Source organism: Leopardus geoffroyi, chromosome D2 (assembly GCF_018350155.1).
Source record: "Leopardus geoffroyi isolate Oge1 chromosome D2, O.geoffroyi_Oge1_pat1.0, whole genome shotgun sequence".
NCBI classification, from domain to species: domain Eukaryota; kingdom Metazoa; phylum Chordata; class Mammalia; order Carnivora; family Felidae; genus Leopardus; species Leopardus geoffroyi.
Window position 1 is genome coordinate 31,428,174 of NC_059334.1, and position 205,587 is coordinate 31,633,760.

Consider the following 205,587-nt stretch of genomic DNA (forward strand, 5'->3'; position numbering starts at 1 on the left):
CCGCCAGTTTTGATCAAGGATATCAAATGTTTAATTAAATGTTAATCACATGTTCAGTGTTCGAGCTATAACATCAGGGAAGACTTTGCATATTTCTATCCAATAAAAAATTTTAAATCAGATTGCCTGGAATTTTTCAAGCTAGAGGGTACATTTAAAAGCTGTATTTGCTTCCTGGAATAGTGGGGTGCTTTTCAGCCTGGCGCTCTGTCTACACTCATAACCTCAGGCCTCCACGTTGCTATTTAGAGTTATGCCAGTTGGCGTCTTAATGGAATTAATACGGCATCTAGAATTGCCTAACTTACATTCAAAGAAGAGCTTAAACCAATGATTTCCATCTGTTTCCATGACACTCCCAGGGAAGCTCAAGTTACTTCAAAGGAGATCAGAAATTCTCAGATGAAATTATTCTGGATATATAAATCTTATACCCATATAGTCACGTAGGTCAGATATAAATACATACCTGCATGACTTCTGGAAGGGGCGAGGGTCAGGAAATTAATATGGTAATTGCATACCAAGATCCCAGAAGGCTAAAACGATCACAAATTGTAATCGATGTCATGAACTAGATGAGAACGAACTATGGAAAATAAACACCCACTCAATTCACACAACATCATAAATTGGGATCATGAGAAAGTTAAATGGTTTGGGGGGGCCAGAATCAATGAAGCTATTCTTAAAATGGAAGATTTTGTGAATGAATGACACGTAGACTCAATAGAAGATGATCCCAGTTGCATGGCTGCGTCTTTTTTTTTCTTTTTCCTTTTCTTTCTTTCTTTCTTTCTTTCTTTCTTTCTTTCTTTCTTTCTTTTTTTTTTTTTTTTTCATCTCTAAAGCATGCTACATGCCTGTCCCTAAGTGGAGAAGCAGTTCATCCTGCACCTCAATAAAATGTTTGCCAGACATCCTTGTCGCTAACGGAGTCAACTCGCAATCAATCCATGTCTTCATAACATTATGCACACATACAGGTCGAAGGTTAAGAAAATGTTTTCAGTGCAGTGGTAATCAACCAAACCTCCTGTACTGAGGCTTTTCGCTGACTCCTTGAGGACATGTATTGGGAACGGTCAAGGGACTTTCCATCCTGTGACCAATCACAAAACTTCTTTGCTTAAAATGGATGCACACATCCTTATCACCAGATTATTAGCACAGGAATTAACAGCATGAATCCGTCATCTCCCAACTCCATAACTGTGGGCAAGTTTCTCATCCACTCTCTGCCTCCGTGTCTCCATCTGTACAGAGAAGGAAATAGTGCCCAACCCAGAGCGTTGTTGCGAGGAGCGAGTTGGTAGATGTAAAACAACAGTGCACATAGCAAGCAGTCAGTAAGTGCAAACTCTCATTATCGCTTTATTATTCTCCTTGTCTGAGATTCCCTGAGCTATTGGCCACTGCAGAACTCACAGTTACTGGTGAATTAATAATTATGCTATTTTCAATGTATTTTAACTACACAATATTATCTGGGTGAAATTTTGGGGCATGTGTCAGATGCCCAATAACATATATAACTTAGCTAGGTCTGCACATTAGGTTGCATAGCGGTTCCTCTACATCCTCAGAAGTCTGGAGTCGGCGGAAATTGCTTTAGGCTGGGTATCTGGAAGTGCCCCGAAGTTTCCCCCACATGGCCTTGACCAAGTCACGTCACCCATTTGAATATCAAATGTCTGCCCATAACATAAAGGCAGGTGAACTCTACGATCCCTTCTATTCAAAAAACAAGAGCCTTATGAAGCTGGCATTCCCCTTGACTCTCTGAGTTGCAACTACATCATCTATTGGAAGAAAACAACCAGTAGGAAATGGGAGAACGTTGCCTGGTAAATTCTTAGACCCAGCCTTTTTCTCAGGATAGCACATAACAAAATGTTAGGATGAAATGAGTTACATAAAATGCACATAAAAATGACCACGTGTACCATTTTTATTGCGAAGTTACAGGGAGAATGTGAATCTAATATATATTGATGAATTATTCAACTATATCTCAGTCAGCCTGGCTGAGTGGGTCACAGGGTAGGAGTATTTTTCAAGCATTCCCAGGGGCTCCTTCCTGAACCCTTCTGAATGTTGGCCTGAAGGTTATTTCTGATCAAGAGTGGACACCAGAAATCTATAGAAGAAGGGATATAGGCACTTCCTCTAGAACAGGGAAATCGAAACCACTTGAGATGCCCCAAGGGATCATTTGAAACCCTTTGAATATATGTCTTGGGAAACGCAGACTTTATCCTAAATTTCTGACCTGGAGAGTACCTTCAAAGACAAAGAACAGTAAAATCCTACATAGAGAGGGTAAACGGGGTAAAAAGAAGAGTAAGGAAGCCCCCAATAAACTGAGACCATGGTTTCCAGAAGAGTTTGAGAAGCCATATGAGATTCAAACAAACGGAGATTTGTTTATGCCTTTATGACACATGCATGATCTTCTGGGAAGTCGCAGATTTCTCAGCAAAACACTTGTTTAAAATGCAGATAGTCTAAAACGCTATCTACTAATTCCATCAACAGCCTCAACTGACTACTATAAATCCAGAGAGCAGTGGATTCTTGCTTTGGGTTCTTTCCCATTCAGGCAATTGGAGGCTCTCAGTCACCCTAACGTTTCCCTTTGCCTAAACATTTACAAGTTTACGGGGCCAAATACACACAGTATTACCAAATGGGGAAGGCTTTGAAAAGCGTCCATTTGACCACTGCTGGAGAACCGGGGTTCTCTTTTTTAAAGAGGTCAAAATTTTGCCTCTCACAACCCTTTGCCTCATCAGGGAGAAATCAGAGAAAGCATGGATGGCCCATAGCAAGTGAACATTTCCCCATGAAATAAACACATTGCTTTGATTCACCCCCAACCATGGAGTCCTGACCAACATCTCCAGTTACAAAGGACAGCCCTGGCTACCAGTAGAACAGAGCAACTACTAATCCATTATCACACTAATATTGTCCACCCCATCCCCATAAAAATGCATTTTCTAGAAACTAATAACCTTTGGTCCTTAAGACAATAGCCTCGTGCTAATCAATAGCTGCTGGGATATTACAAATTAACACACTACCAAGCAACCGAATTAAAAAGGATGTCCAGGCACACAGTCCTACCCTCCAAAACATACATCTGCTACTCCAAATATTATGCAACGCTGGAATCTAAATTGGTCTTAATTTATAAAAAGCCAACAGGCATGGATACACGTTCTCAGTTCTTGTGGCTGTGGCTACCCTTTGCTACAGCCCCAGTGGTACACACGAACGTTAATGTACAGTATTTGTCATTATCTGAGGACAGGAGAGAGCATCGAAGGTGGCATTTTCGGCTTTCACCTTCCAAGACTCTCCCCAGAACTGCCCGATGAACGCCCACGCCGCCTTCTTCCACCAAAGGTGGATTCCGCAAACGGGAGACTCCGGATCGTGACCGTAGTGCTTCGGTCCCCAGCCCTGGGGAAAGCCTCATCTTAGCAAGTGGCCCTCAGCGCATCCAGCAGATCCGCGGGCGACGCGGAGGCCGCGCGGTTTCATCATTAATGCTCCTGAAGGACAATAGCTCATCAAGCCCCACCGAAAGCCCCGGACCCGTCGCGGAGCCTGGGCTGGCGGGGGATGAGGCTGAGCGACTCCTCCTAGAGGTGGTTATGTGGAGAAGGAGCAATCCCTTCTCCCTCCTCCTCCTCCCCCCGCTACTATCCGCGGCCCGGAGAACTGCCGCTTGCCGCCATTGACAAGCACCGATAGAACCCAAAGAAAGGCAAAGAGTCCTGCCCGGCACCGGCGCCGCGCGGGCCGAACCTGCGCCCCGGGAGCGGCGCGCCGAGGGCACCGGGCGCCCGGAGCAGGCGGCGCAGCACCAGGTGAGCCCGCCATGGCGATGGCATTATTGTTCAGGGGGCTCCGGGGTCTGGAAACAAAACGCGCCGCGGGGGCAGTGCAGGGGCCGGAGAGAACCCCTGCCTCTCCCGCCGCCCGGCCCCTGCCGGCGCACCCCGATAGCCGACCCTCCCCGCAAAAGAAAGAGAGAAGAATTCATAAATCAAGCTGCCCAACTTGCTTCCTCGGGAAATAAAGGCGGGGGGTGGGGGGGGGGGGTGCTAAAGAAGCGGTAAAATTGCAGCGGCCGGCGAGGAGCGGGGGCATCCTGGGCGAGGAGGGAGGAGGCGGCGGGATGCGGGGTCCGGCGGCGGGCCGCGGCGAGGCCGGCCAGGGAGGGAGCGGAGGGCTCCCGGGATGCGGAGTTCGGGGCGCCGGAGCGGAGGAGGGAGGCGCCCGGCCGCCGAGGGGACCGCTCCGGGGCGGTGGGCCGCTCGGGGGGCCTCCGAGGGTGCGGGGCTGGGCGCCGGCCGCTCCGGGCTGACAATGGAAGGGGCGCGGGGGCGCGGAGCGGAGGGAAGGGGCCGGGGGCCGGGGGCGGGCCGCGCCGCCGAAGGTCAGGCCGGGGACGCGGGCGGCGGGGGCGAGGCCGGGGGCTGCCGCGCGGTCGCCGGGCGCCACGAGCGCCGTGAGCCCCCGGCCGGCGCGGAGGAGGGCTCGGGGCCGGGCACTCCCCTCCGGTTCCCTTTCCGGGGCGCCCGGTGCCGCCGCGCGCTGCGCTGTCCCCGGGAAATGGCGGCCCCTCCGCCGCCCGCTTGGGCAGTCCCGGCTTCCCGCTTTGCGCGGGAAAAATATATATATAATAATAATGGTAATAAAAAGGAAAAAAGGGACAAAAGTAAAGCGGCCGCGACGAAGGAAAGGGCTGCGGCGGGCGCCAGACGGCGCGCAAAGCGCGTGCGGGGCGCGGCGGGAGGGACCGGCCCTGCCTCCGCGGCTCGCAGCCCGCGCCTCCGAGTACCCCGGTGCCAGCTTCACCCGCCGCCTAAATCGCGCCCGTGGGTGTCCTTCCCCGCCTTTCCTCGTGGGGGCGCCCTCCGCTCCTGCCCTCTTTGTTCCTCCCAACAATGGCCAAAGGGCATTGAGCCCCCAAAGGGCCAAATGAGCCTCCCTCTCCAGGAGTTTCCTGTCGCCGATTGCTCCGGAGCCACCGCGGGCGTGATTTCGGCCCGGTCACTGCCGGGGTTTAATGGCAACCGTCCCACGATGGGCGAAGAGGTGAAGGAGGCCAGAAGCAGCGGGCCGAGGAACCAAAGCGCAGGTCCCTGTGTGTCTGGGGCGGTGCGGCCCGGACAGTAAAGGGGGTCCCCGCATTCCCGCGGCGCCGGTGAACAGCGGTGTGGCTCCAGCCTCTACTCGGCCAGGGGGGAGTCCACCCAGGGCCCGGGCCTAGATCCCCGGGCCTCAGGGGCCTGTTCTCCTGGAGGTGGTCAGCACCCCCTAGCAAATTGGTTTCCTCACTTTCCTCATTTGTGTTTGTGTCGAAATCCGACTGTCCCCTCCCTGGGCTGCGCAGTGGTTAATGGGTGAGAGAAACAGAAACGTTATCAAGAGCGAAATGGGCCTCCGTTTGTGTTGTTTCTTATTTAGGACCAGTTCCTTTGTGGAAACAAACTAAGCGACACAGAATTCTCAGTTCGTTCATATTTAACTGAACGTTATCACTTACTCCTTTGGAAAACTCCTTTTTTTTTTTTTTTTTTTTTTTCAAATGAGTGTTCAGAACGCCAAGATTTGGAAACACGCTCATGGTTTTTAGAATCGCTGTAGCCGAGATTATCATGTAAATAAAAATAGGCTCTGCCTGGAGGAAAAGTTTATCATGGATCGAGTAATTCACACCTTTAAAACCTCCCTTTCCTGTATCCAAATTTAAAAATGTATATATGCCCACCTCTGCACTCCAGTTCTGCTAGCCTGTCAATTTCTTCCTCGCCTGGATCCATTTATTGACGTGCTTTGGACATTATTAATGGTTTCCTCTCTTTCAAAACTCTGTCAAAGAATTTAGCTCCTTGGATCCAGAATGTTCCAAAGAGTCTGACCTTACTCTCTCCCCATCCCATCTTCTGTCTAGTTCCCAGGGATTCTGTAGCTTTTCCCAGTGGGTGAGACACCCTACCAGCTATTGTCTGAGACAGCCAGGTCTGTTTTCACTGCCTCCTGCCAAGCAGAGCAGGAGGGAGTCCTGTTTTCCGCAGGCAACTTTAAATGGAAGATATCTGTAACTTGGCTAGGGGGAAGGGTGTGCAAAAATTCAACCGACTTTTTTTTTTGTTTTGTTTTGAGAGAGAGAGAGCAAAAATTCAACCAACTTTTTTTTTTTTTTTGAGAGAGAGAGAGAGAGAAAGAGAGAATCTCAAGCAGGCTCCCTGATGTCAGCCAAGAGCAGGAGGCTGGACTCAGTCTCACAAACCGTGAGATCATGACCTGAGCCGGAATGAAGAGTCTGATGCTTAACCCACTGAACCACCCAGGCACCCACCCCATGAGCAACTTTTTAAAAAATGTTTTTCAGGGGCGCCTGGGTGGCGCAGTCGGTTAAGCGTCCGACTTCAGCCAGGTCACGATCTCGCAGTCCGTGAGTTCGAGCCCCGCGTCGGGCTCTGGGCTGATGGCTCAGAGCCTGGAGCCTGTTTCCAATTCTGTGTCTCCCTCTCTCTCTGCCCCTCCCCGTTCATGCTGTGTCTCTCTCTGTCCCAAAAATAAAATAAACGTTGAAAAAAAAATAAAAATAAAAATAAAATAAAATAAAATAAAAATGTTTTTCATTCTTAAATAACCTCAAGCGTGCCTGGGTAGCTCAGTCAGTCAAGTGTCCGACCCTTAGTTTCGGCTCAGGTCATGATCTCACAGTTTCGTGGGTTCGAGCCCCACATTGGACTCTGTGCTAACAGCATGGAGTCTGCTTGGGATTCTCTCTCTCTCTCTCTCTCTCTCTCTCTCTCTCCTTCCCTCCCTCCCCCCCCCCACACTCTGTCTCTCTCAAAAATAAGTAAATAAAACCTTAAAAAAAATTTTAACTTAAAAAAAATAAGAAATAGCCTCAAAGATGCACCCTCGGTAAATGCTTTTTTTGCGCAGAGATGAGCAAAGAACTTATGGTGGGAGATCATTGAACAAACACTTATTGGGCACCAATTATTAAACACCTCTGCATGCGGGAAGAAATGCAAATATGGGGTAGTCATGGGCCCTGCTCTCAGAGAGCTTACATCCTAAGCCTAGGAGATGAAATGTGCGGGTAAAAAGTAATTAATCTTGGCAAGCTGAGTGGGAAACCAGGGGCTTTCTTGCACTGCTAACAGGCGTGTAAATTGAAACAACCAATTTGAAGGGCAGTTTGGCACTGTTAAAATTAATAATGTGCACATTCTATGACCCAGCCATTCCATTTTTTCATGTATATCCTAGAGAAGCAGGCACAAGTGTGCAGAGTTTTGGTAGTTTTGAAACTAAAAGCAACCTAATGGCCATCATAGGGAATGGCTAAATAATGGCATATTTACTTCTGGATAATTAGGCAACAGTTCAAAAGAACGAGGTAAGTCTATGTATGCTGAGAAGTAAGTCTATGTATGCTGAGACGGAAAGGTCACCAAACCATATGATTAAAGAAAGAGGCAATTACAGAACAATACGTACTGTATGGGACTATTAAAAGAATAATAATACTATACATTCCCATAAGTAAAAATACATACAAAAACAGATAGGGCTGTAAAGACACCCACTGGAAGAGACAATTGGAGGAATTGTCAAGGAAGAGATTAGTCATACAATTATTCATACCCATCTGTAACCATTGTTACAACGTTTGAAATTTTACAATTTGAATTGATTTCTATATTACTTGCATAACTAAATACAATTAAGATACAAGTGATTGATAATGTGTAATAAAAGCCACAATAAAATGTTACAACAGTTTTTACAGGGAGAACAGCGTTTTAGGCTGGAACGGGGTGGGGGAGGGCGGGGGGGGGGGGGCGTGGAGGACCAAGCTTCATAGACTTTGCAGGAGGATTGGAGGAGAGGGGGAAAGGGTCCAAGGCAGGCAGAAGGATGCTTGACCAGACTGTCGTCACATAAATTCTCTTTCGAGGCTGAGTCCCCACCTGCCCTGCCAAGGTTCAGGTCAAAGAGAACTAAACTAACAGTTTATCATTTCTATCTTTTTTTTTTTTTTTTTTTTTTTTTTTTTTTTTAATTTTAGAGAGCACGAGCGGAGTAGGGGCAGCAGGAGAGGGAGAGAATCTTAAGCAGGCTCCACACTTAGTGTAGAACCAGAATGCAGGGCTCGATCCCATGACCCTGGGATCGTAACCTGAGCCGAAATCAAGAGTTGGCGGCTCAAAGGACTGAGCCACACATTAAATTAGATTTAGAAGGAAAAATAAAATGAGCCAATAGAGGTATGACATCTAATAATTTTATGGTATTGGAAGGTAGTACTTAAAAAAAAAATTATGTTTATTTATCTTTGAGAGAGAGACAAAGCACGAACAGGGGAGGGGCAGAGAGAGAGGGAGACACAGAATCTAAAGCAGGCTCCAGGCTCTGAGCTGTCAGCACAGAGCCCGACGCGGGGTTCGAACCCATGAACCTTGAGATCATGACCTGAGCTGAAATCTGACACTCAACTGACTGAGCCACCCAGGCGCCCTGGCAGGTAATATTTTAAAAAGGTAGTGAAAACTTCAGGATGGAGGGTTTGTTTTCTCCTGGATGCACACTGGGATATATTTTGGGAATTAAGTTGGAGGGAAAGATAAGTGTTTGAAAAGCTACTTCGTTCCCCACCACCACCAGAAAAATCGCAAAAGGCACCCTCAAAATACTTTTGAAACAAATACTTAAGGCTGGTTGCCTTCAAACACTCATTTAAGGTCAAATGTGTACATAACACTATGCAAAGGGTAACAATGTAGGAAAAACAGCCCCAGACCAGGGTTCCAGAAGTGGGGGTTAGGGGGCTGGTCCTAGGTCTGGTTTCACACAGACCGTGGGGTCATGGACAAGCTGTTTCATGAGCTCCTCCCATGCCACACCTTTTACAGTGGCTGAAATTAGGAGGGGACCCTAAAAATAGTTGATGGCTCAAGTCCCTTTCAGTCTTAGATCATGATTTTGTGAAATCCTATGATTCTAACCTTATGATGATTGTGAATTCCCCGGCAGATGGGATTTTGGGGGGATACGGGATTAGACTAGGAGGGGCCCCAAAGTGCCCCGCCTTGGGAAAAATAAAAGGTCACTGTCACAAGGTTCTCAGTAGATTAGGTAGCTCTGGGAGCTTCCCCAGAGCTGACATTTCATTACCGCCCCTAAGATCAGGGAGGGAAATAGATGTTGCCGAGTTCAAGCCTCGTGGTAGACACAGAACATCAAACGCTATAGTATTGCAATAGTTGCTTTTGAAACAGAGGGGAAGTGCCAGCCTGCATCCCAGGAAAATCGTTCTCTAAAACTGTTGCTTCCATGGAAATAAGTCACAATTGCTAATGTTTATTGAATGCCTTCCTGCCTGCCAGGCACTGTTCCAGACATTTTATGTGCATTAACTCATTTCATTCTTACAACAGCACTTTAGGTAGATACCATTGTTATACCCAAATTACAGAAAAGAAAAGAGGTTGAGGACGTGCCCACACCTGGATGGAGGTAGACTTGGGACCCCAGCCCAGGCAGCCTTGCGCCACAGCCCCACATCCTTACCTCCGTGTTGACGGGAGAGCAAGGGGGTTGCTTCTCATTATGCAGATTCTTATTCTAAAACTTGTTATTTGCATCACTGTGTTACCTGCCTATGTCAGGTGAAAGATAAAGATGATCCAATGGAGCCACATCACCCTATACTTTAAACTGTCTTGTCGCCACGTATTAAATAAGATGAATTTGGTGGTTTCTCTGAAGCCCTTACTGTTCATTTATCCATCTCACCATCCATCATCCTTGGCCCGATTTATTTGACTGGCGTTGCCAATTTGGACGTGGAATGGAGTAAGTAATTCAAGTCGGAATTCTCGCGCTTTGACAGAAGTGTGTGTGGCAATATGCACCGGACCACCGGCCGCGGTCCGGGCGCGTTTACTTCAGCTGATCCCGGGACTCCAGAATTTGCGGCCGCGACCATATTGTTTAACCCTAAATCGCAACACACAATCTGATCAGAGATTTGGGGGTTGTTTCTGGATATAAGAGGCGGTCCTGATGATATAGTTTGGATGCCTAAATACGGGGCGTTTCCATAACAACAGGCCAAAAATATCACAAAGTAAAATCAAACCGATCCTGGAAAACCCGGGCCCTGTGTTTACTAGGCCTGGCACTAATAATGACATATATTATGCAACTTGTACTCTGTGCTCCCTTCACTGCTCAATAAAGCCGTTAAAATTAAACAGTGGTGGTAGAATATGAAAAAGTAAGTTCCAATAGCTTTTATAATTTACAACATAAACTTTTAGGTCTGATGGTAGTTCACCGGGTCCCCCATCAGAGTACTAGATTTGCAAATTGACGGATCTTCGTGAATTTCAGCACAGCACTGTCCAACACTGGAGTCAGGAAACTCTATAGGTTATTGCCTCAGAGTGGAGAAGAGGCAGTCTTGGGAAAAAAACAAGGTAGAATTTTCAGGCCCGGTTGTTCTATTCTGTGGTTATCGTGGGTGATGAAATAGTCACTTCAAAGGAAAGATCGCCCGGATGTGACTTAATTCTACCGGGTTTTTCCAGGTCTGTGGATTTCATAGAGGGGGGTCAGACAGAGTGACATTTTGAGCATCTTCGTAGAACAGAAGCCTCTTTCAGGTTGGAAGGGACCTCACAAGTTAGCAGGTGTAATGGCTGTCGTTTCTCAGAGCCCCAAAGCAGAAAATGTGGGGACCCAGCCATGAAGGTTCTCAGGCACCTCCCCACTCCAGCCAGGACACCTGCCCTTCCCTCCATCTGCTCTAAATATTGGATCTCCTGAAAGGTTGTTCTTTTTTTGTTTGTTCCGAGCAAAGTTGGCAGAGTTGGGGGTGGGAGGTTGTTAAAAAATCAGCGGGTTTGGCTAAGGGCCACAGGTGGTGAGTCCAACACTGGAACCCCTGCCCCCCAACACACACACCTGCTGGGGTCCGCCATACCTTCTGTCTGGGGACGACACCACACTACACCTGGAGCCCCCGACCCCTGCCACTTGTGGCCACATTGCAGCCACCACCTTAGGACGGACAGTGAGGAAAACAGGGGAGGGAGGAACGGGCAGGGGAGGGATGGAGGAAGAGGGGTTCCGGGGCAGCTACCTCTGCCCCAAGAGCCCACAACCGGCCCCATCTATGTGCCCAGCAGTGGGTGTCTCCGGAAGCCTCTGGCAGATGAGGCGGCACCAGGGGCCACAGCCTACCTGCTGTCTGTACTGGTTTGCTCACTCCCAGCCCCAGAGGGAACTCCCGCGTCCCCTCACCCCTCACCTGAGAAGCTCTTGGCTTAGACAAAGTCAGTTCCCTGCTCGGGGGACTACTGTCTCTAACAGTCACCCTCACGACTAATTTGAAACTATGGGATTTTATGGAGACAGGATAGCCTGCCCACTGGTCCTGTTTGTCAGCGGTCAAGAGCAAAAGAGACCCAGCTGGACACAGCGAAGGGTTTTGGTTTTTATTTTGTTCTCCATGACTGAATAGATTCAGGAAGACGTTTTCTTCTGGGGTGCATTACTAAGATCCAACAAGAACAAAACTGATTTTTATCCATTTGCTTATATTCATTTCTCATCCGACTAGTACCATACGTGGCCAAATATATTTATATTATATTAGAGAATAGCAGAAGGCCAATAATGAAGAAACCAAATATATATCAACAACTTGGTCCCTTTGTCTTTAAAAAACAAAAACAAAAACTTGAGCTCACGTTCAACAAAGGCAGCAGAACCTGTTAAAAGTCACCAAGTACTGGGGCGCCTGGGTGGCTCAGTCGGTTAAGTGGCAGACTTTGGCTCAGGTCTTGATCTCATGGTCCGTGAGTTCGAGGGATCTCATGGTCCCACGTCCAAGAATCTGGAGCCTGCTTCAGATTCTGTCTCTCTCTCTCTCTCTCTGCCCCTTCCTGGCTTGTGCTCTGTCTCTCTCTCTCTCTCTCTCTCTCTCTCTCTCTCTCTTTCTTTCTCTCTCACTCTCAAAAATAAATTAAAGAAAAAAAGTTTTTAATTAAAAAAAAGTCACCAAGTACTGCAGTAACAGCTTATACAGTAAATCCATGCCATATCTATCCCCCCCCACCCCTGCTTGCTCTGCCCTCCTCTCCCCATCCCTTCTAGAAGGATGTGGGCACACTCGCTCCGACTGTGGCTTATAAAGAACGCACGGGTGGTTGAGCTTCCCCCTAGATTATTCCAGGACATGGCTTGAAAGACTTTTTTTAAAAAAGGAATGATTTGTAACCCAATAGTATAATTTAAATAAATTGGGCTAACGCTTGGTTCTAATGTTCATGGTTGGTTAATTTAGTTAATTTGATCCGTGTGTCATTTTGATGAAATTGCATTTGCTATAGCTCTTTACATTATAAATTGTTAATGTGCTTGAACATATATGACGATAAAATTATTGACTATGCTCATTCACTTAAAGGTGGCCTTGGAAGAAAACGGTTTGGAAAGTATTAACTTGTGCAATAATATATTTGCCCTTGGACTTCATAAATGCAAGTGTAATAGAGCAAGTGATTTAGCTGGGATTACCGAAAATGGTTTTCACAGCCACAAAATAATACTAACAAACTATTATTATTTTAATACAGTCCTTAGGGTAACACACCAAAATATATTAGAATTCTATTAGGTGGGAGGCTAAGAGGTTTTTTTTAATGCCCTTTAAAAATATATTTCTACATATAATTAATACATTGGTATTGAATTCCCTTATGTCCTGCCCAGTTTTATTCCATCTCATTTCATTCTCCCAAAGGATAGTTTGGAACTGACAGAGTGAGGATGCTTCATTGTGGTGTCTACTTTATTTTTCATAATTATTTACAATATGAAATATTCTGACACACGATACTACAGATTAGAGAAATGTCATGGGGCCTAAAAAAGAATACATTTCAGCAATTTTAAAACCGTATTTGAAGTTAAAAAAAAATTCATTCCCATCATTAAAAAGCTACAAGACCTCTTATTTCCAGTTTTAAAGTAACGTATATATGAAAGCCTTTTGATTTGTATACTTTTTCACGGGAATTCGCTCTTTCATTCATGTATTCTGCAGAAACTTACGGAGAGTCTTCTAGGAGCCAAGGCTTGTGCTAGTGCAGGGATAGAGTCATAAACAAAAAGAGTGAGACCCCAAGTCTTGTTGATTTCCGGGGCTCGGGCTCCCCTCTCCCTTGCCACCGGCCCCTGGGGGTCCCTCCTCACTAAAGAAGAGGCAGCTGGCGCCCGGATCTGCCTCTGATTTCGCCACCCACCAGGAGCACGCAGGCAGGCGTGAGACCCAAGCCCACCCTGTGAGCATTTGCAGAAGCCGGATGGCAGGAAAATGGTCACTTAAATCAAGACTGCTGGCGGCTTCCAGTGGACCTTCTTGCTGATTGGCTAGGGTTTGTCATAGTCCCCATCAGTTGACATATAATAAAAATTTCCAGAAGTTGCTTGAGGCATAAAAAAAAAAAAAAAAATGTTCTTTATCAGCTCTTTATGCTTAAGAAAGGACTTATTTAAATTAAAAGAAAATAGGGGCGCCTGGGTGGCGCAGTCGGTTAAGCGTCCGACTTCAGCCAGGTCACGATCTCGCGGTCCGTGAGTTCGAGCCCCGCATCAGGCTCTGGGCTGATGGCTCAGAGCCTGGAGCCTGTTTCCGATTCTGTGTCTCCCTCTCTCTCTGCCCCTCCCCTGTTCATGCTCTGTCTCTCTCTGTCCCAAAAATAAATAAACGTTGAAAAAAAAATTTTTAATTAAAAGAAAATAGTGGTCTGAAGAAACCAGACCATTTTGTCCTTTACAGAGGCAGTCCGTGTGTTACGTACAGTTTGCTGTTTCCCACCAAAAGCAATTCATTCAATAAGGGCAGATGCTTGGGATTTTTCTTTTCTTTCCTCTCCTCCCTTCTGGGATTACAGTATAATTATAAATATTATTTATAGGAATCCCATATGCTACAATCGGGCAAATACAGACTCACTGAATTTGATCCTGTTATATTAATGGGTCTTATATAATCTCTTGATATGAAATTTTAGATTCTTCAATTATCTCAAGACCAATGACTCACCTGGTGATGAAAATGATCTAAATTTTTCAATATGACATTATTACTCAATTATAACACAGTTGAACTTTTTCTCCTTACCAGAATACTCATTTCGAGGCTAATTCCCAAATGATGTTTGTGAAGATGTTAAATTAAAATGACACTTTCCGTTTCTAGTTCCACATGATGGACGGAGTATATGGGCTTCCTTCTCTTGGAGCCCACAGAAATACTGGTAAAGAATTGCAAAGAAAATAAACACTTAACAACAAAAGGGCAAGGGGGTGGTGTTGCTCATTAGCAAGTGGGAGATTTCAACAGATTTCTGGAAGACTGGAAGTACCTGGGACTATGCAATGTCACAGGGGAAGCCACAAGTAAGAAGAGTAAAATGCAAGGGGCACCTGGGTGGCTCAGACAATTGAGGGTCCGACTCTTGACTTCAACTCAGGTCATGATCTCAGAGTTGTGGGATTGCACCCCACACCACGCTGAGCATGGAGTCTGCTTGAGATTCTCTCTCTCCCTCTGCCCCTCCTCCCCCACTTGCTCTCTCTCTCTCTCTCTCTCTCTCTCAAATAAAAAATAATATAAGGGTAAATGCAAGAGGGAGCTCCACTGAAGGTGGGCAGGGTGAGAAGTGAGGAGTCGTTGTAGGTCTGTTTCTGGAAAAGCCAAGTGGATTGGCCTCTCTCCCTCCCCTTCTCCCAGTTGAGCTTCGGGTGATCTTCCATTTCTCCCCCAGCTAACAGTCTGAGGCTTCCCCTCTGAAGAAATTGAACAACTCAGGGCTGGTCTAGAATTTCTAGGATTTCTAGGATTTCTAGAATTTCTCATTCTGGCCTTCGGGGGCTCTCAGTCCCTGACTGGACACCCTCAGGTGAGGTGTTGACTGACATGTGCTATGCACACACCCAGAGGTCCCAAGCAGGAACCATGCCTACCAAAGGAGAGCTGAGGAAAGCTTTTCCATCTGCCTATCATCCTTAGCCTTGTCTATCATTCTTAAGTATCAAGGCCTGACCAAAGGTCACCAGACATTTAAGAAAAGCCGTCATGAAAGAGAAAGATGATAATGAACACATAGGATGATGAGCTGGGTGAGATGATCGAAAGAACAGATGATAACATAAACACACCCTAAGTAATTTCAGAGAAACTCAAAGACATGGTGCCTTCATACAGGAACAGGATGATATGAAAAAGGAATAATCAGAGACAAGAAAGAGCTGTTGGACATTAATAATATGATTGCCAACATTAGATGTTAAGAGGACTGGGGAAGAAAATGGAAGGGAAGGGGTAAGAGAGTTAGCGGAGCAACCCAGGAGATCCAACCCCTGGTTCACAAGCATCCCCGTAAGAGAAGGGGCACGTGGGAGAAATAAAGAGATGGGGGGAAAATCATCAAATCTGTAATAGAAAATTCCTGAAGTTATTAAAGAGATGAGTCTTCTGATTGAGTGAACAGGCTTATTGCCAAATGCGGAGCAGGGTGAATGGGGTCGGGGGGGACTCACACCTAGACACATCTTTGTGGAGTATTAGAACATAAAGAGAAAATCTAAAGTCTTGGGAGTTGGGGGGCACCAAACTTACCTGTAACACTGGATGAAAACACCAGTGGATCAATGGCTTTAAAATATTGAAGCAAAATGATGTGGATGCTCAAAACTATACCCCACCCAAGGATAATCCAGAAATCATTCAGTAAAGATAGTTTCATTTATGTAAGAAAACAAAGTTTACTTCTCTGTACTGTCCCTGAAGAGTTACAGGAGGCCGACACCAAGAATATAAGGGAGAAAGTCGAGAAAGAGGAGGTCATTGGATGAGGGATGATTGGATCATGGATGAGGCATGAGGGAAGACATTCCCAGGATGATCTCTGGGTAAAACAACCATTCCAAACTGGAGCATGAGGTCAAAGGGCTTCAGGATAAAAGTCTCTGGGAAGAAAGTGGCCCCTGCGAAGACCAATGACCAAGAAGCTTGGTGATTTTTAGGCTGTGGCAAAGCCACACTTCCCTTTTGTCAACAAGAACGAAGGAAAGTACGACTGATTGATCATCGTTATTCACGGGTTCCATATCAGCAAATTTGCCTGCCTGCTAAAATGTATTTGGAACCCCCAAATCAATGCATTTCAGTCTCTCAAGGACATGCACAGGGCGGCAAAACATTTGAGCCACCCATCCATCGGTCACTTTCCCTGCTGAGTTCTAACAAGGCCTGGTTTCCTCTTTCATCTGTCACGCTGGAAATTAGTGCCCTTCCCATGGTCTATCTAGTGCCATGTTTTCACATTTTTGTGCTTCCCATTGGCGATTCCACTGTTTAAAATGGCCCCCCGGGGGCGCCTGGGTGGCGCAGTCGGTTAAGCGTCCGACTTCAGCCAGGTCACGATCTCGCCGTCCGTGAGTTCGAGCCCCGCGTCGGGCTCTGGGCTGATGGCTCAGAGCCTGGAGCCTGTTTCCGATTCTGCGTCTCCCTCTCTCTCTGCCCCTCCCCCGTTCATGCTCTGTCTCTCTCTGTCCCAAAAATAAATAAACGTTGAAAAAAAAAAAATTAAAAAAAAAAAAATGGCCCCCAAGCATAGTCCTGAAGCGCTGTCTAGTGTTCCTGAGCACAAGAAGGCTGTGAAGGAATGTGCCTTCTGGAGAAAATATATGTGTCCGATGAGGTTCGCTCAGGCTTAAGTCACGGCGCGATTTCCCGTGAGCGCAGTGTTGGTGAATCAACAATACATATTATATAAGGTGTCTTTGAACAGAAACGCACATAGAACAAGGTGATGTGTTGATTCGTTGATGAAAAAGTTGTGACCGGAGGCTCGCGGCCACCTAACCCTGTTTCCCTAGGATCAGTGCTCCACTATTCACTAATCCAGTGTTCCCGGCTGCTTTGTAGAACACAGCGACTGCACTTAACGGGAATCGACAGTGATTAGGAACTTGGGGGTGGGAGGAAGCTGTAAAAGAAAGACGTGCTCTAAATGTGAAGCCAAGTGAAATGTTGGAGTGATTTTGAACAACCCATTTTCAGAACAAAGAGAATCCACTTGTTGAGGCAGGTGCTGGACCCCAGGAAAGGAAGCGTGAGGCTAGCACGCATGCGATTCTGAAGGAAACAGTATTCACAAAGTCGCGATCATATAAATGCTGCTTAAGAGCATTTCGTTTTCGAAATCGGCCCAGAGACAGAAGGAAGACTTCACTGTGATTACAGGACCAAACAGAAAGGTGACGAGTGGAGGCAGTGGCAGCGTGGAGAACAGAGGTAGAAATGGGGAGGTGAGGTAGGGAGCAGAGGGGCCAGGGAAAGGTCAGGGCGCACATCCTCGTCCAACATAACCGTGACTCAAGAGGGAACACCTGGGGTTGGGGGAGTCGGAGACTGCAGTGTGTTCTTTAAAGTTCCCAAGGTCATCAGCAGAGGAAATAAAAACGGAAGTATGCTGTCAATGGCTGGAAAAGAGAAGAGAATGGGGACTCAAGTTCTCATCCTTCTGAGGCATTGACAGAGACTGTCTAAAAGTGGAAGTAAATTGTGACGTAGAACTGTAAACACTTGAGCTTTGGAGGTGACCACCAGAAGTGAAATTAAAACCTGTTGCATGATGGGGCGCCTGGGTGGCTCCGTCGGTTAAGAGTCCGACTTCGCTTCAGGTCACAGTCTCAAGGTTCGGAAGTTCGAGCCCCACGTCGGGCTCTGTGCTGACAGCTCAGATCCTGGAGCCTGCTTTGGATTCTGTGTCTCCCTCTCTCTCTGTCCCTCCCCCACTCACTGTCTCTCTCTCTCTCTCTCAAAAATAAATAAAGTTAAAAAATTGTTTTAAACTGTTACATGGAATGGCCTCTGAAAGTGAGATTGGGGGTAGAGTTGGGGAGAGACTGTTGCTCTCCATTTTATGCATTTCTTTACTTTTTGCTTTATAGTACTATGTGCAAGCATTACTTAGATTTAAAGGCGAAATAAACTCAACTTTTTATTTTAGATTTCTTTTTTTTTTTTAGATTTATTTATTTTGAGAGAGAGACAGAGAGCACGAGCCGGGGAGAGACAGAGAGAGACACCGACTCCAAAGCAGGCTCCAGGCTCTGAGCTGTCAGCACAGAGACCAACTCCAGCCTTGAACCCATGAACCACGAGATCACGAGTTGAGCCGAAGTTGGCTGTTTAACCGACTTCGGAGCCACCCAGGTGCCCCAAGATTTTCTTTTTTAATGTTTATTTATTTTTGAGACAGAGAGACAGCAAGCGGGGAAGGGGCAAAGAGAAAGAGGGAGAGAGATCCCAAGCAGGCTCCATACTGCGCTGTCAGCGTGGGGCCCACCGTGGGGCTCAAACCCACAAAATGTGAGATCGTGGCCTGAACAGAAATCAAGAGTTGGACACTTAACCGACTGAGCCACCCAGGTGCTCCTAGATTTTATTCTTAAGTAATCTCCACACCCAATGTGGAGCTCAAACTTAGAACCCCCAGATCAAGAGTCACATGCTCTACCGACTGAGCCAGCCAGGCCCCCCCCGCCAAACTCAACATTTTAAATAACTTCTTTAGGGGCGCCTGGGTGGCGCAGTCGGTTAAGCGTCCGACTTCAGCCAGGTCACGATCTCGCGGTCCGTGAGTTCGAGCCCCGCGTCGGGCTCTGGGCTGATGGCTCAGAGCCTGGAGCCTGTTTCCGATTCTGTGTCTGCCTCTCTCTCTGCCCCTCCCCCGTTCATGCTCTGTCTCTCTCTGTCCCAAAAATAAATAAACGTTGAAAAAAAAAATTAATTAAAATAAATAAATAAATAAATAAATAAATAAATAACTTCTTTAACTTTTTTTGTTTTCCTTGCTTCAGGGTGACCTTACGCAAGTCATAATCGTGTTTCAGCTTGTTGGTGATAGGCCCTAACAGAGAAGTTCCCAAACTTTCTCAGTTCACAGAGAATTTAATGTCTCAGACATTTTTTTCTCAGGGCGCCTAGGCCAGAAGGAATACCCATCAGTTCCATTTATTACCTGGTTAGGTCCAAACAATAAGTATTTATGTCCTAACAGCTAGGAGCTATTTGAAAAAATATTGACAATGAATAAGAAGAAAAAAAGGATATTTGTATCCCATTCTTAAATAGCCACAATGAATTACAAATAGGACGTGTGCACCTGTTGGGCACTGCACAACTTCTCAAACCTTAGAATCAGGTCAGACACTGCCACTCTCATTTTCTGTTCCGCATCGATTTTTCCCTGGCACTTGCTTTAATCACAGCAGCCACCAAAAACTCAGCTTTGTAAGATATGGCATCATAAAAAAGAAGAAGAAGAAGAAGATAGTACAATCTACTGCGAACCACTGGTAGGAACACTTTGAGCTGGTAGTTGTAAGGTCCAACAGAGGTTGAGTATCACTTTATTCCCCTCGGAAGCTTAAACATTTGCTGGCTTGTCCCAGGTACCTTGGTGCAGTCTGGGAACCATGTCTCTGGCATCTATTTGAAATTGTATCATGATCTGTCTTGCAACTTCATCGGAAAATATTTGAGGACAAGGGTCATGTGTATTCCACATCTAATGTAGTTTCTTATTCAGTAATAAATGCTTCATAAATACTGTCTTTCATCGAATCGATGATATCGTAGGTTGGAAGATGCATACTGATTTCTAGAGGTAGTAAAATGTCCAAAAAAAAAAAAAAAAGATCATAAAATCACTGATATACAGTAGTTATTTGAATAGCCTGGCATGAGTTTATTGTCCGTGTCTGAGTCAGTGCTGCAATTAAATGTTTACCCTGTGATATCTGTAAAATGTAGCTCATCGGTGTCCTTATGGGCTTAAAACCCCATAACTATAACCCTAACACAAAATAAATAACCCTAACAAAACAGTCCGAATGTGCCCTCTTCCCAGCATACACAAAACCAGTGTTTGTGGGGGGTTTTTAATGTTTATTTATTTATTTTTGAGGGTCGGGGAGGCAGAGAATCTCCAGCAGTCTCCGTACTCAGCTGAGAGCCCAACGTGGAGCTCGAACCCACAAACCGTGACCTGAGCCAATATCAAGAGTTGGACATTTAACCTCCCCAGGCGCCCTACAAAACCAGTTTTGTTCTTCCAACTTCTCTGCTTTTGGAGGGAAAGGACAATGACCAGGCGCTCCTGTACTCCCCCCTCCTCCTTCCCTGAGCCCCTGTTGTTAACGTGCCGAAAACTCTCCCATTTACTTTGCAAATAATTACGAGACTTTATACCTTGGTTATTCTTGGTTTCTCCGATATGAAAAGACAGATATATATTGCAGATCTAGGTTATATCTTGTCTGTTTCCCAATTCCTCTTTATTACTATTATTTTTTTACTGTTTATTTATTTTAGAGAGAGAGAGAGACAGAGCATGAGCAGGGGAGGAGCAGAGAGAGAGGGAGACACAGAATCTGAAACAGGCTCCAGGCTCTGAGCTGTCAGCACAGAGCCCGACACGGGGCTCGAACTCACAAACCGGGAGATCATGACCTGAGGCAAAGCTGGACGCTCAACCGACTGAGCCACCCAGGCACCCCCCTAATTCCTCTTAAGCACCCCCACAATACCCCAGGATTGGCCTGGCGGGTGGGGCCAGCTGAACTTGGCCATGCACATCCTCCAGGGGCGCCCACACGGTGTCTGTAGCCACTGGAAAAGCTTCATCCAGCCATATTCTGTTCTTCAAACTTGTAAACAAACATAATGTACTGTAGTCCTTAGCTTTGCCTAATTAGAGAAAACATTGTTTTAGAGCAGAAGGTAAATAAATGTAAACATTTAAGTATTAGTCTGATGGAAACAAATTTCACATTCCAATAGTTCTTTTCTCTTTAGCTGGGTGGCCCTACACAGAGATTGAGAGAGTCGCAGGAGGTGGATAAAAACCCGTTCGAGTTGTTCACTCCTGACTTCCCAAGACTGGATGGAGTCAGGGGAAAGGGTGGCCCGGGAACGAAGGAAGCCGGGGGTTAGACTATCTCACCGCTCTGGGCAGAGTCCAGCACAGGCCGGGGACAGGGGTGGCCTGCAAAAGTGGGGTCTTCTCTGGAGGGGTCAGAGGGCACCAAACGCTTCCTTCCACCTGTGGGGCCCCCTAGGTGTGACAGGTCAGCGCCATCAACCTCCTCCCGGAATCTTAAGGGATTCCCAATGTGGTCTGATTCATACAATGTCCGGGGGCCTCCCAGGGCCGGGAAGCCCAGGAGTCAGACGCCCAGCTGCTTAAGGCCAGCACAGCGTCTGCAAAGACAGGTTCCCCCGGGCACAGAGTTTCTCCACATTCACAGTCTCGCGCCGAGACATCGGACGGAGCCACATCCCCAGATCTAAGGCCCTAACCTGGAGGAAAGTGGTCTGGTTACAAAATGTTGAACGTAGGGTGATCCCTCCACTTGCCACTGGGCCGCTGGCATGCTTCTCCATTTGACCTAGCCCTGGTTTTCCTTCCTTGGCTGTTTTTTCTCCATGAGTGCCAGGGCCCCGAAGTCACCTGTTGTCCTTGTACTGCTTTTTAGGGGAACTTGTGACTCCTCTTGGCTGACATCGGGGGCGTCCCTAAGTGGCTCTTTCCTGCCTACCTAGTCATCCTCTGGCTACTTTTGTTTGAGAAGAATAGGGTGGCGGCGAGGGATGAGCGGGTCCTGCCCTTGTGGTGTCTGGGCTCTATGCGTCCCTCTCTCTGCTGCTATGAGAGATGATGACCGTGTACCGCGCACGGTATCCACAGGGCAAGTCCATCCCGTGATGGACTTTTCAGGTGGTTTCCTTGGCAACCGGTCCTCCTGATCCTCCCTCTCCCCCAACTTACCAGCAACGGCAAAAAGCACATAATTGGCTTAGTGGACTCCCCAATACTAATGCATCTTTATGAACCTGTACAGGCTCTCGACTCTTCAGAATTCATTTCCTAAAGGCACTAAAGCTTCTTTTCCAGAACTGTTTGAAAGTGCATTTCTCGAACGTCGGAATGACCTTCAGGATCAATGAGTCACCTGCGTGTTTTACAGATAGGCCCACACCTATCGCATAGCCAGTTATGTGACACGCAGCTCGCATAGCCAGTTATGTAGACATGGGACCTCACCGGGGGCGTCTTGCACCCAATCCTGGAAAGTTTCCACCCTCCCAGGAGTCACCTCCGTTTTGAACACCACCACCAGCAGCTGGCAGACCTGCCGTGGCCCTCTCTCTGAGGACAGGACACGTTCACATTGCCTTATGAGTCCCCTGAGTCCTGGAACAGGGATAACCGACAGCAGCTACTCCGGACATTTATGGATGCCTGACCTCAGTTTCCTTAACATAAATTGATGGCTGTGACCCTAGGACTGCAGTCGCTTGCTTCCCCCAAGAGAGGACATCTGAGTGGATCCGTGACCGTTAGCAGCCTAGGACAGCAGAAGTACAGACAATGTGGAAGTTCTAGAAACAGCGATACTGTCTGACCCCTGTGCCTTACTAGGAAAGCGATAATATGCTAAGGCTATTTGCTCCTCTTTGCCTGTGCTTAACTTTGATGAATACCGACATCTCTTGGTGGCAAAACGACTCATAAAATAGGAATATAGTGAGTACGTATGAGCATGTAAAAAACAATCTATGTGAAGTATGTAATAAAATGCCTCAAGTTCCCATCATTCACCTCGAGGAGAGGAGGATGTCGCGAACGGGGTTGGTTGCCAGTTCTGTAGCGTTTACATAAAACTCCTCAGTCGTAACAGAGTAATCAGCTACTTTAGAAAACTGAACGCCGTTCCGTTCATTCTTCCATCCGGAGTAAATAAACCCCAGCTTTGTATCTTTCATGCGTCCACATGCTTCCTTCCGTTATGGTTTTACCCACTTTCTTAGGCCTTGTCATTGTCACCTTGGCTGTTGGCAAACAAATCTAGCCAGCATTCGAGACGACTGTCTCAACAGGTAGATCTAATCCCAATTTATTTTTGACACTCTTCTTTCCATTCCCAAACAAAACGGCCACCGAGAATGATACTGTCCTTGGAGCAGGGAGCTTTGATTCATTAATACATTTCCTAGAGATTTCTGTTTTCGTCTTTTTTCTTTTGGTTGTGCTTGTTTGTCCTTGGTAATTTGCTTTTACTTTATCCTGGATTATATTCCACTTTTTGGTCACAGGACTCCCTGAACCAACAGGTTGAGCTCTATTATAATTCTCTGAATTAGCTTTTCGGAAGTATGTAATTATCTTATCTTCACACAAAAGATCGCTTCCTAAAATGACGATGAATTATATACACATCTCTCGGTGCCTTGTACTGAAATCCCCTCTTCTGGCTGATTCCTGGGGTTTCTCCCCCAAATCGGCCTGGACTCCTCATTTCAAGGGGCAGAAGCTTGGGCTGCATTATAGCTTTTAATTTGCTAGGTTTGGTTACTCTGCGTTAGCATATTTGCTAACCTGCATCTTCTGACATACTTCTGTTTTTAAGAATGCTATACTACTGGGGCACCAGGGTGGCTCAGTCAGTTAAGCTTACGACTTCGGCTCGGGTCATGATCTCACAGTTCATGGGTTCAGGCCCCTCGTTGGACTCTGTGCCGACAGCTCAGAGCCTGGATGGAGCCTGCATTACAGGCATCGCCATATTTGCTAACACTATGTATTCAAATAGAAGCAAATCAGAGCGAAGAGGAACCGTATTCATTCTCTTGCAGCTGCTATAACAAATTAGCCCCAGTTTAGGGGTTGAAGCAATGTGGATCGATGCCCTGACAGTTCTGGAGGTCGGAAGGGGAAAATCGGGTTCTCTGAGCTAAAGTGGAGGTGTTGGTAGGGCTGGCTCCTTCTGGAGGCCCCGAGGGGAGAATCCATTGCTTCTCTCGTTGCACCTGTCACTACTCACTGATGTCCTGCCCCCTCTTCAAAGAACCCCGGTGGGGCGTCTGAGTGGCTCAGTCGGTAAAGTGTCCGACTTCGGCTCAGGTCATGACCTCACAGTTCCTGAGTTCGAGCCCCGTGTCAGGCTCTGTGATAACAGCTCCCAGCCTGGAGCCCGCTTCGGATTCTGTGTCACCCTCTGTCTGCCCCTCCCCCCACATGCACGCTGCCTCTCGCTCTGTCTCAAAAATAAACATTAAAAAAAATTAAAAAGGGGCGCCTGGGTGGCGCAGTCGGTTAAGCATCCGACTTCAGCCGGGTCACGATCTCGCAGTCCGTGAGTTCGAGCCCCGCGTCGGGCTCTGGGCTGATGGCTCAGAGCCTGGAGCCTGTTTCCAATTCTGTGTCTCCCTCTCTCTCTGCCCCTCCCCTGTTCATGCTCTGTCTCTCTCTGTCCCAAAAATAAATAAACGTCGAAAAAAAAAAATTTAAAAAAAAAAAATTAAAAAAAAAAAAAAAGAACCCTGGCGATTACATCAGACCCACCCAAATACTCCGGGATAATCGCCCCATGTCAGGACTCTCAATCGTATCTTCAAAGTCTCTTTGAAGGTGATATATGCAAGGGTCCTGGGGATGAAGAAGTGGACATCTTTGGGGCCATTGTTCTGCAGACTACAGCACCATGACCCCTCTCTCTAGTGAGTTTCTTTGGCCTCTCCTGTTAAGATTGGGCTGGCTTGACGCGTGGGGAGATGTTTGGGGAGGGGCTGCCGATGCCCTGCGAAGTCCCCCTGCCCATCTCGTGGCCTGAAGCGGCAGCCAGGTCTCAGCCACCTCCCCAGGGCTACTTGATGTGCCACACGGTGCCCTAGTGTCACATCACTGTCCCCAAGGTGTTTGCCGACCATCCTTCCTCACCCTGCCTTCTTTCCTTTTCAGCATCGTGGTAGTGCCGGAAGAACACCGTGTCAGCAAGCTGAGAGGGAAACTGAGGCAAGATGTCGGGCCGGAGCGGGAAGAAGAAAATGTCCAAGCTGTCCCGTTCAGCCAGGGCCGGTGTCATCTTCCCCGTGGGGAGGCTGATGCGTTACCTGAAGAAAGGGACGTTCAAGTACCGGATCAGCGTGGGGGCTCCCGTCTACATGGCGGCCGTCATCGAGTACCTGGCAGGTAATGTGAACACGTGGGACAGGTCACCCACTCCCGGATCCCCACCCTCCCCTCTGTCCCTGCCACCCAGGGACAAAGAGGACGGCTTCCCTCTGTGGCTGGCTCCAGGGTACTGGGGGGGGGGGTGGTAACAGGGTTTCAGCTTGCCTGCTCGGCTCAGATTCGTTTTGCAGGCTTTAGGGGAGGGAAGAGGGCATAATGGCAGATGCTCAACATGGAAAGAAGAGAACCCACAATGCAGTGGCTTTTCTAGACCAGCCCCGAAAAATGTGTGTCTTGCTTTAGGCAAACCCAGGAGGTAAAAATCCAGGTTCCCACAGAAGAGAATCTACCGGGAGGATTGGGGGCTGCAGGGGGGCTATTCATTTTGTAACAGGGGGTCTGCTCTTTACTCTGAGGTCCTCACTGAGCGTTGGGTTTCCTGGTGTATTGGAACTAGGGCTCAGTGTCCATGAATAGTGTTGGCCCAGCATCAGAACCATCTCCAGTTGGTTCCATGAAGCCCATCATGTCCCAGCTGTGCCCTCTTTTGTATACAATGGGTACACGAGGAATAGTTGCCCATGTTGGTTGTTAACATTATGTTTTTTTATTACAGCACGAGATTTTTGCTGTGGGTGGTCTTTATCTATTTGAATAGCTTTCTGTTTAGCTTTCTTCTTGTTGTTCTCTTCTGTCAGAGTAAAACAGACACCATACTTCAAAATTTCCAGGATGCTTTTAAAATATATATAAATATATAAAATATTTTAAAATAAAATATATAAGAATAAAAATATGTATAAGTAAGTGCGAGTAGCTCCTTAAGGGGTCATTTCAGCCACGAGCAACAATGTCTCTGACTTTGCCCGGGGTGCCAGGTTTAAATCTTTGGGAAGCCCCCTGTAAAGCAAACCTCCCTAAACTGTCTCTCTGAGAAACCGAGCCACCTGCGGCCACAGTATGAAAACCCATGGGGGTGTGGCAGGGCTAGACCCAGCTTCTATCCCCAGGTCCTTTTTCCCCTCCTCCTTCTCCCTCAGGGGCAATGTCTTCCTCCCTCTTAGATGCTCAGTCCTGTTCTGCCCTCTTGGTCCCCCATCCGTCACAATGAAAGGCTTACCTTGGTCCACCAGTGGATACCTTCATCCCTGGGGCTCCTGTCCCTCAGGCAGACCTCAGCATCTTAAGCCTGTTCCTTATCGGGAAATGAAAGGCTTGTCTCTGAGCCAAAAGTTCTTCATGGGCACCTTTTAGGAGGTTAGAGAGAGGGCTGGAGGGCTCTAAAGTTGGTTCAGTCCAGCGTGAGAACCAACCACTCCCGGGATCTTGTTGACAAGGTCCAGCCACTCCCGGGATCTTGTTGACAAGGTCCGACGTGGGACCTGAGACTTGGCCTTTGTTTCTTTCTTTTCTTTTCTTTCTTTCTTTCTTTCTTTCTTTCTTTCTTTCTTTCTGTTTAATGTTTATTTACTTTTGAGAGACAGTGTGAGCAGGGAAGGGGCAGAGAGAGAGAGGGTGACACAGAACAGAATCCAAAGCAGGGTTCAGGCTCTGAGCTGTCAGCACAGAGCCCAGTGCGGGCCCCGAACCCGTGAACCGCAAGATCATGACCTGAGCCAAAGTCGTATATTTAAGCGACTGAGCCACCCAGGCGCTCCAAGACTCGACCTTTCTAATGGGCCCCCAGTTGATTCTGATGCTGGTCTTGGGACCACTCAGAGGAGCGATACTGTGGCTAGTCTTGTAGCAGCAGCCTAAAGGCTTGGGGAATGCTTTAAAATACAGGATCCTGGCTGCATCCCCCAGCCCCCCACATACACATGCTGTGGTCTGATTCACCGGGTTTGGAATGGGACCCAGAAATCTGATGGAAAAATCTGCTGGCTCAGGGAGGGAGAGGCAAATGAACCTTTAAGACTACCTGTTAGGATGGGGAAAAGCTGAGAGCTTTCCCCCTGAGATCAGGAACACGACAGGGATGTCCACTCTCATTGCTGTCGTTTAACATAGTGTCATTTAACATAGTACTGATCAGCAATCAGACAACAAAAAGAAATCAAAGGCATCAAAATTGGCAAAGAAGAAGTCAAACTTTCACTTTCGCAGACAACATCATACTCTACATGGAAAACCCGACAGACTCCACCAAAAGTCTGCTAGAACTGATACATGAATTCAGCAAAGTCACCGGATACAAAATCACTGCACAAAAATCAGCTGCATTTTTATACACCAATAAGGAAGCAAAAGAAAGAGAAATAAAGAAACGGATCCCTTTTACAATCACACCAAGAATCATAAAATACCTAGGAATAAACTTAACCAAAGATGTTTAAGATCTGTATGCTGAAAACTATAGAAAGCTTATGGAGGAAATTGAAGAAGGCACAAAGAAATGGAAATGCTCATGGATTGGAAGAATAAATATTGTTAAACTATCAATACTACCCAAAGCTATCTACACATTCAATGCAATCCCAATCAACATTGCACCAGCATTCTTCTCAAAGCTAGAACAAGCAGTCCTAAAATTTGTATGGAACCACAAAAGACCCCGAATAGACAAAGTAATATTGAAGAAGGAAACCAAAGGTGGAGGCATCACAATCCCAGACTTTAGCCTCTACTACAAAGCTGTCATCATCAAGGCAGCATGGTATTGGCACAAAAAGAGACACATAGACCAATGGAATAGAGTAGAAAACCCAGAATTGGACCCACAAATGTGTGGCCAACTAATCTTTGACAAAGCAGGAAAGAGTATCCAGTGAAAAAAAGACAGTCTCTTTAACAAATGGTGCTGGGAGAACTGGACAGCAACATGCAGAAGAATGAAATTAGACTTCCTACACCATTCACAAAAATAAACTCAAAATGGATGAAAGACCTGAATGTGAGACAAGAAACCATCAAAACCCTAGAGGAGAAAGCAGGAAAAAATCTCTCTGATCTCAGCCGAAACAATTTCTTACTCGACACATCTCCAAAGGCAAGGGAATTAAAAGCAAAAATGAACTATTGGGACCTCATGAAGATAAAAAGCTTCTGCACTACAAAGGAAACAATCAACAAAACTAAAAGGCAATCAACGGAATGGGAAAAGATATTTGCAAATGACATATCGGACAAAGGGCTAGTCTCCAAAATCTATAAAGAGCTCACCAAACTCCACACCCGAAAAACAAATAATCCAGTGAAGAAATGGGCAGAAGACATGAATAGACACTTCTCCGAAGAAGACATCCGGATGGCCAACAGGCACATGAAAAGATGCTCAATGTCGCTCCCCATCAGGGAAATACAAATCAAAACCACACTGAGATATCACCTCACGCCAGTCAGAGTGGCTAAAATGAACAAATCAGGAAACTATAGATCCTGGAGAGGATGTGGAGAAACGAGAATCTTCCTGCACTGTTGGTGGGAATGCAAACTGGTGCAGCCGCTCTGGAAAACAGTGTAGAGTGTCCTCAAAAAATTAAAAATAGATCTACCCTATGACCCAGCAATAGCACTGCTAGGAATTTACCCAAGGGATACAGGAGTACTGATGCATAGGGGCACTTGTACCCCAATGTTTATAGCAGCACTTTCAACAATAGCCAAACTATGGAAAGAGCCTAAATGTCCATCAACTGACGAATGGATAAAGAAGATGTGGTTTATATATACAATGGAATACTACTTGGCAATGAGAAAGAATGAAATCTGGCCATTTGCAGCAATGTGGATGGAACTGGAAGGAATTATGCTGAGTGAAATAAGTCAGTCAGAGGACAGATGTCATATGTTTTCACTCATATATGGATCTTGAGAAACCTAACAGAAGACATGGGAGAAGGGAAAGGGAAAAAAATAGTTACAGAGAGGGAGGGAGGCAAACCATAAGAGACACTTAAATACACAGAACAAACTGGAGGTTGATGGGGGCTGGGGGAGAGGGGAAAGTGGGTGATGGGCACCGAGGAGGGCCCCTGTTGGGATGAGCACTGGGTGTTGTATGGAAGCCAATTTGACAATAAATTATATTAAATGAATAAATAAATATAAGTATAAAACAATAAAAAAATTAAAAACTCCATCAGAGGGGGAAAAACATTAAAAAAATCAAAATAAACTACCTGTTAGGTCCATATCACCCGGTGAGGCTGGAAGGCACTGAGTAACCAGAGATCCCACAGCCTCCGAGAAGGGAGCTGGGGTTCCCTGAGGTCCCTCAACCCTAAGCCACATACTTTCTGCTATACTACATTGCCCCATTGTAATGTTTGTGTAACCAAAGGAAGTACATCGTATGCCTCTACTTGGTGAAGGTCTGAACTTTGTGCATAACAGAACAAAATGTGGCCCTCTGCATCACGGGCGTCTCTGTTAGTCTTCGGCTCCAATCAAATCTTATATTTTCCCATTCATTCGTTTAACAAATATTTATTAAGCGTCTACATGTCAATGTACACAGTAAGTCCTTAGACTATTCCCTGGGGGTAGAACGGGAGCACTGTTAGGGTTTTTAATTTATCTTGGATTAGAGCCACCAGACCCCAAAGCAATGCATACTAAAGCCTGAACATCACCTTCTGGAATGTGAGCCAAAACATCTTCAGAGATTTGTAGTATCCCCCAAGGTAGAACATCGCCTTATTTCTCAAGTTGATTACTCACAATCCTCCCTTCGCTCGACAAACTTTCATTGAACACTTACCGTATGCCAGGTGTTCTCGACGCTGAGGCTGCTATAGCACTGAGACCAAGACAGAATCCAGGAATCCCTGCCCTCGAGCAGGTGCATTCTGGGGAAGAGAAATGGCAAACACATAGAAGTGAGGGGTGTGTGGTTCTCAGATGGTGATAAGTGCTAGGGGACAAATAAAGCCAGGAAAGAGATAGAGTGTTCCAGGAATGGGGAGGTGAGGGGGGTTGTGAATAGTGCTGGTCTGGAGGTCCCACTGAGGGGGAGGCAGGGAGCGGGCACGCGCATGTCTGCGGGCTGGTGCTTCGGGCAGGGGGACGGCAGGAGCAGGGTGTTGGAGGAGCAGCAGTGGGCCAGGGGGTTGGGACCCCGGGAGGGGTTGGACTGTAAGTGAGGCTTGAGAAGTGAGGCTGGTGGGAGCTAAGAGCTTGCAGTGGGAGTTCTGAAGGGTTTTGAGCAGAGGCAGAAGTGATCTGACCTTGGGGGGAGGGGCTGCTAGGGCGGAAGCAGGCAAAGTGCAGAGGAGGTGTAGAGACGTGGTCAGAGTACCCAAAAGCCAACAGGGTTTGCCAGCGGCTTGGACATGAAATAGAAGGGGGCGCATGAAATGACCGGGGCGCCTGGGTGGCTCAGTGGGTTAAGCGTCCGACTCTTGATGTCAGCTCAGGTCATGATCTCACGGTTCATGAGTTCAAGCCCCACATCGGGTTCATGCTGACAGTCACTTGGGATCCTCTCTCCCCCTCTCTTCCTGCCCCTCCCTCTCTCTTTCTTTCTCAAAAAAAAAATGATAAATTTTTTTAAAAAGACAAAGAAGAGAGGATGAGTACCTGGAAGGATGCCATTGCCAATACCACTCCTTCCCCCCGGGGCCAGTCTCAGCACCCAGTGGGGTCCCAGGTCAAGTGGAGGAGGCGATGGGTCCTCTGAAGCCCAGGCCTGTGTTCTCTGTGTCCCTTCCTTCTCTTCCTGTCAGTTTAAATCTGGTGCATCCATTTACCAGCTCTGTTACCTTGGGCTGATTCCTGAACCTCTCTGAGTTTCCAGTGCTTCCAGAACTAACTCGTTCAACTCCATACATGAGCTAGCCCGTGGATAATGCCTGGTTTAATAGGATACACTCAATAAATGGTAATTCTTCTGCTCTCCCGTCTGTGAAGAGCTGATGAAATCACTCAGGGCAAAGTATAATGGCTAACTCTGTTAAAGTGTTGTATTTTCGGGCTGTGCTTGCATTTTACTGAGACAAGAAGTTTTAAGCCAAAGGAATGAATCACTATTGGTAGAATTGCAGGCCATTGTTGAGAAAGTAAAAGGACGGTTTTTGTTACTTTGGGGGTGGGAGGTGGACATCCATTGATTTTGCTCAGGAAAAAAGATTCAAAGCATGAGAGCCTCCTGTCATCCTGGAAATGACCTTCAACACTCATGACGCAGATCTTGACTGAGTGTCTTCCTTGGGTCAGGCCTTGAAGATGCGGAGGAGGGCAGACATGCGTGGCCCCCCCTCCGAAGGCTGGGCTTGCAAACCAGCAGAGCGGACAAGCATTAAGCACAACACAGCAAGATGGGCATGCGTGTTGGGCAGGAAAGTCACAGGAGCTTGGGGAGGGTCTGTAGGGGTGGGGTGCCGGGGGCTGCCTATTGTAAAGTAAGAGTTGTTAGGACCTAAACCAGGTGTGCAACCTTGGTTTTTCTTAAGTTGATTGATTTAAAATCCTGATGACTGGGCTCACCCCCAGAGATTCTGGGGCTATGTTTGGGACATCAGGATTTTTTTTGTTTTGTTTATTTATTTATTTTGAGAGAGAGAAAGAGAGAGAGAGAGAGTGCGTGTGTGTGTCTGCAGGGGAGGTGCAGAGGGAGAGGGAGAGAGAGAATCCCAAGCAGGCTCCACACTGTCAGCACAGAGTCCGACATAGGGCTCAAACCCACAAACCAGGAGATCATGACCTGAACCGAAATCAAGAGTTGGACGCTTACCCGACTGAGCCACCCAGGTGCCCCTCCCTCAAATGGTTTTGATGGCAACCAGAGTGGGGATTCAGTAGGAATTAAGTAGATTCTGATGGGGGTGTTGAGCTAGGGGGAGAGTTTCAGGCGGGGTAGGAACAAGGGTGAAGGCCCACAGTGTGTGTCCCCAACCGGAGCCTGGAGGAAGTTCGTGCCCAGAGCAGAGCTGGGAAAAAGGAGGGGGTGAGAGATGAGATGGCAGTGGGCAGGCAGGTCCTTGAGGGCCATGATGAAAATGTATATACGCTGTGCACACACAGGTACACACACCCATTAGGGGGAGGCCTAGAAGGGAGGAGGTAGCATTTGGGGGACATCACTTGGGCTTTGGGAAGTGGCAGGAAGCAAGATCAGAGTCCAGGAGACCACTGGGCGCTGTTTTTGTGTCACTTCTGAGAATTGACAGTGGCCAGAGCAGGGGTGTCCAGAGGGGGCGATGAGAAGGAATGGACAAACTGGGGAGGTATCGGCGGAGGGGGGTAGAGTCAGCTCTACTCAATGATGGATTAGATGGGGAAAGGGGTGTCAAGGAAGGCACAAGTCTTTCAGCCTTGGGCGGCTACTTTCTTTCCAGCCACGCTGCCATGGGTTGAGGAATGGGCATGGGGACTCCACTCCAAGGGGAGAATTGGAGAATTCTCCAATATGGAGCCTGGCCAAGAGGAAGAGAAGAGGAAAGTAGCTGGCGAAAAAGAATGGGGCCCGTAGCTGAAGCAGGCAATAGTGGGGGAGAAACGGGGCGGGGCGAGGGGCTCAGGGGGACCCGTAGGGCTCCGGTCTCTGCAAGGTGTCCTGGAGGACAGATTCTGGCTCTGCCACCTATCAGCTAAGGACTGTGAGTGTGTCGCTTTACCCTCATAGTGTCATGGTGAGAATTACATAAGATAACGCATGAAAGGCACTTAGCACCGCTTGGGACCCATGGTAGCAACCCGCCCATAGGGCTATTGTTGTTATTGAGTGAAGCCCTATAGACATGTCTAGAGCCACCAGGGAGCTGTAAGCTGGAGGTGCAGACACAGGCACTGTGGGGAGACTGCAATAAAGGCCGGGAGAGTGAGTGAGGTCACCCAGAGAAGAGTGTGACGACAACAAGACTGGGGAGCCCAGGACCGGCCCTGGCAACATGTGCATGTGCGGGGTTCTGAGCCAAGTAGGGGGAAGGCATGGCGAGGGAGACCGAGGAGGACAGCAGAGAGAAGGGAGGAAAGGCTCACGGGAGAGTCGGTGCCGGGGAAACCAAGGGAGAGTAACTAACCCTCAAAGGTGACGCCAATAAAACCAGACGGGGGCAACAGATCTAGCCATCTCAAGGTCATGGTGACCCCGGTGAGAACGGGCTGGGTGGTCAAAGCCAAACTGCAGTGGGCTGGGGAGTTGGAGCTGTGGCCAGGAGACCAAGGGGGTGGGGACTATTTTAGGGAGTTTGGCTCAGAAGAAGGGAAGAGAGAAGTCGATAGCTGGTGGTGCGGCAGGTGGGAGGGGGTGCGACACGGAACAAGCTTGAGCCTGGGGTCCTCAGATTCTGTCTTCAACTTCCCGAGCCATACCTGAACCTCAGCATTTCCTTCCTCTATTTGTCGTGGGCAAGAAACCACAGTAGCGTGTCAGTGGCACCTGGGACTTTTTGACCAACTGAAATCACTTCTTATTAGATTCCCCTTGTTACAGATGTATAGAAATATCATTTATACTTATCATTACTTCCAGAATCACAGTAGTTAATAGACCTGCCACTAGATCTTGTTATTTAACGTGTTAATAAAGAAGCCCACGTGGGTATTGAGGAGGGCACTTGTTGGGATGAGCACTGGGTGTTGTATGGAAGCAATGAATCACGGGACTCCACCCCCAAGACCAAGAGCACAGTGTACACGCTAATTTGACAATAAATTATATTTTTTTTAAAACAAGCACACAATTATATCCCAGATTTTTTTTATTTAAAAAAATTTTTTAATGTTTATTTATTTTTGAGAGAGAGAGAAAGAGAATGAGAGGCAAAGGGGCAGAGAGAGAGGGAGACACAGAATCTGAAGCAGGCTCCAGGCTCTGAGCTGTCAGCACAGAGCCCGATGCCGAGCTCGAACTCACAGACCGCGAGATCATGACCTGAGCTGAAGTCAGAGGCTTAACGGACTGAGCCACCCAGGCGCCCCCCAGATTTTTTAATACTTGGAAAATTACATTTCAGTGTAATTGGTTTTCTCTGTCATCCTTTGTATTGTATTTTATGCATTTAAAACTTTATCCTGACACTCATTAGAGTGGCTAGTAAAAAAAAAAAATTACAATTATTGATGAGGATGTAAAGAATCGGAACCCTCGTGCATTGCTGGTAGGAATACGAATTGGTGTAGTTGTTGTGGAACACAGTTTGGGATTCCTCAAAAAGTTAAACAAGGACGTCAACCAAGAAATCAAAGAAGAAATTTTTTAAAAGTACATGAAAACACAGTGGTCCAAAATCTTTGGGATGCAGCAAAAGCAATTCTAAGAGGAGAGATTATAGCAACACAGGCCTCCTTAATAAGCAAGAAAAATCTCAAATAAACAGCTTAACCTTACACCTAAAGGAACTAGAAAAAGAACAAACAAACCAGCAGAAGGAAGGAAATAATAAAGATTAGAGCAGAAGCGAATGATAGAGAAACTAAAAAAAAGAAAAAAACAAACAAAAACGCAAGAACAAAAAGCAAACAAACAAACATAGTAAAACAGATCCATGAAATAAGGAACTGGTTCTTTGAAAAGATCAACAGCGTTAATAAACTAGGGAGTCAGATTTCCCAGAAAGGAAAGAGAAAGGAGTCAAACAAAATCACCCCGTGAGAGGAAAACTAGCAACCAACATGACAGAAATATAAACAATTATAAGAGAATACTATGAAAAGCTATATGCCAATGAATTGGACAACCTGGAAGAAATGGATAAATTCCTAGAAACCTATAAACTACCAAAACCGAAGCAGGAAGAAATAGAAAATTTGAACAGATGGATAACCAGCAATGCAATTGAATCAGTTAGCAAAAAAAAAAACAAAAAAAAAAAAAAACCACAAAAACAAAAACAAAAAAAACAAAAAAAAAAAACAAAAAACAAAAAACAAACAAAAAAAAAACTCCCAACAAACAAAACTTCAGGACCAGACATCTTCACGAGCGAATTCTATAAAACATTTAAGGAAGAGTTAATGCCTATTCTTTTCACACTATTCCAGAAAATATAAGAGGGAGGAAAACTTCCAAATTCATTCTATGAAGCCAGCATTACCCTGACACCAAAACCAGATAAAGACACCACAAAAGAGAGAGAGCCAGAGAGAGAGAGACAACTACAGGCCAATATCCCTGGTGAACATGGAGGCAAAAATCCTCCTCAAAATACCAAATCCAACAATACATTAAAAAAATCATAGGGGCGCCTGGGTGGCGCAGTCGGTTAAGCGTCCGACTTCAGCCAGGTCACGATCTCGCGGTCCTGGAGTTCGAGCCCCGCGTCAGGCTCTGGGCTGTTGGCTCAGAGCCTGGAGCCTGTTTCCGATTCTGTGTCTCCCTCTCTCTCTGCCCCTCCCCCGTTCATGCTCTGTCTCTCTCTGTCCCAAAAATAAATAAACGTTGAAAAAAAAAAAATCATAAACCACGATCAAGTGGGATTTATCTCCAGGATGCAAGGGTGGTTCAATATTTGCAAATCAATGTATGTGATACATCTCATCAATGAGAGAAAGGATAAAAACCGTATGGTCATTTCCATAGATGCACAAAAAGCATTTGACAAAGTACAACATGCACCATGATGAAAACCACAAAAGAAGAGGGCTTAGGGGGAACATACCTCAACATAATAAAAGCCTTGTATGAAAAGCCCACAACCGTCATCATCCTCAAAGGGAAAAAACTGAAAGCTTTTGCCCTAAGGCCAGGAACGGGACAAGGACGTCCACTGTCACCACTTCCATTGAACACAGTACTAGGAGTCCTAGCCCTAGCAATCTGACAACAAAAAAGAAATAAAAGGCATTCGGATTGGAAACGAAGAAGTAAAACTTTCACTCTTAGCAGAGAACATGACACTCTATCTAGAAAACCTTAAAAGACGCCACCAAAAAAGTATTGAAACTGATACACTGAATTCAGCAAAGTCACAGGATACAAAATCAACGTACAGAAATCTGTTGAATTTCTTTACCCTAAAAATGAAGCAGCAGAAAGAGAAATTAAGAAACAATCCCATTTATACTTGCACCAAGGAGAACCAGATACTAGGAATAAACTTAACCAAAGAGGTTAAGTCCTGTACTCTGAAAACTAAAATATTGATGAAAGAAATTGAGGAAGACACAAAGAAATGGAAAGATATCCCATGCTCATGGATCTGAAGAACAAACATTGTTAAAATGTCTATACTACCCAAAGCAGTCTGCACATGTAATGTAATCCTCATCAAAACACCGACAGCATTTTTCACAGAACCGGAACAAACAATCCTAAAATTTGTATGGAACCCCAAAAGACCCCGAATAGCCAAAGCAATCCTGAAAAAGAAGAACAAAACTGGAGGCAGCACAATCCCAGACTTCAAGCTGTATTGCAAAGCTGTAATCATCAAGACAGTATGGTACTGGCACAAAAACAGACACATAGACCAAGAGAACAGAATGGAAAACCCCAGAAATGAACCCACAATTATATGGTCGATTAATTTTTGACAAAGCAGGAAACGATCCAATGCGAAAAACACAGTCCCTTCAACAAATGGTGTTGGGAAAACTGGACAGCTTTCAGTAGAAAGAAGGAGAGAAGAAGAACACAAAAGAATGAGCTGGACCACTTTCTTACACCACACACAAACCCTCACGCACTATTGGTGGGAGTCAAACTGGTGCGGCCACTGTGGAAGACAGTATGGAGATTCCTCAAAAAGTTAAAAATAGAATGACTCTACAATCTAAAAAGTATAAAATTGCTAATTAAAAGGGACGCATGCACCCCTATGTTTATTGCAGCATTATTTACAATAGCCAATGTATGGAAACAGCCCAAGTGTCCATCCATAGATGAATGGATAAAGAAGAGGTGAGATACACACACGCACACGCACACGCAGAGTGGAATATTACTCAGCCATAAAAAGGAATGACATCTTGCCATGTGTAACGACATGGATGGATCAAGAGAGTATTATGCTAAGTGAAATAAGTCATCCAGAGAAAGACAAATACAATATTATTTCACTCATATGCGGAATTTAAGAAACAAAACAAAGGAGCAAAAAGAAGAGAGAGACAAGCCAAGAAAGACTCTTAATTATAGAGAACATACTGATGGTTGCCAGAGGGGAGGGGGTGGGGGGGGTAATATATATGCTGGGGATTAAGGAGTGCACTTGTGATGAGCACTGAATGATACATGGATTTGTTGAACCGCTGTATTATACATCTGAAACTGATTTTACACTGTATGTTAACTATATTGCAATTAAAAGAAAATGCTTATTAAAAACAGAAGTTAAAGAGTCATGGAATTATCTTATGACCCAGCAATTCCATTCTAGGTATATGCCCAAAAGAACTGAAATTAGAGACTTAAACACATATTTATACACAAACATTCATGCGGCATTACCACGATAGCCAAAAAATGGAAACGACTCGAGTGTCACCAGATGCGTGGATAAACAAGACGCGGGTCCACGCAGTGGAATATCATTCAGCCCTAAAAAGGAATGAAAGTCTGAGGCACCCGGGCGGCTCCGTCGGTTAAGCGTCCAGCTTCGGCTCAGGGCACGATCTCGCGGTTCGTGGGTTTGAGCCCCGCGTCAAGCTCTGGGCCGACAGTGCACTGCCTGCTTCCGATTCTGTGTCTCCCTCTCTCTCTCGGCACCTCCCCCACTGTCTCTCTCTCTCTCTCTCTCTCTCTCTCTCTCTCAAAAACTAAATAAACCTTGAAAAGAATTTTTTTTAAAGGAATGAAATTCTGACGCGTGCGACAGCATGGATGAGGCTCGAAGACTTTGTGCAAAAGGAGATGGAAATAAGCCAGCAGAGTAGTCAAGGGCAAAGAGACAGAGGGGAGAGCGGCAGCTGTAGGGGCCGAGGGGGGCTGGGGTGGGATGGGCCTTAGAGTTTGATGGGCATGGAGCTTCCCGTTTAAGGAAGATGAAGGGCAGGAGGTGGATGGCGGTGATGGTGGCCCAATATTGTGAATTACTGAATGCCACTGAGTTATTCGCCTGGAAATGGTCAGAATGGTCAATTTCATGCCACGCCTGTTTTACCACAATGAAAGGAAGAGCCGCCATTATTCTGAGAAGGAGCCCACAGGCCTCACCAGCCTACCAGAGGGATTCCCCTGGCAGAGGGGGAGAGGCCCGAGACAAGGAGCTCATCGGGGAGATGGGGCCCCGGGGACCCCAGAGCTGGCTGGAGGCTCTGGTCAGGGAGGAAGTTCCCTCCCCAGGCTCCCAGAAGGAGAGGGGCTGCTGGGGATAGATGAGCACACCACAGTGTCCCATCGGCCTCTGGCAGACACCCTCCTCCTCCACGTAGAGCATCACCTTCGCTGACTCTCCAAGCTGAACCTCCTAAGACAGCTTTTAAGTTGCACTGTTCCGCTCTTACCTCCTGCCCTGATGTCAATAGCAGCGACCTGGAATTTGCCCGCTGATGTCCTGGCAGCGGGCCAGGACAGGGTCGACCAGGCCTGGGTCGGCGATTTCCCGTGGCCAGCTTACCACTCCCTTCAGACTCATGACTGGGGTCTCTGAAGATCCTCTCTCCCACTCAGTGCCTCAGAAAGGGAACCTAGGGCCACATGAACGGCCAGTAAGAGAAGGCTTGGGGGTGGGGGGCTTACTTAGCCGAAAAAGAAAGTTGCACGAATTTTCAGCTACTCTGGGTGAGAGAGAGCAGTCTGCCTGCCTGATTTCTCCAGACTGGCCTCCTGGCTGGGCCTGGGTTCACACATCACCCCGATGTTAGAGCCATGAGGTGTTTTTAGTCCCCAAAAAAGGAGGAGGTGACGCAATCTGGCACATGCTGGACCGTTCATCTAGAACATCCTTTCCACCTGAGACGTCCCAAGCCTCCCAGAACGGACAGCACATTCATACTTTGTTGATCTGTAAAACGTTGATCCAGTGCATGTCTCCAATGTTAGCGAGGGAAAATGGACTAAAAAAGCAAGCCCGAGGGGCGCCTGGGTGGCGCAGTCGGTTAAGCGTCCGACTTCAGCCAGGTCACGATCTCGCGGTCCGTGAGTTCGAGCCCCGCGTCGGGCTCTGGGCTGATGGCTCAGAGCCTGGAGCCTGTTTCCGATTCTGTGTCTCCCTCTCTCTCTGCCCCTCCCCCGTTCATGCTTTGTCTCTCTCTGTCCCAAAAATAAAAAATAAAAATAAACGTTAAAAAAAAAAAAAAAAAAAGCAAGCCCGAAATTCTGGGAAATAATTTTGTTTTTACCACCAATAGATACAATGTAAATGTAAGATGTTGAAAATGAAGAATTGAAATCGTTTTTATGGTGAGAAAATGTTCTGTAACATTTTTTAATTGAAAGGATAAATAGGTTTTTTAAAAAGCTTGAATCTCAGGGTGACTTAAGTCATTGTGCCACATAGAAGACCTTCGTTGACATCATTTCAGACAATTGGGACGACCCATTTAACACAAACACTTTTTTATCGAATGATTTTCATTTATAATATTTATGTTTTGAAAAGATCCCTTTGGCAGCCAGGGCCACGCGTATGGTCGTGCAGGTTGTACACTGTGCAAGGGCACGCATCGAAGGGAGTATCGTTCGCATCACGGATCTCAAAGATTTGTATGTGTGTTACGAGCATTCCCGGCAGATGGCAGTAAAGGGTATTGTTCTAGAGAAGTAAAGCATCTGGCAGAAGGAATGTCTTTTTCTAATTTGTACAAAGGCACCTATGGGCCAGCAGTGGCCTCTCTGCCATGGATCTGGAGGAGGACAAAAATGGGGGTGGGGAAACCACTTGGACAGCCATTACAATTATCTGGGCTCAAAGAGAAGAGAGCCTTAACTCAAGTAACAGCAATAGGTGTGGAGAAGTTGGCCAAAGGTGTGTGGTTGATTCTCAGGTCTCCGGTAGGAGCTGTGTGTGGATGGTGTGCCGACCCCAAGGGGAATGATTTGGATTTGGGGATGCGGTGAGTTTGATTGACCTGTGGAACACCAGGTGAGGCTGTCCAGGTGACATCACGGCAGGAGGTTCAGATCTGATAACATGGGCAAGGGTGGCTCGAGCCATGAATGGATGGGTTTTCCCAGAAGACTGCATGGCCTGAGCAGACCAGAGGGCCCAGATGGTCCTCGGGGTCACCGTCACCTCATGGGCAAACGGGCAAGAAAGAAGGGGCTAAGGAAGGAGACAGTCTTGAAAGAGCGGCCACTCCATGCCTCCTGTCCCAGCCCTACATTTGCTGTGCTGTCTCCCATGTCCTGTGGGCCGGGATGTCTAATGTTGCTTTAGATCCTGGACAAAATGAGAGGACACGGCTCTTCCAAAATTATGTGCACGATGAGCTTTCCAACATCCCTTTTGGCTAGAGAAATCTTTTTTTTTTTTTTTACTACCAAATTCTAAGCTGTATTCCAGATGCTTCCTATAGCCGGAGGTGTGACTTCCGAGAATATAGACTTCCGTGGAAATCTCCACCAGTTAACAGAATAATAATCTTCTCACAGAATTTTCAGCAAAACACCTTTGGGCTCTATAAATCCGTTTTTCCTACTGACTGCCAGCAGAAGGGTACTTGTGCTCTCAAGACCAGTAAAATCACTCGAGAATGTAACTACTGTAAACAGTTCCTGTGACTATATTTGTCATAATGACATCGGAAAAATAGTAATAGTGATTGTTATTTCAGACATTTAAACCGTGAAGTCCTTGTCCCAAGGCGTGTCCAGACTAAACATCCTGCAGAGAAGAGAACTCCCAGATCTAGATTTTCAGCTGTGTATTATTAAAGAGTTTTTCTCTTTGGGGCACCTGGGTGGCTCAGTCGGTTAAGTCTTGATTTCGGCTCAGGTCATGATCTCACGGTTCATGAGATCGAGCCCCGCCTCAGGCTCTGTGCTGTCATCATGGAGCCTGCGTGCGATTCTGTCTGTCTCTGCCCCTTCCCTCCACCCTCTAAATATATAAATAAAAACTTTTTTTTTTTAAGTTTTCCTAGAAAAAAACCTCTACCTCTGCTTTTACACTAGAGCGCAGAATCAAGGTTTTCTCTCTTATAACTGATTTCGGAAGGGCAGGTCCAGAAGCCCAGTGGCCTCCCGCCGAGCCTTGCCTGTGTGCCCCGCGTGGGTCTGCCTGCTGAATCACCGCCCTTCGTCTCTGGCCGAGCTGCCTTTGATTCCGGCAGATTGTCCATCTGTGAATCCAGTGTCCGTGCCTCCGTCTGTCAGGCTGAAAATAACCTGACCCCGGGGGCTTCCCGAAGGCTCCAGATCTGTAAGGCTTCCCGTTTAGCGCTGCCTCTCATGCTGACAGCTAATTTGAGGAACTCAGCAGGATGCTTAACGTCTTCCTCTCGGGGCAGGTGACACAGGCAGGAAAGTGATAGTCCAAGATGCTAAATTAAATTCAGTCGCTCAGAAGCTTAAAATTGGGAGGCTCCTTGACCCCATCCAATCTAGAATAGAAAAGAGTGAGTGCTCCTTCCTCCCGGGTGTGGTGAGTGCTCCTTCCTCCCAGGTGTGGTGAGTGCTCCTTCCTCCCAGGTGTGGGACCCCCAAGCTGGGCAGGTGAAGATAACTCCTTCTTATTGGGCACAACGGGGAGCTGCACATTTACCCGAGAGTCAGAAAAGGAAGCCCATTTGTGAGAGCTTTATGGCCACAGTTCTCCATGATGCGTACCCTTCTTTTAAGGGAAGGAAAGGGCTGGGCAGCAGCTTGAATGCAGCCAACCAGATGATCTAATAGGGCATGAATTTCAAATACTCTATCCCATTGTCCCAACAAGTATGCCCACACTTCTCAAACCACGGCCCCCCCCCGGCTCTGATTCAGAAAATGTCACCGTCACCGTATAAATGGATTGTTGGTAAACACAATATTCATTGCTTAATAATCTGGAAAAGATGTTGTGAGAGTGAATTCGCAGTGATTTAGCGCCTTCCATTATGGAAATTCCATATAAATATTTAACTCTAATGCTTACTTTATTCTAATTTTTTGTTAATCACATTTGCTTAGTTAATATGGCGCACTTAGGCAGTTTTTTTTTTTTTTATTGCCATAGATTTTTATGAGTGATGGCAATTTTATGTGCTATTTATTTGAAATTAGGTTGATTGTGAAGATTCACACAGAATCGCCTGTTAATTTTAGGGCTTAGTATTTATGCCATTGTACCAGCAATTTCTCCCAACACACACGCACGCACACACACACTTTGCCACCACATTATCAGTGAGACAACACATTGGCACATTGCCTCTAGTTTTCTAAGGGAAAGAATTTTTCTTTGAGGGCTCATTAATACTTTTGAAGGCAGACAAATTTGATTAGCAGAACATCCCTCTGAAATTGAGGAGGAAAGAAATAGGAGACAGAGGAGGAAGGGGAAAAAAAACAGACGGTATGGAACCAAGTCTACAGATTTTTTTTTTTAATTTTGACTAAAAATTGTGATAACAGGGGCACCTGGGAGGCTCAGTCGGTTGAGCGTCCGACTTCGGCTCAGGTCATGATCTTGAGGTTCACGAGTTCGAGCCCCACAGCAGGCTTTCCGTTGTCGGCTCAGAGCCTGGAGCCTGCTTCAGATCCTCTGTCCGCCTCTCTGCCCCTTCCCTGCTTGCACTCTCTCAAAAATAAATAAACACTATTTAAAAAATTTAAATAAATAAATAAATACAGATTTTGATGACATCTAAAATAGTTTCAGGAAAACTCTTCTTTATCGACTCTTTTATTTTTTTAATTTAATTTTATTTTCATCCTTTATTTTATCTTTGAGAGAGGGAGACACAGAGCATGAGCAGAGGAGGGGCAGAGAGAGAGGGAGACACAGAATCCGAAGCCGGCTCCAGGCTCTGAGCTGTCAACACAGAGCCAGACACGGGGCTCGAACTCATGAACGACCAGATCATGACCTGAGCTGAAGTCGGACGCTTAACCGACTGAGCCACCCAGGCGCCCCTCACCTCTTGTACATTTATCAGATGACATGTTTCTTAAACGTGCTTAGTCATGCTTAGATCCTAAGGGATATGTGGAAACCCCCCAAGCCCCAAATACCTTCCTTTCCAGGCTTTGTGGGTATCCCTATTCAGAATTCATTTTCTGGGCTAAGCATATCCTCACCCCACGGTACAAGTTAGTTTTTCCCATCCCTTTCCTTTAGGATAGGAGGGACCTAGGGCACCAAGCAAAGAAGAAAGGGAGATTCTAAAAAGGGTCCCAATGGGTACCAAAGACAGACTTTAACCTACTTCACTATGGCCCTCTCTCCTTAGGCTAAAAGAAACTCAGGTCCTATGTTAGGGCTCTGTATTGGTCGGAATCAACTCCTGCTTAACAAGAATTCACTCCTGTGGCTTAAACAAGAGAGTTTATCTCTCTCCTCATACAAAATAAGTCTATAGAAGACCGCCCGGGAGTAAGGACAGTCTAGTCAGGAGTCACCACCATCATAAGAAACTCCAGTTCCTTCTGTCTTGCTCTTCCTCTTGGCCAAATCCAGCCATCACGTCCCCAGTCGGCCAGCAGAAAGGGAAGAAGGTACATTCCCTTCATTGATGGACACTTTTGGAAGCACCATACAGTATAATTACTTGTCTTTCATTGGCCAGAATGTAGTCACATGACCACAGTTCTCAACAAGGGAGGTTGGGAAATCCTGTCTTCCTTCCTGTGTTTATGGGCTCAACAAAAAAAATCAGAGGTCCAAATACTAAGGAAGATGGCGCAGAATCAATGTCAAGGGCAACTCGAAGACTGCCACAGGATCGTCTATCAGGTCTTGCTTAAATATCTTACTCATCTGGAACCTGAGTTCTTTCCAGCATTCTGGATTTCTTTCCAGGCCCAGACATGAGACTGACAAACGAATAAATGTGATCCAATTCAGAGACCATGTCCAAAGAAAAGCTCCAAAAACCTCAGACCCCATTCTGTAGATTGCCTATTAACTCCCTCTTGTGATTTCAGCGGAAATTCTAGAATTGGCCGGGAATGCCGCAAGGGACAACAAAAAGGCCCGGATAGCCCCAAGACACATCCTGCTAGCAGTTGCCAACGATGAGGAACTCAATCAGGTAGGTCTGTCTGAAGCACGGACACAAGCCGCAGAATGGGTTTGCCAAACACACTGTTGCATGCGGACCCCGTTGGTTATAAGTCATTCCTGCTACAGTTCCCAATCACATTAGTACAACAAATTTTCCAGATCATGTACGAGATGAAGAAATCCCGCTAGCTATATCATTCAGATAGAAAATAAAATTGCCTCTGGAAATGACCCATTATATATTTGGGTCTTTCCAGACCTTCCTGTCCTCTCTAAAAGCAAGCTCTCCGTGTAGCTGGGGAAGGTGCCGTGCATATATGTTGTTCATGATTTCTTCGCGCAAACATTGTTGACAACTCATTCTGATGAGGGCAGGAGAATCTTCTCTATATTACGGAACTAACTCCAAAGTTGCCGTGAATGCCTCTCCCAGGAAGTGCTAGATAGTCAGTAGATAGTCCAAGAATTTGTACTCTAATCTTGTTCTTTTCAAATTGTGTGTGATGTGAAGAATCAGTTCTTATCTCCAATCCATCGTGGACTGATAATTTCCAAAAATACGATAAAAAATAATTGCTAGAAAAGTTTTTAAAACACAACATACCAACCACAAGCCACAATCTTTTGGTATCAGAGCCAATAGATCTACGATACCTCTGTCAGGTTGCTGTAGAAGTTTCTGGACTCTTCCTTGCAATTCCTGTATCTCTCTTGACCCTGACAGTAACTCTAACTGTCCACGGACCCGCCCTGGTTGTAGACCTTGTAGACAGGCACTACTTGGGGATGTGCAGACTATATTAATGCAGTAGTACATGTCAGTTGTTTAGAAAGTAAACGTATTAATTGAGAGGTGCGTGGTCAAACATATTTTACTGATGGAATGCGTGATCAAGAGTGTGGAGGTCTGTTGTTAACTGGGTCTAGCCCTAACATCGACCTTTGAACCCGGTTGTGTCACGCTGTGCTCCCTCCCTGAGCAACAGCCTTGGTTTCAGCCTCCTTACCCTTTCATTTTCCCTGGTTGGTTTTGCTTTCTGTATGAGACCGTAGGATGCCATGATACCTACAGAGACTCGCTCTACCAGTGGAACAGGAAAGCTAGTTAAACCACCCATCATGCTTTGGGAAAGCAAAGACCAGACTTAACACTTGTGTTGCCATCGGTTAGAACTGTATTAAATCCAGAACCAGCAAGCTCTTGGCTGCCCGAGCTCACGCGTTTCTCTCTTCAGCTGCTAAAAGGAGTGACCATCGCCAGTGGAGGTGTCCTACCCAGAATTCATCCCGAACTGCTGGCCAAAAAGCGAGGGACCAAAGGCAAGTCGGAAACTATCCTCTCCCCTCCCCCAGAGAAAAGAGGAAGGAAGGCGGCGTCAGGCAAGAAGGGAGGCAAGAAATCCAAGGCTGCCAAACCACGGACGTCCAAAAAGGTGAGCCTGGGTTGCCTGTGTGAGCCAGGGATGCTCAGAGAACAGGAGAAAGTTGAAGCACCCAGAGTCCCCATCATTGTTGACGGGCTGGGGACTCCCCCCGCTGGGAGAAAATGGCAAAGGGCCTCTGAGACTAGAGCTTAAATCACCAAGCAGGGACTACTAGAGGATTCCAAACCCAAAGCATGGGTGGCCTTCATGTTTCCAGATGCTTCCACTGCCCCCGACAAAATCGTAAGGGAGAGATGATAGCCTGGAACTCTGCTTTGTATTTCTCTTCAGAGCTCCAGTCTGTGTTTGTCACAGACTGTCTGTCTCCCCCAGATGGTCGGCTGGGTTCAGCCAGTGGGATTTCAGGCGTTCAGGACAGCCTCACGTGCTAGGTAGCTATAGCTCGGAGATGCTTTCATCAGCTGGCCACCACGATAAACCACTAGCCACGTGCGGCTCTTTGCATTTGAATTCATTAAAACTAAATCAGAGTAAAAATTCAGTTCCTTGGGGGCGCCTGGGTGGTTCAGTCGGTTAGGCAGCAGCTCAGGTCATGAGCTTGCCGGTTGTGAGTTCAAGCCCCGCATTGGACTCTGCACTAACAGTGTAGAGCCCGTTTGGGGACATTTTAAAACAAAATTCAGTTCCTTGGTTGCGCCACCCACATTTCAAGTGCTCAGCAGGCAGAGGGCATTTCCATGCTCACAGAAAGTTCTAGTAGACAGCGCTGCCACAAAGGTCGTCAAATTTCCATTCCGCAGACCTCCGCGATAACACAAAAGATGTGTAAGAGTTCACGCCACTGCCTCTGTGCCCCAAGGAAATCCTGGGGAGAAGGGAGGTTGAACAGTGGGCTATTATGAATGACCCCACTTGGTTCCGATGCTTGCCATCTTAAGCTGCAGGCATTGCAAAGAACGACAGTGTACCTGTGTCCAGTCGGAGGAAGGACTACACATGCCTGTGGACCTCTTGAACACAATTTACTTTGGGCTACGCCCTTCTCTTTCCCTCCTATTGCTCCCTTGCGTCCCTCCATCGAGGACGGCGGAACATAACACCCGCCACTTCCTTTCATATCCAAGGTGGTGATAGCCATAGGGAGGGCTTGATAAAGCCACTCTGGGCTTTTCCTGAATTATCTCCCACCTGTCCTTCTGATTTCTACCAACAGTCCAAACCAAAGGACAGCGATAAAGAAGGAACTTCAAATTCCACCTCCGAAGATGGGCCGGGGGACGGATTCACCATTCTGTCATCTAAAAGCCTCGTTCTAGGGCAGAAGGTAATAAAGAGAATTGTCATGTGCTGCAGTAAAACACTGTTGCATTTTTATAACCTACCGTTTGCAGGCAATGATGTTTCCTTCATCCCTCGTTCCCCTAACACGACTTTCACTCCGGTCTTGAATTATTCACGCTTACACTAAAGAGCTATGGCAGCGTCTACATTGTGAGAGTAAACAAACGCTTTAGTGCCAAGAATTATTCATGCCGGTGCCGGTCAGCCAAAGGTAAGCATAGGCCATCTTCCCGGTCAGGCCATAGAATGGCATCGTGGCCGGGAACTCCCCAGCGCCCCACTCATTTCTGCGCCTGCCCCACACATCCTCAGCTAACCTTCTCAAACGACTCTGGGAGGCCAGCCTTGCGTGTTTCGATGTAATGTATCAGGGCAAGAAAATAGAGATCTACGTATCCTGAATATCCCTGGTGTTAGAAATGAATCATTTGCCAATAATTCAGTCTGTTTGCCTTTCTGGAATGCAGAAAGAGGACAAGCGGGCTATACATCCGAACAGCCTTCAGCAGCATAGCAGCAGCCCAGACGGACATGCAAATAATTCATTCCCACTAGCATACAGTTTACGGAGCAGACAATTTATCTACCAAGTCAAATGGGGCTGAAATAAGATACACAAGGCAACAGTCAGTTAATCATACCTCTGGTGGCTGAGTGTTCACAGCCTGATAATAGGATGCACTTCTAGAGAAGCCATTGGGAAGAGCGTGTTACAAAAGAGTGTGTATGTGGTGGGTTCCTAATTCTTCACTGACGAAAGCAGGAAAGCAAAGGTGTGGAGCTGAAGTCCCCTCCAGGGGCTGGCCGCGGTCGCATGGTAACTGGCCTTCTCTGGCTTGTCTCAGGGGAACGGAACTGTCACGCTCACACGGGGAGACGAGGGAAAATGTTCTGCATTCCACTCAGTTATGAGTGCGCAAGGCGGCCTGTCACAAGCGTAGCCCTAAGAGTGTGGTCCCCAAAAGGCAGGGTGGCCAGACATAGGCAGGTTGGAATCCTAGAGCCCGCCACTATTCTCGAGCCAGGTCGTCGGCCACGCATCCCTGTCCCCGGAGGGGACATCAGGGTCGTCGGCCACACGTTCCTGTCCCCTGCTCTGGGAAGAATGCAGGGGCCTGAGGGGAGCCGGGGAGAGCCATCCCGGGCTTCCCTGGCGGGAACTGCTCAGACCACATGCCACCGGACGCCAAGGCCATCTGGACTGGGAAACGGAGGCATAAGCTAGAGGGAAAGGAAGAAACAGGGAGGGCCCATTCCTGCTCCCGGAAGAGGAGACAGATTTGATGCTCAGTGTGACAGTCAAATCCACTGGGCTCAGAAGAGCTTCCGGAAGACCAAACACCCCGAGACGGTCGCTCCCACCGCGGCCCTTTATGGTGACAATTCAGTGTAAATGAGAGAATTAACAGATGGGAGGTAAAATATGAAGACTTTTAATAGGACTTGATCTCTCCCACACTCTCCGTCTTTCCTTCCTGACGCAGCTCTCCCTGACCCAGAGTGACATCAGCCATATTGGCTCCATGAGAGTGGAGGGCATTGTCCACCCAACCACAGCCGAAATTGACCTCAAGGAAGACATAGGTAAGGTCCTGAGAATTCGGTAGAGGTTCCAAAGGCGAGCCCACTGTTCAGGCCAGTTCTTGTGAAGTTGGCCGTGGTCGACCAGATCTCCTCTACTTGGGGGACCACATCACACTCCGTCCTTTGGGTGTAATTAGACAGCACTACCAGAAAGTAACTAATTTTGTCTTTAATCTGGATATATTTTTGAAATGTTCGCGGACGCATCATGTAAAAACAGATCGTTAGTGCACAGCTTGACGAATTTTCCTCCCAGTGAACGTGTCTGTGTAACCGGCACCTTGATCATGAAGCAGAACCCTATCGGCGCCCCAGAATCCCCCTCCCTCCCCATCCCTCGTACCATTCCCTCCACGGGTAACCGCTGTCCTGTCCCCTCCCAGCACAGATGGCTGCCGTCTGTTCTGGACTTCATATAAATGAAACCACGCGATGCGTCTTTGTTTGTATCTTTTGCTCGACTTTGTATCTATGAAACACGCCCGTATTGTTGGGCGTGGTTGCAGTTCGTTCATTTTCTTTGCCGTGCGGTATTCCACTGTAGGAATACACCAGAACGTGGTGACCTTCTACCATCGACAGCGTTTGCATAGTTTCTACTTTGGGCAAGGATGCGTAGTGCTGTAAACATTGTCGTACGTGTTTGGGGTAAACCTCCACATTTACTTTGAGCCTAAAAATTAAGAACACCTTTGGTAAAAAGGAAATGGACATCTGGAGAAAGTTGTCTGTGAGGCTGTGTGTTGAGTTACTTTACCGGTGGATCGCAGCCTGTCCCGCGGGTGGTGGAAGGGAGCTGTTCCCCGGGCGAGCTGGAGGAACAGGGAGGGCTAAGCTCTCAAGGACACTAGAAGTAATGGCATTCTAAATGGTCACCACCTTATCCACTTTTACAAGACAGAAGTGCCTTAAACCCTCCATTGAAAAAAGTAAAGAAAGTGAGCAAAGAAAGGTCTTTATCCCTGGGATTCAGGGCTTGGGTCTCAGCCTTGGGTTGGTAGGACTGGTGGCGGGGGGAGGGGGGTTGCCCAGGCCACTGGGCTCACTTAGGTGTCCCCAGGGGCATCAGAGGCCACTTGCTTTGCTGAGAAGGAGATAGGACAGCCTCGGGGCTGGGGGCAGGGTGAACCACAATGCAGAGAAACAGGACTTGTCTTGTATATAGAAACTGTAAAACTTCCTTCTTCATTGTTCAGACCCAGCCCAGGCCTTGTCAACTGCCCTGAACTCCCCCACTGTATGCAAAGACTCCCCCCAGTAGCCTTAGTCTTAATCTGCTTCAAGATTATCATTTCTAGAGTTTGCATTTCTATATCAGGAAAGCAATCACGATAGTTTTCTTTTTTTAAGTGGCAGGGTGATAATAGGATACAGAGAACACTGATAATGGGGCAAAAACTCAGATCGCAGCAATGAGGCTTCTGGGGTCAGGATGGGTCTGTGTCCTAGATTTTACCCATTACCTCCGAGCTGTGTGACTTTAGGCAGATTCCTCAAGCTCTCTGAACCTCACTTGCCTCCCCCTGTAAGTGTGGATAACCATAGCACCCATGTCATAGGGACAGCGTGAAGGTTAAGTAAGGTAACACACGGATGAGGCTAGCACAGTGCCGGGCTCATAAACGTTTGATAAGTGACGGTCTTTTTTTTTATTGTTGCTGTGCTGTTTAGAAGGGGTCCCTCCTATCATGATTCCATCTTCCACGACCATCACCCAAAACCAATCACCCCCTGCAGAGAAGACCCTGATTTAGTCTTTTTAAAGCACTGTGTGTCGTTCCAGAAAAATTCGAGCATACACAAAAATAACGGAAGAGCATGACGAAAACCCCATACACCCAGTTGCCCGAGCCTGCTCTCGTGCTACCCCACCCCCACCCTCCAGACGTCATCATGTCTGTGGGCTCTTCGGAATGATCAGGGCTAGCATTTCGACAGCATAACTTTTCGGCACGGTACCATCATCACAGCTAGAAATAGTAATGTTGTCGAATCCCGGTCACTGTTCACATTTCAGTTGTATCACAAATACCAATTTGTTTGTGTTTTTAATTTTTTTAATGTTTATTTATTTTTGAGAGAGACAGAGTGTGGGGGTGGGAGGGCGGGGGGCTGGGAGAGAGGGAGACACAGACTCCGAAGCAGGCTCCAGGCTCTGAGCTGTCAGCACAGAGCCCGACGTGGGGCTCGAACTCACGGACCGAGAGATCATGACCTGAGCCGAAGTTGGACACTTGAACGATTGAGCCATCCAGCGGCCCCCAGTTTGTTTGTTTTTTTAACGTGTTTGATTCAGGATCCAAGTAAGTCCACACATCACAATTAGCTGATGAATCTCTTATAGCCCCTCGGTTCCCCTTTCGTATCTTTTCCCTCTTTCTCTCTCTCCCTCTCTTTTTATTTCCAGTTTATTTTTTGAAGAAGCTGGGCCATTTGTCCTGTAGGGTTTCCCAAGTCTGGATTTTATGGATTACATGCTCCTGATGCCATTAAACATGTTTCTTCTCTGTTCTTCTTATAAATTGGTAGTTGGATCTAGAGTCCTAATGAGATTCAGGCTCAAAAATTGGGGGTAAGACTGTTTGGTCAGTGATGGGATATTCTACGTCAGGAGGCGGGTGACTCCCACTGATGCTCCTTCTCCAGGTTTGTCTGTTCCTTAGGGGTTGTGTGGGTGGGAGCCATATCCTAATTCTAGCATTCCTTCCTTTCTTCACTGGAATGCTTCCATAGAGAGAAAGTCCCCCCATCGACATTTCAGGTTGCTTTATGCTTGGGAGTCTTTGGGGAAGAGGGTGGGCTCGCCTTGCCTTTTACACGCTCCCATCTGGCCCTTGGCCCCAGGGCAGAGTGCAGGTGCAGAATGCACCTGTTTCCGATGCTTCTGGGCATGTATGGGGTCGCTGGCTGCGGGTCCTGGCCTTCTCCAGGCTTCTGTGACCCAGCAGATCAGCACTGGCCGGGAGTCTGAGGGCCAGGAAGGAGACTCTGAAGGCCCCAGATTACCATTTCCAAATTGTATCACTGAAACCCAAGCACCTTCGTGAAGAAATCCCCGCCCCTTCCCAGCCCCAGTGGAAACTGACTGCTGGAACAGGCACCTTTCCTCCATAACCCGCACAACACCCTGCGGCTCTCCAAATACGCCTGAGGGTGCGGGTGGGGAGTGGGAAGCTCCCTCACCAGCTCCCACCATCGTAACCGTGAAGAGAGAGAGCTGAGACTTGCCCCAGACAGCGCGATCACCAAGTTCATTAGAAGATGAAAACACATGGGGGGGAGAGGCCTCATCCCCCACCAAGGGCAGCAACCACCTAGCGTGGACAAGACGCCCTATGTCATCTCGGAGGCATGAGGAGCCCCAGCGCCCAGACGCGGGGATCCTGCTGGCCAGAGGTGGAGTCCTGCCATCCGTTGGGGGGGTCCACTTGGCCTCCGCGGAAGCACATTCCTGAAATACCGAGTAGAGAATTGTCCTAACATCAGAGACCCAAGGGCTCTCCCGTCAGAAAGGTCCTTAGAGGAGCGCCTCTCAGAGTTGCGTGTTTCCATTGAAAACCCAGGCCCAGGTTGGTGGAACACCACCGCAGGCTGCCCTGACCCTGTCTGGCCTCTGCCCACCAGACTCACTACACACAGGTGGTGGTGAAATGGGATTGGGACCCCTGGAGTCTGCACCCAGAGGTTCCTGCTATCACCTCGGGCCCGGCGCCAGGCTTAGGACCCGGTGCATGGTCTGTGAGATGCGCCCCCGTGTGGGCCTTCGAATCACCAAGGCACTGAATTTAACCAACACAGCGTGCGGTCCTGAACCCAGAGAACAGAACACTGGAGCCGCGATTTTTTTTAAAGTTCACCTTTAGGGGCGCCTGTGTGGCTCAGTTGGTTAAGTGTCACTCTGGGTGTTGGCTCAGGTCACGATCTCACGGTTCCTGAGTTCGAGCCCCGCATGGGGCTCTATGCTGGCAGCTCGGGGCCTGCTTGGGATTCTCTCTCTCTCCCTCTTTCTCTGCCTCTCCCCTGCTCACTCTAAATAGATAGATAGATGGAGCGCCTGGGTGGCGCAGTCGGTTAAGCGTCCGACTTCAGCCAGGTCACGATCTCGCGGCCCGTGATTTCGAGCCCCGCGTCGGGCTCTGGGCTGATGGCTCAGAGCCTGGAGCCTGTTTCCGATTCTGTGTCTCCCTCTCTCTCTGCCCCTCCCCTGTTCATGCTCTGTCTCTCTCTGTCCCAAAAATAAATAAACGTTGAATAAATAGATAGATAGATAAATTCACCCTTAGTACAGCATAGGGTATATAGACGATGGTATTGTGACCGTGCTGTATGGTGACAGATGGCGGCTACCCTGGTGGGGAGCACAGCACAATGTGTAGAGTTGTCCGGTCACTATGTTGCACGCCTGAAACTCACGTAACATCGTGTGTCAACTGTACTTTGGTTTCTAAAAATCACCTTCAGGATTCATGTCGTGAGACTGCTTATGGCCAAATCACCCCTTAAAAAGGCCCTTTGAAAGAGTTTGCTAGAATCTAAGCCCTGCTGGACAGAAGCCCAGAGACCCCTGCCAGCAGGGACTGCTGGCAACCCGACTGCAAAGTGGGATTCCTGCTTTGCAAGTGCGGTTGGTTATCTGTTTTCTGGCCTACTGAAACTATGCGAAACAGTGTGACTGGTGACTTTGAAAAGGACAACAGCCATGGCTTCCCTTGTTCTCCGCAGGTAAGGCCTTGGAAAAGGCTGGCGGGAAAGAGTTCTTGGAAACGGTAAAGGAGCTCCGCAAATCCCAAGGCCCTTTGGAAGTCGCCGAAGGTAAGCGCGGCGTGGCGCCCGTGTTCCCGGCACCTCCTCGCCACCCTCCCCGCCAGCGCCACGTGCTTCGCGCATGATCAGTTTGCCGAGCAAAATAGGCCTCAGCGAGTCAGAGAGTCGGCATCTCTCAGACAACTCGCGCAGGCCCGCGTACATCATTTCATGCACTCTGGGGACGACAATGGGTCTGGAGAGTTCAAGGCAATTAGCATCAGATCACCCCAGAATGAAGCTGTTGGGTAACTTACACTCATCATGCTGTCCTACCATCACCACTGTCCAACCCCACAATTCTTCTGTCACCCCCAGTGGTGACTCCCTTCCCCCTCCGCCAGCCCCTGGCAACCCCCAGTCCGCCTTCTGCCTCCATGGATGTGCCTGTTCTGGACATTTCACATCAACAGAATCACGGGCCATGTGACCTTTAGTATCTAGCCTCCCTGACTTTATGTAATCTTATCAAGGTTCATCCACATTGTAGGATGCATCAGTGCTTTGTTCCCTTTTTAGCGCTGAATAATATTCCATTATGTGGACCCATTTCATCAGGTGGGTTGTTTCTACCTTTGGCTCTTGCAAAGAGAGCTGCTGTGCGTGAACACTGTTGCCCAAGTTTTTCAGGGATGTTGGGTAACTTTTTGACAGGTGGCTCCAACTTCAGATCCTTGTCCCCCCCACGTGCACACACATCACCTCCGGGGACCGCGTACTCAGTGCCAAGTGCTGTCCCGATGCCGGGGCTCCGAAGGCAATGAAACCCACTCCTGCCCTCAAGCACTGGACGGTCCAGGAGGAGAGACAGACAACATAAGAGGGGCACAAGGAGGGAGCCATGCCCTCTGGAGCTGGGGAGGCTCCAGCGAGGGTGTAAGAACCCCTGGGGGCAGGGACGCTGGGCGGTGAGGGCATCGTGTGTGACAAGGCCCGGGTCCTGAGCCAGCATTTGAGAGTTTAAGCTGGGCCCTGTCGTGATCAGATCTGTGGACAGAAAAGTAATGGGGCTATGTGGGATTTAAGAAACAAAACAGATGATGGGGCGCCTGGGTGGCTCAGTCGGTTAAGCATCCGACTTCAGCCAGGTCACGATCTCGCGGTCTGTGAGTTCGAGCCCCGCGTCGGGCTCTGGGCTGATGGCTCAGAGCCTGGAGCCTGTTTCCGATTCTGTGTCTCCCTCTCTCTCTGCCCCTCCCCCGTTCATGCTCTGTCTCTCTCTGTCCCCCCAAAAATAAATAAACGTTGAAAAAAAAAAATTTAAGAAACAAAACAGATGAGCTCATGGGAGGGGGAAAAAAGAGGGAAGCAAACCATAAGAGAGTCTTAATGATAGAGAACAAACTGAAGGTTGATGGAGGAGTGGGGGGCGGGGATGGGCTAAACGGGTGATGGGCACGGAGGAGGGCACTTTTTGGGATGAGCACTGGGTGTTGTATGTAGTTGATGAATGACTGAATTCCACTCCTGAAACCAATATCGCACTGTATGTTAACTAGCCAGAATTCAAATAAAATTTTGAAAAGAGAAAGGAAAAGAAAAGAAAAGGGGCCTCCAGTCAAGAGAAAACGCGAGTCCTCCCTTTCAAATTGCACCTACCACTCCCCATACATAGAGCAATGATAGAATTTCACACTTAAAATTGTGAGACAGAGCCGCGTGGAGATGTGAGACAACCATTCGGGCGGGCAGGGACAGAAGGGCAGGAGGCGGCAGCAGCAGGGAAGGTCGAGGCCGCAGGCCGCTGGGCCCCAGGTCCAGTCACGAGTGGGGAAAGGCCTCCAACAAACTGCTGCCAGGGTGGGAAGGAGAGAAAACTAGCTGTTCTGCACAGGGTGGGAGGCTCCAGTGCACTTAGAAACAGAGTTCCCGAGGCAGAAATAGAAGCTAGAGAAGCAGTCTTTAAAAAATCATGGCAGGGGGCGCCTGGGTGGCTCAGTCGGTCGAGTGTCCGATTTCGGCTCAAGTCATGATCTCATGGTCCGCAGTTCGAGCCCCGTGTCAGGCTGGCTGCTGTCAGGACGGAGCCTGCTTTGGATCCTCTGTCCCCCTCTCTCTCTGCCCCCACTGCTCATGCGCGCGCTCTCTCAAAAATAAATAAAAAACATTAAGTAAAAACACATTTTAAAACAACATGGCTAAGGGACACCCGGGTGGCTCAGTCAGTTGAGCATCCAACTCTCAATTTTGGCTCAGGTCAGGATTGCAGGGTCCTGAGACGGAGCCTGCTTGAGATTCTCTCTCTTTCCCTCTCTCTCTCTCTGCCCCTCCATCGCATGTATGTGCATGTGCTCTCTCTCTCTTTCTCAAAATAAAATAATAATAATAAAGAAGTTCAAAAATCAAGAGAAACCTGCAAAGCAAGCTGAGGGGAAAGGCAGACCACGTAAAGACCATTCTGACCACAGACTTCTCATCAGCAACCGAGGATTCTTGGAAGTGGGGAAAAAATGGCCTCAAAGCCCCCAGGGGAAATACCATCAACCACAAATTCCACGCGCCGCTCTGTTACTATTCAGGAGATGGCGCGAAAGACACCGTGTTCGGACACACACAAGCTGGGTGGCAGAAATCACAGGCCCTTTTGCCGCAAGGCCCACGGGAGAGAAATGAATCCAGAAGGAAGGGGAAGGCTTCAGGAATAATCACGAGCTAAGAAAGTGGGGCAGGTATGTTAGGTCCAGGCACCCGTGGCCTGGGACCCATCCGTGGTAGCTCTGTTGGAAGAAGGGATTGGTGAGGTTGAATCTGGAAGAGGGGAGACAGCTCATCAGGGTTTAACATCAGTGTGACATTTAGTTTAAAAATGCCATCCCTTATAAGACATGCCCTAATTATATATATATCATTAAGAAAGAATAAATAGCCAAGGGGCACCTGGGTGGCTCAGTAGGTTGAGCCTCCGCCTTCGGCTCAGGTCGTGATCTCACGACTTGTGAGTTCGAGCCCCCCATCGGGCTCTGTGCTGACAGCTCAGAGCCTGGAGCCTGCTTCGGATTCTGTGTCTCCTTCTCTCTCTGCCCCTCCCCTGCTCGTGCTCTGTCTCTCTCAAAAATAAATAAACCTTAAAAAAAAAAAAAAAAAAAAAGGAATAACCATCCAAGATGGGATATCTAATAGGAGACCCCACATAAAGCTGGGAATGTTCCATTCGAGAGCAAGCAAGACTTGAACCCACTACGCAGAAAGGGCAGCAAGTATGTATCTTGACCTTGACCTTAGGTGGACTGAGGGGGAAGAAAAAAAACCCCACTAGAGAATTTGAGCCATAAGCTGGTACTCCTATGGATTTGCTGCCGAATCCAGTGCGGCCCAGAAACCTCAGGCAGGGAGGTTAGTGGAACATGAGACCAGTTTGGTAGTGACCCCAGGTGACAAGCAGATGCCACTTCTGTCTGGAATAACTCCGCTCAGTCCGGGCTGGCAGCCGTCGTAAGATGCATCCTGATTCCAGCTGGGAAGCTGAATGGGAAGCGGGAGAGATGAAGCAGACGGTCTTTGAATGAGACAAGTCAGAGGAAACCAGCTGACGTTTCCAGTGACAGATGGAGAAGGGGGGAATCGGGCTTCGGAACGAGGGGCACCGGAAAGTTGGCTGAGGTGCACGTCCCTGGTGAGAGGTTGGGAAAAGCTGAGGAGGAAAATGGCTTGCAGGTAGTTGCCTAGGAGCTGCCTGAGTGCCGCCTGCAGCAGCGAGAAGAGACCCGGGCCCAGACAGATAGGAAGAAGAGAGGCTGTTGCAGGAAACTGAGGCAGAAGGAAAATCATGGTGTCAGGGAGACCAAGGATTGGCAGCTTCCCAGCAGGACAAGGGGCCACCCCGGAGCCCCCTTCAGCTGCGGTAACTCTGAGAAGGTGCAGGGCCTTCCAGAATGTGATGGCTTGCCTGAGGGAAGGTTCTGGAGGCTCCTCGCAGTGACACTGCTGCCCTCAGAGCACAGGTCTTCACCGGTGAAGGTGGCTCACCAAGTGACACCACATCAGTGCCTTGGTGCCTCTACCAAGTCTCAGCATCCCAGTCCCCAAGATACCTTAACCCTTGTCCTGGGCACATCAAGGGAACATTCTATATCATTACAGCTTCAAGCCGTATTGTCCGTTTTCAGTTGCCACGGGAATACCTTGTCTTAGGATAGCTTCAAAATCTAGTGTCGTCGAGGGTCTCAAAAGGGAAGAGAAGGGTTTGTTTTAATAGATTCAATGATTGACGTAATACTGCCATCTAGGAGCATATTCCTGTTATTTAAATGACTTTACATTAGGGGCTCCCGGGTGGCTCAGTCAGTTAAGCATCTGACTCTTGATATCAGCTCAGGTCATGATCCCAGGGTCATGGGATCGAGCCCCAAGTCAGCATGGAGCCTTCTTGGGATTCTCTCTCCCTTCCTCTCTGCACCCCCCTCCTGCTCGTGTGTGCACTGTCTCTCTCTCTCTCTCTCTCTCTCTCTCTCTCTCAAAAATAAGTAAACATTAGGGGCAACTGGGTGGCTCAGTCAGTTAAGCATCTGACAGTTAAGCAACTTCGGCCCAGGTCATGATCTTGCCATTCAGGAGTTCAAGCCCCGTGTCGGGCTCTGTGCTGACAGCTTGGAGCCTGAGCCTGCTTCAGACTCTGTGTCTTCCTCTCTCTCTGCCTCCTCCCACTCCCACTCTGTCCCTCTCTCAAAAATAAATAAACATTAAAAAAAATACTGTAAATGACTTTACATTAAAAAGACACCATTCAGCTGGTAACATGATTATATTTTAAATTTATGTAAAATAAATCCACCCAGTATGTGAAGAGGCAGCAGACGAGAGTAGAGAAGCCTCAGAGAAATTGCCCCCAGCAGTGGGACCAATGCCAAGTGTCCCCGGTTCTCTGGAGAACAGCCCCGGACTCCGGGCCCGGGGACATTCTGCTCCTGGTGTGCAAATGTACACAGTCATAGAGTCCACCCGGTCACGCCCCCTGCCTCCTGTATTTATGTTGGCAAATTTCCTTCACTCACTCCCCGTCAGGCGGCCCGCACCCAGCGGGGCTCTGGGAAGGCAACGGGCCGACCCAAAGGGCCACAAAGAGTGTCCACCCGCCCAACCTGGCAGGTGCAGCCATCAGTTCCCCAACACTGTGGATGTTGCTAGGAAACACTTCTCAAAAACTAGGCGGGCATCGTGTACTTCAACTAAATCTTTCTAACCAACCCCCCACACCGCTCCAGAACGCAGCAGGCACCCGTCTATGTTACAAGCACACCCGGTTCCTTGAGGGGCACGGAGCCCCAGCTCCGCAAGGTGGGCGGCTTAGGGGAGGTAGCGCGCGGCTGTGGCCGGAGAATGGCCAGTGGGTCAGACCCAACTGCTCGGCATGGGATCGGGGGAGTAAAAAGGAGCACGAACGGAAGCAACGAGACAAGGCTGGTGTAAGTCGACTTCACAACCCGTTTTGAACCCCTGCCCCCAGTGCGGGCTCCTCAGTGACTGTAAGACAGTCCTGCCCGGGGAAATGTGCAACGGAGTGGTGCGGCGGTTCTCAATTTACGGAGGGCCCTAGACCACATACGCACGCGCGCACACGCACGCGCACGCGCGCACACGCACGCGCACGCGCGCACACGCACGCGCACGCGCGCACACGCACGCGCGCACACGCACGCGCACGCGCGCACGCGCACGCGCGCGCACGCACGCGCACGCGCGCGCACGCACGCACACGCGCGCAAGTCCCGCACCGGCGCTACTGAGCCGGGATCCTGGGGGCCCGGTGGGGGCGGCGGGGCCTACGCATCTATTAATTAAAAGCTGTTGTATTCGTTTCCTATCACTGCTCGTGACCAGCTACCACAAACTTAGTGGCTTCAGACAACACAGACCGACTCTCGATGAGTGTCAGAGGTCAGAAGTCCACGGTCAGTGTGAAAGAACTAAGATGAGGTTGTTGGCAGAGCGGGTTCCTTCGCGGGGAAGCCCCTCCTTGCCTCTCCCAGCTTCCGGGCTGGGCCGTTCGGGGCTCCTGGACACATCGCCCCAAGCTCTGCTCCTCCTTACTTCGCCTTCTCCTGCCTTTGGCCTTGCTGCCTCCCACTTAGAAGGACCCGGGTGATCCACTGACGGCACACCCAGCTAACCCAGGATAACCTCCCCGTCCCACAATCCTTCACTTAATCACACCTGCAGAGTCCCTTCCACCACGTAAGGTCACGCTCGCAGGGTCCAGGGACGAGGACGTGGACATTTGGGGAAGGCCATTCCTCAGCTGTCGGGGTGATTCTGGCATGTACCTTTGAACTGGGAGCCATCGTCAGTAGGTGGCCTGGCCGAGTGACGGGGTGGCAGAGCACGGGCAAGTCACATCGGCTTTTAACGCATCCGTCTGCAGCTGGTGCTGACCGTCCAGAGCAATTCCAACAGCGCAAACGCACGGCCCCATCAGAAGCACAGAACCCGGGGCGCCTGGGTGACTCAGTCAGTGAAGCATCAACTCTTGGTTTTGGCTCAGGTCATGAGCCCATCCATTGTTCATGAGTTTGAGCTCCCAGTCGAGCTCGGCGCTGTGTGGGGCCTTGCTGAGACTCTCTCTCTCTCTCTCTCTCTCTCTCTCTCTGCCTTTCCCCAGCTGGTGCTTTCTCTCCTTCAAAATAAATAAATTTAAAAAAAGAAGCACGGGGGGCGCCTGGGTGGCGCAGTCGGTTAAGCGTCCGACTTCAGCCAGGTCACGATCTCGCGGTCTGTGAGTTCGAGCCCCGCGTCGGGCTCTGGGCTGATGGCTCAGAGCCTGGAGCCTGTTTCCAATTCTGTGTCTCCCTCTCTCTCTGCCCCTCCCCTGTTCATGCTCTGTCTCTCTCTGTCCCAAAAATAAATAAACGTTGGAAAAAAAAAAGAAAAAAAAAAAGCACGGAACGTTGCCCAGCTAGCTGCTCTGGCTTCCCTGTCCGCACACAGGGACGGGGGGGGGGGGGGTTCCGCCCAGCCCCCACGAGGAAGGCGGAGACCTAGGAAATAACCCGCAGTGTTTCTCTCTCCTGTCCCAGCCGCTGTCAGCCAATCCAGCGGACTCGCAGCCAAATTTGTCATCCACTGTCACATCCCTCAGTGGGGCTCCGACAAATGTGAAGAACAGCTCGAAGAGACCATCAAAAACTGCCTGTCGGCAGCAGAGGACAAGAAGCTGAAGTCTGTGGCGTTCCCACCGTTTCCCAGCGGCAGGTAAGGCGCGCTCCTCGGGGTGGGCGGGAGGTTCGGAATGTGCTCGTCCAGCCCACTCCCGGGGGCCTGCTGCCCTCCTACTTAGGCACATCCAGTCTGACCATTCCAGGAGACGTGACCCAGGGCTGCCGGCCTGGCCAAGCATGTTGACCAGGGGATGGGGCGAAAACCCCAATTTCCGCCCTTCGAAACACAGAGAAAGGCGGCTTCAGAGAGGAGCAAGGGACAGTGCTTCTCCGAGAGCCTGCCATGTTCAACGCCCACGTCCCCGCCTGCCGCCCATCCGAACATGTGGTCAGAAAACACCAGGCTTGGGGCGCCCCGGGGGCTCAGGCGGTTAAGCGTCCGACTTCAGCTCAGGTCATGATCTCATAGCTCACGAGTTCAAGCCCCGCGTCAGGCTCTGTGCTGACAACTCAGAGCCTGGAGCCTGCTTTGCATTCTGTGTCTCCCTCTCTCTGCCCCTCCCCTGCTCTCTCTCTCTCTCAAAAATAAATTTTTTTTAATTAAAAAAAAAAAAAAAAGAAAGAAAACACCAGGCCCTAAGGCCTTGCTACTCTAAGGGCGGTCCGTGGACCAGTAACTCTGCTGTGTCGGAACGTGAGAGTACAGAGTTTCAGGCCACAGCCCAGAACTACCATCTCAGAATCCCCGGGGGACTCGTGCGCTGCCAGGGTGGAGGGGAGCAGAGGCCGGAGGCCGAGGCCCTGGCAGACACACCCAGAGAAGGGACAGGCTGTCACCCAGGGTCTGCTTTGGGAGTTCAGAGAAGTGATTGTTCTGATTGGCACAGACCCCAGCTGGGAGCATAGCAGGTACATAATGAGGATCTCTGTCCTCACAGGTAGCCTGCCTGTCCTCTCCTGTCACACTCGTGGCCAATGCAAGCTGTTGCTTCAGTTTTCAACACCCTCTCTCTTGAGAGATGCCCGTCTGTAACACGGGCAGGATTTACACACTGAAGATGGTCTGGTATAGTCGAGTTACGGGCAGGCTGAGAGGGAAATCGTGAGGCCTGGCTTCCCGCTGTAATCCCGTCTCAACCCAAACAGCGCTGGGTCTCCACAGCCTGGCCCAGAGGCACGGCGGGCTGAATTCTCCACGTGGCCAGGACCACGTGCCGCAAGGACACCACATCCCAGTGAGAAGAATCCCTATCAGACAGGCCCGTCCTGCACCCGCCCGCCCCAGGGGGCTTGGTGGCTGACCCTCAATCGCCACAACGGCCGTGTCCCTGGAGGCCGGTGCCGTGGCCCAGCCTGGTGGGCAGCTCCGTCTCAGCTTGGTGACTAGGGCCCTACCCAGAGTCACCAGTCCCTGACTTACAGCGGCATGTCCATACGGGTTAGTGAAAGGCACACGAGGTGCACAAAAAAGGAATTATGAAGACACGCTTTTGAGTGCACATTTCTGCCCTTTAACGATCTGACGTTGTAAAGCAGTTTGTTTTTTTAATGTTTATTTTTGGAAAAGGTGGGGCGCCTGGGTGGCACAGTCGGTTAGGCGTCCGACTTCAGCCAGGTCACGATCTTGCCGTCCGTGAGTTCGAGCCCCGCATCAGGCTCTGGGCTGATGGCTCAGAGCCTGGAGCCTGTTTCCGATTCTGTGTCTCCCTCTCTCTCTGCCCCTCCCCCGTTCATGCTCTGTCTCTCTCTGTCCCAAAAATGAATAAAAACATTGAAAAAAAAAAATTTAAAAAAAGAAAAAGAGACAGAGGCAAGCGGGAGAAGGGCAGAGAGAGAAAGGGAGACACAGAAGCAGAAACAGGCTCTAAGCTGTCAGCACAGAGCCCAACGCGGGGCTTGAACCCACGAACTGTGAGATCATGACCTGAGCTGAAGTCGAATGCTTAACTGACTGAGCCACCCAGGCGCCCCCACATTGTAAAGCAGTGTTGAGGGAGCTAACAAAGCCTAGCTATGCTTAAATGCTGAGTTGGTTGTGGTTTTAAAGCCCCGCTCGACTCGAGGCAGGTACCACAGATTCATCCAAGCAGGAGGCACTGCCCACCGGCCAGCCCTGTGACTTCGACTGAGCCAGCGTGGCTCTTGTAAAGTGGGGACAGCGTCTCCTGCCTGTCCCACTCCCGGGCTGTCCCCGTGAGGACAACCAAAGACCATAGTGGCCCAGCCTACACCCAGTGAGACCCCGGGAGACGGAAGCAAAGATAAGAAGAGGCCGCATCCCCCCAACCCCAGGCTGAGAGCGGAGTTACCCGCGGGTCCCGGGAACCAAAGTAACGTCAGCTCTTCTCTTCCTTTGGCACAGAAACTGCTTCCCCAAACAGACGGCAGCCCAGGTGACCCTCAAAGCCATCTCGGCCCACTTTGACGACTCGAGCGCATCCTCGCTGAAGAATGTCTATTTCCTGCTCTTTGACAGCGAGAGCATTGGCATCTACGTGCAGGAGATGGCCAAGCTCGATGCCAAGTAGCCGCCCCGTGCCCGTGCCCGGCCGGAGGATCGAAGTCACAGGAGTGGGGTTTTGTTTTGTAAAAGGAGAGAGGAAGTGTGACGGCAGGGGAGCGGAGGGCAGCTGGCAGGGAAGCGGGGAGCAGAGGCCGCAGGAGCAGGTCCCGCCCACGGAAGGAGCCCTCTGCCTTTTATATTCTCGTTTCAAAGAGCCTCAGTCTGTAATTAACCAGGTCTCCACGAGGGGTTTCTTTCCATGTGTTTTCTTCCTGTTGTTTTAGAACTTTTTTAAAAAACAGACTTCGTTTTAGATTTATAGCATTGACTTTTACACACACACAAAAAAAATCCTTTCAAAATTCTTAAAACCTTGTTTCTCCTTTTTGCAAGGGAAGAGGGCATAAAAGTGACTTGGGCTTTGTTGGCTGTCTGTGTTCAGTGATGGAGAGAAGAAAATGAGAGAGGCGTCCCACTGGTGCTTTTCTTTTCTGTTTTAGTGCCCCCACCCCACCCAATAATATCTGTATCTACTCCTAAAAAGATTTTGCTTCAGGCTTTTGTTTTGGTTTTGTTTGTTTTTGTTTTTTTTTTTAAAGAAAAAGAAAATGAAAGGAAAAAAAAAAAAAACACAGTAGATCCAGTGTCTTTCTTACAACATATTCTTTTATTGCAATATTTTCCTCAGTTTGGAAAAACCATGTCCCCATGGGGGGACACTTGTCAAATGGTATAAATAGAACAAGGCCTGTCACTAATGAGCCAAGACTCCCACCCTGCTAGTCCCCAGGTCAGACAGCACAGAATAGCCTGTGTCTCTCAGGCAGCAGGTCCTGCTTCCAGAAGGGGAGCCTGGTTGGCCGTGGCCCACAGGAACGGAGCCCTGGGTGAAGCCTCCGGTGGGGTAGTCATCCTTTGGGAGAGAGGCACGCATGTCACTTAGGTAGGCCTGGGTAACAAATGGAACCGACCCAGGCCACAGCCCAGACAGGGAGCACTCAGAACCCTGGTGAGGCTGGTGTCCCAAGGACTCTGGCCAAGTACCCAGAGGCCACCATCAAGAGTGAGCCGGGCCTGAACTTATTCCAGTGAGATCACCAACCACTTCCATTATGGAGATTTAACCCACGTCTTCCAAAATAAACTCCCTCCCGCCAACTGGAAGTCTTCTCCCAGACAGAGGAGTCCTTTATGTGCCTTAACACGGTCGATGGCAGGCATTGCCACACGGCTGGGCCCCCATGTAAATGTCACTGGGGTTGGCCAGGAAACCAGAAGCACAAAACCCCAGAGGTTCCCACAGGGTCCCCCACCCCCAGCATCAGCCGGAGTTTTGTCCCTTGCACAACTGACCGTGACGGCAGCCTAGAAGCATGTTGAGCCCCCCTCTGCTCCCTGAACGTCAGCCCAATGGCAACCCACCCAAGGGTCCCGTTAGCTCGGCTGCCTTTCCTTAACATGTCCAGTGGCTGGCGGGCCAGGCTTCCGTCTTAACCTGTTAGCTTTGGAAAAACTCACTCTCTGTTAGGATAGGCTAACCAGGAGGGTAATTTATCTAACTCTTTCTTCTTAAATGTAACCTATGGTATATCATCGGGACCTAGAAATGGAAATATATAAAGTTTTATGAAGATTAAAGATTACAGGGACTCACAGTTTAAAATTAGGCTCCTATTAACAACCTGGGTGTCGAAGAATGCACAGGCTTCCCCACCCATGATCTGATGGGAGAGGCTCGGGGTGCAGACCATCTCGACCCCAAATCTCACTCCTTAGATGGTCCCACCATGCAGGTTCCCCTGCCTGCCCTAATAAGACAGGATTTCAGCCACCAGGAGAGCCTGCTCTCTCTTGCTCTGAGAGTCCTGAATGCCAACACGTGCATTCACACACACACACACACACACACACACACACACACACACACACAAAGAGCCCGGGGTAGAGAAGGCTGGCTATGCCCTCCCCAGGACCAGGTGAACCCCTCAGCCAGCACAACTGCAAGCTGACCTCTCCAACCCCAGAAAGCATCCTCTAGGGGGTGTCTTTTCTAATGCCTCTCTCTCTCCCTCTCCGGCTCTCTCTTTCTCTCCCGGTTTTGGTTTTCTGTAAGGTGGGTTTCTGGTCAGTCCATCACTGGCACCTTACTCTAGGAAATGATCTTTTGCTCTTTGGCCTTTGTCAGGTGGGTACCTCTGGTCAAGCAATCCGTTCACCTGGCAGCGGCCCAGCTCCCGCTCAGGGTGGAGACTGCCGCATGGTCTTCCAGCTCGAGGAGACGAACAGGTCCCGGCTCTTGGCCAGCCGAACCATGAGCCGCCCCACATAGAAGCCGCTGATCTGGCCCACGCCGTCATTTCTCCCCATGGCCAGGAGGAACGTCAGCGCGCCTGTGGAGCAGACACGTGCACACACGCTAGACTCCCGCTCACCACTCGTGGGCCTGCCATCCCCAGAGCACAGTCCTCCCCGGGGCCTTCGGTCTGAGGACAGGGAAACGCGCATGACTTTTAGGAAGACGGGCAAGTCCCGACTTATTTTTAACAAGCTCCAGAGGGACGCTTCCATCGCCAGCCTTGAGAGGGTGTTCTTCGTCCGAAAGCTCGCAAAGGCTTCACCGCGTCTAACCCAGCTCTCCGCAAACCGAGAAGTACCTGGGGCTTCCTCACCTGGCTTGTAGGCCTTGAGGGGCCTCTGTTTCCTGGCGTTGACGATGTTGGCCACGGCAACGTTGGCGTGGAGGCCGGCGTGGTAGGCCATCTTGGGCTCCCTCACATCTGCGCAGTCGCCGATGGCATAGACGTGGCTGCAGCCCTCCACCTGGAGATACTCGTTCACTCGCAGAGCGCCATCGCTGGCCAGATGACTTTCTGCCAGGAAGAGCCAACCCTGAAACCAGGCTCCCGAGCTGCCGTGTCAAGTGGCCACGAGGGCACAGTGAAGATGGCCTCTGGTGCCGGCTAGGCCGCCCTCCAGGGGCACAGCCTCAGGAGGCGAGCACGCCACCCAATTCATGTCTGCCTAAAGTCCCCATCTCAGAACTCTTCCTGCAGAGGCCAGGTAACTATTCCGGGTTGGAAACTGGTCAGAAAGACAGAAAGTGCCACCTTATATAATGCATCTGACGCTCTAAGTTACCATGCTTAACACTGATTCCCTTACAGTGATCAAGCTGCAACTTAACCAAGTCTTGAATTTCCTTCTGAACACGGATCAGATTCTGAAAGTAAATGTAGGGCTCTAGAAAATGCTAAACTTTTCTTTTTAAGGGGCTTAAAAGAATTATCTTTGAAAATGTAACATTAAGTGGCGCCTGGGTGGCTCAGTCATTAAGCGTCCGGCTTCGGCTCGAGTCATGATCTCGCGGCTCGTGAGTCCAAGCCTTGTGTCAGGCTCTGCGCTAACGGTGCAGAGCCTGCTTCGGATCCTCTGTCTCCCTCTCTCTCTCTCTGTCCCTCCCGTGTGTCCGCCCCTGTGCCTCTCAAAAATAAAACATTAAAAAAAAAAAAAGAAAAGAAAATATAACATTAAGACCAATGGGTGTAAAATTCTGGGATCTCTGCACATTATAAGCACTCAATCCTACCCCTACTCATGGCCGGGACTAGCTTCCTTCTTCTGTGATCGGCCAATTCTTTCCTGTAGGACCCAAACAGGAGCTCCTTGTCCAGGAAGGGTGCCACGGAGTAAATGATAGGGACCTGGGGACACAGCAATCATGGGGCCGAGGAAGAGTCACGGTCTCTGGCTCACACACGGAGGCCGAGATTCCGCCTCTTCTCACCTTTCAGTGAGCTGGAGTTCAAGCTGAATTATTGCCTCTACTCCCCAAACAGTCATTCCAAGCTGAATGGCCACATGTTTGGATCGGGGCCTGGGGAGAACGGCATACCTGTGAATAGTAAAAGGCCTCACCCAGGAATTTCCTCCCCTTCAGGTGCCAAGAAAGTGAAACAATGGATCTTTCCTTGGCTCTGAAACCTGCTCCCATCTCTCACCACAAGGGGGCGGGCTCCAATTTTGAAAGATCCGTCACTTGGGCCACCCCGGGCTAAGTCGTGGCCACAGCTAAAGAAGGCACAACAAGAGCGGATCCAGACTTGAACTTAAAGTTTGATGTCACCATTCAGAAGAGACCTGAGCGGTTGGGATGGAGGGGGAAGGGATGGCGACCTGATTCCTGGTGGAGAGGCCTGCTCAGCCTGCAGCGGCTGAAGGGTGAGGCGGCCCGGGGAGCGGGCACCAGCCCCTGCTTACCGAACGCACTGCGGTAGGCGGCGCTGTTGATCCTAATACCATTGCAGACAATCACCAGGTTAGTGGCAACCTCTGTGCCTTTGTCCGTGTGCACCTGGATGCACTCTCGATACTCGTTGAGGGGCAGCTCCTCCAGGCTGCTCACCCGTTCACCTGTCAAGGGAGATCTGTGAGCAGGAGGCCGGCAGGGGGCTGGGGCCCAAGCCAAGGGTGACCGGGGAAGCCCTGGGCCGCTGGGGCCCAACTAGGCGATTGCTCTGCTCCTGGCGTCCCCCCTGCCCCTCTGCCAGTCCACCCTGCTACCCCAAGAAGCGCAGTGTGGACTTCCGGCCACCCCAGAGGATCGAAAGGGAGGAAAGTTCCCCGAAGCAGTGTGCAAAAGTTAAACTGAGTTTCCCAAGATGTTCTGGGAAAAGCTATTTGAGGAAGACCTCCACCACACCTCTCAGAGAGTCAGCTACACCATCCTAACCAGGCAGGAAGGCTCTCCAGGCGCACCATTGAGGTGAAAGCAAGAAAAGTCCAGAAGCCAGCCTACTTTCCACACTGCCTCAAAGCAAAGGTGGTCACAGTACTGCATAGCCAGTTACAAAGGGACCAGGAGCCGGGAGGGTCTGCATGGAGCAGGAACATCACGCCTCCCTGTGAAAAGCGCAGACACTGAGCCCCAGAAATGGAGTGGTCACAGCGCAGGGGTTAGGGCCCGGCTCTCTGAACGAGCTGGGTGGTGCCCTCCCCTCCTGCTCTCATCAAAGGCTACACTCCTCACCACTTTCCGAATACAAACCAAAAAAACCCCCACCATTCGCTACCACAGAGTCATCATAATTCAGGTCAGATCCTTTAGGTGATTTCTTAAATCGTTCAGCAAGCCGGTACCACCTGCACTGTGTCCAAAGCAATAGTCAGGACAGTGCTGCCTCCGTGGCAGGGGAATCCTGTAAGTCCCGGGGCCTCTGGCCTGTCTGAAGACACACAGAGCCTCCAGCTGGACAAGGTTCAACCCCAGGACACCGAGGGCCCTCCAGCTGGGGCAGGGACCAAGCCTCTGGGCACATCTCACAGGGCCAGGCAGAGGGGCAGGGCGGCGGGGGGACTTGCACACATACTCAGCAGCAGCCGCACGCCTTTCTGGAGCAGGATCTCCTTCGCTTCCTGCCGGACACAGGGCAGGAGCTCCTTGTCGGCAAGGGCCACGTGGGAGTGGATGAGAGTGACCTGGGACAAATGACCACAGAGCAGAGAAGGAGCCACTGAGTCTCCTGTTCACACGAAGAGGCTTAAAAATGCCATTGGTCTATCTCTTCTACCTCCTCGCCAACCGCCAGTTTACAAGTGAGGAAACTGAGGCCCTGGAGAAGTAATCCGCCCAATGCCGGAACCAGATCACAGCGAGCTGGGCTGGAGCCCACATCGCCTGGCCTAAGACTCTTTCAGAATGTACCAGTGCTCCATACCCCACCCCGCTCCCGGGGCCACGTGGAAAACGATTTTCAGGCAACCTCGGGCACCTATAATTATAGTCTATATATAAGCCATTGACATTCTAACTATAACTCAGGCTGACATTGACATTAAAGTTGGTTCTAAAACTGGCACTCGCAGGCACGTCTACTTGCTGTCTGGGTGAGCACAGGGAAGTGGGGGGCAGCCCCGAATGATGTTCAAAATTTGGGCTTTAAAAAAAATTTTTTTAACGTTTATTTAGTTTTGAGAGAGACAGAGACAGAGCAGAGGGGGAGGGGCAGAGAGGGAGACACAGAATCCGAAGCAGCCTCCAGGCTCTGACCCGTCAGCACAGATCCCGGTGTGGGGCTCGAACTCACGAACCGTGAGATCATGACCTGAGCCGAAGTCAGACGCTTAACCGACTGAGCCACCCAGGCACCCCGGAAGATTGGGCTTTAAAGTCAGACTGCCTGAGTTGAAGCCTCATCTCAGATACCCAATCTACACTTCCCAAAGAGTCTGTCAAACAGGGATCCAGTCCCGTTCCTAGCACATTTGTAATCATGAACCGGGAAAACAGGTATGAAGCACACACTGAGTGCCAAATAAAGGGTGGCCAGTATTACCTGGATTTGTCCACCAGTTATAAACACACGGAAGCCATACAGACTGACTTAACTACCTCAGACTGGTCTTTACCCCACAAATCAAAATTAACAAACTTTTACATCAATCGCTCATAATAATTACCAATAATTTGCCGCAGAACAGCCATGTAATTCAATTCGTCCATATTGATCTTACTTTTCAAAGCCAACCCGCCCTTCCTTAGGGAAGAAGAACAGCCACAGGGCCCATGTGGCTCTCGAAAGCTGGTCCGGCATCAGCTGCAAGCAAGCTCTTGCATCGAGGTCCCATAATCACCCACCACCACTCAGCCCTCGGCCGAGCCTCTACATCCCGCCAGGGTGTCCTGTTTCTCTCCAGGGGACCAGGCAGCTTCTCCACCCCTCCATCAGTAAAAGGGAACAAGGCCACCGTCCCCGGGGGGGTGCTGGCCAGTCCTTCCCCAGCGCGGCCAGTGAGGTTCCTTTCTCGGAGCCACCCAGGGCCAGGCCCGCGGTCTCCTGAAGACCAAACAGCCGCTGCCTGCCTCACCCGGAACACCCACCGCAGGGGTCTGTGCGGGCCGACAAAAAGAGGGAACCAAGGTCTACGATTGTATCTCAAGAGGCTGGAACACGGCAGGGGACACGGGAGTTCACCTCATGCCTCCTGGCTGGACCGGAGGGCGGGACCCCTCACCGGCCCTGGTTCTCCGAGAGAGGAACTCGAGGGGACGCCCCACGGCAGAGAGCAGGGCGCGGAAACACGCGTTCGCGCTCCAAGTTCACAGAGCACTGCCACCCAGGCCGATGTGCAGAGAAGCTGGGCCCCGAGTGCAAAGACAAGGCCGCACGCCCACCTCTTTCTCGGGGAATTCAGTTTTAATCTCTGCCGCCATCTCCACGCCGGCAGAGCCGCCTCCCACCACCACCACGGACCGTGAGCGCCGGACCTGCAGCGGAAGGAAGCATAACACGCGCCCTCAGACCCAGTCCGCCCCGTGGCTCGGCCAGGGCGTGGGCCCCTTGGCCCCGAGAAGAAAACAGAAGCCTTTCCGAGTCTGGGATTCGAATGTGCTTCCACGGGGCCGGCCATCTCCCTGCGTCTGCTCCCTCGATTCTTGCATCAGCCCCACGGGGCAGGTGACCGCGGCCCAGGTCTGCCTGAGTTCACAGCCGGGATCCCGACCCTGACACTCACGTCTGTCCCTGACGACGCGAGAGAGGTTCCCCAGGCTCCTCAGCGGCTGGGCAGAGAGGGCAGGGCCTGGCCACAGTCACGCGGTAGCAGCCGCCTCGGGATCCTTCTCTGGGTCTCCACTCCTCACCCCAGTGGTGCCGGACCCCGCCCGCCCCCCTCTCAGTGAAAGCTGCCTGCGATCATGGATCCGAGCCCGCTCTGTGAAACACAAAGCCTTGTGCAAACGGGACCCCAACAGAGACAAGTCGGGACCCACACCAGTCACTGCGTGAGGTCTGGGGTGCTCATGTCCAGACTTCAATGACAGGAACAAAGGCCTCCCCCCAGGGAGTCTCTCCCTAGTAACGCCCCACCTTCACGGCTGCGCCCGGGGCTCGCCATAGCGGTCCCACCCTCCCGGGGGTCCACCTGGCCCTCGCTAGCCCGCCCTGGCCAACGGGCGGCTCACCTGCTTCACCATGTCCTCGTAGGCCTGGATAGCAACCTCCCGGCTGGCCACCCGGTTAAACTTGCCCGGAAAGAGCGCGGTGCTGCCAGTGGCCAGGATAAGATGTGAGAAGTGCAGGGCCTGTAGGGAGCAAGGGAAAGGAAGTGAGGGCAGCCCCGGGCTACTACTGAATGCCATCAGGCCGCTGGGCAAGAGGCACCAGGTCGGGGAGGCCCCTCTGGGCACACTGAGGCCGCCCTCCTCTAAAAGGAGCAAAAGCACGACACTGCCCAGCCACGGGGTAGCACCAGAACCCCGGGATATACCTAAGGACGCGGCCTGTACCTCCTGCCAGAGCCTCCTCCCCCCACGGAAACGGGAGGGATGCACCCCCACGCAGTGGGCAGGTGAGCAGGGACAGGAAACTACTCGTGGAGATAAGCAGGACTCGAACTTCCCATGTGGAGTCAGTTTAGAATTTCCTAGGGATTTTACAAGCCAAAAAAAAAGGGGGGGAGGGAGGGAGGGAAGGAGGGAAATTGTTTGGAGCCTAAATACATAAAGCTGACAAAACCACAGCTGCTCTGGGGGAAGGGAGAAGGGAGGGGCCGTGTCCCACTCAGCCCCTTCCCCGTGGCCCAAACCACAGGACAAGGAGACTCGGTCATCTTTCCAACCAAGAGATTCCCCAGCCCGAAAATTAATTCAAGAAAGCCCGAGTCACGCTAAATCACTGAGGACAGAGACGGAGTCCCCTCTCTCCAGTCCCCCCTGAGCTTTGAATAGAGCAGAGGGCCAGACTGGAGGTGACCCTTAATACGACACACGGCAGCTCACTGAGGGACCTCTGGTCACTGCAGGTACCAGGCCCTGGGCTCCACCCGGGGCTGGGGGTTGCAGACACGAGCGAAGACCTCTGCCCCAGTCACCTCCCAATCCGGGGGATGTGGGATCACGTGTGCACCTACACGACCGAGTCTACACAGCCTGGAGCGCCCCCACAGGCTGGCCGGGCCCGGGCCTGGTCTGGGACCCCAGCTTTCAGAGCGTAGACCCTGGGGTGAAACAGCCTGGGTTCAAGTCCTGGCTGAGTCTCTTACAAGGGGTGGGATCTTGGGCAAGCCGCTTAACCAACCTCCCTGTAAAGTGAGGCTATACCACCTCCCTCACAGTCACGGTGGGCACGAAGTGCGACTCAGGAAGGCTGAAGACGGTGCCTGGTGTACAGGAAAGGCTGAGGAGAAGTGCCACCACACTCTTGTGGCTGCTGTGGTCAGGTCGTTGCTTATGAGGCATCTGCTGTCCACCCGGCACGACGTAGGGGCCACAGATGACTCTCTCAGCCCTTGAGACTGGCCTCGTTCTTCCCCACCAGCAGCCGCAGCCGCAGCCCCTGGGGTCGGGGACGGCGGGGGGGAACGGGCCTCCCGAAGCCAGCTGAGGGTCGGGTCAGCCCCCAGGATGCTCACCTCGCCATCCTCGAGCAGCACCGTCTGATTCTGCAGGTCTACCTCTACTACGAGCCCCTGCCGGAAGTTTTCCTTAAAGGTCTCCGAGTAGGAAATGAATGTCTTTTTGGCAAACCCTGGGGAATGGACACAGAGGAGGTCACAGAGGAAAAGTGAGCTGCCCATAGGAGGCCACAAAAACTCAGAACCTTTCCTGAGGGGTACCCTTGGCCAAACAGCCGAGTCAGTGGTATTCCCGGGATACCACCACCCCCTAAAAGCACCAGCCTGGGCCTCACCAGGTCCTCAGGGAAGTTTCCAGCTCTTACTTCTGCAGCCTTGCTACGGCCGCTGCTTAAGGCCAGTGACCCTCTTAAGAATCTCCGGAATTTGTCTAAAGGCAGAATTCAGGCCTTGCCCTAAGTGGAGAAAACCCCTCCAGACCCAGAGTGGTAACAAGACCGTGCGCACAAAGAAAGCCCCAGAAAAGAGGCTGTTACCGCTTTCCACGGAGGCCCGGAGGGCTGCCACGTTGTGGTGGAAGGAGTCCTTCATGTCCACCAGCACGAAGGGGATGTTCAGAGCCTGCAGCTGGCTGGCGGCGGCGATCCCACCGAAGCCCCCACCCACGACCACCACGTTCACAGCTCCCACGTCCACGGAGACCTGGGACCCCATCTCAGACCGGGTGCTCCTGGGATAGGAGGAGACGCCACATTAGGGTCAAGGGCCTCAAGAGCTGGGAGGGCAGGGGTGGTCCACAGCAAGAAAGGCCTCAAATGCCAAGATTTGATCTTTTTATTTCCTTTTTTTTTTTTTTTTTTATAAACTCTACACCTGACATGGGGCTCAAACTCACAACCCCAAGATCGAGAGTCACGTACTCTACCAAATGAGCCAGCCAGGCACCCCGGGGACGTGATCTTTCTAAAGTATGTAACTGTCTGTTAATGAAATTGCAATGCTGTGGCATTTGAATTAAATTCCAGAGGAACAAGGTGTATCCTAATTCCATCCCACTCCCCAACCACCCAGCTCCCTTCTCCAAGGCAGCCACTATCACCGAGTTTATCTGAATTCTTCCAGAGATATTCTGTGCACCTTCACTATTACTGTTTGCCCACATTGACCAAATTGTTGTGCACTTCTTTCACTCAGTATAGTTGTCCACTCAGCAACATGCATTAACTGCGTTGCTGGGGTGAAACAGCCTGGGTTCAAGTCCTGGCTGAGCGCGCTCTGTGCTGTGGACGCACTAATCACAGACAGACAGACAGACAGACAGACGGACACCATCCCTGCCCTTGTAAAGGCAGGACTTGCAGACTCAGAGGGTGAGGTGGATGATGTCGATGAGCGACGCTAGGCAGGCACGCGGCAACGAGAAGCGGTGGGCATGCCCGTGGGAAACTGACACGCACAGACCACGTTAGAAGAACTAAGCAAAATTCTTTAAGCACTGCGCCAAGCGGACACCGATTCTGCCCGGCTCACGGGTCTCCGCCTTGAACCCCAGGTCTAAGGAGATCAATTAGCAGTTATGACAATCAAGGTGCAAACAGGGTGTGGTATGATTGGGGTCATGAAGAGGGGCCTGCGGTAGGCAAGTCACCCCTGCCCCCAGCATTCCTGGGACAGCAGAGGCACTCCAAGATGGCTGAGCAACATCCCCCCAGGGGGGCAGGAAGAACACCTGCTGGTAGGTGAGGGAGGGAGGGTGACGGAGAAGCACTCATCATGCAGACTCCGTCAGAGGGAGTGGGGTGCGAGGTCCTGCTCCCTGCCTGGGACAGGTCATCTGTGAGAGCATCCGCAGAGGGCGGAAGCCAGATCTGCAGGCCGAGTGTGCCCCTGACGCCCACACGTGGACTGGGGCAGCCTGACCAGCTCCTGGCAGACTGAGAACCAACTATGGTTGAATCCCTGAGGAGCTGAGATTCGGGACACACTGCTTGGCACAGAACTGAAGCGGACGCTAGAGGACTTCCGAGGCAGGGGTCACTAGGCACCGAACCACTGAGCACAAAGGAAAAAGAAGAAGAGAGCAGTTTACCTGAGCTCTCCTAGCCAGTCTGGGAGGCTGTCCCTGAGGCTCACCCTCCCAAGGGCCTGGGTCACCTGGTGCCTCCATGGAGGGCCGAGGGGCTGGCCTGGAGCTGTGGCGAGGGGCCTGGTCTCCAGAGCAGCTTAGCCCCGGAGAAGAGCGCTCCTGGTCCAGGCCTCTGGGCTCGCTCGGGTGGGAGCTTTGTGGGGAGCAGTCCTGACTGCAGCTGAGATCCTGAGAGCATCCTGCTGGGAGATGCTGGCTCAGGGGCGACAGGCAAGCAAAGCTCCTGGCCTGAGCCAGGCTCCAAGGAGAGGCAGAAATAAGCCAGGCTGCCGGAGAGAAACGCTGAGGAAAGAAACAAAAGCTTACACAAAAGCTGCACGCAGAAAGCAGCAGGAGAGGCCAACAGCTGCTGTGGGCTTCAGGGAAGGGGTGTTTTGGGGAAGCGGGGGGAGGGGAGGCAGAGAAGTAAGAAACTGGAACTCAGGGCAACTTTGAAGGACAGACAGCAAGCTGTCAAAAGGCTCGATGGGGAAGCACGTTCCGGGCCATCTGGGACCCTCTCAGCACTACAGGCAGCTGGAAGGCCACTACACGTTCCTGCACCATCTGTGTGGCCTGGGGCACAACCCCTCCCCTCTCTGGGCCTGTAATGGGAGGGGACACCCTGAAATGTCCTTGCACATGTAAGTTTCCAAGATGTGGATCTTCCTCTACTTATGAAGGCAGTTTAAGGTTGGATGGACCTCCAGGCACCGTTCTCATTGGCATTCAAATCCCCACTGCCTCATTTCTCCCCTGGGGGAGACAGAACCCAGCTCAGGCAGAGCCGGTAGCTTTGGCACAGGAAATCATTAGTGATTTAACTTTATTTCCCATTGGCTGAATGGTTCCCAATGCATCAAGGATTGTACATCCCACCCATTTTACAGATGAAGAAACTGAGTCCTCAGCAGGGCTGTGACCAAGACAAGTCCCCAGCATGCAGCGCCACCTTCACTGTTCCAGGCCCTCAGAAAGGTTGTCCAGAGTTGGCCCCTGTGTGTTCATCAGGCTGAATCTGCCAACTGGGCCAGAAGGAGAATATCTCCCAAGGCCAGGACCTAAGAGGGCCCAGGAACCCAGCCAGAGGCCAGGAGAGGATACCAGAAGCCGAGCAGGGCCTGTGAATGTGGCAGACAGTGAAGCAAGCTATGGAAGAGATACATTTCACCTGCCCCCTTCAACACAGCCCCCTCTGTGCCAGCCTACTCTTGGGGCCAGCAGTCAGCAAGGAGGTCGGACAAAAACCAGAGAACTCTGCCTCCAAGTAGGGCACAGGCCCTAGAGAGGATACACAGCTTGTTGGGAAGGGCTGGGTCACACTGGACCACGCAGGGCAGCTCAAGGAGGAGCCTTGAAAAACAGCCAGGGCCAGGGGCCTTCACCACCAAAGAAAAGCTTAGGCCAGAATCTCCTTCCCAGGGCAGAAAGTCCAGCCACCCCAGCATAAGCCTGACGGACAGTGGGCTGGCCAAGGAGTTGAATCTCTGCTCCCTCAGACCCCCCAGATCATCAACTGGCTTCCCCCAAAGGAAGCCTAACCTTGGCCTTGCCCAACTAGGTACACCCCTCAATAAAAGCAAATTGCTTCCCCAGAGCTCCCAGTAGAAGGTTTGGGGCCCGAGGGCAGAGCCAGGCCTAGGAGGGGCTGCCAAAGCTGGGCCAGGGAAGAGGAAGCTCTTTTACAATCCAAACCGCCTGAGGCCTCTCCTGGAATCTGTTCCCCTCCCCTAGCCTCTGACACTCCCACTTGGGGACTGGAGGCTGGCAGCTCCCCAGCCCATTCCACCTTTCCTCCCCAGCAGCCTCCCCTCCCCAACATTCTCGGACACGCCAACCCTCCCTTGGCTATTCTAGTGCCAGTTCTCCCATGGCCCCAAGGACAGCTAGACCCTGCTAGGCACAACTTAATTTGCAGCATGCCTAAACCTGGGGCTTAGGTCATAGACCTGCCTTCCCAGCTACATAGCCTAAAGGTGGTCAAAAAGTGTAGGTTGAATTATATGTGTTAACATAGCAGGATGGCTGCGCAAACGGCCTCAATAAATGGGAGATGCCATCAACCAATGGAAACCTCCATAAATGGCAGACGACACTATTATACACCCATACGATGGAATATTCTGGAGCCATTTGTTTTTAGAGTGATGATTTTTCACATGAAAATTCTGTCCATGGCTAGTCCCCACCCATAGAATGTACAGAACCAAGAGTTAACCCTATGGCCTCTGGGTGATTATGTCAATGCAGGTTTATCAACTCTAAGAAATGTATTGCTCTGGAAAAGTGGTGTTGCCAATGGGAGAAGCTATATTTGTGTAGGGGCAGGGGGCACGGGGAAATCTCTGCACCCTCCCCTCTACTTTGCTGTGCCCCTAACACTACTCTAAAAACATAAAGTCTTAGGGGCACCTGGGTGGCTCAGTCGGTTGAGCGCCCAACTCTTGGTTTCGGCTCAGGTCATGGACTCGGCGGTTCGTGAGTTCAAGCCCCGCATAGGGCTCTTCACTGACGGTGCTGAGCCTGCTTGGGATTTTCTCTCTCTCCCTCTCTCTCTGCTCTTCCCCCGCTCGCTCCCTCTCTCTCTCTCTCAAAATAAATACGTAAACTTAAAAAAAAATTTTTTTAATAATAAATAAAAAAATAAAAACGTAAAGTCTTAGGGGGGAAAAAAAGGCTATCCATAAAGAGTTAGGTAATAGAACAGCATGCGAAGCCTAATCCCACGGTGTGTGCAAATCAGACACAGACGCACAGACACGTAATGATCACATCAGCCAGAACTCTTTGTGCTTTTATCCGTATCTCTGCATTGAACAGGTGTGGGGTTTTGTCCCCACTTTGGAAACAAGTTCAATAATTTGTCCAAGTTCAATCCTCAACACTCTGACCAGAACTGCACTCTGAGCCAGAATGCTAACAGTGGTCACCAGGTGATGTCTTTACTTTCTTCTTCGAACTTTTTGTGTGTGTGTGTGTTGTAAATATTTTTTTAATGTTTGTTTATTTTTGAGAGGCAAGGGAGGGGGAGAGAGAGAGGGAGACAGAGGATCTGAGGCAGGCTCCTTGCTGTCAGAGCAGAGCCCACTGTGGGGCTCAGACTCACAAACCGTTGCAACCCAAGCCGAAGTCAACCAACTGAGCCACCCAGGTGCCCCAGGTATTTGTGGAATATTTTTAACTGGGTATGTCATTTTTACAGAAATAATAAGAGTTTAAAAGCAGGGCAGGCCTCCTACCATTTATTTTTTTAAGTTGAGATATTCATATATTATACAATTTTAAAGTATACAACTCAGCGGTTTCTAGTACATTCATAAAGTTGTGCAACCATCCCTGTGACCTAATCCCAGAACATCTGCATCACCCCAAAATAACCTCTTACCCATTAGCACTCACTCCCCGTTCCCCCCTCCCTCCAGCCGCTGGCAACCGCTAATCTTTCGGTCTCTATAGATTGCCTATTCCATACCTTTTGTGACTGGCTTCTTTCCCTTTGCATAGTGTTTTCAAGAGTCGTCCAAACTGTAGCATGCATCGCCATTTCAATCCTTCTCCTTTTTTTATTTTTCATGTTTATTTATTTTGAGAGAGAGAGAGAGAGAGCACAAGCAGGGGAGGGGCAGAGAGAGAGGGGGAGAGAGAGAATCCTAAGCAGGCTCTACGCTGCCAGGGCACAGCCTGACACAGGGCTCCATCCCATGAACCGTGAGATCGTGACCTGAGCCGAAATCAAGAGTCGAACGCTTAACCGACTGAGCCCCCCAGGTGCCCCTTCATTCCTTCTTATGGTTAACATTCCATCGTAAGAAGATACCACATTTTGTTTCGCCATCTGTCAGTTGATGGACATTTGGGTTGGTTCCACCTGGTGGCTGTTACGAACAACGCTGCTATGAACATTTGTGTAAAAGTTTTTGTGCGGACACTTGTTTTTAATTCTCTCGAGTACATATCCCTAGGAGTGGGATTGCTAGGTGCCGGGCAATTCTAGATTCAACTGTTTGGAGAACTGCCAATCCCACCGTCTGATTCTGAACCGAACATCAAGCCAAGGGAGAGACCCCAGAGACTCTTAACGAAATCTGTCAAGACTCAGGAATGTCAGCATAAGAGAACGTCCAGGGGCTCCTGGGTGACTCAGTCGGTTGAGCGTCCTTGAATGTCTGACTCTTGGTTTCAGGTCAGGTCAAGATCTCAGGGTTCGTGAGTTCAAGCCCCATGTCAGGCTCCGCTCTGATGGCGCCGTGCCTGCTTGGGATTCTCTCCCCAACCCCACCCCGCCCCTCTCCTGCTTGCACATGAGCACACGCACACACTCGCTCAAAATAAAAATTAATAAAAGAACATCCACGAAAACAAATCCTACATGTCCAGCAACTCCTATATTTTACCTCTGCCCCCCCCCCCATACACACACACACACACACACACACACACACGCACACACAATCTGGTTTACACTTGTATTTTCTCAGTCAATCCTACTTTCTCTGCCAAGGACACCAGCCTGACCACAGGATGATTTTTTCTCTAATAACACAAACAAGGGGCTGTTAGGAATCTACTGAAAAGCAAGGAAGTCACATTTATGCCAAAGCTGTTAAGAGGTCATGCTTCAGAAATACAGCAGGAGCCATGTGGGCTCTGATCAGAGCAAGGACATTGCCCAGCATTGCTTCACAGAGATTACAAATAAAACAGGCCATTTTTTGAGTCATCATAGTCCTATCAAGGGTGGATCTCCACAGCCATGTTTCCATAATGGCAGTTCGGATAAGGGGGCCACTAGAGTGTGACTCACCCTGAACCTCCTCCCTACCTGCAGGAGGGAGAGGGGCAGGCAGCCTCCCTCACTAGACAGCCTGAGAGCTGGCCTTCCATGACTGGCCCCTGAGGGGACACACACGGAACATAACCCAAAAAAGACCAGTTCCTGAAGGAACAGAAAGTCTGAAGAGGGGCTGTCTTTTCATGGCCCAGCACGGGGCAGCTCTGGGCAGACATGTTCCTTCAGGTGTTCCATACACTCAAAGAGAAAATCAAGGCCATGGAACTTGTATATCCTCCTGGGAGCAAGTCACTTTGTGGTTCCTTAAACACCCCCACCAACAGTCTGCTCACTGCCTGTGTCTGGACCCTGGCTTCTTCATTTCACTGCCAAAGACCCGGCTGGCCCTGGAGCACACGGGCTCAGCCCAGGTCCACCCCCTCACCGCTAAGGAGTCCTGAACAAGGCCAGGCCCAAGTGGGCCTGGGTCTCCTCCCCTAAGGCAGAAGCCCTCCAGACGCAGGGTTTCACCCAGCGCTCCTCCCAGGGCTCCTCTCTAGGCGCAAGGGTGAGGGCAGGGGGCCCTGAGAGTTTGGACACTAGCGTGGTCATGCGCATTATACACACCAGCCTGGGCAGGCCCCCCTGATATTTTACACATTTACATATTGTACAAGCTGGCCTTTGAACACAAGGTAGGGAGCTGGCTGGGACACCCGAAAACCCCTTCCCAAACTGTCTGACCCTCTGCCCGGTGCCTGTGCTCCTGCGGGATCATCAGCTCCCAAGGGCCTCTCCCCTCCCCACCCCGACTGTACATCCAAGGGTCAGAAGGACTCTTGCTGGAGGGGAAAGGCCGGTGAGTTTAGTGGGTGGTGTTGGAAGGAAAACGCCCGACATCACCCACTAAAAGCAGCTCCGGGTGGACTTCAGGCTTCCCGGCCTTCCCAGCTCCACCGGAGTTAGTTCGGGACCACTGACTGGCCTTTGTCCCCGCGGGAACTGGGACTTCATGGGGGGGGAGAAGCAGACCTCCTAGGGCACCCCGGAGACTGTGGGCGCTCGGGTAACCCGAGGGATTTCCTTCCTGCAGACGGAGGTTTTCCTCCTGCCCTGTGACACTAGCTTCCACCCAGAGGTGACCCGCGAGCACTCCCAGGGTGGGGGCGTGGAGAGGACAGCCCGTCTTACCTGGGAAGACCTCAGAAGTTTCGAGGGGCGGACGAGGAGGAGGCTAGTTTGCCCTACCCTTGCCGCCGGGCCTAAGCCTCCCAGTTTTCGTGTGCTGAGGGAACTGGGGTGGGGCAGGCCGGGGCCCGGTACCTAGAGCAACCGCCCTCCCCCGCCAGGGCCACAACGCCCGCGCACCGGAGCTCGGACGCAATCCGCCAGGTCTTTCAGGCCCGGCGAGGCCCCTCCGGGCGCTTGTAGGGCGGGCGCGCGGGAGGGCGGGGCCCCGAGAGCCCGCCCCTTGCACCACTCGGCCAGTCCGCTCTGGGATTGCCGCGCGCCCCAGGCCCCTCCCGGCGGGCGTGGGCGTGGCTCGGTACGTGCCCGCCCCCGGAGGGAGCCTGGGGAGCTGCGGCCGCGGCACCGACAGCAGCAACCCCTGGCGACGCCGAGCGCTCCCGGGCTCACGCGAGCGCTCGAAGCCCGGAACGCTTTCCCCACGCCTCTGACTTCGGCCGCCTGTCTGCCAGGCCCCTCGGAAGCTCCGAGAGCTCAGCGCGACTCCACAGCGGGCGGATCACCAGCCTCCGGCTGCTCGCCTGTAAATCCCAATTCGACAAACGGCGCCGCCGGGCACCCGCTGAACGCCGGCACTGTGCGCGGCGTGGGGGGTTGGGGGTGGGGGTCAGGATGGAGAGCAAAACAGACGCGGTGTCTGCCTTCCGCGGAGCTGACATTCCGGGGAAAGACAAATAGTAAATACACGTAACCTGTATCGCTAACCGCACTACGAGAGACTGGGGATAAAGGAAGCTTGCCAAGGCCTCTCCCCAAGAATGAGGAGTTGGACGCGGGCGGAGAGAAGGCAGGTGTGCTCTGGGTGTGCAAAGACGCAGAGGCAGGACAGAGCTAACAGCGGAGGCGTGGTGGAGGCGGTCACAGGACAGGGTGGCCCAGCGTGGGCAGGGTGTACAGACCTGGTGGGGTCGTGTCATCCCCAGGGCAATGGGACACCACCGCAGGGCTTTACGCAAGAGAGTGACAGGTCTGAGTTCTGTTTTGTGGTGAAAGGATCGGGAAATGGCAGGGCTCCCTGAAATTGGGGAACTAGTCAGCAGGGCAGTCCTGGAGACAAAGGGGCTTGACTAGGATCTAGAGAGAAACCCAATGATGCGAACCTGGTGGTAGGATGTAGCCAGTTGGGTGACAGATGAGCCATCTTCATCTATTTAATGCAAGTAGTCGCACTTAGCCATTTATTATAGGTGTTTTATGTGGGCAGATTAGCTTGCCCAAGGCTACAGGGTATGTTGGCAGCTTCCTGGTTCCCAGAATACTGCCCTTCGTCTTCCCAGCTTTCGTGAACGTTCACACTAGCAGTGACCTGTTTTGTACCTTTTCCAAAAGCTGTGGCCAAGGGCCTTGTATCCAATATTCCTGGTATGGGACGGGTTGTGATCAATTCCACCTAGAAGACATTGGTGCCCAGAACCATCCTGAGCTGAGAAGGAAACTGGTGTCCTCCCATGAGCACCCGACTCACATTACTAGCCTGCATAGCCCAGGCTGCAGTTCTTTGGAATCCTCGCCTCTCTCCTATCCTGGCTGGCACCCTGCCACCTGAAATCGCGCTGAAGGAGGGGATTCAGAGCTGTGGGAGTCTCTACCTCCGTCTCTCAGCCCCTGCGGCCACAGAAAAGCAACCATGCAGAGTGCTCATGGCCCTCTGAGTCATGTCCTAATCCTGGCCTTTGGGGAACCATCAGAGAGCCACAGCTTGGATGTCCTAAGCCTTCCATTTGTCATGGGCTTTGCAAACTTCCAAATAGCTTTTATCTCCTTTTTTCCCTCCTGACACTCCTAGAGAAAAGTAGGGCTGAGGTTAAACTGACACCAAGGAGGGCGACAGTCACAACTGACCTGCTCTCTGGGGCAAAGACCTTGCTCTGCTGGACTTTGGGTCCCCGGCATCTGGCATCCAACAGCACCTGGTTCCCTAGGAGTGCAAACTAATGTTTGCATAGATAAATGTGGGGGTTTTTTTGTTGATATAATTCACATACCGTTAAATCCATTCTTTTCAAGCATACAGTTCAGTGATGTGACACTGTGCCACCATCACCGTTATCTGACTCAGGGACATTGTCATCAGTCCAAAAAGCAACCCCATACTCACTTCCTCAGGCCACTCACCCCACACCGCTCCTCTCTTCCCACTCAACAGTTGTGGAACTCGGAGCCTTGGAACTGAAAACCGGGGCTCCTTGCCTTCTAACAAAGGACTTTTGCCTTTGAATTTGCAAGTGCCAGAGGTAGTAGGAAAGTATGGTTTGGATGCAGAAACACTGGCAGTACGGAACTTTAACGATTAGCAGGAATGGTGGACAGACTGTCTCACGTCACAGAATCTAAGAGAAGGGAGCATTGCTGGCTCTCAGTCATGAGCTCACATTTCCTGACAACAGGTGACTTGACTGCTGGCCCCCCAGGGCTGGGAGGAGCTCCAGGGTACTGGGGTCAACCAGGGGCTGGGAGAAACAGAGGCCGTATCCCCACTGGAGGAAGAGGCGACCCTTAACCCTGGCAACCCCAGTGAGTGTTTTCCTTCTCCTGTGCTTCCAGCTGAATTCATAAGCCTCAAAGGACAGGAGGAATCTGTTTTTTCATCTTTCCCCCAAAATGTGGCTTGGTTATAGTGCTTCCAGCTAGGGACAGACTACATTCACGAGGGTAGCTTCTGCTACGTGACAAAGAGACCCCCAAATCTAATGGCTCAAATACAAAAGAAGTGCATTTCTTGCCTGGGTAGCAACACCAGGCCTATGGGCTGCGCACAGTCATCCAGGGGCCAGCCAGACAGAGGCCATCTTTAACAAGAGGCTTCCAAGGTCTCTTTTAGGGGTCACCTCCATTCCCACCAGGGGAAGGGGTTAGTACACAGAGGTTGTTCTAGCGAGGCCTGGAAGTGGTACACCTCCCTTCTGCTTTCATGCCGTGAGCTGGAACTCATGGACACACCTGTGAGAGTGGCCACGAAATGCATTCTAGCACATACCCAGGAGGAAGAGGGACGCTGGTGAGCTAGGTCTTAGCCTCCCTGGTTTTCTTCCTGTGCTTCTGCTCGTCTCTTCTCAGCCCCCTTGCAGGCTCCCACTCTGCCTCTGTCCTGTAAACACTGGTGGCCCCAGGCCCTCACTGCACCTACACCCACAGCTTCAGCTGACAGCAGCCTGGGGTGCAATCCAGACAGCAGTGTAGGTCTTCTCCCAGCCTAAATGAACCCACCCTGACCGTGGCTGCTCTGAAAACACGGCTCCAGCTGTAGCAAGGCATGAGAAGATGATGGGCCCAATCGGGTAATCTGCTTTCTGGCATTTATTGACGAAATCTGAAAGTGGGGCATGTGATAAGGAGAGCCAGAGATCAAAGGGCATGGACAGAAGGGCCAGAAAGGTCTGGATGGCCAATAGCAAACTGAGCTTACAAGGAAGGAGAGACTGAGTGCAGAGGAGGCAGAAGAGGGAGGACAGGGGTGCCTGGGGGGCTCCACTGGTTACGTGTCTGACTCTTGATTTCGGCTTAGGTCATGATCTCACGGTTCACGAGTTCAAGCCCCACATCAGGCTCTGTGCTGACAGTGCAGAACCTGCTTGGGATTTTCTCCCTCACTCATGCTCTTTCTCTCTCTCTTAAAAATAAATTAAATAGGGGCGCCTGGGTGGCGCAGTCGGTTAAGCGTCCGACTTCAGCCAGGTCACGATCTCGCGGTCTGTGAGTTCGAGCCCCGCGTCAGGCTCTGGGCTGATGGCTCAGAGCCTGGAGCCTGTTTCTGATTCTGTGTCTCCCTCTCTCTCTGCCCCTCCCCCGTTCATGCTCTGTCTCTCTCTGTCCCAAAAATAAATAAACGTTGAAAAAAAAAAAATTAAAAAAAAAAAAAAAAAAAGCAAAAAAAAAAAATAAATTAAATAAACTTAAAGAAAAAAGAAGAGAGGGAACAAAGCAGAGAGGATGCTGAGTCATCACACACACCTAGCGGCCCCTAGAGCCTCCCCAGGTCAAGGAGGTTTCTGGCATCTGTCCAGAGGTTCTGAACACTAAACCTATTTTTTATTTACGTAATAGAAGTGAGTCTTTGTTCCTGGGGCACCTGGGTGGTTCAGTCATTTAAGTGTCCAACACTTGATTTCAGCTCAGGTCGTGATCTCACAGTTGTGAGCCACTGGGCTCCGAGCTGTGGGCTCGCTCTCTCTCTCAGCACCTGGGTGGCTCAGTCTGTTAAGCGTTTGACTCTTGGTTTCAGCTCAGGTCATGGCCTCATGGTTCATGGGTTCGAGCCCCACATCAGGCTCTGTGCTGACCCTGTGGAGCCTGCTTGGGATTCTCTCTCTCTGCCCTTCCCCCACTTGTGCTGTCTCTGTCTCTCTCAAAATAAATAAATAGACTTTAAAAAAAAAAAGATTCTCTCTCTCTCCCCCCCACCCCTCCCCCGCTTGCATTCTCTCTCTCTCTCTCTCTCTCTCTCAAAAAAAAAAAAAAAAAAAAAGATCACAGGAGCATTTGGCAAAAGTGGAAGGGGGTGGCTGGGTGAAGGGTGTATGGGGATTCTTGCAACTTTATGTTGAAATTGTTTCAAAATAAAATTATTTTTTATTTATTTATTTATTTTTAATGTGTATTTATTTTTGAGACAGAGAGAGACAGAGCATGAACGGGGGAGGGTCAGAGAGAGAGGGAAACACAGAATCCGAAGCAGGCTCCAGGCTCCGAGCTGTCAGCACAGAGCCTGACGCGGGGCTCCAACCCATGGACCGTGAGATCATGACCTGAGCCGAAGTTGGACGCTTCACCGGCTGAGCCGCTCAGGCGCCCCCCCAGAATAAAATTATTTTTTAAAGAGAAGCAGGAATATCTCCTCTCTCTCTTCCCCCATCCACCCGCCAGTTACAGAGAACATGACAGGAGACTCTGAGGTCCCAGATCAGTGACAGAACCAGCAGAGGGAAGGGGCCTAGGTCCCTCGACGACTATTGCATAAAAGCCTCCCTTCCCTTCCTAGTCAGGTACACTACTTTGGACTTTACTCGGGCAATAAACTTCTACTGTCTGAAGCCACTGAGCTGGGGGGTCGGGGGGGGGGCTTTTACTACATTATTCTAACTCAACAGCTGGCTGCACTATTCTGCGTGAGGTCCCACAGACACTCCAAGGAAACAGCTGGTCCCTAACCTTGCTAGCCATTCATTATTGTCCTAGTCAGGAATTCAGGCACCGTTTGCCCTTTCTTCTCTCCCTCTGCGTTGGCCCGCACGCAGTCGGTGCCACCTCCTGTGCCCTGGCTTTGGTCTTCGCCATGCCCGGCAGTCCTGCTTCAGCCGTCTTCTCCCTCCCCTGGGCCAGTGGAGCTGGTTCCCCAGCCCTCAGTCCTGCTCCTTCCGGACTCCCCTCCACTCAGCGCTGCCAGAACACACGCATGGTTTCACACTTCTGCATCCCAGTTCCTGCTGCTCTCAACCTGGAACGCCGTCCCCGTTTCCTGCCCTCCTTCCGGGGTTCGGCTCCTAAGACACCTAGATGAGGCTTTGCCTGATCCCCCCCTCCCTGGGCCCGAGGACACAGCCTTCCACCTGAGCGGCCAGAGCTGCCCTGCTCGTCACGCTAATGGGCTGGCACACCAGTCTCCCCAGAACACTGGGCTCCTGGGTGCCCACTGGAATGCATCGTTCCCTCCCCCTCTCAGCTAAGTCAGACCTCAGCCCTCACCCCCTGCCTCCGTTAATTTACTGTGGACTGACTATGCTCCCTGGGCCATTCCTACTCTGTGAAGGGAAGAATGACGATCAAAGGAGGTGGTCACGTAAAGGCCGCCCAGAGTTGGCACTCCACAGGTCGATGTTAGAAGCCAAGAACTTCCAGAAATTCTCACTGCTGAGAATTAACCCCCCAGTCATCCCCCAAAAGGTATTCAACCTGTCAGTGACTTCAGTCATTTTTTGAGCGCCCACGTGTGCAGGGCCCTGGGTACATAGTACATGTTTTGACTTGCAGGGTTGGTCTTAGCTCCTCGGGGCTGCCTTGGTCTCATTGATAGCTCTGAACTCCCCAACCCACCCCCAGGGCCCAGGACAGGCCTGGACACATCCCGGACACTCTGTAAACACTTGCTGCCAGGCCAAGATCCCCACCTTCCAGGCTCTGCAAGCCCCACCCAGTGCTGACTGGTGCCAGTCAGGACCGGAGGCCAGGCTCAGTCCAACACAAGAGTAGGCCATGAGCCAATGCAAGCTGGTGCAGCCACTCTGGAAAACAGTATGGAGGTTCCTCAAAAAACTAAAAATAGAACTACCCTACGACCCAGCAATTGCACTACTAGGCATTTATCCAAGGGATACAGGGGTGCTGTTTCGAAAGGACACATGCACCCCCACGTTTACAGCAGCACTATCAACAATAGCCAAAGTATGGAAAGAGCCCAAATGTCCATCGATGGATGAATGGATAAAGAAGATGTGGTATATACATATACAATGGAGTATTACTCGGCAATCAGAAAGAATGAAATCTTGCCATTTGCAACTACATGGATGGAACTAGAGGGTATTATGCTAAGCGAAATTAGTCAGAGAAAGAAAAATATCATATGACTTCACTCGTATGAGGACTTTAAGAGACAAAACAGATGAACATAAGGGAAAGGAAGCAAAAACAATATGAAAACAGGGAGGGGGACAAAACAGAAGAGACTCCTACAATATGGAGAACAAACTGAGGGTTGCTGGAGGGGGTGTGGGAGGGGGGATGGGCTAAATGGGTGAGGGGCATTAAGGAATCTACCCCTGAAATCATTGGTGCACTAGATGCTAACTAATTTGGATGTAAATTTTAAAAAATTAAAAATTAAAAATTAAATTAAATTAAAAAAAAAAGAGTATGCCATGAGTTCACACCCCAACTGAGAAAGGAGGAAAGAAAAGGTGTATTTCTGTGCCTGATGGTTTCCTACTCCCAGGGCAACTTTCAAAACATAGAAGAAAAAAAGAGAACCTGCTATATAGAAGTAGAGATTTTCTCCTATACATCCTCTTTATTCCCAACCCCCAACTAGACACATTTTCCCCTGTGAGATCCCTGAGGCCCATTTTATGGGCTGGAAAGTAAAGGCACTGTGTCAGAGCGTCCCTGGAGGTCAGCGACACTCAACATATGAAGACCCACAAATCCTAACTTTCAGGGACTCCACCTAGAGGTGCAGTAGAACAGAAAGATTTTCTTTTCCTCTTGTCTTTGGTCTTCAGAACAGGCCTTTCTGAGGAAGCCCTAACCCTAACCCTAACCCAGGGAAGCAGGTGCTCCTGGTGGCCAGCGGCCATCAGGAGACAGGGAACAGATGCAGAGCCAGGACTGGGCCTGCCTTCCAGCCAGCACTTGTCCCTCCGGACCAGGGCTGTTGGGCAGCTGTACGGGGCTCCCCAGAAGGAGAAATAACAGAGTTTAGTGCCAGGGGGCAGAGAGAGGTGAGGGCTCCAAAAAGCACCCCCAAACAGGCTTCCAGGTTGGAGACCCATGGGGCCGAAGGGAAGTTTGGTCCAGATTCCAGAGCCAAACGAGATGGGTGGGGATGGGGAGGCAGCCCAGCTGGGGTGTGCCCGGGCAGGGTCCTGAGGCCACTACCCTCCGCTCGTCCTGTGGCATAACATGGTGGCTCTTCTCTCCAGAGGGCTGGCTCACAGCTTGCTCCGCGGGGCCTCTGCCAGCGGCCGCTGCAGCCGCCACACCACCCTCACTGGCTCAGTGGCGCTGTCCAGCTCCCGGAGGCCGCCCAGGTCACCCGTCTGACTATACCGCTGCAGGGCTGGCTGGAGCACCGTGATGGGAATGCTGAAGTTCAGGTGAGGGTAGGTGGCCCCTGTGTTATTGTCCCGGGTGTTGCTGGCCACGATGCCTGTTGAGGAGTCCAAGAGGAAAGGGGGGATGAGCCAGAGGGCACACAGATGGGAAGTGAGGCCCATCTCCAGCAGGGAGGCCCTCGGACCACCGGGGGCTTGAACCCCCCTCATAGTGACAGACACCCAGCCTCCTTCATGGCCTCTGGCTCCCACACCCCAGTGCCCCTTCCCCGTTTTACTCTCTCCTTAACCGTCAGTACCTAACAGACAATGTTGCACTTCTTTTGTGACCTTTCTCTCCACCTAGTGTCGGCCCCACGGGCTTTGCTCAGGCAGGCTCCCCAGTGCCTGGTGCAGGGTCGACACTCAACAAATACTTGTTGACTGAATGAGTAAGTGAATCAGACCCCCACGCAAGTTTTTTGTTTGGCCTGCTCAGTGCACGTGTATGTGTGTGCATGTGGTTGTGTTTTGTCGTTGTCGTCGCTTTTAATTTTAAGTAGGCTCCGCGGGTTTGAACTCACGGCCTCAAGATCAAGAGTCACACGCTCGACGACGGAGCCAGCCAAGCCCCCTTCTGGATGTACTTTTTTAGGCTTACAGGAGCCTTGCCAAAATGGTACGGAGTCCCTGTACACCCTTCATCTAGCTTCTCCTCATGTCACTGCAAAAAAACAGCGATCAAAACCAGGAAATTAACCCTGGAACGATGCTGTTCACGGACGTGCAGAACGCATTTGGATTTCACCAGTGATTCCACGAATGCTTTTTCTACTCCAGGATCTAATCCGGGGTCCCAGAAGCGTCTAGCTGTCATGCCTCCCGGGTCAGTTTCAGTCTTTCCCTATCTTTTGTGGCCGTGACACTTAGAGGAGTACAGGTTACTTACTCTGCAGGACGTCCCTCAACGTGGGGTTACCGGATGTTTTCTCCTAAGGTTAAGGTTTTCCAAGATTGAAAATGCCGTCCCGTGCCCTTCTCAGGGCACCCTGTCAGGAGGTGCGTGATGTCCAAAAGCATTTCTTGAGACGCTAACCTTGATCACTTGGCTAAGGTGGTATATCTGCCAGGTTTCTCTATTGCAGGCTTACTGTTTTCCCTCTTGCACGAAATATTTTAGGATCAGGCAAATATCCTCGTTTCTACTTTCCATCCATCGGTGGGTCCTGCCCGCAGCAATTCCTTCTGTGGTGTCCTAACAGTGATTTTCTACTTCCCTCATTTCTTCTACATTTATCACCTGGAATTCTTCTGTCAGGAAGAGCTGTCGCTTGTCTCCATTTCAAGAGGCATTCAGTTATCGATGTCAGTGTGGACTCAGATACTCATTCTTTTCTTTGAGTTACCATCCAACCCTATCGCTGTGTGCTTTGCAGCTCAAGTTGTTCTACTGGGAGCTCCTTCAAGTCAGCTCTTCATTCGTCACACATCTGATGTGCCGATCATTCTGTCGTTAGCCTTTCCTTCCTCTCCAGCACCACTAGGTGATCTGGGCTCATCTTGGATCTTCCCTGCCTGAGCCCGGGAGCGAGTCAGTTCCTGGCGCCTTTTGTTAGAGAAACCAAGGTCTGGGTTCTCGGTGTGGTCATCACAACTGGGGTGTCACTGCTTCTAGCCCCTCTCAGCAGACAGAGCTAGATTTTTTACACACACGCACACGTACCCACCAACTCGTGCCTGCACACGTATCCATACTTATGTCCGTATCCACGTATCTGTCCAAATCAAAAGATCTAACGACCCCATATTAAACAAACAAACAAAAAGGTTTACCGTTGCTAGTGAAAAATTGCAGAATCAAGCAACGTTAGGCCCACATTCCTATGGAAGGAGGCGCCAATGTGCTGCAGCCGGGTGGTGTTCACCCCGGTTCACCCCTGACCCTCCATCCCGGCCGTCTTCACTCACTCATCCATTCATTTACCTGTGACTCTTGGATGAACCCAACTCCTGAGTTTCATAGATTAACTAAGATTAAGCGACTTACCTAAGGCAGAGAAGGAACTAGACCTCAGATCTCTTCCCTCCCTGCTCAGCAGCCGCTCCTCTCCACTCCCAGGAGCACAAGTGCCCGAAAACCTTGGCTAACTGCCCCTGGGGCGTAAGGCCCACCATCTTCCCGGGCCGAGGGTGGCTCCCGGGGGCTGCACGCCCGGCCCTCACTAGATGGGACTGAGGCTCTGGCAGGGGAGGGGCTGAGAGAGGGCCAAGGAGCTGGTTACCCAGGAGGTCTCCTGTGCGGGTGGAGAAGAGGGGTCCCCCGCTGGAGCCGCCATGCACGGCACACGTGGTCTGTAGCATCACCGGCATGTCATCCACCTGCACCACAGCTGACAGGATGCCCGAGGTCACCGAGGGCCCGCAAGCCTGGCCGAAGACGCCGAAGCCCACCACACTGACAGCTTCGCCTGCCAGGGAGGAAAGGAGGGTGAAGCTGGGGAGCCGTCTCTGCCTCTCCAAAGTTCCGAACACTCTCTGCCCTTCAGGCTGCTGTGAAGATACTCCTACCTCCGGGAAGTCTGCCCCAGGTCCCCACTGGACTTCCGCTGATCTCCCAGCACCTGCTCACCACTTGTCCTCAGCATCAGACTACTCTCCAGCCTTCATTTCCCTGCGGGACCAGTGAGTTACTTTTTAGGGTTCCTGGCACCCACCCCAGTGCTCAGTCAACGCTCGTGAAATTAACACCCATCTCCTCCTCGGACTAAGAAAAAAGGAGCGGTGATGAGGGCTCCAGGCTGCCCTCCAACTGCCTTTACTGAGTGCTCTGAACGCACAGGGCATGCGGCTAGATGCTTTACAGGCCACATCTCACTGCACTCTTCGCAATGCCCGGGAGTAGGGAGCACTATCCCCATTTTACAGATGTGAAAACTGAGGCAGAGAATACTCAGTTGCCTGTCCGAGGACACAGGGCTAGCGAGTGGCAGAAGAGACGCCAGCGTAGAGAGCTTGTGGCCTTTGCTGTTTCATCACGCCGCATCTACACAGTGAGGCCTCTGGAACTTCCAAGGCGGCGTGCCCCGCCAGTGGAGCCTCAAAAGGGCAACACCGTTCTGGCCAGCCGGCAGGAGCCCCCAAGCTCAGCCGCTCCACATGACACTGCTGCAGGGCCGCAGGAAACAGGGGTGCCCTACGCTTCGGCAAGGATTCTCCCTGCCCCCCAGGACCTGGGGCATGCCGGGCACAAGCAGAGAAGCCTCCAAGAGCAACTCCAGCCAAGGCACTGAAACCCGTATGATTTCATGCCAGCGTGACGCCACCCTGCCCCATGCCTCCAGCAGGGGTGGGGCAGGGGGCCCGCCTGGGGCACTGGCCCCCCCCCCCCCCGATCTAGAGGGTTAGAATGTCCAACACTGACTGTGCTTCCTGAGGTCCGCCCCACACCAGAAGCCCTCTCGTCCTTTACCTTCGTGGAAATGCTCGGCAGGCACCGGCAGGGAGACATCGGGTAGGTCCTCCTCCAGGCTCACCACCGCTATGTCGTAGGGCGATGTCTCCTGGGTGGCAAATACCACTTGTCCCCAGATCGCAGCACTCCTGGGAGCAAGGGAAACAAAATGACAGGCTAGCATGCTGACCCGTGAGTACCGGGAGGAAGCAAGGGGATGAGAGTGATGGTAAAAACACGGACTTGGGAGTCCAAAGATGTGGCATCAGCCCTGAACCGTACCAGGCCGGCACATGTGGGCACGTCACTTGGCCATCCTGTGGTACTTCCAAATGTGCATCACCAACCGTAACGTACTTTTCCACTAGCTTCCTGCACTTCACCGGGTTTCCTGAACACCTGACACCTAGAGAGCACTGCAGGCCGGGGCTGCTGTGAATGCTCTGGGCACATCATCTCCTTTAGTTCTCCCAGCAACCCTCAGAGCTAGGCGCTGCGATCATCGCCATTTTATTTTTTATTTATTTATTTATTTTATTTATTTATTTTTTCAACGTTTATTTACTTTTGGGACAGAGAGAGACAGAACATGAACGGGGGAGGGGCAGAGAGAGAGGGAGACACAGAATCGGAAACAGGCTCCAGGCTCGGAGCCATCAGCCCAGAGCCCGACGCGGGGCTCGAACTCACGGACCGCGAGATCGTGACCTGGCTGAAGTCGGACGCTTAACCGACTGCGCCACCCAGGCGCCCCTCATCGCTATTTTAAATGGTGCATTTGAGGGCCAGAGAGGTTGAGTAACTTTCTCAAGGTCACACAATAGGTGGCAGAAGCCAGGGCAAACATTCCCAGTGTTCTCCTTCACTGCCTCACTTGAGGCAAACAATGCTGCCAGTCCTGTGTCCCCACTTACATACATAAATGCTAGCACATCTGCAGCTCTTACTGTGGGCCGGGCTCTGTTCCAAGACTTCACATGTCAATTCACGGAAAGGCAGCTTACACTGACTTGCCCAGGTTCACACAGGGGCTCCCCACTACATACTCTGCAGGGATAGCTTCCAGGGGACCTGGTGGGTTCCCTAGAAGCAAGAGTATGTGTGTGGTGAAGACGGGGTGGAGGATGGGGCACCGCACATACAAGGAAGTCCTCATTATCAGTCTTCCTTATAAAGTCGCGGCTGTCCTGTTGGCCACCAGTGGGAAACCCTACGGTGAAGCTGGGCTGGGTTAACCCTGGAAATTCGGTAGAGGGATCTGGAAAGGTCCAGGCTGCGTGGCTAGGCTGAGGTAGGTACAGAACTTCAGGCATTAACACCAAGGTGCTATACTGCTCTGCTCCTGCCTAAGTTAAGTGCCTGGGACCACAGCAGAAATAGAACAGGGACCAGGAAAACACAAGCCAGGAAGCCAAGGCTGCTGAGCAACTGGAGGTAAAGGAGGGCAAGAGTGCTTTTCCCTGCAGAGAAGGAACAAACGGCTCAAGTCCCAACCCGGCTGCCAGGATCACCCAAAGACTGTTCAAAATACATCTGTGTGCTCGACCTCACTCCCACATTCTAATTAGGTGGAGCCCCACACCCGTCATTTTTGTCCAGCTGGGAAGATCTGCTTAAGATCTAAGAGAGCAATCAAGTAAGAGTAACAGCCCCCTCTCATCACCCCAGGAAGGCAGCATCCTGGGCCTCTGGGACTTCACTACCGCTTTCAGGGGAGAAAGAACAGGGCTAGGAAGTCTGCATTCAAGGAGCCAGTGCTGTGTGCCTGCTCTAAGAGCAGTCAGATTTCAGGAGGAAAACAGGCTGGCGGGAGGGGTACGGGAGGGGGGGGGCGGGGGACCGAGGGGACGGGGTGCTAAAAGATGCCTAGTCAGAGACGCTGTGACTTCCCACAGTTCCCCAATGCAGAGTTGCTCGGCATCTTGCCCAAGCCCCATTCACTGCGCGCCACCCCTCCCCCTCCCCCCTCCCCCCCCCCCCCCCCCCCCGCCGCCAGGAAGGAGGCCCAGAACCCCCTAGGCTAGGGTTCTGAATGCCAAGGATGAGGTGAGGGACTCAGGTCTCTACCCACACTACACCATCAAAGCATCATCGTGATGCCAGAAGGCCTCCCCAATCTTCAGAGTTCCGCTCTGAGACCTGCTGAGGGGGCAGAGGTGGGGCAACCTTGCGGGCCTTACTTGGGGGGCGTGGCGCGCACCAGGACCCTGGCCGCTTCGCGAGGGGCCACATGCCGGCAGGTCACCACGAGGCGGGGCGCCACGGCCACTCCAGAGCCCCAGACGGTGCCGCACTCCACCAGCACGGCCGCAGCTGCCCACGGGGGCCCTGGGTCTCGGGGGGTCAGGCCCCATGGGGCGCTCAGCTCCTGCGGCAGAAGGGCTGCCAGGGCATCGGTGCCGGGGCACAGGCTGCCCAGCGCGGCTCTGGCGGCACGCAGGAGAGGGGCGGCGGCGCAGAGCAGCGTGAGGCCCACCCACTCGCGGGCCTTCCAGCAGAGGGGCGCGGCCACCAGCGCCACCAGCGCCCCCGCGGGCCGCGCCGCGAACACGCCGCCGCCCTCGGTGCCCGGCAGGCAGCGAGCGTCGGTGAGCAGCAGCGGGCCGGCCGCGTTGCTGAGCACGCCGCGGCTGAGCGTGTTGAGAAAGATGTCGGGGCAGAAGGCCCCGAACGGGGAGCCGCAGGCCAGCAGCGGCGCGCCCTTGGGCACGGCCCCGAGAGGCGCCACGGCCACTGCCGGCCCGCGCTCCTCCTCCTCCTCTTCCTCCTCCTCCTCGGAGTCGGGCCGCACGCGCAGCAGCGCGAACCAGCCCAGCGCTCTCAGCTGATCCTCCTCCTCGTCCTCCGTCACCTCGTCCTCCGGCGCCGCGCTCGCGAAGCGCCACTGCTCCGCCGCCTCGCCCCCGAAGAGGCGAGCGAAGTGGGCCCGGAAGGCCGGGCAGCTCAGCAGCAGCAGCAGCTCGGCGGGCCGCGGGGGCTGCAGGGGCCGCCCGCGGGGTCGGGCCTGAGGGCCTGACTCTGGGCCCGCGCACTGGGGCGTGCACAGCCCCGGGCGGCCCCGCTCCGCGCGGCCTGAGGGGCTCGAGGCTGCTGGACCCCGCTGCACGTGCAGGCGCAGGTCATCGCCGCAACTGTCGCCGGGCAGGAAGGCGGCGCCGGCCGCGCTCAGCGCCCCGGTCCCGGCCCGCAGGAAGGGGGTGAAAATGCCCCCGTGGCACAGCACCAGGTCCGGGCAGCGGCTCAGGATCACCCCGCTGCAGCTCCACGAGCCGGCCTCGGGCTGCCCGGCCCGGGAAGCGCTCACCACGCAGCCCGCCCGCTCGGCCGCCCTCACGGACGGCCCCCACTGCCGCGCCATGTCCTCTAGGACAGTGCACACGGGGTTTCCAGGGGAACGAGGGAAGCGAGCGAGGAGCCCGGCCGGGACCCCCGATCCCCCGCGGCGCCACCCAAAGCTGGAAGGGAGAGGCGCAAACACTGACTCAGTTCTTCCTTGTCGGGCCTGATTGGCTAGGCCCCAACTTGTCGGGCCCGATTGGCTGGGCTTGGGCCCGAGCCCTGATTGGCTGCCCAGACTGACCCCGTCCCTTTCCCCGCCCTCATGGGTTCGGGCCACCTGCGCGACGCAGCGAGAGAAGCTGTCCTGGAAGGTGAGCGTGGGGAGAGTGACCGGCGTGTGGTTTTGCAGGGAGACGGGGCTTGGGCAAGGTGGGATCCCTTCTCTGTTCGTTGGGCTGCAGGAAAAGGAATAGAAATAAGGGCTGACATGCCTAGATTTGCCCAGAAGACAGGACCTGAGTATCTGCTCAGGTCTGAAACTTCGGCTTCCGACCCCCGGGGTAATAAGGGCAAGGAAATCCTTGACTCTTTGACCAATTTCAGTGATTTGAAATTTTGGAAGTAAGTCCTACAGCGATCCACTAGATGGCATGCAGCTGACAGGACTACACCTAGGGCCTTTTGATGACGAAGGCTCGGGACAAAACTTACGAAAACGGTTTTCGCAAAATAAAATTGCCCTTTAAAACTATTATGAAGAGTAACCGAAGTCACACTTTAACTTTACAACCCTAACTGTGCAGTATGCACATTTTACATAACATTTATCACCACCACCTAGCGTTTATCTAGGTCAGGGACCAGACACTTGTTCTGTAAAAGGCCAGAGTGTCAATAGTTCAGGTTTTGCAGGCCACACGTTCCCTTTCAAATACCCAACTAGATTTGTAACATGTGAGAGCTCAAACAATGGGTGGCTGTGTTCAGTAAACTTTCCTCATGGTCACTGAAAGTTGAATTTTATGGGTCACAAAATAGCAACCTCCCGCCCGCCCCCCACAAGCTATACAAAAACAGGCAGCAGCCCAGATTTCAGAAGGTATTTATGTCAGCATTAACAAAAAGTATTCAGTTGGTACTTAAACTATAAAACCTTTTTGCCCCAATTTCTGAATAAAATTAATGCTGCTCAGTGTATTCCCAGCCCAAGGGTTAGCGCTTGCGATGGTCCCAGTGACACAAACCTGTTTGAGGAAGTTAAACGATGACCCATCATAGTAGGAGGTGGGACTGAAATTAGCAAGCAGTCTTCCATAGCAGGCACTGTCTTTTGGTTCCCTGACACAGAAGGTGCCTTGATCACAGTAAAATCTAACTATTCCAACTTCCTAGTAATTAAGTTTCTTTCTCTCTAGAGTCCAGTGATTCTCCCTTAATGACACTCAGACCTCCAGCCTGAACTGTTGTGCGTCAGGTTCTTCTGCTTACAGCACATTAGGGTATAGAGTCCTAAGTCAACAGCCAACACCCAACAGCCAAGGTGAGGCCCTTTGAGTGCTGGGCTCATGGACTCAGCCTGGAATTCTCATGTTCCACTTGAACTCAACAAACAATACATACAAACATACAGACCCCGTGGCATCAACGTAGTAACACGGACATTAGTTTCAATCACAAGATGCCTCTAATACTTTTAGTACTAGGTCAAAAACAGTATGTTGCATTTTGCTTCCCATTCCATTTGTCCCATTGGTTTTAAAATCTCTTTTGGGTTTTCTAAAAACAAGGCTTCCTGCAAGCCTAGTAAATGCACAGGCACACATTTCATTCCTTCCGCTATTTTACCAAACGTAGCGCTCAGCTGAATCTCTCCGATTCTGTATAAAATGATGAGTGAGGGGCGCCTGGGTGGCGCAGTCGGTTGAGCGTCCGACTTCAGCCAGGTCACGATCTCGCGGTCCATGAGTTCGAGCCCCGCGTCGGGCTCTGGGCTGATGGCTCAGGGTCTGGAGCCTGTTACCGATTCTGTGTCTCCCTCTCTCTCTGCCCCTCCCCCGTTCATGCTCTGTCTCTCTCTGTCCCAAAAATAAATAAACGTTGAAAAAAAAAAAAAAATTAAAAAAAAAAAAAATGATGAGTGATCAGCAGCCAAACTGGATCCAGTCCTTGCTAGCATGTTAATATGAGATTTTGCTAAAAAGTCCACTACGTGCATCCTATTGCCGAGATGGCCACCAATCCCGGGATCAGCACATGTTCCAAGCCTCTCAGACGATAACTAAATTCTTTGGATGAAGTGTGTGAATAGGCCTAGCTTTTTTTTTCCTCCTGGTAGCAAAACTTGTCTTTCGTATCATCTGTAACTATTTCTTCCTGTTACTAGGAAAAGAACTTCTGCTTTCCCACCTCCAACAAATGTCATGTTCAAACTCAGAACAAACCAATACAAACAAATAAATAAAATGGAACAGGATAATAAGTTTAACTTTTTATTAAAATGCTTAGGATACAGATTGACCTTCTTTTGTAAATGACTGTTTTACTTTTCCTGAAATAGGACATATATGCACTCTGATAAAACAGAATGAAAAGTCTCAATTCATGGGAGTTCTTGTACAAAGCTCTGATCCTCACTGTTAGGAGACAAGCTCCTCACATCAGCTTCTTTTGCAACCTTATTAAAGGAACAGTGTTTTCTGTGGAGCAAGAAACAGACGGATGCCAGTTGACTTTTCAATCTCCTCTTTCTCCAGTGGCCAAAATGCACCACTTTCACAAAGAGCCGCGCTGTGTAGAATCCATAGTTTTCTAGCTTGCTACAAAGTGATTAGGGACAAATAGGAAAAAAACAAGAAACAAGAAACAAGAAAACTAGCACTGCAATCATACTTCTCATGTCTCTGGATAAAGAAGTATGGGTTACCTTTAGCCAAAGGAAATTAAAAGTATGCATGTTAACGACCTAGTTCATTCACCATTAGCTAGATTTGTTCATTTAAGGCTTTCACCCCTTTCCAAACCAACGAGTTTTGTCCTAACCCAGCTATGCTTGCAAATAAATGAAAGGCATGCTCTTCCCAGATTGATCCTTCATTGAGCCTCTGCACTGGGTCCCTGGCAGTGGAAAAGTATGCTTTCCTAACAAGTCAGTGGTGAAGACTAACAATGAGAAATCCATTAAAGAACAATACTCTCCCCCCTGCAATTTGTTATCCACACTTTCCCTGCCTTCACATTAGACACAAGATTCTACTGAATTTAGTTGAATCCTCTGCAAATAAGCATCATCATCACAATTTTCAATTCTGAGGAAACTTCTAATCTTTCATTAAAGGAAAAAATGAAGATATCCACCCATCTTAACAAAGGGTCTAATATTGGTTAAGATCATGAAAATCCCAATTTTATAGGTGACACCAAGAAAAAGGAATGCTATAAAAATAATCCTCACACTACTGGGGACACTGAGGCTTTTTATACTAAGGTCTTCCTGACAAGTGACGCTGGCTCAAAAAGAACACCACCACACAAAGTTAAGATTAGAGTTTCCGCAGCTTACTTCTGGAATGGAGAAAGGCAATTTCATACAAAAAAAAAAAAATCATCTAGCTACAGATGTTAACCTTTAAACACCAAAAAAACAGGTAATCGATAAAAAGAGCTCACAAACAGTCCAATAAAGAGACTAAATCCTGCAAGTGAAAATTTTAAAGCCCATTAAATAAATCTTTCCTGGATCCAAACAAATGATACAAATACCAGATTTTTTAAGTTCTCAACTCACAGAATTAAGAGCCCTTCAGTGGCTAACTTTGTCCTCTGCGACTCACCGATGCAGAAAATTTTTCCCTAGAATCTGTGCAAAAGTAATAGACACACACCTGTGGTGTAGGGCAATTCGGGAGGTGTTCTCTTTTAGGAGGCAAACGTCATTTCTTATAACTGAACATGAAACAGGTGTATGAAGAGAAATGAAGTTTCCCAACAGTATAAAAGCAAAGCAAAGCAAAGACCGGCTGCGGTTTGCAACTCTGTAAGTAAAATAAGAAAATAACCGCTCTATAATTAACCCCTCCACAGTGAGCAACCTGCTGTACACGCCCCGATGAGGAACGGCCCTGGCTGGCCACAGCAGACACCTCCCGCAACTGCCAGGCCCAAGTTCCGCCCTTTCCCACTTCTCTGCGCAGAAGGTGGTGCCCACCGCAACAAGGCAGGCAGAGACACGGGGCGGGGGGCTTCTCTCACTAACCTGTTATCTCAACACAAGTGAGTTCACCTGACTGAGCTCTGGCCTCCGACATGTTTTGGTGCATAATTTTATGAAGTCTCTAAATGCCATTCACTAGATCACGAGGAGGAAAAAAAAAAAAAAAAAAAAAAGAAGAATAGAAAACTCTGGACCAAGTAAATTCTGAACTCAAAAAGTGAAGAGGGACACCAATTACATTAACAACGCTTTCTTTAAAAAATAGAATCACTTTCTTTTGAAATCAACCACAGTGGTGAAACGTGTTTTTCTTTCAGGTGCCCCATGATGGCATACAGCTTTACCCAGCAGATCCTGCCAGCTTCCGAGTCCCGGGACGCTGACCTGCACTGGCATGTGGGGCAGCGTCACCTCCCAATAGTGTGGAGAAAGCACATGTCACCACTGGGCGATGAGAGGGCGGACAGAGACTCTTGGCTTCTCAACGCCACACACGGTTGAAGAGCTTTCCTTGTTCTATTAGAAAAGTTCATGAGGAAGCTGGGAATGGGATCAGTCCAGAGAAGTAAAACTCTTTTATTTTCACTGTCCAAACATCAGTCAATATACTGGGAGAGCCAGCGGAAGCCCTCGCCGTAGCCTTGCCTCTTGAGCACGCTGCACATGAACACTTCCATGGGGCGGGCATTCAGCTCCTTCAGGGTCACATTCCCCTACGAGAGGCAAAACCGAGAAAAGCCTGTTAGCACCCCCATGGTGGAAGAGCCTGAAAGAGTGATCACAGGAATCACTTTCTCCATCCCTCAAAAACAGACCGAAGTAGGGATTCATGACAGAAATGCGGTCAAGGCCATACACATGACTTCCCCAGGGCTTCATGCTCTCAGGAGAAAATAAGCGGCACAGTCCTAGTCCCAGACTCTCTTTGTAAAGAGAACACACAGACATCTGGAAAGTTATGGCAGCAAACCAAGACAAAGGCCACTAGGTCCCACAGAACCAGCATGTTCTTTGACGGACAGAAGTCCCCCAGACTGTTCAGAAATAAGGACATTATCATGAACACAACCATTCAGAAATCTACACTGATGACAGGTTACGTTGAGAAAGTGAAGAGTCTTCTTTTACACGTAACACTCAAGTAAAAGAGGAGAAACTAAATTAAATTAAAGCAAGCATTTCTAGAGAGATACTGCTAACCAAAAAGAGACAAGACTAAGAAACCATGTAAGAAAGTCAGAAAGTTATCAGTGATCCCAAAACTGCAAGCTGAAAAAGCCAGAATTCCTGCGCAACTACCACTGATACGGACTTTTCTGACAAGCGCTTCTCTGCAACAGAGCTCTCCTACCTGGGGAGAGCACAGCCTACTGATCCGGAAGACTTGGCTTCTATTCTTCAACTCATCTTCAAAATGGGGACAACAGTCCTACCTCTCTTAGCAAGGAACACTGGGGATAATCCAGTGCTGGGTTTCACTGCTTGGAAAGTGATATGAAAGGTCACTCTTCTTCATAACCTGAAATCTCCAGTCAAAAACAAAACTGATTTCTGGTTAAGAAGGCCTCCTTCAAAAAAGATTTGAGGGGTGCCCGGGTGGCTCAGTCGGTTGAGCATCCAACTTCGGCTCAGGTCATGATTTCACGATTCGTGAGTTTGAGCCCAGCATCAGGCCCTCTGCTGTCAGCGCAGAGCCCACTTCGGATCCTCTCTCCTCATCCCCTCCCTCTCCTTGGCTTACGCTCTCTCTCAAAAATAAACATTAAAACAAAACAAAAAAAAAAAAGATTTAGCTGAATTGGGTTTGAAAGGGAGTCAGAAAACTCTTAAATTCGTCAGTCTGCCTTTCCTACCCATTTCTTCATCCTCATATACCTGAGGAAAATCTCTTGAGAAAACTGAAAACACATTCTCCCGCCTTCAGAGTGATTACAAATCACTGACGGTAAAACAAACCCTAAGCCCAGTTAAACTTTTGAAAGACAAATAAAAAAAATCTAGATAGCAAAACATGTATGTTTCAAAAGCTGTGAGTTTCCTTTGTAATAGGTCCCCTGAAGATTTTTCTCTTACCTTTCCTGTGGTCTGTCCATAAAGCCCAAATATCTCACGCAGTTTTTCTTCACTGATGGCATCCGTTCTGTCGATCTTGTTACCCAAGATAAGGATTGGCACGTTGGATATTGTTTCATCAGTCATTAGAGCCTAAAGACAACGTAACAGCTAGTTGAGGAATCTATGAATGCCCACCAGATAATGAAAGCAACTCTACCTTTCTCTTGTCTATAAAGCATCAAATGTGAAGTGAAAATCTGATCATCTTTTACCTGCGCAATTAACAAAATCTTGACATGATACAACACTCTGAACATTAGGTAAGAAGCCCCTACACATTACTTTGATGTTTAAAAATCCCCTAAGAGCCTCCAAACAATTGCAACTTAAGGCTGGGTCTATTTACAAGGCAGGAGAACTTTCCCAGCCTTAACTCTGAGATCAGTCACCCAGCACAGACCACCCTCGGGCGATCCACTGCGCGGTCCTAGAAGACTGAGTGCTCTGGCCACAGGAAGTCCCTGAGTAGTCACCGAGTGCCCCATGTGTGCAAACTGTCTCTGCCACTGAGAGGGATACAAAAAGAAGGGGAAGACCTATCTGTGGCCTCAAGAAATCCTCACTCTATGTTCATCCATCTGTCAACAAAGCAAGGCAAATGGATGACTAAGTGTCACAATGAACAGGGACAGAATATAAATACTGAAAGATATTCTGGGAAATCAAAGGCGAGGAAGATGATGGGCTTGAGGAAAGTCTTAGCGAGTCTTGAGGAACCCAAACTAAGCTCTGAAAGAGGGGGCAGGATTTGGATAGGTAGAAAAGAGGAGAACACAAGCAGTGGCTTTACAGTAGGAAAAGAATTCAGAAAGCCACAAGGAGCACTGCCTGCCTTTATGCTGACACACAGTAAACAGAATGGGAAGGCATGACTACCATTATGGTGCCAGGGTGAGAAGTTAGCTGCGATCGATCCTAAAGACCCCAAATCCAGAAGCTCCTGGATAGAGCCTATGTGTAAAAACACAATGAATTCACAGAATCTGTGCTCAGGTAAGAGACAACAATCTAGCCTAAGATAGCAGCGTCCAAGGAACAGTGCAGGCACTCTGGGGAAGGAAGATAAGAGACTGCCCTCTAGATGAAAAGACAGATAAAAGAAAGGCCAGAGCTGGCAGAGATCTCAAGCCTGGGAATCCAGTGACCACGGACAGGAAAAGCTAGGAAAACAGGAGAGCCGAAGGGATAAAGGGGAACACGCTTTGACCACCTTACGTTCCAGGAAATGTTAGACAAGATCAGAGTAAGGATGTCATTCATTCATTAAATACTAACCAGACACCTACTGTAAGTCTGACGCTTTACTAGGTGCCAGGGTTTCACAAAGAAACGAGACTAGGTCCCTACTAAGTTCACAATCTGATGACAAGACCTACAAGAAAACCAGTAAAGACCACAGACACTGATAAGGCGGCAAGACTAACCATCTCAGAGGTCAGGGAAGGCTTCCTAGAAGAGGTCATGGCTGAACTCTGAGATCTCTTAAAGGGTATTTTTTAATTTACTGGCAAAAGGGGGTGGGGTCAGATGAGAAAGCCAGGCAGGGACAGCCACTTGTGCATACTGAAGGAAGGACGAGTTGTTTTCTATTTTTGGAAGATAGTTCAAGGTAGGTAATAAAGAGAAAAGCAGCTGGAGAAATAAAACAGAGGAAAGATCAGGAGAGATCTTACATGCCATACAGATTTGTGGATTTTATCCCAAAAGTGAGAGAGCTATTAAAGGATGTTAAGTAGGCCAATGACAAGTCTGAAAAAGTTCCTTCTAGCATTACGGCATGTGATTGGGGGGGGGGGGGGGGGGGGCGGCAGTGAAATCTATAGTAATTCACAGGATCTAGAGTAGACAGTGGGGATGAGTTCCATTCCGGAAGACCAGAATTGGTAGGTAGAGTTGTCTAGCAGGTAGCGTCATGTATGAGGCTGGAGCTCAAGAGAGGTTTAAACAAGAGAAATCCATTTGGGAGCCACTGGTATGTGGGTGGCAGATGAAGCAATGGGAGTGACCTGGACCAGCCTGGGAGAAAGTACAGACCCTGGGGAACACCAAGATTTAAGGGCTAAGCAGGGGAATGGGTGCTCGTGAAAGAATCTGAGAAGTATTAGCCAGAGAAGGCACACCAAAACCAAGAACGTAAATGGGAGTTTGAAGAAAGAGAGAATACCAGTGCCAAGAGGTCGAGTCAGGGAAGGGATGCCCTATAGCGAGTCTACAGAGATGAGAGCTGTAGATCCAAGAAACACACTCACAAATAAAGGTGAGAGGTTCACAGTGCCAGAAACAAGAACGCAGAGAGACAGTTACAAACCAAATAAAAAGAGGCATAGGGTGAAGCAGGAGGGATGACAAAAGCCACATGACAGAAACTGTGAAGTCAAGGAAATGCAACGTTGAGGGGAGAGAAAACTTGAAGCGAGTCCTCGATAGTATCAAATGCTGCCGGCGACCAAAACTGAACACTGAGGACGGCCTGTGATCACGTTGGCGAAGTCCTTCAGTGCAAGGGTGGGCAGCCACAATGTGAGGACCCAGATTACAAAACATAAAGAACTTTAGTATCTCTCCTAAGGCTGCATTATGCCATCGCTTCATATACAGTGACCACATGTGAAAGGAAAAGGGATTGCTTATGTTGGGGCAACCGGCATAAACTGGGCAGTGTCCGAGCAAACTGGACACAGTCACCCTATGATAGATATAAACAAAGTTAACTGACTCAAGTTCGTGCTGAGTTTCCTCGGGACACTGAAAAGCAACGTCTTAGCTTTTAAAACACTCTCTTCCTGTAGCCAGGACTGTCATCAAATGTTAACTGGAATGACAAAGTATTGGCGCTACTGAGCTGTATTTCTTTTTTTTTTTATTTTTTTTTTCAACGTTTATTTTTGGGACAGAGAGAGACAGAGCATGAACGGGGGAGGGACAGAGAGAGAGGGAGACACAGAATCGGAAACGGGTTCCAGGCTCCGAGCCATCAGCCCCGAGCTGTATTTCTTAAATGAACTAGAGGCCAAGGGGCGCCTGGGTGGCTCAGTCGGTTGAGCGACCGACTCTTGGTTTCAGCTCAGGTTATGATCTCACGGTTCATGGAATCGAGCCTGCGTCGCACTCCACGCCAACAGCGAGAAGCCTGCGTGGGATCCTCTCTCTCTGCCCCTCCCACGAGTATGTGTGCACACACGTTCTCTCTCCCTCTAATAAATAAATAAACTTTAAAAAAAAAAGAGAAAAAGAGAGAGAGAGACACAAGCCGAGAAAAGAAAGACTATAATCTTACATTCAGCTCAACTTTGGATTCCATGAGGCGAGGGTGATCTGCACAGTCCACCAGAAAGACAATCCCGTTAATTGCTGGGAGATAATTTTTCCAAACCCGGCGTGCTGAAAGACAAAGTTTACAGCTGCATTGATAAAAAAAAAAAAAAAAAAAAAAAAATACAGATTTTGAAAAATCTCTCCCTCTATATTTTTTTTTTGCCCCAAAATGGGCAAATCTTGGCTAGGTTTCATAATAGTCGACTCCATATGGATTCTCCACGTCCTAACTGGTATGAAATCAGAACCGAGGGTATACACTGATGGCCCATGAACTAAATCTGACTTTTTCCAAATTCAAAAGTCAAGGTATTCTGCCAAACTGTAACACCTGGCAATGCCGCACACACCCACCCACGCGTCAGTCATCAGCTGGAACTGAGGTGTGGCTGCCCCTTCAGACGATGTCTGGGCTCCAGTTTGGCAAAGCTTCCACCGCTCCCTATGGTCTGTCACCCAGTCACTTTTACTCAAATGACCTACCTTGCCCCCGAAGCTGTTTGCAACCTCTGAGTTAAACTCCTCAAGATGCCAATTACCTATCCACATACCTACAGTCTCAATTTAGTTCCCAACTAACCAATGCGTACTTGTACTGACACACTCACGTGCTCTGTCCTCAGAAGCCTGGGTCTGACAGGTGGTTGAAGTTCCCAGGCAATTATCCCAGTGTCCCATGTTTAAAACCAGCATGCCTGGGGTTCCTGGGTGGCTCAGCTGGTTAAGTGTCTCCACTCTTGATTTCGGCTCAGGTCATGATCTTACGGTTCATGAGTCAGAGCCCACCATCGGGCTCTATAGTATGGAGCCTGCTTGGGATTTTCTCCCTCTCTCTGCCCCTCCCCTACTCGCTTGAGCTCGTGCACTCACCCGCACTCTCTCTCTCTCTCTCTCAAGATAAATAAATAAACTTTAAACCAGGATGCCTTATAAATTTTATTTTTTTTAAGACATGAAGTGGTAAAGATTTGGGAAGCAATGCTTTAATTGTATAATTTCTAAGCCATTCATTTCTAGTACCTTCAATGGGATGAATAACATCTCTACATCAAAGAGTTAATACTGGTTAACTCCAGGGATGCCTGGGTGGCTCAGTCTGTTAGGCATCTGACTTCGGCTCAGGTCAAGATCTCAGGTCCCAGGAGTTCGAGCCCCACATTGGGCTCTGTGCTGACAGCTCAGAGCTTGGAGCCTGCTTCGGATTCTATGTGTCACTCTCTCTCTCTGCCCCTCCCCTACTCACGCTATCTCTCGCTCTTAAATAAATATAAATTTTTTTTTTTTTTTTTTTTTTTTTTAATATATTGGTTAACTCTGACGAGTGGGATGGGGAAGGAGAGGCTGGGGAAATTTTCACCTTCCATATTCCTAAGTTGACTGTATACTGAATTTGTTACGCTGAGACTGGACTACTTTATTTTTTTTAAGTAACCTCTACACCCAACATGGGCCTCGAACTCATAACCCTGAGATCAAGAGTCGCATGCTCTTCTGACTGAGCCAGCCAGGCACCCTGAGCCTGGACTACTTTTATACATTAAACATTTAAAGTTTTTTTAAAAAAGGAAATCTTTGTATGTATAGCACTTTAGTAACTTCTGTAAAATGGTAACTAAGTTATTACGATAAGTATTTCTGTTAAATAAATTTTCCTCAAACAAAACAAAACTATATAAAACACATTTCCCTTCTTTATCAAAACCTGAAAGCTAAACTTAACACACCAAATAACAATTTTCAGTTCAGGTGCCTAAAAACTTCTACGCCTGCATTCTCCAAATGGTCTCCGTTCATCTTATAATTATATTATCTGTGAATTTAAATCCTTTGAAAGCAGAAAAGCCACCACACGCCCATTTCTACCGCAATGAAAATAACACAAACTCATTATAGAAAAAAAGGATACGAGACCATCTGTAATCTTCCATGAAACACACATTCGCTAATGTTTCTGTATATATTCTTTCAATCTTTTTTCTGTACAGGTATTTTATGTGATAGTGATCATACTACATAAGATTCTGTGGGCTATGTATTTATTCATTTAAATATTAAATGAATAAAATAAATGTAATTCTATGTTAATGAAATGACAGAATACAAAAATCATCTAGATCATTCCTTAGCCTTTTGATTAAAATTACCAAAATTTTAACCACTGGCTAAAGGGTGGCTCAAGGTGGTTGAGTATTCAACTCTTGATTTTGGCCCAGGTCACACATAATCCCAGGGCCATGCGTGGGCTGGAGCCCCATGTCTGGCTCCATGCTGAGCATAGAACCTGCTTAAGTTTCTCTCTCTCTCTCCCTCTCCTTCTGCTCCTCTCCCCAGCTCACGTGATCTCTAAAATTAAAATAAATGGATGAATGAATGAATGAATGAATAAGTAAATAAATAACTTGGCTAAACCATTAAAATTGCCAATATTTTGGGTTTTTCTAACTACATTTTTAAAAAGCTATATTAGATTCAACCTAATGAATGCTCCAAAAGGAGACTTCTCAACTCAATTTAATAACAAACAAATATGACAGAATTTCAATAGTTTTCTTTTTTCTACTTTCCCAGAATATTTATTCCTACTTCTTAAACATTTTACTCCTACGCTTAGAGTCTTGTCAAATGTAAAGTGAGTGTCCACTAGAAAAATACCCCATTCTGTATATTTCTAAAAACCACATAAGATATCTGATAGGAATCTAGGAACTAAACGAACACAGCCTGCATAAGGCAAAAAGCACTAAGAGAACAAGAAGGTGGAAAGAAATGTCCTACCAACCACCCCAAGAGGACAGATTATACAAAATAGATCAGAATGGTCACAAGTAATCCCTGTATTATATTTGCAACTTTGGACAAATCTGAAATTACTTACAAAAAGTAACAATTTTCTACATACTTACACTCCACTGAATAAAGAAAAGAGACATGATTAAATCTGATATGTGAGTGATACTGTACTGGATCTTGTTCAAGAAGAAAAATGTTATAAAGGAGATTATGGACACAATTGACAAAAAGAGAAATCTACACCACAGAGTAGATAAAAATAAAACTTCCCGGGTTTGATAACTTAGATGTTAATATGTATTACACAGAGAGGGAGACTAATAAATCAGGGCAAAAGGTATAAAGGAGTAGAGTTCTCTGTATTTATACAACTTTTGACAAGTTTGGTATTACTTAATAAGTAAATAAAACAACTTCATTTAAATAATAAGATCTCAATCATAATTTAATCACAGCTTAAGAGGTAAAAATGACACGCTGCTTAAAAAAAAAAAAAAAGAAAAAAAAAAGGGAGGCATAAAAAGAACCAAAATGGTGACCCGTAAGTCAATACCATTCTTCCACTGAGTTGTCTTACCTTGCTCATGCCCACCAAGATCAAAAGTTGTAAAAGTCATTCCAGCAATTGTCAACTCTTCTGAGGCTGAAAAATTGTTAAAACAGAAAAAAAATAAACTTCATCCAACAAGGCTCAGCTACCAGTATTGTAAGCCAACACAAATGCAAAACCTAATGAAGCTTTTACTTTGTAAAGGATACAAGAGTGAAAATATTCTGAAATTATTCTAAAAAGCCAAGTTTTTTTCTCCAAAGTGTTTGCTGCTCCTTAGAAGTAGATATGGGAGGGGCACCTGGGTAGCTCAGTCGGTTAAGCTTCCGACTTCGGCTCAGGTCATGATATCACAGTTCGTGAGTTCAAGCCCCGCAGTGGGCTCTGTGCTGACAGCTCAGAGCCTGGAGCCTGCTTCAGATTCTGGGTCTCCCTCTCTCTCTGCCCCTCCCCCACTTGTACTCTGTCTCTACCTGTCTCTCTTTAAAAATAAATAAATATTAAAAGAAACTTAAAAAATAAGTAGATATGGGAAAGGTGTTGTTCCCTTACAGAACTAGTGAAAATAAATACTGACAAAGTTCCAGAGGTTGAGACTTATGAGTATATGACCTGAGTGTGTCCTATAGGGAATTTTTTCAAATGAGCTGTCTTTTGGGACCTCCGTTAATACAAGAACTCCATCAACTGGGGATTCTTCCCCCAACCCTAACATTGTCCTTCAAATATCAAAAGGTCACCTGGTATTTTCAAACCTACTCGGATGTAGTGTTGGAACATGCTGGCCCAAGCGGTCATCTTTGAGCATGTGTAGAAGAGTGGTTTTGCCTGCATTGTCCAAACCCAAAAATACAAGTTTTCCAGATTTCTTGTAAAGCCCTAAAAAAGAAAAATATTTTTACATACGTTTACTTTCTACATACCAAAGGCTGCTTGTATTTAGACTGTTGGAGGAAATGTACAAAGTTTGAAACCTCCGATATATTTTAAGGAAATGACTTTACCTAGGAACTGGAGCACACTGCTGAAGCCATTGTAGATCCACTCAAAGATGAAAGACATTATTAATGCTTCCTACCTGTATAAAATATGAAAGCGGCAAACATTAGCTTTCTGAATGCTAGTACAGTTCCGGAGAAGTTAACTCTTATTCTGTAGCCCTGATGCATGTTTACAGTCCCATGTTTTCAGGCCCAAGAAAATAAGGGATTTTGCACCCTGGAGGGAAGTCTCTCGGGTCCCCAGAGCTGCACAAACTCCTGGTTTTCTAACAGTCTTTAATCTATGATGCTCCAAAGACTAGGAGTTACAGAAAAACCTTCCTCTTTTACTGTATGACTTACTCCTCCAGGCAGCTGCTCGTTCACATTTCTCTAGATACATCGCTGCTGTCTACCCGTTAGCAACACCTCTAGGAAATCAGTCCCATCAATAATCTGAATCAAAATGTCACATCAATACACTAAGTAGAAAATGAGAATGAAAAGCACATTAACGTGAATGAAAAGCATATTAACCCTTCCTTGTAAACACTCTGAAAAACAAAGTCACCCAAATCCTATCAGCTGACATAATTTGTCCTGCTCCACTTAGCAATGCTATCTTTCTTTAACAGTATTTATTGAACCCCTCTTGCAGATATGTGTCTCAACTTATAAAAAGAGACGGTATCACTATTTTGGAGAGTCATGAAGAAATAAGAGAATCCTTTTGTAATGTGAATAATCAAGGCCTAACTCACTTTACAAATACGGATTTTCTTAAAATAAGAATACTCAAAACAAAAGACGACTCAAAGCTACTAAAAGGTCTAAATACACTGGTAATAAGCGGGGCGCCTGGGTAACTCAGTTGAGCGTCCCGACTTTGGCTCAGGTCGTGACCTCGCGGTTCGTGAGTTCGAGCCCCGTGTCGGGCTCTGTGCTGACAGATCACAGCCTGGAGCCTGCTTCGGATTTGTGTCTCCCTCTCTCTCTCTGCCCCACCCTTGCTTGTGCTCTGTCTCTCTCTGTCTTTCAAAAATGAATAAACATAAAAAAAATTAAAAATACACTGGTAATAAGCAAGAGGACTTCTGAAAGAAATTAAAGAGGGTAAGATCTAGGGCCAGTGGTGGTGTTAAAGTTTCTCAGAGTCAGCATTTTCTGGTCACTGAACTTTTGCCTCAATACCTCCGACTTGGTGCAGAATAAAAGAAAGATCCCCCACTTTCACTCCTCTCTCCATCAGCAAGAGCATCTGAACACAAGGCTATACTAGATGTGACCAACTGCTATCAAATATAACTTTCGTGAATTTTTGTTTCTTTAAAATAATAAACAAAAATTCACTTTTGTTACTTTTACTAGTGACCTTAATAGGCTTATCCACAGAAACACACCTATATTCTTCAAAGAATGCTAGATTAAAAAAAAATTGAAAAATGAAGACAATATATGTTAATTTTCTTTTTTCTGTCCAATAACTGGGTTTTTTTTTTTTTTTTTTTTTTTTTTTTAATGTTTATTTATTTTTGAGACAGAGACAGACAGAGCATGAACAGGGAAGGGTCAGAGAGAGAAGGAGGCACAGAATCTGAAACAGGCTCCAGGCTCCGAGCTGTCAGCACAGAGCCCGATGCGGGGCTCGAACTCACGGACTGTGAGATCATGACCTGAGCCCAAGTCGGCCGCTTAACCGACTGAGCCACCCAGGCGCCCCTGGGGTTTGTTTTTAAATCAAGCCTGATCTATAAACTTTAGGGATTGCTTAATGCTTATTTTCTATGACTCTTCTCATGGAAGGCCAAATGAAGCTTGGGAGTTTGGGTGAGGGTGAAGGCTAAGGCAAAAGCTTTTATAAAAAGGTATTAAATAAGTTTTTTTGACCTTTTCAGTTACATTAAAATATACTTTGGCAGAGACCAAATTTAGCATGTCAAATAATGTGTCTGGAAACTCAGTCTGCACTTTCGGAAGTCCAATGAGTTAACTATACTTACAAAGCTCCTGTTCTTAAGTTTCCACTGTAGGTAAGTAAAGGAACAACGTGCCTTTTCTCTGCAACCCCCCAAACCAGTCATCCTTCCCTACTTTTCTCAGTCTACCACTTGGGAGAAGCACGGCTCACCTTTACAGGGCACCTCTCATTAAGAGTACTCCCACTCTGATCACTCCTTTAAAACCCACAGTTACATATTCATTTGTACTACACTGGTTTGCAATCAATACTTTATAGACTCTCTGAAGTTTTACCACATCATTTTAGAATTATCCCCAATTCAATGACTTCTCCAAAGGTGACAAGGAGAAAACCCCACTTTAAGGAATTTTTCATGATAACTGAACTAGTCTGATTTTCCAATTCACCTTCCCTGGACATCCCTGCTTAGAAAGTCCTATAATCCTTCCCTCCAAAATGATCTATGGAAAATGCTTGAAGAAACTCTTCAGGTGATGTTGAAAAATAATAAAAACCATTACTGGACCCAAAGAGTTGCACTATTTGGCCACCCAAAGTTAATGAAATGTCTTTGATGGCTCCTCCATCCATGAGATCTTAGGATTCGCACCCCTCATGAATAGTTTCACAGTTTTGTACAATGCCTGCACATACAACTCATTTCAACCTCACACAACACCTTACTGGGGAGGAGTCCTTAGCCTCAGACAAGGATGCTGACACTCCTAAGTCAGCTGACTTAACCAAAACTGCTCAACGAATAGAAGTATCAGTGCCAAGACCAAAACCCTCCTTCTTAAATTCCAAAGCCAAAGCTCTTCTTGTTAATATCACATAAAACTCAAATCCAAATAACAAAACGGTTTTTAAAGGAACATTAAAACTTCCTTAACCCACGAGCTACACAGATGATAATCTTCTGAAGTTTTCTTCCTTACAACTTACCACACCTTCTGAATGGTATTTTAATAATGGTATTTTAACCATTCAAAAGGGTATTTTATTTTATTTTTTTTAATTTTTTTTTCCCCAACGTTTATTTATTTTTGGGACAGAGAGAGACAGAGCATGAACAGAGGAGGGGCAGAGAGAGAGGGAGACACAGAATCGGAAACAGGCTCCAGGCTCCGAGCCATCAGCCCAGAGCCTGACGCGGGGCTCGAACTCACGGACCGCGAGATCGTGACCTGGCTGAAGTCGGACGCTTAACCGACTGCGCCACCCAGGCGCCCCTCAAAAGGGTATTTTAATAACTGGCATTCTATTTCCTATCCTTGATCCACCCTACCACCTCATGGCATCTTATGGCAAATTAGAGTACTCTAAAATTTAAGAACTCCAAACCAACACAAAAGCACTGCCAATGTATCCAAAACTGTGCAAATTTCAGGACTGATTGAAGTCAATAAAAGACGAGCACTAGCCAATATATACACTACTTTCTATACATCCTCATTACTTCTTACACATACTCGTTACAACTTTGACACACCATTCCAGACAGATCTGGGATAGCAAGCCTCTGGTTTTTTAGCTAAGAAGCTATGCTTAGCTGCAGGGTACATGTCAAAGGTCAGCTCCAAGGCAAAGCACCACAAGTCCTCTATCACGACCTAAGCAGATGGACTGAGGTAAAGGAGAAAACACAAGAGCAAGGGAGAAATTACAAGAGAGACAAGTGGGCTTCTGACCTCTAGGCTAGAATCATTAAAACCTTAGTCTATACCAAACGTGCATGAAGTAATTTGTCGACGCGTTGAAGAGAGGGAGGAAAAGAGGAAGGTGGAAGAAGAAAATACAGGGTTCGACCCAAGACCTCAGATAAAACATAGCTGGGGGGGGGGGGGGGGCGCACTGGACTAGGAGCCAAGAGATCCGGTTCGAATGCTCACTCTTGCTCTCTGCGAGGCCTTGACCAATTCACTGCCTCGGCGAGCTTTATTATTCCCCAGGTTGCAAACCAAGGATAATCATCAAGGACTCCCACCCGCCTGACCAAGGGCTGTGAGGCTCATCCGAGACGAGATGCGAAATCGTTTCGCAAACAGGAGCGCACAGTACAGACAAGAAACCTGTTATCCCGCCCAGCCGCTTCGGGACCCTCGAAGGAATGCAGATCGACCCGATATCCCAGGGTCTGTCAGGAAACGGAGCAGACCGGCCAAGTCGGCCAGTCCCCACCCAGAACCAACCCCGCGGCCCCGCAGAACCGCCTGCGTGTCACTTCCCCCCCACCAACCCCGCCTGCGCCGGCCTCCGCCCTGACCCTCCCCGCCGTCCGCCCCAGCCCCTCCCGCTCCCCGGCTCCCTCCCTCGCAGCAGCCCCCAACTCACGGCCGAGGGGTTCCTCCGGCAGCAGCGGCGGCTTCGACCCTCCCTCACACCACACAGCCCAGCAGCACCCGAAACCGCCAGCTACTCGCCGGATATACGTAACGCCCCCTCCCCCGGGACTTCCGGGCGCGTGCCTGCCCCGCCCCCTCGTAGCGTCACTGCGCTCTGCAACGCCGGGGCCGCCTACCGACCACTCGGGCTGCGGAGGGGCGGGCCTCAGAAGCGCCCAGCGATCCCAGGGGCGGGCCCGGCTTGGCCCCGCCCCCTCCCTTTTGGACGGCTGGACGCGCGAGACGTGGCATCGCTGGGGCTCCGAGGGCGGGGCGGAGTCTGGAGTCTTCGCGGTGCGCCTGGACTCCCCCCGATCGCCGCTTCTAGTCCGACTGCTTTCGCAGGCGCTCGGGCAAAATCGGGAGCGGTGACCGAAGGCTAGGTAGGTAGGTTCTCAGAGAGAAGAGTTCCCCGACCGCCCTCGACCTAGGGTGGATCCCAGAATGCCTTTGCTTTGAGTCGCAGTTCTGTTTTTAGAAGAACGGCGAATACGCGTTGAGTGTGTATGTTCCAGGTCGTGCCCTCGTCGTATTTGACCCTGACAGCAGCCCTTATGAAGCAGATACTATTCTTATCCCCGTTTTGCAAATGAGAGAACCGAAGTTCAGTATAGTCCAATAACCAGACCCAAGTTCCTACGCTACGGCAGTGGCAGAGCAGCACGTTGGCTCCTACTCTGCCGTCCTTCCCAAACTTTTTCTCATTTATTTCTGAAGCCCTACGGGATTGGTATTGTTATTCCAATTTTACAGACAGAAAAACTAAGTCAACTGACACGATGAATGATGTTGTTGGACAGTAAGACTCAGTACCACACGTAAACCTCTCAGTTCTCCTTAAGTAAAATTAGAAGTTGAACGTAATTCCGATGAAAGTACTAATAGGATAAATAGGTTATGTGGCTGCAGCAGATCACAAATATTCAAGCGGAAATCTATCAGAAAAACCTGGAAATTGAACTCCTAAGATCAGGGAAAAGATACAGCCAACGTGCATCTTCCCTTTTGGCTCAGAAGTGTCATACTCTGCAAAGCATGAATAAATCATTTGGAAGCAGTGCTAAAAAAAGAAGAGGATCCCCCAGGCAACGGCTGTTGAAGCCCTTGGGCCAGCAAAACTTGCCTAGTGAAGCTTTTCATCACAGAAACATGGTCCCTTGGCTGGAGTTGGTGGTGACTTTCATTGAGAGATTGGCAAACCATCTTGAAACAATTAGAAATACCCCTCATGCAGAGGCACATCTGGAGAAAGTGAACAAGGCTTTAGCAAAGATGGCTCTTTTGATGACTGAGCCACAAGACCTGGCAGAGAATGTACTCAAGTGGCAAGAACAGCAAAAGGAAGTTTCCTCTTGTACCCACCCCCAAAATAGTAGCTGAAGAAAGGTAGCTTCCGACCCATGATATTATAATGCCTCCTTTACCTTCTACTTCTAAAGTTCATGTCTAAACTATTAAGTCCAAGTGGTTACCAACTGTTTTTGCTTAATTATATGTAATCATGCGAAGTTCATTCAGTCATAACACGGGCATTTCTAAGCTTTGCTGCTAGCAGTCCTGAAATAGTCCTCTTTATATTGAAGGACTAAGATTCTAAGTTTACCAAGTCCAAACTGAATTTGCCTTCATTTTTCATTTATTTTCATTCCACTTTTCAGTAAAGCTCGGGAAGATCAAATAGGACGATTCCAATTTATTAACGTGAAGGCATCAGCCATATCTCAGGTAGCAGGCTTGATTATCTCTTTTCTCTTTAATGTTTTGTTTCTGAATTAGAAGAGTTTTCTTGAACCTGGAAGTACATTGACCGTTCCTGTGGGATTGTCACTAAAATTGTTGCAGAAAAGAACAACACGACAAACCAGAGTGCTCTCCTTTGAAAGTCCTGCTTACCTTTTTGGCCCTCGGCTGCCATCTGGGAACTTAGATGTCAGCAAGGTTCCCTTCCCTCTCACTGGTAAGAGTTGCTCACTGTGACTAAGATGTTTGTTTGGTGTGGTTTGTGCTGAACATCTGTTTTCCTTTTGGGAGTCTAGAATGTTGGTACATGTTAGGAGGAAGGTACCTGTGTGACTGGCCCACAGTAATAACCCTGGGCGCTGCATCCCTTGTGAGCTCTCACGGAAGCCATTTCACACATGTCACAGCTCCATCGCTGGGGAAATTGAGCACATCCTGTGTGACAACACTGGCAGTGGACCCTGGAAGCTAGTGCCTGGTTTCCTCTGGGCTTTGCCCCATGCACCTTTTCCTTGTACTTTGTATGCTTTGCTGTAATAAGCTACAGCCGCGTGTACAACGATATGCCGAGTCCTGTGAATGCCCCCCACACGTCATCAAACCCGGATGGGGGTGTCTTAGGGACCCTGACACACTAAGCAATTCCTGAGGATGTTCACTGGAACGTTAGGAATTGGAAAAGAAATTAGAAAAGGAATTGGAGAAAAAATTAGAAAAGAAAAGGGCACATTATGCAAAACTCTTAGAGGGTTACCTTACAAAATGCTCAGAATATTTTCCCTATCTGAGATTATTGTGCATATAAAAGGGGATGGTGTACAGACACTTACTAATACTAAGCCTCAGGACGTATTAATTTGTACAAGTACTATGATTATCCCTGACTTGTTTTCAGACTTCCGGTTCTCTCTTACTTTGAAACGTGTACGTCGATCTTTGTATTCATCACACTTCTTCACACAAGAAGCCCTCCACACAGTGGACGAGTATAGTTCGTAACGAAGCAGGATTGTTACCAAAAAAATATCCTGCCGAAACAAGCAGGAGAGATGCTTTGAAGCCTACGTTGGTGACTTTTGCAGATGGGGTATAGATAGAGTGGTCATAGTGTCTCAAATGTCGCTCAACGCTGCTGAGACACTTAAGCAAAACTTTTGCTTGTGTTTCACCAGAAGTCTGTTCAAGCCCAGCCTTGCTTTCAGACATCTGACCCTGCACTTTGTTCTCCTGGTTTTCTATACTTATATGCCTGGTTGTTTTGTCTTTTGTTTTTGTCTTTTGTCTTTTATGTCTTTGTCAAAATTAAAAAATAAACCTGCAATTTCTCACTAAAAAAAAAAAAGATTGACAAAGTCAACTGCAGAAAAATAGAAAGGTTTTATATGGCAAAACAGCACAGACACAAGAACGATGACACCATAAACTCAGCAGATGGCAAGTTGGGGGAAAATATGCATAATTGCATCCCAAGTGAGAGATTAATATGAAAAAGACTAACTGTTGTTAGAAAATAGACAAAGAATAGTACCAGACAATTGGCAGGGAAATATAGATGGGTCTTTAAGGATGATAAATAATGGAGGTATAAGACATATTCTAGCGTGTATAGATATGGGAAATAATAGAAGGTAAGACATTTAAAACTCACTGAAATGCTATTTTCACCCATTAGATTGGCAAAAGTGCACCTGTTTACTGGTGGCAAGGCTATTTTAAGACTAGTTGAGGAAGGCCCCACTAAGGCGCCATTGGGACAGAACCGGAGGACATGGCGGGGAGGGTGAAATGTTTCCAGGCTGATAGCAGAGGCCCTGAGGCAGGACTGTGCTTGGAAGGTTCCAGGAACAGCTGGGAGGCCAGTGTAGCTGGGCAAGGTAACAAGGGAAAGAACGGCAGGAGGTGAGGTGAGAGAATGTGTGGGGTAGGTAGTTAAGAGGGTTCTGAGCCTTCACCTTACCTGCAGGCTAACGAGGTAGCCCGGCACATTTTGGGGGTTACTGGCGCAGACACAGGCTTTCACTCCCTCCAGCTTAGCAAGTAGTGTGAGCTTCAGGTTTGTGTCTTCTCTACTCGCCCCTGCTAGATCCTTGGGAGTTGATGAGAGAAACAAAGGCAAGAAAAATGCAGTTTAAAGTACATTCCCTTATAGCCTGCAGCCCTTTGATAGATGTCGGAGACCTGCAGCGTGTAACATTCGCCCAAACGTTTTTGGCCGCCTTCATGCTGTAACGTTTACGCTTCCTTAAAAACTACAAGCATCCTTATCTCGACAATAGCTAAATCTTCAGGGTCCTAGGAGACGCTCTTTCAGCTTCCAGAAATTCCTTGGACACTTATATTTATATACCTCCCCCCCCAACCACCGTCCACAAACTTGAAAGTATATAATCAGTCGCTCCTCACAACCCCAGTGCAGCCCTTCCTGCCCACGGGGCCCGTCCCCTTGCTTTAATAAAATCACCTTTTTGCACCAAAGACGTCTCAAGGATTCTTTCTTGAGGACGTCTCAAGGATGTCTTTTGTGCTTTGCTCACGAACCCCACTTCAAATGCCATCAGGGGTGACATGGAGCAGCCCACGTGGATGCTGCCCATATAGGGGGTTTGCATCACAGCTGAGGAACCCAGAGCTTAGAGAACCCAAATCTTGGTGGACGGCAAGCACACCCGCCTGACCTTTGACCTAGAGGGAGGCATTGTTACGCTGGATACTAAATCTGTCTCCTGGGTGCGGGCTCGGACTCTGTCTTCCCAGGCTGTTCCTTGTATAAACACCTTTAAGAAGACAGTCCAAACAAAGGCAACAATAACTCTGCCCCAAGAAGGGGAGAATTGTCTCCCAAAAGGGGGCAAATCTTTAGAGCCTTGGAGGCCACGGTGGGGACTTTAGCTTTTATTGTGAGTGATCTGCAGAACCAGTGGAGGGTTTGAACAGAGGAATTTTATGTAATTCTCCCCCACTCTATTCTTACTCCCCAACACAGGCTCAACGGTAGGTAGACGGGACTCAGAAACTAGAACGGAGATTGAAAAGCGTCTGTGTTAGTCATGGTTCTCCAGAGAAACAGGACCAGTAGCATATATGTAGATACGTATATAAGAGGCGGTTTATTAGAGGAATTGGCTCACGTGGCTATGGAAGCCGAGATGTCCCAGAAGCACCATCTGCAAGCTTGAGAAGCAGGTGGTATGATTCTGTCCAAGCCCAAAGGCCTGAGAATCAGGCAGCTGCTGGTGTGTATGCCCTGGAGTCTGCTGGTGTATATTCTCCTAGAACCAGGAGCTCTGATATCTGAGGGTAGGAAAGGTGGATGTCCCAGCTCAAGAAGAGAGAAAGAGAATTTGCCCTACCTTTGCGTTTGTGACCCATTTGAATCCTCAAGGGATTGCATGATGCCCACCCACATTGGTGAGGGCGGATCTCTTTACTCAAGTCTACTGAATCAAATGCTAATCTTTTCCAGAAATGCTCTCACAGACCCACCCAGAAATATTTTCCTACCTACCGGGGCATCCCTTAGTTGGGTCAAGTTGACATGTAAAATTAACCTTCATGGCATCTGTTGGAACTGTCAACATGCGGGTCATAGGTGAGCCTGATAAACGCAGTTTTGGGGGAGTACCGAGTATGTGTGCTGGACTGGAATGACCTAAGGAGAGACTGTGGAGAGGAGGAAATGGGGCAGTGACCCTGGACAGCGTCGTTAGAAATGTGGCTGTGAAGGAGAGGAGAACCAAAAGAGGTGAACCAAAAAGTCATCGTTGATGAAAATCAATTATACCTTTCTGCCCAGTAGTAAAAACTGGAATACCATCTATGTCAAGACTTGGAAATTCGTTCAACTCTTGAGAAAAATGTGAACATTGCACTTTTTGTCATGTGGAGGATTTCATATAATGTTGATTAGAAAAATTGTCCTGAAAAGCAATCTGTTTTAAAATTTAAAGAGATGAAAGCATTAAATTTTCCACATGGTTCCCCTTTGACATAATCTAGAGTGCAATCAGGAAAAAAAAAAAACTTACTTCTTCTTAAAGTAACTGTACATCTCCTAGTTTACAAAAGAGAGGGAAAGGGCATCTAACGTCAAGTCCTTTCCTGAAATACATTCTTATAAATATCTATATGTCTGGATTCTAGTTTCCTTGCTCATAATAGTTATACAAACATAAGTTTTTCCTTAGATTTCCTCATGGACAGGGAATCCATCCAAAACTGAAAGGGTTTTGGAGTCAGAAAAATCACTAAAAGAAAAGAAAACTATTTTTCTCTAAACCCCATGTCCTTCTGAACAGTATGTTACTTTCTTCGTCCCCTGTTATATTCCTGTAAGAGTTGAGGAACCTAATAAGCAAAAATGCCCCTTCCTCACTCTTTTCAAGATGACTCAGAAGAAAAAGGCAAATCAGAGCTCCCTGTGTCTTCAGCTCTCTAGGAAACTGGAGCAAGGCATATGCACTGTCACACTCAGGGAGATTTTCAAGCCATCTTTGTCCCGTTTTTATTAGGAAACATGCCTTATCTTTGTACCAGTGATTTTATATAATATCATTTCATTCCAGTCAAATGTAGCAGTCTCAACAAGAAAACAAAAATGGGCAAAGGGCTTGAACAGACATTTCTCTAAAGATCAGTAAATGGCCAAAAACATGAAAAGGTGCCCAACGTCATTAACCATCAGATAAATGCAAATCAAACTGATGCAACATACTACCTCACACCCATTTGGATCGCTAGACCCAAAAAACAAAGAAAAGAAAGAAAGAGGGAAAGAGAGAAAGAAAAGGAAGGGAGAGAGGAAGGAAGGCAGGAAGGAAGGAAGGGAGAAAACAAGAAAATAAGTGTTGGCAAGGATGTGGAGATACTGGAACTCTTGGGCCCTATTGGTAGGAATGTACAATGGTGCAGCTGCTGTAGAAAACAGTATGGTGGTTGCTCAAAATGTTGAAAATAGATTTACCATCTGACTTAGCAATTCCACTTCATTATGTATCCCAAAGGATTGAAAACAGCATCTGACAGAGATATTTGTACACCCATGTTCACAGAAGCATTATTCACAGTATCCAAGAGGTGAAAGTAACCCAGGTGTCCATCACCAGATAAATGAATAGACAAAATGTGATATATACACACAATGGATACTATTCAGCCTTAAAAGGGAAGGAAATCTGACACATGCTACAACATGAATGAACCTTAAGGACATGCTAATTGAAATAAGCCAGTCATGGGGCACCTGGGTGGCTCAGCCAGTTGAGCGTTCAACTCTTGATTTTGGCTCAGGTCATGATCTCGTGGTTCACGAGTTCAAACCCCTCATCGAGCTCTCTACTGTCAGTGCAGAACCTGCTTTAGATCCTCTGTCTCCCCCTCTCTCTGCCCCTCCCCAGCTGCGCACACATGCTCTCTCTCTCTCAAAAATAAGTAAAAACATTTTAAAAAATGGTTAATATAAATTCTTAAATGGTAAGATATGTGCATTTTATCACAATTTTACAAAGAATTAAGTTTTATTTATGTAAGCAATCTCTACACCCAGCGTGGGGCTCGAACTCATGATCCGGAGGTCAAGAGTTGCATGCTCCTCTGATTGAGCCAGCCAGGTGCCCCTAAAAAAATTTTTTAATGCACATGTTTCACTTGAAACCTCCAGCATTTTCACAAATTTGAGTGTCATACGTGCACAGGGGCCATGCTAATTTTCCCTTACCATTCCAGTTTTAGTATATGTGCTGCCGAAGTCAGCACGGAACCTCCAGTGTTGTCAGCTTTCTGTGCCTGGTCCATTTGAGCATCTCCATTTTCTGCAGGGTTATTCCAATCCTCATCAGCACTGACTTTCCCTTTTTTCTCTTTGGGTCCCTTCACCCCCTTCTTTGCAGGGATCTTTGAAAGTGTAGGCCCTGGCTTCAGAGGGGTAGGTTTAGAGTTGGAGGCATTAGTATGCATTCATATTTGGCTTAATATAGATACAGATGGCTATACACGGAAATATTTATACCTATGTGTATTTATACAGGTTGTTATACCCACATATTTTTCCTTGCCGCGTCCACTGAGAGGACCTAGAAGCAACTCAGTAGCAATGAGCACACCCACCACCCAGATCTTGGTTTCTAATACCATTCTCCAATGAAAGGAACCAAGGCTCTTTGAGACATGGCTGACTCTAGGGCTAGGGAGGGAATATACAAAACTAAAATTAAAAGGCAACCTATGGAATGGGAGAAATATTTGCCAATCATATATCTGATAAGGGGTTACTATCCAAAATTCATAAAGAATTCATACAACTCAACAGCAAAAAACCAACCTGATTAAAAAATGGGCGGAGGGTCTGAACAGACATTTTTTCAAAGAAGGGCATACAGATGGCCAACAGGTATGTGACATCACTAGTCATCAAGGAAATGCAGCTCAAAACCACAATGAGATATTGCCTCACACCTGTTTCAGAATGGCCATTCTCAAAAAGACAAGTGATAGCAAGTGTTGGTGAGGATGTGGAGAAAAGGGGCCCCTTGTGCACTGTTGGTGGGTGTCTTAATTGGTGCAGCCACTGTGGAAAACAGTATGGAGTTTCCTCAAAAAATGAAAAAAAAATCGAACTACCGTATGATCCAGCTCTTACATTTCTGGGTATATATCCAAAGACAATGAAAACAGGAGCTCAAAGAGATACCTGCACTCCCATGTTCATTGCAGCCCTGGTCACAATAGCCAAGGCACAGAAACCGTCTACATGCCCATTGATGATTGAATGGATGAAGACGACATGGTACGTATACACGATGGAACATTATTCAGCCATGAGAAAGAAACCCTGCCATTCGTGACAACACGGACGAGCCTGCAGACATTATGCTAAGCGGAATAAGCCAGAAAAAGAAGTCAGTACTCTAGGATATCGCTCACACATGGAATCCAGAAAAAGCCAAACTCATAGAAACAGAGTGGAGTGGCGGTTGAGTAGGGTGATCTGTGTTACATACTTAACAGTTGCCAAGAGAGCAGGTCTTAAATATTCTCACTACAAAAAAAGAAATGGTGAATGACCTGAGGCGCCACGATGGAGGGGTTGGCTGACGCTGTGGTGGTAGTCATTTTACACCGCGTGAGCGTATCTCATCAATATGTCGTACACCTCGATTTTTCTTTAAGTTTTTAAAAATTTCTGTAAGGCATCTCTACACCCAGCGTGGGGCTAAAACTCACAATTCGGAGATCAAGAGCTGGATGCTCTTCTGACTGAGCCAGCCAGGAGCCCCAGCGAGTTGTGCACCTTGCAACTTACGCTGTTGTCTGACCGTGTCCTCTCAACCAAACTAGGAAAAGAAAAAGATTGACAGAGAGGGGGAGGGGAGAGCCTGGCTGGTGCAGAGGAATCTGCAACTCTTGATCTCGGGGCCGCAAGTTTGAGCCCCAAGCGGGGTGTAGAGATTACTTAAATAAATAAAACTTAAAAAAAAAAAAAAGAGCGAGCGCGATAGAGTAAGAGAGAGTGGAAGGGAGAAACATGTGATGGTATTTATGCATTTACACTAAATGATTACTATTTATAGGGATGTATCAAAGACCACGTTTTGAAAATGAGCTCTGGAGTCAGACCACATGGGTTTGAATCCCAGTTCTTCCACTTACTCACACTCTCACTTTGGGTAACTTATTTAATCTTAATGTGCCTCAAATGGATAATACAAGCATCTACCTCCGCATAGTGTCTCTGGTGGTTAGCTCCGTTCCTGGCACCTAGGCGGTGTCCGATGAAATTTGTTCAATAACTGACGGAGTGAATGAAGTAATGATTTTTATGGAGATGACATAAGGTCATATAACTTTAGTTTGCTGGCATGCAAATGAATGAATGGTGCAAACATTCAATAAAGGTTGAGTGTTACCATCGACATCCTCTCTAGCCTTGGGAATACTTCCTTAGCGTGGGCTGTTCCCTGTGTCTGGAACACCCTTCCATCTCTTCTGCACCTTGTTTCTCAAGACTCCGGTCAGGCAAAACCCCGCAGTCTTTCCCAGGTGGCCCCTTCCCAAATTGTCCCTCTGCTTCTTTTCTCCACTTATAGCACCTCTGATGTTGGGTTTACAATGATTTTTGTTTCTTTCATGATGGCCTTATTGAGATGTAATTCGCGTATCATACAAGTGACCCATTTACAGGGTACAATTCGGTGATTTTCAGTATGTTCACAGAATTGGGCAGTCATCACCTCAATTTTCGCCATTCCCCGAAGAAACCCCATACCCATTAGCCCCACTCCCCCTCACTCCAGCCGCTGACAAGCACTAATGTACTTTCTGTCCTGATGGATCTTCCTATTCTAGACTTTCATGTAAATGGAGTCGTGCGAGATATATGGCTTTTTGTGTCTGGCTGCTTTCACTCAGCGTAATGTTTTCTAGGTTCATCCAGGTTGTAGCACGTGCCAGTATTTCATCCCTTTTCACGGCTGAAAAATACCTACTTCATGGTCATACCACTTATCCACTCAGCAGTCGATGGACATTTGGGATATTTACACTTGTTGGCTATTCTAAACAATGCTGCTATGAACATCTGTACAAATTGTTGTGTGGACACATTTCTCTTGGTACATACCTAGGGGTAGACTGCTGTGTGATCTGGTAACACTATGTTCAACTTTTTCAACACTATGTTCAAACCGCCTGTTTACCAAGGCGGCTGCACCATTTTGCATTCCCACCAGCAGTGTATGGGGGGGGGGTGTCCAGTTTCTCTACATGTACAATCATTTTTCAGTGTACCTCCATACCAGTGAACTTCTTGAAGGCAAAGAGGGTGAGACTGTGGTTTTCTGTCCCTCCAGCTCTTAGCCCAGTGCGAGTCACCGAGAGAAACTTTTCTTTCCCCAGCTCATCCCTGCTCCACTGGACTACATCAGAGTCATAGAGACATGATATCTTCCGTGTTAAAATATATGCTCAGGTAGGAGTCCACTCTGTTATTATACGAAATGAGGAAAATGAGGCCCAGAGAAGTCAAAAGATCTGCCTGATGTCACACAGAGCCGGAGCTAGAACTCAAGGCTCACGACTGGAAGCACAGAGCTCTTTGCCTGCAGTGCTCTGCAAAGTGCCTCTGAATTTACTCCAAGACCAGAGGAGAATGAACTTTGACTCCAGGGATCTGGTGGCATAGCCCTAGATAGCAAAGCCACAGGTAGCACCTTGCCCTGAGATAGCATGTTTCTCTTCAAAATCCGTGGGAAGACAGCATTCAAAACCACAGCATGTCTGGTGTGTGTGTGTGTGTGTGTGTGTGTGTGTGTCTTTTAACCTATGAATAACCTTGTGATTATTCACCCTCCAGTAATATAGAAGCTGCAGGTCTTTGCACGGTTCTACGCAGTGGCTCTAGGATCCCTGGGCACAGGCTGCGTCCCCGTGGGGTGCTGGAGCCCCCACGTGGGTATATTTTAACGAGCTGAGAGGAGAGATGCGAGGGAGGACAGGAATGCTAGGGAAGTAGAGGTGACTCAGGTGTGCAACAGCATCACCATCTGCCTCCCAGGGAAGGAGCAGGTGGACAGGTTAGGGGAGGATGGCCCCAGGCGCATGGGTGCAGCAGCGAGGAGCCACATGTCACACTGGAACACCCATACTACGGCTCTAAGGTGGGGGGGTGGGTGTCAGCTCTGGAAGAGGCCTTCAAGGGGACCCAGGTCAAACCTCATTTCCCAAGAGTGGAAGCCGTGTGCTGTGTATTGAAGGTAGCCCAGCCAGTTAGTGTCTTGGGACCACCTGACCAACTGCAGCCAGTATTATGTAGCTTTGCCAGGTGACAAAGGAGACCGGCCCCTCACTGCGGGGAGGGCCATGGGGCTGGGATGATGTGACATTCCCTGCCCTTCACCAAGGGCCTGGCCCCAGGCGCTCAGAGACCGTAGTCCCTTGGCCTCCTTGGTCTCGTGTTGCAAGTGAATTAAACAAGATGGAAGTACGTAAAGCATATAGCACAGGGCCTGACATTTAGTAAGTACTCACAAGTGGGAGGTTTTTTATTTATGATTTTTTTCTTTTTTTATGTAGTCTCTACAGCCAACATGGGGTGTGAACTCACAACCCCGAGATCAAGGGTCGTATGCTCTAACTGGGCCAGCCAGGGGCCGCACAAATGGGAGCTATTTTTGTTGTTGCTGTTGCTGCTGCTGTGGTAGATGTTTGCTGGTTATCTCATGCTGATTATATTACAACCCACTGAGAAATCTTTTGCCGATTTATGAGATTCATGACTAGAGCAGTGGTTTCAAACATCAAGGTATGTTAGAATCACCTGAGGGAGCTGGTTCAAAATTAGATTTCAGGGCCTAGCACCTCCTGGGTCTAATTCAGTAGGATACACACACACACACACACACATATACACACACACACATATATATACACACACACACACATATATAAAGACTATAGACTGTATCCAGAACATATAGATAGTATATAGAACATACATATAGAATATATATCTAGAATACATATATATGTATTAAGTATATGTAATATGTATATTATGTTATACATATTGTTATATATGTATACATATATATATTATACAATTACATCATACGTATATATTATATATTGTGTTTCCTTCTTTATTTTTTATAAATATCGCAGGTGATTCAGTGCTGGTGGTGCAAGGGTCACCTGCACCCGGCTGCCTGGAGCCGGGAGCCCTCTGCCCCTAGCTGCGCTGAGCACTGTCCATTGGTGTTCTGCTTCATTTGATTTTCTTAAAAAAAAAAAAAATTAAAATAAGTTACACATGCTTTTAGGAAAACCATCCAGAGAGCACAGAATCTTATGAAGTGGAAGGAAACTCCCTGGACCCCACTGCTTCCGTGCTTATGTCTGCGTTCCCACCCCAAGATAATCATGGTTAACTGTGGTTTGTTTCCAGAAATGGTCTCTGTCCGTACAAGCATATCCACTAATGTATAACTTTTCCCCCGTGCTCACTTGGTCAAAAACACGAAGAGGATCAGAGGATTGAGCAAGGATTGGCAAGTGTTTTCAGTAACGTGTTGAATAGGAAATATTTTTGGCTTTGAAGGCCATATGGTCTCTGTCCCAACTACTAAACTCTCCACTGTAGCTTGAAGGCAGCCACAGCAATTTGTAAATGAATGGGTGTGGCTGTGTTCCAAAGCGATTTTAGTTACCTGACGGGTGGCAGGCTGGATTTGGCCCACAGGCCCCAGTTAGCTGCTAGAGTACAATTTTGTCTTTTCACTTATGTATTTTGAACATCTTTTCCATATCAGCCCATGCAGTGACTTTATTCTTGAACCGCTACATGGTACTGATAATATACTTAGCCACTTCTCAACTGGACAGTTAGACATTTTTCCAGGTTTTGCCATACTAAACAAAGCTGCCATACGCTGTGTGCTCGGTTGACTACTGTCAGTCAACTGGAATGAATTCTCTGAGCAGAATTGCTGATTCCAAGGGTAAGGAGTTTAAACTTTTGATAGAGATGGCCAGACTGCTCTTAAGCTTCTTCTTAAATTCAGATTGCCACATAACCTTGTGATTTTCATTGTGTAATCTTCCTGCTGATGACTATTTTCTCGTTAATTTGAAGTTTTTGTAATAACTACGGGAAAGATTCCACCACAACAGAGGGGACAATGAACTATGTGGTAACGAACTCTAGTTTATAATTGTTTAATAAATACTTGCCCGCTATGAAGCAATTTGCACTGCATTCTTGTCCACGTAAAAAGCAAATTCCCTTCTGCCCAGAAAGCAGTAGCCCGGGGCAGCTCTTTATACACGTAAAGAACATTCTGTGCAAAAGCACAACTGAAGCCCTTGCAGAGCAAATATGCTGATCAGATGGGACATAATTGCCTTTACAGCTGCAGCGTATGCAGGCCAGGGCTCGGCAATGGTGCAAGTGAATTTTGAATTTCCAATTGGAGCGCTCAGTTAGACCCTTTACACAACCGGGCCAATGTTGCAGATTCCCTTATCTGAAAAAAATGCAGTGATCCCACTCGGTGTTGTTGAGATTACAATTATGAACAACCAGCCTCCATTGAGCACCTGCTCTGAGCCCGGCACTGGGGAAGTCCTTCACCTCCATTCCTTCCACCCTGTGATGATGATTCAATGACCATCTTACAGATGGAAAAACTAAAGCTCAGATAGGCCAAGTAACTTAACCATGGTAATAATATAGTCAGGCTTGACTTCCAAGTCCTTGGGGGAAAAAAAGTCATTTGCTGCATTAAAAACTGGCAAAAACCTTGGTGACTGATTCCTAACTATTGGGCCAATTTTTATGAAGTCCCCCACGTTGTATAATCTTTCGTTACAAAACATATTTCTCATCCTGACAAATAAATCACTTCAGCAGTCGTGTATGACCATGACTGAGGCAACATTTAAAAACAGACTTACAAAAGGAGTATGAGAAATATTGCTGAAATCTGAATGCTGATATTTCTGATTCTGGGTCCAGGCAAGATGGCATAGCCCCGTTTTTCCTTGCTCCTCACGGCGACACACAACTACAGACCGTGGAAATGGCAAAAGAGACAACCAAAGGAAAACCCCGGAAGGTGGTAAAAGGTGAGCTGGTTTGGGACCAGGACCAGAGAACAGCACAGTGGCAGGGCACGTGCGTCCTACCACCCAAGGGAGAGTCCTTCCCCAACCCTTAACCTAGCAATAGAAGGCAGCCCAGATAGACTCATTCCTCCCTCTTAGAGAATGGGTGTCTCGCTGGTGGGTGTGACACTACCTGGCAAGGGGGATCGCTGGGAGTCCAGCCAGGAATAAGCCACCAGGGACGTATTCTCTTTCCCTACAGACTCTCCACCAAGTATCCTAGGTGGGTGGACAGGCTGAGCCTGAAGGAGAAATCCAGCTATCGAAGGTGGACGAGTGCAGGAAGCCTCTTTATCCCTGCAGCCTAAGTAAGACTCTCCTCCTCGACCCAGAGACACTGGCCTAGTCCCTGGCTAGATGGAGGAGATCAGTTTGGGGACCCACACATGCTTCCCCCACCAAGAGATACCCACCAGCCCCTTGAGGCGGCACCTGCAGGTACCGACAGAAGCTCCAAGGGCACCAGATAAAACCAGGCAGACCAAAGTAACACTGCAAAGCCGCTGTAAATTAAAGTGCCTTTGAAACCGCAGTCCCCAAAGTAGGCCGAGCCCCATGTGCTAGCCCTAAGTGGGGTGACACCTGCTAAGACATGAGATTTAAATAGGGCCATCACAGATGAAATGTCTAGGATACTACTAACAATTACCCATCATACCGTGAACCAAGGAAATCGCAACTGAATGAAAAAAGACAATGGATGCCAACACGGAGATGAATTGTGACAAGGATTTTAAAGCAGCCATCTTAAGACTGCCATTAGACTGTCCATTGGAAATTCCCTTGAAATAGGTTAAAAAATAGAGAATCTCAACAAAGAAGTGTAAGTTATAAAAAAGAACTGAATAAAAACCATAGAACTAAAAATAGAGTTAACTTCATAGTTCCATTATAATGGCACACTTGCTCAGTGGTTCACTGTCAGAGTGGAGATGACGGAGGACAGGCTCCATGAACTTGGGGACAGAACAACACAGCTCACCCACTGTGAAAAAGAAAATAGGCTGGGAAAAGAGAGCTACGTGCCTGGGGACAGTAACCAAAGATCCAACCCTCGTATCATCAGACCGAAAGGAGAGGGGGGTTAGGCCTAAAAGGGTATTTGAAGAAATATGGCTGAAAAATTCCCACATCTGGTGAAAGACACAAACTTACAGACCCAAGCTGAGCAAACCCCAAACAGGATACAATGCAAACATAGCAGTAACTATCTTAAATATGAAATAGTGGAGCCACTCTGGAAAACAATTTGGCAGCTTATTATTAAACTAAATGTGCATCTATTGAGGTGCCTGAGTGGCTCAGTCGGTTGAGCATCTGACTCTTGATTTCAGGTCAGGATCTCACGGTTTGTGGGGTCAAGCCTGAGTCGGGCTTCCAGCTGACATCGAGGAGCCTGCTCGGGATTTTCTCTGTCTCCCTCTGCCCCCTCCTCCATGCTCTCTCAAAATAAATAAATAAACATTAAAAAAAAAATAAACATGCATCTATCATTTGACCTAGCAGTTACAATGCAAGGTGATACTGACACACAAATGTGTATGGGAATGTTCACGGCCGCTTTATTTGTAACAGCCAAAAACTGCAGTGAGCCTGGAAGTCCTTCAACAGGCAAAACAAAGTTTGGTATGCATACCACGGAATACCACTCAACAATAAAAAGGGATGAATAAAAAAGAATGAATTATCGAAAACATGCAACAACCTAGAAGAATCTCCAGGGAATTATGCTGAGTGAAAAAAGCCAAACTCGGGGCGCCTGGGTGGCTCGGTCGGTTAAGCGTCTGACTTCGGCTCAGGTCATGATCTCACGGTCCATGGGTTCGAGCCCCGTGTCAGGCTCTGTGCTGACAGCTCAGAGCCTGGAGCCTGTTTCGGATTCTGTGTCTCCCTCTCTCTGTGACCCTCCCCCGTTCATGCTCTGTCTCTCTCTGTCTCAAAAATAAATAAACATTAAAAAAAAAAAAAAAAAAAAAAAGCCGAACTCAAGGTTACCCACTATATGGTACCATTTATAGAACATTCTTGAAATGACAAAATTGTAGAACTAGAGGCACAAATTAGCAGTTGCTGATTTGGAGATTAAGGATGGGGGGTGGAAAGACCATGAAAGAGGAAAGCGTGGTTATAAAAGGGCGACAGGAGGTCGTGTTGCCAAAACTTGAGGATCTTGTAGGATACAGGAACCTTCCTAGGTGACTCAGTTGTACACAACAATACACACCACGAATGAGTATAGGTAAAACTGGAAAATTTGAATAAGATCAGTATTCTGTCTCAAAGCCATTGTCCTGATTGTGACATTATACTATCGCTTTGCAAAATCGTACCTTTGGAGGAAACGGGGAAAGGTAGAGAGAGAAATTCTCTGTATTATCTCTTACAACTAACTGGATGTGAATCTACATTGATCTCAATGAAAAATTTCAGTTTAAAAAATCCACTTAATACATGCCATTACACAAGTAACATCTTATTTACAAATGAGGGAACTGAAGTTGGGTGGTTGGTAACTGACCTAAGGTTACAGAGTTAAAGTCGATAGGCTAGGATTGAAAATTCAGGTCTGTACAGCTTCAAAACACATGACCTTAATCACAGAGCTACCTGGGCTAATAACTCAGAATATAATGTAAATAACTCAAGAGTCCAATTAGTTGATTAGAGAAATTAAAAAAGTATATCATTTCAAAAGCTGAGCAAGGTTTTGCTTTCTGCTAATATAAAAACTTCTGCTTTACAATGGGATGCTAGGAATTAGGTAAGAACATAGTATCGAGACTACTGTAAAGGCGTTGCATTCTCAGGTTCCTAAAAATCAAGCAAATTTTAGCCTCATAATTACAAAATTGAATTATAAGATCACTGATAGAAAACAAACGCCAAATGGCAACCCACGCCTCCTTGGTAACATCAAGTTTCAGATTAAAGTAAAAATATTATAAATGAAGTTTCAGCAAAATAATTTTATTTCCTAACACATGGTAAACATATACATCCAATATGTAGTTATCTTGCACGTTTATTCACAAATGACTTCCAAATTACAACTGCTTTGACAGTGAAACATGTACTAATAGTTATCTTAGCTGAGATATGAAAAATGCTTTTAGGTGGATAACATTCTGAATATTGGTCACAGCAGAATTTGCTTTAGTTAGATGAGCTCTATGAATTTAAAGCTTTGAAAAGCTACTACTTTTGCATCTAATACTCCAGATGAACAGGACGCAGCAACATCAGCCTGTATTCCACAGAATTTTCCTTAGTTTTTCTGGTGATGGAACCACTTATCCACTGTATTCGGAGAAAAGAAAACCAAATTAGAATCTCTATTAAGAATCAAAACATACCCGGGGCACCTGGGCGGCTCAGTCGGTTAAGCGTCCAACTTTGGCTCTGGTCATGATCTCAGTGCTCGTGGGTTCGAGCCCCACATCGGGCTCTGTGCTGACAGCTCAGAGCCTGGAGCCTGCTTCAGATTCTGTATCTCCCCCTCTCTCTGCCCCTCCCATGTTCGTGCTCTGTCTCTGTCCCTCAAATGAATAAATGTTCAAAAAAAATTTTTTTTCTTAAATAAATAAGAAGGATCAAAACATACCCAACATATATCCTACCATGGGTTGCCTTAAAAAAAAACTTAGACGTGACATTTCACAATGTGACATTACATGTGACATTTACAAGCAAAAACAGGTGACTAATCACAGTGTTTTCTTTTGGGCTTCTTTACTCTTGATACTAATCAATACACACGTAATTCTCACCAGAAGAACCTTATAGAGAATTCTAAATCTACAGGGGGAGAGAACTGTTTTCTGGGTGAAGCAGCCTGTGGCCAGATTGGGATCCAGAGCCCCACCTGCTCCAACATCTACAAGGCATCTACCCAGCACCCAGAGGAGAAGACTGGGTCGTGGTTGGGAAACTGCCATGATGGGGGCTGGGAGGGAAGAAGAGCCCGTGCAGCTATCTTTCTTCCCACAGACATTATGGGACTCTAGAAATGTCTCTTCTCCCCTTCCTTCTCTTTCTCCGTAGATGTGGTATGTAAGATGTATCTGTAGATACAGATATAATTTTCCCACACATACATACAATGTTTAGTGTAGTTTTACTAGAATGGAGATCTTACCATCTGTTGGTATTGTGCAGGCAGATTCACATGGTGGTGGTAACTAAAATAAAATATGAAAATGTATTAGTCTAATGCCGGAAAAAAAATAAGCTAAAAAAGTATACCAACACATATATTAAAAAGAATCTGAACAGAAGAGGACTTCCCCAATTTTTAAATCCTAAAAATAATTTATAATATATAGAAACAAGGCAATGTTTGCTCTCCTGCCAAGAAACAAATTCAGGCCTCTTAGCTTTTGAAGGCACACAGGAGAATAAACAAAAGGAAATGCATCTTGAGATAACTGATTTATGCATTTGCAATGATTTTATATATATATACATATATATATATACACACATACATAAAAAGTAGGCAGAGCGTTCTCATTGAAAAGTTATGATTGTTAGCCAATGGTTTTTCCCTTCTAATTTTTCCTATTCACCTCAACGTTGTCAGGATTCATATATAAAGACAAACCTAAATATACTGGCTTCGTTGTTAAATTATTCTTTTTCCTGGTACTATACCCCACTTACAAGGCTACTAGTAAGAAGTCAGACTTCATGTTTTCTGTTTGTTTTCCTTATTTAGTATAGTTAATAAGAATAATTTAGGATTATCTAGTTCAGTCTTTTGGTTAATCCAAATAATTGAAAATAACACAAAGTCAAAATTGTAAGATTATGAACCACTCCTGCACGGTGCCTGAAACTTGACCACTTTCTTAGTCCTTTCTATAAAAAGTCAAGTAAGTTCCCATTAATTCTTTTGTGAAAAATGGCCTGTGATAGGTACGCAGGCACTTGGGCTAGTCGGTATATTCTGGAATCATTTTGATTGTTACAAATTATATTGTTTTCTCATCCGCCCTGTTAGTGTTGACTAGCATCCTTCTTAGCTTCTTCCTTCAAAGGTCTACTTGTGTGCGCTCATCGTTTGCAATTTTAAGACCTCACATGGTAATATGCATGAGGAGAAACTCTGATATTTGTTGAAAGAAGTACTTTCCTTCCCCATTAGCATAGTTTTTTTTAGCCACCAGGAACGGTCTTTTTCAAGGAAAATTTTACATACAGCATCCACAATAGCTTTGGCAGCATCAGGATCACACTTGAAGGGGCTCTCAGGCACCGTAGTATTCATGCTGTGAAAGAAAACAAAAGTAGTCATGAGTCATAGTAACGAAACCTGTCTATTAAGAGTTAAAAAACAACAGGTTGAGATGGGAAGCCAGATGAGATTCAAGTTTGGTTTCCCTGAATCAAGTTTACTCAAGTTGTAGGATAGAAAATCAATATATACAGAAATCTGTTACATTTTCTATTCACTAATAACAGACCATCGAAAGAGAAATTAAGAAAATAGTAACATTTGGGGCACCAGGGTGGCTCAGTAGGTTAAGATTCCGACTTCAGCTCAGGTCATGATCTCACGGTTCATGGGTTCAAGCCCCGTGCTGGGCTCTGTGCTGACAGCTTAGAGCCTGGAGCCTGCTTCAGATTCTGTATCTCCCTCTCTCTCAAGAATAAATATTACCAAAACAATTTTTTAGAAAAGAAAGAAAATAATAATATTTACAGTTGCATCAAAAAGAATAAAATACCCAGGAATAAATTTTTTTTAAGTAATCTCTGTGTATGCTCTAAGTAATCTCTATGTGGGGCTTGAACTCATGACCCCGAGATCAAGAGATGCATGCTTCACCAACTGAGCTAGCTGGGCACCCCAATTTAACCAAGGAGGTGGGAGATCTGTACACTGAAAACTGTAAGACATTAATAAAAAGAAATTGAGGAAGACACAAATAAATGGAAAGATACTCCATGCTCGTGGACTGGAAGAATATGGTCAAAATGTTCATACTATCAAAAGCAATCTACAGATTCAATGCAATCCCTATCAAAATTCAATGGCATTTTTCAAACAGGACAAACAATCCTAAAATTTGTGTGGAGCCACAAAAGACCCTGAGTAGCCCAAAACAATTTTGAGAAATAAGAGCAAAGCTGGAGGCATCACACTCCCTGATTACACACTACCTTACAAAGTTACGTTAACCAGAACAGTATGATACTAGCATAAAAACAGACACAGGGATCAATGGAACAGAATAGACAGCCAGGAATAAAACCCATTCATATAAAGTCAGTTAGTTTACCGTAAAGGAGCCAAGATATACAATGAGAAAAGGACAGTCTGTTCAATGAATGGTGTTGGAAAAACTGGACAAGCACAAGCAAAGAATGAAACTGGACCACTATCTTACATTATACACAAATATTAACCCAAAAGAGGTTAAAGACTTGAATGTAAGACCTGAAGCCATTAAACTCCTACAGGAAAACACAGGCAGTGAGCTCCCTGACATCACTTTTGGGGATCAATTTTTGGATTTATCCAAAAAGCACAGGCAAACAAAAGCAAAAAATAAATAAGTGGGACAACATCAAACTAGAAAGCTTCTACACAGCAAAGGGAACCATCAACAAAATGAAAAGGCAACCTACTAAATGGAAGAAAATATTTGCAAATCATGTATCTGATAGGGGGTTAAGATCCAAAATACATATATAAAGAACTCATACAGCTTGACAGCAAACAATCAATCTGATTAAAAAATGGGTAAGAGCATCAGACAGAAAGTTTTTCAAAGACACACAATACAGTTGGTCAACAGGTACATAAAAACATGCTCAATAACACTCACCATCAGGGAAATGCAAATCAAAACCACTGTGAATCACACCCATTAGAATGGCTATTATCAATAAGCCATATCAACAAGGTAAGAAATAATAAGTGTTAGTAGGATGTAGAAGAAAAATGAAGCCCTTGTGCACTGCTGGTGGAAATGCAAATTGATGCAGTCACTATGGAAAACAGTATGAAGTGTCCTCAAAAAATTAAAAATAGAATTACCACTTGATCCAGCAATTTGACTTCTGTGTATTTATCTGAAGAATACAAAAACACTAAATGGGAAACGTGTAGTACCCTCATGTTCACTGCAGCTTGATTTACAACCAAGACATGGAAAAAACCTAAAGGTCCGCCAATGAATGAATGGATAAAGAAAATGTAGTGTGTACACACACACACACACACACACACACACACACACACACTCTCTCTCTCTCTCTCTCTCTCTCTCTCTCTCAGGAATATTATTCAGCCATAAAAAAGAATGAGACCTTGCCATTTGTGACAACATTATGCTAACTGAAATAAGTCACACAGGAAAAGGTAAACACCATGTAATCTCACTTATATGTGGGATCTAAAAACACAAAAAACAAAACCACGCTCATGGATATAGAGAACATACTGGGGGTTAACCGAGGCAGAAGGGAGGGTGGGTGAAATGGGTAAAGGGGGTCAAAGGTACCAATTATCAGTTATGAATAAGCCATGGCTCGAACTCACTTGTGTGCTCTCTCTCTAAATAAATAAACTTAAAAAAAAATGGTATATCTAGGAGATGGGATATTTTACAGAGATGGAATATTACATATTATAAAAACATTTTTTAATGACATGGGGAGATACTTATAGTGTTAAATATTTCAAAAATCAGGGGCGCTTGGGTGGCTCAGTTGGTTAAGCATCTGACCAGCTCAGGTCATGATCTCATGGTTTGTGGGTTCGAGCCCCGCAACGGGCTCTATCCTGACAGTTCAGAGCCTGGAGCCTGCTTCAGATTCTGTGTCTCCCTCCCGCTCATGCTCTGTCTCTCTCTCTCTCAAAAATAAACAAACATTTAAAAAAATTAAAAAAAAAAACAAAAACCATAAACTATAGATACAATATAATCTTAACTACTATTATTATTTCAATTTATTTTGAGAGAGAAAGAGAGCACACACATGCATGGGGAAGGGGCAGAGAGAGAGGGAGAGAAAGAATCCCAAGCAGGCTCTGTGCTCAGTGCAAAAAAAGCCCAATGTGGAGCTCAACCTCATGAATTGTGAGATCAGGACCTGAGCTGAAATCAAGAGTCAGACACTTAACCAACCGAGCCACCTAGGTGCCCCCCAAATTTAAATATAAATAGATGCTGTTGTGAGCGTGGAGTATGTGTTTATCTTGCATAAATGGGATCATATTAAGTACACTACTAGGAACTTTGCTTTTCTCCTTAATATGTTTTGGATATCATTCCATATCAACATATAAAGATATTCTTTTAACGTGCCATATACTGTCCTATCATATAGATGTACTTAACCATTACATTTTTCCTTTTTGCTATTATAAAGGGCACTATAATGAACATCCTTATACATGTATCTTGGTGAACTACAGATATATTCCTAGCAGTAGTGGTATAAAGAAATACATGCAATTTTAACTTCTGGACTAGATATTGTCAAATTCCCCTTCACCAAGCCTATACCCATTTATACACTCAACAACCATGTATGTATGTTCTTGGTAACCCTGGCTATCATCTAATTTTTTTTAATTTTTGCAAATCTAATGGGGGATATCATTATCTTGCTGAACTGCATTTTATAAATCATGAGTGAGTCTGTACACCTTCCTATATGTAAACTTCCTTTTTCTATCTTTTCTCTCCATCTATTGAGTTTTCTTTTTCTTATCAACTCGAATAAGCTATTTACAAATTATTTTGCCCCTTGTTGTGTTTTTTTACAAAAAAACTGGGAAAAATGGTCTCCTGATACATAAAAATATCACAAGTAAACCTTTCTTTTATGGATTTTGAGTCTGTGTTCTATTTAGAAAGGGCTTCTCTACTATAAGCTAATTAATAGATTAACCTATACTTATTCTATAATTTTTTTGCATCAAAATTTATGTTTCTGGAGTTAAATACTAATGTAAGACGAGGGCCGACAGGCTGCACCCAATTAAATAAGGGTGCATTAATTAAATAAGGAAAACATGCTGAGCTGCTTCCCTGGGGAGCTCATGAAGCACCTACCTGGTCACAGCACCTTTTAAACACAAATCGAAACAGCCAGAACATGGTGATGGTTGCCAGTGTGCATCTGCCATAAGGAGAATAAGGAGGAAGGTCGGGATCTAGCCTGTTTTCTTCCTCAACAGCCAGTTGGTCCAACACCATTCATCCGTAATACTTTACTATAAACTAAATTCCCATATGGCGTTGGGTCTACCAAACTCTAACAGGACTGAGTAATTTGACTTTCTTCTTCAATATCAAACTTTGGGTAAAACAGTATCACTCAACATTATGAAAATAATTAACACTCCTCCCCCCACCCCCAACACTACCCTCATTTTTTTTTTTTTTTTTTTTTTCAGAATTTTCCTGGCTATTTTCACATGCAAATTTTTCCTAATGAAATTGAATGTCATTTAGGAACATAGTTTACTTTTCTTTTTATCATATTTTATATTTCTCAGTAGTCTTAAACTGCTCTTCTTCTGGGTCTTGCACTGTCTTGTTTATACCTTGGTGTTTTGTTTTTCTAAGTTTATTTATTTTGAGAGAGAACGCATGTGTACAAGCAGGGGAGGGGCAGAGAGACAGAGAGAGAATCCCAGTGCCCACCACAGGGCTCAATCTCACAAACCGTGAGATCATGAACAGAGCTGAAATCAAGAGTCAGACACTTAACCAATCGAGCCACCCAGGTGCCCCTGAGTATCATGTACATTTTAGATACAAATCTGTTTCTTTTCTTTTTTTAAAATGTTTATTTATATTTGAGAGAGAGAGAGAGAGAGAGAAAGAGAGCGAGCAAGCAGCGTAGGGGTGGAGAGAGACTGAGACAGAATCTGAAGCAGGCTCCAGGCTCTGAGCTATCAGCACAGGGCCTGATGTGGGGCTTGAACTCACAAACGGTGAGATCGTGAGCTGGGTCAAAGTTGGAGGCTTAACCAACTAGGACACCGGGTGTCCTGGTGTTTTTTTTTTTTTCTTTTTAAATACTATTCCATATGAGACCTTTTCCTCCATTATAGTTTCTGTAATCACTTGTATAGAATGCTATCAATATACATACACACTCATTTTGTAATAGGGCACCTTTTTGAATTATTTCCTGGGGTTTTCTAGGTGCAAAATCATATCATCTATGACAATTTGATCCTCCATTTCCAACACTGCTGCATCAAAATACATCATTTCTCTTATATACTTCATTGACTACTATTTCAAGAACGACATTAGTTAAGTGGTGATAGTGGGCATTCTCTTGTAAATCTCTAAAAACCCAAAAGGAAGCATCTGATCCTGGACATGGGTTGGGGGCCAGACAGTCTTGGATGTGAGTTCTAACCATGAAACACTTATTGAGGGATGACTTTGGTTAAGTTTAATTTCCCTGCATCTCTGCTACGTGTTTGGCAAATATTAACTGCTCAATAAGTATTAGCTATTATTAGCAGTAGTAAATTCTGTGTGCATGGTAGATCCTGGTTTAGCTGCAACACATCTTACATATTTAGATCAGAGCAAAACTCTTGCACTCAACCTTATTTCACTCACTACATTCTGAGCACTCTGCTTGTAAGCCTTTCTAGTTACCCTCACAAAGCTCTGATCCCACGGTCCCTTTTATAGTTTTAGTTTGTACTTGTTCAGAGAGTATCTCATGAGTACTTTTCAGTGGCTTATATATCTACCTTCCCACTTACTTTAGCACTGACTCACAAAACCAGCCATCCCTTTTCGAAGGAATGTAATAATACAGTGTGTTTATGGTCGTTAAAACCTTTGGAGCAAGCTGGTCTGCCTTCTGTGGTAAACACACAGAGAAGAGTTCCTGCTTACCAACTGATCCCCTTTCCATCGATCTTCTTCGTCACTAATGCTCTCCAGTGGTCATGAGTGCTTTTAATGATATCAGTTGCAAAATCCTGTAATTTGAAGATACGCATTACAAAGACAGATAAGTGTCTTTTCCTTATTATCAACATTTTGCCAAAGCCTGAGAACTTTGTCTTTTCTAAATTCGTTTCCTTGTGTCAGAAATGGAAGAGAACATTTAAATGAATCGATATCAAGGCTGTCTTACCTATATCTTTAAACATTTGTTTTATGGTCATATAGTCTTTAAATGGTAACGATATAGTTAAGTTGGTCTCGATACAAACAGGCCGAAAGCTACACTTCTATATGACACACTACCTTATCTTTAAATTCTGCATTGAAAGCAAATTGGTTCTCCGGTTTTCCATCAGGAACCTTGTACCTTCTAAACCAGTCCACAGTAGCTTCCAGGTACCCAGGTTTCAGCCGCTTGACATCGTTAATATCTAAGAAGAGGACAAGCAGATTGCAAGATGAATATGTAATTGTTCATGCAATACAAATATCAAGTATGTACTTTGAGAGAGCGATAGGATGGATTATCAAAAAAGTTCACGATAACATTAGAGTGAACCACCTTGCTGAAAAGAGAACACACAGACATTAAAAGGAAATCATCTAGTGTCTTAGAATAGCTCTGATGTTAAGTACTAAGAAAACAACCAATACAATAGTAACTTCTATCAGACAGAGAGTTTTCTGCCAGGAACTGGAAACAAAAGACCAAATATGTTTTTATTATACCACAGTGAGGAAAACTGTCAGAGCTGATTAACTCTCTGACTGCGAACCAGACCTTGAAAGGTATGCTGGATCCGGACCGGAGAATCCTGAACACCAGATCCAGAAAAGAAAAGGTCGGCAAAAAAGAATCCAGTCAACTTTTGTTCCTCATCCTGCAAAGCTGCATACAGAGACACAGGAGTGGTCTCCAGAGCTACCAGAACTGCCTCCTGATGCCACATCAAGAGCCTACCAAAGACAGCACCAATTCTGTGCTGTTCCCTCTTGGGTTTGGCTTTCCTAACCAGCCCGGCAGTCCTGGTGTTGTAGCAAGCATGGAACCCCAGGCTTACTTTCGCGGGTTCCCACAAAATAGCGGGGCGATCTGGCTATCGGGGCTCCACAACGACCAAGAAGATCAGTGTGTCTGAACTGACTGCTTTAGTGGTAAGTAGTCCTCTTCCATGGCTCTGTGTGTATCTCTCCCAGAGGTGTGGCTAGTCAAGAATTCTCTCCATCTAGCAATGCCAATGAACTCTTCAGATTATAACAGATGACAGACAGACACTATCTTAGGCTGACTTGGAGGGAAAGCTGCATACTATTTGCAGCATGGGGCCAACCGCCCAGAGAAAGTTTTCAGTACTCCAATAGCCTCTACTGCAGGGCAAAAGGCCACATACATGTTTTAGGATTCCACGTACAAGAAATATCCAGAATCGGGAAATCTATGGTGACAGCAGATTAGGGATTGCCAGGGCCTGGGAAGAGCAGGGGATAGGGAGTGACTGCTTAGACATAGAGTTTTCATCTGGAGTGATGAAATGTCCTGGAACTAGACTGTGGTGATGTCGTGTGACTTTGTGAATGTATTAAATGCCACCAAATTGTACACTTTAAAATTGTTAAAATGGTAATTTTGTGTTAAGTGAATTTTACCACCAAAAAAAAAAGGGGGGGTGGGTAATGAAGTACTGATACATGTTACACTGCAGATGAGCCCTGAAAACATTATGCTACGTCAAAGAAGCTAGACAGACACATTAACATACAATCCCATTTGTGTGAAATGTTCAGAACAGGCCAGTCCATTAAGACAAACAATACATTAGTGATTGCCAGGGACTGGGGGAAATGGGAACAGGGAGTGGCTGCTAATGGATACAGAACTTACTGTTAGAGTAGGGAACACGTTCTGGAATTAGACAATGGAGACAGTTGCACAACAGAGTGAATATATTAAAAATCGTAGAATTGTACACTTTAAAATGAATTTTATAGCATGCAGATCATATCTCACTCAAAAAAAATTTTTAATAAATAAATAAAGCAAGAGAATGCTAGTATGTATGGAAGGAAAAGAGAAAAGAGTAAACACAAACTACCAGATTTTTCCTTTCCTGGAATGAAGGAGAAAATTTACTCAATTACTAAGTTAATTACTAAGAAGTTCACTGTGCAGAATAACAGTGCTTTGTCAAATGTTTTGCTTCTCCATTCTTTAACAGTTTGAAGGCGTGGGCTTATTCCTTAGTGCTTACTGAAGGTAATTCTGTCTCTATAGGTTAAATTTGGTGGGGAGTAAGATTTAGATGTAAAGACTTTAGATCTTCAGATTTCCTTACCATTGTAATTGGCTGCATCAGGATCATCCACATTAATGGCAATGACTTTCCAGTCGGTTTCCCCTTCATCGATCATAGCCAGTATGCCCAGAACTTTCACACTAATTATTTCACCTCTTGCACATACCTAAGAGTCAATAACCACAGTTAGGACAATACCACAGAATGAAACTTTGGAAGAAAAGTTTTACTTGGTAGATAACAGGAAATAAGGAAGATGCCAAGTTTCTGCAAACTTACCATAAAATGGTTTCTTTAGGCAATTTTTAAAAAGCTAAACAAGCAGATCCCTGTCTTATCAAAACTGAAAATAAGTACCCTTGGAGGCCCTAAGAAAATCAGTAACGTAGTTGAGGATAATTCATATTTTTTGAGGTGTCATTGATTGGGCCAAAAAATAAATCCTCCATAATATGTTTCAAACACATATTTAAATGTGCTTTCTTTACTCTTTATTTTATTCAAACAACTGAATTAGGCAAGTCAAACAATATGATTTAACTTAATGAGTTAAAAAACTGAATGCCAACTTTCTTTTCGGTTGTTAACTATTTCCCTCAGCCTGAGCAGTATCGTAAGGAAATGATAACTACAGTCGTGATGTTAGAGTTGCCCTACTTGATAAAGAAATTCTGACCATAGATCTCCAGCTCCTGAGGTTAGTTGACATGGGTCGGTTCACTGACCGTTCCGAGTAAGTCGGCAAGGTTTGCCTTGTATCGAGATGAAATCTGCCTCCTGGTACTCTACCTGTTGACTAGTCATCTGCCTGCCAAAGCAATGCAGAACACAACTGCTTCTTCTGCATGCGTGTATACATACATTTTTTTAGACTAAGTTTAAATGCACACATTATAGTATACAAATGCTTAGCAGAACTAGAAGTTTTAACTTATCAAAGAGACATCATTATTTCACTAATATGCATATATTATATTCACAATATTTTTTAAAGTATGAACTTTGTATACTTCATTACTATCATCTTGACACTACAGAAAAACATTTCAGATTCCATTACCTTGCTTCCAATTTCACACACATCGATTGGGTCATTGTCACCACAACAGCCAGTGTGTTTGTCATTGTGTCCTGGGTCTTCCCAAGTCTAAAAATTAAATTAATTAATTAATTAAAAATTAAAAAAAAATTAAGTCTGAGAGTATATCATTTCTATACAAGCTACTGACAAAGTGGATCATGTTTGCATTAAAAGATAACAGCCCAGGGGCGCCTGGGTGGCTCAGTCGGTTAAGCGTCCGACTTCAGCCCGGGTCATGATCTCGTGGTCTGTGAGTTCGAGCCCTGCGTCGGGCTCTGTGCTGATGGCTCAGAGCCTGGAGCCTGCTTCTGATTCTGTGTCTCCCTCTCTTTCTGCCCCTCCCCTACTCATGCTCTGTCTCAGAAATAAATAAACATTAAAAAAAAAAAATTAAAAAAAAAGATAACAGCCCATGAGTTTTTCTACAAAAATATGAATCTTCAGCTATTTTTTCTCTCATTTCTAAGAAATTTTTGATTTACATCTAAGAATCTTCACTACACACAGTAATTTTAATTAAATGCTAGGACCCTATTATGCTAAATATGCTATATACACTCAACTAAATATTCTATGCTAAATACGCTAAACTGAATTTAAGATTTCTTATTTTTGTTTTTTGTTTTTTTAAGTTTAAGTGTTTTTTAAATTTATTTTGAGAGAGATATAGAGAGCAAGTGGGGGAGGGGCAGAGAGAGGGGGAGAATCCCAAGTCAGGCTCCAGGCTGTCAGTGCAGAGCCCGATGCAGGGCTCGAACTCACAAACCTCAAGAGTCGGACACTTAACCGACTGAGCCACCCAGGCACCCCTAAATTCAAGCTTTAAAACAGATGATACTTTTTTTAAAAGTTTATTTATTTATTTTATTTTTAGTGATCTCTACACTGAATGTGGGGCTTGAACTTACAACCCCAAGATCAACAGTCGCATGCTCTACTAACTGAGCCAGCCAGGTGCCTCAACAATAATCCTATTTAAAACAAACAAAACCCAACCACCTAATAGTTGAGACAACATGCAACACAAATACAGACCCAAATATTTACTTAAAAAATACATTAAAAGAAAAGTGCTTTGATGAACTTTTTGTGCTCACTATCTTTTATGAACTAGATGTTCTTTAAAATAAATTTCCAAAACAGAGGTAGGTAGACAGTAATGCTAAAAGGGAAATGAGATGTTCTGATGGTAAGTGTCATCACCGACCAGGAGCCAAGACTGAAAAGCTTAATCAGGATCTTCTGGAGCTTTCAATTGCTAGCTTTATTTCCTGAATCTCTGCAGAGATCTTACAGATGGCTTGTGCTTGCTTGGATGTTTAAAATGTACTTATTGTTCTAGTTATTTTCTCCCTCAATCTAGAACATATTTCTTGGCTATTCAGCTGGAATAAAGGCAAAAAGATAAAAGTGAAGGGGGATAAACAAAGACCAGATCCAACAAAGCCAAATCCAACCTCCAGAAGAGTAAGTATTTCAGCAGTGTTTTCCCAGAGGGACAATATTTTTTTTTTTTTAATTTTTTTTTTTTCAACGTTTATTTATTTTTGGGACAGAGAGAGACAGAGCATGAACGGGGGAGGGGCAGAGAGAGAGGGAGACACAGAATCGGAAACAGGCTCCAGGCTCTGAGCCATCAGCCCAGAGCCCGACGCGGGGCTCGAACTCACGGACCGCGAGATCGTGACCTGGCTGAAGTCGGACGCTTAACCGACTGCACCACCCAAGTGCCCCAAGAGGGACAATATTTTGAGGCTAACTACTAAATGAACTGGAATACAAGGTGAAGTGCTATAATTAAGGCAGACAAATGACTTTGTGATTACCAGCTGAGTTTGATCTATGTTTTGGTAACTTACAGATTGTTTCACAGTAGACTCGACTTAATAGACTTAATGGTTAATAAAAACAAACCATTTATCAACAGGAAAAAGTAAATTGAGTATTTCATGTAAAAATCCTAAGTACCACAGGCATTAGCCTAGCCAAACTGGAATTAAATATCCATCATTTACTCATAATAGACATGATTCTAGTGATTCTTCATTTAAATATTAAATAAGAGCCTACTATACACACTGGCATTGTGCTGGGATAAATTGGTATATAACACAGACATCCTCCCTCCTCAAAGGTGTCTGTTTAGGAAAACAGAACCCCATTATTACTTTACCACAAAAAGACTGGCATTAAGAAGAAGAAATCAGGACTCTCAACATGAAAGCTTACCTGTGCCAGGCTCCTCACAATAGCCATATGAGCTAAGTGCTCATAATCTCAGAGAGATTGGCCTCAGGGAGGAGGAAAGAGAGGCAAGTTAGGTGAGCCAGCAAGTGGCGGACTTGGGATGTGGTGCCAAAAATCCATGCTTTCAACCACTAGCCTACACGGTCCCTCTTTGCCACTCATTCCGTAAAGAAACAAAGCATATGGTTTACAACCAGTCCATATAGAAAGATAAATATTTCAGAAAAGAACTTTCAAATGTGAATTTAAATATCATAAAACATTTATCTTCAGTTTATTTTGAAAATAACTTTATTCAAGGAAGTATTAAAATAATTACTCTTGGGGCGCCTGGGTGGCTCAGTCGGTTGGGCGTCCGACTTCAGCTCAGGTCATGATCTCACACTCCGTGAGTTCGAGCCCCACGTTGGGCTCTGTGCTGACAGCTCTGAGCCTGGGGCCTGCTTCGGATTCTGTGTCCCCCTTTCTCTCTGCCCCTCCCCTGCTCATGCTCTGTCTCTCTCTGTCTCAAAAATAAATAAAAACATTTAAAAAAATTTTTTTAATTAAAAATAATAATTACTCTTATGTTGGTAAAATCTACTATGGCATAAACTTTCTGCAGGTGTTTAAATCTTTTCCACTAACAGCTATAGGTTAATTTTTTGTAAGCTAAAAAGTACATTTTTAGCCACTGCACAGATACATACCTGAGGGATAGCACCGTAATTCCAGATATATCCTTTATAAGGGAACAGATTTGCAACGTAACGGAGTTTTCCTTTTTTCACATCTTGTTTAATTGGGTTTAAAGGGTCCTTTGTAGCTATCTGAAATAAAAAATTTCAAATTATTGTATATTTGGATATAAAATACTATTCAAATAACAATTTGAGGAAATGAATTATGGAATGCATATCCTGTAATTCCACTTTAATGAAGTATTTTGCCTCTAACATTTTTATGATTTGATATAAAAGTTTTTCCATAATCAGCCTTAAATTGGAAAACTTACTTGAGGTACACAGGAACTATCAAGAAGGGAAAAAAACCCTAAAAAAAAACCCCAAAATTCACTTATTCAAGAAAGCAAAAACTAAAATTACCTGGAATAAAATCCTAACATTTGAGAAATGTTTTAAGATTTGTATTAAAAGGGCAAAATAAATATTATCCAACTTAGGCTTTCCTGAAAACATTTTAAATTATTCAAATATTTGAGTGTATATTACATGCAAAATATGGCTACTGTCAAAAAGCTTAATTAGGTGATATAAGAAATGTAACAAATATCCACAACAAAAAGCCGAATCTATTAGGAGTCATCAGAAAGAAATTAACGCAACAGAAATTCCAATACAATCACAGGTGGCTGGGGTAACTAAAGAAAGCCCGGTGACTCCATGGAGGAGTCTGGAGGAGTCGTTGATGGACTTAAAGGGGATAACACAGGAGAAACAGGTAATTCTAGGCTTTCAGAAGCCAGAAGCAAAGGTGTGGGGAGGACAGTCTGCCACTTCAGAGCCCAGGGGGAAGACTGGCAGGCAGTGGGCGATGCAACCTAACCGGAGAAGAGATTGGGACCAGCAAGAAGAAAACCTTAGGCTTCAGCGGTTGAACCCTCAAGCAATGCAAATCAGTGTGCTTAGATCAAAATTAATATCCTAAGTCTGATCATCAGTGTAAGGAGAAACATACCTCCATTTTTGCATTCGACCAGCGCGGTACTTCAACTACCATGTGGAACACGTCCTGAAAAACACATAGAAGGTGAAATGGTCACAGGAGCTAATTTGTTCTCTCACCCCAGTGAGCGTTTCACTGGTTCGGCCAAAGTTAAACTGTTCGTTGTATTGGATCTTTGAAGTCAATAGGCTTTCAACACAAGTCAGCCAAAAAATCAGACCCGGGGCACCTCAGGGGCCTAGTCAGTTAAACATCCGACTCTTGATTTCGGACTCTTGATTTTGGATGATTTTGGCTCAGGTCATGATCTCATGGTTTGTGATATTGAAGGCGCTTTCTCTCAAAATAAATACATAAACTTAAAAAAAAAAATCAGACCAAATATGCAAAGTAACTGTAGAATTAAGGTGGTGGGTGTTTTCTTGTCCAATCTGTAATTCTTTCAAATTTTTGTGTGTTTAAGTAAACATAATAAATTTTTCATAATAAAATGTCAGGGGTGGGGTGGGTGGGAAGAATGTTACTATAAAGAAAGGAAATAGTTTTTAAACATAACAGAACTTCTATCTCCGAGGAAGACCATCTTCAAAGAGATCATCTCCAAAGCCCATTCGCTTCCTCCAGTGACACTGCAATTGCTCAAGATGTTTTCAGAACTCCTCTTTCAGTGGCAGTTTGGAAGACAAACCCTAAGTCAGTTTACTTACATTGTCATATGTTAGTTTGACAGAGGAGGGGCAGATAGAGAGGGAGACACAGAATCTGAAACAGGCTCCAGGCTCTGAGCTGTCAGCACAGAACCTGATGCCGGGCTCGAACCCACAAACTGTGAGATCATGACCTGAGCCGAAGTTGGACGCTTAACCGACTGAGCCACCCAGGCGCCCCAATAAATAAAACTTTAAATGGTCAGGTTTTCAGTTTATAGCCTTGCAAAAGGTATACATGAGGCCAAATTTGCAATTATTCTTTTATAAAAGGTGTATTTTTTAAAGCGGATTTGAAATGAAAGTCACTTATGGGGTACCTGGGTGGCTCAGTCGGTTGACCATCCAACTCTTGATTTTGACTCAGGTCATAATCCCAGGGTCATGGGTTCGAGCCCCATGTCAGGCTCTGCACTGAGTATGGAGCCTGTTTAAGATTCTCTCTCTCTTCCTCTGCCCCTCTCCCCATCCCATGCTCACTCTCTCTCTCTCAAAAAAAAAAAAACAAAAAAACATTTTTTTAAATGTAAGTCACTTAGTTACACACTTTTTAGAATTATTTTTCTGCTACTTTGCACCAAAAAACAAAAACAAAAAACAGAGACTGATAAGCTACAAAAGGATAAGTCAAAGGTTTTGAGCCAATGATTACTGTGCTGTTACTTTTCACCGAGCAGAAAAGCTAGAGCTTACAGTCTCAAACTTCTGCCCTTTATTTAAGTTCTTGGTCAAACTGAGGGAGACAAGAAGATTTCATGAGTTTCTGCTTCAAGCCTCTTAACACCTACTTGATATAACATAAAACCCACAAAAAACAGAGATCTTAAAATCCAGGACTGAGTAAGTGTTCTATCCATGTTAAGTGATAATTGTGTGGTTTAGAAAAAGTAACACATTGTTCATGAGAAGACCCAATCTTGGATTCAATTCCAAGATTTAATCAAAGAAATGTGATTTCTTTTCAAGAACTGCATCTATCTCGTACCACACCTCAGGTATTAAAATGAAAGATCTATGGGTCTACGAGCAAGTCTGGACTAAGTTTTCAGCAGCAATACCCTAACTGTTCACAAGATGGAGCTGTTACCACATGAAAGAGTAACTGAGAAGTGAAAACAATCAGTAAATTAAAAAAAAAAAAAAAAAAAAGGCATTACCAAATGAATACATTACCTCAAGAAAAAGGTAGCAAATAGGGCCAAAATGTACAAATTTGAAATTTGGTAACTATATTGAACATTTTAATGGAATAAGTGATAAATGCATATAGATCCTCAAAAACCACTACCTAATATTACAAACCTACGTAACTATAATGGAAAGCAAGCAAAGAAAGAACATTAAAGGAAAGAAAACATCTTTCTGAAAACGGTTAAGACAACTCCACTGCACAGAGGAATCCCAAAAGCCTGAAGGTTTGGTGCTTTTTATTTTTTTATTCTTTAATTTTTTTTTTTTTTTTTGTTTAATGTTTATTTTTGAGACAGAGAGAGACAGAGTATGAACAGGGAAGGGGCAGAGAGAGAGGGAGACACAGAATTTGAAGCAGGTTCCAAGCTCTGAGCTGTCAGTACAGAGCCCGACATGGGCCTCGAACCCATGAACTGTGAGATCATGACCTGAGCTGAAGTTGGAAGCTCAACTGACTGAGCCACCCAGGTGCCCCAGTTTGGTGCTTTTTAGGAATTAGCTAGGCCAAAAAACAGCAGGGAGTATCCTGCAAAAAGCCTCAGAGCCAAATCATTCATGTTCTCTCAATAATTAATTCATTAATTACTGAGTGCCACTGTTGGGTGTTACTTTCCTAGGCACTGAAGACTAGCAGTGAACAGAATAAAAGCTCTTTTATTTTTTAATATTTATTTTTGAGAGAGAGACAGAACATAAGCTGGGCAGGGGCAGAGAGAGAGGGAGACACAGAACCCGAAGGAGGCTCCAGGCTCTGAGCTGGCAGCACAGAGCCCAACGCAGGGCTCAAACTCACAGACCTCGAGATCATGGCCTGAGCTGAAGTCGGACACTTAACCGACTGAGCCACTCAGGTGCCCCATAAAAGCTCTTTGAACTCCCTCGAAGTTAGATTTCCAAAGCCAGGCCTCTGCATGGAGGCCTCAGGCTACAGTGGGGCTGGGGTGTGGGGTGTGTGTGTGGGTGGGGAGGGTGGGGTTCATAAACCTGGGGGAGGGAACTTACCTGTAAAATGAATGCTTAGCACACTTTTAAGTGTATGTAGATGCCCTAGTGAGTACTGTGCCTTTTTTTAAAGCAATGAACTTATAGGAGCTTTTAGTCATTAGTACCCCATCAATTATCACAACAGAAGGTATTAAGTATGTTGATATAAAAAGGAGGGGGTTCATTCTTTAACAGGAACTACTGCTGAGGAGTAGCTCGTTTCTCCTAGAGGCTGCTACAATTCAAGGAGTTGTTCAGGTGAACAGTGATCCTTAACATTTTCAGGGCAATATAAGAAATCCAACTAATTCCACTGCCGGAAGCACTTTTATGGTTAAATTATGCATTCTAATTGGAACTCCTGTGCACTGCTGGTAGGAACGTAAAATGGTATAGCCACTGTGGAAAACCGCGGTTCCACCAAAAATAGTTACCATATGACCCAGCAATTCCACTTCTGGGTATACACCCAAAGAACTGAAAGCAAGGTCTTGAAGAGGTGTTTGTATACCCATGTTCATAGCAGCATTATTCACAATCTCTAAACCACAGAAGCAACCCCCCAAAAAAGGAAGGAAATTCTGACACATGCTGTAACATGCGTGGACACAACTTGAGGCCATGATAAGTGAAATAAGCCAGTCACAAAAGGACAAATACCGTGTGATTCCACTTACATGAGGTATCTAAAGAAGTCAAATTCATACAGAAACAGAAAGTAGAAGGGTAGCCACAAGGGGGTTGGGAGGGGGGAACGGGGAGTTCATGTTTAATGGACATGAAGTTTCAGTTTTGAAAGATGAAGCGAGTTCCGGAGATGAAGGCTGGCAAGGGTTGCACAACAATGTGAATGTATCAATACCCCTGAAGTGTACACTTGACGATGGTTAGAACAGTCAGTCTTACGTTACGTGGATTTTACAATTAACAATTGGAAAAAATCATGCATTCTCGTATTTCCAACATTTATGCATTTAAAATACTGAGACAAGACTTTAGGGTATTTAGTACTACCCAGTTACAAATTCATGCCTTCTTTCTCTAATCCTAACTGGTTTCAACTATTACTTAGCTCAATCCTGGATTGAGAGGAGAATCTGTTCTCCACTTCTAGTCTGCTTTGATTCTAAATCCCCGCTCTGGCATCAAGCTCTCAGCTCCCTATTTATAGTTTCAGAGGAAGGAAGGGGTTAGTATCCCTAGTGGGATGATTTGGATAAGCCTGTAGGAGGCAGAAGAAAGGCAAACTATAGCTTTAGCTCTGACTTCCGAAAGGCAGAGACCTAACACTCTTCCCAGCTTTATAATCATTTCATAAGAATGTCAATGTTAAAGGTGTTCAAATTCTAAGAAGATTGGAAACTTAAGCCTAAACTAATTATATCATTCCATTAAATCAAAAAGAGTGTAAATAAAAATATTTTAGGGGTAGGAGACATGTAACCTATATCTTGATTAGTCTTTTACTTTCACTGATTAAACAGGAATATTTCAATAGTATGGTGATCAGGGGTTTCATTTCCAAACCGGTTAGTTTTCTTATGGATCAAATTAGTAGTCTAAAAGTTGTTTACTAATGAACAGGCCATGGCTATTTGGTAGGCTATTATAACTAGTGTAGTTAAGTATGTGTATATAGGGAGCATTTAATTATATCCCATCACTGAATCTTAGTAGTAAAGTTAAATGCATCTTTATTGGGAGACCTATGAACACCTTAAGACTAATGATCAGTTTCCAACACTGGATCCAAAGCCTAGTGAACATGACATGCTATATTGCAAACTTATATAAAGTGGCTTTTAAGTCAACATTTTCAAGTTGAGCCACCATGTATCTCTCCAGATAACTTCAGGAACCAAGTAAATGCCAGACTTGGGAAGAAATACAAAATCACTCTCTGATTCCATCATCCTTCCTTTTATTTTCTGTTTTGCAATAAAATTTGCAGAAAAACGGTGATGGTAGAGAGGACTTTCTTCTAAATTCATCTAGAGATTACTCAACAAGCAAGAAGCTAATAAAAAACAAGGGCAGCTTTTTTTTTAACTTCTAGAACAGTTTTGTAGTATAAAATCCCTATCAGAAAAGCTCACATAATTAATAAGGAAATGTTCCACCTGCAAACAGGTACTTTTGAAAAGGTGTACTAGATTTAATCCTGTCTGAGGTTATTATACCTTATTAAGTGCTCATCAAGTGACAATGGCTCTTAATCCTTAGTTTTAGATTTGGGCTTCAGTGTCAGTTTTTTTTATTACAGGAAATACTCTAAACTATTAAATGCAAATGGATTCCTCCTTGTGCACTGTTGGTGGGCACGTAAATTAGTGCAGCCATTATGGAAAACAGCATGGCGGTTCCTCAAAACACTAAAAATGATTCAATGAAATTTGCTTAAAGAGTAGATCTTAGGGGTGCCTGGGTGGCTCAGTCAGTTAAGTGTCTGACTGTGGCTCAGGTCATGATCTCACTTTTATCACTTGTTAATGAAATAATCAGGAACCCATTTGCTTTTTCTTTTTAAAAAAGTTAATTTCTTCAGCTTTATTGAGGTATGACTGACAAATAATCACGTATTCAGGATGTACAATGTGAGGTTTTGGTATATGTGTACATTGTGAAATGATCCCCCTCATCAAGGAAATTAACCTCCATCACCTCACATATTTACTTTGTGTGTGTGGCAATACTTAAGTTCTACTCTTTTTTAAAAAAAAATTTTTAATGTTTATTTTTGAAAGAACGAGAGAGAGAGAGAGCGAGAGCGAGAGAGAGCGCGCATGAGCAGGGGAGGGGCAGAGACAGAGGGAGACACAGAATCCCAAGCAGGCTGTAGGCTCTGAGCTGTCAGGACAGAGCCTGATGTGGAGCTTAGACTCACAAGCTGTGAGATCATGACCTGAGTTGAAGTCAGATGCTTAACCAACTGAGCCACCCAGGCACCCCTGTGATGATGAAGAATTTTGAACATAGAACCTTTCCCAGGAAAAATGCACATTTACACCAAATCGCAGTATCACAGAGTTCACAGAACCTCAGAAACCCGTCCGTGGCCATTTGAGGGCCTCGGGGCCACCAAGAATGCCTGGACTAGAAGACTTCTGAGCCTTTCCAAAGAAAAAAAAAGCTCTTACTCATTTCCCTTGAACGCTGAGCAAAAAAAAAATAATAATACAAATAAAAATAAATAAATAAATAAATAAATAAATAAATAAATAAATAAAATTAAGCAAGCCTTTTTGTCTGCACTATTAAAGAGATATCTACTGTAGAAAATTTGGAACATATAAAAAGTACAAAGTAAAATCCACCTCTCCTACATATCCATAATCACTCAAGGAAGTGGAACACAGTGGTTAAAACCACAAGTTCTGAGCCAAAATGCCGGGTTTCAAGCATGACACTACTGCTTATAAGCTCTAGTGGCTGATCCTGGACAATGGGGCTAATGAAAGAACCTAGCTTAGAGAATGACATGATGGCCAAATGATATAATCCACAGAAGGGCTTTAGCATAGTGCCTAAGGTTACAGGAATCATTCGATAAATATCAACAATAATTTTGGGCCTTTTTTAAAATAATGATCTGTAATGAGGGTTCATCAATAAGCTCTATACACAGAATCATGGGACGTCAACATAGAATGTAATCTAAAACACCCACCAAGATGAACATGGCTCAGAGATGAAGGAATTTGCTCAATATCATTAGGCCAGTTAGTGGTAAAACCAAGACTAAAGTCAAGATTCCTTACTCTTAATTCAGTGATTTTTTTTTTTTTTTTACCCTATAAAATAGAGCTCTGAAGGGCTAAAGAAACAGTCATTGTGCTCAACATCATCATCCTATTTGGTTGGTTACTGTTTACTGAGACTTTCCTATAAAGCCAGGCATTGTGGTATGTTATATGCATATTTAATCATCCCAACTTTACCTTTTCAACGAAGTTGACAGACCACAGAGATTATGGTTAGAATATCTGTTATCAAAATTTAGTCACCTGAATGCTCACTGGAGAGGGAAAAAGTAGGAGTTTATTTTTAGTTATGACATGCTGATTAAGCTTAACGGTCATCAGTTCCCATCTGTTCCCGGTTCTAACTTTGGTTTAGAAAACATGAAACCAAAGATAAACAAAACAAAAATCCAGAAAACCCATTCTATATACGTACAAAGCTAGGGAAGAAAACAGTGTTGAATTAATTCAGTGACATTTTAAAAACTTCCATTTAAGGAACTGTTTATAAAAAGAAATCGAAAATTTGAAACAAAGCAAACCCCGGAAGGAAGGAAGTAATCAAACAGGCATCTGCTTGAGTAGATCTCTTCTAAAGGGCTCAGGTACAGCAAAATAGTATCTTCAAAAAGAATGATAACATGAGTGCAGGGGGCGCTTGGCTGGCTCAGTTGGTGGAGCATGTGACTCTTGATCTCGGGGTTCTAAGTTTGAGTCTCACGTTGGGTGTAGGAATTGCTTAAAAATAAAATCTTGGAGGGGCGCCTGGGTGCTTCAGTCGGTTGAGCGGCCGACTTCGGCTCAGGTCACGATCTCACGGTCCATGAGTTCGAGCCCCGCGTCAGGCTCTGTGCTGACAGCTCGGAGCCTGTAGCCTGTTTCGGATTCTGTGTCTCCCTCTCTCTGACCCTCCCCCGTTCCTGCTCTGTCTCTCTCTGTCTCAAAAATAAATAAACGTTAAAAAAAAAAAAAATTTTTTTTAAATAAATAAAAATAAAATCTTGGAAAAAAATGATACACGACTGCAGAAAATATTGTTAAGTTTCTGAGGCATCAACCTATTTGATTATAAGCTGAACTTTTAGAAGAGGAGAAAAAAAAAATAGTTCCATATTTACATATTCTCCCAACAGTCACCTGGAAAACAGATAGAAGCCTATATTGTTAGAACAAATATTTAACATCAACGTTTAAGATACAGAACAAAAACAATACCAAACTTCTAAATCTAAATATCAAGTCATGATATTTGAGCACTTGAAGATTTAGATAAAAGTTAATCCACCCACTATTTCACACCGTTTATGCTACGTTCTGGATTTTAAAAATTTCTCTTATCTAAAAAGTTTTATGTCAGAAGACACCCTGAGCCACAGGTATTTTTATATTTAACCCCAAAATAGACCCAGAGCAAAGGACAAAATCCAGTGAGTCCTGGCAGGGTGTTTGAGTCACATGGATTCCCAGAACTGGCTGGCTTGATTACCTAGTGGCTGTCCACATTGAGAGGTCCTGACATAGAGCCGAATATAAGCCTTTGGGCATTTTTCCTCAGTAGAGTGGTAAGAGTTGTGTGAAAGATACATTCCCTCATTATCTCCCTTTGAATGACTGACCATATTAGAGATAAAGTCCACAACCACACACTAAAAATGTATTTACATAAACTTAATAACATTGGAACTAAAAAAAAAAAAAAAAAAAAAAAAAAAAAGCACACTCTTCTGTAACCAATGGAGTTAATCAGATCTTTTATTTAGGCTACAATCCAAAATAATTTCTGTGTACCACACCCTTTTGGTATTTTGTATATACTAAACTTCCTTAAAAACAGAACAAAACAAAAGAACTCTTTCCTGCTTCTCAGACAGGAATCTGAAATGCTGAAGTTCACTGACGTCTGGACCACTAGTGAAATCCAGAGTTGTTGTAAGAGATTGTGTTTCTGAGCCAGCTCAGGGCGGTGCAAAGGCAGAGTTTTCATTTGAGTAATCCCAGATTATAGCCCAAATCAGTCCCATACAAGACTCCAAGGAGTTGCAGAATAAACTGAGTGAAGATGTTTTACGTAGCACCAAGATGTAGTCTCAGTTTCCTATTTTGGGGTAACTTGAAGCAGTAATAAAACTGGGCACCGCAACAATTATGAACATTCTGATCCTTGGCTAGAATATTATAGTTCATATAATATAGAATATTGTATCAGTTACTTATAGCTATGGTCTGCATGTTTGTGTCCCCCCAAAATTCATTTGTTGAAATCCTAACCCTCAATAGTGATTGTACACTGGGTGGGACCTTTGGGAAGTGTTTAAGACACAGGGGTGGAACCCTCATGAGTGGGATTAGTGCCTTATAAAAGAGGCTCCAGAGAGATCCTTAGCCCTTTCTGCCACAAAAGTACATAGCTAGAAGTCCATGACCAAAAGAGGGCCCTCACCCAACCATGCTGGCACCCTGATCTCAGACCTCCAGGCTCCCTGAACTGTGAGTAAAAAATGCATGCTGTTGATAAGCTACCAGTCTATGGTATTTTGTTACAGCAGCCCAAATGGATTAAGACACTTATAAACACATGCACACAAAAAATAGCTCTAAGTCAAGAAAATATTTTTCTTCCTTAGCACATCTACATGTCAAGTTACTATCAATAAACTTTCAGTCATCATTTTATACCTCTTAACTACTCAAAATGGTGTGAGACATGACTGGAAAGTACTTTGATATGCATACTAATTACACACCAAACGGATAATCAAGTCAACCAAATGAGCCAATTCAAGAGGAAGGAAGGATCCTGCAGCTCATGCCAACTCCCAGGAAATCAGACATAACAAATTAGAGTTTCTGAATAAATACAACTTTGAGAATCCCACAGGAGAACACATGCCAATTAGAGGTCCCTCCTGTCAGCGTGGCACATAATTGGCCTTAGGCTATTTGCTCTACTATCTCCTGTTGGAGCCCAGCACAAGGAAGCTCCTGGGAAGCGACACCTTGAGTTGGGATTTTCTGCCAACACTCAAGTTGTCAGTCTGGAACTGGAGCAAATTTCCTGGTACAAGTTCGGTGAATTTGCCTATGTCTCTCTGATAGTCAAGTACAGAGAAACAGTAGGACTCAGCATATACAAGGAGAAGATTTCATCTATAATGGTATTCTAGACTTGCACTGGAATGCGATGTTCGCATGTATTCTGTATTGGCATTTAGCCAAGGAAAATCGACAATCTATGTGCAGTGTTTAGAACTCAAAAAAATTTGTGTTCATCGTGAATCATACTTCCCGGTTGGACAAAAAGAATTTTTAAAGGTTTAAAAAAGCAGCAGGCATCCGTCCTTGTGTCAGTTCCTTGTGTCAGAAGTACAAACTTCTCCTACCGGGAAGGAGGCTAAAACAAGCACTGAATAAAAAAAAATAACAATAACTATTTCAATTTGTAAAAATAACCCATGCTCATTGTAAAAAGATTAGAAAATATAAAAAGACAAAAATGAAAATAAAAATCAGAAAGGGTCACTAGCAATTCTTACTTCCAAAGGACCACAAAGACTTTGGAATATATCGTTGTAGACAGTTTTTCCTAGCAAAGTAAGATTCTTACCCATTTGTGGTTAGCCTATCAATTTGTGCTAGATTTCTTCAGCTCACTGGTGTGCATACTAACAGACACCTCTTTTTAGAAGTCTGTAGACTTAACCTTTACTAACACTGTACTTTTTTTTATTATATAGTTTTTTAATGTTTATTTATTTATTTATTTTTTTTTTTCAACGTTTATTTATTTTTTGGGGGACAGAGAGAGACAGAGCATGAACGGGGGAGGGGCAGAGAGAGAGGGAGACACAGAATCGGAAACAGGCTCCAGGCTCTGAGCCATCAGCCCAGAGCCTAACGCGGGGCTTGAACTCACGGACCGCGAGATCGTGACCTGCCTGAAGTCGGACGCTTAACTGACTGCGCCACCCAGGCGCCCCAATGTTTATTTATTTTTGAGAGAGACAAAGACAGAATGCGAGTGGGTCAGGGGCAGAGACAGAGGGAGACACAGAATCCGAAGCAGGCACCAGGCTCGGAGCTGTCAGCACAGAGCCCGACATGGGGCTCGAACTCACGAGCTGTGACATCGTGACCTGGGCCAAAGTCAGTCACTCAACCGACTGAGCCACCCAGGCGCCCCAACACTATTTGCATCTTAACTCTAACAGTCCACTGAAAGTACTGAATTTTCCTATAGGAAATTATATCACTGAATAATATAGTTTAATTTTTGTAAATAAAATAGTTTATTTTTGCTGTTTAATAAATATCCCACAACCCAAATTTTGTGCTGGCTACCTGGTGTATTTTATTTTATTTTATTTTTAAATGTTCATTTATTTTTTGAGAAAGCGAGAGAGAGCAGTGGAGGGGTAGAGAGAGAGAGAGACAGAGAGAGACAGAGAGAGAGAGAGGAGACAGAGGATCCAAAGCAGGCTCTGCACTGACAGCAAAGAGCCTGATATGGAGCTGAACTCATAAAACATGAAATCATGACATAAGCCAATGTCACTTAACCAACTGAACCACCTAAGCGCCCCTACCTGGTTAATTTTAAAACCACTTATGAGAAAAAATAAAAATTAAAAATAAATGAATAAAATAAAATTAAAATTAAAATATAAAATAAAATATAAAATAAAATAAAATAAAACCACTTATGAGGTACTAAGATTTAGTCCCAAGGACAGCTTTGAAACATTTGTTATCTGTTCCTCTACTCCTTCCCCAAATTATAATTGCTTCTTTAGCCAAATAATCTGGATTTAAGACTGACTTCTTAGTCAATGTACCTTGAATTTGCAGCACAATGAGGCATTTTAAGCACTTATGAAGACGTATAAGAAAATCCATATGTGGAATTAACTGATCTGAGTAAAGAAACTATGTTTAAATGGTAAGGACATCTTACCTTATCCGCATAAATTGGAACATCATGAAATGGAGATATATACTGTCCTTTTTCATTTTCTGCAAAATGAATTACAAAAAGTCATTAGTTCTTTTGCTAATTGCATTTCCAGATGCATTAAGTACACGTTTTAAAAAACACTTAAATTTTTTAGAGTCATTTTAGGCTTACCATAGGATTGAGAAAAAGATACTGTGATTTCCCATACACACCCCGTCCCCAAACTTGCATGGCCTTTCCCATTATCAACACCATTCACCAGAATAGTGAAGTAGACATTTTTTATTCCCACACGAGAAAAGCTGGTTGTGTACTTTACCTTCCGGATCCCTCCAAGATTGGGTTAAATTTTAATCCTCTGCTCTCCTTAGGAGTCTAACAGATACTAACCTCTATAACAAGGGCAGGGGCTGTCTTACATACTTTTGTATCCCCAGACTCTAGCAGTGCCTGGCATACAAAAGGCTATCAAATTGTTTTGGACTGATCTTACATCACTTAACAGCTTACATAGCTAATGAAACAGTTGGGCTTGGGGGGAAGGGAAGGGACCAATTTGTTGAGTTATAAAACCATGTTGTTTTAGGCAATGTTCCAGGAAGACAGAGACAGATTATATTTCTTAAGGATAACCAAGTTCCAATAACCCTTTCACAGGTAATTTCTATATTCTAGAGACTTAACTACCATATCCAAAAAGTAATTTCAAAACTTTCTTACAGGGGTACCTGGGTGGCTCAGTTAGTTAAGATTCAACTTCGGCTCAGGTCATGATCTCACAGTTTGTGAGTCTGGGCCCCACATCGGGTTCTGTGCTGACAGCTCAGAGCCAGGAGCTTGCTTTGGATTCTGTGTCTCCCTCTCTCTCTGCCTCTCCCCTGTTCACGCTCTGTCTCTCTCTCTCAAAAAAATAAATAAACATTAAAAAAAAAAAAAAAAACTTCCTTACTATTCTTTAGGAAACCTAAGGGTGAACCTATATCCCTTCACATTTGAAAACCGAGGTGGAATACGAAAACCTGAGCAGTGACCAAAAATTTAAGTATTTTTTAAAATGTGGACTTAATGCCTCTGGAAATGCAATTAACAAAAGAACTAATGACTTTCTGTAATTCATTTTGCAGAAAATGAAAAAGGACAGTATATATCTTCATTTCATGAGTCCCATTACGATCCCTTCAGTCACCTGTGACTTCACAGTCCAATCCACCATCAGTCTTAAAGAGACTGACAAATGTAACACTATAGAGGTAAAAAATCTTCTCCTATTAAGGAAGGGTGCCAAGAAATCTATGATTAAAAAACCTTGGGGCGCCTGGGTGGCTCAGTCCGTTAAGCGTCCAACTTCGGCCCAGGTCATGATCTCACAGTTCGTGAGTTCGAGCCACGCGACGGGCTCTGTGCTCAGCTCAGAGCCTGGAGCCTGCTTCCGATTCTGTGTCTCCCTCTCTCTGAACCTCCCCTGCTCGTGTGCTCTGTGTCTCTCAAAAAATAAATACATGTTAAAAAACATTTTTTTAAAAAAAACCTTAAAATTGTGTAATTACATAATAGTTCTAATCATTGGTATTTTTTAAGTCCCAGAGAGTTCCATCTGATAAAAAATTACATTAGCCAGTGTCAAAGTCAAGGAATGGCTATGGTCTTCCACAACGGCCATCAAATTCTTGCTACCATTAGGTAACCTAAGTAAAAACTGTGCAAATAAATACAGCTTGAAGTCAATTAGCCAATCATCTTTCCACCTTCAAACTTGAGAGTCACCGCTCTAAATCCCTCCTACAGAGAGATTCTAACTACAGAAAAAATAGTTCAGTGAATTATTAGTCAAAAGATCCTACACTGCCCTTATTTAAGTCCAAAATTAAATAAAATGGGGAGTCCCATCCTTCCTGGATTTTACATGGTAATCTTTAGCTACATGTGTAAACCTGAGTTCACTTTCCTTTTCCTCCCGCAGCAGGTTACTTTTCGCTAGGATCTTAGTGCATTCTCTCCGTGTTCCCATTGGTCCCCTCCACCCGGCAATTTCCTGCCTGCCCTTCACACTTCACCCGCAAAGATTTGCTGCACCTGCCCATTTCCTTCCGAGTAAAACGGTTCTTTACAGTTAAAACAGAAACGCTTCTACTGACACATTTTCGAACGCCTTGGCTCTCTCCAGTTATCTATTCCTAGTGGCTTGGGCAGGGGGGTGGGTAGAGATCAAGATAAAACCCGAGGTAGCTTTCTTTCCTCCACCTGCAAGACAAAAGGCCGTGGGCGAGGGAAAGCGGAGCTCCATCACTCCGCAGCGTGCAGAGCTCTAAGTGCAGCTCCAGGTGTGGACCTGGGGTAGGTACCCCTCAGATGTCGATTCCCTGCCCAGGGGTAAAAACTTGGCACTTTCTCCCTCGTGCTTTCCAGACTGACGTCACCTGTTTGACTTGAGGGAAACAGCTTTCTGTTTCAAGAAGGCTCATTCCCAGCATCCGCACTACAGGGGAAACCTCCGCGGGAGGGAGGGGCAGATGCGCGACCGGGCCTTCCTGGAGATGGGTTCGGTCCTCCACTGACGGCTCCTGCTCCGGGCCTCAGTTTCCCCCTCTGCAGAACGAGGGGTTGGATCTCACCCTGCCTGGTGACCACCGGCTGAGCTACAGTTCAGGAATTAAGGTCCTTAGGGAGTCATCCCTCCACCCTGCCCCCGTTCCTACAAATCAAGCAATCCTCTTACGCAGATTAGTTTACCTCCTGACACCTTTTCTAGAGTGACTCAGTGGTTTCCCTTCCCAACAGACGCTGCCCGAGGGCACCTGCAAAACTAGCCGGGCCCGGGGTCGGGTCCCACCGCGCGTGTGAAAGAGAAAGACCGTCCCCGCGGTCACCCTCCCCCCACCCCGTTTACCCGTTTCAAACGGGACGCGTGAAATGGGAGAGCCTGGCCGGCCCAGGGCCCGGGAAGCCCAAGGAACCCGGCCCGCGCCCGGGACAAGGGGCGGAGCGCGGGCCGACGGCGCCCGGGCAGGAGGCGAGGCGAGGCCCGGGAATGAATGGGTTGGCGGGCGGGGAGGGGTCGCGGTCCGCCGACACTCACTGAGGAAGACTCGGTACTCGGGGGTGAAGGGCGCTGCGCGCTCCTCGCTGCTGAAGCCGCTCATGGTGCGGATGACGAGCCGCAGCCGCCGCCACAGAGCCACCAGCTTGCACGCGGCGCCGACTGACAAGGAGAAAGCTTCGCGCGTGCGCACCGGGGAGACTGGACTTCAGAGTAGGGCGGGGAACGGCTTTAAGCGGCCGACCCACCCCGCGCGCAGGCGCACTCCGCCCGGCCCGCCCGGCCCGCCCGGCCCCGCGCCCCGCCCCGCCCGGCCCGCCCGGCCCCGCGCCCCGCCCCGCCGGCCCCGCCTTCGCGGACAGCCCCCCTGGCTCCAAAGTTGGGCCACGTGGCTAACGGAGATCCCTGGCTTTGGCGGTGTTCTTAACGCCTCCGCCCTGTGTGCTTTAGGGTTCTGTCTGACCGAGGACGGCAAAAGTCCAAGTTCTCAGCTTGCACCAGCTAGGAATGGACTGGAGACCTCTCCTTCATCGTGCACACAGGGAACTCACCTTTCTCACCTTTTCCTCTCACCGCCTCCGCACCTCCCCCCACCCCTCCCCCGCCGTCCCAGAGTAATTCCTGGTCTCAAAAGGCGTTCTGAAGTCACAGGCTTCAGACATGCCCTGCCTTTCATCTTAAAGGTGTGCATTTTAAGCGAATTTGAGGCATATTACTAAGCCCCTGATGACTACCAGGTGAGTAACCAGCTCCACCATTTTTTAGTGTAGGAGAGCAGGCAAATTGCTGTTAACCTTTCTGACTCAGTTTCTCGTTTGCGAAGTGGAGAGTAATAGTAACTGTTTCCTGCGTTGTTGGAATGATTAACTGAGTTGATACATGTCAAGAGTCCAAGGAAGAGGGACACCTGGGTGGCTCAGTCAGTTAAGCATCGGTCCGCTCAGGTCATGATCCCCCATTTTCATGAGTTCGAGCCCCACTTTGGGCTCTGAGCTGGCAGCACAGAGCCTGCTTGGGATTCTCCCTCTCCCTCTCTACCCCTCCCCCACTCGCGCTGTCTCTGTCTCAAAATAAATAAGTAAAGTTAAAAAAAAAAAAAATGTTTTTTAATACGTAAAAAAGAGTCCGAGGAAGAGCCTGGCTTGTTGTAAGCACTCTGGAAGTATGACTTGTTATTTCTACCCTCCCTGGTGAAGAAGGATTTACTCTGCCCCCCTTCCTTGCTCAACCCGCCCTAGGTCCCCCAGGGACTTTTCAGATGTAAGCACTGGGAAAGTCCAGGCATGAGTTCAGAGTCCCTTGAGCACATTTCTCTCAGGCATAAGTTCTTTGGACCTTGTTTTTCAACTGTTGAGTCAGGCCAGACCCCAACAGCTAAAGTCTGATTGCCTGATTGAGGCCCCTGTATGGTCAGTTAATTGCATCACTTCCCAAGCCTATATATTTAAAAAAAAAAAAAAAAAAAGCATATTTCAAAATCCAAATTATAAATTAGGAACTGACCATTCACTATTTGATTATATAATAATGAGTAGTTCTTTTTTAAAAAGTTTGTTTATTTTTGAGAGAAAGGGAGAGAGAGCAAGGGAAGGGCAGAGAGAGGGAGAGAAACCCAAGCAGGTTCCCCATTGTCAGGCGAGGAGCCTGTTGTGGGGCTCGAACCCGTGAACTGTGTGATCATGACCTGAGCCAAAACCAAAAGTCAGACGCTTAACTAACTGAGCCACCCAGGCATCCCCATGATAATAAGTATTTCAAAGAATGCCTAGTGTGATGGGCTGGGTTTCTTTAAATGATCTTGTTTTTCTGGGGCATTAAAGAGATAATGTGCTTTAAAGACATTTTGATTTAAACTTTTTATTTCAAAACAATGTCTACTATATAAAATGAGATGTCCCCTGTATTAAATGAAAACCCAATAAGATAGTTCTCTGATTAGTTAGGAAGAGTGTCCCTCCCTTGTCTCCATCCAGACTCCCATTAATTTTCAGAAGTTCACGCACAATTCGTTGACCTTTTGAACAGTACACCACACTGTTCTACTGTAGGTGGAGCACAGGGCAGGAAAAAAAAATAGAGCAGTAATTTAGTCAGTAATACATCGTATTGCTGGAAATTAAAGGAATCTCTGCAGAGTGAACACTAAGGATTAAGTTCAGAGAGTTTCTTAAGGGGATGCTTTTTGGTTGAGTTGCTCTATCAGTTTTCTGCCTTTGAGCACAGGAACTAGCTTTCTTGGAAAAAAAAACCCAAAATCCCCTCTGCGACCGACTTGGGAACAGACAGAAATGATGCAATAGTGGACCACATCCACTTTCCCTTTTGCCTCCTGCCAGCTCAGAACAAGATAACAAAGGCTTGCTGACCTCTGGACTTGCACATTAACTCTTGTTTTATTGAGTGTATTTAGAAAGGCAATCAGTACCAACTCCCATAAAATGCCAAGCCCCGGCTTTGCTGGGGCACAAGTCAGTGCTTTGTAACTTTCCCTTGCAGGCAATGGTGGTGAGATCCACAAGCCCAACTGGATATTGCTCTATTTCTCTTGTCTCCCTGGGACCTAGCACAGTACCTGGCCTAGAGTAGATGTTTGATGAATCTATGCCAGGTTAATGGATAGAGGAAGTAATGAAAAGGAGGCGGGCAATACCTTCTTGAATTCATTAGTTTGACAAAGGATAAACCCAAGTGTTGTCAAACGTTATCTTACTTGCTCTGTAACTCCAGTGGCACTTCCTTTCCGTCTGTATCCTGTTCTCTTTGCTGTGGTTGACCTTGTTGGGGGCCTCCAATTTTCTGAGGCACTCTCTTCTTTGGCTTATGACCGCATTCTCTTCTGACATCTCTCCGACTTACCTGGCCATTCATTTCTCATTTTCCCCCTTAGCTTCATATCCGTCTCTTCATCTTAATCATCATTGTCTTTCTTTTTTTTTAATTTTTTTTTCAACGTTTATTTATTTTTGTGACAGAGAGAGACAGAGCATGAACGGGGGAGGGGCAGAGAGAGAGGGAGACACAGAATCGGAAACAGGCTCCAGGCTCTGAGCCATCAGCCCAGAGCCTGACGCGGGGCTCGAACTCACGGACCGCGAGATCATGACCTGGCTGAAGTCGGACGCTTAACCGACTGCGCCACCCAGGCGCCCCCATCATTGTCTTTCTTACTTCTCACGTTCTCTCTAGAGATGCCCTCTCCCTAGATTATGTCATGTATGTATTTGGTGTCGACTACCACCTACAGGACCTATACATCCTATAACATAAAAACTTTCTCTCTTTTTTTTTCATTTTACTCACGTATTTTGAGAGACGGAGCACATGCGAGACGCAGAGAGAGGGAGAGAGGGAATCCAAAACGAGATCATGACCTGAGCCAAAATCAAAAGTTGGATGCTCTGCTGACTGAGCCACTCAGGTGCCCCGCCCCCCCGCCCATAACATGAAAACTTACAAATCTACAACTAAGTTTTACTTAACACTTATTGTGGTCATCGTCTGTGCTAGGTGGTAGAGATGTAGCACTTAGAAAGACATGGTCTTGACCCTCAAAGAAGTCATAGTCCAAAGAGAAGACAGACTTCAACAAATAATTACAATAAATGCAGATAAGTAGAGTGATAGAGGAAGTACAGGCCATTGCATTATGGGAGCAGAGAACCCCTCCAAGGAAGCGACCCTTAACCTATGACCTGAAGGATAAGAAGGGGTTAATGAAATGAAGAAGACAAAGCAGAAGCCAGAAAGGGATTATTAACAGAGGAGACCAGAGAAGTAGGTCAGGGTTGAATGGTAGAGGGCCTTGGAAGGCACAACATAGGGTTGGAACTTTTTTCTAAAAGCCATGGGCAACTTAAGAGTTTTAGCAAGAAAATGACAAGATCAGGATTGCTTTAGAAAGTGGCTCTGTTAACAGCTTGGAGCCTAGATGGAAGTTTTAAGACTAGAGGCAGGGAAACCAACAAGGAGGCTGCTGCAGTGGCCCAGGTTAAATAAAGATGCAGACCATGCCCTGAACTTGAGTGGCAAAAGAAAAGAGCAGTGACAGAGCTGTGTTTAAGGTAAAATCAATGGCATTGATCATTGGTTGGATAGAGTGGAAGAGAGAGACTGATAGCTTGAAAAGGGAATGAGGGGCTCCTGGGTGTCTCGGTTGGTTAAGCGTCCACCTCTTGGTTTCGGCTTAGGTCATGATCTCGTGGTTTCGGGGTTGGAGCCCTGCATCGGGCTCCGCACTGGCAATGTGGAGCCTGTGTCAGATTCTCTCTCTCCCTCTCTCTCTGCCCCTTCCCCCCCCCCTCAAATAAATAAACTTATTAACCTTGAAGACACTATGCTAAGTGAAATAAGCCAGTCACAAAAGGACAAGTATGTGATTCCACTTATATAAAGTACCCACAGTCGTCAAATTCACAGACACAGAAAGTGAAATGGTCGTTGTCAGGGGCTGGGCCAAAGAAGGAATGGGGAGATGTTGTTTAATGTTGTTTAATGGATACGGAGTTTCAGTTTGGGAAGAAGAAAGTTCTAGAGATGAATGCTAGCGATTGGCTGCACAACAGTGTGAACGTACTTAATGCTACTGGGATGTATCCTTAAAAACGATTACAACGCTAAAAAAAGAAAAAAAAAAACGATACAGTCAAACATGTCTTCCTTTTTTGAAAAATCTCATGAAGTTTGAGACATCTGTGATCAATAGTTACTCCAAAATTTATGCATAGGATGGTGTATCAGCAAGTCTGCAATTAGACAAAACGGCTCAAAATGTTGAAAATAGAGGGACTTTAATGCAGGGAATCAGCTCAGAAGCCAAATACAGATTAGCGACAGCAGGGAGCCACCAGCATCAGGCTAGAGGGACTCGGCAAGAGGATGAGGCAGAGTCAGCCAAAGGGAGGAGCACAGGGCCCATCCTCAGGAGCAGGAAGCCCCATGGGCCTGCCTACCCGGAGACCAAGTTGATGCTGGAGAGACTGCCTGTGGCAAAAAAGGAAGGAGAGACATGGTTTTCCCTTCCTCACATCTTCTAGTCTCCTGCCAGTGTTTCCCATTGGTTGGGCCCACATGTGAGCCGTATCACTAGCCAGTGTTGACTAGTTTTTGCCGCTGTGCCAGACACTGTGAAACATCTCAGTTTGCTTACAAGAACGACCATTTATTTCTTGTTCGAGTTTCTTGGTGGTGATAGGAGTCACCTGTGGCTTTGCCCTACCTGTCGTCTCATTGGCAGCCTGAGACTGAAGTAACATCCCCCAGCTTACAAGACCAAGCAGAGGGGAAAAAGAACTGCCGAAACCACACAGGGGCTCTTAAGCGTTTGCTTAGAAATGCTATGTGTCACTTCCACTCACATTCAGTCGGCTAAAGCAAGTCACGTGACTTTGCCTGATGCCAATGTCTTACGGAAATATACTCCTCTAGCTGACAATGCAAACGGGTAGCCACATCTCAGGCTGTCTGATTCTCCTACAGGGAGAGAAGCAAATAAATAGTAGAAATAATAGTCTCTTATCACAGTCGACCTTCTTGGTCATAAATAATCATTTCTCTCTTTTTTTTTGCATGAGAAAAACATACCCACTCTTCCTGCGAAGAGTGACACCCAAAAGTTTCAACCAGTCATGACATCAAGCTCGAAGCTCACTATCTCGTGAGTCTCTGTATTATGTCCAGACAGGGGTCCTCTTAATCCAGACACTAACGAGCAAACAAACATTATCTACAGCTCCCCCCCCCCAACATCTATACCTTATATGAAATGGTTGAACCAAGACTGAATAAACACTTCTATTCATTGAAAGAAAAACCGAGAGACTCACAACCATCATTGGTTCTTAGAATTCCAAAACCCTGCAGGGTGTAGGAAACATTCCTTGATTAACTTCCATTCCAGGTCCCTGGGAGTAGCCCCTGCTCTTCATAATTTTGGGCTTCTTGTGAGGTGAGCAGCTTTCTCAGCTTCCTTCCTGCCTACAGAAATTTTGGAGCCCCAATGTTGGTCTCCAGCAATCATCTTTTAACCCAAGCTGACATGTCTTGGCTGTGCACCTCTCTTTGAACCTTGAATAGCATTTTACCTGATTCGAGTCAGCTCTATTTGCAAATTACCGTACCTATAAAGACATACCTCTTTCTCTAGGCATAATTGCCAAGGTAAATTGAATTTACCAAGCTGCCATTGGAGAGCCATGCTCTTAGTCTACTAAGAGCCGCTTTATCCAACAAAGGACTTACTGGGAGTCACCGCTCATACCCTTGATCTGGTCTCCGTCCCAAGACTGCGGTTGTTGTTTTTTTGTTGTTTTTTTGTTTTGTATTGTTTAAGTTTATTTATTTTCAGAAGGAGAGAGAATCCTAAGCAGGCTCTGCAGTGTCATCACAGGGCCCGATGTGGGGCTTGATCTCACGAACCACAAGATCATGACCTGAGCTGAAATTGAGAGTCAGACGCTTAACTGACTTAACCACTCAGGCGCCCCCCAAAACTGAGTTTTAATCTCTGCTGACAAAACAGCCAATTCTTTTCCGAGCTCGTCTCGTTCTTGTAGTAGCCTGTCAAATGCGGCTAAAAACAACCAAAACAGATAACAATCCGTTTCCCAACTTTTTTGCCTAAACCCACAAGCTACTTGGTACACAATCTGCCTTCTAAACGACCAAAGTCTACACCACTTGGTGCCCGCCGCTAGGACCCAAAGCCAATGGCACCTGTTTAAGCACAGCATTCTGTAACTTGCACCAAACATTCTGTTAGTCAGCTTTTTCTAGATAATGTGGTATTAACAGACAGCCCTCCCCCTCTCCCTGAAATCTCACTACATTCATTTCTTCCTCAGATTCCATACCAGGGCTACAGATTGGCTTTGGCTCTGCTCCAGTATTTATTATTCTGGGGTCCTGCCGGAGGGAGCAGCTCTTATCTTGGTCTCCTGGTAAAGGGAGGAGAGAAACAGGACCACATTGTGGCTCCTAAAGCTTCTGGTCAGAGTTGATATTGAACTTCTGTTTACTTTCCATTGGCCAAAGCAGGTCATGTAGCCAGGTCTAACGCCAAGGGCACAGAGAAGTGTACTTATCTGCAGGGAGGCACTATCAGGCACTTGGTAATAAAGGGTTTTATACTCCTGTTTCAGAGAAGAGAGTGAATAATTGGGAACAATAATATAATCTTATGTTCCTCTGACACAGGAGTTTGGGAAACCTAGTCTCTGGGGGTTTACTGACCCCGGACCCCTGCCCACAACAAATACAGCAGGGACCCAGGATAGCAACAGAGCTGGATAAGGAGGCAGCTTGAAGTTACATTTGCATAGTCCATCATATAAGACAGAGGAAAAAAATGTCCAGAATTGTCAGTAACAAATCACAAAGAAAATCTTACAGAGATTTTGGGGGGTGAGTAGAGACAAAAGTCCAGGTGGAAAAGTCCAGTGAGTGGTTAGAGGACTTAGAACCCAGGAGAGAAAGGAAGGTTGGCTGAAGTCATTGATTTAAAGCCAACTGAAAATGACACCACCCAGAAGAAATATATATAGTAATGAAATACAGGTTTTTAAATTTTTATTTATTTTTGTTACAAAAAATTGTGTAATGTTTATTTATTTTTGAGAGTGAGAGAGACAGAGCACAAGCAGGGGAGGGACAAGGAAAGAGAGGGAGACATGGAATCTGAAACAGGCTCCAGGCTCTGAGCTGTCAGCACAGAGCCCAATGTGGGGCTCGAACTCAGGAACGGTGAGATCATGACCTGAGCCAAAGACAGATGCTTAACCGACTGAGCCACCCAGGCTCCCCTTTCTTTATTTATTTTTAAAAGGTGTATTTATTTAGTATTTTTAGAGAGAGACAGAGAGCGAGAGCGAGCAGGGGAGCGGCAGAGACAGAGGGAGAGAGAGAATCCCAAGCAGGCTCCATGCTGTCAGTGCAGAGCCTGATGCAGGGCTTGAACTCACAAACCTCCAGACCACGATCTGAGCTGAAGTGGGAAGCTTAACAGACTGAGTCACCCAGGCCACCCTACATTTTTTTTTTTTTTTAAAGCAGAGGGCCTAGAACAGAACCTCGGGGAATCTCAATATTTCAGGGATGGGTGGCAGAAGTGCCAAGAAGGGGTCAAAGAAGGAATGGCAGAGAGAGAGGAGACAAAAACAAGAAGCGTGGTGTCTTGGAGGCCAGAGAAAGAAATGGGGTTTTAAGAAGAAGGGGATGAGGGGGCGCCTGGGTGGCTCGGTCAGTTACGCGTCCGACTTCAGCTCAGGGCATGATCTCACGGTTCATGGGATGGAACCCTGTCCTGGGCTGCTGTGCTGACAGCACGGAGCCTGCTTGGGATTCTCTCTCTCCCTCTCTCTGCCCCTCCCCTGCTCGCATGTGTTCTCTCTTTCAAAATACATAAGTAAACTTTTTTTTTTTTTAAAGAAGGGGGTGATCAACTATATAGCTGCCTTCTAGATTTCTCAGCTTGGCTGGTACATGAGCATCTCATATTCACCAAGTCCAAAAATGAGCCTCCCATTGTTTCTCTTGAGCCCTCTCTCTCAGTTAACAGCACCTGAACTACGCAGTTATTCTACCGAGAAGTTCCTCCTAGCCCATTTCCTGGTTAAGGTCTGTAGCAGTCACCGGTGATCGCCCACCCAACACCTGTTCACTCCCCTTTCTCCTTCCCAACAGGGCTCTGTTGTTCAGACCTGCATCTGCCCACCCCTGTGTGGCCATGTGGTTTGGGAAATGAGGTGCCGTCCCATAGTCAGAGGAAAGTCTAATTGATCAGTGGTTCTGTTCCCCTTGCTAATGACCAGACTGGTGGTACGTATGGGACAAAATGCTACCAATGCAATCTAAGGGGTAGGGTCTTCTGACAAAGGTTCTCTTGCTTCTGTGAGAGATACTCTTGGCTTCCTTTACGCCTTGTCATGGGATTTGCTAGCCACACCTGTCTTACAATCTGGAGGGGAGAGGGGCTGCAGGTAACACGAATATACCCAAAATGAAGATGCCAAGTGGACAAATCTTGGGTCTTGATGTCACTGAGCTGCTGACTTAATTAACCCTGGGCCTTTCCTGCGTTAGGTATTCTTATGAAAAGATAATAAATTGACCTCGCTAACAGTTAATGTGCTATGTAAGATAATAAATTGACTTTGTTGTATTTAAAACAGTATGATTCAGAGTATTATGTTTCTTGTGGGCAACACAATATGATTCAGAGTATTATGTTTCTTGTGGGCAACATAATATGATTCAGAGTATTATGTTTCTTGTGGGCTTCTGAAAGACTTTCTCATGGATACAACTTCCCATCAATCTGTCGTTGCCTCCCCCAGATTAACTAGATTGGAGATTGACTCTCAGTTCCAGAGACGGGCCTTGATTTGTCTAAATCAATCATTGTAATCCTATCCCCTTTAAATGTTTTTTTTTTTTTAATGTTTATTGATTTTTGAGAGAGAAAGAGAGACTGAGCATGAGCCGGGGAGGGGGAGAGAGAGAGGGAGACACAGAATCCAAAGCAGGCTCCAGGCTCCAAGCTGTCGGCACAGAGCCCGACATGGGGCTCAAACTCACAAACCACAAGATCATGACCTGAGTTGAAGTCAGATGACACCAAGGCACCCCAAATCCTATCCCCTTTAACTGCTCTAGAACCCCATCAAAGAACATGAGATTCAGAACCTGGCCACAGGGACTGGTTCAGCAATGGATACCTGACCTAATATGAACCAATATAAGTTTCCTGCCTCCTTCTGAGAAGTTACTTTGTTCTCTTAGGAGAAAGTCATGAGGAGAGATATTCCTTCTCTCTCTCAATGTAAACAAGAAAGAATACAGCTCTGATTGCTGATAGCGGCCTCCTGTACCACGAGGGAAGCCAGACTGAGGGCCAAGTTCACAGTGTAGGTGGCAGAGCAGCTGAATGGAGACCATGTGGTCCTTGGGGACATTGTTGAGCTTCTGGATCGACCAGTCATCTGCACTAACTTGCACACCTTTACTTTAAGCCGGTTACTGGCAACTCAAAGTATCATAGAACGATGGCCCACCCTCCCACATCCGAGCAGTTATCAGATAATATTGAATTGATCTCGCAAACATCTCATGAACTTGCCATCTCTTCTCCATTCCTCCTGCCTCAGCCAGTCCCAGGGTATCTCCCCTGGGTGCCCCCAAATACCTCCTGCCTCACTGGTCTCCAGCTTCATCCCCCTCCAAGTCACTCTCTACCTGCTGCCGGTATAAGCTTTAACAGGTGAAGATCTGAGTGCATTGCTTCCCTGCTTCAAACCCTCCTCTCTACCCGGCTGTCTCTAGTTCAGTCTTTAAGACGTATTTCAAGCCTCTTACAGGAGTTCTTTTCTGATGCACCTCAGGCTGTCCCATTGCTTCTTTGGCCAACCGTGGTATCCCATTGTAAAAAGCACTAGAGTGCATTACAGTTTTTCTCTTTTCTGTCTCTGCCTACTGAACTGTGAGAGGTCATGTTCCCAGAGTCCACGGACACTAGGTTTGTGGAGCATACACTTGCTGGAATGCAGTTTTATCTAAACGTGTCGCATAGGCATCAAAGTAGGAAGCTAACCAAGTAAGTAACTCGGTGAAGTGTCAAGAACACTGGATTGGAACACACACAGAGCCTGGAGCTTTGTTTTGACTTCTTCCACTTACAAGACACGGGAACCTCAAGGAAATGCCTTGGTCTCTGTGCAACTCAGTTTCCCATCTGTAAAACGGGAATACCGCAATCATGTCGGTGATGACATAGCCCGCTGTCTACCTATGTTGAAGGGATGGCTATTTGCCTGGAAACTTCATTCACAGTAAAGACGCAAAAGAGGGAAAGCTACTAATGCGATGGAAAGTAGAAAGTAAACAGTCACCTCTTTTTCATAATGAGTTTATTTTACATAATTTATAGCATAGGTAACATCGTTTTCCAAAGACACAGACCAGAGGAGAGCGAAGGGGTGATTTTGATCATCAGAGGTGGCTTCGAAGGACCGCCAGACAGCACTGTGAATGAACAAAATATGCTACGTAAAATACTCTTCCTTGGGGGTGGTCAAAACATGGAAATGTAGATTGCTCTGTCACTAAAACAGCTTGACTTTGGCTGTTCTAACCTCCCTGCAGAGAGGAAGACAGAGCCGGGTGGGGAGTGATTACTCCTCAAACAGAGAGTGATTTAACACCACCACTGGCTATGTGACAGATAAACTAATTTGCCCAAATCACTAAGCTTGGGTTTTTCCACCCACATTAATTTGGTTGCTTGCACATGACAACAGCAGTATTTGTCGGTGATGGGGATTCAAAGGCCTGGACATCGCAGCCAGCAAGAGCACACAAACAACTCGAGGCAAGACAGGACACAGCCACATGGACAGCCTTTGCCCCATCAATGACTGCAAGACAGAGGAGTCAAAAGGATGATTTCTTTCAGCCCGTGAAGTCTTGATGTGGTGTTGGATCCAACTAAATTTTCACCTTTTTTTTTTTTTCAACATTTATTTATTTTTGGGACAGAGAGAGACAGAGCATGAACGGGGGAGGGGCAGAGAGAGAGGGAGACACAGAATCGGAAACAGGCTCCAGGCTCTGAGCCATCAGCCCAGAGCCCGACGCGGGGCTCGAACTCACGGACCGCGAGATCGTGACCTGGCTGAAGTCGGACGCTTAACCGACTGCGCCACCCAGGCGCCCCTAAATTTTCACCTTTTAACTAAACCGCTGGTACTCCTTCCATCTCAAATTTTTGGAAGCCACTGAATGTGATGGAAATGTGGCCTTCTGGCCAAAACAGCAGTCTGGAGCCTGTGGCTGGCTGGTTTTATTTTTGGATTAAAGGGGGGACCTCCATCAAGCCTCCCTGTTTTATTCTGAACCTCACTTTCCCAAATAGAGGAAGGAGAATCCACAGCAGCTTGGGGGATCTGCAAAACCTGTGCTCTCTGGTCAGATGGATCAAGATTTGAGTCTCAGCTTCACCACCATCTAGTTATGTGACCTTCAGTAAGTGACTTGGCTTCTCTGAGACTTGAGTTTTCCATCTAGAATATGGGCATAGTAATAAATACTTGCTTATTTTGTTACTTCATCCATTCAACAGTCATTTATCGTCTCCCATGTACCAGGCAGTGTCCTAGATCTGAGTCTACAAAAGTGAGTGAAATAGACATAGTTAGTCCCTGTCCTCATGGAGCTTATTGTCTGTTGGGAGAAATCAGACAAAAGCTCTCGGTACCATGCCTGGCTTTTAACAGGCATTCGGTAAGTTCTTCGTATCTGTACTCAACAGTCATCTCCCCAGAGAGGCCATTCCTAATCACCTATTAAAATAGCCCTCCCTCGTCTACCATGTTCCACCTACTTATCTAACTTTAAACCCATTCTTGATGAGTTTAAAAATCATCTATTAGTGATAAGTGCCTCTTAGATTTAGGGCAAATTTTGGCACTTAGGCCTCTACAATATAATCATCTTTTTAAAAGATAGATTTGAAAACATGTTGCAATCAAATCTAGAAGAATGACCAATAAGCCTATGAAAAGATTCCCAGCATCATCAGGGACATTTTTTAAAATTAAAAAAAAAAAATTTAACTTATTTCTTTTGAGAGAGAGAGAGAGCAAGTGAGCACGATTGGGAGAGGGGCAGAGAGAGAGAGGGAGACAGAATCCATTGCCAGCACAGAGCCTGATGCAGGGCTTAAACTCATGAATCATGAACCATGAGATCATGACCTGAGCCAAGATCAAAAGCTGGATGCGTAACTGACTGAGCCACTCAGGTGCCTCCATCAGGGACATTTTCCTTTTTAATATTTATTTTTTATTTTTGAGAGAACACGAGCAGGAGAGGGACAGAGAGAGAGGGAGACAGGGGATCCGAAGCAGGCTCTGTGCTGATAGTGAGCCCCATGTGGGGCTCAAACTCACAAACCATGAGATCATGACCTGAGCTGAAGTCAGATGCTCAACCGACTGAGCCACCCAGGCGCCCATCAGGAACATTTTTAAAGACTGGTGCTACTAAGTATTGGCAAGAACAGCTGGAACACTGCTGACGGGAGCGCAAAACGGCGCAGCAACTTTGGAAGATACTTTGGTGGTTTCTTACATGGTTAAACTATACACTTAGTTCCAACCCAGCAAACCCACGCCTAGGTATTTCCCCAATTGAAAACGTGTATACTGGAAGGACTTGTATATGAGCTCGTTTATGGCAGTGTTATTCGTAATTCATGAATTCATACTGGAACAACAACCCAAATGCCCATTAACTGATGAACGGAGGAATAAAATGTGATACAGCCAAACGATGAAATAATACTCAGCGATAAAAAGGAACAAAGGATTGATACATGCTGTGACAAAAAGCTCAAGAACATCATGCTCAGCAAAAGAAACCAGACTCACAAAGTCACACGCTGCATGGCTCTGGGTATGTACCATTTTGAAATCAGAAGGGTGTTTATCTGGGGCCAGGAGTGAGGGAGAGGATTGACCACGGTACGGCACAAGGCAGTTTTGGGGGGATGCTGGAAATATCTTGGGTGGGGTCAGGGTTACACGGCTGTACACAAAGCGAAAACTCATCAAAGTGCACAATTACGATAGGTGAGCTTCGTTGTAGGCGAGTTACGCCTTAATAAAGTTGTTACAAAATTTTAGAACATGTGGATATACGTGTGTAGAAGATGACTTTATGCTTATCCCTTGTGATGGGATTTGGGTGTGTGTGTGTGTGTGTGTGTGTGTTTTTTTTTTCTTCTCTTTGCTTATCTAAATTTTGTAAAATTTCCACAACGATCATGGAGGGTTTGTCGGGAGAGAAAACACCAACAATAAAATGCCGTGAGCATAAATAATTGGGTTATTCAACAAGGAATCTATTGTCGATTCAACATTGTTTGCTTGTAATGAAGCCCATTTGGGCTACCTCCTTCTCATCTATCTTTCCTCAGTGGCACTTCTCAGGGGTGAGCTGAGGAAACGGATGCAAAAAGGTACAGAGCTTAATAGCAATGCTTTGTCCATCCAGCTCTCGGTTTGGCTCTCATCTGGCTTTCTGGATGAATACACAGTAGACTAATGATAGGGGGCTCGCGTCCTCCTTTGCCAGCTCCGCCCTCCATTCCAACCCAAATCAACTCATGCGTCCTCCAGGTCCCAAGAGGAAGTCTTCAGTGTAGGGCCGGGCAGATTGTGGTTTGTGGGGTCCAAGCCGGGTGCCCGCCTCCAGCTCACGTTGGTCTGTTGCGTGCTGCTGCATGGTCTTGGTGAAGGCAAGAGGCCATTCATCAGTGGAGACCCACGATTAGGATGACCGCTCACGCTGCGCACGGCGGGATGGATACAGAGTCCCTCCGAGTGTCGTCTGGGGTGAGGGTGCTCAGTGTCAACAGGCCTCTGGCCCTTTTCGCCCATGACACCTCCAATTCATCTTCAGACTTTCCGCCTGTGAAAGGGCAGTTACCTCAGGAGACCAACCAGTCGGTAGGCGGAGGACAGCACATCAGAAGTCTGCCTTGCTTCCTCTTGTGTGCCTCAGGGTAGCCGGCGAGGTTCCTGATAGGGCCCAGGGATTGGGACACAGGGCTCCAGTGAGGACAAGAAAGCTACAATTATAACGACAGCTTCGTAAGATATCATCCCATGGAGGGAACATACAACTTTCTCGCCTCTCTAGCGGAGAAGTAAAGCCCAGCAGAAACTCAGAGCAGCGGGGTGGGCACAGGGAAGTAAGAGCGATCACAGCTTTCCTTGAGCCTCTGCTTTTGTCACCCATCAGTGCTGAGTTCCCCACCTGGGGTGTCTGTCCTCAGGGTCACGCAGGCATTATTTTTAGGAACGACTTCCAGTATCTTAAAACTCCACCCATTATTCACAATAACCAAAATAAGGAGGCAACCCAAAATGTCCACCCAGTGGAGGAACAGATAAACAAAATGTGGAATATACATACAATATGATATTCTTCGTCCTTAAATAAAAGATAATTCTGGGGGCGCCTGGGGGCTCAGCCAGTTGAACATCTGACTCTTGATTTCTGCTCAGGTCGTGATCCCAGGGTCGTGGGATCGAGCCCATGCTCAGCACGGAGTCTGCTTGGGATTCATTCTCTCTCTCTCTCTCTCATAAAAGGGGAGGGGAGGAGAAGGAAAGGGAAGGGAAGGGAAGAGAAGGGAAGGGAAGGGAATTCCGACATATGCTACAACAAAGATAAACCCTGAGGACATTATGCTCAGTGAAGTAAGTCAGACACAAAAGTACAAATACTGTTTGATTCCCCTTGCATGAGGTACCCGGAGTAGTCAGATTCATTGATTGACACGGATGGTGGAATGGTGGTTACCAGAAGCTGGGAGGAAATGGGGAGTTGTCATTCAATGGGTACGGAGTTACAGTTTGGGATGTTAAGAAAGATCTGGAAATCCACAGTGGTGACAGTTACACGCCAGTGTGAACGCACTTACGGCCACTGAACTGTACCCTTACAAAAGTGAACAATGGTAAGTTTTATGTTGTGTATATTCTACCACAGACACAAAAAGCAAACGTTCCACACATACCCACAAGGCCTCACCCCCTCATGAAAGCACAAAGGCATGCTTGTTGCCATTCAGATCCAATCTCTGAATGGGCTGGCATCGCCTCTGACTGGTTTTTAGAGAGGAAAATAACAGCAAAATATATGAATTATGCCTACTGCGGTTTCTCTGGCAGGCCCAGCTTTCCAAGCATGGTGTCTTTGGGGGGAACTAAAACAAAGGGGCCTTGGTGGAAAGGTTGGCTGGGGTGAGCGCTCTGATCTCCCCCAGCTATAAAGGCTGTGATTCTGCGGTTGGGGAGGCCATGCGAACGGAGAAACACCCCAGAGGAGAGACCAGACAGTGTCTCTGGACAGATCCCACCCAGCCACAGGGAGAAGCATTTGGGTTTGAGATGGCCCTTTCTCTGGGCAACTTGTAGAGCCTGGAGACAGAGTTCTTCACGAGAAGCAGCTGGGAACTCGCTGGTCTATGTGACAACACCAAGCACCAGACATGGGGCCCATACATGCGCTAGTTAACGAGGGACTAGTTAGGGAGTCCTCTCCTCTCCTCAGCCCTGCATTCATCACTACCTGGACCTGGGTGGGGCCATGATGGATCTTGGCAACCTGCTCAGCATGTGGGTTATGGATATTGTGCACAGAGCAGTTCGGTCTGGATATTGCAAGAGTAGACACAAGAGACTCCCATTTCCCAGACTGGCAGCCTGAAGGGAGTCTGGCTCCACGAGCGTCCTGGTTCACCGTCAGGCAGAAAACCTCCATAGAAACTTCGGTTCTCCTCCCCATTTCTCCCCACCCACGTTCCCTGAGAGGCAGAATGCAGCAGGGGCAGAAACCACCAGAAGACAAATTCCAATCCCCATCCTGCCGCTCCGTGGCCTGTGACCTCGGCCCCCTGCAGCCTCAGTTACTTTGTGAAACGGCAGCAACAACATCTGCCATGGGTCAAATGAGACAGTGTCTGGGGACAAGCCTGGAGAATGTACTGGACAACTGCTTTGGAGCTTTCTGCTGCTGTGACGTCCAGCGCTTAGGGCGGAGTAAACGGGGTTAAGTCATTGTCCATTACTGAAGCCATCAAGCCTCCGAGCTGCCTCCTCTGGCCTGACCCCCGGAAACATTCGCTTACTATGCACTAAAATTCTAGCAACATGGTGTTTTCTATAGAGATGAGGGGGGAAATGCCCAGTTCGCTTCAGATTATGGGGGGCCATGCAGAGATCACCGAGGCGATCCCATTTCCTCCCATCTCCTGGACGAGAAACCTCGTTACTTCGAGGCGATGCAGGTGTACTGGTGAGAGCTGCAGAGAAGACAAGGGGGCCTCCTGGTCCCCACCCCTTTTCAGAGGACAAGTTATCTGTGCCAGGGGGGTTAGTGTGTGTCCTCCAGGAGGCCCCAAAGGCCACCCCAGCTTTGATTGACCTATCTTCCTTCAGAGCCCCGAGGAAACAGAGAAGCTGGGCGCTGCGAAGGCTTTGCGCTCGCAGCTCCGGTGGGCTGATGTCTTTCCAAAAGCTGCAAGTAGGTCCGGTGCTCTCCCTTCCTCTGGTCCACGAATAAATAAACCAAGGCCTCCCTGTGGCCTTGCAGCTGCCTGTCGCCTTGTAAGTTCTTGCCTGGGTGATGGTGGAGAGCCCTCCTGTTTTCTCTGGGTGAGGACCCGAAGGGCAAGACCCAGAGTGTCTGCAACTGACACTCCTTCTGCAGTTGCCCAGACGCGATGTCCCCTTGAAGCACAGTGGGAAGAGAAGGGCCAGGAACACCTCTTGGAACAAACAAGACAAACCTACACAGAGTTGGCAGGAAGGGCACAGCAGGTTCTCCTGGAAAGGGTGAGGTCGAGTGGCTTCCATCATACATAAGGGACTCCAGGACATGGACACAAAGCATCGAATGGACAGAGCAACTTCGCTTTCCCATCCTTCCCAGCTGCGTAAGTAGGATGTACCCATTTCACTGCGCCCCGCCTTCGGGGGCCCTTCTGGAGGCAGCTGGAGATGCCCACACAGGCGCTGGAGTGGGAGCTCCTGTGGGAGTTCCAGCTGAGAGCCCCGGCTAGGCACACCTCCTCTCTGGTCCTCAGTTTCGCATCTGGAGAAGCGGAGACCAGAAAACCTAGTCCCACAGTCTCGCGAGAATTCGGGGAGCCGGGTGTGTGCGGAGCCGCCACAAGGAAGGGTGCGGTGGAACGTTAGCTCCCGCCCCGCCAGGGGGAAGGCAGTAGAGGAGGTACCGCTAGCTGCCACCGCCTTGTATGTGAGAGCGAGGCGCGAGGCACCGTCTCCCGACTCCACACCCGATTGCGGTCCCGTCCTGGCCTCCCATGTCCCGTCGGGGCCCCCAGGTTCAAGGGCCCGCCCTCCCCATGCCACTCAGATATCCCACGCTGGTATGGTGAGGGGCAGGTGGGGGCAGCCGGGACGCTCCCCGGCTTGGGCCAAGCCGTGGTGGGCCACCCGGCCACCGCGCAGCGGGAGGCGGCCGGGCCGGAGCGTCCCGCTGCCCCGGCCGGACTCGGAGGGCAGGCCCGAGTCGCTGGGCTGCACCTCCACGGAGACCGGCGCGCGCAGGAGCCCGCCGGGCCGCTCCGAGTAGGCCTCCCTGGGGCTCGCCCACTGCGGCGGGCAGAGGCGGGCGCGGAAGGCGGCCTGGAAGCCGCGGCGGAAGTTCTCGTTGAAGTAGCCGTAGATGATGGGGTTGGCGCTGCTGTTGAAGAAGGCCAGCCAGTGGGCGAAGGGGAAGGCGTAGACGGTGACCAGGTGCAGCTGCGGCTCGCTCAGCTGGCCGTAGTCGATGAGCAGCAGCAGGGCCCAGAGCGGCAGCCAGGACAGCGTGAAGACCAGCGCCACCATGACCAGCATGTGCACCACCCTGGCCCTGCGCCGGGCCCCCGGGCGGCCCTCGGGCGCCGCCGCCTCCCCGCCGGCCCGCGCGGGCCCCGAGGCCTTGCAGAGCTTGCGGGCGATGCGCGCGTACATGAGCACGATGAGCGCCAGGGGCGCCAGGTAGATGTGCGAGAAGAGCACGGTGGTGTAGACCCTGCGCATGCCCTTCTCGGGCCAGGCCTCCCAGCACGAGTAGAGCGGGTAGGAGCGGTTGCGGGCGTCCACCATGAAGTGGTGCTCCTCGCGCGTGACGGTCAGCGTGATGGCCGAGGGGCACATGATGAGCAGGGCCAGGGCCCAGATGACCGCGATGGTGACCAGCGCCTTGCGCAGGGTCAGCTTCTCGCGGAAAGGGTGCACGATGCAGCGGAACCTGCGGGGAGGGGGGAAAGAGAGGCGGGCTCGGGACGGGTCCCAGGGGTCCCTGTGCCAGGGGCGAGGGCTGCCCTGGTCGGGGCTGGGGCGTGTGGGCACGCCGTGCATCCTCACACCGCACCGTGGGCAGCTTCCAAGAGCAGCTTCCGCAGATCTAGGTTCGTTTGCAAGCAAGCTGGTTTCTCACCTGAGAGGGAGTCAGCTCCCCGCTGAGTAGTCAAGGAACAAAGGCAAGGAGGACGGGAGGGGGGACGGAACTGCCTGCAGTGGGAAACAATCCTGTCTGTGCACTTGGGGAGGGGGCGGAGGGTTAAACTGATTAGCTGGCAGCTAGCAAAGTGATCAGCCTGCACATTCTGTCCTTGAGTAGGCTGATTAGGTAGGTGCATCAAAGAACACTTTTAGCTGTTTACGGGTTCTCCAGAAAACCTTGGGCGTTCAGGTGTGGAGTCTACGTGACAGGCTGTCCCCATGTCATCTTGGCCAGTGTCCTTGCCTGCCTCCCGTGCTCTGGGCAAAAGTGCCCAGATGAATCCTTAGTGCAAGGGCTCACTGAGGTGGAGGAGGGGAGAAGAACCTGTTGCATGCATTTGGGTTTTATTGCTTGCAAAGCTTCCTTGGCCCCTGGCTCCCTTCTGTTAGCGGGCCCATGCTTATCAGAGACTCTGATGGAATCTGAGGCTGAAAGAGACCAGAAGTAGCTTCTGGTAGTGTGGAGATGGGGAAGTGGTAAGGCCTGGGCTGCCAGGGAACAGCAAGGGGGGCGTGGAGGGGGAGTGAAGGAGCAGGAACACACTGAGCCCCCCGCCCTCGGAAACTGGCTTTCCTGGCTCATTCTCATGAGTGGCAGGAGTCACGGCTTAGGAAACGAGGCCTGCCCTCAAGCTCTCATAGGACCCAGGAATCCCTATTAAACCTCGGCAGGAGCTGCCTCCAGGCCTTCCAGAAGGAGGTGGTATTCTCTGCAGGTCCCCCCAGTATAGAGGGCAGACAGCCCCACAACCCTTCCCTTTATGGCTCACGATTCAGCCCCAGGCTTCTGGTCAGCCCAACCGTGGAGACAGAAGCTCTTCCTAGTGCCGGGCCTCTGTCAGCCGGGGAGAACCCAGCCAGGAACCCTCTCACCTTTCCACAGCAATGGCCACCAGCGTGAACACGGAAGCCGACACGGACATGCCCTGCACCAAGCCGCTCATCTTGCACGTGGCGTTGTCAAAGGGCCACCCTGCAATGACAGAGCCCATGACAGAGCGAGTGCCTCATCCACAAAAAGCCGGACACCTTGGGCCATTTAGACCAGTCTTCACGGTGGCTCGGATCTTTCCTCCATGTCCTGGTGGTGGTGGTCATCCTCTCATCTGCTTACACACTTCCAGAAATGAGGAACGGACCAGTCCGAACAGTCCACACTACCATGGCCAGTTCTCACCATTAGAGAGGCAATCTTTTTTTCTTTTCTTTTCTTTTCTTTTTTCTTTTTTTGCTTTCTTTTTTTTTTTTTTTTTTGAGCATGCGAGAGAATTCTAAGCAGGCTCCACACTGAATGGGTCATTCCAACAATTTTTAAAATTGAGGCACGTGAAAAGGACTGGAAGACACCACCTTACCCAGCTAGTGACTTTGCCTTATCACTGTTCTTGCTGCTTGTGTGTGCCTGTATGTGTGTGCACCTGTACCTGTGTGTGCGTGCGTGCATGCGCGCGGGTCTAGGTGTGCCGGGAAGGAGAAGGGTGAGCAGTTTATAATTCAGCAGCTGTGAAAGAACTTGAGATCCAGCAGTGAGTGAAGGGCCCACCAGGCTGAGCCAGTGCAGCTGAGGGGAAATTGTTTGCCCTGGCTCTACTACTCGGGTCCTGAAACCTACAGAAACACAGGCTGTGATTCCCCAAGTCGGGTCAGTCACTGGTAAGCCCCTGGATGGGGCTTTTCAGGCTCTGGATCTGGGCTCAGGAGCCCCGAGCTCAGGGCCTACGAGCTCAGAGCTCTAGATGTCTCCATGGCCCTGGAAACTAGTCCTTCCCCATGTAGAGTCTCAGGGTGTGTGGAGCCTAATTCTGAAACAAGACAGGCAAATCACGTGGGAGAGAGCAGACAACAGTGTGATCCCTCTGACATTTGGAAGATGGACAGGTAGGAATTGCGAGGTTCGGTGGTCTAGTTCTGCCTGAATCCCTTCTACCAAGTCACTGCTAAATGGCCAGCCCATCTCTACTTGGACACTTCCATTGACAGGCAGTTCACTACCTGTCAGACAGGTTGGAGAACAACTCAAATAAGTGGGGATTATTAGGTTCTTATTCAGAGGGAACCTGCCCCCCTACAACTTCTTCCTACTGGTTCTAGTCCTGCCCAGGGGAGCTACAGTAACACCGGTTAGGAATATGGGCGTGAGGCCCTGGGACTTGACACTCAGCTGGGTAACAACACACATGTCCCTTAATCACTCTGGGCATCAGGTTCCCCGTCCCCCAAATCAGGATTTTGTGGGACGCTCATTGGATTGCTCATTGGATTGCTCTAAGGATTCATGCATAACTCATTGGATTGCTCTAAGGATTCATGAAGGTAATGCAGGAAGAGTAGGTCATACAATGCCTGGAACAAAGAGAATAATTAATTCATTGTATCTGTTATTTCTAACCGAATCCTTCAGCCACAAGACTGTCTTAAGTTTGAGGCAATGACATCTTGGCCAAGAGACCGAGCCAACCACGCTTTCGGGGGCGGAGGGGACCCTCACTGCCTCTGCTGCCTCCACTCACCAGTGATGAGGTTGTCCACGAGAGTGGTGGGCATACAGAAGATGCCCACCAGCAGGTCGCTGACAGCCAGGTTGAGGATGAACATGTTGGTGACGGTGCGCATGTGCCGGTTCGTGAGCACGATGAAGCAGACCAGGGCGTTGCCCACCATGCACAGGAGGAAGATGAGCACATAGGCCACAATGAACATGGCTGCCACCGGTGAGGAGTGCTGGTAGTAGGAGGAGAAGGTGAGGTTTGCAGCCAGGGTGGCCTTGGCATTACTCCCATTCTGACTTGGGGGCCAGCTGCTGTTGGGAGGCTGGGCGGGCTCCCCTAGAAGCAAAGGAGCATACAGGTCAGGAGCCTTGGCAAAGAAGGGCTGACTGACTCCTTGCCATTGGCTGACCATGCCCTACCGCGCCCGATCCTGTGTTCAACTCCAGTTGCAACCGGATTCACTTTCCACCCACAGCACCCAAACCCTCATCTCATGCCCCCACCTTGTCTCGTCCACAGCTCACTTCCCGATGTTGGCTCTCCTCCATTCCCATCCAACTCCCCCGCCTCTGCCCCATCTGGGCTCCATCCTTCTTAGCCCCGCTGTCTGCCCCAGAGGCTGACCTCTAAGGACTACATCGGCCAGATTCCCTTGCCCTCTGGTGTCCGACCAGGTTCAGCCAATGGGAAGCGCTGAAGGAGATTGAAGGACTGGAGAAGACAGAAGGCAGGTTACTCATCTCCCAACCCCCTCCATGCCTGGCCCAGTTCTGCCTGTGGGGCTGTCTTTACGGATACAGCTCCTACCAGGTGACCCTGTTCCATGGCTCTAGCTCTTTGAGGGCCACAGTGACACTATTTTCTCTCCTTGCACTGACAGCTCCCTGGGATCGCCAGTCCTGGGTGCTCGTCCATCCCTGCTGGTTCTCTTACCTCCCCTCCCACCCCCCATAAACTCCCCCTATTAACCTCTTCAGATAAACACTTTCTGAGTCAACCGCCTGTTTTCTCCTGGGACCCTGACTATTATACCCTCGGAATCTTTGTTGTCCCTCTGCATCGCCTCTACCGAACTTTAGCTGGGAAAGGCAAGAAGGCAGTAGACAAAGGGACAGTGAAAGAGGACTCTGAACCAGGGTAAGAGCAAAGGCACACATTAAATTTACCAGAAGACCACCCAAAGCCAAGGCTACCCTGCCTCCTTCACTCTGTCCCATCGTGGTATCAGCTGCTTCACTGGCACAGCGTCTAACAAAGCACTTGCATATGTATTATTTTATCGAACCCTCCCAATCACCCCACGAGGTAAACATGTTAGGTATTAGCCCCATTTGAAATGGGAGAACTGAGATCAGAGGGGTTCTGTGACATTCTCAAGGTGGCTCAGGCGTATGCAGCAGAGGTGGTCCTTCTCTGTGTGTCTCTGAGTCAGTTTCAGGCTTTGGCGTGTGCTTTCCCAGCCACCTTTGGGAAGGAACAGTTCGGTGTCCAACCACAGCTCCTCTGGGAAGCTATTAGATGTGGTGACTCATGATGTTGTCTCATAAACTCTCCTCCTGCCTTCCTCTGGGACTGAATGTGGTCTGTTCCAGGGGACGAAGAGTCTTTGGGGAGTGTTCTGTCACATCCAGAGCTCAGCCACTAGCCTGGAGACCCAACGGAGGCTTGGGATCTGGAGGCTAGAGACGCTTAAGGGCCAGTGAGCTGGCGTGACCAGGGCTGGAGGGACCAGCAGGTGTATCAGGGGCACTCAGGGTGGGGGTGGGGGTGGAGACTCTGCAAACCTCAGGTGCACGATGACAGGAGGAGGTGATACCCCCTGCTGAGGCATTCCAGGGCGTCTAGTTGCACCCAAACATCTTTATTTTAATATGGAAGATGTCAGACATGCACAAGAGAGAACATTATAGTGAGTGCACACAAGAGCGTATAGCTCAGGGAACCATTACAAGGGAGTAGAGTATAAGGAACTGCCATGTGTACATCCTCCACCTCCGACAATGGGCAACTCAAGGCTAATCTTGTTTCACCCATAGCCCCACCTCTCTTTGGAATATCACATCACTTCCTTACATCCCCCAACATTTCCAGTTTGTATTGCTAAAAAGTAGGACTAAAAAAAAAAAAAACAACAACCCACATAACCACAGTGTCATTATGATACCTAACAAAATTGACCGTTATGTCTAATATTATCAATTACCCAGCATCCAGTACTCAAATTCCCTGATTGTTACATACTTTTTTTTAACATTGTTTGCTGCAATCTGTACACCCAACACGGGGCTCGAACTCACGACCCGGATATCAAGAGTTGCATGCTCTTCTGACGGAGCCCTCTAGGCACCCCTGTTATGTGCTTTTTAAAATCGTTGGTTCGGGGCGCCTGGGTGGCGCAGTCGGTTAAGCGTCCGACTTCAGCCAGGTCACGATCTCGCGGTCCGTGAGTTCGAGCCCCGCGTCGGGCTCTGGGCTGATGGCTCAGAGCCTGGAGCCTGTTTCCGATTCTGTGTCTCCCTCTCTCTCTGCCCCTCCCCCGTTCATGCTCTGTCTCACTCTGTCCCAAAAATAAATAAACGTTGAAAAAAAAAAATTTTTAAAAATAAAAAAAAATAAAAAAAATAAAATCGTTGGTTTGCTCGAGTGAAGGTCCAAACAAGATTTCTGTTACCTGTTATTATGCGGCAAACTACCCCAAAATTTAGTGGTGTGGCGCTGGAGCTTGGCAATCTGGGTGGCCCTTCTGCAAGTTCTCTGGGGATCACCCATACAGCTGTGGTCACCTGATGGCTTGACCGGAGCTGGGAGGCCCAAGATGGCCTCCCTCATGTGGCTGGTGGTTAGTGCCGGCTCTTGGCTGGGGTGTCTTCATTCTCCTCCACGTGCTCTGTCATCCTCCAGGAGGCTAGATGGGGCTTCTTTACAGCTTGGTGGCCATAGGCTTCCGAGCCAGCAAGAGGAGAAGCTACAGACTTCTTAAGACCTAGGCTCCAGAATTTTCACGTCATTATTTCTGCCACCATCAGTTGGCCAACGCATGTCACAGAGTCAGCCCAGATTCAAGCTGCAGGAGAAATGGTTTCTACCACTGAGTAGGAGGGACGGTAATGTGATGTTGCAAATGTGATTCATTAAGGTCCATCACTGTAAACTCGACCGCCACCTCCACGTTGCATTTGGTTCACGTGGCGGTGAATCTCTTTTAGTTTCTAGGTTCTCCCTCTGCCTCTCTCCCCCTACACTTTGTCACATAATTGAGTGAGCCGTTTGTAGAATTTCTCGCAGACTGGATTTTGCTGAGTGCTCCCTTGTGATGTCATTTTTACATGTTTTACTCTATCTGCTGTATTTCCTGTAATTGACAATTAGATCTGAGGGCTCAATCAGATTGTGTCTCGTGGGCTTTTTTGGGAAGGCAGCTATGCTTACCACTAAACCACCAACGCACACTTGTGGTCTCTTTGTTAATGCCAAGCTTGACCAGCGGACTCCAATGCATCATCCCGATGCCTCCACTGTCGGGTCCCATCCGCTTTTCAGCAATATTTTCGGCAGGAGCCACTAAGGATTATCGCAGAACCCTCAGTGTCTTTCAGATACGATCCAAACTCTTTACTTGGCCTCCCAAACGCTCTGCTGTCTGATTTCCTGTTGCCATCTCTGACCTCGCTTCCCTGCCACATCCCCCTTTGCCCACTATGCTTTGTCGCTCCTGCCTCCCCCCCCCCCTTCTTTAGCCCTTGGCTTAAAGGCCGTCTTCTCCGAGAAGCCCGACCCGATCACTCTGTTTCAGGCAGGTGCGCCCCCCCCATTTATCTTCTCTTGTAGCATCTTATTTATTTTCCTCCATCTGTCAATATTTGACTTGTTTTCACGTTTATTGGGTTTTTCCCCCCACCCTTGGAAGTCAGTTAGTAGCCATAGCCCCAGCCTCTCTGCAGTGCCTGTCCATAGTAAATGGTTCAATAAATGCCTGTTGAATGAATAAATATTTGTATGAGGGGAAAAGGAAAGAAAGGTGGATTCTGACACCAGGTGATAGGGTCCTGCTATAAGCTGGCATTGCTGGTGTCAGAAGGCCTTCACAGGCTCCTCTGGAAGGAACCCCCATCCCAGTGTCTGTTGGGAGCCTCTCCAGGCAGCTCACCCCTCCGGAGCACCAGGTCAGCTCTGAACCAGTCCCCATGACTCGAAGAAATCCGTGGATGTGCATGGGTAGACTCCAGGCTGTCTGTCCTCTGCCCTTCCCTCGGCCTCAGAAAACTGCTAAGTGAGCTCATATTCTGCAGTCTGTCCCTGGGAGGCGCCCGGGAGCGACCCTGCCCATCTCTAGACCCTTGGCGGAGCCGGGCGTCCGTCTCTACCATCCGTGCAGCTTCCGGCATTGCAAGATGATCCTTTCTCGAAGAGGAAGGATTCCTGACAACTCCCCTGGGTTGAGGAGCAGCCAGGCCTCCCACCCCAGCTGAGCCAGGCCAGCAGCCAGAGACCTCATTAGCACCCTGGACTATTCCTTTCTGGGATCTGCCCAGTGCCCTTGTGGATACATTAAAGCCTGTGAAAATCTCTTCCGCTGAGCCCAATTAAAGCATTCCCCTACTGGGGGAGCTTCCTGGAGGTCTCAGGATATAATAAGGGTTGCCTCCAAGGCATTCTGATAATCGCAGAGAGCAAGCCCAGGGCCAGAGAGAAGATGGGGGTAAGCTGGTGCTCCCTGTGCGGTCCCGGCCAGCAGCGTCAGCATTAGCTTGGAACTCGTTAGAAATGCAAATTCTCAGGCCTCACCTCTGATCTAGGGAGCCAGAAACCCTGGGGACTGAGAAGCCCAGCTGTTTTAACACATTCCCCCAGGCGATTCCGATGCAGTCTAGTCTGAGAACCACAGATTTAAAGGACTTGGACCAAAGACCCTGGAGATAGTGGACACACACAGACTGGAAAGTCCCAGCCCTCCTCCCCGCCTTCTTCCCGGTGACTTCAGGCAATAGGCTGGATATTTGTGTCTCCTCAAAATTCACAAGCTGAAGCCTAATCCCCAATGTGATGAGATTTGGAGATGGAGCCTTGGGGGTGTGATTAGATCACGCTGGGCAGCTGTCACGAATGGAATTAGTGACTTGTAAAGAGACGCCAGGGAGCTCCGTCCTCCCTTCCAGCATGTGAGGACACAGCGGAAAGACAACTGTCCAGGAACCAAGAAGCGGGCCCTCACCAGACACCGAATCTGCGCCTTGACCTTAGACTTCCTTGCCTCCAGAACGGAGAGATGGCTTTCTGGGGTTTCTCAGCGTCCCGCCCTGTGGTATTTTGTTACAGCAGCCCCGAAGGACGGGAACACCTCCTCACCCCTGTGGGGACTCAGCATTACCATCTTGAAAATCGAGACACACAACGCCAGGCTATGACCTCGTGTAGGTCACGTCACCACCCTGGGAACCAGAGTTCTCTCTGGTGAAATGGAGGTAAGCTCACGCGTCCCGAAAGGAGGTGTGGTGAGTCAATAAGATGACGAGTAAAAGGACCTGGGCGCACTGCTGTGCACACGGCTCACCCCACGCCTTAGCTCCGTAATCGGTAGTGTTGACAATGGGAAGTTACACAGTGGATGTGAGGACGAGATCCTCATAATCTTCTTGGTCTGGGCCACCCCGCAAAGCCTGAGAGATGTGTGAGGGAGCAAACACCACCACAACGAATGCCTTGAGCACAGAACCAGGCTGGGTATTTGTTTCCCTGAGTCCACAGCAGTCCCCTCTAGGAACGCCATCGTTGTCGCCACCTGCCGATCCGTCCTGGCACCGCGTGGGAGCTTCGTCCCTCACTGGAGACCTGGGGCTCACCATCCAACAGCCCTTCCTGAGACCCTCCTGAGTGAACATGACCTGGGCCGGGAGGCTCTGGGGACCTGCTGAAGAATACGACACAAAACGGCACAGATGGCTGCTGAACACATGAGACGGAGAGTTGAAATTCGTTTGTGATCAAAGCAGTGCGGTTTTAAAGAACACCCTTTTCATCAGGCAGGATGGTGGGGAAGACAAGTGCTCGGTGATGGCCAGAGAGTGGCTGAGGGTCGGTGGGGGGAGGGGGAGGGCACACAGCAGCTCAACCTTCACAGTGGGGCACATCCATCCGGCCCCCTGCAGAGGACTTGCTCCAGGATCCGGCCCGTTCCAGCTCTAGGGACTTATCCTGGGGAACAAGATCTAATGGTGTGGGGGGAAATAGTGACCACGGGTGTGTAGCTACAAAATAATATCTATGACAAATCTGCATTCCGTGTAAAAAGGTGTGCATGTGTGTGTGTGTGCGAATGACAAAAAAAAAAAAATATAGCGTTTGTCCACAGGGATGTTTCAAGTGCTTTTTATTTTCCTTTTCACTAACTTGCAGTTTGACCTTTGCAATCAGGAAGAAGCTCTGATTTTTAAATGTGATTTTAAACTGATTACACCTGTGGTTCTAACCTCTGACTCAAATCAAAATCACCTGGCTTTTAACACTACCGCACTGCCTCCGAATGAATCAGAATCTCTGGGAATGGGGTCCAAGCCCAGGCGTTTTTCTTAAAAAGCTCCCCTGGTGATTTTTCACGTGTTACGAATTTGCGAACCATTGACGTTCATCACGGTCCGCGCTTTCAAGGCGCTTACGGTCAGTGCGTCACCCTGTGGGACTCACCAAACTCTCTGAGACCCTGGTGCATTTGAATTCATTTTACAGATGCTTTCCTAGTGCTCTGTCCTGACATACCAAGAAATGATCCCCGTCCCGATAGAACTCACCGTCTTTGAAAGCTCCGGAAGTACCCTCGATCATCCACACACTTTCAGGGGAGTGGTGGGCGTGTGGGGCTGTGGCTCACCTTGCACCCCTTACCCCTTCTCGTCTTGGGGAGTAAGCCCTCTCTGCGTGAAACCTTAGAGGGACTGTCAGTCGGGTGTCTGCACTCGCCCCTGGCCAACGGATGGCCAATCAGACCTTTTCTGCTTTGGAGTGGACTCTGGATCCTGATAACACAGCTTCTCCTTCTGTTGGATGAACTAGCCCCACTCTTCCAATGCGTTCCCATTGTCGATTAAGTTAGCCAGAGACCGTTCCTGTTGCTTGTAGCTCAACGTCTTGACTAATACGAGGACATCAAAGTTGATCATCTTTGAGCCTCCTTGGAATCTGTGGAGTCCAGGTTCAAAACCCCAGGAACAGTTGGAAGGGGTAGGGACAGAGCCCCAAGGTTCCTGCTCCCCAGATTAGATATCAGCCCTCCCTATGCTTCCTCTACCAGGCCATGGCATCTTCCATGAAGTCTTTGCCGGTGCAGACGGGAGAGGACACCGAACTGGGAGTCCGAAAACATGGCCTTGGGAATTGGCCCAGGGGTGGTCACTCCAAAACTTGCCTGGAAGAGGGGCTCGTGGGGGTGTGTGTGGGAATTTGATTTGAAGGCGAAGCTTGGGACCTTCTCTTAAAGCTGCTTTTGCCCAGTTTTTACAAGGAGGTATGTTTAGTTTGGGGATGTTTGAGGACCGCTGATGATGGGGGAGCTTAATCCTGTACATCACCCCTTGGTATGCCTCTGTGAACTGGGGGGACCCACTTCACTTCCCTGTGTTCTCCGTGGCTTTCAAAGGTAGATGGCCTGGGCTTCTTGGACTCCCGACCTCAGGGAGTTGTTCCCAGGTTCAGTAAGATATCAGAGTAAATGCTAAAGGGTTTCATAGACCTAAGGGCTGCGTCTTGACTATATCAGCTATCTGGCAGGCAGCTGCAGGGGACCAAGGGGTTATAGCGAGGTCCCAGTTGATTTGGGTTTGTTCCCAAGGAGACCAGCCTGGGCAAGCCCTGTGTTGGGGCCGCACAGGGGAGTGAAGGGTGGGTGTGTCGGGCGATCACTGCTGAGGAAGGAGGCTTCCTGAGACCTGTGACCTCATTTCTGTCCCTCCTGGCAGCTGAGCTAAAGCCCACCACATCCCAGGCACCCACTGCAGCAACACAGATCTTGCAAGTCTGGCCCTTCTTTTTAAAAAAACCATTTTTTTTTTTTTAACATTTATTCATTTTTGAGAGTGAGAGAGACAGAGCCTGAGCAGGGGAGGGGCCGAGAGAGAGGGAGACACAGAACCGGAAGCAGGCTCCAGGCTCCGAGCTGTCAGCACAGAGCCTGACGCGGGGCTCGAACTCACAGACCGCGAGATCATGACCTGAGCCAAAGTTGGACGCTCAACTGACTGAGCCACCCAGGCGCCCCAAGTCTGGCGCCTTCTTGGTGAGTAAGAGCAGGTAGGCCTCCCAAGAATCCTTTGGGTTGGCCAAGGCCAAGGCTGAGGGCTGAAGGGTTTCTGCAGCAGCTGAAGGAGCCAAACCAGCCTCTTTTTGCACTTTCCCTTCTACTCTGGAATCCTCTCATCTCTCCTCACTTCCTCCTGGAGCCCTCCAGATTTCTCTGTTTTACTCATTCAAAAGCTAGATTCCGGAAAGAAGGTTCTGATGCAAATCGTTTACCTCTCGGTGAAAATTGATGACACTGAGCTGCTCTTTACTCACATATTAAGCCTATACTCCCAGCTCATTTAAAGGAATTTCAGACCTTAGAATATAAGGGTAGAAGGAATTTACAGGGAGAGCAGAAAGGGAAGGCACTTTCCTCTCTCTCTCGCTCTGGGTAAGGCTAAGCATATGGCCAGGAGCGTCCTTTCCGGGTTCTCTTGATTTCTTCCCCAGGGTCTACCTGTAGCACTGGTCACATTCAGTTTCCTCTTCAGCTATGTGCAGAAATGTTTTTTCTTCCACGAAGCTGGAAATGCCTTAGGGGCAGAAACAATGCCTGTTCCATCTCAGAAAGATCCCCACTATCAGGCACAGGGCACAGAACATGCAGACAATTAATAAATGGTGGCAATTAATATAGGTCCTGAAGGCTATCAATTTTCCTCTAAGCACTGCTTTAGCTATATTCCATTGGCTCTGATATACACCGTTTCCATTACTGTCGAACTACTTTTGATACAGCATCGAGCTCTCTCTGACAAGGGAAGAACTGTTCATCGCACAGATAGGAAATTAAAGCTCAGAAGCAGAGACATGCTCTTGGAGCAAAGGAGGCAGTTTTGTTTGGCTCGAGGATCCAGAGTCCATCAAGGAAGCCAGGTGACCCAGGCTGAGCCTGAGCCCCTGATCTGGTTCTGCCACCTGCAATCATTTTCTCCTCTTCTCTTGGTATCATCCGGCCACCTGTTAAGATCTCCAGTGTCCCTTTGCAGCAACTGGGGATCTTTGATCCAAGGGGTCCCTGCCTTCCCCAGGCTACACCTGCAAAGCCGACACGATGCATGCGTCATCTGAAACCTTTCCTGAAGAAACAGGCACACAAGTGGCCGGACCCAGACCCGGTCTACCCTGAGCTCAATCGAGAAGTAATGAAAGTGAACGCTTAACTCCCTTGGTTTCCATTCGTCCCCCACCAGTACTTCCCAACCAGGCATCACCACCTGAAGCTTCAGCATCCCTGTCCCAAGATCCTTATGTGCTCTCTCTAGCACGATCTTCTTTCAGGAATAATCCTGATGAATTGGTTCACACAGATGAGGAAATGACTCATAACAGCTTCAAGTGCAGTGTCTCTTTTCGGTGTTTGCATTTCAAAGGGAGTCAAACCTTAAATCAGAAAAAAAAAAAAAAAAAGCTCCAATGGTGCAATTTTAGTTACTAAAGAGAGAGTGGCAAAAGGTTTTTGAGGAGAGACTGAATTTAATTATTTTGCATTTGGATCCTAAGTCGATCTGGTAGAAATTAGCGGTGTTTGTGAGTTCCACTCTCTGTGCTACAGTTTCCTCATTTCTAAAGCCAGGGTTGAGCAGCTGCTCACCCAGGCCTCTCCTGGCTCTAATAACCTGGGGTCTTTGCAGTGGAATGGCCACACAATGATTGGAGCAGAAGTACTCACTGGTAGGAGCAGGACAGACTGCCGTCAGATAGACCCTGGCTCCCCGGAGAAACAGACAGGCATCTGCCTGGCCTCTGCCTCCCAGCAGCAGCTGAGACCCCTCCCATTCCCCACTCCTCACAAGCCAGGAAGGTGCCAAGGGTCATCAGCACGAAGCTGGATAGCCGGTCTCCATGGAGGCCGCAGCCCCAGGTGTCCCCAGAATCTGGGCCGTTTGTGCAGAAGCCAGCAGACCTGCTTTAGCTCAAGCCAGGGCAAGCGGCACCTCCTGAGCGCAAATTTATCGTCTGTTAAATGGAGGTGACACGGTCTCCCTGCCCACTTCCCCGGCGGGATGAGCAGCTCCAAGGCGGTGAAGTGTTTTGCAAAAAACGCACATGGCACGATGCCTCTGGCAGCGTTTCCAGGGGGCCTGGAAAAGCAGAAGCCACCCGGACAAGACGTTTCTGTGTCCTGCACTGGAGACAGATGGCTGGCTGACTCCTCTCCTCTCTCCAATGACCTTCTTCCGCTGCCTGGGCCGCTTCTCCACAGTACTCCCACCTCCAGCCACTGGGCGCGTACCTCCTCCCAGCCCCGGGGGCCTCCCTCGGCCACACAGCTCCCGGGCCAGGCGGCAGCTGTGGAGGCTGCCACGGGTGCCAAGGAAGCCACTAGACGGGGGCTGGGCTGGAAGTGGGGGTGGGGAATAGGTCTGATTTGCTGTGGTCCGCTGACTTAGAGCACGGAACACCACGGCCAAGGCCAGTGGGAAGTCTGATGGGGGTTACTGCCCGGCTGGGCCCCAGCAAGTCTGCAGGAGGCTCAGCAGACGGCGGCGTCCATCTGTAGGCCCTGGGAGAAGGTTTTTGGCCCTCAGAGACCCCTCCAGGCCATATTTTTGGTCCAGCCACCCAAGAATTCCCCCTTCAGGCTCCCATCAGCACTCCCTCGTCCAAGCTGGATAATGAGATGTGGTGAGGAGCTAGCTTCTAGGCCAGCTCTGAGTGCTAGAAAGTTCTTCCTGATGGTTGAGTTGAATCGTCTTAATGTAACTTGCCTCCACCTGTCCGAGTTCCGATCCCTGGGGCCACATGGAACGAGAGTGAGCCCCTGTCCCCAGGATCACCCCCCTCTCCCTACCTTTGTCCCACCAGAACAACCAGGGGCTCTTCAGGGAAAGGGGTTCTAGGCCCATCTTACTGACGGTCCGCTTTATTCTGTCCAGTAATTGTCCTCAGGAGTACAAGCCAGGGCTCCCTCATTGTAAATGGACACAGTTGACTTTTTGGACTGAAATTTAGGACTTTGCATTTCACTTACATTTACATTTCATTTTCTTGGTTTCGATCTGCATGTTGAGATACCGTTAAATCTTCAGTCTGTTGCCATGTGGGTTTTGTGGTCCTTATCCAAAGATTTGATAAGGATGCCTTTCAATTTCCCTCTAAATTGCTTAATGTCAGGTCCAAGTGGGAGCCCGAGGGACCCTTACGTTGCACTGAAGCCTTTAATGAAAGCCCTGTCATCAGTCCTCCAGCCCCTTCCCACATCTTTCCATCAGTTTCCAGGGCTCTCATGAAAGATCTTTGCTGTGTCCTGCCGAAATACTGCAATTCATCTTTGTTCCAGTCTGAAGGAAGAAATTTGGGGGGCACCTGGGTGGGTGAGTCAGTTGAGCAACTGATCAAGCCCTCCCAGCACCCCCCCCCCAGTCCAATTTGCTTTTAAAGAACACTAATATTGGGCTACTCACGAGTACTACATTATTTTCCTTCTTCTTGAAAAAAAAACCACATTTTTTTTAGAAAACAATGATGCGCTTCTTATAAACCAGTCCTGAGCACTAACTACCAAAGAAGAGCGTGAACATCACTGAAATCGCACACACAGAGATAACCCCGCGGCCAATGTGTCCGTGACGCCTCTTGCTGTGGACCCCTTCAGCCTGAAGGTCCAGCTGTGGTGGACCGTTCCTGGCACCTCCCGCACCTCACCAAGCCTGCACCCGAGGGTGTCTCTGCTCTGCTTCCTTTGAAGCCAAGAACAGGAACCTTCTAGGAGTGCAGGAGGAGAACCAGTGGAAAGGAGCAAACAGCACCAGCTTCCCATCTCACGTGGGGGAAATCTTGGCTGCTCTCTGCACGTTCCCCAGAGGGTCCCAAGAGGGACAGAGCCCTCAGGTGCCCGCAGCTAAACCCAGCTCGTTCATGCACCCATTTCTTGTCTTTTCTCCCTCTCCCACCCTGCTCTCTCTTTTTTTTTTTTTTAATTTTTTTTAACATTGATTTATTTTTGAGAAACAGAGGCAAAGCGTGAGCGGGTGAGGGGCAGAGAGAGAAAGAGACACAGAATCTGAAGCAGGCTCCAGGCTCTGAGCAAGCATTCAGCACAGAGCCTGATGCGGGGCTCAAACCCACGAACTGTGAGATCATGACCTGAGCCGAAGTCAGACGCTCAACCGACTGAGGCACCCAGGCGCCCCCCCGCCACTCTGCTCTCTTGACGTCCGCTTTCAAGCATCAGAGAAACTCCCCGTACCTGAGCCCTTGTCTTAGGGTACACTTTCAGAAGCGGGGGAATCCAAACGAAGATGTTAGTGACCATCTCTTTGCAGACAGTCTACATACATCGCCAATAACAAGCCTACGTAATTTTGCGTAAAGGGGATCGTACTCTACGTGGGTTCTAAAACCTACTTTTATGAAATTACTCACAGTGGGCAGGGAACGTACTTTCATGCCTGTAAATATCATCCTCAATGCAGTTCTTAATGTCTACATGCTATGCCACGGCAGATGTGTTTCATCATTTAATTTACTTAATTATGGGCCTCTAGATGGTCTCCAGTTTTGCACTGCGATGAAAATGCTCGTGCATATATCTTGGCAAGTGTTCAGGACGGCATCGTTTGACAAAATTCTGAGATCTTCAGAATTGCTTCATTGTTTCCTAAGTTTTCTCTACGTGTTTGATCATCTATTTCGGCATTTTCATAGAGGCCAGTATTAATCTTAGCAGGTTAGAGATGTCTTTTCTTTTTTTAAAAATCTCCCTTTACTTCCTTTTTTGAAAATCAGGACAGGTGCCCGTCTTCAGTTTTCTCGCATTTTTTTCATCCTTTGTAATTTCTTTTTTTTTTTAATTTTTTTTTCAACGTTTATTTATTTTTGGAACAGAGAGAGACAGAGCATGAACGGGGGAGGGGCAGAGAGAGAGGGAGACACAGAATCGGAAACAGGCTCCAGGCTCGGAGCCATCAGCCCAGAGCCCGACGCGGGGCTCGAACTCACGGACCGCGAGATCGTGACCTGGCTGAAGTCGGACGCTTAACCGACTGCGCCACCCAGGCGCCCCCTTTGTAATTTCTTTTAAGGCAATGATTACATCTGCCTCCACGTCCCTGGGATGTCACTTGTCTGGGCTTCGATGCCTTCTTCCCATCACCTGTCTTGGGCTTCAATTTCCTCCTTCTGCTATTTATTCTATCGTTTGGAGTAAAATTGCCTGTGCCCTGCTCCGCCTGCCCTCCCTTTTACTACCTATCTCGAGCCCTGAGCCGAATTCCTTATTATCCTTACTCAGCCTTCGAAAGCTCTTTGCTCTGCCTTTGTTAATTTCCCCGGGGCTTCTCTTTACTCGAGCTTTGCTGTTTTGCTAACACTGTGCTTGCGGATCCCGCCAACCTTCCAGATTCATCTTGGGTTATGCATTCCTCACCGCATCTTTGTGTGTGTGCGCTTTTCAAACCCTGCAAGTGCAGCGGCGCAAGACATTCTGTGAAACTCTCTTTTCTTTCTTGCCTGCAGTCCAATCATTTCCTTGGAATTTCAAGGTTTTATGATCTCTTGAAGTAGCCTCTCTTACCGGTATGAATTTGTTCAACGCGTCTTGCCTTATTTCACCCTTACACCCACCCTGTGAAGCCGGCTAAATGTAAGTTTTTCCCTTCAACAGATGGGTAAAGGGGTGCCTGGGTGGCTCAGTCGGTTAAGTGGCCGACTGCGGCTCAGGTCATGATCTCACGGTCCGTGAGTTCGAGCCCCGCGTCGGGCTCTGTGCTGACAGCTCAGAGCCTGGAGCCTGTTTCAGATTCTGTGTCTCCCTCTCTCTGACCCTCCCCTGTTCATGCTCTGTCTCTCCCTGTCTCAAAAATAAATAAAATGTTAAAAAAAAAAAAAAACCCAGATGGGTAACCAGTGACCCAGAGAGGTTTAGACACCACCCCAAAGACACCCAGCAAACCAGCGGACCAGTCCTCAGTCCTCTAGGCTCTTAGTCTAAATATGGTTTCCCTTGCCCACCGTGGCTGAGATGGGGCTCTGGACCCCCCACTTGGTAAGGTTGGAGCAAGCAGTCTTCTACCAGGGACTTATCCTTCAGAGTCCTGCGGGTCAGGTCCATAAATCCACCTTTCTTCTAGAAAGAAAAATTCTCTCTGCATGGAAGAAGTCTCGTCTAGAATTCCATCGCCACCCCCCTCCCCCCCACTAGTCCCACTCCTTCTAGCCAGCAAAGTCGGTGGGTGACAATTCCACTGAGGTCAATAGCTGAGCTCACCTGGTTTCAAATGATCCCCTGCCCACGCAGGAGGCAGGGTGCATGCACACACGGACAGAGAGGCACCAGATCTCTCTCCCGCCCTGTCTCTCTGTCTCTGTCTCTGGCACACACATACACGCACACACAGTACGGAGCACTCTAGGTCTTTCTCTCTCCCTCTCTCAGTGTCTTTCTGCTGCTGTCACACACACATTGTCACAGTGCCTGGCTCTGGACAGCTGTCAGTGATCAGATACCCCAGCCCCTTTGCCCTCCCTTGGCTCGCTGCTCCTGAGTCAGAACCTGAGCCCACCCTCAGCCCCAGCTCCGGGATCACTCACCCTCCATGCTGCCCACTCCTGCTGGCTCTGGGGAAGGGCACAGCGGGCCCCTCCGACCTGGCGGGGCAGGGGGGAAGTCTCCGGGCGCTGGGTTGGTCGGCCTGCCCGCGCCCCTACCTCTGAGCTCAGCGGATCGAGTCCGGGGCCGGGAGGAAGCGGGCAGGGGGCGTGCGCCCACAGGGCCCGGTCCTTCGCGGGGTCTCGCTCCCCCTCAGGGCCCAGAGTGAGCCCGGCAGGGGTCGGGCTCCCGCGCAGCGCTGCTGCCTGCCCCGCTCTGCAGCCGGCAGCCCGCTGCCCCTCGCCTCCCGAGGCTGGAGCGAGGGAGGGGGCCAGCGCGCGGCGCCGTCGCCATGGCAACCCGCACGCCTGTGCCCGCCGCAGCGCCCCCTGCCCGCTGTGCGCCGGGCCAGCCTCGTCGACGAGGCCGTCTCCGCAGGGACCCAGCGCCCCTCCAAAGTAGGAGACACTCCCCACCGCCTACTGCAGCTCTGCCAGCGACGTCCACTAACTCTGTACCTCTCTCCGGTGCCACACATCCCGGCCCCCGGCCCCGCACCTCCTCTTTATCCCACCCCAGCCTGACCCCTAGTCACCCACCCTAGTGTCCAGGACCTTGGGGCCCCGCTGAGAAGGGGATGAGAGGCAGCTGTGAGTACACAGGAGCGCCAAAGGAGGGAGGTGGGGGCTCGCCATCAGCTCTGAGCTCTGCGAGGAGAGTGGGGACAATGTGTCTCCTAGATGGCCACTGACTTTGGAATCAGGGAGCCCAGGCGTTCACCGCTTTCCCCCCGGGACAAGTTTCTAAGACCGCACCCTAGTCTCCGTTTCTGCGTTTGTGAAATGGTTTCTAAGAGAGTACATGAGATGTCAAAGTTTCTGCCCAGCACCTAGTAGGTGTCCAACAAATGGTCCCTTGAGCAGGACGGGAGTGCCCTCCCGTTATTCGAGCCCTCATCAAGCCCCCAGTAGTCACCGCCATAGACTTTTGTCACATGAACGAAGATCCTGGTTTCCAGGCAGATGAGAGTGAATGGCCCATTCCTTCCTGTATTGGGGGTGGGGTGGGGTGGGGTGGGGTCTATATCCGGGGTTTTGAGGAAAGGGTTGGAATCCAGCTCCTTCCTAGCCTCCCTCCAGCTCCTCCTCTGCCCTGAGTGGCTGTCCGAGTCTCAGGGCTGGAAGGCCTTAGAGGCCACTGGGTCTAACCCCGCCCTGGGGCAGGTGTCTGGATCCTCAAATCACCCTCTCTTTGCCCGGGATAGATGGCCCTTAGAGAAAAGGGGGATGGAGAGCACTCTCGCGAGGCTGCCCTGCCGCAGGCTTAACATCTGATTTTCTTTGGGCTTTTTTCTTCCTGTGGCTTGCCTCAGGCTTATCTGTTAAATGGGACAAATAATAGTACTTATCTCCTAAAGCCGTGTTGAAGATGAATGGAGTTACTCTATGTGACGCACTGGAAATAGTGCTTGGCACATATTAAGTGCTCCATAAATCTTACTCATATCATTACCGTCTTGAGTCCACCTTCCAAGGGACGTGCTCACCGTTCTTAAGAGTCCCTCTGACTGTGACAGGTCCTATCAAGCCGCCTTGATCAACGTGGAGGTCAGGGCACTGCTGTAACATCTGCATAGCCTGGCATTGCCATTCACTGTAGGTGTGACTTCGGGGAAAGTCATATAACCTCTCTGTGCCTCAGTTTCCCCTATTCTACAAAATAGGGATAATAACAGTACCCACCATACAGTCAAGCACTTACAACTGTGCCTGGAACATAGCAGGTGCTCAATAAATAGGAGCTGAATTAATTTGGGCACTAGGCTTTGCCTAAAAGCCCACTTTTTCACTCCCGCCCCCCTTCTTTCCCTTTTCCCTGCCTTTCGCTTTTCCTCAGCAGCCACATCGTTCTAGGGCATTCACTTAGGCTTGTGGCCAAGTTCACACACTCCCCATCTTTTTTATTTGAATGGTTCTGGATCACAAAGCCTCTTTTTTCTTCCTTCTGCCTCCTGTTCTACAGATGTCCTTCTTCCACCTTTGCACGATGCCTAAGTACACAAACACGCCCAAGCACCACCCACAACGATCTCAGTGGGTCCAGCCTCTGAGGGGCAGGGAGGGCCATGCCGTGGATAGAAAGACCTGCGTGTGAATTCTTCCTCCACCATTTATTACCTGTGTGACCCAGGGTAAGTCATTTAAGCCGTCTAACCTCCTCTTCCCCGTCTGCACAACGAGATTTATGATCCTCTTGTCAAGGCTGCTGTGGGATTAGAAGTCAGGTGCCCATAATATGGTGCCCTTCCTTATCCCCAAAGCTATGGGTAGAAGCCAAACAGATAGACTGGGTAAAGATCTTTCCATGCAGATTAAAAAAAAAAAAAAAGTGCCCCCTTTCACTCCGCTCCTTATCCCAAAGGGGCTCCCAGGGAACCCGAGGCACCTCAACGTTCTGGTTTAGATCACGCCTTTCTCCTAGGTTCACCTGACCGCAGGGCTGGGGTACTTCCCAATCCTGAACCTCGGATCCAGAGCCCTTTAATCAAGGCACCATTGTTCCTATTTTGCAGGTGAAGCCACTGCATTAGTCGATGCCTCACCCCACACTGCACGGCTGGACAGTGGCTAAAAGAGAAAGAACCCTCCTCTGGACTCCTTGGGCATTGGCCCTGCCATCCCCCACCCCAGCCTCGAGGGTCTTGGCCCTCTGACAGCATCTGAGAAACTATGGGTGTAATCATCCAGGGCACAGAAGCGATCTCTGTCCATCTTGAGGGGGTCTGCCCTTCGGGGCTTCCTTCTCTGCCCATTCTGGCCAAGCTCTTGGCCTGGCCCCTCATCCTCAGGGGGGCTGCTCCCCATCCCGACCCACCCCCATCAGCTGTAATGCAAGGAATCTTTTCACGGAAAGCCCCACTGTCCTGGAAACAGATTTCCACCTGAAGAGCTGGGTACCAGGAGGTGGCATGAGGGCAGGGAGATTGAGAAGGTCCTTGACAGGAGAAGAGCCTTCTGTACTGAAGAATCAATGCGGACACCTGCTTGGAGAAGGGTCTCAAGGGAGCAGGGGAGGAGGTAGAGGGGGGTCTTCTTAGAATCAAGCTTTCTGGGGGGGGGGGCAGTGAGGGAGGTCAAAGGAGACAGTATCATGCCCGAAGGACCGCCTTTCTCCTTGGAAGTTTATTTTCTCTATTTTTCAAATTTCTTTTAGACAGAGAGAGCATATAAGTGGGGGAAAGGGACAGAGGGAGATGGTGAGCGGGGGTAGAGAGAGAGAGGGGGAGAATCTTAAGCAGGCTCCACTCTCAGCACAGAGCCCAATGCGGGGCTCGATCCCACGACCTTGGGATCATGACCTGAGCCCAAATCAAGAGTCAGATGCTCAACTGACTGAGCCACCCGGGCGCCCCAGGCCTTGGAAGTTTAGTGTCCTGGTCACAGGCCTTGGGTGGGTACGGATGGAATGCACAGGCCCAGGCCGGCCCCTCACATGAACTCCTTCTCCTCTCAGCCGGATTGGAGGTGTGTTTTGAGCTGCCTGAGAGAGTTGATAGGAGCCTGAGGAGAGGTTGGCATGAAGCTACAGGGTGCCCTGTGGGAAATCCTGGGCGGTGGGAAAGCCAAGCATCTCTGATGGGAGACCCAGTCTCTCTTTCCCAGCCTGGAAATGAAAACGTACTTGGCCTTTAGGGCAAGGAAAGCCGATGGCACAGCCATCATTTTGAAAAGGTTTAAATCCACAGGGAAGGGGTAGGGGTCTCAGCCTGGTGGCAATACGGTCCCTGGGAAGCAGACCCCAGCACGCTGCTGGGGTTTCCAGCATCTATTTGGTGGTCGTGAAGGGGGTTAGGGGAGGAGGGACTATGCCCTTGAAGGAGGAGGCCAGGGGAGCTGCAGAGAGGCTGGGGTCTAGACCGAGGTGGGCGCCCTTTCTGGGAGCCGGACGTGCCCCTCCTTCTCCCCAGTCAGCCTCTGAGGAGCGCTTCCTTCAGAATGCTTTCAAATGCTGATTAGTGAGCTCTCCCAAAGGAAGGAGGTCCGAGTTGTTATCTGCATTTATAAATGACGAGTGAAGGCTCTAATGGCTGACTCACGCCTACAGCTCGGATACAGCAGCATAGCCCTGGAGGAGAGGCGGGGAGTGCGAAGCAGACAAGCTCCCCCAACCGCAGGCCCCAGGGAGGGCCCCAGAAAGAACCCAAGGCAGGAGCTAGGAAGCCTGTGCATTTGTTAGGGCTCTGCCCCCAGCTCCCTGCTCAGTCTTGGGCAAGCCTCTCCACGTGCCCTTTGGAACACTCCCTCTGGAACTCGGTGTTCCCATCTAGATAATGGGAGAGGTTGGGACACGTGGGCGGCTAGTGGGTTAAACGTCCGGCTCTTGATTTCGGCTCAGGTCGCGATCTCACGGTTGGTGAGATCGAGCCCAGCACAGGGTTCTGTGCTGACAGCGCAGAGCCTGCTTGGGATTCTCTCTTTCTCTCTGCCTCTCTCAAAAATAAATGAATAAAAACAAAATGAGAGAGGTTCGGACCAGAAGAACTTTCTTACTCTGACAGTTACCTTCTCCTCTGGAGAAGGTAAGTCTCTTCTTACCTTCTGGAAGGTAAGTCTTTTCTGGGGAGAGAAGAAGTCTCTCTCTGGAAGAGAAGTCTCTTCTGGAAGAAGTCTCTTCTGGAAGAGGGGCGGGGTGGGCTCCTGCACCCTGGGCGGTGGCCGTGCAGGCTTCTGGCTCAAAGCGGGGTTCAGGTCAAGTTCCACAGTGTCAGGAAGAACACATGTTTGACAAAGGTGTTGAAGCTTCTTGGGGAAGGGGGGCAGCTTTCTGGAGGCCGCCCAGGGGCCTCCTCCAGGTGGGGGTGGGGGGGCGCTTTTGTAAACCATTTCCTGGGCTCTGGATGACAATTCTAAGAAACATCGACCGTGTTCGAAAGGCTTGGGTTTGCATGGCAGTTATTCTGTCTGACCTTGGCCAGGATCCCGGGCTCCTCCAGTCCTCAGTATCTTCATCTAGAAAACGGAAACACAAAAAGTAGCGATCTCCTTACGTCGTTGTGGGGACTAAGGGGGAAAAGAAATGGAAAGCACTTGGCAAAGTCACAGACACGTGGTAAGCTGTTAGTGTACATTTTTATTTTGTTTTTTTCACCTCCTCTTTTTTTTTTTTTTTTTATTTTTTGGTGTTCTTTGTTTTTTTTTACTCTGTTCCTTTTCTCGTAGTGCTGGTTTTCCTTTCCCTCAAGGTTTGGATCCTTTAACGGAAACACAGAGCTGGTGATCTGCTTGGGCCGGGGAACAGTCACACCCTCCCAGGGGAATCTGTTATTAGGAAATGTTACCAAACCTAGAGACGAGGCCAAGACAGAAAGTGCACGCTCGAAGTGCTGTTCAACAGGCTTGCGCACGTGAATGTACCACGGTGGTTTGTTAGTTGCCGTTAGCGAAGGGCACAGGCTCTTAAGGAGTTACCAGTGAACTTGTGTTTCTTCCGTAAAGAGCCACAGAACCTCCAGTCCCTCAAGTGCTCTGGGAACCAGCTTTACCATCTTACGGATTCCCTCATCAGTTAATAAAACTGAATGAAATCTTTGGCACGTGTTCATGCTATCATAAGACACATGTCTTTAGCTTCTGAAAATTACACTTGGGCGCTGCCTGCCACAGGGACTTGGACGTGGCGAGACTGCGCCTCAGCCGGCGAAAGCCAGGCTCTCAAACTTCAGGGGGCCCGCAGACCACGTGAGCGTCTCGTTAAAATGCGATTCGGACTCAGAAGTTCTGGGGAGGGACCAGGCCTCTGCAGTTCCGACACGTCCCCAGGTGCTGTCGATCCTGCCTGCTCAAGGACTACGCTTTGAGCGGCAAGGGCCTGGGCAACCTCTCAGGGGGGGTTCTCTAGGGAACCCCCTTCGCCATCCTGACAGGGGCCGGAATAAGATCGATCACAGAGAGAGCCTAAACATAAGCAGTGGTCTCATAGTGGCGGGACTTTAGGCACAGTGGCAGGCTGGTGTGGGGGGTGCTAGGGGACTGGCCTGTGCGTACCAGCTACCGGCCACTCCACTTAGGAAGAGTCCCAGCCACGGTACCTCGTGGCTTGTGAGGGATGGGAGGACCACAGTGAGGAGGATGTCCTACTACTTGTCAGTCCTTGGGAGGCAGACTTCCCTGGTGAGATGCAAAGGCCCTGAGGCACGAGCAGCCTGGAGTATTCGAGGAACAGCAGAAGCCAGTGTGCCCGGAGTGCAGCGGAGGATCGGGTAGCAGGAAACAGCAGTAATGGAAGGAGGAAAACATCAGGCTTGAAGACCATTATAAGGACTTGTGTTGAAGTGCATTGGAGAACCGCCACAGGACTTGGGCGGATGAGTGACTTGGGATTTAGAAGGCCGCTCTGGGTGCTGCGCAGGGGAGAACAGAGGCCCTTCAAGGTGCAGGGGTGTGGGCTCCGCTTCCAGTCTGGCTTACTGGGGCTCCAGCGGGCCTAGGAACCCGTATTCCAAAAACACCCAAGTGACTGACTCTCTCGTATGGTCCAGAGACCCAGGGCTGTCCCTTGCACGATTTCAGGAGCCCGTTCGCATTGTCCTCTGTGTTACTGGTGCCAGTTAGCTAGAGTGCATCACGAATGACGCCCACTGGGGCCATGCGAGGTGGCAGTCCTGCAGGGGCCACCTCGAAGACACCCTAATTTAAGTGCTTCCGGTCTACAGGAAAGAGGGTGCCCGGGTCCTGTGGCTGTAAGAATTTGGATGCATACACACGGTGCATCATGAGCCCCAGCTGGCCCCGAGCCAAGGCCTTGAGGGCCTCACCATCCTGAGTCATCTGTTGACCTCCAGAGCCTGCAACAGAGTTTCAGAGATGCCTGAACCGGTGAGCGTGGGGTGAGCGGGTGGCGGCGGGGGTGGGAGGTGGGGCGGGGGTGTCTGTCGGTCTCCCACCAGCATCCAGATGTGCTCCAGCGATGCGTGACAGGCGCGTGTGCCCTGAGAGCCGGGAGGTTCTTGCGGAAGCATTAGGGCCGTGCTCACACAAGGCAGGTGTCCGCGGATGGGAGAGGAAGCTCTCGGGCGTGTGAAATGGGTGCAGCGCTCCTCACCGAGGGCTGCTTCCCTGCATCATCTGTGGCTAACCCCTCCGACATTAGGGAAGGAAAGCAGCGGGAGCACCCGTTTCCCAGATGAGGAGAGTGAGGCTCAGAGAGGCCTCTTCACAGGACTGTGATGCGAAAAGCCGTGTGTGAGCTGGAGAAAGCTGTCGTTTCTCCTGCCCGAGCCGGCCTCCCAGTTCAATCCCCGGCTCTGTTCCTCTCTGGGCCCTTGCTAACCCCTCACTGACGCTGTCTCCTCACCTGCTCGGTGGGTGCCGAGGGGGGGATTGATTGCCAATGGTAAATGAGAAACACACACATGCCTGCCCGGTGCTGGTAAACAGCAGGAGCTCACTGGGTGCTCTCGCTCAGACCTAAAGCAGCTGGGTTTTGGCCCTTCTCTGAGGGCGGGGTCCGGCCCACCGAGCCCTGAGACACAGGTCTGGACGCAGCACGGTCTGGCTGCCCCTGGGCCCGAGTCACGTGGTCTCCCAGGTTGCCCTTCCCAGCCTTGGCATCTGTCCAGGGGCCCGGGTCAGGCCTTCTGGGGCGGCCACCAGCAATCACCCTTCCAGAAACTGCTCCCACACCAGGGCTGGCTTTCTGAGAAGCACCCGGCACGTCTCACAGAAAGGGCAGCACCCAAGCGGGGTCCGACATGGTGTTCCGGAGAGACTGACGATCGATACCCTCTACGTGTGGTGATGGACGTCAACTAGCCATTGCGATGGTCTTTTCACAATGTGTACATAGATTGAATCATCGAGCTGGACACTTGAAGCTAATATAAGGTTATATGTCAGCTCTATCTCAACGGTAATTTAAAAACCCCTCTAGCCCCACACAGCTTACTGTCTACGTTAATAAGACTTTGTTATACCACCGTCTTCTTCAGCATAATGGTACCATGCCAGGAAACCCTTGCCCAGGAAGTAAAAGTTGTAAAGAAGTTTGTTGTTCATTCTGGGAGCTTCCCGAACCATTTAAAGGAACCAACTGCTCAATTCTTTAGTGAATAGCATCAGCCAAGAGTGTACATCTTAAGACTCTTTGAACTCCTTGCCTCAAAATGCCGTCCATCCCTAAACCGGACCATAATCTTCACCCAGCCTCGGGCAACGTGTCTGTCTCCACCACACTGAAAACCCACCTGAAACCAGACTCCGAAGTCTAACCACCGTGACTTTTGTCCTCCCGCAGGGAGGACGCGAGTCGGACTCTCTCGAGGCAGAGCTTCTCTGCCGCGAGGAGTCTCAAGCTTTGTCTGATGAGCGGACCGATCGGGTACTATTTTTGGTGAGCCAGCGTTGGGCCAGAAGAAATGGAGCCCTCTGTCTGGCCTTTGGGGTGAGGGTGGGCAGCCTGTATCCAGGTTGATCCAAAATGAAGAAAGAGGGATCGCATGTTCCAGAAAGGCCCTTGGAGATCTTCTGGTGCGGCCCCTTTACAGACAGGAAACGGCCCAGAGAAGGAAAGGGATTTTGTCCAGCTCCGCACTAGCTAGGGTTGTTACGGGATTCAATGAGTTAATATCTGCCACCTGCTTAGATGCCACTAAACTCTGTTACATAAAAATAATGGAGTCTGTGGCACAAAACTCAAGACAAACTGAGTTGGTCTTTCAGATTTAGAAAACAAAATCGGACTTAAAAAAATTTTTTTTTTTAACGTGCGGTGTCTGGGTGGCTCAGTCATTTGTGCGTCCAAGTCTCCATTTTGGTTCAGGTCATGATCTTGCAGTTTGTGGGATCGAGCCCCGTATCTGGCTCTGTGCTGACAGTGCATAGCCTATTTGGGATTCTTTCTTT

The 205,587-nt window shown here is 47.9% G+C and overlaps 6 protein-coding genes, 1 non-coding gene and 1 pseudogene across 13 annotated transcripts; 2 read left to right on the plus strand and 6 right to left on the minus strand.

Annotated features, from left to right (window-relative positions):
- Nucleotides 1-3,247: 3,247 nt before the first annotated feature.
- LOC123576622 (core histone macro-H2A.2) lies at nucleotides 3,248-63,188 on the plus strand. The gene is made up of 9 exons (XM_045437685.1): nucleotides 3,248-3,878; nucleotides 24,933-25,163; nucleotides 44,032-44,138; nucleotides 45,346-45,543; nucleotides 46,709-46,819; nucleotides 48,321-48,420; nucleotides 53,143-53,232; nucleotides 60,234-60,408; nucleotides 62,677-63,188. Exons 2-9 carry the CDS (start codon nucleotides 24,992-24,994, stop codon nucleotides 62,840-62,842), a joined length of 1,119 nt encoding a protein of 372 aa, XP_045293641.1. The 5' UTR covers nucleotides 3,248-3,878; nucleotides 24,933-24,991; the 3' UTR covers nucleotides 62,843-63,188.
- A 273-nt stretch (nucleotides 63,189-63,461) lies between these two features.
- AIFM2 (apoptosis inducing factor mitochondria associated 2) lies at nucleotides 63,462-80,514 on the minus strand. 6 transcript variants are annotated; one of them, XM_045437681.1, is made up of 12 exons: nucleotides 80,256-80,514; nucleotides 77,766-77,850; nucleotides 72,705-72,898; nucleotides 72,226-72,341; nucleotides 70,778-70,897; nucleotides 69,989-70,081; nucleotides 68,184-68,292; nucleotides 67,075-67,227; nucleotides 66,404-66,496; nucleotides 65,487-65,687; nucleotides 65,034-65,207; nucleotides 63,462-63,730 (listed from the first exon to the last, which is right to left on the minus strand). In XM_045437681.1, exons 2-11 carry the CDS (start codon nucleotides 77,825-77,827, stop codon nucleotides 65,056-65,058), a joined length of 1,293 nt encoding a protein of 430 aa, XP_045293637.1. In that variant the 5' UTR covers nucleotides 77,828-77,850; nucleotides 80,256-80,514; the 3' UTR covers nucleotides 63,462-63,730; nucleotides 65,034-65,055. The 6 variants fall into 6 exon arrangements, with proteins under 6 accessions (XP_045293637.1, XP_045293636.1, XP_045293634.1 ...); XM_045437680.1 differs by having other exon boundaries at nucleotides 65,011-65,207; nucleotides 80,256-80,513; XM_045437678.1 differs by having other exon boundaries at nucleotides 63,462-65,207; nucleotides 80,256-80,513.
- A 6,775-nt stretch (nucleotides 80,515-87,289) lies between these two features.
- On the minus strand, nucleotides 87,290-95,010 carry TYSND1 (trypsin like peroxisomal matrix peptidase 1). The gene is made up of 4 exons (XM_045437686.1): nucleotides 93,689-95,010; nucleotides 91,527-91,657; nucleotides 90,340-90,525; nucleotides 87,290-88,173 (listed from the first exon to the last, which is right to left on the minus strand). The coding sequence occupies exons 1-4, from the start codon at nucleotides 94,864-94,866 to the stop codon at nucleotides 87,956-87,958; spliced, it is 1,713 nt and encodes a 570-aa protein (XP_045293642.1). The 5' UTR covers nucleotides 94,867-95,010; the 3' UTR covers nucleotides 87,290-87,955.
- Nucleotides 95,011-97,263: 2,253 nt separating this feature from the next.
- SAR1A (secretion associated Ras related GTPase 1A) lies at nucleotides 97,264-113,168 on the minus strand. 2 transcript variants are annotated; one of them, XM_045439491.1, is made up of 7 exons: nucleotides 113,042-113,168; nucleotides 108,772-108,845; nucleotides 108,527-108,646; nucleotides 107,795-107,860; nucleotides 104,390-104,493; nucleotides 101,071-101,202; nucleotides 97,264-99,710 (listed from the first exon to the last, which is right to left on the minus strand). In XM_045439491.1, exons 2-7 carry the CDS (start codon nucleotides 108,827-108,829, stop codon nucleotides 99,594-99,596), a joined length of 597 nt encoding a protein of 198 aa, XP_045295447.1. In that variant the 5' UTR covers nucleotides 108,830-108,845; nucleotides 113,042-113,168; the 3' UTR covers nucleotides 97,264-99,593. The 2 variants fall into 2 exon arrangements, with proteins under 2 accessions (XP_045295447.1, XP_045295448.1); XM_045439492.1 differs by lacking the exon at nucleotides 113,042-113,168 and adding an exon at nucleotides 109,111-109,235.
- A 72-nt stretch (nucleotides 113,169-113,240) lies between these two features.
- LOC123577359 lies at nucleotides 113,241-119,634 on the plus strand (annotated as a pseudogene).
- An 842-nt stretch (nucleotides 119,635-120,476) lies between these two features.
- LOC123577586 lies at nucleotides 120,477-120,582 on the minus strand. The gene has a single exon (XR_006701944.1). It is a non-coding gene; the product is annotated as a U6 spliceosomal RNA (small nuclear RNA).
- A 9,849-nt stretch (nucleotides 120,583-130,431) lies between these two features.
- PPA1 (inorganic pyrophosphatase 1) lies at nucleotides 130,432-160,540 on the minus strand. The gene is made up of 11 exons (XM_045439490.1): nucleotides 160,362-160,540; nucleotides 157,286-157,344; nucleotides 145,725-145,778; nucleotides 144,737-144,856; nucleotides 141,780-141,866; nucleotides 140,759-140,885; nucleotides 138,729-138,856; nucleotides 138,372-138,457; nucleotides 132,683-132,752; nucleotides 131,621-131,663; nucleotides 130,432-130,782 (listed from the first exon to the last, which is right to left on the minus strand). The coding sequence occupies exons 1-11, from the start codon at nucleotides 160,423-160,425 to the stop codon at nucleotides 130,751-130,753; spliced, it is 870 nt and encodes a 289-aa protein (XP_045295446.1). The 5' UTR covers nucleotides 160,426-160,540; the 3' UTR covers nucleotides 130,432-130,750.
- A 16,438-nt stretch (nucleotides 160,541-176,978) lies between these two features.
- Nucleotides 176,979-196,972, minus strand: NPFFR1 (neuropeptide FF receptor 1). Its single transcript, XM_045439493.1, has 4 exons — nucleotides 196,690-196,972; nucleotides 181,906-182,220; nucleotides 180,269-180,368; nucleotides 176,979-179,141 (listed from the first exon to the last, which is right to left on the minus strand). The coding sequence occupies exons 1-4, from the start codon at nucleotides 196,694-196,696 to the stop codon at nucleotides 178,256-178,258; spliced, it is 1,308 nt and encodes a 435-aa protein (XP_045295449.1). The 5' UTR covers nucleotides 196,697-196,972; the 3' UTR covers nucleotides 176,979-178,255.
- Between the last annotated feature and the right edge of the window lie 8,615 nt (nucleotides 196,973-205,587).

Excerpts from the sequence above, each read along its gene's own strand:
- LOC123576622 (XM_045437685.1), top strand. The coding sequence starts at position 24,992 with ATGTCGGGCCGGAGCGGGAAGAAGAAAATGTCCAAGCTGTCCCGTTCA. Across the intron at positions 44,139-45,345 it reads ACGATGAGGAACTCAATCAG|CTGCTAAAAGGAGTGACCAT; the intron begins GTAGGTCTGTCT and ends TTCTCTCTTCAG. Across the intron at positions 45,544-46,708 it reads AACCACGGACGTCCAAAAAG|TCCAAACCAAAGGACAGCGA; the intron begins GTGAGCCTGGGT and ends TTCTACCAACAG.
- AIFM2 (XM_045437681.1), bottom strand. The coding sequence starts at position 77,827 with ATGCTACAGTTTGGACGACTCTTGAAAACACTATGCAAAGGGAAAGAA. Across the intron at positions 72,342-72,704 it reads CCGGGCCTCCGTGGAAAGCG|GGTTTGCCAAAAAGACATTC; the intron begins GTAACAGCCTCT and ends TCCATTCCCCAG. Across the intron at positions 65,688-66,403 it reads AGTCCCGGCCATGAGTAGGG|AAAGTCATCTGGCCAGCGAT; the intron begins GTAGGATTGAGT and ends TCTTCCTGGCAG.
- TYSND1 (XM_045437686.1), bottom strand. The coding sequence starts at position 94,866 with ATGGCGCGGCAGTGGGGGCCGTCCGTGAGGGCGGCCGAGCGGGCGGGC. Across the intron at positions 91,658-93,688 it reads GTGCGCGCCACGCCCCCCAA|GAGTGCTGCGATCTGGGGAC; the intron begins GTAAGGCCCGCA and ends CCTTGCTCCCAG. Across the intron at positions 90,526-91,526 it reads TGCCGAGCATTTCCACGAAG|GCGAAGCTGTCAGTGTGGTG; the intron begins GTAAAGGACGAG and ends CCTCCCTGGCAG.
- SAR1A (XM_045439491.1), bottom strand. The coding sequence starts at position 108,829 with ATGTCTTTCATCTTTGAGTGGATCTACAATGGCTTCAGCAGTGTGCTC. Across the intron at positions 107,861-108,526 it reads TGTTCCAACACTACATCCGA|CCTCAGAAGAGTTGACAATT; the intron begins GTAGGTTTGAAA and ends ACAATTTTTCAG. Across the intron at positions 104,494-107,794 it reads TCTTGGTGGGCATGAGCAAG|CACGCCGGGTTTGGAAAAAT; the intron begins GTAAGACAACTC and ends TTTGTCTTTCAG.
- PPA1 (XM_045439490.1), bottom strand. The coding sequence starts at position 160,425 with ATGAGCGGCTTCAGCAGCGAGGAGCGCGCAGCGCCCTTCACCCCCGAG. Across the intron at positions 138,857-140,758 it reads TGATGCAGCCAATTACAATG|ATATTAACGATGTCAAGCGG; the intron begins GTAAGGAAATCT and ends TCCTCTTCTTAG. Across the intron at positions 131,664-132,682 it reads CCAAAGCTATTGTGGATGCT|TTACCACCACCATGTGAATC; the intron begins GTATGTAAAATT and ends ATTTTATTTTAG.
- NPFFR1 (XM_045439493.1), bottom strand. Across the intron at positions 180,369-181,905 it reads CGTGGACAACCTCATCACTG|GGTGGCCCTTTGACAACGCC; the intron begins GTGAGTGGAGGC and ends CTGTCATTGCAG. Across the intron at positions 179,142-180,268 it reads GTGGCCATTGCTGTGGAAAG|GTTCCGCTGCATCGTGCACC; the intron begins GTGAGAGGGTTC and ends CCCTCCCCGCAG.